Raw genomic sequence first — 281,118 nt, 5'->3', positions numbered from 1 at the left:
TACTTATAAGTCAAATTCTAAAATGTTTGGTCTCTTAATTAAAATTAATGGAATTATGTTAAGTAGGTTGTGTATTCATGAAAATCATTCAGTTAAACCTCTTACTTTAAGCAGAATAGATGTGTTTCTAAAATGGTACTTTGACCTTATAATCTTTTGCCTGCTGCCATTATAATTTTACAATCAGAGTTATTTCCCATAGTTGTGGGCCAAGGGGCACACTACATATACCCTGGCCCCCAATCCTTTCCTTCAATAGATTTCGGTGTCTGTCCAGTCTGCATTCACTGCCCTCCACCCCCAACTCACAGCCATGCCCACTACTTGGAACTTTTCTTCCAAGCAAAGCTAGTCAAGTGATGACTCAAAATGATTTCTGCACAATCACTAAAAGCCTTTGTGTTACTATTTAAAATACACAGAGGGAATGCCTTACCTAAGTCAAAAAACACTGACAAAGCAGTAGGACTGCATCTAGGTGGCATTTCGCGGGGCCCGTGGAAGAGCCACATGACAGTGTGAGGCCACAGGTCGTTCATTTCTCAAATGCTCGGCACGGACATCTTTTTCTGAGTCACTGCTCTTCTCGGTCTACTCTCTCCCTGGGTGATGGCATCCATCAGCGGCTTCCTTGTCACCTGTGGCTTAGGCCTGACTTCTCCCAGAGCTTCAGGCAAGGTAGCCAGCAATGGGGATACAATGAAAAATAAGACATCATCCTACCTTTCAACTTTTAATTAGGCAGATGATTAAGACATAATCAGATCATTTCACTGTATTGTATAAAAAGCCATGACAGGTGTACAGTCTGCAGAATGTTTTCGTTTGGCTGTGCAGACCTGAACTTACTTTGGCCTTGAGACTTTTCCTTTCTCCTGTTAGATTTCCTATCTCAGTTCAAGATGCTTCCTTTCATCCAAACCAGGAATCCATTTCCTGCCTTCCCCACGATAGTCAGTCACCAAGTTCTACAGAAAGTATTTCTTAAATGTTTCTCAAACCCTTCTCTTCCTCTGCATCTCTCCAACCACTTCCCAATGTCCGTTCCTCTTGTGTGGACTGTTTCCATAACATCTGAAATAGTTTTTCTGTTGGGAATTGGAGTGTTGCCCCTAAAACACATCTTCCATGGTATAGCTTGCCCTCTGCCCTGGTAAAAGCCCAAAAATATCTCCTCATTGTTTTCTGAATCTTCTCGTCTCCTTAAGGGGCCATCCAAGGTCTTTTTTCATCTAACTCTACCTACCCCTCAACCTCATCTGTAGCCACCCCTGACCTCCTGCCTAATGCTTTTAGCTCCCCCACGTGTCATATTGTTTTAAGTCTCCCTGCTTTGGAATGTATTTGTCCTCTTATTTGCTTAATCACATACACTCATTCTTCAAGTCCTCTTTCACCTATTACCACCTTCCCATATGCCCCTCAGCTCGCTGACCCTTTCCTGTGATTCTAAGTCACCCCATTTGTACTTTTATTATTGCACTTACTGCATAATATTGAAATATCTATTTACATGTCTATATCTAAGGGCCAAACTTAAGATCTTCAATGGGAGAAATCTAACTTATTTATATTTATGTCCCACCTAATAGGTGTTAAAGAAATGTTTGTTGATGACAGATGAAATAAGCAAATGAAATCTATTATTTTTAGAACAAAGTATAATATGGGTTTCATGTTACTAACTCCATTACTTGGAGAACTTGTTAGTACTCATAAGAACTAGATTAAATTAAAATGTATGTAAAATAACATACAATAGGGCATCATTAATTAGCAATATTAAGTCCCTCGAGCACTATGAGTTTTTAAATATTTACTTGGATTTTGTCCAATTAAAAGTCATAGACAACTTTAATATTTGACTAATATGGAATAACAGATTTACTCTCCCACCTGAAACAACTGAAAAACTGGACAAAATACATGAAACAATGCTTTTGAAGACATTGAACATGAGACAAATGATCTCTGAGAGGTGGATAACTGGCAAAGTGAGCCCTGCAGTTTCCCTAACTACCTTGAGAAAGTTTCCAGGCATGGGTGCAGGGGTAGGGTTATCCAGGCAGAGGTCAGTGGTCTTCCTGAGTGCAAGAGACAGAGGTTGCTGTCTAAGGAAGCTAAGGCAGCCAGAGTTCACAGCAATGGAGAGGAGAGAGCTCTGAGAGAGAAGACGAAAGAACTGAAGAGTGTATCTGTGGAGTTTTCAGCGGAATACTGATTAGTACATGTGTCTGAGAAACTACCCATGGCTAGGCAAAGAGCTATGTAGGAGAATTAGAAAAAACAATCCCTAAAACTCACACAGGGCCAGCAATAGTTCCTATTTCCACCAGCCAGAGTAGAAAACCTCATAATTAATGGGGCATTGGCTAGAATACTCAGAATGCTTCAGTGGTAGGGAAAAATTAGCCCTAGACTAAACATAGCTCTGATCTCACCTAACAAAGCTTCAAAGTAAATCCCAAAGGATAAAACTCTTTCCAAGTAACTCAACCTCATGCTACAACAAAGTTCAAGAATATTTATAGGAATACAAATATACCCATCACCCTAAAAGGTAAAATTCACAATATCTGGCATCTAATAAAAAATTACCAGACAGGGGCGGCTGGATGGCTCAGTTGGTTAGAGCACGTGCTCTGAATAACAGGGTTGCTGGTTTGATTCCCACATGGGCCAGTGAGCTGCACCCTCCACAACTAGATTGAAGACAACGAGCTGCCGCTGACCTGCCAGCCAGTGGGGCAGCCAGATGGCTCAGTTGGTTAGAGCGTGAGCTCTTAACAACAAGGTTACTGGTTCAATTCCCACATGAGATGGTGGGCTGCGCCCCCTGCAACTAAGATGAAAACTGGACTTGGAGGTGAGCTGCGCTCTCCACAACTAGATTGAAGGACAATGACTTGACTTTGGGCCCTGGAAAAACACACTGATGGACCCTGGAAAAACACACTGTTCCCCAATATTCCCCAAGAAAACAATGAAGAAAAAAATGTTAAAAAAAATTACCAGGCAGGCAAAGAAGCAGGAAAGTACAATCCATATTAAGAAGAAAAATCAATCAATAAAAACCAATCTAGAAATGATAGAGATGATAGAATTAGTTGACAAAGCATTAAAACAGTTATTAAAATATATTCCATATATTTAAGGAGCTAAAGTAAAGAATGAATATGTTATATGGTAACATGGATAATATATAAAAAAAGAACAAAATCAAATTTCTAGAAATGGAAATTACAGTGTCTGAAAAACACATCTCATAGGATTATAGCAGAATACATATTAGGGAAGAAACAAAAATAGTGAACTTAAAGATAAAGCATTAGAAATTATCTAAACTGAGACAGACTTTTTTAAAGGCTGAAACAAAATGAATAGAGCATCAGTGAGCCGTGGGACAACTTCAAGCAGCCAAATATGCATGTAGTTGGGGTCTCTCTCAAGGAATATGGGGAGAGAAACAGAACTATATTTGAAGAAATAATGGTTGAATATTTTCCAGATTTGAAGATGACTATCAATGCACAGATCCAAGAAGCTCAATGAACTTTTTAAGCAAAAGAAACATGAAGGAAAACAAATTGCTTAAAACCAGTGATACAGAAAAAAAAATCTTAAAAGCAGCCATGGGAGAGGGAAGATATATTACAAACAGAGGAAGAAAGACAAAAATAATAACAGCTTTCTTGTCAGAAACAATGCAAGCCAGAAGACATTGGGACAACAACATTAAAGTACTGAAAGACAAAAACTGTCAACCTAGATTTCTATACTCAGTAAAATAGCTTCCAAAAACAATGGCATGATAAAGACTGTTCCAGACATACAAAGACTAAAAGAATTCATCACAAACAGACCTCTCTGCAAAAAATGTTGAAGGAAATCCTTCAGCTAGAAGGAAAATGATACCAGATGGAAACCTGCATATATACAAAGAAAGAACACCAGAAATTATAACTACATGGGTAAACATAAAAGTCTTTAGTCCTCATTGTTTAAATATTTTTATAAGTTAATTGACTATTTGAAGAAAAATAATAACACTGCATTGTGGATTTATAGCATTTGTAGAAGTAAAACATATGACAATAGCACAAGGAAGGGAGAAATGGAAGTAGAAGGTTCTCATATTACATGTCAAGTGATGTAATATCACTTGAAGGCATACTGTGGTACGTTAAAGATGATATTATAAACACTAAAGCAGCCATGAAAATAATGCAACAAAGAGTTATAGCTGATAAGCACATAGGGATAAAATGAAATCATAAAAAAATACTCATTTTATCCAAAAGAAGGTAGAACATGAAGAAAAGCAAACAAAGTATGATAGAAATAGAATAAGTTAAAAAAAGAGCATCCAGCTAGAATTAAACCAAACTATATCAATACTCACATTAAATGTAAATGGCCTAACACTTCAATTGAGAGACAAAGATTGTCAAATCAGATGAAAATATAACATCCAACTATATGCTGTCTACAAGAAACCCACTTTCAATAAAATGTGGGTTAAAAGTAAAAGGATGGAAAAAGATATACTAAACTAACACTAATCAAAAGAAAGTCAGAGTTGCTATAATAATACAAAGCAGATTTCAGAGCAGAGAATATTACAAAGGATGAAAAGGATATTTTATAATTATACAGAGGTCAAGAAAATATACACCATGCTTTTTTTTTGGCACATAATAACAGAGCATTAGAATATGGGAACTAAAAATTGATAGAATTGCAAGGAGATATAGGAAAATGACAATTATTGTCAGAAATGTTTACACAGCTCTCTCCAGAATTGATAGCAAAAGTATACAGAAAATCAGTAAGGATATAGATGACTTATATAATAATGTAAAAAAGAAATGAGTTAAGTCATACAAAGAATGTTTTCTAACCACAATGGAATTAAATTAAAAAGAAATTAATAACAAAAAGATTTCTGGAAAATTCCCAGATATTTGAAAATTAAATCAAAAGTGCAATTAGAAAGTATTTTGAACTGAATGAAAATGAAAATACAACATATCAAAATGTGTGGGATTCTACCAAAGGAGTACTTAGGGGGAAATTTGGAGTACTAAACATTTATATGAGAAAAGATGAGAGGTTTCCAATCAATGACCCCAGCTTTTTCCACCTTAAGATACTAGAAAAAGAAGAGCCAGTGAAATCCAAAGTAAACAGGAGAACAAAAATAATAAAGAATGGAAAGCAATAAACTAGAAAAACAGAAAACAAAAGACAAAAGCAATGAAATCAAAAGTTGGTTCTTTAAGAAAATCAGAAAACCTCTAGCCAGACTGATGAGGTAAAAAAAGTGAGAGGACACAAATAGTAGTGTCCCGGATGAGCTAAACAGTGAATCAGTGAGGGAAACCAGAGTCTAAGCCAGGGCTGGCCAACCATCACACTCATGTCCCACAGGTATCTCGGGGTTCAGAGAGGTACACCAGATTGACAAACACGTTGGATGCTGCTTGTGTAACTTTTCCTAGGTCTATAAAAGTATCTCTAACAAGTTTAATAACGTTCCAAATTACACATTTGCAACCCAAACACTTCTCAGCAACTTTTTTTTTGTAAAAAAATTATATTACTCTCTAGATGCATTTGTATTAATAAATTTATAATAATAAATTTTAAAAACATTACTTGCAAATTATCTGAATTTAAACATTAAAACATCTTTTAAAAATAGATCCTCAGATTCTGAACTTTTTTAAAACTATGAGTATTTGTCAGAAATACAAAAGTGATTGTGTTTAAAAGATGTTTTATGCCTGGCAACATCATACTTGAATCCTGCTATATTCGAGTTTTAGGTAGGGCTGCCTCCTCTTAGAAGTGTGGAGAAGTAACTATAGAGTTAATCAGAGTGATGGGATGGGGTGGAGAAAAGAAAATTAAACAGTCTGATCTCTCCTTCTGCCTCTCCAGTCTGAATGCGGCTGATAAATGAGTTCATCTACCACACAAAATAGCCTTTGTTTTATTCTGTAGCTTACTGGCTTTCCACTGCTGAGAAAAGAGGTAATATGGTTTGCCTCAACTTGCCTACTTACCACTGGAGCTTTTCATTTTCAGGCACACAATACAGTAAATGTATTTCTTAAACTTTGCTTTTATTTCCGTGTTAACCATTTTTGCCCCAACTTTCTTTAGAAAATATTCAAACCTACAGAAATGTTGAAACAATAGTACAAATTATACCATATGCTTTTCACTTAGATTCATCAGTGGTTAACATTTGCTCTCTCCCTTCTGTGTGTGTGTATATTTTTTTGCTGAACCATTTGAAAATAAATTGCAACCATCATGACAATCCACCCCTAAGTACTTCAGCATGAAATCTCCTAAGAAAAAGAACATACTCCTACATAAGTCCCAATAAATTTAACATTGATGCAATAATATCTCTCTCTCTCTCACACACACACACACGCACACACACACACACACACACACAGAGTCAATATTCAAATTCTCCCAACTGTTTTGTTTGTGTACTCTGGAACCAGTCAAGGACCACACATTGCATTTAATTATCATATTGCCCAGCACTTTTTAACCCATAAAAAGTGGGTTTTCAGTCTGTCTGATTTGCCACTCCCACCCATTAGGAAGTTTCAGATAAATGAAAGCTTAAATTTGCAATTAATTCAGAAGTAATAACACTTGAAGTAAAGCCCCAGATATCAGACACATTGTTCCTTTTTCATTAAAGCACCCTTTTGAATAAATGACATAACTCACTGAAAAAATGGTGCAGGACCCTGAAGTCAGGGAAATCGCTGGCTTTCAGCCCTCATAGTGAGCATTCCCCTCACAAGCCGTGTTGGTGTGGGCAGTGGGTGGGGGTGGGAGAGGGGCATCAATCGCTTCCAACCTCTCATCATCTGCATACCATAGTCAGGAACACAGACATCCTAACATCCTACACGGGCATCCTCGCAATCACAGACACTCAGAGCAGGGGCAAGGACGCACTCGCCTCCATGGCATCACTGCCATGGTCTTCCAGCTTCTCCTTCAACACCCTGATCATTGGAAACTCAGGGAGTCCCTCAGACTGGAAAGCACAACACCTGGGTTCCAGTCTAAGCTCTGCCCCTTCTGAGCTACATGTGACCTTGGGCAGGTCACTTAAACATTCTTTCGCTGTACATTTCCTTTAGCTATAATAAGAGCACATCGTCATCTGCCTCAAGTCTTCCCAAAGGCTGTGTGGGGAACAAACAAGAAAGAGAATGTTTAACAGCTCAGCCCTGCACAAATGTAAGCCATTGAGGCCATTATGGGGAGCTCGTGCTGTCAAAGGCAACTTGCCCTTGTTATTTGCTCGTCTTCCCCTTGGTCTATTGGCCTGTATTGTTCGAAGAAAGGCATTGGATCCTCCCTTAATATTCTCTTCACCAGATTAAGCAGCCCCATTTTCTTCAACTAAAATGCCCTTGATCTTGACTACAGCTAACCACGGGACAACCTGGGCATTATAAATATCTACCCACCCCACAGTAAAAAATCCACTATAACTTTTTACTTCCTAAAAACTTACCTACAGCTGTCGTCTATCCTCAGGAGATTAGTTCCAGGCCCCCTGCTGAAACCAAAATCCAAAGATGCTCAAATTCTTTATGTAAAATGGTATAGAACAATGCATAAAGTCAGCCCTCCGCATATGCAGATTCACAGCCACAGACCGAAAATACTGTTTCAATCCACGTTTAGTTGAATCTGCAGATTTGAAACCTGGGGATATGGAGGGCCGACTGTATATTTATTGAAAAAAAAATCCTCGTATAAGTAGACCCACCCAGTTCAAACCTGTGTTGTGACAGGTCAAGCGTATACTCAATGCAGCCCAAAAAGCAGACACCACCCTGAGCTTCACTTCCATCAAGCCAGTTATCTTGTATCCCTGCAACAACTGATCATTTATAACCAAATGAAGAACTTGCCACTAGTCTCAGTGAAATTACACAGAACTGATGTTTCATCCTGCCTCTTGGGTGCTTTGGGAATCTTGCATCTGTCCTCTGGGATACGATTCAGTCCCCTTCAAGTCTTGAGTCGCCTGAGAATTCTGTAAGCATGGCCCGTCCGTCTTTCCCCCAAGCCACTGATGTAATTGTCTAACTGCAGCACACAAAGTTCTCTCTCCAGGATGACACCAGTCCATTCATCAGTATTCTGTGGGGACAGGTGTTCTCAACAGCTATGACCTCACAGGACTGTGCTATCACTTAACACAGTTCATTCATTCATTCATTCATTTAGTTCTCGAATACCTACCAGCACTGCACTATGCACCAGCCACTCAAAGAAAAAAAAAGGTGAGGTGGGTGCCCTTACAGCTTTTCCACAAGATCACCCTGATTATCATGTCTACACCATTCTCTTTGTCTATCTGTAAGTCCATCAAAAAGGAAATGACTTTATTCTGAGGGGTTTAGGGGTGGTGTCTGCTTTTTTGGGATAAACTATTTATATTTAGTCTATGAGCAATTTGGGTATCAGATTATCTGAGAACAGTTCCCTACGTCCCTGCCCAATAACCCTGTGAACTGACCACGTACAGGCACCCTTTCCGCACCCCACCCCCAATACAGGCGATGCAGCTGTTTACCCAGGACCTTCCCCACCACGGACCAGCCCAGCGTCCTTTACCTTCCAATATATAATTGGGTCCACCAAGAGAATCTGGTCTCACTTTGACTAGGCCCTCAGAGAGAGGAACTATCAACCTGGGCTCTGTGGGCCACCAAGTTCACAGCACAGAGAAAATTCAGAGAACGTACAGTAGAAGCAGCAATGACAGCAAGCGATTCTCTGGTTCTGGTTCACTCCTGAGGCCTGGTGGCTCCCTCCTCTCATTTCTGTGAGACAGCTCTGTAACCTCATAAGAAGCTCTATTTGACTTAAACTGCTTAAATTGGTTTATGTTATTTTCAATTTATAAATCCTACATAATACAGAAAAGATGCCATTAATAGTCTGGTTTTAGATCCTTTTTAATAACTGGACACTTACTGACTTGCAATTTTTACCCTCACCCCCTTTCTCTAGGAAATCTCACTGGTTAACACATCTACAAGTCCTTTCCTTATCTGGAAATGTATTTCGTCTGAACCAAGAGACGTAAATTCACGTAAAGCTGCAGGTGCCTGCCCGCATTCTGCACCAATCCCAAAGTCCAGTTCCTTCCTTACTGTATTTGTTCTCCTCCTTCCAATTTGAAGTCCCTTCTCTGAGATCAGGAAGGCAGAAATAACACAGCAGCAACATGCACCACAAATAACATTGCACTGACTCAGCAGCAGGCCTCTCTCTCCTTCCTTTCTTGAGGAGCACTGTGTGCAATGGATACCAGTGTATATTTAGATCCCTGCCCTGTGCTCACTGGCTGTGTGACCTTTAGAAAGTTAGGCAACCTCTCTGTGCCTCTGAGTTTTCATCTATAAACTAGGGGTAATGGCAGTGCCTACCACATAGGCCTCTTGTGAGGATTTGGATAAATGAATTAATACATGTAGAGGACAGGGCTCGATAAATTTTCACTATTATTTTTTTCTCTTCTATTTTGACTAAAGTTAAAAGAGCCTTCTTTGGTGTGTGCGTTCAAAATTCCTATAGTTTTGGATGCTTCACTTTTAGTCTTCTTGTCATTTTTCACATTGCTTACTTTTCCTTGGGATCTTCCTGCTTTCTTGTGAATAATAAAATAAAATCAAGGCTGACTACTAAAATGACCTAGCCCTAAATTTAAAAGAAAAACTCACCCCTGGAATGTTCCACTGCACCCTCCAAATGGATGCTTGACCCTACATTTGTCTTTCCAGACTACCCATTTTTTTTCCAGACGTCACCCTCAGCTTGACTTGGACATTGCTGCTGCTTCCTTCCCTATGGTGGCTACAAAAGTTAAGCCAGAAGGCAGTGCCCTGCCGGTGAAGAAATGAACGTTACCTCACAGGAACTAAGAAAACTCCTCAGTGGGGTTCGTCAGCTAGAAAGTTCTTCACAGTGAAGTAGGGGAGTCTTTCATACCCAAATAAAACAGCCTTGGTAGGCGTCAGAGTTGAGAAGGCTCATATGATAGGCTTGAAATTCTCTATCCTGTTGGCCTTCCTCAACCTCTCCTTAATGTTCTTCTACTGAAATAAAAGAAACAAGTGAAACAAAATTTATCAAAACTGACTCCAGAAACTGGAGGCCCTAACTAAAGCAACATTTACAAAACCACACCCAGCTTCTAAATATTAGCACTGTTGATGGTGCCATCTGACAAACAGTGCTTAAAATAAGAAGGAAAAAGGGAGGTTCATTCATTTACTCGTTGGCCAAGCATGTAGTGGGGCTGGTGTGCCAAGCACTGTGCCAGACACCCAGGGTGCAGGCCGGAGGAGATGGTGTCCTGCCTTTGAGGAAGACGCTCCCAGCAAGAGGAAGCGGGTGGCCTTGTGGTATGTCAGCAGAGTTGGTAAATGCCCTGATGGGGGTATGTGCAGACTGCCCTGGAACACAGAGGAAGGAACTAATTCATCCTAGGGAAGCCAGAAGAAGTCTTCACAGAGCTGGGGATATGTGGAGACAGAGTCCCAGAGAGCAGTTTCCAGGCTCTCGGCCTCACGTGGAAAGGTGCTGGCTCGGGTAGTAGATGGCCATCAGCTGTCACTAGTTGGCCATCAGCTGTTACTGGTCAGCCATTAGCCACCAATGTAACTGTCATGGCTACGCTAGGGGGTTGGTTGTTTGGCAGAAAAGCGGACTGCAGATTGCAGCTAGCAAGTGGGGTTGGTGGGTTGGTTGGCAGAGAAGTGTCGGCGGATTGTGCATCGTGTGGATCCTGCTTCCTGTATCTCCAACCCAGCCGCCAGAGAGAATATAGTGGTATGACTCCCTATCCATGGTTCTGTTGTGGTTCCTTTTTGGCCTCACCATATCCTGCCTTCTTATGCGGGGAGCGGGAGCTAAGAACCTGCATTACAGGATAAGAGTGAAAACTTGTAGGATGATCCCACCAGGAAGACAAAAGCAGGGGAGTAGGAAGCAGGAGGTGTTGCAGGTAGAGACAATAGCCTGGCAAAGGACAAAGGCTCGAACAAGCACGATGCCAGTGTACTAAAAATAGCCAGTTCCTCGCAGGACAGAAGCAGGGGCAGGGAAGAGAGCTGGAGAGCCTCCCGGGGAAGGTAGGAAGGGAGCTCTTTTTACTGCAGATATCCAGGCCCCAGGGCCTGTCTCAGAATCCACGAGGTGGGCCCCGGAGGTCTACCTCCAGGTTGACCCGGAAGCCAGGTGGGCCCAGTGTAGGAACCAGCCACAGGCAACAAGAAATCATTGGAATTTTTAAGCAGAAGAGTGATATAACTAGATTTGTTTTTAAGAAACACTATTTTTGTGGCAGAATGGAGTAGGAAGTAGAGCAGACAGAGACTGAAGAGATAAATCAGGAGATTATTCCAGCTGTCTCATGGAGCTATGATAAATGAAAGCAATTGGGAGGCGGGAGAGGGGGTAAATTCATGAGGTATTTCCAAGGTAGGAACAACAGAATGTGATGAGCAATTAGATGTGGGTGGTGAAGGAGAGAAAAGAAAATCAAGAATGATTCCAAAGTTTCTACCTCAGGCTCCCAGATGGTTGGGGAGCCCTTAAGAGAAAAAAGAAATGGAGGCCAGGAAGAAGCCTGCATTGGCAGGGCAGGGAAAAGGTCTCTCAACAGGGTTTAGTTTTCAGCCTGTGGCTGGGGAAGGGCCTGTGGGCAGCCAGAGGTCCAGAGACTGGGCAGTCAGACCGGGCACTGGGGAGTGGAACTGAGCTTAAACATGTGGCTTTGGAGTAGGGACTGGCAAGAGGTTGCCCATGGAGCCAGGGAGAGTGTACAGGCAGGCATCGTCCTGGCCTGGAGAGGCCACCAACTCTTAGAGACGGGTGGAGACCCAGAAGGAAGGGCCCAGAAAGAGGAGAAAAACCAGGGTGAAATGGGGTGGGAAATTCAGGTGGAGGGAGAATTTCAAAGAGAATGAAAGTATCCAATGTCTGAGAGAGGTCAAATGAGAATAGGACTGAAACCATCAGGTTAGGCAAATACGAGGTCCATTGCCAACCCTGGAGAAGGCAGTTGTGAAGTGCTGAGATCCAGAGGCAGGCGCAGCAGACTGAGAGGGAGTCAGAGGCGAGGAGGCAAAGACAGTGGTCGCAGACTATTCTTTTAAGACCTTGTGAAGGAAAAGAGGGCCAAGGAAGTAGCCAGACGGAAACAGCAGAGTGAAATACACAAATCCTTTTCTTGTTTGTTTTTAACTTTTTCTTTTGTTAAAATGGCATGTCTTAACATGAGTCATTTGATACAGTTTTTATTGTCTACATTCTACAGACCAAGAATTACTCGAAATATTTTAACAATGTCTTTGCAGAGGGTACAGGCTCAGCAAGTTAGGGTCATAATGATTTTCAGTTTAAATATTTGAGAACTGTATCTGTTCATATCATCTCTTATTCTTGCAGAAAAAAAAATTAATACCAGACTTACAAGTGACCTTACCTGATGTTTATAAGAAGGGGTATAAGTGATAAGAATGAGATTCAAAATCCATGCTTCTTGGATGTTTCTATGAATAGGATATGACCCACTTAATCCTCACAACAGCTCAATAATAATAGCAAACATTTATATCATCTTTGCTATATTTTAGGTAACATCCTAAGTGCTTCAATATATGAAGCTAATAACTATAACTTGGGTATATATTCATATAAATATATGAAATATATATATATATTTTCCTCTGGTTTTTACTGTTTTGGTAATATGAATAGAAAGAAGAAATATTAATGGGGAGAATCCCAACCAAAGTAATCTGAAATATATAGTAAATGATTTTCCCCCCCTTTTTTCTTCATTTTGGATGCTGGTGCTAACCTTCCAAGTGTCACAATTTAAAAAGAAATTTTATGCCCTTCTTATTTATTTCTAGAATGAGGGAAGGATAACATTTTTTTGTTTTCTTATGTGACTCTCTTTGAAAACATTGCAATATGAGAATGGAAAAAAATACCCAAAACAATCTTATAAAAAAAGATACTATTACCCCAAACAATTTTATGCAAAGATACTATTATCCTTCCATTTTACAGGTAAGGAAACTGTAGCTCAGAGAGCCTAAGTCCCCTGCTCAAGGTCACATAGCTAGTAAGTGGGGTGAATTTTTTAAATGACTTTATTAGATTTAGAAATAAAGGGGAAATGGCCAAATGTAAAAGAAGTTAAAAACACAAAAAGGCCTAACTCAGAAACAATCCAAATGTCCTCCAAGAAGAGACTCTGTAAATAAATTGTGGTTTATTCAAACAACATAATACTACTCACTGATTAAGAAGAATGAAAGAATGAACAACTGACACCTACAACAACATGAATGAATCTCAAGATTATGTTGAATGAAAAACTGAGCAACTAAAGGAATACGTGCTGTTTGGTTCCACTTACGAAGTTCCAGAACTGGCAACACTAGTCACCAGTGATAGAAGTCGGAATACTGGTTCCCAGTTGGAGGAAGGTGAGGGGTGGGGGCTAGTGGCTAGACAGGGGCTCCAGGGAATTTTCTGGAGTAATTAAAATGTTTTCTATGAGGGTAGTTGTCCCAAATATAGTCATATCTAAATAGATTTTAGAAAACAAAAAAGGGTCCAGAGATAATTGATGAAGCAAGCCTGAGGAGCAGGCTGAGAGGCTGGGTTAACAACCAGAGATAGGCTTAGCTCCCGAGGCTTGTCTGGAGATCTGAGAAGGAGGGAGAGTGGCCTGGACAGGGGCCAGCTCAGCAAGTCAGCATCAGGAGGCTCATGTGTCGTACAGCTGGAGGAGTGAGCACAGGGGAGAGTTCTTTTCCAAGGGCAGAGGTTCTTGGGGTTACAGATATTAGAGCTGGGAGAGAATCCCCCACTCCTTTATAGATAAGGACCCCGTGTTCATAACTTAGTGTTACACAGCTAATTAGCCACAGAGTGAAGATTAGCACTTAGTTCTTTTACATCAATTGAGGTAGGGTCAGGCTTGCTTCACCTCCCACTGCTATTGAGGACTGTTGCTTACAAAACCCAGGAATGACTTTCAGTCATTCTTTTTTCCATTTAATACACATTCATTGATTACCTACCATTGGCCAGGGGCTGTTAGGTGCTAAAAATAAAAAAATAAAAAGGCACTGCCCCTGTCCTCAGATAACTGAAGGTTGGTTAGGGAAGACCCACGTGAACAGACACTACACTACGGTATAAAGAGCGTAATACTGTAGGGCAAGGGGATAGGTTTACCAGTCAAGCAATTCTGCTAAGGAGCGGAGTTGACAGGCTTCATAGAGAAGATGCTTAAGCTTCTGAGACAATGGGGCAGGCTGAGGTTAAGGAACAGAGGAGAAGTGTTAAAAATAAAATAACTCCATTAAAAGCACAGGGAAGCACATATGCAAAGCCACAAGAAACTGCTCTCCTCCTCTTCCCCATTCGAGACCACAGAGCCCAAAGGCATAAAGCTGGCAACCCTCAGACAAGTGTACCTATCATAGCAATCCACACCAAGAGTGCCCAGGGAGAGACTGACTTATCTCCTGAAAATAAATTGACAGAAGCTCAAAACATACTTACTCTATGACTAGAATTTTCACAATAGAATTAGGACTGAGTTTCAGTGAGTGGAAATAAGATGCTTCTAAGCATGTTTTAACCAAGATGATCTTAAAACAATCACCTAAACCGGCAGTAGTCCTGGGCAGTAACCTGCTGGCTTTCTCAACCAGTATCTCCTGAATCCAAGAATCACGCACGCTTGCTGAAATGCATCGGTCCACCAGTGATGGATAGCAAAACAAAGCCAGCACTAATGAAAAATTAATGAAAACCGTTACTTCCTCAAGAAAAATGATCTGTTCTCTCCCACTTTTGTATTGATTTTTGACCAGCCCTGTAATTGGAAATGAATAATTTTTTTTTTCTAGTAAGAGCAGAACTAGCAAGTCTTTATTTATTTGTTAAAGAGGGCTCACAGCTCACAGTGGCCCATGCAGGGATCGAACCGGCAACCTGAGTGTTATTAGCACCATGCTCTAACCAACTGAGCTAACTGGCCACCCTGGAAATGAATAATTTTATCGTAAGGTAAAGACGGGCAGAATATGGAACCCAGTAGATGTGGCCAGGCTTTCAGCCACACAGCAAAGCTTTACCCTGAGACGTGCAGCCCCTGTCTTTCTCCTGTTCTTTCCACAACGGAACCTGTTCCTCCGAAGTCCTGAAGCCTGAGTCATCAGAAGTTTACTGATAATGAGACACCTAATGTTCCATGTCCCCCAGCCTTTTGGGATCACCTTTCCCTAAAGTATTCAATTAAAATAAATATAGCCTCAAGCTACATAACACAGGAAGTCTCACCTGTCTCCCAATTTTTTTAAGGAATTCCGTAGGAAGGTATTTCTCTTTTATCTGGTAATCATCTGTCACATCAACCTCAGTTCCAGCCTCATTCTCCGACACCTCTTATCTCATCTACCCTGACTACCACACTTGGCCACAAGTTTGGATACAGTCCACCTCCTTGCCTCTCCAAAGACATTAACCTAAAGCAGTGCTAGGTTCTGTTAGTTGAATTAAGGCAGACTTGACTGGTGGTTAGAGAGCGGGAACTTCATTTGCTCCCCACTGAATCCCACGCACCAAACCACCACCTGAGTCAACATTGGAGCTTACAAATAATTACTGACCGAGAGTAGTCAAATTGCAGAGCCAGAAAGTAGAAGGGTGGTTATCAGGGCCTGAGGGAGTAGGAGTTATTGTTTAATGAGCACAAAGTTTCAGTTTGGGGAGATGAAAAAGTTCTAGAGATGGATGGTGATGATGCTTGCACGACACTGCAGATGGACTTAATGCCGCTGAACTGTACACTTAACAATGGTGAGTTTTATGTTATGTATATTTTATCACAATAAAAAATTGAATGAAGTAATAATATTATAAGAGAGGGCTGCAGCTCAGAACAAAAATTAACCTAAAACTGAACATCTGACCTTAGGGCTCTTAAGTTTTCCAGCTTGTAGAGTGACTGATCCACAGTTTTCCAATATGAGCCCTTTAAGTCTATTCCTACCGTGTTTCCCCGAAAATAAGACCTAACCGAAAATAAGTCCTAGCATAATTTTTCAGGATGACATCCCCTGAACATAAGCCCTAATGCGTCTTTTGGAGCAAAAATTAATATAAGATCCGGTCTTATTTTTGGAGAAACACAATAACACATCGCAACTGAGGAGAGAAAAAAACAAATAGTAGAATTTCTATGTGTATATTTTAATTCATTCTTTAACTTTTTCTATGTGGGATAGATTTAAATATACATAACGTAGAATAGCACAGACACACAGGTACGTGATTTAAAAATAAATAAACTTACATTTGAGGAACATTATTAACTTTGTACTCCCAGTTTGCATGGTCAACAAACTTTGAAGACACTATTAGGATTACTTTGTATTATCTGGCTCACCCCACCTCTTTTTTCCAGCTCTCCTTTACTCAGATTTATGAATGTTTTATTTATTTTGAAAAAATAAAAAAGGGATTCTGTAGAGTTTTAAAAGTGCTTTAAAAATTCGGGACTAGATAACCAGATAATTTTTAATTCTACGAATCGAATTAAAAGATAGTAATAGTAAGATGTCTGAACTCCAATCGGTGGGATGGCAGGTTCCTATCTGACAGGGAAAGTGTGATAGCCCAGCCCCAGAATTCCAGACTCCAAACTTTCCACACTTCTTTCACGGGGCTGTGTAAGGACTAGTTAGTTCTCTATTAGCATAACCTCCAGGACCAGTTGCTAACCTGCTAGAAAAACAATGGTGGAACACCTCCTCAGTGAAATATCTCTCACTGACATCTCTGCCTATGACCCCTTATTCTTTATCCTCTCGCATTGAAGAAAGGGACAAGGGGAGAGAGAGTTAGTTATTAGGAAACACTTCTGAGTACACTTAGGATTGCTATCTCTCACATCCTTTCGATCCAACTTCAGCCCTGGGCATGAATTTAAAACAAAGCTATCCTAGAGGTGGGCTTCAAATGCAAAAGGATGATTAATGCTCACACTGTCCTTCGGGCCACCGGCAACCTTTTCACTCTTCTCCAGGACTGCTGCTAATCTGAGCTCAGGACCTGGTGGAAATAGCCTGGGACTAGATGTATGGGGCAGACCCAGCTCCTTCATTTGTTGGCTTAAAAACCTTGGACAAGTAATTTGCATTCTTAAGCCTTGATTTCCACATCTGAAAAATGAAGGTAAATAATATCCACTTTGCCCACCTTGCAGGACTTTTGTAAATGTCTCATGAAAGAATGGATGCAAGAAGCATATAGAACCACACAGAAGGGAGGCCCCACGGTTACCAAATAGCGTCTGAGCCAGCCCCTCAGTGAAAAGGTCCTGCAGGAAGGGTCTGTGCTCCAGACACACCCATGGATCCCCAGGCATGAGGTCACCTGGAGAAGACAAGGCCGTGGGGATTGCAGGTTATTACACGATCTCTCCTCCTATCTGATCTTAGCAGTTCACTTTCACGGCTTGCCCAATGCCGGGCAGGTTAGGATGAAAGTGTCCTGGCTGAGATTCCATCCAGATACCATTTGTTCTTCCATGATTAAACAGATAGTGGATCCTACTCCCACAGCTTCTCTAAGGAAGGCAGAGCTGGGCTTTGGCTCATTGGGGCCCAAGCAGAAATGCATGAGGCTCCTCCTTCTCCTGCCACTTCCACCCAGCCCTGTGGAAGGTGGGGGTGAGGGATCTGCAGCTTAGCCACTTGTTTTGGGAACACCTAGGATGTGGATAGCCAGAGAAGGGCAAATAACATGGACCAGAGAACGTGTGGCTGAACCAACTTGGTAAGTAAGTGGTTTAGGAACGGGAAACAAGGCAAATGCAAGTCCAGTGCAAAGCACATTTGGAGGCTTGCCTTGTTGTCCTGGGCAGGGACTCAGGAAACCTGGCTCTGCTCCCTACTCTGGGTGGCTTTGGGCAAGTCATGTCACCTCCTCAGGTTTCTATACATTTGTAAATTGATGGAATTGGACGAGAATCTTACTTACTAAATTGGTGCATTTAACCCCAGCTTCCTCAGTGGTGAAAAGCTATAAGTTATTCATCTTTCCAGAATTCCAATTTTATTTGAATATTGGAAGGGACAATTTTTTAAAACAGCTTTATGAGATGTAACTCATATCCCATACAATCCACCCATTTAAGCATACCATTCCGTGATTTTTAATATATTCAAAGATTGTGTAATCATCACACAATGTTAGATCATTTCCATCACCCAAAAAGAAACCTGGACCCTTGAGCCATCACCTCCCCTGCCCCAGCTCTCACAGTCCTAGGCAACCACTAATCCACTTTCTGTCTCTATAGAATTGCTTATTTTGGGCATTTCATATAAATGGAATCGTACAATATGTGGTTGTGGGAGGACAATTTTTTATATTAAAACAATTATGCTATGAAAAGCATGCAAAAATTACATCAATTTTTAAATCACAGAAGATGCTTCAAAGAAATTTTTCTTGTATCTGGCAGCTTCGTGCTCAGTCTAAGTCTCCCTCAGGAACAGTGATTCACTCTGCTGTGCCCCTAGGGCCACTTTGGGGAAAGTCTGGGGAGTACTGCATCTAATGATCTTTTATCCCCATGCAGCACCAGCCTTCAGAAGATGCCAGGGCCCAGCCCGATAGCCCTACAGAGATTTTGCAGGAGAAACCATTAGTGACTTTCTGTTACCAATTTTCTCCTTCATCTCCTCATCTTTCCACGTTATCTCATCTTCAATCAGAGGTCTACATTTAGAATAACTAAAAAATATGAAGATTACACCAATATTTCAGGTTTCTATGTCAAAAAAAACCCAAAATAGGTGGGTGTTCTCCTCCCTGCCCACTCACTCCATACCATTCCCCCAGCCCCTTGAGAGGAACCATTGATTTGTTCACTGTGGTCACTCTAGTGCCCAGTGCCTTGGAATATCACAGGAGCTCAATAAATATTTGCTGGAATTTAAAAAATGGAAGAAAGGATAAAGAAAGAAAGTAGGGAGGTAGGGAGGAAGGGAGGGGAGGAGAAAGGGAAGGAGGAAGGAAAGAAGGAAGGAAGGAAGGAAGGAAGGAAGGAAGGAAGGAAGGAAGGAAGGAAGGAAGGAAGGAAAGAACAAAGGAAGGAAGGAAGGAACGAACGAATGAACAAAGGAAGGAAGGAAGGAAGGAAGGAAGGAAGGAAGGAAGGAAGGAAGGAAGGAAGGAAGGAAGGAAGGAAAAAAGGACAAGAGAACTGGTGGTGAAATGCAGTGGCTCAGAAGTGGCATATGCCATGTTCACTCACATCTCATTGGCCATTGTAACTCATATGCCCAAGCCAATGTCAATAGGGTGGGTAGAGAAAATCATCATCTCACACACAAGAAGGGCAGCAATTAATTGGAAACAATAGTATGGGCTACCACACTTCTCCAAACATTGCCAGGAAGACTAGGCCGAACATCTTGAAGGCCAGAACTGTGACTTCGACTGTGCCCCCAGTGCTTACACAGAATATGGTTAGAATGCTCCATAATGACAGGGTGGTTCTCACATTTAAAGGTGGAAAATAAGTACAATGACATTGCCAAGACTAGAAATCAGATATCCTGGTATCAGCCTTCTGTCTTCCTATCACTACACCAGGCTGACCCTCAAGGACTTTGACCTTGCACATATCAGTGACTTTGCTTTTCAGAAATTGCTACTGCTCCGATCGAGACAACAAAACCAACTGTTGACTGAGGAATTTGAAGATGAAGAAGGTGAGTATAAAGCGCTTTCACATACATTATCTCATTTGTCTTTTCCAAAAACCTAGTGAGAAAGCCAGGGCAAGGATTGTTTAAGTTGTTTCTGATGAAGAAACTGCCTAAGCAGAAAGAATGCCGTGGTTTAGCTCACATGTTCTAGAATCCCTCAGCCCGGTTTGAGTCCTGGCTCTGCCCTGTGCTATCTGTGTGACTGTGGGAACTCTGCTTGACCTCGATTATGCTAATGGACACAAACAACTGCAGGCATGGGGTGGGGGAGAGCAGGCTGGTACTCCCAGGAGTCAGCTGGGGTCTGGGTGCTGCGTTCCCTGGTCATGGATAGCCATGTTTGTACTGCAGGGGAGGACTGCTCTCCCTTCCTACTGGGCATGCAAGCAGCCTTGGAGGGTGAGGGCCAAATCATTCCAGGGTACCGGAAATTTGGGCACAAATGTAGGCTCTTTAGGGAGATATGGGAAATGCCAGGGCCGGGACATGAAGATAGCAAGCACGTGATGACCACACACGGTCCCTCCTTCCTCAGGGAGAGGAGCACCGGGTACCAGAGAACCTTTTGCCAGGGAACTTGAGTGTCATCCATTGAAAAATTCACTTGTCTCTCCACGTCCTCGCTACATCTCAGTTTCCTCATCTGTCAAATGGGCACACTAGCACCTCCCTGAAAGGAATGTGGTGAGGTTGAAGTGGGAAGTGCATGTAGAGTCTTTTGCCCAAAACCTGGCATACTTTCAGTGCTTGGAAATGTACTGCCCACAGCTAAAAGTACTGGAGCTGGCATCTCAGTCAGATTGCCTAGGTGCTGGTCCAGAGCCGCGACAGTGACCCAAGGCTGCCCCCTTAAGTCCACTGCACTGTCAGCTCCATGTGCTTGACCTCAGGGTACCTTCATGACTTACCCATAGGCATCTGTCCCAAGGCACATGCTGCCCAAGGATACAGTGGAGCTAAGGGCTTCACCCACGAGGCTTGGAGAATCAATTCTATTCAACACGTGCTTCTCAATCCTTCAAAACTCTAGGAGTTAAAATAAATTTTCCTGAAAAAATAAATGCACAAATTAAGCTTTCACGATAAGCATCTACTCCGACAAAGACTCCTGAGAGCTGCCTGGGTCCCCAGGATACCTGAGGGCGTTCATCCCCGGGAAGGAGAGTGGGCAGTGTGCCCCCTGCTCCACACCTCAACAGGAGGGGGTGCTTGCTCAGAGGAAGCGGTGCCAGCCTCGGCCTCTGTGCTGAGTCATCTCATCACGCTTGTCGGGGATAAGCAAGCATAGCAGCCCTCCCTCCCTCAAGCCACAATCATAAGGCAGTGTTCTCTTAGGGCTGCCGTAGGGGGCAGAGGGATCTCAGAACACTTTCCCACCCACTCTTATGAAACCTCTAAACTATCTTACCTTCTTGCTGCTCATAGACCCCGAAGGCAGAAGTGGTGAGGTGTCTGGTGACATAGGTAAGGCCAAACATGCAGAGCCACATTCTGCTTTTTGGGGGCCCAAGTCACGTTTATCTCCGTGGGCCCCTTCCTCCACAAAAAAATATTAAAAGTTGTATTTTCTGACTGCATTGGCATGAAGACAAACATAATCCAGACGGGATTTATATATTATATAGTATTACATTTATGTTTTTCTTCCGATTTCAAAAGAAATTAAAACATTTTCTTGTTTAAAAACAGTCCTATGCCCTGTGTGTGCTGTACCTAGTGGATAAGTTGCCTCTGAAACTAGGACAACTGAAGAGGTGGCGATGCCCACAGCCCAAAGCCCATTGCCCCTTGGACTCAGCCAACCAGCCCCCTGAGATGTTAAGTTGGGTGAATAAAAGAACCCTCCATGCAAAAGTCTGCATGTGCTGAAGTAAGAAATTAGAGATGGCCTCCTTTTAACAAAAACTGAAGCTCCACTAGAAGACTAACTCCATGAGAAATGAGAGAAGGTAGGTTTCAACAAAGTGTTTTAAATTTATTGGTAGCTTTAGTAAACACACACACACACACACACACATACACACACACACACACACACACACACACACACTTTAAGAGGTGAGAGCCTAGTGTTTGACAATGATTTTTAGCTAGGAAATGAGGTTAGTTTGAATAAGGGATATTTGGGGACGATAGAACTTCCATGTTTTCCAGACAGAGAACAAGCCCCTCTATGGTGTTCCCACTGAGTGCCCCTGAAAGAATGAAGCTGCTGTAGTCGTTCAGGCACTGGCTGACTCCTGAGGCATATCAGGCACTGCCTGATATTTAGGTGGGATGGCTGGGAGGCAGTGCTTGCCTGGAGGGGCTACTGGGTAGTGGGGGACAGATGCCAAGAATAGGGGTGTAACACAGCAGGTATGCTGGGGGATTGCACGGGGATGTGAGCACCCAAGCCAGGCCAGCAGCAGGGAGGAAGGATGCTTAAGGAGGGTGGTGTGGGAAGGGAGGCTGGCCAGGCCAGCGTGAAAGGACTGCCCAGGAGCAAAGTCAGAGGCAAGAAACTGTGTGGGGAGAGCCAGGAACTGCCCATGGAACCAGCGGCCCTGGGTCCTGCTGCAGCAGAGAAACCAGGTGGGGAAAGTGGGCTCGGGATGGGCTAAGAGCTACACAGGCTTCTACTTCATTCTGCAAGGACAGAAACCAGTGAGGGGGGACCGGCTGCATAGCTCATGGGGCCCAGTACAAAGTGAAAATGTGGGGGGCCCAAAAGAGTGCCCAGGATTTCCAGACTGCAACAGGAGAGTATTAAACCAATTTCAGGGTCCTGAGTGTGAGCCCTGAGCATGACCGGCCAGGTCGCATTCCTGGAAGCCAGCTCTGGGTCCACGAATCCACCCCCAACAGGCGGCCATTTCCAGTCTTGGCCAGAAGAGAACGTGTATGTGTATTTTCTTTGTATTTTAGCTATTTTAGTTTTTCTTCAAATACAGAATTTAAAAATATATATTTTAATCTTTTATGGGATACTGACTTTTTTTTAATGTTACATGTCATAAATACACAAATTATTACACTAACAGAAACTTCTTTCAGAGACAATTTTTCCAGAAATCGCTCTTCTCCAGATGGCGAGGCTCACTGCCACAGCCCAAGGAAGTTATCCAAGCTTCCCCGCGGGCCCTGCACACAGCTCACTGCCAGGGTCAGGGGCCGCGTGGACTAGATTGTTTTGTATAGCAACACCTAAAGTCTGAGCTCTGGCAGCAGCAGAGTTTTGAAACTCTTCTTCTACATATTTTACAGGAAAACCAGCCAAATTCATTCCGAAACTCGCTAAGAATTTCTCTCACTACATCCCTGGGAGAAGGTAGAATTGAAATTGCATTTAAAAGGGTAGGTGAGAAGCCTCTTTTTGGGAGCACTCATACCTCCCCTTTGACCCTGAGTCCCCTGTGCTCTGTGTGCCCTGCAGAATCCCATCAGGTTTCAGGGTCAGACCCACAGTCTCCCCCACACAGGATGCCCGGCAAAGAGAAGACTCTGCCTGTTCCCACCCTTCTGAGAAGTGAGCCAGGCCCTCTCCAAGCGGACAGTGTGTAAGCAAGCAGCCTTTTGAACATAGATATAATTTATTAGGCTCTTATTTCTCTAGTGCTTCCATTTCTGCCTGGACTGTGAGGAAGTTTCCACACAAGACTTCACTACACCCTGAAGCAGAACATGTCTGGGTTTCAGGGAGGGTATGACTTAGCTCCACTAAGTCTTGCTTTCCTCATCTGTAAAATGGGCATAATAATACTCTGTTGCCACGAGTCACAGTGGTGCCATGAGTATGAAGTGGGAAGATGGACAGGAAGCGTTTTCTAACCTTGTGTCTGGCACACAGAGAGAGTCTAATCAAAGTGAGCTGTTACAATTTCTGCCCAATTCCCTAAACCAAATATTCTCAATCTGGAGGCTTCCGAGCAGTCAAGCAGTTAGAAATGGTCTGAACGGAAAGTTGATTTTTCATACAATTACTGTCTTCACTACCCCCGTAACAACCCCTGTGGGATGCCCACCCAATGGCACCAGTTTTCCCCTGTGAGCTCACTGTCCTGGATTTATCTGTCCTTTGGCCTCTAGTAATGGCAGTGGATGGCCCTCCCCCTAATTCTCCCGAGCTTATCCACCATCTCCGCTGCCCCATGCACACTGCACACCAGCAAATGTCTTTAGTTGCCATCACAATGCAAGCGGCTCCCAAAAACACTGCTTCAAGTTTTACATCCCGGAACCATACTTTACATGTTTAAACTAGCAACGGAATGTCCATCTGCACAGAGAAGTGGGTTTTCTCCCTTCTACCAGAGAGAGAAATGAATGGGGAAGAAAATTATGTAAAGCGTTTTTAGAAACAGATGACTGAAACCTCTTGGTCCTCAGCAGGTTGGAGGTGAGACTCTGCTCCTCCTTCCACAGTGTACTCTGGAGCAGCCTGCTAGTGAGCTACTGCCAAAAAATAATAGAAATAACGGAAATCTCTGGAGATGTGAGGATTTCTGTAACTCCTTAAGCCCAGCTCCTATAGGGCATGACTTGGGCCCTAGAAACAACCCGAGAACTATCACCCTGGCTCTGGAGGTTATTAGCAAGAAAACCCTCCAGAGTCTTAATCACTACTGCTGATGTTCACTGTGAATCTCCAGAAGGGGAGAATAACATGCAGCATTTCCCAAACAAAATCCACCCCAAAATACTTTTGTTTGAGGAACTCTGAATGAAGGGCTTTCTCAAGCATTGATCTAGGGGCGTGAGACAAAGGGAGAAGACACAAGCAAAAGGCAAGTAAGTTCAGGCCACATTCCACCATATTGAAGGAGTGAGACGCATGACCCACGATCCATGTAGACAAGCAAAGGGTGGGTTGCCATGAATTGAAGTGCATTCCCCTTCCTTTTTCTCTCCCATCTTTCTAAAAGTGTCTGCTCCTGGGTGTTTTCGTTGCTGGACGGCAGCATCAATCACAACGGCTCCCCGGTGGGAGGCTCCAGGCTCTCACCTGGCACTGGATGCCTAAACACAGCCCATGTCCAGGACTGAGGCCCAAGTGGGGATCCCAACTTTTGTTTTCGTGTTTTCTATGACTGCACTTTCCATCATCAAATGGAATTTTTCAAAGCCCTCATTCTTATTGTTTTAAAGGATGATATCTATGGTTTAAAAGTTAAGGCTGCCAATCTCATAAAATGAGCTTTAATATCACCACATTCTCACAATTGGCCAAATCCCCACGACCCTTATAAAGAGTGAATTGCTGTAGGTAGAACAGGATTAAATTCACTCCACATCATAAAAATACACAATGAACTCCACATCCTGTCTCCTTCTCCAGTGACACGCTGGGCAGGCGTCCTTCTCTCACCTCACTGTGTCCACCTCCCGGTGTTCACATCTGCTGGCTTCCACACCATCTCCACATGGCCTCTGCTCTCAGCCTCTGATATCAATCTGGATCTGCTCCAGCCCCATCACGGTCAGTGTCTTCGTGGATCCTGAAGATGGATCTAGAATTTGTTTCTGGACATTAGGAACACAGACACATTAATAGAGATCAATGAAGGCTTATAGTCAGTCACCTTGACCTGTGAGATGTGTGAAAAATCTCTTTATACACTGCGCTCTGCTTTACAGACTGTGACATAAAGAAAATTATTTAATTGCTCTAAAACTGCTTATTCATCTGTTAACATTTTTTTAAAATATAGAAAAATAACTTTATTATATCATCTCATTTAATACTCACTGAAATCCTATGAGACGGGTGATATTAGCCTCATAGAAGTGTAATAAAGTGAAACTACCCAGCCAGGACACAGTGGAGTTGGGATTCAGATCCTGATTTGTCTGATTCCAAAATCCATACTCTTTTGCCATAGCCCTCCATAATATACTGGGGGGTGGGGAATTTCTGGAATACTAGGCAATGATGTACAAGATCGCTGAGAAAGAAACGGATAGCAGAGGCAGGGGCAAGGAGCCTGGCACACTAATACGAAAGAGGAGGTCCTAAACCAGAGGAATGGCACCTGGAAGGGAAAAAGATACTGTGAAGGTTGAACCAACTTGACAGTAGGCGAGGGAGAGTGGAGTATGAAATTAGGAGGGACCTAAGTGGAGAATTTTGAGCCTAAATGACCCAGGATGTAATAGAAGAGATGAATGCAAAAATATTTAGGAAGGAGAGCCGTCTTGAGCATAGGGATACTAAATGAAAATGTCTGATTTAGGGGTGCGAGATTTTAGATTCAAAAGAGATAAGGGACATAGAATCAAGGTGTGAAATGCAGCCACATTAATAGAAGCTAAAGTCACGAAGGAAGTGGGATCCTCCAGTACAGAGAGGAAAGCTTCAAGCTGAGAACAGGCTTGGGTGGAGGGGTGGGCATGAAAGAAGAGCAGGTAGAGGGCAGGAGGAGAACCTAGCACAGCCGGGTCTCCTGGGGCAGAGAACACTTTCCCAGCAGGGGTGCTCAGAATCGGGTACAAGAAGCTGATGGAGGATGTGGTGGTAACAGAAAGAAAACTCATTTTTAGGAGTGTAATCTCAATAGAGGGGTGAGGGTGGAAGTCAGATTACAGATGGGGAAAGAAAGACTCAGGGCAAAGAAAGAAGACAGAAGTCATAGACCATATATTTAAGATATTTAGAAAGGAAAAGACAGAAAAGAGAACAGCAGGACTAATAAAAGATATTTTTTATGTCTCTTCAAACTGAAATACTTGAGTGTGTCTGACCATAGGAGGGAGGGATCTAGTGAAGATGGAGACTGAGTAAGAAAAACAGATCAGTTGAAAAATGCTGATTTCTAGAGAGGTCAGGAACGGAGTCACTTGTTAAATTGATAGCATCTAAAACGAGCAGACTATTTTGGTCAGCACAGTATGAAATAATAATAAAACAAAACCAGTGCCTTTTCTGAGGAGCACACAGGTTAGTAGGAGAGATGATAGTTATGCAAATAGTAATATCGCATGGTGGTGGAAACCCTATGTTCATATTAACTATAAAGTGTTATTGAAGTTCAGAGAGAACATTTAGGATGAAAGGGGAAGGGACATCTCTAAAGGGACATCACAGAAGAGGAAGTACTATATTCAGCCTTGGAAGATTAGCAACCATCTGACTGGTGAAAGATGCAGAGGTGTGAGTATAGAGAAGGAGGAATTCCAGCTGCAAAGCTGGAATTCATGGTAAGATAGAAGAGTTGGCCTTTGAAGGAGAAACAACTCTCTGAATGGGACTTAGAGGAAGAATAAGTAGGGAGAATAAATAGGATAAAGAGATATTGTAAAGCAGAGTGGACAGAGTATGAGAGAGAAGTCATATCGGATGATCTTACTGTTACTATGTAATGCAGGCAAGCAGAGAAGCCTTGAAAGTAGCGGGTCAGGGGTTAAAGTGAAAAAAATAAAAAGGTGAATTTGAAAGAGATGGAGACAGGGATTGCAAAGCAGCCAGATGGGCTTGGTCTATTGAAGTGAGAAACTCCCAAATCTTTGTCTAGCAAAAATTAGCACTCTGGAAATAGGAAATGGAGTAGTAAGTACTGTTGTAGTAAGTAAATATTGGGAGCACGTTTCTGGACACATGATGGAGAAGATACACTGGCATTCCTTTGGAAAACAATTAACAATGCTGATATAAAAATCACTGTTGAATTTGGCCAGAAAAATGGCAAAATTGAAAACTAAGTGATAGTAAAAAAAAATCCCCCAGAGATATAAGCAAAATTCTAAAGCCAGCTTATAACTTGATAACATTCGCTAGAACAGTGAACTTGAATTCTGATTTTCTCAGTCTTGTTGGGTGAAGGAAATTAGGCTCAATCAAGGTGGGGAGTCTAAATTTCTCCAAAGAGGACACACAGATGGCCCATAGGCATATGAAAAGGTGATCAATGACACAAATCATCAGAGAAATGCAAATTAAAACTACAATGAGATATCACCTCACACCTGGTAGAATGGCTATTATAAATAAATAAACAACAAATGTTGGTGAGGATGTGGAGAAAAGGGAACGATTGTGCACTGCTGGAGGAATTGCAAATTGATGCAGCCTCTATGGAAAACACTTTGGAGATTCCTCAAAAAGTTAAAAATAGAACTACCATATGATTCAGCAATTCCACTTTTGGATACATGTATTTATCTGAAAAAAATCCAGAACACTAATTCAAAAAGATATATGCATCTCTATGTTCATTGCAACGTTATTTAAAATAGCCAAGATATGGAAGCAACCTAAGTGTCCATCCATAGAGGATTGGTTGAAGAAGATTTGGTACATATATACAATGGAATATTACTTGGCCATAAAAAAGAATATTGGTCAGCCATTTGTGACAACATGGATGGGCCTAGAGGGTATTATGCTAAGTGAAATAAGTCAATGACAAATACCATATGATTTCATTTATATGTGGAATCTAAAGAACAAAATAAATGAACAAACAAAATAGAAGCAAACTCATAGGTATAGAGAAGAACTTGATGGTTGCCAGATGGATTGGGGGGCTGGGTGAGAAAGTTGAAGGGATTAAGAAACACAAACTGGCAATTACAAAACAGTCACAGGGATACAAAGGGAATATAATCAATAATATTGTAATAACTACCGTGTTTCCCTGAAAATAAGACCTAACCGGAAAACAAGTCCTAGCGTGATTTTTCAGGATGACATCCCCTGAAAATAAGCCCTAATGCGTCTTTTGGAGCAAAAATTAATATAAGACCTGGTCTTATTTTCAGGGAAACACGGTATGTATGGTGTCAAGGGGGTACTAGATATATAAGGGGGGATCATTTCGTAAGTTATGTAATTATCTAACCACTATGCTGTGCACCTGAAACTAATATAATATTGAATGTCAACTGTAATTAAAATTTTTTAAAAAATTAAATGAAAAAAAAAAAAGGTACGAAGTCTAATTGAAGATCCACTTGCATAAAGTTAGAACCCCAGTGGGTTGTATCTTCCATGTAAGAGGGAACTGAGAAATAGACCCACCTACTGCTTCCAGCAAGGGGATGCAAAGAATTTGCCTCCTTGAACCTTGAATTGAGGAGGATGGAAAAACTTCAAGTTGAATATTTAGTTTAAAGATGTCTATGATTGGAGGTTCCACCTGATTCCTGAAAGGCAAATAGAACTCTACCTAAGAGAAACTCATCAACCAAGCCTCAAATAATTCCCACAGATATGAGCTCACAATAAAGAATCATGAAATACAAAAGTAAACAAAGCACAAATGAGTTCGAGCAGGGGAAAACAAACAAACAGAGAATCAAATCCACGGAATTATCAGATATAGAATATGAAATAAATGTTTAATATGTGTTAAAAGATAAAATAAGAAATTTAAAATATGAGTAAAGAGCAAGAGACTACACGTGACCATATTTGAATAAATAAATATTTGAACAAATAAAACTTCAAAAAATGAAAATGAGAATTAGATGTGAAACTCAGTAGTTGAGTTTAAAAGTAGATTGGAGAGGCAGCCGGATGGCTCAGTTGGTTAGAGCGTGAGCTCTGAGCAACAGAGTTCCTGGTTCAATTCCCTCATGGGATGGTGGGCTGCACCCCTGCAACTAAAGATCAAAAAATGGCAACTGGACTTGGAGTTAAGCTGTGCCCTCCACAACTAGATTGAAGGATGGCGACTTGACTTGGAGCTGATGGACCCTGAAAAGACACACTGTTCCCCAATATTCTCCAATAAAAAAATAAAAAAAGAAGAATATCCCCAATACATTGAAAAGCTATTAAAATACTCCTTCCTTTAAAAAAAAAAGTTGATTGGATACAATCAAAGTGAGAATTAATAAACCAAAACAGAAGACATCAGTAACATGGAATATGAGATTAGAGGAGGGGTTTCTTGGTAGGACTTAAATTGTTCTGAAAATCACATACTGTTCAAAAAGAGGGGAAAAAAAATACTGATTAACTTCAGATCAAATTGGTAAGTTATGATTTCTAGAATAATAATAAAAATATTGAACTTAAGTGTATAATTTCAAAGATAGTAACAGGGAAATAAGATAAGAAAAATAGTTTTTCTTCTAAAAGAATAAGTGGGTGGAAGTTATTGGATCCAATTAAAAAAAAAAAAACCAACCAAACAAACAAAAAACTGTGTGCATGAGACAATTAGGAAAATTTGAACACTAACTGGATATTCTATATTAGATAATTACTATTTTTTAAAGGTGTAATAACGGTAATGTGGTTTTGTTTTATAAAAGACCTTAAATATTATAGATGTACACTGAAGAACTTATAAATAAAATTATATGATGATTTGGTTTTGCTTTAAAACCATCCAGTGTTGGGTTGTGGGGAAGATATAGAGGATGGATAAAATGTGTTGATCTTTGGGGCGGCCAGATGGCTCAATTGGTTAGAGCTTGAGCTCTGAGCAACAGGGTTGCCGGTTCGATTACTACATGGGCCAGTGAGCTGCGCCCTCCACAACTAGATTGAAGACAACGAGCTGCCGCTGAGCTTCTCGAGGGGTGGCCAGATGGCTCAGTTGGTTAGAGCGCCAGCTGTCTACAACAAGGTTGCTGGTTCAATTCCTGCATGGGATGGTGGGCTGCGCCCCCTGCAACTAAGATTGAAAACGGTGACTGGACCTGGATCTGAGCTGCGCCCTCCACAACTAGATTGAAGGACAATGACTTGGAGCTGACAGATCCTGGAGAAATATACTGTCCCCCAATATTCCCCAATAAAATTTTTAAAAAACAGTGTCGATCTTTGGTGAAGCTGAGAGATGACTTCTCCATTTTCGTATGTGTTTAAAATTTTCTATAATGAAAAGTTAAAATAAGAAAACAAATACTAAAAAAATAAAAGAAGGCAATTAAGGAGAGAACAATAAACGTGGTAAGATGAATAGAAAGCTTTCAATAAAATGGAAAATATATCAGTAATTATAATCAAAATAAATTGACAGTTTCAGTTTAAAAAATTTTGTCTATATGCTATTAATAGGTAACACATTTAAAACATAGGAACATAAAAGGTCGAAAATAAAAGAACTGAAAATGATATTCTAGGCAAATGTTAATCAAAAATTTGGTGTACTTAACAGCAGACAAAATAGACACCAAGGCAGGAAGCATTACTAGAAATAAACAGGATCACTACACAGTGATTAAAGTTTTAGTTCACTGGGGAAATATAGCAACTTCACACGTGTGTAACACTTATAGCTTCTAAATATACATACAAAAACATACATAATTACAAGGGTAAATAAGTAAATCTACTCTTATGGCAGGATAATTTATTATACCTGTTACAGTAATTGAAATATCAAGAATAAAAGAAAAATGCAAAAGAGCACTGAACAAATCTAGAAGTTATGAACACCATAAGATTGATCTAATATATATTTATGGAAAATTGTACCCAACAACTATAGAATATAAATTATTTTCAGTGACAACACAGTGAGCCAAAAAAAAAGCCTCAATAGATTTTAAAGCATTAGTATCGTACAGACCACATTCTGACTATAAGGTAGTTAAATGAGAAATCAATAGCAAAAAGATAGTTCCTTAATGGTTGGAAATTTTAAAATATGTTTATACCCAATGGCTCAAACATGCTAAAGCATACAACTTGCAATAGAATTAATTGAGCTAAGCATACAACTTATGAAGATGGAAAAAGAATAGAATAAACCCACAGAAAGATGAAAGAAATAAAGATAAGAAATTAATAAAATAGAAGACAAAAACATAATAGAATCAACCGTGCCAAAAGTTGTTTTGTTGACAAAACTAATAAAATTGATAGATTTCTGGCAAAATCAATCAAGAAAAAGAGTAGACACAGATATCAGAAATGAAAAATGAGACACAATTACAGATGCCGCTGACATTACAAAGATTTAAGAGGTTGTTATAAACAACTTATGCCAATAAATTTGAAACGTAAACGAATGGACAAATTACTAGATAAATATAACTTTACATAACTGACTCAAGAAATAGAAAACTCAAATAGTAATAGAACCATTTACTAAATTAAAATAATAGATTAAAAGTTTTCTACAAAGGAAACCCCAAGTTCAGATGATTTTATCAGCAAGTTCTACCAACATTCGAGAATGAAACTCATCTTAAATTATTTTAAAATAGAGAAAAGTGGTTAAGACTCACTATCTCATTCTATTGAGGCTACAATAACTTTGGTATCAAAATCAGATAAGGACAGTAATAGAAAGGAAAGCTATAATCTCATTTACGAAATACAAATGTAAAAATTATAAACTGTTAGCTAACTATGGCAGATTAAAATGACTGCACACTTTTTGCTACTTCTACTAATAAGTAGAGTCAAATTCCTTCCCCCTTGAATCTAGGTTGGCTCTAGAAAAGCACTTCATCAACTGCATGACTTCCTAGGCTAGTGAGAAGAAGCTTGTAGCTTCCGCCTTAATCTTTTAGAGACTTTCTCGAGGAGCCCTTAGCTGCCATGTAAGAAGTAAGACTACCCTGAAAATGCCAGCTGGAGAGGCAACATGAAGGCACTGTAACTGACAATTCCGGAGGATTCCAGTTTTTCAGCCATCTCTATCAAGGCGCCAGACATATGAACGAGGCTCTCTTGGACCTGCCTGAGCAGCCCATCTGCCAGCTTAATTCCACCAAGTGACCTTAATGAGCCCGTATGGAGCAGGAAAATCCCGAGCTGAGTCTTGCCCAAGTTTCTGATCTACAAAATTATAGATAAAATAGACATTGTTTCAATCAACTAAGTTTTGAGAGTAGTTTTTTTATGCAGCAAGAGATAACCAGAAGACTAAAAACTCCAGCACTGTATAACATCATTATGACCTAGTTGGTCATAAATATTAGAAAACTCAATTAATATAATTTACTCCATTAACAGATTAAAGCAGAAAACAATTTTCTATCAGTCAAAGCAGAAGAAGTAGCTGTTAAAATACCACATCCATTCATAACTAAAAAACAAAACAAAACAAAACAAAAAACTCTTAACAACCTAAAGATATAAAGGAACTTCTTCAGCCTAGATGTCATTCTACAGACATCATCATTAGGGTGAAACATCATATGTATTTCCTTTAATACCAGGTACAAGACAAATGTGTCCATTCCACTATTTCTAATTTACTTTGTACTGGAGATTCAAGCCAAGGGAAGAGGAAGGAAATAAATAAGAGAGAGAGAGAGAGGAAAAAAGAAAGAAAGAAAGACAGAAAGAAAGAAAGAAAGGATCACAAAGGAAAAAAGCAAAGCTGTTGTTATTTGCAGATGATACAGTTGTCTTCAAAAACAACCCTAAAAAATCAACAGAAAGATTATTAGTATTGATGGAATTTTAGTAAGGTCCTGGATGGATATACAATTAATATACAAAAATCAATTTCATTTTCATCTATTGACAACAAATGCTAGAAAATTTGTTTTAAGAATATAATTTAAAGTAATATCAGAAATTTTAAATCAATAAAGATGCCAGTTTTCCTCAAATTCATCTACAGATTTAATTCAAGTCCAGTCAAAATACCAACAGAGTTTTTGTGGAACTTGACAAACTAACTCTAAAATTTATATGGAAGTGAAATGGGACAAAAACAGTGTAGTAGCCAAGACATTCCTGAAGAAGAATGGGGGAGGAGGAGTGTGGAACTTACATCATAAGATATCAATATTCATTTTAAGCCATAATAAATAAAATAGTGCAGTATTGGAGATAGACAAATTGACCAATAGAATTGAGAGCCTCAAAGAGATCAATGTACATATGAAATTGGCATCATACATATCAATTGAAAGGATGGATTATTCAATAAATTGGTGGAATAATGGCTTATCCAAATGGGGAAAATTTTTAAATTGGACCCTGAATTCAGACCATTTAAAAAAATCAATTTCAGGTGGGCTAAAGAGCTAAATGCAAAAGATAAAACTATAAAACTTTTTAAAAGACAACATAGGAGACTACCTTTATGAACTCATACGTCGTAGGGAAGGATTCCTGAAACCAGACACAATTATACAAATTCTAAAAGGAAAGCTTAAAGAATTTAACTATGTCACAATTAATAACTTCTGTTTATCAAAAGGCACTTTAAAGAGAGTAAAATAATACTCCAAAATTGGGAGTATATATTTGCACCACACATAATTGACTAAGGATTGGTATCCAAAATATATAAAGAACACCTATAAATCCATTAACAACAACAAAAAAAAAGGCAAAAGATTTGAATAGGTGCTTCCCAAAAGATAAGTTGCATATTAAAAGATACTCTTCCTCATTAACCAACAGGGGAATTCAAATTGAAGCCATAGTGAGCTATCACTTTCTGCACACTAGACTGGCAAACGTTAAAAACAATTATCAACTGTTGGTAAGGAAACAATACACTTACGACACTGCCATGGCAGAATGGAAACTGACCTAGCTACTCCTAGTACATAGCCTAGAACCCAGTAATTTCACTTCTGGAGAAAGTCTTGAACAAGGACACATATCCAGAATGTACACAGCGTAGCAGGGAAGTCTGTAATAGTAAAAACCTGAAAACAACCCAAAAGTCCCAGAGCATCAACATCTTCATACAATGGGATTCAATGCTGCAGTGAAACCTAACGATTCACAGCACAGCCAAAATGACGTTGCTCAGGTGCCTGATGTTGGCAGAAAGAAGCAAGTTGCAGAAGAACATTATTCCATCCTGTAAAGTCCAGAATATATAAACTGAATCTTCTGGTTAGAGATACCAATATATGTGAAAATACAAAGAAAAGCAAGGGAATGGTGAACACACAAACTCAGCATGATGAATCACTTCTACGGGGGCTTGAGAGGAGATGGAACAAGGCGGGCACCTAGGAAACGCTAGAGGTAAGAGCGATGATCTTTTTTAAAAAAATGGGTGTTGGGCACAACAGCGTTCCCTGAATCATTAGTCTTTTTATTCTATTCAATCTTATTAAAAACAATCTGTGAGGGCCACCCAGGATTGGCAGTTGGTAATGGCGAGAGGTGCCTCCACAGAATGGCAATTCCTACTCAGCCCCAGCTTCCAGCCAGAAGGGTCTTGGGAGGAATGTGTTGTAATATTCTTCAATCATCCCTCAGGAAAAGACAATGCTTTTTTTTTTTTTTCTTTAAACAGGTTTTCCACTTGAGCTAGATTCAGGAAAATCTTTGACTGTGACGATTAAGAGTTCCATATGTGTGGCCACGTGGAGGTTGAGGGGAGGGTGGTTGAAGAATGAGAGGAAATGAGAAAAGAGGGTGGTGGTACTGCTGGTTAGGCCCAAAAGAGCAGGCACCAAATGTCAGAGGTCATGGGAAAACTCCTCACAGCACCCAAAGAAAATGAGGATTAACGCTGAATGCACCAATTAACGCACATTGCGTCTACACTCAGGGCCTGATGAAACCAGCTTGATTCTGGCGAACAGCCAAGGGAAAAACTCCACTGGGCCCGATTTCACAGTGCCCTTGAGCATGTGCTGGTAAATGGGCATCTTGGAAGGATGAATAAAGGGTTATGTCAGTTCCTGCCAGTTTCTTATCCTTGCAAGGTTCTAGCATCAATTAAAAATGCCTCAGTCCTGTTCAGCCTGTCTGCCCAGGGACAGGGTGGAAATATGATGGCCTCGCCTCATACCAGGGATGGCTCTGCGTACTTTGTTTTCCTGATGCAAAACTTGGCACTGGCCTCTAGTGTGGCAGAAAGACAAGCCTGTCCCTCCCAGGCCATTCATTCTTCGCCTCTACTTGGGATGAGGAAGGTAGGTGATGCATGAAGTGCCTCTGGAAAGAGGCCCCTGGAGCTGGCCGGGCTTCTACCCGCACAGGGTTGGAATCAAAGGGCAGAGAGGGAGTCTCCGTGGCTCCACTTCGGCTGTCTTCAGAGCTCCAGCTGGTGGGTCTTTTGGCTTTTATTACATTAGTCTTAAAAAAAAAAAGTTTTTAATCAGCAAGAATCAGTGAAGCAGGCTTTATGGTGCAATAATTCTGCATGTTTTGTTATAAATATCCCCAGGCAAAGTTAAGGTTATTTCATATGACTATCAAAGTAACACGCCCGCTTCAGTTGCAACAAGGAATCTGTGAGACTAGCAAGCAGGAAGCATACCATCTGCATTTTAAGAGGCTTTTGTTTTAATAAAATAGGCACATACTTTTCTGTAAAAGAGATTGAACAGCTTGGCAAATTCAGAGCGCGTGAGAAGTAAAGATACAGATTGAAGCCACGTTATTTGCTGAATTAAAAATAAATAAATAAATAAAATCTACCCATCCACCTACTTCCCAGTAATAGCACTCAGTTGTGGGTCTTGGCGATACTGATGTTTACAATAAGCTCCCAGAGCTCAAAGGCTCCAACCAGAGGCCTCGGCTCTACAGAAGACGCTGAGGTCTGTTTTTTTTATTATAAGTGAGGGCCCCTCCTCTTCCTCCCCCTGAAAACGCAGCAGATGAACCTTTGAAATTGTTAAATCGAGGATGAAAAGACACTCCCATGGTTCTGTTTCACATATTGCATTCGATGTTCTTTATTTAGACCTGAAGAAGTTTGGCGTGGACACCAATGAGCTGGCAGAGGGCGCTGCAGAGGCAGCGAGCCCCACCCCCAGTCCCATCTTTTCTGCGCATGCCCACTGATCAGCCTAAGACATTTCTAAAACTCCGTGCTTCCTGCCAGGGAAGATTTCACAACTCTTTCCCATTAAACTCCCCTAAAGCTGCAATTCTTGAGGCAAAGATTGTCCTGGGTTGGAAGAAAATATCCATCGGGTGTCCGATTTGGTAGGAAGTCTGTTCCCTTATCTCTTGGTTTCCTAAGCAACTCACGTGCCCTAGCCTCGGCCTTGGGTATTTGCATATCGAATCAGCCAATGATCACACAAGCACATCTCTCCCGTGGCACACACAGATCCGCAGAGGTGGGAGGAGAGAGTTAGGTGTCCAGGTGCTGCGTAGCTCAGGACCGGCAGGCAGATACTGTCCAGTCCTCACTCGCTCCCACGTAACCTCCTGTGCTCCTCTCACTCGGGCCCCTCCGCCATCCTGGTGGGCGACTTGTGAGACAAACGGGCACCCATGACATGCAGCACGAACCCGGCCTGATTCCTCGAGCTCCTGTACTACGGAGACAGCAGCTATGCAGCCTCCGTGTCAAGCCACCGGTCTAGATTTTGCTCAAGAAAATATGGCACTGACTGTAGGACCAGTGACCCTCTCTCTGTCCTTTGTACGCTCTCCTTGGGGACATGCCTAGGAGTGAATCCCAAGGACATTCATTGCTGGCCTCCTGTCCCATACTGAGGCGCAGAACAAATGTCTTTATCTTTCTGACCTCCAGTCCCTCATTTCTGACAAGTGGTCTGTGAGCCAGGCCGGGCCTCAGCCCAGCATTGGTCGCTCAGGTAACATCCCCCGGACCTGATGTAACTCAGGGCTTCCCTTCCAGCCTTTTGTAGGTTGTGACTGCTACACCCATAGGGCTTCACAGGGCTCAGGAGACATGCTAATCTCCCTGGCACCTATTAATGCCCACCTGGCCCCTCATAAACCCTTGGGGCACAACCAGGAGCCAATGGTATTTGGAAGGGATTTCTTCCCTTCCTGCAACAGACCAGGATACTGAGCAATAAACTAGTGCCTCCAAATCGAGTAGGGAGCCAGTTGTTGGTAACAGGCCTTTATTTGGTGCCAGAGGAGAAGATGTGGGGCTCTGGTTAGAGGTAGAAGGGTCTGGAAGTAAAACAGGTCTATCCACCTTGATTGTGGAGCCAGAGGCTTCACTCCCAGAACAGGGGAGTGTGAGGGGAAAGCACCAAGCTTGTGTCCTCTATTTTCCAGTTTGAAGGACAACTTCCAATCCTGTGGGGGAGAAATGGCTGGGTATCATATGACCATCAACCTGTGGGAGGAGAAAGGGCTACAGCAAGAGAGGAGGCCCAGCCAGCTCTGCAGGTTGGAGGTGCACGCTGCAAAGAACGGCTATGACAAGTCCATGGACCCGTGGACAGAAAGCTGGGGGTAGGTGTTGGTTGGGGGTCGTCTTCATCACAGAACACATTTGAACATGCTTAGCCACGGTTCATGGTTTAAATGGCACTTCCAGGTGACTGAAAAGGGTTCTGCACTTGGAAGACCCACCTAAACCCTCAGGGAAGAGCCTACAAGGCAGTGCCTGTGACTCAAAAGTGGCCTATGCTGCCACCAACACTTAGAAGAACCACCAGGCCCTGCTCAGCCGGTTTGGCTCCTGCTGACTTTCAGAATTTCCATTCTAGAGGAACTAAAAAAAGATGATAAAGTCCCTAATTATGGCTTCTGTAGCACTTCCTCCCCCAGGCTCAAGCTACCTGGCAGGCAGCTAAGATGCTTCCCAGGTGCCGAGTGCCTGGGGAGAGGGCCCCTGCTGGTGCTGAGGCCCCCCCATACGTCCTCCCTCAACCTTCAAATCTCTAACCAGATGTGGGTTTCTCCTGAAGTGAGGTTGCAGTGAAGGGGCAGTTCTTCCGCTTGTCACAAGTCCAGTCGGGCCTCACAGGGCCAACCCTACATGGAAGGCCATCTGTAGACAACCTGAAGCTATGTCCCCACCCTAACGCTCCCTCATTATTCCCACCAACGAGGAAGAGAGGGTGGGGTAGGGGAGTCCCCAGAAAGAGGCCCAGAGTTCTATAAGGTGGGGGCTCAGTGGGGTCCCCTTCAAATGCTCGCTCAGGCAGCTAGGTAGTGACCCATGCACTGGCCACTCTCTCAGTGATGGTGCTTGGCAGGCAGGCAGGGCTGCCATGAGATGCTGTATCATTAGACCTGCCATACATGGAAGACCAAAGCTAACGGATGGAGCTTGGCTGATATGTGCGTGAACAGTGGGCAAAAGTGGAGAGTATATGAAAGCTGAGGACTTCTTATACATAAATTCAAGTGGGCATTACCTTTCGTGAGAGGCCTGTTATGTGTATCGTCAACATATTCTAATTTAAAGGGATCCAGGGTCAAGGGAGTTTGGGATACAGGTCCTGTGTGACCACCAGAGGGGTCTGACAAGGCCGTCTGTTAAGTCCTGTACTCCTTAGCTTGGCTTACGAAAGCTGTCATGTTCGACATTCAGTAGTCAAGTAACAACGCCTCAAATAGGACACGTGATGGCACCTTTTCCTTCTGCCTGGACAAGCTTCTTCCTCAGCCTGAGTCACTGCTCTTTATTCTTCATGTGTTAGTGTAAAAGTTCCCAAGTCCCCATGTCTTCCAGAGCAGGCCGTCCTCCAGTGTACCCCAAGGGGCCTGCATACCCACTGTCACAGCACTTAGCACACCCCATGCCGTTATTTGGTGACAGGTTTGTCTTTCCCACGTGCTTTCTCTCCATGTACTCATCACTGTACTTGGGTACAATGGACGTGTGATAAAATAAAACAAGGTATCACTATCCTCAAGCTATTTAATATTTATTCTTTTTTCAAGAAAAAGAAACTGAAAAACAAGTCAGCAAGTGAAACAAACAGAGGTTGATGCAAACAACGAAACACCTCCCACAGTACCTGGTTTATCCTTCATCATTGCCACACTGTATTTCGGTCACCTGCTTCCTGTGTGTTCCGTCTACTATGCAGGGAGCTCTTAGAGGCAGGGCGGATGTCTTCTTCATCCTGGAATCTGACTGTATAAGATGCAGTGCCTGGTACACAGTAGGCACCAACTATACGTCTGTCGGATGCATGACAAAACCAATGAACAGAGAAACCCACAGACAAGAGCAGTAGTGCTTCATTCACATTGAGGAAAATCGGTAGAGTGAATTGAAGTGTCCAACGGACAAACAAGAAACCTGTAAACCTGGAAGCAAGAGACAAAGTGAAGGCCTGTCATTAGGGAACAGGGGTAAATATTTTACCAGGCGGCCCAAGCAAATGCCTGATGTCCCAAGTGCAGGCTCGACCACAGGGGACGCCTGATTGGCTTGTTGGCTGATTCAAACTTCTGTCCCCGTGGGCTCTACTTTCTGCTTTGCCATCAACCATTTTTGGACATTATTTTCCTCACCTGTCAAAAGAGGTGTCTGTTTCAGGCTCTCTAAAATTCCTTTGAGTAATTCATATGTATAATTCCACCACCTCAAAAGCTCCGTAAAAGGGATATTCTGTAGCTAAATATTGAATGAGCAGTGACCTACAAAACCTAAGAAAACTATACCCAATTTATGAATCAAATGCAAAATTAATCAGGGAAATCTCTCCAGATTGTAATGACACATTTTTTTCAGGATTATATCAATGTGACATACATGGGTCATTCATACAGTGGAACTAAAATGCTGTAGTTACTATTATTGCTATCTGTGCTACTACTACAATTACTTTTATTATTATGGCATCTGCTTAAAAACTTCTGTAGGTCAAAAACATTCTGATGTGAATCAAAAGGGAAATTTCAAATATAAAAGATGTGGAAGAATCTGCTTAGAAATGGGACAGACTTCAATAATCTCTAAGAGAGGAAGACCAGATAGAGTGAACTGCCAAGTATTGGCCCTCTCACTGAAAGAATGGTGCTGCTTCTCTTTGGAAGACAGACAATCCTTCTAACTTCTAACTTCTCTAACCCTCTATGGTACTAACCCCTTTGAATGCAGTTAATGTATGTAGCCAGCTAATTCGTGCATTACTTTACTAAGTTTAGGCCTAGTTCTTCAATTTATCTGGCTCAGAGATGGACTCGGCGGTGCCAGGTTGCATAAGAAAATATATTTTTATATTACGCGGTCCTAGAAAATTGTGCATAATTAAATGCATTCTAGTGCTGTGCCCTTAGGCAAACTACCCCATTTCTCTGGGCTTTAGCTTCTCGTTCTGCAATCTGATTAGATGGCCAAGGTTCAGTACAGCTTTGAAATTCCTAAGCCTGGCTCTGATCTGACCCACAGGGGTAGGTGGTTTTAAGCAAATCCAATATACAGAAATGTCCAGATTTACTACAAATCAATGAGAGTGTTGGTAGAGCAGTGTTTGTCAAATTTATCACACCCACAAATTCCCTGGGAACCTTGTTAAAATACAGATTCTCACTGAGCAGCTCTCGGGGGGGCAGGGCTGAGGTTCTGCATCTAACACGCTCCTTGTGAGACCCACACTGCTCGTCCACGGACCACACTTGGAGTGGCAAGGGTGTATCACGCTTGCCATGTTAAAGCCTCCCTCTAAACAACACGGCCAAGGGAGCTTCCTTGCACGTGACCTGTCTTGCTTTATACTTGTGACATTGTCGTGCTGGTCCCAGCTGTCTGCACCGAGGACCAGCATCTAAGTCCAGTGCAGCCATCTGCAGGTTGGCCAGCCACCTGAGATCCAAAAGGAAGAGCGTTTAATATACCCAACCACTTCCTCTTAGGAGGTTTGAATGTCACACACACAGCATTGTGCCCAGATGCAAAAATGTGAGGAGGAAGCACTAAATTGAGAACAAAAGCGGTAGCAGAAGACTTCGTAGGAAAAGCACAGAGCAGTGAGGCACTGTCACATCAGAAGCACTAGAGTTGACAGAAAGGGATTGTGACCTTGAGGGGACAAGAGATGGGGCTGCTGGAGTTTGCGCTGGATGGTGAATGCCTTTCTCATTCTCCCAGAATACAGAATACAACGCCTGGCTCAGGGGTTGTATTCTGACTTTCCCTGGAAGGCCTCATTAAACCCCATGAATGCAGACACCTTGAGCACTCTTTGTATCTTTTCATCTAGAGGTGATTCTTCCCTTTGAGGCACTCCTTTACTTCCACTAGGACTTTACTATAGTAAACACCCCCGAGGCATTTTAAATGTAATATAGTTTATGTCCAAGTTTCTCACACAGATAGTAAGGTACCACCTCAGATCGTCTTGCCCGAGCCAGGTGACCAATCCCCCTAAAGAGCAATGGCAGAAGAGGGGAGAGGATGGTGTAGCAGTGTGCTTGGGCTACCATATCAAAGTACCACAAACTGGGGGGCTTAAACAACGGACATTTATTTTCTCATGACTTTGGGGCCTAGAATCTAAGACCAAGGTGTCAGCAGGGTTGGGTTTCTGAGGCGTGTCTCATTGGCTTGTAGGTGGCTTTTGGCTGTGTCCCCACACGGTCTTCCCTCTGTACCCATGTGTGTCCTAGTCTCTTCCTGTAAGGACACAGTCACACTGGATTACGGCTGCCCTAATGACCTCATTTTAACTTACGTACCTCTTTAAAGACCCCATCTCTAAATACAGTCACGTTCCGAGGTACTGGGGGTTAGGACATCAACGTAGGAATCTGGGGAGTGGGGGACGCAATTTAGCTCATAACAATTGGGGCTCTTCCAAGCCGTTGTCATGCTCTTCTGTGAAATGTCTGGTTAACCATGTGCTAGGTGGTGCCTGTAACTCAGCAAGTTCTCCAGAGGCGCTCATGCAAGCTTTGTGAACTCGGCAATAGCGCTATCAGCTCGATGTAGTCCCAGCCGGCTGCAGGGTGGTAACACCGCTAATGAACAGACTGATGTTGGAGGGCAGCAACAGGCCGCGTGGTTTTACAGCTGGGCCTGTCGTGTTCAACACATTGCTGGACACGCTGAATGAACACAGAAGGTATGCTTATGACATCTGTGGGTGACACAAGGCTGAGAGGGATAAGGAGTTGCGTAGTTGATTTAGCCACTTGGACCCAAATGTTCTCAACAAGTGACAGAATCAACATTTACATGATCATGACTTGGGGCGGCCGGTTAACACAGTTGGTTAGAGCGCGGTGCTCTTAACAACAAGGTTGCCGGTTCGATCCCCACATGCGCCACTGTGAGCTGCACGCTCCACAACTAGATGGAAACAACTACTTGACTTGGAGCTGATGGATGGGTCCTGGAGAAACACACTTAAATAAATAAAAGTTAAAAAAAAAAAAGATCATGACTGGCTAGAACAACAGGCCCAAACCAACCAAACGAAGCGTAGCAGAACAGAGCAGAGCAGTAGTATTCTCTCTTTAGGTTGACAAGGCAACTGATCAGTGAGAAGTGCTTCTCAAACTCGAGTGAGCACAGAAGTCACCTGGGAATCTTGCTCAAATGCAGGTTCTGACTTAGTAGGTCTCGAGTGGGGCTGGAGATCCTTTGTTTCCAACAAGTTCCTACGTGAAGATGATGCTGCTGGTCCTCTGGCTACTCTCTGGTATCGAGTGAAAACGTCCTGGGGTGATTGGTTAACCACAAGTTCACACTACCGCAATCTGACCTTGCATACTCGATAACAATATGAAATTCGGACCTAAGCAGTCATGGGTCCACTATCCTCCCTACCTCCAGCCCCATCTGCTGGGTTGCATTTAGCATACGGAACCACGTTTTAATGTGGCCTTTAGCATAGCAAAATATGACCAAGAGGACAATTAAAATACTGAGACCTGGATTCTACATCGTTAGAAATGAAAGAACTGGGACTCTTCAGCCTATAGAGGGGGATACTAAGTGTAGGAAAAGAAATGGATAGCTATCCTTAGATATTTAAGCTGCTATCACATGGGACAGATCAGTTCTGAAGCATTAAAAAACCAACAAAAACAAAGCACAATACAACAAACCCCCAAATCAGTGTAGGGATCTAGAGAGCAGGCTCTGGGGTTGGAGACACCTAGGATGAAATCTCAACTCCATTACTTCCTCTAGTGACTTCCACTAAATTGCCAAATCTCTTCACACACCAGTGTCCTTATCAGTAAGACAGAAATAACAATAGCAATAACTATCTGTATTAGCTAATTTAGTCATATTACACATTATAAAACATATATACAGTTATCATATATACATTATATATACTTAACTGCTATAACAGATATATTGTGTTAGTGGTTTACACTTTAGATGTTTATTTCTCACTTGTATCCAAAATAAGTGTTTTTGATTAGCAGGAACTTTTGTTGCCACAACTGTGACCAAGGCTCCTTCGATTTGGCGACTCTGGCCTCTTCATCAGGAGCCTTCTGAGGTCTCTGTGAAGAGGAAAAGAGAACATGAGATCATACACAGCAAGTTGTCATGAGCCAGCTCTGAAATGTCACACATCACTTCTGCCTACATGTCACCGGCCAGACCTCAGGCACTTGGCCACATTTAACTACAGGGAGGCTCAGAAACGTGGTCCAGCTGCAAGTGCAGGAGGCAGAGGCAAGACAGGGCAACACTGCCTCAGTATCGCCTACAATAAGAGAACTCTGGAAGATGTCAATCGGGCATTCTATTTTAAAGAAGAGTTGCCATTAAAATTGCTCTCATCATGGTTTACCAACAAAGTTTGGTTTATCAAAAATCTTAAAATGAGTTTCTTAGGAGCATTTTATTCCCACAAATATTCAATGTGTAAGGTCTACATAAGTTCTAAACCTAATACTGTTATATATCTGTTCCTCTCACCTAACCCTGCCAGTGTTCCAGTACATGGCGGTGAACACTTTACTTTTCTTGCTTTCACAGCACAGGTCTCTCAATATTCCTCCACCCCCAAAAGTACGGCAAAAATGTTTTGCTGAGGACCAATTTCCAACTGGTGGAACAACTTCAGTGAAAAAGCAAATGCACCAAAATAATACAAATGCAATCTGAAATGCATACAAAAATACTAAGAGGTGGTTAAAAAGTCAGAGAAAAAGATTGATACCAGATGTAAATCATGCCTACATGTAAAAAAATAAAAGTCATTTCAGTTCAGCAAGGCACAGGAAACTATCTGGAAATAATGCTATGCTAAAAACAACAAAATAGGAACTGGCTACCAGGTCATGTATAAACACGCCATTTTATACCTTTATCTCCTGCAGAATCAGTGAGTCTTCTTGAAGTCAAAGTTTTATAAACACGTAGTTTGGTTCATCGTACAACTAGGAATAAAGTCCACCTTAATCAGCCTGAGATCTTGGTTCCATACTGTTCTACAGAATATGCCTTAAGATCGCTTGCGTTCTTTGCTTGCAACCATGACATAACTAGTATAAATGGTCTTAGTTCTAAACAAAGTTTTGCCAAAATTCTAATGTGGTTTATAAGAAATACAGGTTTTAAGAAGTACAGGCTTTAATGTCAAACTTGGCTTCTTTTTAAGAGAAGAATCTTAAAGCTGTTCAGGGGAATCATTTAAAAAGTCAGACATAATAAAAGCAAAATGGATGAAATGGGTGAATTTTATATGTAAAATATACCTCAATAAAGTTGCTTAAAAAATTAGATGGAGTGGAGAATTTCTGGTATGTTCCCCTTTTACTATTGATCACCCAGGATAACTATTGAAGGCAGAGGATCACAAACCTCAATGCTTAAAGGGATAAGTCAAGGGAAGGTAGATGTATGCCCCATATCTAAACTGGACAGCCATTGGTTGGTTCCAAGGGATTGCTATACAAAAGAGTATATGTAGTGATTCCGGATCTTGTACTTTTTCGAAAGAAGTGGAAATTTAGATTTTTGTGAATTGAAAAATTGGCAACACCGTGTGAGTCACAGAGAATGCATTTGCAAATTGAGCGGAAGAATACCTTGGATATACTGTATTTGTTCTTTTGTGTGTAAGATATGCTTCAAGACACAAAGTTTTCAAATGTATATTAAAAATAAACTTTGAAAAAGAACACCTTAGTAAGAAAACCTTGTAGGGCCACGAAAAGCTTTTGTAATGAATGTGCTAAGCTTTCTTTGAGAATCAAATAGCATGCAAATTTACAACTACTTCAAAGAAAGTGATATAGTAAAATCTGGATCTGAAGTGAGGTTCTGGAACCCCAAAGCTGCCACTCCCAAATAATCAGACACAAGAAAGTTCCACTACCCAGCCCCCCCGCTTCTCAGCTGGTTTTCAAAGTCAGAGAGCGAAGAAAGTTATTCTTATAATAAAATAATTATTTTAATGAAGTATTTTAAATCATTTTAAACACCTGATCAATAAGATTATACACAAATATGGGAGTATGCTGTACTTTACAAAAAATAAAGCTAAGCATTTAAATATACAAAAGCAACTTTAGGTATAGATCTCTTCGTAAAGTACTCTTTTAACACATACATAATTTATAGCATTTTACATAATAACTTGCTGAAACAAAAATGTGGCCAATTTAAAACTTACTAGAGTATAGAATGTGGCCATAACAGTCCCAACGGGAAGAACAGGATGAAGAGTAACATACTTGAGGTGTTTTTTTCCCCCCTGAATTCTTTTTCTAAGAAGCACAGCTTTCCAATTTTTTAAAACCTTCTTGGAGGATTTATTCTGTATGTGATTGTAACTACGGCTATTATTTGTCACCAGCTACATGCCACACAGGTGGAATTTAAAAAAAAAGTTTGGTTTGCAAAATATCAGCTTCCTTCTCAGATGAATATATATAACATGCTTCTCATAATATATTTAGAGACAAGATCTCCAAGAGTGAGATGCTGACATTACTTTTGAGTATAGAATCCTTTTGGAGTCCTTATTTTTAAAATCATCACTTAGGATTTTTTTAAACGCAACAAGATGTTTAAAACTTAGGGTAACTAAAAGATTTTACAAAACTGTCCTTGTGTTTTAAAACAATACAAAAAAACAAAAACAAAAAATAACTTTGTTCTGAAATACTGTAATTTGAAAATGTTTGATAACATTTTCCTTTTTGGTTGGGCTGTGATTTTTTTGTCAACAAAACATGTACAGTTGCTTTGGAGTTCCGATTCCACCACTGCCTCCCTTAGGCATACACAGCGCATTTCCTGTTTTATGATTCCATTTTCATTTTCCCCTCATCAGTTTGAACACAATGTCCCATCACTCCTTCCAATAATTTCCACCTTTTTCATTTTTCAATGAGGTATATTAGCAGCTTCAATTTTAAGGTCTCTCTGACAAGGATGTCCCCTCACTTGGTATCAAAAGCAGCATATGGTGGTGATATGAACCAGAGAATAGCAATCTCAGGCACAAAGTATCCCCATTTGTCTCAGTTTTGACAATACTGGGACTCGGCCGACCAAAGTTACCACAGGCCTTACTCTGTGGCTTGTCACCTTCAACTACAGAAGGTGACTGTCATAATTCACTAAGCAACTTGATTCCAGCCCAGAAAACCTAACACTTTGAGATAGGTTCAGTACACGATGAAATACAATTTCTTTGGTAAGCAGTGACCCTCTCTTTCCCCTACATCTCAATGCAGGCTGCATTAGGGAAAGACACTTCACCTGTTAACAGTGTGGCAAATGAAGCAGGCAGTAACAAACAGGGCCTTAACTTGCTGTGATTAAGCGCACAGGTAGGCAGATGCCTACTTCTGTGTAAACTGTATTTCATAACCAATTTTCAGAAGGCAAAGCCGAATTCTGGTCATTAAGAACCCCATGGGATGTATAAGTAAGATTTAATAACAGTATATAACTGTAAACAATGGTCTTCCCTAGCAATAATTATTTTCCAGAAACTGAAATTGCAGGACAGTGCAACAATACTCTTTATGTCTTCTTTGGCAGTAAACAGCAAGGATCTGGATGGAAAGTGGAGTGGTCACTTCAGAAGGGCAAGGTACAGGGCTCGAGAATACTTCATGTCCCTTTCCTGTTCCATACAGAATATCAAGTCCCTGAGGCAGATTCTCGTGATTCTTGGACGAAGCAACTGCTTGGTGGCTGTCAGGCTGGATGTTCCAGAAGCAAGAAGGTTGTCTTTTAAGCCCTAAACAGAATAAAGGGAGAAATAAGTTTCAAATAAGCAATCATTCATAAAGGGAAACCTGTCAATTCAGCATGTAAGAGCTCACTAGCCTCTGGCCACTGAGTGAGGTGCAGGAGAGAACACCATGCTGGGGGCTTAACCCTATCCTCCAGGAGCCTGGTCTCTTGGGGGGGGGGCACCCAGCTGCCACCACACCTAGTTCGTGACCTCATTCATTCTTTCTGTCCCACCGGGGCCGTGGCCATAGCCTCTTAACTGATTTCCCCACTTCCAGGCTCTACTTCACTTTTTTCTTTGCTGCACATTGCAGATCAGGCTTTCTTCTTTAAAGGTCTTAGACAAAACTTTGGGAATAACACATATGGTCGTCATTTTGATTGTGGTGATGATTTCACAGGTGTATGTATACGATAAAGTATGTAAAAACCTATCAGATTATACACTTTAAATGTGTGCAGTCTTTTTTGTGTCAATTATAAAAATAAAAGCCTTACATGGTTCAGATCCTATCACTTCATGGTTCAAAAATCTTCAATGGCTCCCCATTGTCCAGAGTAGCTACTCGAGCACTTGTTAAGCACTTTCTACACATTATATCTTCTTCTACACATATCCTCTTTCATACAAAATTGCAGCAAGTTATATGGGTGCTGCCCCATTTATCAAATGAGGAAAACTGAGTTTAGAGAGGTTAAGCAACCTATTTGAGGTCACACAGAAAAACTGATCTTGGACTCAACTTCTAATTTGATCTAAAGAGAGTACTCTTTGTCACTGTGCTGTATTATTCATCAAATCAGGTACAAACTCATCACTGGCTTCCCTCCAGCCTTATTTACCATTGCTCCTTTACAAAGCATCTTTACTCTAGCCAATAGGCAAAGATCAGCAAAAGGCCATCCCAGGTCAACCTACTCATCTTTTTAAGACCCATTTCCAATGGGTCTACTCACCCTCACTGTGCCAAGTGCCTTATATATGGCTACCACCACCACCCCAAACCCACTAGATCATAAGCTTTCTGAGGATGGGGACGATCATTTCTATGCCCTCTAGGACTAAGTAGAATACACAGACCAATGTAGATTACCAGCAATATTTTTTGAATTGAATATACTGGTTTAAAACACTATGGTCAAAATAAGTCAACTTAATTCCATGCACATTCACAGAATGACTGGGAGGCATTGTATCTGATGGTCAAATAAAATTTCCTTAAAAGATACTATTCAGTTCTGGTGGGATATGATAGCACAATCGCATGTCTACACTCATTAGGTTAAACCTGTACAAAAGTAGCTATGGAACAAATTTTTGAAAACCACATTTAAAAAAAGGGCAAAACGATTACCATCGGCTGCACGACTGCCTGCTGCTTATCATGGAGCCCATGCACACACAGTACAGAGGCAGGCTCTCATTATTTCTGCAGGGTGCTTGGTAATGAACGCAATTTGTACCAATACAAGTGTCAGCCTCTGTAACTTCGGCTAAGCGTGCCAGTCAAGCGCCAGCGTCTCACCCTTCCCTGCCAATATCACCACTTAGAGGTGGTGTAACTCAGATGGAATCTTAACTATTGTCAACGATCACCATCAACAGATTTTCATACGATTTTTGCAGAAAGGGACCAACACCTCAGCTTTAGAAACTGGATAAAAAAGTATGTATTAGAAAGTTAGCAAAATGTGTCATGGGCAGGGAGTGGCAATTTTGTTTGTATACTGGAGTTAAATGCAGAGGCACTTTTCTTAGCCAAAAATCGGATGTATTATGCTAAAGAGGAATCTATATATGTTTATAAATGTTTCCTACCAAGAGTTTGCCTAACATCAGTTGTTTATAGTGTGTTCTATGGATTTTGAAATTAAATAGATGGATACACTATGTCTTGGCAATTCCACTTCTAAATAAACGCCTGTTATTCCACTTCTAAATAAACGCCTGTTTATTGTTCTAAATAAACCTGTATGAGAATGTTCTGCAGTACTATTTGTAACAGCCCTAAACTAGAAACAATCCAAATGCCCAAAGAGTAGAATAAACTGTGGAATATTTATACAAATGGAATATTACACAGCAATAATAAGCTGAGTAACATGGATGAATATCACACAAATTTTAAATGAAAGGATACAGACACAACGGAATACATACAGTTTTATTCCAGTTTTATAAAGTTCAAAAACAGGCAAAGCAACAGAAGTCGGGATAATGATTCCCCTTGAGGGAGAGGACCAGTAGCCAGAAGGGGATAGGAAAGGCTTTCTTGATTGAAGTACTGTCTGCACTGGTGTGTTTGCACTGTGAAAATTCAGTGAACTTATGATTTGTGTACTTTTCTGCATCAACGTTATACTTCAATTAAAAAAAAAATAAAGTACTACCAAAAAATCTTGGCTAAGTAGGAAATAATAAGGGGATTAAAGAAGAAAAAAACAGGAAAGAAAACAAGGCAAAACTGTTAAACACAAAAAATTTAAAGAGACCCATCTAATGATCTGAGTAAGGAACGAAGGGGTCACAGTTCATGTTTGTCATATGACAAGCCTAAAGGATCCAGGGGACAGAGCCATATTACAGCTGCCAGCATGGGTTAAAAAGGTCATTCCAACAGGATGCAGCAGAAGGCCTGAGGCACTGTTATAAATGAAACCAACCCCAAGGGACATTCAGTAACCCAACAGAAATGTCTTTCATAATTCACTTTACGAAGGTGATAGCAGTCTCTTCGCCCAAATAGTAAGTGACTTAGAAAGCCAATCTTTCTTGAACCTGTATATAAATACATAGCATTTTTATTCATGTGCTTATGATTTGGGGAAGTCCACCACCTGACTTGTCAGTTTCACAGTGACTTGGCAGAATAATCAGCTACTTCTCAATTGACCATGGTAAAGAGGGTGGAATGTGCACAGTTAACTTAAAGCCATAAAAACTCAAACCTGTCTTTTCACCATCAGCATTAATTTTCTTCTACCTCACCAAGTCCTTTCCCCCAAGCTACTCAGGAATGATTTCTGGTCGGTCACACTGCACTGTCAATGCCAAAGTACACTAACGTAGTTAAGAAACCAGAATTTGTTAAGAAGGAAAAAAAAACACTTGTGTGACAATGTACTATTTGTTTCTGAAATAGAGGGGTTTTCCAATTGATTTTCTACATGAGGATATTCTTTAATTTGGATTCTTCACCTGGATGAAAAGAGGGTAAAATGGAACACGAAGTTCAATGAAGATGAAAGAAATAATTCACTTATCTAGTGCACAACAGATGTTCTTCGAAGTGTAATCCAACCTAAATGTTAATATACTCTAACACTGCCAGGTCAATTAAGTTAGTCTTGATTAGTTTGTTCAATTATATCACTAAATAAAGTTTCTTATTTTTGTGACAAAACTTTTCTGCCCCAACAAGAAAAAACTGAACATCATCACTTATCATTTTCAAAAAAATAACACCATTTTAAGAATGACACCAAGTAATTAAAAATCACCAGGTACCCAAATTTTTATTCCCTCAACAGAGTGGGTGCTGTGAAGTAAAGCCTTTCGAAGCTTCTCTACTTCTTTTTTCCACATTTCCTTAAATTATGTTACTGCTACACTAAGTGAGAAGCAGAAATAAGGTCTTTATGAGCCCAGGGGTTTCATGAATCCTGAAGTTCTCAGTAACTTCATATGGGCCTGTTTCCAAGAACCGGAATCCAAGGCAATTTAGCTTCATGCTAGTCCCTGTGTTGATTCAATTCAAAAGTTAGCTGGGTCACTGGGCTCCTACTATGGACAAGGAACTGCTCTAGGCAGCATAAGATACACAGAAGGACTGAACAGTGGTAAACACCAGTTGTCTCCTCCATAAGCAACCTCTAACAAATCACTTAACTTCTCTGTGCTTCAGTTTCCTAATCTGCAAAATACGGATAGTAATAGTGATTATGTCACAGGGTTGGCTTGAAAATTAAATGAGTACAATGTCTGGCATACAATCTATACTCTATAAATGTTGGCACTTACCATAATAAATTAATTCATTAGTCAACTGGGAGACATTGAAGGTTTATAAACAGGAAAGAGTGTAATCTTAGTTCCAGGCCTTTTCTTCCATCCCCTAGTTAAAACTAACTAAACTTTCCCGCCCATGTTCTATTCTCTTAAGTCCTAGCTAACTTAAAGAAATTGTTTATCCTGCCACACTTACCTTGTCCCTCCCAGTGAGAATTTTGAATTTAGTGGAGTTTTGAATGCCTAAGCTAAAAAATACACTAACAGGCATTTCAGACATGTGGCAGGCAAATGAAGAGTGTTTCTTGGGACAGGAAGTTTTCCATAGGCTCCTCCAATCAAACAGTGGAAGAGCTTGCTGCTTTGCAGAATCAAGCAAACTTATCAATACTGTCTCTACAAGTTAATGTCAACTTCCATTCTATTCCCTGAATTATAAGACTTTAAGAAAACACAAATGTGTCCTTGAATCTTAATAATAAGCTAGGAAAAAAAACATTTTTAATAGAGAGAAGCAAAGATTCATTCATTACATTTCTCAGACTCTCTACCTGGTTTTACCCAAACCCCATGTTACCATGGCAGCTCTTAAAGAACGACTCAAGTCCTATGGAGGAAACAAGAACTAGACATGGGGATAGAGGGTGAAATGAAGATTTCACCCTCTTCAGAACAAAAAATCAACCATCTTCTAAGTCTTGGAAGCAAGGATAAATAAAAGTGCCCTGGATGCCTGGCCTTTTGTAACAAGAACACTGAAAATCTATATTCAAAAGATCTGAGCTTCTAGGCCTTAAGGACAGCAGAGAAGAAAATACTGAGCTGCGAAACTGACTGCCCTCTGCTGGTCAACAAGCAGAACTTCTGAAGCCACAGATCTCCCCTTTATCACCTTCGTGTTATTCCTTTTGAGTTGTTTCAGAATATTGACAACCCTGAATGTTAATGCCTGCCATAGAATTTTGTCACTTCTAAGTCTATGTTTCCACAGTCTTTTACAGAATTAACATGTCAAAACAGACGGATGTGACGTGTAATCACGGGCTTTGAGTTCTAACTAGTTGTGTTATTATGAGAGCAATAAAGGTAATACTGGTTTGTCCTATGCTAATGATCACCCCCCCATCCCGTCTTTATCTACAAAGGATGCTCTCTTAAATTGAAGACCTCACTGTTCAATTTCCTAATGAAGTCTCCAATTGAATGTATCCTAAATTCAACATGTTTCAAATCATATTTCTTATTTAAAGGAGAGGTAATACCACTCAACCTCCAATGCCCAAGTCAGAAAAGTGGGTGTCGTCCATAACCCTTTCTTTCTCTGCATTTTGTCACTTATGAATTCTACCTCCTTAACGATTTCCAAATCATCTACTTCTTTCTACATTTTCACTTCCATTATTTTCTGCTTAGATTACTCCAACAACATTCTAAGAAAACTCCGTATTACCAGTATTAATATTGCTTACACTGCAGTGAGAATGATCTTTCTAAAATAATAAATACTCTGATAATACTGTTTTCCTGCTTAAAATAATCTGGTGGCTAAAAATCTCCCACAGGACCAAGTCCAAGTACCCAAGCATGACATATCCTCTCATCTATGAGCCTGCCAAAGCCTCTCCCCACGGTCTCATCTCATTTCTTTCTTCCTGTCTCAAACTATTGATCATGCCATGGAACACGTTTCCTCTTTGCGCCAGACAGTAATTCTCTCTTCCTGGAACTCCTCTAATCTCTCTGTCCTATCCTTGTATCATATCAACTAAGTTCTTTAAGACTCAACTCAGGTAGCAAGTTTCCCCAATGCTACAAACACAAACACAGCCTAAGTCTAGACGAGGTACAACTCCCGTGTACTTTAGTAGTACTCTGTATGTCACTGTACCATAACATGTATTCTGTACAATGCAACTACCTCTTTCTCGTTCCCTAGGAGGGAAGGATTTTGTACCTCTGAATATTTTATATAGTGTCTGGAACTTAGTTGGTATCCAACGAATGTCTGTACTACGATCATGTGTCTAGTGCCACCCAATAATGTCACTTATATAAATGAACAGTGAAAATAAGCCAAAGTATGGGCTTTGGGATTTTAATATCAACATCTTGCTGTCATTCTTAGCTTTACGCCAAATAAATCTGGAAGAAAAATATAAACTCCTTTGATGGCTTGTTCCCAAGCATTACACAGCCCTCTAACAACTTATCTCACCTACTCATCCCCATGAAGCTGCCACCACACATTATATTGGAAGCTAGAACATGTCTAGTAAGAGAGATGGAAAAAATTGTAGTTCACCAATGAAATGTGTAGAACATTAATGACACGGTAAGATATATTATATTATTAAGTAAAAAAGTAGGTTAACAAAAAATATTACTATACTATGAATTTTGTAAAAACATAATAGGATGTAGAGAACTTTAATTTCTTTCTCTAAGTTTTCTACAATAAACATTTTGATGAAAATAAAAATTTTAAATATAAAAATTCATATTACAGAGACAGGGGAGGAATGCTTAAAGAAATCATTAGTCTGAGGAACCTAAAGGTTTAAGTGACAGGGAAAGGAAAAGGGAAATGGGAAGAATTGACAATGATGGACCCAATGGAAATAAAACAGAGGAGAAGTAGACAGAATAGACTCCAGACACTACATGAAAAAAGAAAGGGGTAAGCTTTGGAACTCCTGATTAGGGCAATAGAGTAATGTTTGTGGAAAGGGGGACAGTCCCCATTTCAGATCAAATGTGGTACAGTAGTACCTCGGTTTTCGAATGTCTCCGTTGACAAACATTTTGGTTTATGAATTCCGTAAATTTTATGGATCTATGGTATCATTAGATAGTAAAATCAATGCTAAATTTGCAGTTTTAGGGGTTGATTTTAAAGGTCTGGAATGGATTAATCCATTTTGCATTACTTTCTATGGGAAAACTATGCCTCGGTTTTCGAACGTTTCAGAACTCGAATGGTTTTCCGGAATGGATTATGTTCGAAAACCGAGGTACCACTGCATATGTTGCTTTCAAAATCTAAAGGTGCCCCTTTCTTTGTGATGGGAGAAGACAGATACAGCAAGTTGCCTTTTACCTTGGAAAGGTTATCTCAACATGCACCAAACCAATGGACACCCAGCAAGTTCACAGGCTAAAATTACAGGCTCCTGAATTTTTGTGGGATATATCCTCATCCTCTGGCATGCATGCATCTTACCAAAATGTCTATAGGAGTTGTTACTTCTAGCTCACCAGCTCCAAAAAGCACGGTATCAATATTTGGATTAGCATAATGACCTGTGGAAGGGAGAGGCTATCCAGGTCTTTGCAGCCTATCTTATAACATAAGGCTTGCTTTAGCCCAGAGACAGGTTAGTCAAGGTGCACGGCTGAGCCTGCCAACTGAAAGCAAACTAATTCTGATGGCTTTACTAATAAGCATAGAGGAAAAAAAGCATGTGCCAGATCAATATCTGCATACCAAATGCCACAGGTTGCACTGATCTGCTCCAGCAACAAAACCACATCTGGAATAATAACTTCCACTAAGGTGAACACCTGATTAACACCATCATTCTCGTCTGTCTTCTTCAATGCCAAATAGGTGAATTGAATGGTGATATGGTAGGAATCACCAAGTCTGCATCTTTCAAATCTTTAATGGTGGCTCTACATAATCTCTCAAGGTAACAGTTTCCAATTTTGGTAGGTAGATGACATTCTAGTGGTTTCCATTTGGCTTTCTCTCACTTCCATAGGTCAGTAAACCAATATGAGACCTCTGTTAGTTGTTAAATATGTCTATTCCAATTATGCATTCCAAAAATATGGAAATAACCACATTGGGCCCACTGTGAGATGAACCTAAGCCAAAACTCCACTGACTGATTAAAAACAGTGGTGTTTTGAGTCTCCTAGAATTCACTAGGTTCAGAGTCAATGTTCAGCAATCCCTAAAACGTCTAGTAATCCTCTTCCCAATGCCCAGTCACTCTAGTAAATGGCTACAAGTCTTTTGGGGATAGGCCAGAAGGAGATTCACAGCATAAATTTTTGGCTCTACATCAGGGTCTTTTCTCAAGAGGACGTGGCTTTCCTTTCATTCAAAGGTCTCTGGGTCTGTGAACTGGTTTAAGTCTGGAGACTGGTTGAGGGGCTTTAACTCTTCACTGAGGTCATCCAAGTCACACTTCTGTCCCCCAGGTCTAAAGCTCTTCTGTTTGTACAAATCAATGAAGACTTACCAGGATGCTCACCTATTCAATTCTAGGGATACTATGATCAACTAGCCAATGCCAAAGATCCATGCAATTCAGACTATTCTGATTACTGCTTTGGCTTTGCTGACCTTTATACTAACCACATTCATTTTACCTTTAGCAATGAAATGCCACCTGCCTCAGCCGCCTGAGATAACATCATTCCCACTGAATTTAGGATCCTAGTTTGATGGCAACAATTCCCCTGTCACTACTGGCTTAAAGAAGATGGCCAACAGAGCTCTTCAAGGATGCCGAGAGGCTCCCCTCATGAATGTATATCTCAGAACTTTTGAGAAAAGAAGTGTCCTCTAGACCCAAGGGGACATGTTTGATGAAGCCCCCTTTTTAATGAAAAATTCACTCCAGCATTCTAATGTCCCTAAGCCTTTGGATAACCTCCCCTACAGAACACAAATAAAGTTCTAACATCAATCCAACTTAACTTAGGCCACCTTTTAATGTAGTTTTCAGTCAACCAACCAAGCGAACTGTTAGAGCTACTTCTAGCTCTCTGACCTAATACCTTCAATCTGGAATCTCTGTTTAGTGAGTCCACATCAAAATTCAGCCTGATCCAACTTTACATTCCTTCTACTCTGATCCCACACCCTCAGGATCCATTCCCAGAGCATTCTCCAGGTAACTGCAGGCAAAATCATGCAATTCTTTTACTGTGTATCATACCTCCTCATGGGTAGTATTAATACCACTTAGCATCTCACCCTCTGGGGGCTGCTGGAACTTGAGTCTGGTTATAGGTATAGAAGCAATGGGAGGCAGTGAGGACAGGTCCTGAGGAAGAAGACCAGTAGCCTCTTGCAAGGCAACTACTTAAGGGACGTCATTATTGACTCCTCAGGAGACTAAGCTCCCTCAGACGGGCAGATGGACTGACAAAGGTGGCTAGACAGAACAGAGGAGTTCAAGGTATCTCTTTTCATTGGAATCTGACCATATTCCCACCTCGATTTTCAGTTTTCCACTCTTTCCCAATGTCAGTAAGTTTAACACAAGAGACTCTACAAGGCTAGAAATTCAATTTGCATTATAATTCAGCCACCTGTAGGACAACACTTTTTGTTTGATTTTCAGAAATCCCTGTCTTTGGCTACAGGAAATAAGGGTTTCTTTTAGGGCAATTGCAGATGCTTTCACTCCCTTATGTGGATTCTGAGTTCAGAATCTAAAGCTTTTTCCTTCCCTAAGTTTCCCAGTGTACACTGAAGGGATCAACCTATCCCATTATTTTCATTTTCACTAAAAGGTTCTGTGAGAGTAAATAGTCTCCCAAAGCCTTGCCTTCTATGGGAACTTGATTATTACTGGCTATCCGTGATAAAGTAATTGTTTTGCCACTGTATGCCATGGATTACCCGTGTTCCTTTTGCTACTAGAAACAAGGTCAGTAACAACTTTAAACCTAATTAGATCAGAGAACCAATTGTGGAAAACCCAGAACTGATTCAGGAACCCATCATCAAGGTGTTGTTTCTTTGCAGCTACTATGGTACAATCTTTTGTATAAGTCAGCATTTGATCAGAGAACACTAGGGATGACAGAACATAGCATTATTACAGAGATTTGGCCTTACGTAAATGTGAGCCTCGTCAAACAATTTATGTTCAGTTGCTGACTCTGGTGTCGGGCCTGGACCAGGTTTAGGAGACGCCAAAAGAGAGGGTCTGGGGGGAGCTGAGGAGCCCCACTGCTCCCATGCCAACGTGTGTGTGCTGCAATAGCTCCCAGTATCCCCACACTGACCTCCTAAGAAGAGGAATATGGGTGCAGTTTCACTTCTGCCTTTCAAAATCAAAATGCCGCATGGCCCACACTAATCAGGAACTATGCAAGAAAAAGAATTCTGGGAAACAAAAAGAGCTCTGGGAAACTATTGTGTTAGTTAATCTGACACAATACAAATCCACCATACCACCTTTCTTTGTTTGTTTTTAAAAAACTCTCTTGGATCTATCTTGAGTTTTAACTTCTAATCCATATATCATTGCTTATTTCTGCTATCATACGTTCAATTTCTAAGTGGTCATTCATTTTTTTTCTAGTAATTTTTAAAATAGCTTTTTATTCTTGTTTCATGGTTGCAATATATTCTTCATCGCTCTACATTCCCTACCTCCCCCAGTTTCCTTCTGCTTCTTCATGCTTTTTCTTCCATCTTTTCCTTTTTATCTTTCATGTAAGAGGCTTTCCTCAAATATCTGGTTATCCCTGCCAATGTGTTCATATTTAAAAGGCACTTAACTAGTAATATTTGAGGCCTCCTCTCTTGGCTAGTTTGTTTTTGTTTTGTTTGTATTTTCCCCAGAAAGAATGCTTCTAGTCTCTAATCTCAGTCAATTTCAACTCAAATACTAATGAATACTCTCAGTGCTGTTCTCTCCTCTCTTCTTTATTCTTGTATATTTATATTGTTTTCACTCCTTTACTAACATTTAAGGGAATCTGGGAAGGAGGAAAGATAAACCCATAATGTGCAGTTCAACATATTTCCAGGAAGTCCCTGAAGATAGGTGACAGAGTCAACTTTTAAATCTCTGGAAAATTTAAAAGATCCAACTAACATTTAGATTTATGTTTAAGTCATTAATGAAAAAGGCAGATTTATTTAGGGAAGTGTGAACAAAATAAAATGTAAAAAAATATATCTTGGTTTCTTTAAAGTAATAATAGCATGCTCTAAAACCTAATGAATCTACATGATATTTACTGAAAGTGTAAGATGATAATAAATCTGTTTAAATCTGTAGTAAGTCAGCTGTAATAGATAACAATGCACACTTCAGAAATTATGGTTCCCCTGTAGCCTGGCAAAAGAGAACCGAGAGGTAAAGAATGGCACTGCCTGTGCCCTCAAGGACATGAAGATTAAAGCTGTGCCCTTTCATGTCAATAGCCTTTTAGTTAAATTACTATGCACTTGCGGGAATGAACAATCACCCATAGTAGCAACCAGAAAGAGACAAACATCTTTGAGAAATTCTGTTTGTCCCCTAACAGAGTTTAAGCCATTGAATTTCCCCAAATCATTTCAGGCTTAATATTTCGATTATAATCTACTCATATCCTCAAATGATGAAAACTACTAAATCTGGTAAACAGAATGACATTGATGTAAGGTCATTCAAATACCCATAAGAATTCAACTTGGTTCTCTATTTCTAAATACACACATATCTAAGTTATGAAAAAATTGTCCATCAATAATTTTAACACTTAAATAAAGTTTAAAAATTCAAGAATTTCCCTCGTAGGGTATTTTAGAGGTTGTTCAACACTTCTACATCACATTTCCAGATAGAAAATAGAACCTCAGTCTTTGACGAGGGCACATAGGCATGGTAGAGATACAATAAGTGAGAAGTTGTAGTAACTGGAACATTTAAAAATGTTTGATCAGTCTGTTGTTAACAAGGGAATGGAAAAATACACATTCACACAGTGGTGGAAACTGGCACAAACATTTTGGAAAGCATTGTGGAATTATCTATCAAAATTTAAGATGTGCATACCCTTTGACCCAGAAGTTCTCTACTTCTAGAAATCAATCTGCAAAATAAATGAGTACACGAAGATACAGGATGTTCACTATTTATAATAAACAAATGAAAATATTCTAAATACGTATTAGTGGATCAGTGAATTATAGCACAAAAGTATGTACCAGTATGGGAAAATGTCCAAGACACACTGCTCCATAATTTGTAGAAGAGTACTTTTAGGAGGATCCTATTACAGTGGTTAACATCAAATTCTCTTGATACGTATCTGGGCTCCTTTACCTACTAATTGTGGAACTCTGGAAAAGTAATCCTCTTTGTATCTTAATTTTTTCATTTCGGGAAAACAATAGTATGATCTTAGAGAAGAGTTATGAGGACTAAAGATAATACATTCTAAGTGCTTGATAAAGGTAAACTATTATATATGCATTATACACACACACAGCTGCATTAGGTTGAACTATATGTACTTGTCAATACTCAATAGGTTTTCACCTATAAAAATGGTAAATTTATATGATTTAAACTAATACAAACATGGAAATTTTTCAGAAAGGATACCCAAGAAACAGGAGCTGTTTTTAATATTCTTCTACACCATTTAGACAGTTTCAACATGACCAGAGTTAAACACTCCTCTCTCCCAAATAAAAACCTCTCTCTTTGCTTTAAGTAGTAATATATTAAAAGCATGGCAGACATGGGAGACCTCCTTCTTCCCTCTGCAAATCATTTGTTGAATGAGCAATCTACCTTCTGATAGTGCTCTTCTAGGGGGAATCCTTTCCATTTCAGATAAATTTAAAGACTTAAGAATGCTGGAAAGGATCTTATAATCTTAGAGATGATATACCTAGGTAAATTCATGCCAGCTTAAACACTGTCAGAAAAGTTATCCCTGAAATCTAATCTAAATACTATATTCCAAAAAGCTCTGGTTTTAATAATTCTATATAACTATCCTTAGGTAAAGGTGGGTGGGAATAGTGAAGAACAGTCAAGAAATAAAAACGAAATATTTTCTGACAGGTACAAAGAAATGTGTCGTGCACTCTGAGAAGGCCACCGCAGGCCTACTACTCTGGAAGCCCTATCCTGCTCCATGCTGAAATAATTCTTGGAAAGGTAATAATGGGGAAAATAATTAAGTCCAGAAATTCCTAATACCATTCTCTCTGAAGAAGACAAAGCAATGGATTCCATCTCACTCTGTCTCCTGACTTTTCCTCTTACCTGATACAGACACACACAATAACTATCAGAGTGTCATCCGTTCTTGGACAGAACTATCACTGTCTTTGCAAGATATCCCATCTTCCCCCAGACTTCATTTTTGGCTGTGAGCAGGAAGCTGCTGCTGAGTGCTTTCTGTTCTTGTTTTAAAACATTGATGCACCTCAACTTTTTCTGTCTGACTTATTTCGCTTAGCATAATAATCTCAAGATCCATCCATGGTGTCACAAATGGCACTATTTCATCTTTTCTTATGGCAGAACAGTATTCCATTGTGTATACATACCACATCTTATTTCTCCAATCATCTATCGAAGGACACTTTGGTTGTTTCTGAATTGTACACCTAAACCTATGTAACTTTACTAACAATTATCACCCCAATAAACTTTAATTAAAAAAAAATAGATGCATCATTACCTAGCACTTAATTAGCTGACTTTCACTTCCCAGAAGGAACACACCATCAAAGCACAGAAATCATGGGAGGGACAGAGAGAATACTGTTGGTGGGGAAGAATGGCTACCTACTACACAGATTTCTTCAAAAACTCAAGAGGTAGTTCAGGGACTCCATTAAGTAATTCTAATGAGTAGCTATGACATCCTAAGGCACTGACGGTATAATATTAAATCATAAGGAACAGGGAGAGGATGTTTATGCTACTAACTATGCATGATTATTTTTTTCTCAGATATACTCAAATTAGTTGCATGGTCAGGTGATTTCTGTCTGTCTATTAAAGTAACTATATATTTATTTTTTCATAAGAATGTAAGGAAATTTTTCAAATAATAGGCACTCAATATAAACTTGCCAAATTAATACAAATTATTCCTTATCTGTCTCAAACCCTCTCATACACTTGTTATGTAACAAAGCTCAAGAAAAATTTTTTCAAAACTCTATGCATTTTTGTATTATTTTTACACTGCCTTAGCACTGATTCATAGATAACTTCTGATTTTTCTTCAAGTATCTCCAGTTTATTTCCTAAAAAGAGCTGTATTTTCTACATAATTTTTAAAGTTGTATATCTGGTACCAAAAATACTGATAAGGTGAGTTTTTGAATCCTGAGATATCTTTACCTAAAATAGACTAAGCCCTAATGATAAGCTTTGTTTTTCAGAGGACCAGGTGCCTAGCAGAGCAAAACCACCTTTTTTTTTTTTTAACGCACTCAGATATGCCAAATAACAACAAAGAAAACAGAGGGGAAAAATTGTTAAAACTCTTCTGTTTCCTTAATAGCGTTATCATTTATTTCTTTATCCTGATTTTTAATTGTTGGTTGCCCCTAATTTTCTGAAAACTGCTTTCCCTCTACCCACCTCATCCTCTTCCCCCCACAAATTAAACTACTCTAATACTTTAAACATCAAATCAGAGCTAAAGGGAAAGGTAAATTTACACAAAAGGTAGCTGCTGAATAGATACTAACAAGACCTTAAGGTTTATACAAAAAGTTCTAACAATACCTACAACAAACTACTGTGGGACACTATTTATGGTACAGGATTGTTCAAAAGTTCATCTCTTTCCCAACAAGCACTCTTCTGTAAGCCACAGCATGAAATATACCTGACAGTAGAACTTAATATGTTATTCTAAGATGCTCCTTTTCATCTTTTCCCCCTATATTCATTAAGTCTGCTCATAAAATACTGCAATATGATGATTTCTATTATTAATCTTATAGTGAGACCATCAAATATAAATGGTTAGGAATATAGATTTAGGGTTTTGCGCTAGAATTTTTAATAGATTCTATCCAAATATTTGCCTGGTTAATAATATTTAAAGGATGCTTGGTTTAAAAATAAATATTTACAAGAATGCCCAAAATAAAATGTCTTATTTTCAATGCACACAAATAAAAACGTGTAATACAGAAGAAACACACTTTAGGAATGGACCCTTAACTGTGGGGAGAGAGAGCAAAACTGTTATCAATATCTGACATTCATCTCTGAATTAAAATTCTAATTTCTCTGAAATTAGAATTGATTTTCAATCAAATTTTCTAATGTATTGCTAAACAAAGTTTCATAAAAGCCTTTTCTCCTCTTATCCCCAAGAGTTAGAATTATACAGGGTAGCATTCTAACCTGCTTCTAGATAGAAAAAGCATATACTTACCCACATGATAATTTCTTTGTTTTGGTTAGTAAATTAACACTATTTTAAACACTACATACTAGACACATGAATATTATAAGCACAGCTGATTTGGTACTGTAACCACTCAATTTTTAAAGAAATATAAGCATTTTCAAACCAATTGAATAATTTAATGATCTCAGGAGGCCTCACTTGTTTGTAAAAAGCACTAAAAATAAAACTGCATGCTGACATTCCAAAATTTGCACTTTTATAGCTCCAAAAATCATTTTTATGTCTAATGATATTATTTTTTAGATATGTTGCATGGTTAAAATAAAATCTATCTTTATAGTCAACAAAAATAATTGTTATGAATGTTGGATCATTAATAAGTTATATGAACTATTTGAATGTATTGCTAATAGGAAAGAAAAAAGATGCTTTCTAATCCAAGGATCTAAAATTAGCGCTGGAAGTAAAGTTATTAATGTGTTAACATTCCAGAGTACCCCAAACACATCACCTAAGCAATATATATACACACAATACATACATGTAAATATTCTAAATCTCATTAAAGTATCTGCATAGCTTACATTAATTTAAAAACTAACTTCATATACATATCTATATGTATATATTCTTATATGTAAATTCAAATCACAGCAGTAAATTAAGGACAAATTCAAGTACTCCAAGTGATAAATTTTAACTATTTCCCTCCCTTAAAACCAACAGGCTTATGGTATAAATATTTGGTTCAAAATGATAGCTGGCACTTGTTGCTTTGTGCCATGATAATGAAGAGACAGTAGCTGATGTATTTCAACTCTACCAAGACTTCTGAGGATACTGAATTTAAATCTGTAAGAGGTCAGTTTAATATATAAATTGTACAAACAGATCTTTTTAAGGATATGAGGCAGTTTTGCTTTATTTTACATAACAAAGCACTGAAGGATGAAGGTCTATAACTAATTTCTCCAAAGTTATTATTATTTTTGATTTATTACATACAAAAATGGTAATCTATAAATGGTAACGGTACTAAGCTTAATCTGAATTTTACCATTTTTTAAACCTCCATCATTCTACTCAGCCTTCTAAACTGAAAGCTCTCCCCTTCAGTAGAAAAAAACCTACATTTGAACTAAGGAGTTACTCTTCAAAGAACTAGACTGTACCTCTCTCCCCTTTGGGATTACATGCTTATTCTAACAAATTTAAATTAAAAATTCAAGATTTTAGGTTCCCATCTATAAAGAAAGGAACAAACAAAAACTGAAGCTTCAGTTTCCAAAGTAGAGAATATTAAAAATATAAATGGTTTCACACAACATCGTCTTTGTGTTGTGAGGGAATAAAACAAGTGAATAAAGGGCTTTTAACAATCTTGACTAATACAATTTAAGTTACTAGAGGGGCAAATATTGCAGGTTTTGCAGTTATTTTTAACGTTTTAAACTGCAATTACTTTTGCACCAACCTAATAAGTCAGAAGCAGTATTCTTAAACACTGAAAGTGTTCTCTATAAGTTTCCTATTTTTAAAAATTGCCTTTAAAGTTAAAACACCTATGTAAATATCAACAAAAAAGATAGTAGTCATCCGCTAATTTCAAAATAAGGATTGTATTAAAATGTTACCAGCTCGTTAAAGAAATGGATGTTTTCAATTCAGGTCATCACTACTTAAAGTATTGGCTGTTGAATAATTCAGCAAAAGCCTGACAACTATATAAGCTTAAAGTTCAGAAAACACAGGAAAACACACATGGCTAAATTCTCAAAACTGAAGAAGCACCAAGCAGACAAATATATTTACATTCTCAAGTTAGAACACATCTGGTTTGAACTTAAAAATAATTTTGCGTTTTGATGCTGACAATCATATAAACAGATTTTTATCGCTGTTTTGAACAATAACAATACATTTCTCTTCCCCACCCTATGGAGTTTCTTAGATTCAAGTATGTAATCAATGAAAACACTTAAAACTCTTTGCTTATAAACCAGAAAATGTGTAATGTTTCTAAAATTTGTGACAAATTCAAATGAGACAGAGAAGCAATGCTCTAGAGAGATTAACCAGTAACATTTCAAATTCACTATGGATCATTAATGTTAGTTATAAAATACTATTAAAAGCTAAAATAATGATACTGTTATGTACTATAACGACAACTATGACAATTTATTAAGCCTATGCTTTAGACCAGGAACTAATTAAGCACTTTACATAATCCAACCCTTAGAATGTTATAAGGCAGGCATTATACCATTATACCCTTTTTCCAGACAGGGATAATTGAGGTATGAGGTTTAAAGAACTTGTCAATGGTTATAAAACTTAAGCGAGAAGAACCAAACCCAGATTTGTCTGAGCCCAAAGCACATGTACTTATCCCACGTGCTACTATGCTTCCCCACAAACCAAACATTTAACAGAACTGGTTGTATAATGCTACCATATAGAAAAGTAGGACGGGAACTTAGCCATCCCTGAGCTTTTTCTCAAAGGTGTTATAATATTAGAAATAATATGAACTACGTGAATGAAAAAAAATACAAATAACTATTCTTGCCCCAAAGAAAAAAATATGCTAACTAGGTCTATTTATAGGAATAGGCTTAATGATGAAATAGCATGCCCCAGTCTTAATAAAATACTTACATATTTCTACACAGATAGACCAAAAATAAAGGGCAGTGGGTCATCCTGTGCCAGAGAAGTAGAAACATAAAAAATTCTACTGGACTAATTTTACCATATTTTTAAATATACAGTATTAAATTAAAATTTGGAATCTTCAGGACATTATGCTACGTGAAATAAACCAATCAGAAAAAGACAAATGATTCCACTTACATGAAGCATCTAAGTAGTCAAATTCGTAGAATCAAAGGGGCATGAATGGTAGTTACCAGAGGCTGAAGAAGGGGAAAATGGGGAGTTGTGCTGCCAGATGAAAATGTTCTGGAGATCTGTTGCACAACAATATAAATATGCTTAACACTACTGAATGTACACTTAAAAATGGTTAAGATGGTTAAAAAAAAAAGATTTGGTACTAATATATAGCCACAAATAGATACACATAAATGGGTTAGTCCTGCTGCACTAATATAATAACTCCTAGCTGCATGTGACTATTAAAATTTACATTAATTTATAAAAATTAAAACTTTATTACACAGCGACAGCCATATGTGGCTATTCAGAACACCAGACACAGAACATTTTCATCACAGAAAGTTCTATTAGATAACACTGGCTCAGAGTATATAGAAACAAACTCAATACATATGGGAACTTGTATTCAATACAAAACTGTGTGTGATAAAGGTGGCATTTCAAATCAGTGGGGAAAGAATTCCTGAGTAAACAGTGTTGGGATAATTTGCTAGTCTGCAGGAGAATGAAGATGAACTGAAGTAATAGAGATAAATCCGTATCTCAACTCTCATTCAAAAGAAATTCTGAATGAATCAATGATTTATACTTCAAAAATAAAATGATAAAAGTACTAATGTAATTCTAATTAAGAAAGGTACAAACTTCCAGTTATAAAATAAATAAGTCCTAGAGATATAAAGTACAGCATGGTACCTATAGTTAACAATACTGTCTCATATATTTGTAAGTTGCTAGGAGAGTAAATCTTAAAATTTCTCATCCTAAGAAAAAAAATTGTACTGTGTGATGATGAATGTTAACTAGACTTATTGTGGCGATCATTTTGCAATACATAAATAGTATATGAAATCATATTGTACATATGAAACTAATATAACGTTATATGTGAGTTACATCTCAATTAAAAAAAAGAAAGCCTTTCTAAATACACTAAAAGCACAGAAAACAAAAACAAGACTCATTTTTAAAGGAGGAAAAAAAAAGACTTTTAGATGAATAATGCCCAAATTGAAAGAAAAATGGGGGTGGGTATGGAGTATTCCATTTTCTTAATCAATTAAAAAATATAACTCAGTAGGAAAAAAGTGAATTGAAAGTGTCACTATACATAGGGAAAAAAAGCTTGATTTTACTCATAATTTAAACACTATTAAAAATTGCATTTTCAAGCACAGATGACAAAGATAATCCCCTGTATTAATGAAAGAGTGGCAAAATAGGCATGGATGGGTGTAAAAACAGATAGAACTTAGAGGGCACTTTAAAACTATTTATCAAAAATCAAAAGCAACAAATAATACTTATGAACAAAATCATATTGAGTCTAGGACTGACTTTAAAATAACCCAAGGAGCACAAACCTTACCTGAGGAAGTTGGTGTGGATATCAATGAAACAAGATTAGGCATACATTGATAGTAGTTGTAGCAGGGTGGTGGGTATACAGGGATTCATTATACTACGCTATTTTTGTAAATGTTTTTTCTATTATGCAAACCCCTTAATTCAGGAATTTCATTTCTAGGAATTTGGCCTAGACTTACTTGGACAAGCATACAATAATGTAAGTACAAGGATGTTCAATGAGGCAATAAAAAACATGGAAACAACCAAATGCCCATCTGAGAGCTGGTCAGATAAATTATGTTTATCTAAACACAGTACGGTCATCCCTCGGCATCCATGGGGGATTGGTTCCAGGACCCCCACAGATAGATGCTCAAGTCTTTTATACAAAATGGCATAGTATTTGCATATAACCTATACACATCCTCCCATATACTTTAATAATCTCTAGATTGCTTACAATACCTAAATGTAAATGCTATGTAAATTATTGTTATCCTGTGTTGTTTAGGGAATAATGACAAGAAAATGGTCTGCACACTTTCAGTACAGATGCAACCATCGTAGGCCTAACTATACAATACACATCAACAATAACATTAACATTTTTTTTAGAATATTTTCAATCTATGGTTTGTTGAATCCAAGGACATGGACTCGGCAAACACAGCGGGCTGACTGTAAATCATACTTTTAAAAGTATGGAGGTAAATTACATGAGAGAGATTATAGAAAGGTGGGAAAATCTTAAAGGCAGAACAACAGGTATAGATTTAAGTAAAAACAAAAATGTGCATTTGTGAACCCATATGAGATACAAGCCCACATTCATAACCAAATTTCTATAAGGCTATGTGAAAATCTTAACGGTGGTTACAATTGACTGAGCAGGGGATGGGGTACTGGAAATCTGTAAGGAGTAAACATTTATTTTTTTTAAACATTTTTATAACTGTGAAACCTTTTTTTTTTTTTTTGCTTATGAACACATTGCATTAATTAAATTTATAATGAAGAACAAACTGGATTTTTAAAATCCGTCCTCTACTGAGATGACTGTCATTCATTTAGGAACTGTCCATATTAAGGGTCAATGCTAGGGGGGAGCTTGTCTCAAAGCACACTTAAATTTTATAGAGCAGAACAGATGAACTGTGGATCTTACTGCTGACCCTATCTCTGGACTCTTATGGTACCTCTATCTCAGCCCTGATGATCAACTGAAAATCTAACATGATATCAAATAATTGCTCTAAAGACGTCAATAAGAACCTTCATGGGTGTTAATCAAATAATTAACGATATTTATTGAGTATATATGTGCCCAGGTGTGTGGGAAATAAAAAAAATGGGATTACAGTCTTGCTCAAGAAGTTTAAAATCTCACAGAAGAAAAAATATGCATACAAGGAATGGAGAATAATTAATGCCATGCAAACATTTTATGTGCTCAGAAAAGCAGAAGTCAGTAGGGGAAAGAATAGTCAAAGTTCATGGAAAAAAAATAAGAGGGTAGATTCAATCTTAACAGACAAGCTGGATTTAGATACACAGAGGGGAGAAGATTACATAAAACGGCTAGAAAGAATGCACAGAAATAAAAATCTGAGATAGTAAACTCACTATGACTAGAGATGGGGGGACAGAAAGAAGTATAAAATAACTAATAAATAGGAGTAAAGTTCAAGGCAACACACTTCTTTAAAATGAGATAAAAATTAAGATTTTATAAAACAGGCACAGGTGAGTTTTCATAAGCATTTGGCAGCAATAGCATGCAAGGGAGGGTAAACTCTTTGCATGTCATTGCTTCCTTTTGGCTTGCTTTCTTGACATGAAAAATAAAATAAATAATTATTTCTATACCTCATTTCCAGGCCCAGATTCTAGTGGTCTCTTCTTCCTTGGTCCAATAGCTGCAAGAGCTGTGATGTTAGCATCTCTGTGTTGTATCTGTGCGAGCTCCAACTGTTGTAACTAGAATATAGAATGAAAAAAAAAAAAAGCAATATTTACACACATTCTCAGAGGGGGGAAGAAACTGATCACTAAGCCTATGTCTGTGTTCTTTACCACATAAGTTACAGTGTAAAATAAATACTCAATTCCCCTAAGAGGTAAAGGCACATCATTTCCTGATTCATTTACTCCAACAAACTTTTTAGTCCTGAATCTCTAAATTGAAGAGGCAGAATTTAGGTAAGGAAGCAACAAAGAAGAGAAAAAGAAGAAAAGAAAGGCACTTAGAGCTTAATCTCTTTGTTTAAGCACAGGTAAGAAATGACTGAAGAATTGAACAGTAAATTGCAGAGAAAATGGCCAAACTATTGTCAACCTTTTCAGATTAAAAGAAAATTACTTAAAAAATAAAGTTTTTATATTTTACAGTAAACAGTTCTATGATGTATGATTTACAAAGCACTTCCCTAAAAATTAACTCATTTAACTCACAACCACAATGAAAAGTACGTATTGTTATAATAACATGAAAATTATAAATATACTTTTTTTTTTTTTTTAACTAGGAGACAGTGAGGCTCCTAAGAGGTTAGAAAAACTTCGTAAAGGTCACACAAATAGAAAGTGGGAGAAACAGAACTCAGAGTCAAATGGTCTCATTACAACCCTTTTCAATATAGCACATTTTCTCATGGATTTACTCTATTATCTTCAATGCCAAAAATCGAACGTTGAGTTAGTACTGTTTTGTTGTATACTTTCATCATATTTAAACCAGAATGACCAAATCTGCAAGGTATAAGTTTTTAGCGTGTAAGTACTAAATTTTCCAGGGGTACTTATGAAAGATACCCTCTAAAAGTCAGATAAGTAAGACATTAAAACTGAAAAATAAAAGCATGAAATATAGCATCATTTAACAATGGCAGATAAGTGTCAAATGGTATTTAAAAAGAAAAACAAGGTGAGGAAGTCAAAATAAAATATCACTACACAGGTCCACAAACTTTTCCAGAAGAGAAAGAATGCTCAATTCCTATTAAAATCTTATTACTATGGAGGGTAAGGAAGAAAGAACCTGGCTCTGGTTGCTAGACAAATATTCAAAAAAGATCAGACTCCAAGATTGTCAACTGGAAGTAACCTGCTGGGGAACCTTACATGTATACTGAGAATATTCTTTTTAAAAGAGCACCAATCAAATTTTTAACATATTAAAAAAAAAAAGCAGGATGAAAACAGAAAATAGTGTGATGATATAGGCAGCTCTAGGAGATACAAAGTAAAGATCATTTCAGATTATTTTAGACAATGACAAAGAATAAGCCATAGGTAACTGAATCTTTAATAAAACAGAAAACACTTAACTAAAGAAAATAAATTAAGAACCATTTTCCCATTTCCCACTGTGTAATGCCCACAATTACAATTACAGGGCAGTTACCATCTTTGAAATTGCATGTTTCCTTATATATAAATTGCTAGAATAGAAAACTGTTTCTAGAGTTGTAAACCATCTTTTATTGATGCTGGCATTTTTAATAAAATATATAATTTTACAGTCTGATGCTGTCACATTCTGAAATTCAAGGTGACAAAATATGATTTTAGTTAATCTACCCTGCAGCACAAATCAATCAACAAGCTATATTTCAAAGTCATTCCCTGTAGACAAATGGTATTTGCAAGATAGTCACACCAAATAAAAAGTTTTTAAATTGACCTCTATCTTCAAATCCTCTTCCTATGTAGTAAAACATTTTCTCCCACTCTGCAAATTATACTTTAGTTTTCTGAAATCTCACATACAATGTTGTAGAAAATTCTGTAAAACCCTAACAGAAATGAAATTGACTATAGTTTTGGTTGGCCCTATATCTACAACACTTTCTCAGAGAAAAGAATGTATCTTGGCCAGCACAATACAGAAAAACAAGCATTTTTAACTGGAACAGGAGGAATTTCTGAGCATTAATGCATATTTCGCATATACCAGTGGGCCAAGATGACAAGTTCAGTTCAGTAAAAACAGCCAGCAATTGAGTTAGAGGCTTGGAAACAGGATTGCAAATGACATGATCATCTACTCAGAAAACCTCTAGTTGGCTACAAAAAAACCTAAAAACCAAAATCCTCCTAGGTCAAATTAATTAGTTTAGCAAGGTTTCAAAACACAAGTCAACATATACACAATAATATTTCTAAATACCATTAAGGTACAACTGGAAACATAAATTTTTTAAAATGCCACTTATATAATAGCTCCCCTCAAAATTAAATACGTATAAATCTACCATGTACAGGTATTTGTATGCTATAAATCATAAAATGCAGATGCAAATAAAAAAAAAACACAAATAAGTGGAGACATACTGTGTTCATGGATTGCAAGACTCAACATAGCAAAGATTTCAATTCTCTCCAAATTGATCTACAGATTTAACATCATTCCAATAGTTTTTTATAGTTATGAATAAGTTGATTCTAAAATTTATATGGGAAGGCAAAGGAACTAGAAAAGCTAAGTCTGTTTTGAAAAAAAAAGGGAAAATAATTGCAAGAATTACACCACTCAATTTAAAGAATTACTGTAAGGTTACAGTAATCAAAATAATGTGGTATTAACAAAGAATAGACACATAAATTAATAGGACAGAACAAAGAATTAGGAAATAGATCCACATAAATATGGTTAATTGATTTTTGACTAGGGTGGAAAACAATTCATTTGTTGAAAGTATTTTCAACAAATGTTGGAGCAACTGGACATCCACATGCAAAAAATATCTATCTTGACCTCACACCTCATACAAAAATTAACTCCAAATGTAAACTATAAATTATACTCCTACCAAAAGGCAGAAGAGAAAATCTTCATAACTTGGGGCCCAGCAAAGAGTTCTCAGACATGACACTCAAAATGGGTCTAAAAAAAAAATTATTTTTTATTTAGTTATTTTTTAACAAACTGGGCTTCATCATAATTTAAAACTTTTGTTTTAAAAAAAGAAACAGTTATGAGAATGAAAGGACAATTTTACTTCTCCTCTCCAATATATATGCCTTCTGTTTCTTTTTTCTTGCCTATTGTACTGGCCAGGATTTACAATATAATGTTGAATTAACAGTGATAAAAGCAGACATCCTTGCCTTTTTATTAATCTTTGGAAGAAAGGAGTCAGACTTTTCACCATTAAGAATGATACTAGTGGTAATATTTTAATACTTGTACTTGGTTTGATATATTACATATACATACATTGAAATTTCCTGACAATATTATTTTGCTTTCAATTAAACATATTTACAAAACTCAAAAACAGAAGAATAGTCTATAAAATCATTTCTGTTACTTTCTTCCTGATACTGAAAGTTTTCCTTTGGTATTATTTCACTTTATTTTGAAGAACTTTCTTAAGGAATTCTTTTAGAGCAGGTCTGCTGGTAACAGATACTACTCATCTTCCTCATCTGAGAATGTCTTTATTTCACCTTCATTTCTGCAGGATATTTTTACTGGATATAAAATTCTAGGTTGGTTGACAATTCTTTTCTCCCAGCACTTTAAAAATATTTTACGAGGGAGGTGGTAGATGAGGGTAAAGGGATCAATTATATGGTGATGGAAGAACTGACTCTGGGTGGTGAACACATAACATGATATATAGATGACATATTCCAGAACTGTACACTTGAAACCTATGTAACTTTACTAACAATTGTCACCCCAGTAAACTTTAATTTAAAAAAAAATTTTTACTACTTCCTTTTGGTCTCCATGGTTTCTGAAATCTACAGTCATTTGAATTATTGTTCCCCTATTAGAAAAGGATCCTTTCCTAAGGCTAGTCTCAAGATTTTTCCTGTCTTTAGTTTTCTGAGATTGATTATGATGTGACTTAGCCAGAGTTTCCTTGTGATTATCCTGTTTGGAGGTTAACCAAGCTTCTGGAATCTTTAGGGTTATGGCTTTCTCTAAATTTGGGGGTAGGGAGGGTTTATGTTTTATTTTTTCAAAAAAATTTTTAGGAACTGCCTCTTTCTCTTCTGAGACTTCAACGACACAAGTGTCAATCCTTTGATCACTGTCCTGCAGGTCTCTGAGGTTCAGGGTTTTTGTTTTTTAATTTATTTATGTATTTACTTGTTTATGTTACAGATGACATTCAATATTACTTTATATTAGTTTCAGGTGTACAGCATAGTGGTTAGGCAGTTATATAATTTATGCACTGATCCACCTGATTAGTCCAGTACAGACCTGGCATTATAAATAGTTGTTGTATCATTGACTATATTCTCTACGATGTACTTTACATCCCCATGACTATTTTGTAACTACCAATTTGTATTTCCTAATCCCTTCACCTTTTTCACCCAGCTCCTCAACCTTCCTCTCCTCTGGAAACCAACAGTTTGTTTTTTGTTTCTGAGTCTGTTTCTTTTCTGTTCATTTATTTTGTTCTTTAGATTCCACATATAAGTGAGATCATATGGTATTTGTCTTTTTGAATCTGACTTATTTCACTTAGTATAATACTCTCTAGGTCCATCGATGTTGTTGCAAATGGTAAGATTTTATTTTTTATTATGGCTAAATAATATTCCACTGTATATATATGTACCATATATTCTTTACCAGTCAATTTAATGATGGGCATTTCTGTTGCTTCCATACCTTGGCTATTGTAAATAATGCTGCAGTGAACATAGGGATGCATATATCTTTTTGAATTCGTGTTCTGGGTTTCTTCAGATTGAAAATACCCAGAAGTGGAATTGCTGGGTCATAAGGTAGTTCTAGTTTGAATTTTGAGAAACCGCAAAATGGTTTTTCATAGTGGTGGCACTAATTTGCAATCCCACCCACAGTGCACAAGAGATCCCTTTCTCATATCCTCAAAAACACTTGTTGTTTGTTGATTTATTGGTGATAGCCAGCCAGACAGGTGATATCTCATTGTAGTTTTCATTTGCATTTCTCTGATGATTAGTGACGTGCTGCATCTTTTCATATGTCCATTAGCCATCTGTATGTACTCTTTGGAGAAATTTCTATTCAGGTCCCCTGCCCATTTGTTCACTGAATTACTTTTTGGTGTTGAGTTGTATGAGTATTTTACAAATTTTGGATATTAACCCCTTATCAGATATATCATTGGTGAATATCTTTTCCCATTCAGTAGGATGTCTTTTTTTTTTTTGTGGTTTCCTTTGCTATGCAAAAACATTTTATTTTAATGTAGTCCTATTTGTTTGTTTTTATTGTTTCCCTTGCCTGAGGAGATAGATCAGAAAAAATATCAATAAGAGCAATGTCAAAGAGTTTACTGCTTATGTTTCCTTCTAGGAGTTTTGTGGTTTCAGGTTTTACATTTAACTCTTTAAACCATTTTAAGTTTATTTTTTAATATGGTGTAAGAAGGTGGTCCAGTTTCATTTTCTGCATGTGTGAGTAAAGTTTTCCCAACACCATTTATTGAATAGACTGTCTGTCTCTATCTCACTGTATGAGGTCTGACAATTAAGTTTGTGAACTGGCCACCATATGCTTACACTGGCAGCACTGTACAAACAGCTCGGGGAGGTTTCATAACCTTGGTATATCAGTGTCTCACAACTGGGTTCATGTCAACATGTGGCGGTGTCTTGCTCAGTGGTGTTCATTATTGTTTTTGCGTGCCATTGTGAGAATGTCTGAGCTTGAATTAGAGCAATGAACAAACATTAAATTTCTTGTTAAACTTAGCAAGAGTGGAAGTGAAATCAGGGACATGTTAGTCCAAGTTTATGGGGATAATGCCATGAAGAAAACAGCAGTGTATAAATGGATTAAACGTTTTGGTTATTTTAGACTATTCAGGGTCCCATGTAGTCACCAGGGTGGAGTGAGTGGAATTCACTAGGCAGTGAAGACTCAGATTTGGCCATGTGGGAAAGGGCCAACACAGGATGATGGCGCCTGCCTGCCCACTGCACGGGAGCAGGATTCCACACAGGGAAAATGGTGACTGTTCCTCCAGTCCTCGCCCTGAGGTCACGCAACTCAGTCTCTCCCTGTATGTCACTGATGCCTTCTGAATCATCATCCCTCCATCAGAGCCCAGGGTGAGGGCCTGTGAGCAAGTCTGTGTACGGACACTTGAAGAGGATGTCTGGATTTCCTGTAGACTTCTGTCCCAGTCAGATGTTGTAGGGGTTCTTCTTCCCGGCAGTGGTACTCCAGGCTGGGGAGGCCAGTGTGAGGTTAGGGTCCCCCGCTGCTCTGGAGGGGACCTCTGTGGTGAAGATATCCTTCCCTATTCTCAGCTGCCACATGCAGGTATGGGGCCAGCCTGTTCCATGTCATTGCCCATCCTATAAGTCTCAATGTGGCTTCTTTATATTCTTAGTTATAAAACTTACGATCAGCCAGACTTCAGATGGTTCTGCAAGTTGACTGTTTTGTAATTTAGTTGTTAATTTTAATGTGGTCATGGCAGGAGGCAAGCACAGCACTGATCCACTCTGCCATTTTGGATCGCTATGTTTTCCTTTTGTTGAATCTATTGTCCTCTCTGTTTTTCAGATTAGGTAAGTTCTATTTATCCATCTTCAAGTTCCCTCACTCTTTCCTCTGTGATCTCTTTCCTGATATCCAGCCCATCCAGTGAGTGTTTTATTTCTGTTGTCATTTTCAGTCACAAAATTTCCACTTTAGAACTTTATTCTTTATATCATCTACTATTTTGCTGGAACTTTCCATTTTTACAATCATTTCAAGAGTGTTTGCACTTGCTTCTTGAAGCATTTTTACAGTAGCTACTTTAAAGTGTTTGTCAGATAACTCTAACACCTGTACCATCCTGGGGTTAGCATCTGTCGATTGTTTCTTTCCATTAGAGTTGAGATGTTCCTGGTTTTTCATGCCAAGTAATTTCAGATCATATCCTGAATATTTTGAATATTATGTTGCAAGACTCTGGGTCTTCTTTAAATCCCTTGCAGAATGTTCATATTTTTGTTTTAGCATACAAAACAGTCAATTAGGTTTAGGCCGCAAGTTCAAAGTTGACTTCTGTGGTGTGTGATTCCAACGTCAGTTCAGTTTTCAAAACCTTTGCAATGCTTTTTGGATCTGTCCGAAATATGTGCCACTCAGTGGTCAGTTTAGGACCTGGCAATGGTTTGTTAGTTCAGTACTTAAAAGTCTTTGTAAGCTGATTAGAATCAGATTTACATATGACAAATGTGTAGCTCAAGAGTACGCCTACGAGTTTAAAACAATGATATGGGGTTGCTTTCCTGAGCTATTCCCTTTCTGCAATCTTCCCTGTAATTTCTGGTTCCCTGGGGCTACTCTTTACAGTACTGTACACAGTAAGCTGGAGCTTTAGTTATTATGCTTTGCTGCATACTTCAGTCATTATGACCATGTCTAGGGTCAAGCAGCAGAAAGAACAGGGGAGAGTGGCAGGGAGTGGGAAGTGGAGATATGGTAACCCTCCACGTTGGTGCTATTTTGAATTCTCATCTTCTTCCACAATTTGCCTACTATTTACTTTTCAGAGCCCTCAAATAGCTGCTCCATGTACTCTGTCCAGGTTTTACAGATGTATTCAGTGGTAGAGACAATGTGGAGTGATTTTACTCCATTTTCGCTGGAACTTTTAAATGCTAGTTTAACCAGAATTCTGACAACAGGCTTCTGTTATATTATATTACAACTAGACTTTGTTTAATAAAATTTAAGCCTGCCAGTTCACCTATAGCAGCAAAGAGACCTAACAGACTTGGCATATTTTTTTGAGAGAACTCTCACTCCTTTCTTTATGGCTAGTATAAAAAGCAGAAGCCTTCATTTCCTTTATTACAGTACCTCTGATATCAAGAAGAGGTCCCACAAAATTCAAGTCCGTGCCCTAGGGCACAACAGAGCAATAGTAGTTGAAGATTATTTCATCCCTGGTGTTTAGTAATTGTCTCTGTTCATTTTAAAGTACAACTATAGTAGTACTGACTTTAATCAAGACCCAAAACACATTAATAGATTACCTTAAAGATCACACAAACTCTCAGAGGTAAAGTTCAACTGAGGTACTTCTTGATGCTAAACACACAGTTTTTAACAACAAAACATATTGAAAAAATAACAATTAATGAAAACAGAAAGCAAAAGCTTAGGTAGAATCAGAAGAGCTAAATGAAGAGTGACTAAACCAAGAGTCATAGAGCCAATTCGCAACAGATACAAAGACATATGTAACAGGAAGGACTATATTATCTAGACAGTTATGACACTGACAGTATGGGAAACCCAAAAATGTGTTTCTTTTCCATGCTTAAGGAAGGCAAGATACTAAAAAAAAAAAAAAAAAAAAAAAAAATGCAGCCACTGAAAGTACAAAAGACAGCAAAGAGCTGTCCTTTATAACAAATGATCCAAAAATATGATGTGGTGTCAATTTCAGTCAGCTTTTGCTACAAACTTTTAGAAAGAGATAATAAGGTATAAAGCAAAGGAAAAGAGTGGTAAATTAATGTCTCTCCCAAGGATTATGTATGCTGTCCAATAAAAAATACATTAGCAGCAATGTAAAACAGCTAATGCTACCAAATAGGAATGTTTGAAAAAAATCTAAAGAAATAAAGAGTTTTGAATTCAGCATACAAAAAATTAAGAATGATATCCTTAGATTTCACAATTAAGGTTAAGTATACTTAGAATTAACAGTGAAAACCGACCATCAAACAATAGATACTTTTTAAATAATAAAAATTTAAAGAGAATTTTAGGTATGCTTTGGAAAAATTAATTGACCAAACTAAAATCTCAACCATACTTATAGTTACTTCTGAATTACTATAACTTATGGGGAAAGCAAGGTTAAATCCCCAAATATTATACTATAGAACACATAAACAATATCAGACCAAACCCTGTTAACAGATGAATCTTCAACCAAAAAAACCAAAAAAGCAAGGTATGTATCAAAAAAAATCACCACTCCCCACCCACACACTCAAAATTAAAGGATACCGCAACAGGAACACAGTTATATTTTTCAACCCATCAAAGACAATTACTACATAGGCATTCCACCAATTCAAACCGTACTGGGTCTGATTATTTTTTTCTCCCAACCACTAAGGCTAGTTCATATGATGTCAGGAGACTGTCCAGAACACCTGAGATTCTTGGATTTGAAATATACACTCTGAGGCCTTGCTAGTCAGCGTTTCTAATCCATCCCTATCTTTCAGGAAAATAGCATATTCCACACAATCTCAATTAGACATGTCCTCCCTTGCCCTTAAACATAATACTTGATTTATGTAGTGTTCAAAACAAATATATTCTGCTGTATTCATATTAGATTACAGAACTTTCCCCCCCCCCAGTTCTCATCCTTACATTCGTTTTTCTCATCTCTCCTTTCCAGTCCTCTGGAAGGAAAAATACCTAACATATCCATGGTCAATCTCAAGCTTACATTTAAGAGCTTGGTGCCATCTATTTTAAATGGCATCTATCTTAGAGCTAATGTTTTGAAGTTATTGGTTTTTCCTCTTGTACCTCACCTTTCCTTAAATTATGACAGCCGTGTAACATAAGCAGAGCATGAATTATTACATTCTTTTTAAAATGCAAGGTACTTGAGGTAAGTTCAAAGAGGTAAAGTTAACCTCCCCAAAGTGATATCTAGATACTGGCAGACTGAACCTAGAATATAAGACTCCTAACTTCTAGTTCAATGCTTTTTTAAAAAAAATAATATACACCTCTTCTACCAAATGGGTAACCTGTCTCTCAGACACACAGATCCTATACTATTAAAATTAAGGATGCATGTAACATTCTGATGAAGCTCTAAATAAAATATTATTTTTTCAATGTAAGGTACACCAATCAAGAGATACAATCAATAATAGTCTTTATAAAAATATCCATAAAAAAAAAAAACCCAAAAAACCTTAGTGTAGCTTTCCTGGTTCCAAGAGAGAACTTCTCTATTGAAATAGTAATTGGATGGTAACTGAACTATGCCAGTTCCAGATGCCAATTCTTAGATTCCCTAATCACAGTATTTTGTTTAACCTTCTATGTCCATTTAGTCAACAGAAAAATTAAAAGTGACAGATTTCAAAACCCCTCCTTTCTCCTCCTAGGACCAATGGTTCTAAGTGTGATCTCCAGAGCACAAGCATCAATAGCAGAATCACTTGGAAATTTGCTGGAAATTCAAATTCTCAGGCCTCACCCAGACTTACTATATCATAAACTCTGGTGGTGGGGTTTAGCAATCTGGATTTTTACCAAGTGCTCCAGATTATTTTCATGCATAACAGTTTAAGAACCACTATCCTAGGCAATCAATGCTTTGAAACATTTGTATCTGTGTTTCTCTGCTATGTATACAACTTCTTTATAACTAGTCGTTTTAAGAATGTCTTCTCCATACTGTACTAATCTGATTGCTAGAAAGCACTTTTAATAAGAAATTTCATTTTTCCCTCTCGTGTTTCATGAGTTTTCACTCACACAGAACTAGCATAAAGTTTAAATATAAATTGCTCTAGTTTAATAGCATTAAATGTCATGTTTCGCTGACTCCATATCTTTTTAAATTTCATTCCAAAAATATCCCTTGAGTTTTTCATATCTAAATCATATATTTTTCTAATCAGTAATGACCCTTATTATGCAGTATCTTTTTTCTTGTATGATAACGCTTTATGGAGAATTGTACTACTTAAGAGTTTTTATATCCTATATTTTCTATAAACAAAAATCCTAAATATTTCAGGGTACAAGTTTTCTAATCTGTTATGCATTTTAATCATTTAATACTTATTCTCCTGCAGTGTGAAGCTAATGTGCCAGCAGGTACATGTCTTGCATTCCTTCTATTGTCTGATAACAAATGAAAGTGGGAATGCTAGGAACAGTTTAAAAGTAAATGAATTCTGTCTCACAGATGCACTCAACTCACATTTCCCAAAGGAGAAAGAAGATATTCAAAAGGAAATAAGGGTCACAATAGATATAACAAGTGTGTAAGGAATCAAGATCTTTGAACTCCAAGGTCAGATGGCTTGCTCTGCAGAATTCTGGATGATGTGGTAAGCAAGGAAAACACTGAGAGCTAGATGGTAATCTAGGACACAGAGCACACATTTCAGACAAGTCTGCAGCTGCATTTAACAAAGATACGCCTGCTTGTTTGAAATTAGAATTTGGCAATTAGTAATCTATTTAAAACCTTTCACAAGTAGTGGGTGAAATGGAAGAACGTCAGTACTTTCATTTTAGGAAAGGTATCTAGGAAAACTTGTTAAAAATCAAAATTTAAAAGTATCAGCATTTAAGAATAAAGTTACAACAGAGAGAACACATTATTTCAGGCAAAAACAGTAAAAGGGGAAAAGCCCCAAAAATGCAACTAAAATGTGTGAATTAGAGATATCCACAGACATTTTAGCCAGACAACAATAAGGTTTTCAAATAGATAGATAACCTGTCAGGTCAGTAAGAACAGTATGGAGCAGGAGCTACTGCAATGGATTGAGACTAGGCTGGAGGTAAACCCAAAGGCAGCCTATTTTTTTTAAGTGCCAAATGAGAATGACAAAACTGGAAGAAGTCAATAGAAAAGAGGGAAAAAAATTATTAGACTCGTTTATATAAACCAGACCAATTTAAGTTTGTCCTTACACACAGAATAAAAGAACCGAATATCCTCTAAAAGTGGGTTAGAGAGAAGAAAACCCACAGTAGAAATGATCAAGATCAAAACTCTAGTCCTTAACAGGTAAAAGCAAACATGGGTTATAAAATTATTTATGAAAAGGATTCAAATAATGATTTAATGTTTATATGACAAATATCATTGCTGAAACATTTCCCAGCATCAATAAAGGCTAAAACTTTTCTAAACAGTTCTTCAGAGTTCTACATTCATAAAATACTGTCATTAATCTATTTCCTATGACCTGCATGGTAGGTAGGTAGGAAAAGGAAAGCAAAGCAGTTCTAAATCAAGCAACTGTAAGGAATCTATGCTAATTTTTACAATTGTACAAAGAAAACTTCCCAAATAGCCAAATACCACTCCCTCAAATCAAATCTATATACAAAATCACAAACCAAAGCTTTATACTTTATACCAGCTTGATAACAATTAGCATATCCCAAATGATAATGTTACAAATTACCATACAAGATAATTCAACTCTATAGTAAGACAGGGGGCAATGATTTTTTCAACTAGACAAAATATGATATGCCTGCGTGTTTGATTCTAAATTACAGCCCCTTAGAACATTAAAGTTATTAAGAGCTCCAGGGGCAGAGGGATGACACAAAATGGCAATATTTTCCTTCTATCAAACATTTACAACTAATACAGCCTGCCTCTGTTGTTGGAATGGGGCCAATGTATTTGATTTGTTTTTTAATCAAGAGGATTCAAGATAGGAAGCAACTAGAAAACTTTCAAAATATTTTGGAAAGAAATTATATTGAGTCCATTTAATTTTGCTTTGAAAAAGAACTAAATGGAGGTGCAACGGAGAGAAAAAAACAGGTTTGGTACCACCTGCTCTTATTAAGAGAGGTGTTGTTTTCTCACATTTCCTCTTAAAAATTTTTTTTAAAAAAATGCTGTCCACTGTTCATTCCTCAGGGAATACTTAAACGCAGTATTACGAGAAAAACCAAACAAACCCATCCGATACAAACCTGAAGAAAAAAATTAAGATCCAGTTGTTTAGGAAGATTTATGAAGGGGAAACAGACAGGATAAGATCTCTAAGGATAAAAGGGTGAACTTTGTGATACATATTTTCCAAAAAGGGGATTCAATTAGAAGACACTGCATAAGCATCTTCTCAGTCCTTAATTAAATCAAAGAGGGCTACCCATGACTCAGAGCAATAACAGGTTGCCCATCCCCAAATAATCTATCCTCAAGCCAGGGTTGCTTATAAAGGACTATAGGTCCAGTTCTCATATTTATTTCGTAGATATTTTTTAGATAAATTTTCCACTGGAAAGAAATGAGTATGAGAAATTTTTGCTATTGAAATAAAATGTTTCTGGTTTCATTTCTTTTTAATGTTCTCCCTCTCCAGTTCTCCTCATCCCAATCCAGAAACCACCCCCATCCAGAGTTCACATATTTTCCTTCATTTTAGTGAAAGAAAAACAAAAACAAAAACAAAACCCACCATGCTGACTGTAAGAATCTTACTAGATTTCCATTTGTTTTGCCTCAGCTCCTACATTAATCCAAACAATAAGGGCCTTTAAAACATTCATAAATAACCAGCTGCTGCTGGCACCTAGGAGCTGAGTGCAGCAATGTTAAGCAACAACAAATTTCATAGTTCAAGAGGCACAGTTAAGAAAAAAGGTTGCTCAGGAAGTCACTCTTATTTAGCACAAAGATCCTTAAAAATTGCATGAAATCAGTCAAGTAACTATAGAAACCAATTTCTTCAGCTCCATATCACACGTCTCACACCTCAATTGTCTTTATTATTGTCTGCTGTCAGATCCTTAATCAGAGATGTGAACAGGCTTGATGATTTATTCAGCAGGGAAAAGAATCTGTAGGTCAAGTGAAAAATTTCACACACACACACACACACACACACACACACACCCACACACACACCACATCTTCAACCTAAGGTACTTTCATTTCCTTCTGTTCTCAGCAGCTCTGGGGGCAACTCCAGTGAGATCCAATATTAAGGCTCAATTAAAATAAGCTCCAATTAGTGGAGCTTTTTTCTCTGGGGCTAGAAAAGTCAGGAAATGGATATTGGGAAATGTAAAAAGTCAGCTAGTGAGAGGAGACTGCAGACATAAATGAACTTATTTGTTGATTTCTACAGTTGCTATGCAGAGGCCTCTGGGAGTAAAAGCTTAACCAGTCTAAGCTATAAACTAAAACCCCTGCAGCTAAACATGAACTGTGTGAAACAAGGGCTCCATTCCAGAACAGAAAACTGCTGGGCCCAGAAAATTAAAAGCCAGAGGCATTTTCCATTTGAAACTAAATCCCAGTACCGCCTCCCAGCCAAAGAATTATAAGCAGTATCAGATTTACAAAACGAACAATTACCCTGGAAAAATGTAGCCTATTGTACAGTCCCAGATGCTAAATCTCAGAAGTTTCTTTTTTTTTCTTTTTTTTTAATCCCACATTATATTCCTCCAAGTGCACTGCTGTAGTTCACAAAGAGCCATTTCTAGACAGGCCTAAGCCTTGAAAATAAATTTTAAAAAGAGAGCACATCACTCATTGACCTCATTTGAAGTACTGCCCTTGCCTTCAGCAGTTCCTGTCCTTCCCCAAGGCTTCTGCAAATGGTATGCAACAGCAAAATAAACCCTGACCTAATTGCCAGTAGAGAGCTGCCAGTCTTCCCTCAAACACAAAGACAAACATGGTAACTGGAAAGTCCTACCTCTTTGGCTTTCTGCTTTAATCTCAGCTGTTCTGGATCTTCTTTATTGGAACGACTCTATCAAAGGAAACGAAAATTTTAATAGAAATTACTAGCATCTAAACATCACAGTTGCATTAAATATTTAATAAATGACAATTTTCTCTTGTGATCGAAAACCTTAGCTCCAGGGGAAAACGCCTCAATCCAGTCTGGCGCACTCCCTCCCCGCCCCCCACCCCATCATCATCTGGGCAATGGCTGCAGTTCTAGCCCAGAGGAAGCTCACGCTGAAAATGATGCTAACAATGTCAGTCAGGCCCAGTTGAGGCATGACGTTGTTCTGGTTTGGACACCAAACACTGAAAAACGACTGGTACAGGTGAAGAAAAAGAAAAGAAGGATAACTGTTGGCTTAAATGAATAAAAACAATCAACACTGGCTAATCTTCCGGTGAAACGATTTTGGAAAAGCATATGGTATTTCAAAGACTATTAGAATCAAGAACCTGACTAGCTTTGAACTAAATCTCTCTCCCTTCGAAGTGTAATTTAAAAAAAATTAAGCAGCAAATACATCGCAATGTTTTCATTAGAGAGTCTTCCCATGTTTGGGTCCTCTACAGCACTTAACAGAATGCTATGCACAAGTAAACGTTCACTAAATGTTTACTGAATGTCGCTTTCCACGCTGATTCAGTTGAATGATCTGAAAATGAACAATCTTACAGGACTGCTATTAAGAAGAGAGCTACCTTCTATATGTAATGATATGATGGAACGAAGGGTAAGGAACTTTATTTCTGACACCATGAACATTTGTCCACTGAGAAACACGCTTGGGATAGGTGTATCCTTCTCATTCTAACAAAGCTAACGCCTTATAAAGCTAAATATTTGTTCTAATGCGATACCAGCTAATTAAAGATAGCTAACAAAATAAAAGTTAAAAGTATTTTTCTATTTCACTAAGTTTACCTGATAGTTTTACTGGTTTATTAGTACTTTTGTTAAAAGAAATACAAGAAACAAACTGTTTATATTTTAGAGGGCCTTCTAATTTTAAACACCTTAGCTAAATACTTACCTTAAGATCATACCCAAAACTAGTAATTTTTTTCTTCATTTTGTCCCTAATCTACTAAAACAACTTCATTTCAGCCCAAATTAAGACAAACTCCTTTGTTATTCCACCTATAATATTAGGAAAGAATGAGTCTTTTATGTACTTGTAAATACATAAAATCTACTGTATATATGTATTTATATAAAAATAAGTGCATATGTGCATATGTGTATGTATTAATATATAATTTTTTGCTCACTATAAAATGGACACATTGGGTATCCAGTCTTTGTCAGTTAACCAATATTCATTGATTATGCCCAGTAAAAATTCTACTCTGTGTACCACTGTTCTAGGCCTTGGACATACACAAACAAAATAACAAGACAAAGCCCCTGTTTTCAAGTAACTTACATTTTAAGAAAAGAAAAATAAAACAATTTTATAAAAATTAAACACATAATATGTAAAACATTTATGATGGGAAAAAATGAAAAAAAAACAATTACTGAAAGTGATAAGAGATATAAAGAAAATAAAATAGGACAATGTGATAGGAAGAAAAGAGTGGGAGGCATTTCTTCAGCTAGCACGGGAGGAAAGACATCTGTGAGCAGTGACATTTCAGTAGAGATCTGAATGTCAAGAAGGAGGCAGCCATGCAAAGATCTGAGGGAAGAGCACTCCAAGCAGAAGGCACAGTAATTGCCAAAACTTAAAATGGAAACAAGCTTGGCATACTTGAAAGAAAAAAGGCCTGTGTGGTTAGAGCATAGAGAAGAGTTGAAGGAGACAAGGTTAAACACGTCTTGCCTTGTAGGCCATGATAAGGAGTTGGGGTTCAATTCTAGTTGTAAGAACAAGCCACCCGAGGGTCTGGAGCACGGGAGTGAGATGCCACTGACATGACACTTTCGAAAGGCCAGTCTGGCTGCTATGTGGAGGGTACATGTAGGGATCCGAGACGGGAGGCACAGGCACACAGAGCAATTAGGAGGACACTGTTCAAGAACAACTGTGTGAATACAAGACTGGGAAAAAGAAGAGGGCATCTTGAACAAGTGTCATTGGCCATAAGATAACTGATTAGATTCAAAATATGTTAGAGGGAGAGCCAACCAGGTTAACTGATGGATTGAATGTAGGATATGAAGTAAAGAGAAGAATCAAGGATGACTCCTAGAATTCTGTCCTAAGCAGCTGGGAGGATAATTCCAACCTTCTGAGTGGATGAAGACCAGAGCAGATTTGGGGGAAGGGAACTCAATGTTCAGTTTTAGATGCCTAATTAGTTGTCTAATATCTGAAAAGGGTGGGAGGCACAAGTTGGCACAAAGAAAAGTCAGTGGGACTGGAGCAGAGCGAGTGAAGAAGGGAGTGATATGAGGCGAGCTCAGAGAGTGAAGGGGTGCCAGGTCACCTAAGGCCTTAAAAAAATAAGTTTGGGTTTTACTTTAATGCAAAGGGAAGCTACTGCAGGCTTTTAAGCAACAGAGACATACACGACTTTTTATGAAAACATTATTCTGAAGATAGGATGAAAAATGGTTGTAGAAGAAAAAGGGGATCAGTTAGAAGACATTATATAAAAGTCCACGTGAAAGATAACTTAGACTAGAGCAGTGACAATAGTGATGAAGAGAAGATGGATACATTTTGGAAAGACTATAAAGAAAACTTGACTGAGGAGAGAAAAAGGAGTTAAAGAGGAATCCTAGGTTTTAATTCACCCAGTTCAAGTCAACATATTTTTTTTTTTTTAAAGATTTTATTGGGGAAGGGGAACAGGACTTTATTGGGGAACAGTGTGCACTTCCAGGACTTTTTTCCAACTCAAGTTGTTATTGTCCTTTCAATCTTAGTTGTGGAGAATGCTGTTCAGCTTCAAGTTGTTGTCCTTTCAGTCTTAGTTGTGGAGGCCGCAGCTCAGCTCCCAGTCCAGTTGCAGTTATTAGTTGCAGGAGGCACAGCCCAGCATCCCTTGCGGGAGTCGAGCAATCGAACTGGCAACCTTGTGGTTGAGAGGATGCGATCCAACCAAGTGAGCCATCTGGGAGCTCAGTGGCAGCTCAGCTCAAGGTGCCGTGTTCAATCTTAGTTGCAGGGGGCGCAGCCCACCATTCCTTGAGGGACTCGAGGAATTGAACTGGCAACCTTGTGGTTGAGAGCCCACTGGCCCATGTGGGAATTGAACCGGCAGCCTTAGGAGTTAGGAGCATGGAGCTCTAACCGCCTGAGCCACCAGGCCGGCCCCTAGTCAAGGTATTTTGAGTGGGAGGAAAATCAGGAGTTCTTTTGGACACATTAAATTTGAGGTGCCTATTGGCCAACAGAATGGACATTTCAACTAGGCAGTTAGCTGTATGACTCCAGAATTCCAAAATGTAGAGGGCAGAGGTCATAGTAATAGCAGACAGAGGAGTCAAGCAGCACGGCTGTTTGGGAGGTTAGTGACAATGATCAAATAAGTAAATTGAGAACATAAGTAAATATATCAAGGATAGTGAGAGCCAAGTTTCTGACTACAGAGAAAGTATTTATAAACATGGAAAGGTTAAGGCCAGAAAGAACCTAAGATATTGACTGTAGTTGGAGGTATCCATATAAACTCATGGTTTGATAATATATACACACAAAGAAATACAGATGTATGTCTGTAGATATATACACATGTATACACATATACATACCATACATATATTTCCTAGATTTGTCCATTGAGACGGCCCCGTTAGCAATGAACACACTGTATGCTCTAATCTTGGTTTGTGGATATCATCCTCAATTAAAAAGATACAGGGTTTCTTGCAGAAATGGCTGCTTCCAGGCCTGGGAAGGAAGAGTAAAAGCTGGGCCGGGAATATCTTGTGCCAGAGGTAAAGACATGCTCACTGAATGATACAGACATGAATAATGAACAGAAGTACCTGCTGAAAGGTTCTCCCAATCAGGAGCAATTCGAGTATCAAAACAAATAACAATGGATTACAATCTGTTGGATCAAATAAAAATCCATAAGCCCATACTGATATACAGAATGCATGCATGCATGAATGAATGAGAGAAAAAGGAAAGCTCTCCCACATAGTAGAGGGCTAATAAATGTAGAGCGATGACGACAATAAAGAACCACCATTTGACAACCATCATAGAGGTGGCTGATTCAGGCAGATATCATCTATGGATACTCAAGTTGATATATAGAGGTGTGAAGAAGAATGAGATATATTGGTTTACCTTAGAATGCCTTCCTGTGAAAAATTCATTGATTACAAAGGGGAAAATGCAAACTTAAAATGGAGAGAATTGGTAGGTACCCACACTGTCTTTTGATATGATCAGCTGAGAACAATGTAGCATCATTTCTATCTGTTCCTGCCAAGAATGTATGATCTAAGATAAGTCATGAGGAAATATGAGTTGAATCAAGATTGAGTCACCCTACAGATCTTGAAACCTGTCAAAGACATGAAAGAAAAAGACTGAGAAAATCTGCAGGAGTCTGAAAAGAGATGGCAACTATATATAACATATATCCTGAATGAGAAAATGGACCATGAAGGAAAAAGAGACAGAACTGAGACAACTGATGAAATTTGAATGGGGTCTGTGGATTAGATGGTAGTGTTACATTGTTCACGTCTTGACTTGTAGGGTTATACCACAGAATGTCCTTTCTTTCGTAAATACAAACTAGAATGTTTAGGAGTAATGGAACATGATTTGAAGATTGCTTTCAAAAGGTTCAGAAAAAAACTAACTAGAGATAGTTGTACAACCTTATGAATACAAAAAAATATCTCTGAATTGAAAGACAGGAGAATGAAAGAATGATTGTGTGTGCGTGTGTATGTGTGTGTAGAAAGGGTGGAGTAGAAGCAAATGCAGTAAAATGTTAAAAATGAGGAATCCAGGAAAAGAAGATGAGAGTTCTTTGTATAGTTCTGGCTATTTTTCTGTTAGCTAGGATACAATTTCAAAACAAAGTTTCTAAAAAGTGATTGGTTTATGATTAGGAACAAATACTCTAAAAGGGGAGGCTGCCAAAAAACACTAGAAATTAAAACTAAGGTGTTTAGAACACAAAATAAGACTAGTGCCCAACCTTTACGACTATGTGCAAAGTCCCCAGGCCTACAAAGAAATGTGGAGCAACAAAAATACAAACTGTAATAGACTTAGCTTTCACTCCATCAGCCACTAAGAGTCCAGGAAAATGTTTAAATAAGGGAGAAAGGAAATAAATACCAATATCCTCACCTGTTCTCTCTTTTACTCTCTCTCTAACTCACTTCTGGCATCCTATATTTTGTCCATATAATCCTAATTACTCTTATATTTACCCATACCCTGCCTGTCCATTCTCCAAATTTTCCTCTCTCAACTACGACTTGGCACTTATCAAATCATATCCCTAAAAACACTGAAAATTTTACAAAGGATTTTTACTTGAGAGGGTGGTAAGTACGATGCTACTAGGCACACAGACACTGAGAATGAGGAGAAAAAAGATTATGTCTCATTAAACTAAATTAACTGAAAGCCACTGTACCATACCATCCCAGTGAGAGATTTTATTAGTAATTTTAAGGAATCCTTCAGAGAAATCTAAAGACAGTCAACCAATGATAAAGCCAATTCTGACCTCCTTGCAAGGTCATGCTCACTCATAAATCAGGTAGGACCTTACCTTGGCTGCCTTAAGTAACATTTCTCTTTCTTCTAAATCCTTTCTTTGCTTCTCCAATTGATCCAGCTTTTCAAGAAATTTGAGCTGTGACCTGGTATCACTAGACAGGATGTAATTTTCACTTGTCTGGAAAAAAAAGAAAAGAAAGCCTTATGATGATCCCAAGCAACACATTCTGCAGTAGGTATTGCTATAAATCAGCTCAAGGCAACAGCACCAACGTACACAGGGAGCTAAATTTTCAAGAGGTAATATTTTTATTGCTGTTACAGAAACTTAAGAAAAAAAGAACTTTAATCATCCTTAAAATTTGAGAGGTGATTAAGCATTTAAATTTCAAAGAGCTTTCCCAGTAAGCATCATTGGGGGTAGAGGGGATTAAGCCAAGCAGATCCTAACAATAGGAAGTTGAACGCATGAGAGTGTAGCATTTACCTATAATCTAAATCTTTTGAGCTAAATTACTGTCCATCTGAGCAGACCTTAACATGGTTAATTAAATCTTAGGCCTGAGAAAGACAAAAAACAAGAAAAAAATCACCTCACAGAAAAATATACCAAATATGAAAGTTATCATCCTTGTTTCTCTTGTTGGATCGATCTATCTTGTCAAGTGAATATAACTTCTATCAAAATAACAACGTAAGATTAATGGCAAACATTAACATCCTAAACCGTTTTGAGGATTCCCTTAAATTATGAACTTGGTAGAAAACTACAAAGAAATGAAGTATACAATTTATAAATGAGACCCATCCATAACAGAAGTGTCATTATTTGTCTTAGTTGTTCCATAAAATGATAAAATTTACATTGTTCCATTTAATCTCCTAGAGTATAAGACATGGCTTTCCAATCTAAATATTTTTTCATTTTCTTTATCTGGTACAACCACCTCTCTCCTCTCATATACATATGTGTGTATGCTTGTGGGGGGGAGGGGTGGTAGTGGGCAGTCTTCCCAATCATCATTTAAGACACCCTGCCATCTACTCATCTCAGTAATTCGGACATCTCAGCTATAAGTAGAGGGACTAAGGGAAACTGTATAATTGAAAATTGGAATGTTCTAAAACATTCGGTCCAACAGTCAGTGCCTGGCTTGGAAATCAGGGGTACCATTCCACTTCCATCTTTGTTTTATCTCATGCTTATGGCTGATTCAATTAACTGGGACTCCGAGATTTCAATATGCCCGAGATTCTTTTTAAATTAAATTTTTATTGTTTGTTTAACTAGATCAAAAGAGTATTACATAGTATAATGAACAAGGATGTATTAGTGCTAGTTGTTTTACTTCATGTGTAATATAAAAAGAATTCTCAAATGCTTTTAAAGTTAAATAATACAGAATAGAATATGAACTACATAATAGGCCAACCATAGAGGTATAAACATAATAAACAGAGGTTTCTTAAATATCTCATCTTTACCATTTTTTGTATTCAGATATACTGCAGATAGCTTACTGACAGGATTTAATTTTAAAAAGACAACACTAAATTAGAAAGGGGCACAGACTTTTTAAACTTTAACCTAAACTCATTCCCATGCTAGGATTCCTTCTTTCTCTCTCTCCGAACTCGCATCTGGCTTAATGAATGCATTCTTCCTTTGCTCTTCCAGAAACTAAACAAATGAGTGCCTCACCTATTCCTTCCTACTGAGTCCCCAACCTTATTTAAACAACAGTAATCCCAACCTTATCATGTTCCTTCCTGTCTACCCAGCTGGCCTAACTGAAGTCTTCATGCACCAGAGGATGGTGGTTTAACAATGAAAATACAAGGACCTAGACTAAATGATAACAACATTAAGTGAATCCCATGTAAAGAAAGCACTATAGCCTCTTTCAACTGGAAAACACTGAAGCTTGTCCATAGCCACTGACATGCAGAAGACTATAATATATATTTGGTGGGAAAACACCTGGCAGAAAGATCAAAAGCTTTGTACCTCACGTGTCACTTTCTACTTCTTTACTGAAATCTTAGGCTATGGACTGTGATTAATGAGAGACCTAACCAGGTGAAAGATGATCAAAAGTAGATGGATATCTTTAGTAGCGATTATAAAACTCAATGCTAATATATAGCTCCCCCGAAAAAAAAAAGTAGATGAATATCAAATGGAAAAAGATGGTGGGATTTTGCTTTTATTAAACATAGTTAGCTTTTGTGAAATTCATGGAGCAGTATTTCCCACACTGTATAGAGATAAAAATAAATTCTATCAGTGATGAACTGAAATACAAAGACAGGGCTAAATCTGTGATACAAAGATTATTACAGTCAAAGTCTACAAAATAAGTATAATTGTGAAGTAGATTCAAATATAATTAAATGATTATTATTTCTGTTTAAAGAAGGATGATAACATAGTTGCATTTCTATATGTACAAATTCAGACAGTGACATTAGCTGTATTAAGGAATGAGTGTGGGGAAAGGTAGGAAGGGGAAAAATCAATCAGGATAGGCAGTGTTTAAGACAGGTTAAGGAAGTGTTAGCGTTAAGCTAAGCTACTGAGGGAGGTTCCAGGTAGATACTATCTATTTTGCATAGAGGAACTAAATTCTTGGAACATATAATTGACATACAAACAGATGAAATTCCATCTGAAGGTTGTACACAATAGAGCTTTGGATAGCACTCAGAATAGTAAACACTACCTGGAAAAATTCTACTCTATACTAAATAGTACATGCTACATTTTGTATAGAAACTGCCCATCTTAAACAAAAGTGCGCAATGTATCTCTGAAATATCATGGTAATTGAGGAGGGAATTGGGGAGAACCAAGGTTTGAAAAATTATAAGACTCTTTTAAAAATTACAGTAAAGAGACAAAAGGGGAGGCTAATTCCTCCATATCCCCAAATTGAATGTAAACCGTTACCAATTCAAATTAAATTATTACAAATTTAGCATGTTAATGTAATCCCTAGGTGACAACTAAGAAAACATCTAAACAATATATACAAAAGTGAATGAGAAGAGAATCAAAACAGTATACAAGAACAAATAAATGAAACAAAAAAGGCAGAAATAGAGGAAACGAAGGACAGAAAAAGCTATACGGCATACAGAAAACAGTGAAATAGCAGTTCTTCCTTATCAGTAATTACTTTAAAGATAAATAGATTAAACTCCCCAATCAAAAGGTAGAGATGGGCAGAATAAAAAACATGATCCAACTATCTGCTGTTTACAAGAGATTAAAGCACACATAAATAGGTTGGAAGTGAAAAAAATGGTGAAAGATATTCCATGCAAAAAAGAATCAAAAGACATCAAAGGTGACTATATTAATATCACGCAAGATAGATTGTAAGTCAAAAACAATTAAAGGATAAACAAGACCATTATATACTGACAAAAAGGCCAATTCATCGAAAAGATGTAACAAGAAGATATACACACCAGACAACAGAGCCCCCAAATATATGAAGCAAACTAAACTTTAGTTTTGACAGAACTTAAAAGGGAAATAGATAGTTCTACAATAATAGCTGAAGTCTTCAATATTCAACTTTCGATACTGGATAGAATACCTAGACAGAAGATCAGTAAGAAAATAGAGAACTTAACACTATAAACCAACTAGATATAACAGACACATATGAACACTCCACCCAGCAACAGCAGAATACATTCTTCCCAAGTGTACAAAGAACATTCTCCAAGACAGACTGTAAGGTCACAAAACAAGCCTCAATAAACTTAAAATGATTGAACCATACAAAGACTCTTCTCTGATGGCAATAAAATGAAGCTAGAAATCAACAATAGAAGGAAAACTGGAAATTTCACAAACGTGGAAATTAAACAACATACTCTCAAACAACCAACGGATCAAAGAAATCTCAAGAGTAACTGAAAATACTTAGAGATGAATGAAAACAAAAACACAGTGTATCGAAACTTATAGAATGCAGTGAAAGCAGTGCTCAGAGGGAAATTTATAGCAGTAAATGCCCATATTTAAAAAGGAAGATCTCAAATCAGTAAATTACTTTATACTTTAAGGAACTAATATCAAAAATGAAAGTGGGATCATTACTACTAACTTTACAGAAGGAAATAAAAAGGATTATAATACTATGAACAATTATATGCCAACAAATTAGATAACCCAGAATGGACAAATTCTAGAAACACACACAAAGAAAAACTGATACTGGGTTTTTTGTTTTTCTTTTTTACAACCTTTTCTCCTGATGATCACATTTTTTTAAGTCAGTCCAGCAAATTCTCACAAAGATTTATACAAGTGAAGACTTCAGCAACTATAAACGGCCCTTCCAAAGTTCTAAATGAAGCAGAAAGGAGAGAAAATAGAGTGATTCCTCCAGGGAACTTACCAGCGGTATAGTAGCTGATACTGCCCTGGATTCCTTTTACGCTGTGGCTAGGACATCATGACAATGACCATTCTTGCAAGCTAAAAACCTCATAAGGTTACCGACATACTATGTTGTAAAAATCTAGCTATGAACATTTTTCGAAATCAGGGGAAAAGGTTATCGCATCCCTCATCACCCAATAAATTCACTCTCCACCAAAACCATAATTCAAATCAATCAAATGCTTTCATCTTGATAATGGCAAGTGATTTGGTTCACACCACTAGGGTATTCTTACATTCAATTTTTTATAAAAGCAGCCAATAACGATAATGAGTAGCACCAGTATTAGCACTCAATGTAATCATTTACCTTTCTAAAAGGGACAAGAGCACTAACAGAAAAGATCACTGAAGAGAACAAAACTATCCAATATTCCATTCTAAAATAGCCTGCTTCCCAATCAAAAGCTTTAGGAGAAGCCTCAGGCAGAACAGATGTATATTTCAATCTACACTGACACAGAAGCTTTGGATACCATTTTAAGCTCTATTTTATTTGTCATGTAAGCGTATCTAAATAAGGCAAATTAGGAATGAGACTTTGATTTTTCTACCAACTTGAAATATGTCTCTCAATTATTTTCTTTAAAAATATACTAAAATATAAATCTATATTGAGAAAACTACCTTGAACATAGTAAGAGGAGAGAGGAGTCTCTACTTCTTTAATGATTTCCTTTACCTTGTAAGTCGTCATTCGATGCTGAGCAATTGTTGTCAGTTTTTCTAGAAGGCCTCGTAATCGCTCCTGTGTTGCATGGGAGATCAAGTTCACTGCATCAGAGTTAAGTTCCGTAATGTCATGCTTTTTACCTGTGGAAGCAGAGAAAATCCATTACGTGTTTTAGTGGAGGCTGATAATTGAAATAATTAGCACAGCAGGTATTCGGTTCCCCCTGGAAGTCATACCCATTATGAATAAAGGTTTGCAGATTATGATTTTCCTGGTAAAGTCACAACTTCAAAGATCTTAAGACATTATATTAATAAAACCTAGCCTGAAGCCTCAGAAAATATAGACATTGTTTCACTTAGCCTCTAGAATCATTCTCCTTGCAAGGTCATTTATAGGACAAAGTTAATAAGAACACAAATCAAGGCTAGCATTCAGGGAGAAAAATGGTAACTGCAGAAATCAGTGCCATATTCTGTTAATTTTAGTAATTAAAAAAATAGAAAATTACGTTTTGTCCTATTTGACACTGTTAACAATTTATGACATTTATTTCAATGGATTCAGATTATGAATCTCTGTTAATGCCTTGTCTACAAGACATACCTATATTTCTTTTGTCCATTACCAATCATACTTATTTTGCACTAACTCATTGCGATAAATGGACCTGGTAATTAAATTACAAGTTGAAATGGGTTCAAAGCCTGGATAACTTTTCTTCCACTATATCTCCTTCCATAAATAAACCAAACTTCTAGTCTTCCTTTTGCTAACTAGGAAGAAACTTTCAGGAAAACAATTTGGGCCACATTCCCAAAGGCAAAAGTTCATTTATAAATCAACCTTATCACAATTTAAATAGTAATTCTCCAGCTCAGTGAAACCACCTGTATCAACAGAAACCTAAATCTAAAGATATAGGCAATTAGGTACTCTAATTTAAATGAGCTTTTAATAGTGCTGTTGTGTTTCTTTTTAACATATGCAAATACACAGGAATTTTAAAAATATCACTGATTTTGGACTCCATCTGAAATATACTCTTATATACTAATCAAAGTGTGAATGAGTATAGCAAAAATAAACTTTAATTAAAAGCTAACAAATCTGAAATACATCCTTTGATATTATTCCATAATAAAAGATAAATTTTAATTCAAAACGCAAGCTATAGTAAACCAGACAGGAAGAAGACACAAAATTATGCAGTTTCTCTTACGCCAAACCTTCAAAATGGAGTCCATTATTTTCTAGCAAAACTGAATTTATCACCAATTTTAGATGCAAGAGGGGAAAACACACTACAAAGTCAAATCTACTTTACTAAAACCGTTAGCATAAACAAATAGTGGGGGCCTTCTACATAAGGGGCAGTAACAGTTTTAAAACAACCCAATAATAAAAATTACAACCAAAAATAGGGTAGATAGGGAATGACATGCCAGTTCATGCTTAAATTAAAGAAAATGAACATTTACAAATACTGAGTGTTTTGGAGGGAAACTTTGAAAATAATTTCATATGTATTTATAAAATAGATAACTCATCCTATATAAAAGACCATATTTTTTTAAATACTAGAAATAAACAAGGCTAGGATTTGCAAACAATTCCAAGGCTTAGTGAACAATGAAATGTTCTAGTATCTTCACTAACCCAGTAATAAAACATGACAAAGTGAAAATCAGTGCACATATATCTTTAAGGATAAATGTTTTCAGATTTTTGGGGTTTATAACCAGGGGAGGGATTGCTGGGTCATATGGTAATTCTATTCTTCATTTTTTGAGGAACATCCACACTGCCTTCCATAGCGGCTGCACCAATCTGCATTGCTCATTCCAGCCTCTCCACCACTTATTACTATTTGTCTTGTTGATGATGGCCATTCTAATCCGTGTGAAGTGATATCTCATTGTGGTTTTTATTTGCATTTCTCTGATGATTAGTGATGTTGAGCATCTTTTCATATGTCTATTGGCCATCTGTATAACCTCTTTGGAGAAATGTCTATTCAGGTCCTCTGCCCATTTTTTAATTGGATTGTTTGCTTTTTTGTTGTTGAGTTCCTTATATATTTTGGATATTAGCCCCTTATCAGAGGCGTTGTTTGCAAATAACTTTTTCCATTCGGTTAGATGCCTCTTTATTTTGTCGATGGTTTCTTTTGCTGTGCAGAAGCTTTTTAGTTTGATATATATGTTCCAATGTTCATTGTGGCTTTATTTACGGTGACCAAGACATGCAAACAACCGAAGTGCCCTTCGATAGATGACTGGATGAAGAAGTTGTGGTATATATACACTATGGAATACTATTCTGCCGTAAGAAAAGATGAAACAGTGCTATTTGCGACAACATGGATGGATCTTGGGATTATTATGCTAAGCGAAGTAAATCACACAGAAAAAGAACCGTATGATTTCACTGATATGTGGGATATAAAACTGAAAGCAACAAAGGAACAAGACAAACAAATAAAGAGACAAAAACTCAGCATAGACAATAGTTTAGTGGTTACCAGAGGGTAAGGAGGGAGGGGCGTGGTAGATGAGGGTAAAAGGGATCAAACATATGGTGACGGAAAGAGAACTGACTCCGGGTGGTGAACACATAACGGAATATATAGATGATATGTTACAGAATTGTACACCCGAAAACTGTGAAACTTTACTAACCATTGTCACCCCAATAAATTTAATATAAAAATAGTGACAAAGTTACAAAGTTAAATACTGTAAGAAAGAATTTCCACTTTTTTTTTTTTAACTTTTTGCTTTATTTTTCTTTTTCTTAGCCATTGCTAAGAGTATACTGAATTGAGAATCTAGGGGGTAGTATAAACTTTACACTTTTTTAGGTGTCACAACCAGGAAGACACAACCTGAGGCCTTTGGTTGCTTACTTTAAAACATGTCTTGTCAGTATACAAAACCAGTTGTACAAACTTCCTGTCTGAGAAACTAGCAATGTGCCAATCTGGCTAGTGGGGGCTGGGAAATTCAAATGGTGATTAGCATATTCAAGTATTCAAAAAGCCCTTCTTTCCCAAACCAGCTACTCCGATGCTTTTCTGGAACAGGGAAAAATTCCCACTTTTAAATAAAACACCCCCTTCAACAAAGTCAACATAACTGATTAAGGAGATATAACTGGTGCTTGCAAGCTTGTTCTGTGATTTTACAGAATGTCTGTGTAATTTAATTTAGGTAATTAGCAAAAAAAGGAGAACATGGCATGTTTACTCTCCTAACATATTCGAGTAGAAAAATCTTCTAAAAAGATTCTTTGGGTAAATTTATAATTCCTGTTAAGGAACTGTCTTGGTTCTGACCTGTTCTATAAAGATAATATTTTACTATAAATAGAAAACATTTCTAAAAATACATAACTCTATTCATTCTGTTTTTTCTTTTTTTTAAAGGGTCGGTAATTCAGAAATAAGAAGTTTTGCAATTTCCCATGATATTAAATGACAATTTTATGCTTCATCATTAAGAACTGAAAATACAAATAGGTGTCCCCAGAATTCTCCTTGAAAGTAGAGGATACAAACTAAATGTACTCTCTTTTAGAGTATAACATTTGATGGGAACACAATCTTATCTATGCACTTACAGTCTACGGCTGCTTTTGCAAAGTAACAGCCAAGTTGTGCAGTTGTGACACAGACCACATGGCCCACAAAGAGGCAAATATTTACCACTATCTGGCCCTTCATGGAAAAAAATTTGCCAGTCCCTGTCCTAAATGATCAAAATTGCTCCGTCAAAGCTAAAAATTTTCCTATCATATAATCAAGGTTTAAATAATGCTAGAAATAAAATTTGTTTAAGGGAGGCAGGGAATTGAAAAAATTAAGTATTTACTTCTGCTCTATCTAAGCTCCATACAATTATAAGGTAACAAGGAGTTCAAATATCAGGAAATTTCCCAAGCTGTCACAGGAAGGTATAGAGCCTAAGTTTAATTAATTAACTCCAATTAATTCTGAACTTAATTTAGCTCCAAAATTAAGGAACTAGCTCCTGTACAGTACAAAATACATAAGCAAAGAAGAAAACAAAAAAGAGAGAATGAGAGAGAGAAAGAGGAAGAAGGGTGGGGGAGAAAAGTCAAACAAAACACAAGCCAATAGCAAATAAACACTTTACAATTAGCTCTTCTGAATTCCCATCCTTTTGGATTACTTGTAAATTATAGTTTTTTCATGATCAAAGAAAGATATATGCCCAACTTAGAGATTAAAAAAAAGTAGTAATTTATATAGCATATAGTAGGAGCTCAAACATTACTTTATTTAGTATTTTATAAAGTAAACTTAAAATATGTAATAGTAATGCGCTGTGTAGACCTTAAATATATCATGGACGTATCTAAAATCAGAAGTCTTCACATTTTTGTGTTAGTCCTTCAATATAAAATGTAAAGGTTCATAGTCAAATATATTCAAAGGTCACTAGTACTGGTGCCCAAATTTGACATGGGTGAAGGAGGAAAGCTGGTCTCAAATAAGACCCAGGGTTGGGACACAAGGAATATGATAACTCACACAATAATATCTCTCCCAACTGTCTCTTTTTTCAGTTAATTTAGGGAGATTGTAGTCTTTCACATTATTGCAAGTTTGGTATTAAACAACAACAAAAAAAGCTGTTTGGCTCCAGAATAAAAGTGGTATGTTCTCTTTCATTTCCTTACATACACTGCAGCCACATAACAACTACTCCTGGACCTAGAGAGAACCCTAATATTCTTCTAAGCCAAGGTTGGGTTTGAATTTCAGGGTTGAGATAAAAAAAAAAAAAAAAAAAAAGAGGACTTAACCTTGTTAGTTGTTTATTTATTTCATAAAAACAAACTTGTAACCTAAGTGTGCATTTGTAAACATACACATCTAAAGGCCAACCAAGGAAGAAACGGGACAGAAAAAAATAGTATATCATATGTATATATTTACATAAAAATATATACATCTATTCTCCCATTAAGAAATATAAATAAAATATTAACTTCTATTATCTAAACCAGAAACCATACATTATATGATTGAAGTTATGTTAATAATTTTTAAAATACTTCTTTCTATAACACCTATGACATCTTAATTATTTCCAGAGCTTTATGTAAGCCTCAGAGTTCCAGGAAGACCAATCAAAGCTCTCTCTTTGATAACATTTTCCATGGAACAGACAGTCCCATTAGGTCAATAATCATAAGTTTGCACTTACCAATGTCTAAAATTCTCTTTTGTAGAGCTCCAATGAGAAGAAATGGTTCATCTTTACATGACTGAACAAGTGTGCCAACCAATTCAGAGTTTGTTGCTAAGATGCAGGCATTTTCTTCTTTAAGGCTGACCCCTGCCATGGAAGTCACATCATTGATGTCATCTTCATCTCTATTAGAAAACAAAGATAGAGCTTTTTTGGTACTGGCGGTGGTGGTGCTTTCTGTATGAATGATTTAAGAGAGCAAAGAATTATAGATCTCTCCTTATAACTAAAGACATGATTTTATTCAATTTATCCAAGCAAGAGAAGAACTAAAGAATGACTATCTTCCCTGTAAGTCTTTGAAATTAATTGGTGTCTCTAACCAGTGTGTAAATTTAACATCAGAAAAATAAATCATAAGCAACTTTGTCTTTTAGTGCCCATCTCTCCCTTTGTTTAGTAAATGAGATACGCCAAAAGGAATGTGGAACTTATACTAAGTTATCCACAAATCCCCTGAAATGAAAGACACAGAAATGAAAACAGACTTCTTTATTTTTATCCAAAATGATTAAAAGCCCCAGCGCACTCCACTGTTTCACTGAGGGGCAGGAGAAATCACCCAGTTCTAAGAGATCAATACTCACATAAAGGGCCTTGAGAAGAAGCTTTCTTGACTAGCTATTCTGAAACCAAACAGTTAAAACTAGTTTTGTGTCTCTACTTCAGACTTTTGGTATTCCCCGTCTGTACCAATTGAATTCATTAAACTGCATCCTTGAACAAACGGCTGCAAAGAGCCTATATATAACATATAAAATTGTACACATACATGTATAAAAGGCATATATATAAAACACAAAATATGTTTAAACTCTTTATTTGAACAAGCAAAATTAAATAGTCGTTTTTTACAAAATTGCTCTATGGCTACAGTACTAAGATGCGTGTATATATTTAAGGGGGGGGAGAGGGAGACGGAGAGGGAGGGAGGGAGGGAGGGAGAGGGAGACAGAGAGAGAGAGAGAGAGAGAGAGAGAGAGAGAGAGAATACTAAAATTCTTGCATCACCTATATAATAACAAGCACATTACTGATCATAACTCACACACAATGCATAACATAATTTACACAACCATTATTATATAAAAAAGATGTTGTTTCTCTTTATTGTATGGTTCAAATGGTGTATCATGTGGACTCATGTTAATAGATTTAAATCATGAACCTCTCTGTGATAATGTATTTATCTACAGACAAGGTAAATAAATTACAATTGTCAAGTGCCCAAAAAAATGAAGGCTTCTGGTGTTCAACTTGAAAATATAGCGCATTGGCGGTGGGGAAGGGTTCACACCCAAAACATATAAGAGATGCAAACTAAGTGAAAAAAAGTTAAGTGTTAGACACAGCAGTTGAACGTAAAGACAAAGAACAATGGTTGTATAATCAAAACAGTATATTTAAAAGCTCAACATTAAAAAGTATGTTTCTGCAATGGGGAAAAGAAAAAGCAAAAAAATTAGTATATCAAACCACCAAATGAAATATGCAATATAAAAAAACTACACAAAAATGGTTGAACTCCACCTTATCAAATGTCACAGAGCAAGTATTGTCAGAGGTATGAGAGGCTGACAATGGTTCTACGAATCAATTTGCCACCTATGTAAATAAAGTAGTATGTCCAGAAACACTGAAACATTTAAACATCTAAAGTGTAAGAATGGTGGAACTATAAACCCAAAGATGAACCAAGATCAGAGTAAAAAAGTATTTTAAGAAGTCTGAGTAAAAAGTAGTTTTTAAAAACCAAGAGAATAAAAAGATAAGCCACAGACTGGAAGAAAACATTAAAAAAAAAATAAAACACATCTGATAAAGGACTGTCATAAAAAAACATACAAAGAACTCTTAAATTTCAACAATAAGAAAACAAACCCAATTAAAAACATTGGAATATGTGAAAAGAAAGCTCACCAAAGAATATAGGTAGGTATATAGATGGCAAATAAGCATATGAAAAGAGTGTATACATCTTATGTCACCAGGGAAATGCAAATTAAAACAAGGTAACACTACACACCTATTAAATGGCCAAAATTCTGAACACTGACAAAACCAAATGCTGACAAAGATGTGAAGCAACAGGAAATTTCCTTCATTGCTCGTGGGAATACAGAATGGTACACCTACTCTGAGAGACAGTTTGACGGTTCATTACAAAACTAAACATACCACATGATCCAGCAATTGCACTCCTTAGTATTCACTTAAAGGAGCTGAACATTTATGTCCACACAAAAACCTGGGCATGAATGTTTGTAGCAGCTTTATTCATTATTGCCCAAACTTGGAAACAACCAAGATGTCTTCAGTAAGTAAATGGATAAACTGTGGTATGTCCAAACAATGAAATATTATTTAGCACTAAAAAGATATGAGCCATCACACCATGAAAAGACATGAATGCATATTATTAAGTGAAGGAAGTCAACCTGAAAAGGCTACATACTGGTAATTTCAACTATATGACATTCTGGAAAAGGCAAAAGCATGGCAACAGTATGACCAGTGGCTGCCAGGAATTAAAGGTGAGGGAGAGATGAATAGGTAGATACATGTCATTATACATTTGCAAAACCCAAAGAATGTACAACACCAAGAGTGAACCATAATGTAAGCTATGGACTCTGGTTGATAGCGATGTCAGTGCAGGTTCATCAATTGGAACAAACATGCCACTCTGGCTGGCGACGTTGATGAGGGAGGTTGTGTATGAGTGGGAGTAGGGGGAATTCTCTACATTTGATTTTACTATGAACATAAAACTGCTCTAATAAACAAAGCCTATTTTAAAAAATGACCAAGTGCACATCAATGAAAAGTCAGTTCACTCTAAAACAGAATCCTAACCAGTTACTCAGTATCTTTGGGACTCAAATTTTTCCTCCTCTGAAAAACAAGTAACTTAGAGTAGGTACTTTCTAAGGTCCCTCTCAGGCACTTAAAGAATGAGGCAGCTCTCTCTGACCTGATACAGAACAATTGCCAAGTTGTACTCTGAAGGAACAAAAAAGAAAAGAAAAACAAAGTACAGAATAAGCTGCATCTTGCAAAAATTATACACAAACATACACTTATATGGAAAAATACATGAGATATTCTTCTTTGGAGAGGGAAATAGAGAAACAGAGATAGGAAGAAGATTTAAACTATATTATACTCCTTTCTGCCTTTTGAATTTTGTATTATGTACTTAGATTAGTGATTTAAGAAAAAAAACATTTAAAGAAAACGTGAGATAGAAAAAAATAAGATGAAGCTTAGACATATAATCTTATCCTTCCCTTAAAAATAAAATCAGAATTGTTTAAGGTATAAAACACATGGCCTTTATACACACGCACAGAACACTGAATGTTTACAATTTCAGTTGTATGCCAGGTACACAGGCCCTGCAAACTGCAAGATCTCACACAGGCTGCAGAGACCAATACCAGGCCTACTTACTACCAGCAGCTAGCATAGTACCAGAATGGAATAGAATTCATCAATGAGAAGACAATCTCATGTTTTTTTAGAATCTTCTTGCAGCCCTTCTCTCCAAATAAGCAGGGAACAAACCACCCAATAAGGTTTGTTTTTGCCTGTCTTCCCTCCTATTTGGCCCCAAGCTGAACACAACTCCCTCTAGTATAGCTGCCAGTTGCTATGGTTACAGAGGGCAGCAGGAGTAGAGGAAAACCCCTCCTGAGGGACGAGGAAAAGGTGCCACAATAAACAGCATCCAAGCCATTTCAAATTTCCCCTAAGAAAGGGAGCAGACTGTAGGAAAGTAAAGACACAGTGTTGTAGCAGCATTATCAATAAGGCTGAGACAGGCCAGGACAGTAATAAAGCCTTAGATGTTGAGGCATGTGTGTGATTCTGGTTTGGTTTTAATTTTCAAAAAGAAACAGAGAATCTCTGCACCACGTCTTCAAGTCTTCTGGTCTAATGCGGTGCCTTTTGATGAAGGCTCTATGAAAAACAATCTATTTTGTTTTAACAAGACATACAAAAAACAAATCTAATAGTGTGTCAGTAGAAAAAGGCTTCCAACTTATGATTCTGTGGGGTGTAATAGGGTACTATATAAAAATTAAAGAAGTATTACCTAATTTTCATGAATGCCTTGTAGTCTGGCTTCTGAAACTGATCAAATTCTTGAGCTTTTGATAGAGTTAACTGCTGCTTATGCCTGCCTTAAATCTCTCCCACCCTCTTTAAAAAAATAGCACCAGACTACTAATTCTTCTCAAGTAGAGTGAATCACATCACTTTCCTGCTCAAAAACCTTCCTGTTCCCATGAACTTGACCTGATACTCAATGTCTTCCAGGTAATGACCTTAACCTAGCTCTCCTCCCTCCCATTATTCACTATCAAATAGCTCCTACTGATTCTAGTCTTTGCTCAGGCTATTATTTCCTCCCCCTGTCATAGTCTTCAACTCCTCTTGCATTATTATCTTTTCAGTTGTCAAAGCCTTATCTATATCCCAGGCCTACCTCAAATGCCTACTTTAGAAATGCTGGTTTAATCTGTTTTTATACTTTTAAAATTTTTGTCCAATTGCTATAACTTTTGAACTTCTGAGAGCAAGTTTTGTCTTGGTTATGGCAGGCCTTACTCTGTTTTCTAATAATCAATGGAGTGGCCTTAAACTCCAACTAGAATAATTTTATTGGTCATGTTAATCATCTTTATCACATATCATTCTTCTCAGAATAGTATGTAAATGGTACTTAAATAGTTGAGTAATTGCTATGTGCTCAGTGTGTTGTTTTCTATTACAATGTACTGGGAAGTAGAACAGCAGGTAAAAATGATGAGGGTTCTGAGTCAAACTGCCTACTGTGGAATCCTGACTCTGCCACTTATTATTTTTGTGAAATAAGGCAAATCAATTAACCTCTTTAAACCTGCGTCTTCAGTAAAATGGGGACATTATAGTCCTTACATCTTAGAGGATTGAAGGAAGTAATTCATATCAAGGAAAAATTACCTTGATACATAAAGAGCTCCTACAAATCCCTAAGGAAAAGACCAATGATCCAAAGACAAAGCATAAGAATCTTCAATTAACAGAAAACTTAAAATGACTCAAATATATGATGTTATATCCTACTCATAAGAGAAATACATAATTTTTCACCTATTAGATTGGCAATTTTTTTTAAAGATTACTAGAACATGTGAAAATATGTTATCTTAAGCTTTGTTGGTAGATATAATTTGTTAATACAACCTCCATGGAGAGTTGTTTAACATTGTCTGACAATTTAAAATGAATAAGCTGTTCTTCCTAGAAACTAGGTGAAATGACAGTCATTGCTGTTTTGTTTTCCTTGTACAAAACTCTGGAAACAATCTAATGTCCATCATCATGCAACTGTTAAAAACACCAAATCACAATGAATATGTAGTTTTATCACTAAACTAAAAACCAAAATGTAAAACATATATATTATATACTATCATCTATGTTGAAAAGGTTATACCTACAAAGATACATAATCAATTGCTAACAGTGGTTGGCACCGGGCTGGTTCTGGGTAGCAGAGGGGAAAACAAGCAAGGGAGAACCTTATTTTCCCCACTATATTTCCCCACCTTTTGAGCTGCATGCAAAAATGTATGTATTACCTAGTCAAATAAATAAATTGCTTTAAAACTATAAACAAAAATTTTATTTTAAAAAGATCAAGCTGTTCCCTTAGATTACTAATCCCTGGTAAAGAAGTTTGGCTTCAATATTCTTTTTTCACCACTCTCAGGCATAACCTCTCTACTCTATTGTAGCCAGTATGTAAACTCACCCCACATTCTGTTTATTCCTCCTTCTATATCTTTTTTGAAGTTATTTTTCTCATGGGAGATTCTCTTTGTCTTTCTTATTATTAACTCAAATGTAATATAGTATACTGCAGTGTTTCTCAATCTGCAATCTGGAAAAGCCCCGCAATCAAGAATTTTAGCAAGTTCCCTGGGTAATTCTGAAATTGTTCATCTATACTAGCAAGTATTTATAAATTGTTTCAAAATTATCTACCATCCCTTTCCTATATTTATATATTAATTGAATGACGAATCATGTCAAAAAATTTTTACTATATGAGCATACCATAACATTATCACTGTCTCTTGGCTTTGATCTTTCTTGAGGATACCCATGACATAAAAAAGATATGCCCTGTCTCCTGCCCACCTAACTTTAACCTTTGCTTTATAGTGTATCTACTTCTAATGTCTTTCCTTCCCAGTTTGTTCTGTATGGAAGTACAAACATACTTTTTAAGTACAAACATAATTTTTCTTAAATGTCATTTTACTATGACAAAATCTGGCTAAAAACTTCAAAAGACTTCAATCTCACCTCCAAGTCCTCATTCTGTAATTTCCCTGTGAGGAATGTTTCAGAACCTATTTTCTAACAAGATCTAGCATAAGGCAACCACTCCAAGAAGACTTCTTTTGTTGAATTTTAACACTAAATTTACCTGGGCACAGCTCACATGGATGCTTAAGCCCTGTCTCTTTTGTCTTTACAAGATGAGAGGGTTTTTGTTGCCAGAAACTGTTTTCTCTTTAAGTCCTTGCTCTGGAATGATGTAACCATATATATAACCAATGTACATTATTGCTACACTTGTACATATAAGGATGGACTCTTAATAAACACTTAACCAAACATAAATTACATATGAAGCAAGGTAGAACACATATTTAATTTACACTAAAGAATCTGACTCCTGAAATATGAAAAAATGGACATTACAGTTGGTGGAATAATACTATTTATGCAAATAGCATGTAATCTTGTCCTATGTTATTTTCTTTTTTTTCTAAGGAGGGTGCAGCTCACAGTGGCCCATGCGGGGATCGAACCAGCAATCTTGGTCTTATTAGCACCTTGCTCTAACCAACTGAGCTAACTGGCCACACTTTCTATATTATTTTCTAAAAGCGGCTTTTAAAGAAAAATTAAAAAAAAAAACAACACAAAACTCTTAGCTGTTAAAATGCCTTCTCTAACAAAAGAAATATATGTATATGCATTATTCATCCACAAATATTTTATTTCTCTCTAAAATATGACAAAAAAACACCACTTAACCATAAAGCCTTATCGTATCTTCAAAAAATAAACAATTTCTTATTATCATCAAATAGCCACTCAAGTTTCAATAGGGCTAACTATACAAACATGCAGAGGTTACTATATTTGTCACTTCTGATTCTGAAATCTGAAGAATAAACATGAATCTCTGGCACCCTCTGGTGTTTAAGCACTATATAGCTTCCCTTACTCATCCCAGGGTACTGCCAAGCTGAATAGAAAGTATGATTTTCTTAGTGGAAAGTACCAAACAGAAAAAAATTTTCAGTTAAACGAGTAGTTTTGAAAAAGTAAGTAGATATCATTCTATGTTACTAAACCTCATCCAATCAAGTCAAGACAAGATTTAATGCCAAACACTAATACCTCCTCTTATTTAACAAGAGTCTAAACCAAGGGTCTATTTTAAGCTTCATTTCAGCAATAACTGAAGTGATATTAATATCCAAGAAAGCAAACTTAATAAAAAAAGATACCACCATAAAAAGATATGCGTAAACCACATATGACCCAAATTACTAGAAAGCATTATACAAAATTGAAAACTATCTTTGTGCAAAACCAAAAGATATCTTAAAAATAGTTAAGATTATAGGTACTCCTATTCTCTTTTATAAAATTCATTTTTTCAACAAATACTTGAATGCTTATTATGAACCAAGCATTGTTCTAAACATTATACAATGGTGAACAAATTATTATAAATTCTCAGACATTTAAAAAGGGGTAGGAAACACAAGGAAGAGTAAACAAATGAATACGATAATTTAAGATAAGTGCTTTAAGACAGTGGATATGATTTAAGAAGCCACTTTACATTGATTGGCCAAGCAAAGACTCTCTAAATAAAGATAATTGAAACTTTTAAACTGAAATAAGAATGACCAAACCATATGAAGACTTGGGGACAGAGTCCAGGAAATATCACATCTAAATAATGTACAGTGGGAATATGATTAGTGTGATTGAAGAACAGAAAGAAACTGAAGAAGGAGCCCAGGTCCCCAAAACCATGAACTATTATACCTGCAATGGTCTGCCTACTTCCAATTTTCCTAAATATGAGAGAGAATCTTCTCTCTTGCTTATGCCACTGTCTTCAGTTTCTCTTGTATCTACAACCTTACTGAATGCTAACAACTACAACTATAGTTTAAAATGGTTCATATCATAAAATAGTCAACTCTCCCCCACATTAACCTAATCACATAATCTCAAGGGAAAACTTTCATAGAACTGCCCTGTTTCTAAAATTCATGTGCGATAGAAAAATAACAAGACATCTTTGATTAAAAAGGAAGAAAGAAAAAGGACTTACTCCATCAGATATAAAAACCAATAATGAAGGTATAATTGAAAATACAAAAATATTAACATAAAATAAAACAAACACATAGCCTTAAAATGAAATGCTAGAAATGCACCTTTGTGTAATTGGGAATTTAGTATATGATAAAGGTGGCATTTCAAGTCAGAAAGGTAAGGATGATGAATTCTTCAGTAACTACTTTTGAGACGAGCAATCCAATTGGGGAAAAGCTAATTTCTGCTTCAGACATTTACAAAAATAAAATCAAGAATTACTGAAGATGAAAAGGTATGTGTGCACATGTGAGCTGTGTGTGTATAGATGTCTTGAAAGAAAATATAGGTGCACATCATTCTGAGCAGAAGACAAGGAAGAATTTCTTAGAATAAGGTAAAATTCAAAAGTCATATAGAAAGAGACTGATAAATCTAGTATTGTGACTTAAAAATCTTCATATAACAAAAGACATTAAAAACAAACTTACACATTAAACAAAAGATTAGGAGAAAAATATTTACAACATATATAACAAATAATTACATATATATAGATATATATACACACATATAAATCTAGAAAGCAATAAGCACTCAATAGAAAAATGAGCAAAAGTAATAAGCTAGAAATTTCCCAAAGAAAATACTAATGGTGACACTTTGGCTTCAGGCAGTAAGTGGACTAGATTTACTGAGGAGACATTACATGGTATTATAACTAGACCGGCATAAGACATTTTCATTCCAGTGTTGGGTGCACATAAGTTGTCCAAAAGGTGTCAGCAAAAATAAGCAATGAGCACACACACTGGAAAGGCAGAACTGCCTCAGGAGCAAATGCCTGTGGCTAGCACTAGTTCTTGGGCCTCTGTTGGAGAAATTTTATCTGAGACTGCTGGTTAATAAGTCAGCTTCCCTAGAACATGGCTAAAGTGGTGTCAAGTCAATAGTCATCCTTGGTTCCTATAATAAAGTCATATATCCTCTATGGAGTAAAACAAACCTGATTTGGGCCCTCAGGTTTAATCTGCTTTACCCATCCAATGAAGTTTTAAGTTCAACAATTACATTTTTCACTTCTCAATGTCCTATTTGGTTCTTTTTCAAATCTTTATATTCATTTCTTCATAGATAATTGTTACTTGCTCATTTTTGTGATTCCACATTTTATTTTTAACCATTTTATCACAGCTTTTAATAATGAATATTTGATCATCCAATGTTTGAAGTCATTGGAGTTCCACATGTGTTGCTGTTTCCCTGTAGTTTAACTCAGGGTGACTTTTCTTTACATGTTTTATCTTTGAAAGTGAACACATACATGAATACCAGAAAACAATGGAAAGGCATTTTTAAAGTACTGAAAAGAGAAGGAAAAAAACAGTCAGCCCATAATTCTAATCTCACTGCTGACATCATTGTCTACATAAATAACCTAAAATAATCTAAAAATTATCAGAAGAAATTAACAAGGCAATTGGCATATGATTTTAAAAAATAAACAACCTGCTTTCTATATACTAGGAACAGAATAGGCAATTACCACAAATATTATTTATAATAGGAATAAAAAGGTGCCTAGGAATAAATACAACAGATAAATGCAACAAATTGTATGCAACCTATACAAATACATCACTTTATTGCAATATGTTAAAGAAGGCATGTGTGAATGGAGACATAAATCATGTGCATAGATTGAAGGCTCAAAAATATACAAAAATCAGCTGAAAGACAGTGGACCTATGGGCTCAAGGCCATGCCAATTCAAATTCCAGCAGAGATTTTGGTGGGATTTAAACTGATGTTTAAATTTATACAGAACAGCAAAATCCCAAGAACAGCCAAGGAAATAAGTAAGAGTAGGGGAAAAGGGTATGAACTGTTTTAAAGATGTTCAAAGAACAAAATGAAGATATGCGGAGAGTCAAGAAAATGATGTATGGACAAAATGGAACTACCCTGTTTCTCTGAAAATAAGACTTAGTTGGACAATCAGCTCTAATGTAACTTTTGGAGCAAAAACTAATGTAAGACCCAGTATTGTATTATATTATATTATACCCGGTTTTACACTATAGTAAAATAAGACCGGGTCTTATATTAATTTTTGCTCCAAAAGACACATTAGAGATGATTGTGCGGCTAGGTCTTATTTTCGGGGAAACACAGTATCAATGAAGAGAGAGAAAACTGAGAAAGAAACCAAAAAGAAATTCTGGAGCTGAAAAGTACAGTGACTGAAATGAAAACTTCACTAGAGGATTCAAAGCAAATTAGAGAAGGCAGAAGAATCAGTGAACTTGCAGATAAGAAAATGGAACTTATTGAGTGTGAGGAACAGAAAGAAAAAAGATTGCAAAGTGAACAAAGCCTACAGGACCTATGGGACACCATCATACGGTCAAACATATGCATTGTAGGGGTGCCAGAAGGGGAAGAAAGAATATTTAAAGAAATAATGGCTGACAACATTTCAAATTTGAGGAATGATATAAATATAAACATCTAAGAAGCTTAATGAACTCCAAGTAAGATGAACTCAAAGAGACCCATGATGAGACACATAATAAACTTTCAAAAGACAAAGAGAGACTCTTGAAAGCAGCAAGAGAGAAGTGACTTATCACATACAAGGGATCCTCAATAAGATTCTGAGCAGATTTCTCATCAGAAACTTTGGAGGCTAGAAGTCATGGGCTGATATATTCAAAGTGCTAAAAGAAAAAAAAAGTCAATTTAGATTCTTGTATCTGGCAAAACTGTCCTCCAAATGTAAGGGATAAATTAAGATATTCCCAGATAAACAAAACCTGAGAGAGTTCAGGTTTTGTTGTACCAGTAGCTCTACCTTACAAGAAATGCTCAAGGGAGTCTGGCAGGGTAAAATGAGAGGACACTAGACAGGAACTTGAAGCCACATGAAGAAATTAAAATTTCAATAAAGGTAAATGCATGAGCAATTATAAAAGCTAGTATTATTTTAAGAATGGTTTGTAACTCCATTTTTTTGTTTTCTATGACTTTGGAGACACATTAGATAAAGACAAGTGTTAGTCTAAAAGCTGGAATTATTGAAACTTTGATTTATAACTCCACATTTTGTTTTCTATAATACATAACCTAAGAGACTAATGCATTTAAAAGATTGTGAGTTTATATTTTGGGACACACAAGGTATAAAGATGTAACTCTGTGACATCAACAACCTAAAAGGATTGGGAAAGAGCAATAAAGGAGCAGAGTTTTTGTACATTATATAGGTTAAGCTAGTATATACCGTGTTTCCCCCAAAGTAAGATCTAACCGGAAAATAAGCCCTAGCATGATTTTTCAGGATGACATCCCCTGAACATAAGCCCTAATGAGCTTTTTGGAGCAAACCTTAATATAAGATCCGGTCTTATTTTCGGAGAAACACGGTAGTCACAGGTTGCTTAATGGCAGAGACACATTCTGAGGAACACAACATTAGCTAATTTTGTCATTGTGAGAACATCATAGAGTATACTTATACAAACCTAGATGGTACAGCTTACTACACACTAAGGCTATATCGTATAGCCTATTGCTCCTAGACTACAAACCTGTACAGCATGTTACTGTACTAAATACTGTAGATAACTGTAACACAATAGTAAGTGCTTGTGTTATCTAAACACAGGTTACAGTAAAAATACAGTAAAAAAATATTTTTAAAATGGTACATGTGGATCTGGCACTTACAATGAATGGAGCATGCAGGACCAGAAGTTGCTCTGGGTGAGTCAATGATTGAGTGGCGAATGTGATGGTCTAGAACATTACCATATACACTACTGTAGACTTTATAAACACTGTCCACTTCCTTTCAATAGGATCAGAAATAGTGCATCAAAGCTGTCAGTGTGGCTCCATGAACAGGATTATGTGCTAGACTGACTGAAAATATCAAGGTGAAACTCGCTGAGTAAGGTATACGTCACCACAATAGTGACTGGAGGAGGGAGTGAAAGGTGGCCTGAGGCTCAGCAGGAATAAGAAATCAAGATAGAGAGATAAAGGAACACAGGGGATTTGTCATAGCAATGTGGTTTTGGCTATTGCATGTTAGATCAGTGGTCAGATTAAGAAGCTTTGTGGTATTCATAAAAACGGAAAGTGTTTAACATGGAGAGGTTGTACAAGTGAAGATTCATTTTGACTTTGGAAATTTGTTTTTGGTTCCATTGACCCTATCTGCCACAGAGGGCTCTCTCTGGCATTGAACTGATGGAAGAAATAAAACTTACTTATGCTTTACATCATTATAACCTGAAAATATTTCCAAAGTACAGGGACAGAGTACTGTCTCCACACTACCACAGAAAGCTTTACTGAAGTGGCAGTGGCATTTAATGCTTAAGGTAGCACTTGTAAACCCATGCCTGGTACAAGATCTTACGTCCTCAATAAAAAATTTACATTAACGTACTCTGAAGACCATCAAGCTAGCTCTGGGAGGGTTGTGGTACCCCCTGAATATGTAGCACTGTGGAAACACATGCGTCTGTGCTGAAACAGGTCAGTGGTTGACTGAAATGTAATCTGTGCACTCAAAAATTGAGGTGCTCTGAGTGAAAGGAAATCTATTGTCAAGCCCCACAATACTGCTCCCAGCAGAGAAAAAAAAAATTCTTCTTGAACCACACTTCCATTTTTTAGAGGAAATTCAGCTCCATTATAATCTTATGGGACCACTGTTGTATATGTGGTCTGCTGCTGATCGAAACATCATTATGTGGCACATGACTGTAATTTCAAATTACAGTGTTATTTTAGGATGTTAAATGTACTCCCCATGGTAACCATGAAGAAAACAGCTACAGAATATACACAAAAGGAGAAAAAAATTAAATGTTCCACTACAAAAGACATCAACTAAACACACAAGGATACAGTAATGTAGGAAATGAGGGACAGAAAAACTATAAGGCTTATAGTATAGCAAAATGATAAAAGTAAGTCCCTCTTTATCAGTAATTACTTTAAATGTAAATGGAATGAATTTTCTATTCAAAAAACAGCAATTGGCAGAAAGGATAAAAATACATGATCCTAATACCAGGTGTGATCAAAAAATACAGTGACTTTAAATTAAAAAAAAAAGTATTGCAATAAAAGACACATTGCCATAAATCCCCCTCAAAATACTCTCCCTCGCTTTGAACACACTTATTCCACCATTCTCGCTACTTTCTGAAGCAGTTCTGGCACTCTTCTTTCGTGAGTGTCTTTAATTGTGCTATTGTGGCTGCCTCGATGTCCTGAATTAATTCAAAACGTTTACCTTTCATGGTCATTTGGACTTTGGGGAACAGCCAGAAGTTGCACGGTGCCAGATCTGGTGAATAAGGTGGATGAGGAAAGATTGTAATGTTTTTATTTGACAGAAATTGCTGTACCAGAAGTGTGATGGGTGACACGGAACCTTTCCCATTGTGATCAAAAAATATGGTGAAAGCTGCTGCCAAGTGCCATCCAACGGAAGGGCAGGGGTCTTCAATATGGGAAGCGGCGCACAGAACTTTTGTAACAGTGTGTGACAAGTTTCAACTTGTTTGGTGCAGTCAGTTGGTTGTGAGCTACGGTTGAGAGAAGGTGTGATTTCAAGTGTGCTGTAAGTCACCCTCCCATCATGAGAACACTCCGTGTCATACATCGCTTCTGGTATATGGCAGTTTCTGTCAAAAACAGCATTACAGCATGTTCTCATCCACCTTATTCACAGGCTCCGGCACTGTGTGACTTCTGGCTCTTCCCCAAAGTAAAAATGACCATGAACGGTAAAGATTTTGAATCAATTCAGAACATTGAGGCAGTCACAACAGCACAACTAAAGATACTCACAAAAGCGGACTGCCAGAACTGCTTCAGAAAGTGGCAAGAACAATGGGGAAAGTGTGTTCGAAGCGAGGGAGAGTATTTTGAAGGGGATTAATGGCAATATGTCTTTTACTGTAATAATTTTTTTTTTATTTAAACATTCACCATACTGTTTGATCACACCTTGTATATATGCTGTCGATAAGAGACTCCCTTTAGATTCAAAACCACAAACGAACTGAACATGAACAGATGGAAAAATATATTCCATGTAAATAGTAACCATAAGAAAACAGGGGTGGCTATACTAATGTCAGACATAATTGACTTTAAATCAAAAAGGTACAAGAGACAAAGAATGTTATATATTAATAAAAGGTTCAATATAGCAAGAAGATACAATAATTATGAACATTTACACACCTATTAACAGACTAACAAAATGTATGAAGCAAAAACTGACAGAACTGAAGGGAGAAATACACGGTTCTGCAATAGTATTTGCTGATTTCAATACCCCACTCTCAATAATGGATAAGACGAACAGATAAAAGGTAAATAAAGATACAGAGGACTTAACACAAAACAAAAAATAAATATTTTTAATAGACTAGGCTCACATTATGAGGAGTATGTCGGATAGAATTCTAGATATAAGCACTGCTGACACATCTCTTTTACATCATATAACCAATGTGCCTGATGGATTTTTAGATTTGTCCAGATTCCTTTCATGCAACATTAGCTTGGACTTGATTAGTTTATTTCTGGATATATAAAATTACAGCAATCATACAAAATTTAAATATATAAATGCTTCTTACATCTTTTGAGAAAAACAATTCTTCAAAATTATTAAGCTTATATATTGTGGATTGTGGAAGTCTGTGTAGTTGTAAAGCTACAGTGTGACTTCTTTTATACTATAATAGTTTATAAGGGTGCATATATTATGCCTGTATATTAGTGATGACACAATTTCAAGGTATCTTTAAATATGTTATTATTTTTTATCCTTTTAACATCTGGATGTAGAATATTCACACAATGATTTGTATATAGGAAGTAAGTGGCAATTAAAGAATATCAATACAAAAAGGACAAACGTAAACCTATAATACTTCTAGAACAAAGCATAGAAGAAAATCTTTGTAACCTTGAGTTACATAAACATTTCTTACATAAAACCTGAAAAGCATAACCTACAAGAGAAAAATTAATGAACTGAACAGCAAAATTAAAAACTTGTACTCTGGGAAAGAAATTGGTAAGAGAGTGATAAAACACACCACATAGAAAGCATTTCCAAATCACATATGTGGCAAAGGACTTGGATCTTGAATATATAAGGAACTCTAAAACCTCCACCAGAAGAAAACAAATAATAACTCAGTAAGGAAAAATGGGCAAAAGACTTAAAACACACACTTCACAAAGAAGCTATAAGGATAACAAATAAGCACAAAAATAGATGCTCAACATATTTGGTCATTAAGAAAACGCAAATTAAAACCACAATAATAATAGCAACCACTACACACTTATTAAAACGGTAAAAATCAAAACAACTGAAAATACCAAGCATTGAAAATTGGAGAGCTTGTGTGTGGAAGTCTCATCATTGCTGGTGGGAACACAAAATGGTAATCTCTTTGGTGAACAGTTTGATAGTTTCTTAAATACAGATACTCTTGGACTTACGATGGTGGGCGGGGAGGGAAGGACAGGGGGGTTATGTCCCAATAAACCCATCATAAATTGAAAATACCTTAAGTGAAAATGCATTTAACACACCTAACCTGCTGAACATCATAGCTTAGCCTAGCCTACCTTACACATGCTCAGAACACTTACATTAGCCTACAGTTGGGCAAAATCATCTCAGTACTGCCCAGCATCACGAGAGTATCACAGGGCATATGGCTAGCCCAGGAAATGTTCAAAATTCAAACTCCGAAATATGGTTTCTACTGAATACATATAGCTTTTCCACCATTGTAAAGTCAAAGAATCATTAAACTGAACTGTAGTAAATCCAGGACTTTCTGCAGTTAACCACATACTTAACTAATGACACAGCCATCATATACCTAGATATTACTACAGAGAAATGAGAAACTATGTTCACATAAAAATCTGTATGTAAATATTTATAGCAGCTTTATATATAATCATCAAAATCTAGAAACAACCCTACCTAATGTTCATCAATAGAGAAAAGGATAAACAAATTTACACTAATACAACCAATACTTCTCATCAATACAAAGAACAATCTTCTAATATTCAAAAATGACATTGGATATGAATCTCAAAAAATACTGAGTGAAAAAAGTCAGATGCAAAATTGTAGATAATGTAGTTTTTCATTTATGTGAAGTTCAAGAATAGACAAAAATGATCTATGGTGATAAATATAAAAATAGTGGCTGCCGGAGGCAGGGGTTGGGGGTAATTGATTTGAAAGGAGCATAAAGGTGATAGATGTGTTCTGCATCTTGATCTGGGTTATGATTACACAGGCATATGTTTGTCAAAATCCATTGAGCTGTACACTTAAAATCTGTGCACTTTACTGTTTATAATTTATATTCAATAAAGTACCAGTAGCTTTTTTTAAAGGCATTAATTAATATATGTATTTTATATTAATATTATCTTGTCATTTATTTTTTTAAAATATTACTTCCTTAAACCAAACCAAGTTTTAGCTATTTATTTTCTTTACCTGAAAGATGTTGTTCCATTCTCTTTTAGTTTATTTTTCTGAATAGGAGATCCTTGAAGTGACAGAATTTTATTTCCTGGCAGCGTAATCTGCTTGAGAATGGAAGCTATAAAAACAAAAGAAAAACGTAGGATTTAAAAAAAAAAAAAAAAGTAATCACGTGACATTAGGAATAATTCAGGACAACAGCTTTAAATATATGCAGAATAATCAAAAAGAATTTCAAACTGTCCTAGAACTATTTAAATTCAAATATGACAATGAATTTATTCCCTACACAAGAAATCATCTACTAAAATCAAGACCTCCAGTCTTCAAATTGCCTACAGAATCATCAACATCATAAAAATATTATACAGAAAAGGTGGCAAAAACATGTTAATAACGTATCATTTATATTGGTAGCTTGTAAAAATACATAAAACTTCTAGATTTTATGTGTAAGATTAATTTCCAAACTTAGAGAAAGAAGTACACTTTAAATAGAAACAAGGCTATAGCAAATTTTGTAAGTTAAAAAGTACTTATTTACTATTGGATTATTTTATCTAATTACAATACCATGAGTAGTGGCTTCTTTTATTCTAAATCAACATATACTCCTAAAAAGTGGCTATGAATGTATGTAAAGAATGTAATTAAAAAAATAAGTGTAAACAGGAAAAAAAAAAAAGAGAGAGAATGTAATATAGTTATCTTTCAGTTTTCTCTCATAGGTCCCAACATAAAAGACCAAATCTCTCTTAATATAATAATAAAAAAAGTACAAAACTCCATCGTGTTTCAAACCCAGTGTGATGAGGCGGGGGTGGGTCAGAGTCTACCTGGAGGAAACTGACTGGTAGGTATTGCAGTGCTCACTGGTATCTTCTGTCCAGATTTCTGAATGGTCAGCGCTGAGGAATGAGACAGCGTAGTCACTTGTTTTCCAATGCCTCCTGAAGGCTTCTGGACTACCTGAAGCAATGAGAACTATCATTATAGTCATTCAACCAAACTTGCTTTAGGAAAAGAACAAACTTTCAGTTGTCACAATAGAACAAACAACTGTGGTCATCTAACTGTAAATATACCTTCATCTTAGCTTAAGAAAAGCCTACTTAAAATTTAAATTTGTATGTAACAAAATTATCTTATTCAAAAGCAAAAAACATGACTATCACACACGTTATTTTTTAGAGTGGAATTCAAATTTACATCACATACTGCCCAATTTAAACCTTCATATGCACCCTATTTTCATTTGTTTAACTTGCAGAAATTTTCAAACATATACAAAAGTAGAAGAAACAATAAAAAGATACATGGTACCATTATTACCCAGCTTGAACAATGATCAATTTTTGACCAATCTTGTTTCTTCTATATGCCTACTCACTTCCCCACCACTTTCAACTATTTTAAAGCAAATCCCAGACACATCTTTTTGTCTATAAATATATCTCCAAAAGATAAGGCCTTTTAGTGGGCAGTTTTTAAAAAGTATCTGGCAAATGACAATGTTGAAGGCATTCCCCAAGGTAACAAGTTCAAGAAATCCAGAGAGTGAGGGTTGGGGAAAAAGGAAGAGAAATTAAGGTAATAGGAGGGCCTTATTTTTAGCTTCAAAGAAGGAAAAACAATAGCAGAGCTTCACTTTTTTCACTTCAAAGAAGAAAAACAGTCACCATGTATTTGAGCCAGCCACTGACAGTGAAATATTTATTAATGTTAAGTCCTTAAACCCATATATGGCTAATATAAACAAGCAGGAGACAGACTTCTGAACAGAATTTTGGGAGTACAATTTATTCTATACTTTAATTTTTTGTAAATAACATTTAAAATCGAGTGTATATCACTAAACAAAATTAGCTCACAAGAAACTCAAAATGCCCCGATAAATAATCCTATAGGAACTAATGCCCCTAGAGAAGAAACACAAGTTGGAATAAGTCCATTGCAATAATTCTATGAGAACAGACTCTAGAAAGACAGAAAGAACTCTTGAAAGCGAAGATGTATTTCAATAAGTAGAGGTCATACTTATGTATTATCAGATTTAAATTCTACAACGTGATATATATATACATTCAGAGTCTCATTTATGCATTCAGAAAAGAAACTCAACAAAAACACTCCTGACAACACAGGCTTATTTCCTTATTGTTTACATTTTATTCCTTGATATCCTTTACTAGGTATTCTTTTCAGTATTTTTATTATGAAAGATAGTAATAAAATATTATTAGAAATTAGATTATGAGTTAGTCTTAATACCATTTTTGATGGGTACTCAAATACATAACAGCCAGTGGCCTGCTCCTCAGGTGAAAAGGGGGGCAGGACTCCACGCCCCTGGGACTAGGACAGGAGGGGTGTGTGTGTGTGTGTGTGTGTGTGTGTGTATGGTTATATACATATATGTATACATATGTGAATGATATGGCATATTTACACATATCACAAAGTTTTGTGCTGGGATCAACAATCTTGAATCTCCATCATTGCTCATCTTAATGACTATAAGACTTGGGGCAGCACATATGCAGCATATTCCTGCACACTTGCCAAACAAAATAAAATATGAGTGAAAAAGTATAATTCATTAGTGTTCTTTCAGAGTAAGTAATACTTAAAACCACAGTATTAGGCATCTTATAGAGACTGAAATTATCTTAGAGGAATGGAAATTGGCCCAAAAAAGGGATATTTACTTCTACTTGGCAAACAAAAGAGGTATTTTTTTTAAAACTTAAGTCCTCTATTTACTTTCCCTCCAAAAAACCACTAGAAAAGAAGACTAGGAAATAGTACGTACCTTACCTTTTTCTCTTGACATATCAAATTCTTATGTTTTATTTGGATTTAACATAAATTAATGTTCTAGTCATTTACAGAAAATACAGATCTAGAGCCACAAAATATTTCTTACATAAAGAATGTAAAGAATTCTTTATAGGTATGTTTTACATGAATTATGACTTTACATAACTATGATCTAGGATATCTGACATGGAACTTAAATTCCGTAAGGAAAGGAAGCAAAGAAACACAAGTATGGATTAAACAAATAGTCTATATAATACTCGGTCTTATATTAATTTTTGCTCCAAAAGACACATTAGAGTTGATTGCCTGGCTAGGTCTTACTTTCTGGGAGACACGGTAGAATCAAGGGTAATTATCTCCTCTAATTTCCATATAAACTTCAATGTGTGATTACCAGCAGGCACTACCCAAGGCTGTTCTAGAAAACAGAGGGCCCTAACTAAACAAAAACTGTAGCATAAAATCAGAAAATACCTGTTGGTTGCCAGCTATTTCTCAGGAGCAGCCAATGTGTTCCTTATCTTCTGGGACAATGGCATACTCTACTAAATGCCAGCTCTTCAATATGTCCACATCCAGCCTCAGAATATCTCTTAACACAGAGCTCAAGTAAAATCCTACAGTGGCAGGTGAAATTTATTTGCCATGCCCAATCTAGATTACAATTTGACTTTGGTAAAACTCAGAATATGCTGTTTCTTTCATTTAAAGAGCCTTCCAAATACTTTAAAAAATTTCCTCAAATGAATTTTTAATTACATTACCAGCTTTTATAGGAATCAGTAAATGTTGCTTTAAATGGAAAAACCTATAAATTTCTGTTAAAAAATTTTTAATGTGCTTACTGTCTGATTTGATTTATATGAAGTTCTAGAACAAGCAAAACTAATCTGTGGGAGAAAATGATCAGAAGAGTCGTTACTTCTGCAGGGATGGGAGTAGGGACTGACTGGGAAGGGACACGGAATTTCAAGGTAATAGCAACATTCTACATCTTGGTAGGTGGTTTGACTTATTCAGAAGTATTCACTGTCAAAATTTATCCAATGATACATTTAAAATTTGTGTATGTCATTGTATGTAAATTTCAGCTAAAAACAAAAAAATAATGAACTGTAGCTAATAATGTGCATGTTTAATTATTCAGGAAGGAGTCTTTGCAATGCATCAAAAAATTACGATTGATAGCTGGATAAATACATGATAAATCAAGTATACTAACTGTAAACAGAATCTAGGTGGTTGCTATACGAGTGTTCACTCTAAACTTTGTTATGTTTGAAAATTTTCATAATAAAGTATTTTCTTGAATAATTCAAAACTAAGACATATATATATGACATATACATATTATCTCCAAATAGTCTATTTTCTATAAATTCTAATGAACCCTTACCAAACTAAAAAAGTACATATATTCCTCAAGTAAATTTAAATGAACTAGCATTAAACTATAATAGTAAAACTATTACTATATAAAACTCTGATTAAATTATGGCCCATGAAGAATTTTCCATGTAATCCCTAACTACATATGGTAAATAAAGGGTAGGCTTTTCTTGAATTCAATCTCTTTCTTCACCAAACCTTTCGTTAGTCCTATTTAAGAGATTAAAATCAACAATTGAATTCTATCCCTCCTCTCAGTTTTAACAGAATACAAAAAAAAAGAAAAAAGACAAACTGCTCAAGTCTGGATCCTAATAGGTTATTCCAATATCAAACTGAGAGCCAGTAAAACAACCAATGATCCTTGTTTTTCTTCATACTCAATTTTTATTTCCACTTATCTAACAAAAATACTGGCCACCAGCATAATCAGAGACTAAAATTTACACCTTGAAAATACTTCTCTCTATCCAGTGCAAACTGAAGTCAGAGATAATTAATGAGTAAAGTCTCACAGAGTACTTCAGATAAAAACATATTTGTTGAAAATTCTTTAATGGTTACCCATACTTCAAAATAATTAGGTACAAGAAAAAAAATATGATGCAACAACAAAAACTTTTTTCTAATATTTTTGGTCGATTTATTTTAGGGGATCAGTTTTACTTCAATATAATGAAATGGAAAATTGCCATGTTAATAATGCTCTAATAATTAGTATTTGTTTTTGTCTTATACCCACAAAACAGTAATATTTTGAGAATGATTGCTGAACACACTTGGCTACTTATTTATCAAATGTCTACAATTCTATTAAAGAAGAAAAGTGAGTAATAGAGTCACTTGGGGGGAAAATATATGTACATATACATATATATGTAAATATATACATATATTTACATATATATTTGAAATAAGGAAATATCTATGACAATATTAAAACTCCCTGCCCTAATTCCAAGTATAAATTATTCTTAAAAATATTCAAGTGATAGATATATAAATACAAGATTATTAAGAGTAATAATATTCAATGTACTCTCTAAAATGGTCAGCCTTTTATCCAAAAACAAAGACCAAGAATTTTGAATTAACATTTTCATTCACGAATTTTATTCACATATTATGGGTTTCAGAAGCTTATTGTTTAATTTTTATGTGGTAAATTAGTTATTAAAATTTACCAAAATTTAATTTAAAAGTGATCAAATTAAAATTTAGCCTTTCCTAAATTAAATTAGTTTTGCTAATTAAGTTTAATTTTAATTAAGATGATAGTCTTTAAATTAAATTTAGCTTTTGCTCAATTATGAGGAAAAGGTTTGTTTACAAATATTCTAAGAAAACTTTTAAGCACTGATACTCCCGAAAACTTCTACTTATTATCACCAGTAGACTATACTATTCCTTCATTTTCTTTCCTTAACTTTCAAACAAAAGTAAAAACGTTAAGCTCCACATTTTGTTGGAGTGTATAAAATCAAGTAACAACACCTACACCAGAATTGATAGATAACCAATAAGATTCACCATGTATAAGAACTAGATTCTTAGATGAAATCCCAAGAACTACTGATTAGGTCCATAGTTCAACATTTTAGGAACAAAATATACAAACACTGAACTATCAGTACAAACTAAAAAATGTATATCTGAAAAAACTGTTAGCAATTTTCTAGTTAATTTACTTGATGAGAGCTTTAGCAGATCCCCAGAGAATAACATACACTAATCAATGATGACATGCAGTGATAAATCTAAATTAAGTGGAGAGGGTCTCTTTAATCTGGAATAAAAATGTATAATTTCATAAAATAATAATTGTACAAAACCTAAACCCTGAAATAGGATCCTTATAATTTCAAAGTGTGATATTTAAAACATCTCATCCAAAAGGCAGGAAACCTATATAATTCTTCATAAAAACTAGCACCAACTAGAATAAAGTATTAAGAGGGAATTTTTACATCAATTATTAAAGGACATAACTTTCATGATCAATTATTAAAGGAAATAAATTACACAAAATTTAAATCTTACATTAAACAAGACTGTCATACTTGTATTCTTCAGACCATTTGTGGAGACTGAATCCTGAGCTGAAGACACCACAGATTTGATCCAGTGTGGCAATTTCCATATTTTAAATAATTATTTTCCATAATTCTCCTAAGGTGCATTGAATACTTTATGTTTCTAGCACCCTGAGTATTTTCCTGCTCACTTAGATGTAGGATTACATTGGACTATGGTTTATGATGGACTCACTGATGATGTTCTTAAATTGCTGAAGAAATATTAATTCAAATTTGAGTAATATTCATTTTCTAAATTAGTTGATTTGATAGAATGTCCTAGTTCAATCCTGTGTGTGTCATTACCATACAGAATAGCTTATGTTGTTTTGTGCCCCAGGTAAAAATCTGTTGTAAAACAGATTACAATGCATCTTCAAGTGTCTGGCTGCTCTGGTTTTTGCCATTTTAAATAGGAAAGTATTAATACTGACAATAAATTTGTTGACTAAAATTGAAATAAAGGTCAAACAAGAAAGCAGAGTGCACAAGTAAAATGAAATTATTCTCTATTCTTTTAAGAATGAAAGAAGTTAAAAAAATCCCTAAACCTTAACCATTTGATTTTGTTACATTTTTTTCTTGACCAAAATTGTTTCTCATGTATAACAAGTCAAACCTACAAAATGTAAATGCTGGAGAGTCAATGTCAAGATATTAGAACCAGGTAGTTTTCTGTTTCAGGATACTCCAGAAACCTGTAAGTTCTTGCCATGAGCACCGTAACTTAAACGGCAAGGCACTGGGTTCTGGTCGGAAATTCATTACTTCCTGAGTACCACTGGATAACTCACTTAAAATTTCCAGACTCACAGTTTTCTCCCTGCATTTTCAGCTTCACAAAATTATTTTAAAATCCACAGTACATACATAACATGCTTTTAAACCTCTATGTAGCTATAAAGCATTATTTCACTTCAGGGACCAATAGGCTATAGATGTTCAATAAAGATTAACACTGATTCAACAATCATCTATGACCCAGAAAAAGAATTTCGATTCTGTTCAGTGCTACCAAAAAGAGGCCTTTCCGTGGGGCAATTACTCTGTTCCAGTGGTTTCCAAACCCGGCTGCTCAAACTGATGTTTAAGAATCACTGCTTCTAAAAAGGTTTCATCTCTGAGATTAAATTCAGACACCTAAGAGAAAGTCTGCAAGGCAGATACATTTCTCCATTTGAAAATCAGACCCAAAGTAGGAAGGGATGAAAAAAGGTTAGCACCCAGGAAATGATTATTACTTCCTACCTACCAAAAAGTTTGACGACTGTTTAAATCGATCTTTCCCCTTCCATTCTGCTCCCAAAGCTGCCCTCTGCCTCAAAGACAATCATCCACCAACGCTAACCTCTTCTCCTGATCACACAAACAAGGCTGGGAAGTTAAGTTAGATTTTATTATTCCAAGAAGAATAAATTAAAACAAAGAGATTCAAAACACAGCCTTTAACACAAAGATTTACAAAAGAGAGCAAGGGCAATCACCAAAAATCAAAAGAACAGGTAGCTCTGTTATAGTATAAGATAGAGAAGAACTACACGAAAAAAATCGTGATTTTTAATTAACGCACCATGTACTATCTCATGCAGGTTAACAATACTTTCACAGTCTTCTGACAAAATTTGTCTTGAATGAAAAATAAAGTCAAATGTTCTAAACACTAATCAGTAAACAGCTAAGATTTCTTTCTCCCAAGCACCTCCCAACCTACCAAATTTAGGAAACACATCAACTCCCTTCACTATCTTCCTGTCACCTCAGCATATTGTTTTTAAAGAAATCTTACCATAATATCACCTATGTAATAACCCTACCAAAAATATTTCACCGGAATCTAACCTTGAAACAATCAGAGAAAACAAAATAAAGAACATTCTGCAAAACAACTAGCCTGGGCACTTAACATATAACATAATGAGCAACCACAAAAGGCTAGGGGGCTGTTCTAGATTAAAGGAGCCTAAAGAGAAATGACAAGTAAATGTAATATGCAATCCTTTATTAGAAACATCAGAAAAAAAATAGTTATAAAGGACATTGTTAGGAAAACTGGGGAATTACATATTGTACCAATATTAACTTCCCCTGTGGGATAAGTATGTTGTGGTTACATTAAAAAAATAATAATAATCCTTTTCCCTAAGAGATACACAGTATGTAACAGTGCAATGTCACGATTTCTGCAACCAACTCTCAAATGGGTCAGGAAAAAATTCTGTGTTTGTATATGTGAATACAGAGAGGGAGAGACCAGTTAACGACCGGTCAAACTTGGTCAAGGGTACACAAGGGCTTGTTTTACTAGTCTTGCCAGTTTTCTGAATGTTTCAAATTTTAAAAATAAGAAGTTGAAGAAGAAATAAAATGTTACTCACTAGTTGTTTGACTTTAACTGCCTGTGGAATACCAGCTGGTTGTGAAAGAATGGGGCCCGGCTGTGTAAGTTTGATTTGGACTGGAGTGCCAATGACAGGCTTATCAGATGTGGTCCCAGCAGAAGTAACAACAGGTTTCACAGACGGAACACAAATAGCTGCTGCTGAAGTTTCTCCAAAAGTTACCGATGGAAGGGCCAGTGTCACTGCTGCCCCAGAGACAACTGGTTTTTCAGGTTGAAGTGAGACTGCTGTAACTGTATTTTGTATGGATGACACAAGCGGTTTTGGAGTCTGAAGCAAAACAGTTCCAGTTGTTGTTCCTCCTGGTACAGCGGCAGGACCCACAGAATGAAGTGTCACAACTCCAGTTTTTGCTCCCCCTGGACCAGCAAGCGGATTCAGAGTTTGCACTGACACAGGTCTGGGTGTTGTTGCTCCGGAAACAAGGATGGGCTTTTCAGACTGGACTGAGGAAACTGTGGGTGTCACCACAGAAGTTGTTACTGGTGTGGTACAGGTAGTAGTAATGACTACTTCGCTAGAAGTCTGCTGAACACACTGCTGAATAAAACTCTGGGAGTTAGGCATGAGTTGTCGTAAGGCACTCACACTTTTCTAGAAGTGGGAGGAAAAACAAAACCACTGATAACTAAACAAATTAGCTACTAGTAAGAAAGAACTACTTTGTACTTCATATCTTTACAACATAAAATAATTCTAAAGTATATCAAATGTTTCAGTTGAGGAAATCTAGTATCACATTATTTGTATCCTGTCAATAGCCAAGATATAATCAACTTAAAGCCCAAAGTGCTTTACTTTTTCAATATGAAATTATTATGTCTCGGTATTAAACTTATTTTGCATACCTAAAATCAGTTTGTTAAAATATAACACTGTTTCATACTGTATGTATGCATCTAACCCCATAATAGATTACTAACAACTTCAGTATCTATAAATTTGTTTATACAACAGCAGACCAAAACAAAGCTTTTTAAAAATAACTTTCAAACTTTTGATAGAAATAGTCTTCACATCAAAATAAAGCTAATACAAACAAGGTCAATTTTCTTTTTTAATTTTTCATAATTTATTTATATTTATACATGCATAATAAATACAACATATTTAATAAAACCTAAAATTCAAAGCAACTAATTCTTTGTTAAACTAAGTAACTCTTCCTTAAAAACTAGATAAGCATTCTTTTCCTAATAAAGTGATGTCTAAATGTAAATATTGACAGGAGGCCTATTATTCATTTTATAATAAGAGGAAGATACTACTTAACCTGTAAAATTTATCTAAACACAATTATCTTATTTTTTGTTATTATATGTTTTCTTTTCTTTATTAAATTTATTGGGGTGACAATAGTTAGTAAAGTTACATAGGTTTCAAGCATACATTTCTAGAATACATCATCTATGAGGTATGATCAAAAACTATGGTAATATTTAAATAAAAAAAGATTATTACAGTAAAAGACACATTGCCATTAATCCCCCTCAAAATATTCCCCCTCGCTTCGAACATACTCATCCCATCGTTCTCACCACTTTCAGAAGCAGTTCTGTAAGTCCTCTTTCATGAGTGTCTTTCGTTGCACTGTCACAGCTGCCTCGATATCTTTCACGATCATTTTGACTTTGGAGAAGAGCCAGAAGTCATGTGGTGCCAGATCTGGTGAATAAAGTGAATGAGGACACAGCGTAATGTTTTTATTTGACAGAAATTGCCATACCAGAAGCGATGTGTGACCTGGAACCTTTCAGTTGTGGTCACAAAATACAGTGAATGCTGCTGCTGAGTGCCATCCAATGGAACGGCAGGGATCTTTAATATGGGAAGAAGCAGCACTTCGAACCTTAGTAACATTGTGTAACAAATTTCAACTCGTTTGTTGCAGTCAGTCAGGTGTGAGCTATGATTGAGAGGTGTTTTTTAAAGTGTGCTATAAATCATGGACCATGAACAACGTATTAGCATAAAATAGGCAAAAGGTTTAATCTTCCATCATGACAATGCTCCATGTCACAGTTGCTTCTGGTACAGCAATTTCTGTCAAATAAAAACATTACGGTGTATCCTTAATCAACTTATTCACCAGATCTGGCACCATGCGACTTCTGGCTCTTCCCCAAAGTCAAAAATGATTCAGGACATCAAGGCAGCCACAACTGCGCAACTAAAGACACTCATGAAAGAGGACTTCCAGAACTGCTTCAGAAAGTGGCAAGAACAATGGAATAAGTGTGTTCGAAGCGAGGGGGAATATTTTGAGGGGGATTAATGGCAAAGTGACTTTTACTGCAACAAATTTATAAAAGTATCTAGCAAATACCTTTTCTGCAATAATTTGTTTTTAATTTAAACATTCACCATATCGTTTGATCACACCTCATATATATCACATTGTGTGGTCACCATCCAGAGTTGTTCTCCTTCCATCACCATATATTTGACCCCCTTTACTGTCTTCTATCCTCCCCCTTCCCTTTATCTTCTGTTGACCACTAAAATGTTGTCTGTGTCTATGAATTTTTGTTTGTTTGTCTAAAACATGGTCAATTTTCTTAATTAAGCTAAAACACTTTCTGGGTGGATTTTAAGTTAGTATTTAATTTTTGTATCCTGCTGAAAGAGTTAGAGACTTCAAACTAAAAAGTAGAAGGTTCTGCCTTTTCATCCCTGGGGTTTTGTTTGTATTTTGAGTTAAGAAAAAATGATGGAAAAGTAGGTAGACAGATTATCTTTTTGTGAGTTCATGGGCTATTTTGAAAGATTTTTTTGTTCTGACACTTATTCAGTCAGTCCACCTTTATGTAAGAGGCAAATGAGAACTACTGTTCCTCTTCCTTTCTTTTTCTTTTTTTAATTAAAAGAGATTGATAAAATTCTTATACGAAAAGGTCTTCAAATAGATATAAATATAATTACAAAGGAAAATAAGAATGTCTCTAAGAATCTTTTTCCAGACTTTAAAAATGATAGCAAATAAACTGCTTTGGAAATACATGACAAATGAAGTGATTTGATTAAATTTAAGCTAGAGATCTAAGATGAGAGAGTCCTGAGAAAAACACAATTGGAAAGAAATGTTGAAGTAATAAGATTTAAAGAGGCAACATTAAAAAAACGTAAGTCTAAATTACCTCATGGTCACCTGGCCAAAGTTAAGCTTAAAGGTGAAATCCCTGATCCCTATGCAACATCCAATCCCCAAAAGTTCTCAAGAATGAGAAAAAGAAATTCTCAAGAAAATCGCATAAGACTTAATAGGTCCTTAGAAAACAGATACAAAGTGCAAATACTTCACGGTAATATTTAATAACTTAAAGGTAATGTTATCTACAAAGTAAAATCAGATAGGCTGGACCTGTGAGTTTGATCAAAAGTCCATCAACTGAAACAGTTTTCTCATCTCCAAAAATGGAAAATATTATCTAGTACCTATCCTCAAAAGATTGATATGAAAATTAAGTGCAAACAATACAAATTAAAAGTATCGAGCAAAGAATCAGACACATAGTAGGTGCTTACTAATTTCCCTCCTTCTTCCCCATGTTGTCTCCAGTAAGTATGAAATAAACTCAAGAGTTGTCAGTGTAATGTAGAGCACCTATGGCTCACAGAACTTTTGCACTGAAAGGGACCCAAGGAAGAATTGCCTCAAACTTCTCCATCAAGAGGGTCATCTGAGAACAGGGCACCAGTCATTTGATGTTAGGTATTACGCTGGCCCTTCAACCTTCCCTTTCCCAGACTAAGTCTTCTCTGGCTAAAACAGTCTCAGTTTCTTCAACCACACTTAATATCCCACGATTGGCACCCTCCTAATCAACGTGGTCAACCTCCTACAGAGAGTTTCCACTATTTTAATATTCTTTGAAAATGTGGTGCCCTGTCTCCCTTCCCACTCTTCTTTCATGAGGCAACCAAAAGGAGTCTTCCACTATGAACCCTCTTTCATCTCCCCTACACAATTAAGGCAAATTTTTCTAAAGGTAACTCCTCATTCCATTATTTTAAAATTTATAGTATGAGTCTTTGGTTCACTATAGTATAGTCCCAGATCTTTAATGACTATAAATTTCAAGTCAATTCCTTTCCAGTGTCCGAGTATCCAAATACATATATATATTTTAGTCGGCCAAACCAAGCTTTTGTTATTAAAGTCATTGTTCTCCATCAAAATTCTATTTAATTAAATAAATCTCAAAGAATATGCCTACTAATAATATAAATTAAATTTTTTAAATAATAGCCTTTCCACTAAATTTGACACTATGTGGTTTATTATTTCTAAGGGAATACGTCATTAGGACAAAGAAGGCCTTATTTTAAAAATTTGTTATGAATCTTTGCATACATCTTATGTTAAAAATCTTTGCATACACAAGCATTAAAAAATATAATCAAGTTATATTCATAAATGAGATGTTACTTCTGTTTTCCCAATGTGTTACAATCAAAAGAACATGGACTAGCAATGTGATTTACAGATTATAAGGACACTGAGAGGTTTCTCCTACATTGTTAGTTATCTTCACATTAAATTGCTATCATGTTGAAATATTCAGGTTTTAAATTATTTTCAAGTAATCTAATCCAAAGAATTTCTTGAAAGTAACACATAACTCTACCTTAAGAAAAGGAACTAGGTGAGGCTGTGGTGAAGACTTGAGTTCAACATACAGTTGTCTAGTAAATTCTTCTGCTTCGATTTTTGCATCCTGAAGATGGGAAAAACAAAAACACTTTTAGGTCTACAAATACCTTAAGAGAAACAATGTATAATTCATGATTGTAGACATAACAAGCTTTGCACAGTGGGGGCATTTTTTTTATGTCACTTGTGAATGAATAAGCATAAACAACAGAGATGTTTGTTCATACAGAACACAATGAAGGGATGATTTTTTTTAAGATTCCAGTAAGCAAAGTAAGTAGCGCGAACACCCTGAATGAGGATATTACAGTCTGTTAAGAACAATTAAGTTGAAGACATAGGAATCCTAAATTTCTTAAGGTAGAGAACAGGAAGTTATTTGGTTTGGGAGCCTTGGTTTTTTTTTTGTTTGTTTTGCTTTTTTCACTTTAAAATTAGCTTAACCAAGGTAAGACTATATTTTTAGAATGCTATTGTAAGACCCTATGGTATACTATTTAGAATGTTATTGTAGGCCATAAGATAAACTACTTTTCTAAAGGACTTAAGAACCTTTCTATATTGCCCTACAATCTAAGCATTTAAGGGATCTATGAGGTCTACATTATTTTCACATTAATACTAAAAAATTTTTTTTTGCCTTTTTCCCTGTTCTGAGGTTTGTTCTGATGGTACAAAAGTAATAGTAAAGATGCTGTCAAGAAAGGTAATGGCAACAAATTGAAATAGTTGTTACCGTATATTACATCACTATGCACTTGTGGTAAAAAACAAAAATAGAGCCAGTTTCACTTTAAAATGTCCTAGTGAAGCAGTAAAAATTAATTTTACTAAATCTCAACCCTTCAGCAGACATCTTTTTAATATTGTCTATAACAAAACATGAACCACACATACAACATTTCTGCTGCAAATCAAATTAAGAAGCTCAAGGAAAAGCACTTTGTGATTGAGTTGCTAGCTGAACTAGCTTTTTTTTTTTTTCATTCACTGGTAAGAATGTCAAACCAACTGTGCTGATTCAGAAGACATGGATATTTGATAAGCATTTTCTCGAAAAGAAGAAGAAAAAAATAAGCTGTCACTGTAAGGAAAACACATCACATTCTTTGTACTTAGAAACTTTTTAATGTTTTCTTGGATACACGTTCCTTCCCATATCATTCCTCTTAATCTAGAGTATTCCATCTTAGAGAAACAAGTCACCAGATCTCCTTTCAAAACTAACATACCTTGAAAATGAAAGACCAAAAGCTCAATGTTTACTTAAAAAAAGCTCAAAAGATAAAAACTTATTTATATGACTTATAATTTTAAATATCTAAAAGTTTTCCCAAATAGAAAACTATTTCAAATGTGCTCTATTGCTAATAAATTATAGGAAGCGCAAAAAAAAAGTAGTAAAGAAGGTATTTTAATATTTTTAAACTATGCTTGTTTTCCTGTATACTATTTGAAACACAGTTAACCCATGAACAATGCAGGGACAGTAGCACCAACCGCTGTGCAGTGGAAAATCTGCACATAACTTTTGATTCTTCAGTCAGAGCTCAGCATCCTTGGGTTCAACCCACCAAGGATCTAAGTGGACCTGCGCAGTTCAAATCTGTGTTGTTCAAGGGTCAACTGTATTGTCAATGTCTTCTGCTGGGGAAAAAGTAACCATTTTCATATGAAAATACACGAAAATTCTCATTAGATAGCCAGAGAAGTCTGTAGATTTTAGCAATTCAAAAATTCCAAAATTTTATTTGTCTGATACATCCTCAGCATAGTTCTTAAGCATATAATACGCAATATTTGCTAATTTCCACCTCATCCGCTTTGTGACATATCTCAATATTTTACCTGAAAGAAGATAGAAGAAATCAAGGATGTCTAATTTGGTAGCTAAAAGACACAGCATCATGGTACTTAAATAAACCTCAAAAGTCATCACGTTTATTCTTCTCATCTCATAGAGAAGGAAACTGAGACCTAAGGAAGTTAATTCCACAGGTCCCAAAGTTTATTGTTTGGACATAGAAAACTCAATTTTATTATCTGTTCACAGTCTGACTTTCTGGTACTTACAATTCGAGTATCAACCTTTTATTTGACCAGTCAACCTTCTCTCCAAGGCTCTTTTTAGGCTAAGGGAAGCAGGACAGGCATATAGAAAGTAATATACTATAATAGATTTACTTGCCTAAGATTTATAATCATTACAAAGCTTTCAAGAAGCAAAAGCAAAGTTTATCAAAAAAATCATTTAAAATAAGCCTCACTTTAAAACATTTATTTCCCATTTAAAACATGCTCTACGAATTCTTACAGAGCTTGCAAGATTTCATAGTACTAATTACCAAAAGTTGTTCCACCAGTTTCTTCACATTCTGCCCCATTTCTGGGGACTGTGATCCACTACATGCTAGTTTTATTAACATTGCAAGGAAGTTCTTACATTTCTTCACATTTTCTAGCATCATCTAAATAAAGAAATATAAACAAACACAAACGTTAGCTAGAAAACAGAATCCAAGAAAATTTGTAAAGAGCTGCCTTTATGTAAGGTACTGGTGACAGCTTACCGGAGAAAGATTAGTCTGAGAAGTTACTGAGTTCTCTGCTTTGAGATTGGGCTCATCTGCGGGGGCGGGTGGTGCTCCCAAACTTGAAGGCTTCAGGGTAGTTACAGTATTCAACGGCTTCACAGAAGTAACTGTGACAACATTGGTTGGCACAGCCACAGGCTGAAATTAAAAGTACATATTTAAATATGTATTACTATGATACGTATGATAGTGGGTGCCTCATCTCACATTTACCAGATTACAACAGATCTTAAAATCTTTGCTTTTATGTTATGCTCTACCTAGTCTAAAGCAATGTAACACAGTTATAAAAGCTCTGGACTCTTGCAAATCTGGGTTTTTAGTCTCATCTACCTACCTACTAAGTGTTGGCTTTAGACAAGTTCCTTAATGCTGGTAACCCTCTGATTCCTATAAATAAAAAACAAAGACAGCAATGGTACCTACTATCCTAGGTTGTTTGTGAAATATAGTGCCAAGCACAAAAAATATTACTACTTCTCTAAAAAGGATTTGAAATAATAAGCCTCTATATGAAAATATAGCATTTCCTGCCTGTCATGTAATTTTCTTAAGCATAAAGCAGAGATTTACTGGTCATCTTATATTCAGATAAGCTGCTTTTATGTAGACTGTAAGAGTATGCACTATAAATATTACAAAAGTGACATCTCATTTTCAGACTGAAAAGAGTTTCAGTTGCTTCTTCCACCCTCTATTGAAATGAGGTGTGATTATAGCACCATCTGCAGGATAAAAAGTTTCATACAAGAAATCAAAAGTCAGTAATTTAGACAACCATATTGAGATAAATCAACAATCTTATTTTAAAGACAGACACTAAAAGTTAGAACATGAGTAAAGTTTGGAGGTGGGAGAGAGAACAATATTTGCAATTCACACAGTGCAATTCGCACTGCACCATTATTGTAATTTAAATGCTTGTGTTCTATAGGCATATAGCCCAAAAAGGTCAAGTTACTATCATCTTCAAGAAAATTGTCTTTCGTAATAGTCAAGATGGGTGACTCTGAATATACACCCAAATTTCCCACTTTAGGAAAACTGGAGTTTGTATTAGACAAGAATGTTTTAAGGGTAAAAATGGGAAAGAAATTAAACACACTGATTAATGATGAAGATTAGAACTAATGAAAAAATATCAAGCAAAAAAAGGTACAGTAAAAAATTGCACCTAAATTAGTATAATTTTATTAAGGCAACACTGAAAAAGATGTCTGCCTTCTATTCCTATCCTTAGTCCTGTTCTCCAAGGACAACTGCTGTGCAGTTTCCTCTGGGTCCTTTTGGAGATTTTCTAATAAACTTGTTTAGGTTTATGTACAGTAAATAAATACTCTTTCTTCAATGAGTCTATTTTATGTTCAGTCATTCACTCTTTGGGCCACTAATTTACAAAAGTGTAATCTGGAACTTTAGCTGGTATGATGACCTTTCAGTACCAGTGAGATGCATTCCTCAGGGGAGTTTTGCACCTCTCCCTTATGAAGCAAAAAAGACCCAATGAAATGTGAGTTCAGGAAAAGTGTCCTAAATACACTTTTCCTGAAATTTGTGAGCAGAGGGAGTACTTATGGCATTTCTACTTTCCTTGTCAATATTTAATTCTGTCTCCAGTACAAAATATGTCCTTCATAACCTTACTTTACCACATACGTGTATTTTCCATGCCAATTCCAACCTCTTAAAAGGCACGAAGGGGCACCTAAGCCCAGTTATCTACATAATCTCACTGCAGTAATGAAGGACTATCTTAAACTCAATTGGAACTCTGCCTCAGACTAGATATAGACCAGCCAATGGTACTTCCATGCTTTGCAAGACTGCACTGGCACTGACTAGGCATGTCTGGGAGACAGGAGAGAAAAGAGCTGGGACAGATGAGAAATAATCTGTGAAAATTAGTTATAGATAGAGCCAGTAAAATGAGTTGCATGCAAATTTAGCAGGCTAAATTGCATTTCAAGAAGGATCGTTTTCTATACCTGTTGGAAAGAGCAATCAGCTTCGGGTTTATTCATATGTAATTAGAAATACTAATTCCAAATGCAATCATTTGCACATTATATTCCAACCTAACAATGGGCCAGGCTATGTGTTCATCATCAAATACAACATAATGCTGAACAAAGATTTCAGACTAGTTCCTGTGTTATATTTACTAGACCAGACCATGTTTCAAGCCATTTAAAATAAATTTCAATACCTATTAATAGGAAAACACAAAATTTCTTAACACATTCATATTTGCCTTTATAGTCAAAATAGTCAAATACAAAGAGTTCTAGCTTTTCTCATTTCCAAGTTCTAGCTCTTTATTTCCAAGAAATGCCTAAAACTGAGATGTTTCACCCCTCAAAATGGACACAGATATTATTCATTAACTTTACTGCTTAATAATTTCTACTACTTTAGCCTACTACTGAGGAGGAGCCCAGCTAATATGCATCAACCTAAATTAGGAGGTTATAAAAAATCCATATGGAAATATCAACAGTAGACATATACATGAAAAAATAATCAAAGGAAAAGAACTAATCCAGATATACCATTTTAGAACAACTATAAGTACTAAATCTTTGAGAAACGGATCCAATGAAAAAACTGATATACTCAAAGTACTGCTGAAGTGATAAAAACCTTTCATAAAATAACAAAATTATATTGTAAACTCTTATTATAACTTCCTATTTTTCTAATGCCTCAGCTTCCCCATAAACAGGCTCTAAGCACCCCATCCAGGAGACCAGATGCACTGGTGTAATAAGGTTGATCACTGCTACAAGTTCCCCTTCCTGCCCTCCCAACTGTGACCTAGTGACATTCAAACATACAAATGAAATCCCCTTGCCCTTTTGCTTGTGTACTCCACACCAGCCCTCAAATAAGGTACTTGCCCGAGTCCTCACTCTCTGTCAGCTCCCCACCTGTTTGGCTGAGCCCCTCATGTGGCCCCCTGAATGGCATGCCATGCCTCCCTCTTCTAGGACCTGTGAGTCTCTTCCAGTTTCACACACCTCTGCATGGTATTATTCTGCATCTACATCTGATCTTCAAAGAACCCCATTCTAAAGAACATAATTGTTTCTTACAACACAATAGTAGATACCAGTAGGCGTAAGTTCATACCTTTTAGCCCAATAATCTCCTTAGTACTTATGTTAAAGGAAAAAAAAACTAGAGTTTGAGATAATCAGTTAAGAGGTCATCAAGAACTGTTTCCAGAGTCAGATAGAGACCTCAGCCCAAATCCCCCCTCGCTGCTCATTAGCAGAAATCATTCAAGTATCTTACTTAACCTTTCTAAATATTCCACATATTCATAACGGAGATAACACTTCCATATAGAGTAGTCACAAAGATGAAACAAGATGATAGACGTAGAGCACCTAAAAAGTGTCAAGCACATTAAATGCTCGATAAATGGTAGCCATTATTGGGGGGAAAACCCTATGTTTAATATCAGCTCACTGCTCACTATCTCCGTTAGACAAAAAGAACGGGAATAGTGTGGTTAAATAAATTTTGGAACACCAACAGAGGGTTTGCGTTATAGCATGGGATTTCATATAACATGCTCCACGGAGATGCATCCTCTATACAGCAAAGGAAGTGTGCCAGTGGTCCCATGACCATGGGATCTTCTGATTGTATCATATATGGCGTGCTCAGAAGCTACAGGCCTAACTCAAGTGTTAGAACAATCTACAGAAGGCACAGAAGAAGGACAAACTCAGAGGTGATATTCTATGAAGATGGAGTCCCATCCTCCATCCTCCAAGACTCAGTATAGTCACTGAGCCAAAAATTTCTACACGATACTTTCTCCCCAATGGGACAAATATATGAAGAACCAAGGAATCAAGGAGCAGCGGGATGAATGAAACCACATACCATCATTCCCAAAGGCCCACCAGGGGACTCTGTGCTTCCCATTTCTACTCAGAGGTGACACTTTCACCGAAGGACGTAGTAAGTCCCTATAAACTAGGCACCATGGCGGCCTCCTGAGCACTTCAGATTCCGTGCGTCCAGGGACGAGCAGGAAAAAGAAGAGTCATTATCATGACAGGTGTAACTGACCAGACATCTGGAACAGGTGGGGTTGCTATTACCCGACAGAGGCCGACGGGAGTATGTATGGTGATTCCAGGTGACTCACTTACGTGCCTCATGGTATTTCCTTGCCCGTTTGTGATGACAAATGGACAAGTACAGCAACTCCTGCTTCCAAAGAGCATGGTGACTAGGCCCTCATATCCCTCAGGGATGTAGGTGTGACCACGCTGTCAGTTAGGCTACCGTGACCAGCAGAGTTGGTAGTTGAGGGTGAGGGGAATCTGGAAGGCGTAATGGAGGAGCGAGACGATGAGTGGCAGTTGCAGCAGCGGGGATGAACTGCAGTTCATCCTACGACTTCCCTCTCCCTTCTTTCCCCGTTTAGTAACCCACTGGAATCCCAGAAGAGCCGGTCTTCAACATGTATGAGGAAGTAACTCCCGTAATGCAAGGAGTGTCCTGTGATACACTACCACAGGAGAGACGCGTGTTTCCCAAGCTGTCGGGAATGCTATCAGCCTACAGTTGCCAGCTCCTTCAGGTTTCTTCCTCAGCTGCAGAGAATTATCTTTCCCAAGAGCACAACTCTCCCTGGAGAGTGCACATCCAATGACTGATCACAAAGGGAAATCAAGGCCCTGCCAATCACACTGACACACTGTGGGACAACTCTGACAAGACATATTTGCTCCAAAGTTCTCCATTTGACTGGCTGAGGCTTTATTGGGCCTGCATCTAGTTCTAACTCTTACTTGCTCTCTTTCCCTTCCACAGGTTATCAATCCCTAATAAATATCCCATACACCAAAATTCTGTTCCAGCACCTGCTTCTACACACTACAACACATGGTTATTTGATGCATTTGTATAAATTTAATAGATTCAAATAAAACTGATATCCCAAGACCATGTTTATCTTGTGTTTCCCATACCGCCAACGTTTCCAGTTTGGCAAGTGTCATCATATCTCACTGAATTGCTCTCTTCAATGCCACATAGTCTGGCTTATATATCTGGCAGGAAGTAGCTAAATAGTAGAGAAAGATGAGAGAATAACCAGTGCGTACATGGCGACAAGTCAGTCCCAACTTACTTGTACTGAGGAAGGCTTCGGAACAGTGGTTACCATAGTAGTTCCTACTTGTGCCAATTTTTTACCAGGTGCCACTGCCATGCTCTTGCTTAATTGTGAATTAGAATTCTGGGGGGATTGTGGAATAATACAATCATCAGTATTAGTAATTAAAATCAATCAGTACTGTGGCAAATATTAAAACACTGTACCATAACAAATTTCTTTGTTATAACTGGTTTTATAATCTTATAGATTATATGCACGTTCTCTGCTATGAATCTAACTGGTCAACTGGCCAGTTGAAACTCATTTCATATTTCTGAGGAGGCAACTAATCTAACAAATAAATATCACAGTATTTCAGTATTAAAATCTTAAACTTGACTCTCTGGTTCATATAGAAAACACAGACTCTTATTTAACATCTAATTATAAACAAAATATGCTAACCTATCTTCTCAACCCACAACAGTTAGATAGAGCAAACTAGAAAGGGAAGGAGTAGCTATCATTAACAGATACAGTAACAGAGAAAATGACTGAGAACCCAGAATCAAATTAGGAGAGCACAAAATGGGGGATGGGAGGATTTAAACTGGCAACGATGATCTTACCACAGAATACAGTGCAATCTTTCTTTAGGATAAGCTTGATTCATCAAGAAAATGCTATACTTTATTCAGCATTTTCTGTTTAACCAAAGAAAGATGCCCATAAAACACTTTTTAAACTCTGGCACACAGATAAGCTTCAGGTACCCAGAAAGATTATCATGTATATAAAATAAGTCATTTCTTAACAATGCCAATTTAATAAAATGTTACAGCAGAATTGTGAATTTCTTAAAGGTAATTCCTGTAAGATATGGATAAAAATGAATACTATAAACTATAGTCTTAATATTCTGTCACAAATTAAAATTGAAACAATAGTTTTCTTTCCATTTAGAGAAACAAATAGCCCTTGAACATTCCCTTGAGGACTACAAAATCTTTGAGTATGAAGATTCAATTTTTATTATTTTAGCAATTACCAAATGACAAAATCAAACATCTTGATTAAATTGACCTATTCAAAGAAAATAACTTAATTCAAAAAGTTGAGCAGAATCATCCCTTCGATTATTTTTACTGGCAAATACGTACATGTTTACATGAACACAATACCTGGAAAACTAAAGAAGATGGAAAAAACTTTAAGGTATATTACCGGCATTGTACAGATTTTGACTGTCTGAGTATTCGTTGGTACAGTTGGCCTTGAAATTATGTTCCTGGTGGTCTCACCTCTTGGTACAGCTTGCTGAGGAGATACCAACATCAAATGACCACTGTTACTCTTGATCAAAACCGTTCCTGTAGTTAAAAGGAAAAACATACAAAAAAGTGACCTCAGCTAATAAATGAAGCATAATAATACATTTCTTCTCCCATTCCTCTCAACACTGTAAATGGTTGGAGTAGGTAATTTGTATTATACATACTGAATTCTATGTCTACTAATTATCACATATAATGTGGAAAAAAATGTTTTTACTCAAAGCTACTTAAAATATTAAAAGTCTAACCATATGGCTCAGACATTTCTGTAGGAGGGAAAACACTTTTCCTTCATGGCATCAAACTATTTATAAAGCTACAGTAAGTAAGATGGTATGGTAAGGGCAAAAGACTACTCAAACTGACCAATGGAATAGGATAGAGAATCCCAAAACAGACTCATACAGATGTGCAGTATCAAATTTTCCCAAGAGGCACTTCAAATCAGTGAGGAAAAGAGGGACTACTCAATAAATAGGTCTGAGTCAATGAGTTATCTACATGGAAAAGAAGAAAAGTTTCACACCATAGACGAAAACCATTAAGGATAAACGCAAAACATTTTAAACTCTTAGTGTAGAAAATTATCTTTCTAAACTTGGGATAAGGAAGAATTTCTTAAATATGTAATGTGTGATACATTCAACTGTATCAAAAGAACTTTTGTTTAGCAAAAGACACCACCAGATAAAAACACAAACCACAAAATGGGAGAAAAATTTTAGTTCACATATATTCAAAGGACGAATATCCAAAATGCACAAAACACAGATGCCAATGACAGGGAAAGGTAAATGAAGACCACAATGAGATATCACTTTATATCCACCAGACAGGCAAAAACTGAGAAGGCCAATGACAATACTGCGTGCTACAGAGATATGTAGCAATAAGAACTCTAATATTTTGATGGCGGTCGTACAATCTGGCACAACAACTGCTTTATGTAACTGTATATGATTATGCCAGCTGTGCAATATAGATTTCCATTTGCATACCCTCTAATCCACGATTTCTAAATCTAAAGAAATTCTTGTCCATGTCAGTAGGAGGCACAAGCAAGAATATTTGCAGTTGTAATTCTACTTCAAGAATGGCAGCATGAAGAGCTCAACAAACCCATTCCTCAGCAAAATAAGCATAAGTGGTAAAAACAGCCATTTTAAAAACCATTTAAAGTCTTTGAAAATACTGTATGGCATACAGAAAATGAGTACACAATTATTAAAGAAAATCTACTAAAACTCAGTAAGAACATCAAGAATCTGTGGCATCTGAATCACAGCCCACTCTCCCTCCTTTCCCAGCTCAGATAGAACCTCCACCCCAGGCAGTGAGGCCCATGCAGGGCCTCCCTTCCCTCCCAAGCTCCCAGCAGAGGGCTATGGTATCTTCCTGGAGGAGCAGGCCACTACCTTTCCTCATCTCCCCAACCCCAAGCTACATGCTACAGCACAGGACAAATTTCAGACAAGTGCATCCAAGAGGTTCCAGGCTTCTTTCGCCCATCTCCACTCATGAACAGAAGACTCTACACCTCAGGATTTGAGAATACTTGGGCCCCAATCGCCCTCACCCCAGTTCTTTCTTAGGGTGGAGGTACCATGCTGGGAGAGATAAGGAGAAAAGACCAGAGCTTACCATCCACATCCAGTACTCACTGCTATAGCAGGGATATCGCTCCGAGAGAAGCTTGCCACAATCATGGTACCTGCTCCAAATATATCCCTAGAGGAGTTGTCTTTATTTCAAAGTGTGGGAAAGCTCAAGGCCAAGGACACTCGCAAATACAAAGGGACAATTAAAAGAAGTCTGGTAGCTTCAGGACAGCTATAAGCTAAGCCATAAGCCTATCTCTAGTTTACCAGACACAACCAGATAAAGAGACAACTAAGAAGGTCCCTCTTGGGATCGTAACAAATCTCAAAAACTATCCCTGTAAAGGAGCCCAAATTTAATTAAATGAGACTATGGAGCAAATTGGAACCTAGGGCACTGTGGAAACAATAGGGTAATAATGGCTGTCGTTAGAGCTGATACCAACAGCTGAGTGTGATACCAGCAGAGGCAAACAGCTTAACAGAGAGGTCACAGAAAGAGACAGTCAGAGAGCCACTGTCATCCCAGAGTGGCTGTACTGATGCCCACGGCTGTGTCCTCCAAAGAGGAGCAACATCAGGGGCTTCCTATTGGGGAGAAAATAGACTTCACCAATATAATCCAGCCAGACATTAAAAAAATAAACAAGCAAACAACAGTAACACATCAAGGAAATAGGGCCCAGTATCTAGAATTGCTACAGCATATTAGTTTTGAACAACAAACGACAAGATGTGCAAAGAAAAAAGTCTGAGACAGGAAAAGAGGCAGGCAACAGAAACCACCTGTGAGAGGGACTAGATGTCAGATCTAATAGATTTCAAAGTAACCATTATAAATATTTTCAAAAAACTAAGGAAAACTATGATTAAAGTTAAAAAAAGGTATGATAGCTCATCAAATAGACGATATCCCTAGAAATAGATATAATTTAAAAATTCTGTAGTTAAAAAGAACAATAACTAATACAAAAAATTCACTAGAGGACCAAAAATGTCTTTAAAACTGAAGATAAAGACAGTCCCAGATAAACACTGAGAGAACTGGTTGCTAACAGGCATGCCACACGTACAATACTAAAAGAAGTTCTTCAGGCTGAAAACAAGTGACCCCAGACAGTAATTTGAATTCACATGAAAACGAAAGGGCACTGGTAAAGGTAATTATGTAATTTGACAGTATAAATGCTAACAACCTCTGTTTTCTTCTCTTAATAGTTTAAAAAAACGATTGTATAGAACAATATGTATATAATTGTATTATTAGACCTATAACATATAGAAATGTAATATATTTGTGAATAACAGCATAAAGGAAGAGGGTAAGAGCAAAGTTGTATTGCACTATGAAATGACTTTAGATGGTAACTCAAATACATAGGAACAAATGAAAAAAACCAGAAATGGTAAATAAGAGGGTAATAAAATAAGTGCTACAAATATATCTTTGCTCTTCTTTCTTCAGTCACCTTCTTTAAAAGACATAAAATTACATAAAGTAATAAGGTATTGTTGGGTTAGTAACATATCTAGAAGCAATATATAGAGCAATAATAGCACAAAAATGAAGAGGGAAATGAGCTAAATAAGAGAAATGTTTCTATATCTCACTGAAATAAGTTAATACAATGTGAAATAGATTCTACTACAATGTATATTGTAAGCCCTAAAGCAACCACTAATACATATATGTGTGTGTGTGTGTGTGTGTGTATATATATATATACACACATATTCACATATATACTTATATAAAGGAATTAAAATGTTACATCAGAAATAGTCACTTAATGCAAAGAAAACCAGGAAAGAATTAAAAATGGGGGTAAAAGGAGAGGAAATATATATAAAAACAAAAATAAATGCATATCTAAACCGAATATATCAATAACATTAAAAGTGAATGGATTAAATAATCCAATCAAAAGGCAAAAAGTGTTAGGCAGGATTAAAAAAATAAGATCCAACTATATGCTGCCTATAGGAGACATACTGTACATTCAAAAGTAGAAAGGAAAAGAGGAAAATGTATCACACAACAGCAACCATAAGAAAGCTGAAATGGCCATACTAACAACAAACAAAATAGACTAAAACAAAAAATGTTACCAGAAATAAAGAGGGGCATTTTATATTTGATAAAACATCTAGTGGATCAGGAAGATATAACAATTCTAAAAATATATGCACCAAACAACAGAGGCCCAAACATATGTAACAATGGCTGATATAAATTAAGAGACAAACTGACAATTCAATAATAACACTTGGGAGACTTCAATATCCCCACTTTGAATAAAGGCCAGACAACTAGACAGAAGATCAACAAGAAAATGAAATACTTGAACACTGTCAATCAACTAGACCTAAAACACATCTATAGAATACACCACCCGACAACGGCATTCTTCTTAAGTGTATATGGAACACTCAGGATTGACCATATACTAGGCCATAAAATGAGCCTCAATAAATTTAAAAGGATTGAAATCATACAATGTATGGTCTCCTACTACAATGAAATGAAATTAAAAATCAAAAAGCAATTGGGGGAACTCACAAATATGTAGAAATTAAACAACACACTCCTAAGTAGCCAGTTGGTTAATGAAGAAATCACAAGGGAAATTGGAAAATACTTTGAGATGAATGAAAATAAAGACACAACATACCAAGATTTATGAGATACAGCTGAAGCAGTATTTACAGGAAAATTTATAGTTGTAAATGCCTGTATTTAAAAAGATTCATTAACTTAACCTTCCACCTTAAAACACTAGGGGGAAAAAGAGCAAAATAAAAACTAAAGCCAAGCAGAAGAAAGGAAATTAATGATTAGAGAAGAGATAAACACAGTCATACTTCATTTTATTGCACATCGCTTTACTGCGCTTCATAGATATTGTACATTTATTTATTTATTTATTTATTTATTTGTTTGTTTGTTTATATTTAAGGAGGGCGCAGCTCACAGTGACCCATGCGGGGATAGAACTGGCAACCTTGGTGTTTTCATCACCATGCTCTAACCAACTGAGCTAACTGGCCACCTCCTAGATATTGCGCTTTTTACAAATTAAATGTTTGTGCCAACCCTGTCAGCAACTCTATTGGTACCATTTTTCCAACAGCATTTGTTCACTTCGTGCGTGTGTCACATTTTGGTAATTCTCCCAATATTTCAAACTTTTTCATTATTATTATATTTGTTCTGGTGATCTGTGATCAGTTATCTTTGATGTTACTATTGTAATTGTTTTGGGGCACCACAAACCATACCCATCTAGGATGGCAAACTTAAATCAATAAATGTGTGTGTTCTGACTGCTCCAGGCTAGCTGGCATTCCCTCATCTCTATCCCTCTCCCTGAACACCTCTCTATTCCGTGAGACACAACAATATTCAAATCGGGCCAATTAATAACCCTACAATGGCCTGTAAGTGTTTAAGTGAAAGGAAGAGTCCCATGTCTCTCAGTTTAAATAAAAAGCTAGAAATGATTAAGCTTAGGAGGAAGGGATGTCAATAAAGACAGGATGAAAACTAGGCTTCTTGTGCCAAATAGTTAGCCAAGTTGTGAATGCAAAGGAAAAGTTCTTGAAGGAAATTAAAAGTACCACTTCAGTGAACACATGAATGACAAGAAAACAACATTCGAATGACAAGAAAACTGAACAGTATTATTGCTGATATAGAGAAAAGTTTTAGTGGTCAAGATAGAAGATCAAACCAACCACAACATTCCCTTAGTACAAAGCCTAATCCAGAGCAAGGACTTCTCTTCAATTCTATGAAGGCTGAGAGAAGTGAGGAAACTGCAGAAGAAAAGTTTGAAGCTAGCAGATTGGTCCATGAGGTTTAAGGAAAGAAACCACTCTCGGTAATATCAAAGTGCAAGGTAAAACAGCCAAGTGCTGATACAGAAGTGGCAACAAGTTACCCAGAAGATCCAGCTAAAATAATTAATGAAGGCGGCTACACAAAACAGCAGGTTTGCAATGTAAATTAAACAGCTTTATATTGGAAGATGATGCCATCTAGGACTTTCATAGCTAGAGGAGAAGTCAATGCCTGGTTCGAAAGCTTCAAAGGACAGGCTGACTCTCTTATTTAGGGGCTAATGCAGTTGGTGACTTTAAGTTGAAGCCAATGTTCATTTACCATTCCAAAAATCCTAGGCCCTTAAGAATTATGCTAAATCTCCTCTGCCTGTGCTTTATAAATGAAACAAAAGGCCTTGGTGACAGCACATCTGTTTACAACATGGTTTACTGAATATTTTAAGCCCACTGTTGAGACCTACTGCTCAAAAAAATATTCCCTTCAAAAAATTACTACTTACTGATTACACACCCGGTCACCCAAGAGCTCTGACGGAAATGTACAGTGAGAATGTTGTTTTCATGCCTGCTAACACAACATCCACTCTGCAGCCCATGGATCAAGGAGTAATTTCAACTTTCAAGTCTTATTATATAAGAAATACATTTTGTAAGTCTGACATATATATTTATTCCTCTGATGGATCTGGGCAAAGTAAATGGAAAACCTTCTGGGAAAGATTCACCATTCTAGATGCTATTGAAACATTCATGATTCATGAGGTCAAAATATCAACATTAACAGGAGTTTAGAAGAAGTTGATTCCAACTCTCATGGATGACTTTGAGGGTTTCAAGAAGACTTCAGTAGAAGATGTACCGCAGATGTGGGGGGTGGGGAAGCAAGAGAACTAGAATTGGAACTGGACCCTGAAGATGTGACTGAATCACTGCAATCTCACGATAAAACTTTAACGGATGAGGAGTTACCTGTTATGGATGAGCAAAGAAAATGGTTTGAGATGGAATCTACTGCTGCTGAAGATTATTGAAATGACAACAAAAGATTTTTACATAAACTTAGTTGATAAAGCACCAGCAGGGTTTGAAAGGACTGACTCCAATTTTGAAAGAAGTTCTACTGTGGGTAAAATGCTGTCAAACAGCATTGCATGCCACGGAAGTCAATTGATACAGCAAACTTCAATGTTGTTTTATTTTAAGAATTGTCACAGCCACCCCAGCCTTCACCATCCAGCACGCTGATCAGTCAGCAGTCATCAACACTGAGGCAAGACCCTCCATCAGCAAAAAGATTACAACTCGCTGAAGGCTCAGATGATGGTTAGCATTTTTTAGCAATAATGTATTTTTAAATTATGTTATCACACACTAATAGACTACAGTATAATGTAATTTTTACATGCACTGGGAATCTAAAAGATTCGTGTGGCTTGTATTATTGAGATATTCACTTCATTGTGGTGGTGGTATATCCAAGATATGTCTATAGAATAGAGAATTAAAAAAAAAAACCCCGAGAGAAATCAAAACAAAAGTTGATTCTTTGAAAAGATCAACAAAACTGACAAACCTTTACCTATTAATAGATTGACTACTTAAAAAGGGGAGAAGGCTCAAACTACTAAAACCAGGAACGAAAGAGGAGACATTACTACTAAACTTGAAGAGAATTATAAGGGAATACAATGAACAATTGTAAACCAATAAATTAGATAACAGATGAAATTTACAAATTCCTACAAACACACAAACCACTGAAACTGATTCAAGAAAACAGGCAACCTGAATACACCTCTAACAAAGAGACTGAACTAGTAATCAAAAAAGTACCCACCAGAAAATCCCAGGTCCATAGGGCTTTACTGGAGAATTCTAACAAATATCTAAGGAAAATTAATGCTAATCCTTCACCAACTCTTCCAAAAAATAGGAGGGAATATGTTTCAACTCATTCTGTAAGGTTTGTATATTACCCTAATTCCAAAACCAGACAAAGACATCACAAGAAAACTAGAGACCCACATGCCTTATGAATATAGATTCAAAAATCCTCAACAAAGTACTGGCAAACTGAATCCAGCATCATATAAAAGTGTGATATTCTATAACCAAGTGATATTTATCTCAGTATGCAAAGTTGGTTTAACATGTGAACATTAGTGTAAAACACGCTATCAATAAAGACCCAAAAAATCCATGTGATCATCTCAATATAGATAAAGAAAAAGTATTTGAAAACATCTGACACCCCTTTTATCATGATAAAAACATTCAACAAAATAGGAATAAAAGGAAACTTCCCCAGTCTGATGGAGGGAAATCTATAAAAGATCCCCAGCTAACATCATACTTAATGGTGAAATACTAAATGCTCTCTCCCTAAGCAGGAACAAGACAAAGATACCTACAGTGAGGAATGAGACAAGGATACCTGCAGGCATCACTTCAGTTCGGCATTGTACTGAGAATTCCAGCCAGGGCGATTAAGCAAGAAAATCAAATAAAAGGCATCCAAATTAGAAAGGAAGACATGAAACTATCTGTTCACAGATAATATAATGTTGTATATAGAAAATCCTAACAAATCCACGAAAAAAACTATTAAAACTAATAAACAAGTTCATCTAGGCAGCCGAATAGAAGATCAATATACAAAAACTAACTGTATTTCTATATATACTTGCAATGAATAAAACAATTCAATTTACAAAGTATCAAAAAAAGAATAATATGTTTAGGAATAGATTTAACAATATAAATACAAAATGAATACCCTAGAAACTACAAAATGTTGGAAAGAAATTGAAGAAAATTGAAATAAATGGAAAGACAATCCACATTTGTGGATCGAGACTTAATACCTAACTTGCATGATTGTTAAAGGGATGAAATGAGACAACACATTTGAAAGGATTTTTGTATTTTAAAGTTAGTAGTAGTTATTATTAATGCCAATAAAGGTCCACAATCCAAACTCCTCAACTAAGAACTCAAAATATCACTGAGAGGTAATATTTGAGTAGTTGTGAATAGACAATACAGTAGTTTCCTCCCTTATCCATAGTTTCACTTGCTGAAGTTTCAGTTACCCAAGGTCAACTGCAATCCAAAAATATTAAATGGAAAGTTCCAGAAATAAATTATTCCTAAGTTTCAAATTGCATGCCATTCTGAGTAGCATAAAATCTCACGCCTTCACGCTCTGTCCTGTCTGAAACATTACTCATCTCTTTGTCCAGCATATCCACGCTGTATATGCTACCCGCCCATTAGTCACTTAAGTAGCCATCTCAGTTAACAGATCAATTGTCACCATATAGCTGTTGCTGTGTTCAAGGAACCCTTATTTTACTTAATAATAGCCCCAAAGCACAAGAGTAGTGATGCTGGCAATTCAAATATGCCAAAGAGAAGCTGTAAAGTGCATGTACGTATAGGAAAAAATATAGTATATATCGGGTTCAGTACTATCTATGGTTTCAGGTACCCACTGGGGTTCTTGAATCATATTCCCCCTCAGATAAGGGGGGACTACTGTACTGAGAATAAAATAACTAGCTCACCTGAACTCTGGATACTCTTCTGACTGAAGTGCTTATCTATCCCAAAAGCCCAATTCCAATGGGCAACAACCTAGTACTTATACACATATATATAAAGGAAACTGAACATTATCTCTTTTCTGAAGACCAGTTACCAAGTCTCTTTGAATCCAATCCTGATAAACATCTGAGATTTACCTTTTCCAATAATAAAAGGATAGCCAGCTTTGCCTATTTATCCTACAGACATTTTGAGAGAAAATAACCATGCATTAGGTTACAAAGCACCTTTCCTCTAAAACCATCAAGGTATTAAAAGTGTAAAGTGGTCCAGTGTCCACTTTCTAATCTGGTACATAATTTAACATACTCTACTTTTCCGCCCAGGGAGCTCCTTTGTCCCAAGAAGCCTTTCCTACTTTGTCTTGGTGGCAAGCTGAAGTGGATGTTCTGGTTTCCTTCATACTCAAGAAAGGATAGCAGATCCATACAGATGTAAGAGCCCGAAAGACTTTAGAATTTGTCGATTATAATTTAATACCTATACATAAATGCCTAACTGGTGGTGAAATTATAGTCTCTACTCAAAGAATTCCAGGGTCAGGAAGTTGGAGATATACATATGTCACTCCTGCACAATCGGACAAGAAATACAAAGTTTTTGCTTAATATGGAACTAAAATGTGCTTCCATTAATATTCACAGATGTGAGAGTCCCTTGTACAACAACATAAAATAAGCCCACTTTTCATTTCCACAGGACAGTCCTTTAAACACTTAAAAGGTAGCTAACATACCTTAAGTTGTTTCTTCTGCAGGCACCATGGGCTCAATTCCTTTAATTTTTCAAACGTCATAATTTCCCCTACTGAGCTTAAAGTCACTTAAATTTCCCTCTTACCCTCACGCCCATAATTCTTTGAGTAAATGAAAGAAAAATTAAATCAATAAATAAATTTTTATCCCAGATTCTCCTGTTAGTAGTTATGGTACAGCTCTCCTATCCTCCATTTACACGGCTGATTTGTCCAAACAGAGCTTACCTCTATTAAATATCATCTTTTAAAAATGGGACCATAAGATTTCAGGTGATTTTTACCTTTTCTCTTTTTTTTCAACTTTCCGTATCTCTGGTACATACATATGTATGTATGTATTCGTTTACAAAAATTAAAGGATTGTTGGAGAAAAATTAAGCTTAGGGTAATCTAAGGAAATTCTAGAAATCTATTTGGTTTCCAGGAGAGGAATTGCGTCTATCTTATTTACCACTATATTCATGGTACTTAGCATAGAACCTAGCATATAGTTAGCACTGTAATGTATGACTAAATAAAAAACAAATTATTAACTTTAAAATACTCATATTTCCTTGATCTAGAAATTTGAATTCTTGTTAACTATCCCAAGAAAATAATTAAGATGCATACCATAACCTAAATACAATTAATTTGGTTTATTTTATTTATAAATACTTTTTTTAAAAAAAAAACGTAAGTAATCTAAATGGACAAGTAGAGAAATGATCGAATAATGGACTATGCAGCCATTAAAATTAAACTTTTGAGTTTATAACATACAAAATTGTCACTATATAATGGTAAGTGAAAAGCAGTATATAAAAATTATATCATAGAATCCCAATTACATAAAACTAAAGGAGGCATGCATACATTTTTTGTTTTTCCCCAAAGAAACTAAAACTTTTTGGGGAATTAAATGTTCTATATTTTGATTGCAGTTCTATATTTGATTTGATACCTTTGTCAAAATTTTCAAAACTCACTGTAAGTGGGTTCCTTTTTTTAATAACAAAAATTGTAGCTCAATACAGTTGACATAAAAATGGAGACTAAAACATACAACTCAAAATATTTTGGGACAATTTTTTTGTTTTCCAAATTTTTTACCACAAACTTTCAATTAAAAAAAATGTGGGTGGGTAGGCACTGAGGTTATTTAAATGCTCATCCTTTTAAACTATTGAGAATTTGGTGGATGCTTATACATTATTAGATTAATAGTAACTACAGGGTACCTGGATCTAAATGCTACACAGGCACCTTAAATATTCAGGACATCTCTGCTAGATAGCATTGTATTCCACACAAATGGTGTTCCCCAAAGTTCTGTACAAATAGGCCTGTATACTCATTTTATTTAATCCTTACGATACATCTATGAAGAAGGTATGATCCACTATTTAGATAAAAAGTGAGGTTCAGGATGAGGTTAATAAACTTGCCTCAGATCACAAAGCTATTAAGTGGCAGAGCTAGTATTCAAATCCAGGTCTGTTGATTCCAAGGCCAGTATTCTGCCCTATATTGCTACACTCCACTACTCTCCCAAAAGGCTAAGTCTCCAAGTCCCTTGTTATTTACAAACTTGATTAGCACAACACCTCATCCATACTCTGTGGCCTAAACCTTACTCTGTGAACTAAACCTTCCCAGCTACTATATAGTAGTATATACTTATTTACCTTCAAGGTAACAAAATCCCACTTAAGCAGTTATTCAGTAAGTAACAAATTTACATATTATCATCCAGCCCACATTTCTCTATATTCAAATTCTTTTCTCTGCCCTCAATTAAAGACTCATCTTCTCTTACCATTAAAGTTAAGTCTAGAAAATGACTTCTTAGATTCCATGGGAAGCTTTTTAAAATTAAGTATTAAAAGTATTAACATTGATTATGCATTTAAACAATCTTTTGGGGGTAAAATTTAGCAATACCTTTAAAATATTACCATTTGAACCAACAATTCCACTTCCAGCATCCTATAACATGTTTACAAAACTGCACAAAAATATACATACAAAGATGTTCATTATAGCATTACTTGTAATAGCATAAAATAGTACATAATATCAATGGCTATGAACAGGAAAGTGTTCCAAAAATGATGGTGCGTTGATATAAAGGACTAAGCAAGAAAAAAACGAGGACAATTTATAGGTTCTAACATGAAAGAGATACAACAAATTATTAATAGCAATACTCTGGTGAAGTGGGTATCATGTTTCAGTAATTGTTTTTTTACATAAACATATACCACTTTTGTAAGCAGAATAAACAAAGAAATTAAAAAGAAAACATACTGGTATGTGTGATGGCCCTTGGAATCCCTTAAGGGCTGCAGCCTGATTGCCCCCTACTCTCCTCCGTATACTCATGCATGTATTCAAATACTTAATTAAGTGCCTTCACTGTGCCAAGCAACATACTAGGCCCTGGGGATAATAAAGTCAGCAACACAGCATCCCTACCTTTGTGGAACTTACAGTCAAAAAGGGAAGCAACAAAACTAAAGGGTGAGAAGTATGATGGTTAAAGTACAAGAGCGCAAGTGAGAACACAAAGTGGGAGAACCTATCCTAGCCTTGAAGAGTAGCTGAAAAAGAGTGCCAGCACTTTCTCCTGAGGGATGACTATCCATAGAATGAATGATGCCATTGACACTATCTGGTTAAGCTGACTCCACAGCCTTTGAAATCCAAACAGCCTGTGGTGCATATGGTGAGCACTGAAAAGAAGAGCCTCTCACTTCACGAAGTCTAATAGCACTGTGACAACTGTGAAAGCTGATGATCATGGAATATCCCTTTGATAAAGCCAGAGTGGAAACAAGAGCCACCAGCTTATCCAGGAACTGGTTCAGGGATTTGAGAAAGCAGATGCAAACCTTACGCCATATCTCAGCATGAAGGAGTTGATGAAAAAGGACCTCAAACTGTCTCACAAATAACTTTCACAAACTTCTGTACAGTATGACTGTCAAACAGAATTTACCACAGTTTATGACAAAAAAAGGAATACTCAAGTCCTTCATCGTCACTCTCAAACATATGATAGGAGAGACACAGAATACCAAAAACAGAGAGTCACAGTCTGGCCTAAAATCCCACAAGTCCACTAAAAAGAAGACTGGAGAGGTTGCCAAAAACATTTAACAGAAGAATAATTTCCAGAGCTTCACTTAGTTTCTTTCATTTCTACACAAAGCCCCCTCCTTTTTGTTTCCAGCCCCTGCTCCCTAGAAAAACCTGTGGTATATATTTATATTTTTTAAAACAAGTTCTGTTCATAGAGGAAATTCTGAAGAGAATCAAACACTTAAAGTACACATTATCTTAAACAAGGAAGAGCTGACTTCTATATAATTAAAGCATCCGTGAGTAATCAACTGCTAATGCTCAGTATATAAAAGAAATGGTAGAAGAATCATAACCTTTTCAAAACGTTACTTTAATCAGAGTCTCCATTTTATTCTTCAACTATTGGTTATCTTATTCTGCACCAATGAGAGTACTAATGTTAGTATGCTCTTCTGCCACACATCAGCAGAAATTCCCAAAAGCTATTCCCCAAAGTACTTCCCACCTCCTCTATAACTAACAGTTCCTAAAGGCAATTTATCTCCTCTCCTTTAAGCGATTTTATCCATGGTCAGTAGCACGAAATGTTTTAATGTTGCATATTTAGGCTGTGGTCCTAGTTTGCTGTTAACTGAGCTCCAGCAAGTTTCAGTTTTGGTTTCTCTGTGTATAAAAAGGTTAGTCTATACAATTCTGTAGATCACCTTTTAGTGCTGATACTCAATGAGGCATACTGTACACACATGCTAAGTGGTATGCATAGTGTCGTGAAAAAAGTTAAACAGACCTGGATTCGAATTCCCTGACACCTATGAGTTTGGCACTGGGTAAATTCTCTTAGAAAAAGGTTATGACGAACAAACTGTAAGAGTGCACGCAGGATGGCGATTTAGAACTGGCAGCAAATGTCCACCGGTGCATACATCTTAACAAGTGTATGTACCTTGTGTTCTATACAAAACTGAAACAGAATTTCATCAAAAGCGAAGAACATAATCTTCCCACAATGTTCATGAACAACTAGAACATTAGCTACAAGAGTCCCATCATCTTGCTAGGAGATACTGAAATCTTTTGAATCAAATGGTTTCACTTCTTACTATCTTGGCGGGTCCAAGTTCCAATTACTGATGAGCAAAATAACAGAAGACAGTATCACTGAGTAGAGGTCACTCCAAAGAATGTGAGCTGCACTTTTTTCCCCACTAAAATTCCAAGAGACTCTCAGTTGCGGAAAGAAGGTGGAAGACTCAAATATCCTTCAGCAGATTTATAAATATGTAAATGATAACAAAGCAAAACCTTTGCACACATCATGTAAAACAACCCAAAAGAGTAGACCCTAGGATAAAAAGTAGTCCCCTACTCATAAACTGTAGCATTCACAGACTGCTTCAAATCTAACAATCCCATGGCTCTGATCTATTTGTCAACTTCTGCACTTGCTCCCTGAGAGGGAGTATTATAACCCAGTTACAATTGTCACACATCTAAAGATTGTGCACGAAAGCAGGATATTTCTAGTACTATAAAGCAGTAAACTTGCTTAAAACGTTGACTTGCTTAAATGTAAAATTCTCTTTCAGTCTTAACACCTGAGAAAACTTACACTTTTATTTTACATCGTAATGTATGTAGATATGTATATGTATATATTTATATATATATATATATAAATCGATCCTTTCTCCACATGAAAATAAACTTCAGCTATACTCTGTCTTCCTCCAAGTAGGAGCCAGTGCTTCAAAGGCCCTTCTAAATATGCTGCTCCAGCTTTCAGTGTCACTTAGGTGAAAAAATTCTTTCTTGAAATGGGGAAACAAAAACTATGCAGTAAGGACTCAAAGAGGATGTATTCATTGTAAAGCCAAATCACTGCGCTGCCGAGTCAAGATTACGAAAGGTTCTCGTGGCTGAGTTTTTTAGAGCTACCAGCAAGAAGGCGCAATCCGGGGCTGCGACGTTTCCCATGTCACCGCTGCCTGGACCGACAGATAAACTGGGAAAGGTGATCCACGTACCTGGAGGAAGCTGCAAATTAGCAGGCAGCTGAACTGTTGTGGTGTTGGGGGCTTTCACGGCGACTATCTGAGGAGCAGCTAGACCAGGGCCGCTGCTGAGTTTAGGAAGAGCACTGACAGGAGCCACTTTAGTCACCAGGGTGCCCATGGGGGACCGCAGGGGCTGGGACACCGTGGACTCCACGCTGACACTGACAGGAGCCTTAGTCACAGCGCCCAGCGCCAGCGGAGTGCTCTCCACCCGGACCGGCAGAGCCCCGGCAGGGGCCATAGTCAAGGTCCCGGAGGCGCTCACGCCGGCGTGGGGAGCGGCGCCGGCCGGTTCCGTGAGGCCCGCGGGCATCCCCCAGGTGGATCAGCAGCAGCTGCGGCGCTGCCGTTCCGGGAGCAGAGACGAGCGGAGGCTTGACAAGCAGCAGCCGACTCCAGTGAAGTTCCGGCTCCACAGCATCGCTAGGGAGAGGCGCACGGGCAGCGACACAGAAGTCAGTGATGGGTGCCGCTGAGAAGCGGAACTCGCACGTCCGGGACTTCCCTCACGCCCGCGTGGCAGGGCCAGCAGCCCACACCTGCGCCGCGGCTCGCGGCTTCCTCAGCGGCGCTCCCACGTGCGCCGGCTCAGCCTCGGGTCCCGCTGCAGCAGAGCTTGGCAGAGGGGCTCCGGGAAGGGCGTCACTTTGGTTCCCACCTCCCAGCCTAACTGCGGCGCGGTTGCCCCGCCAGAAGTTTCAAAACCACAAACCCCGAGTTCCCCAAAGCCCCCTACGCAAGCTCAGTGCAGCCCCGCCGCGCTACCCCGCCAGCCATGTTTATATAGCCGCGCGCGGAGACCTCGCGCACGCGCATAGGCCGTCACCACCGCCCCGGGCTTCCCCGGAATCCGGCCGCGTAATTGGCCGCAGACTGGAATCGCGCTCCCGACGTCACTAGGGACGGCTCCAGAAGGCGTTAGAATCTTTCCCAGAATCCGAAGCAAGGAAGGGCGAGTTGCCAAAAATCTGCCACGTGGGAGGGGCAAATCGCACTTGGAAAACTGCGGCATCTGCGTTCTTCTTGTTACATCCAGCTGCGTGTTCCTTTTAAAAAGCCGGGACAAGACTTCCCACAGACTTCTACTTTTTAAGCACTGTGGAGGACTGATTTTGGAGAAAGGTAACTCAGAACTCAATCACGCGTCCTCAATGTTCCGCGGGATTTGCTCTGAAGCGTCACTATAATTAGCATTACAGTTGACACTGAATTTTTTTAAATGTCTTTGTTTTTTTTAAATGTTTAAGAATGGTGTATGGTCTGTAAGGCGTGTCCATTTTCATGTAATTTTAGAGTTGAACTGCCCCCAAGGAAAATCTAATTCTTCCTTGATGCTGCTATAGATATCTCTGTCACCTCTACACTTATTTAAATTATTTGTTTACATGTCTTATCTCCTTGAGAACTGGGACAGTGCCTTTTGATTTCTACATCCTCAGATTCTAGCACTTAGATCTTAAGTGCAATCCTATATTCTCTGAATAAGGTAAAAGTGTTTGTTGAATGTATCAATCCAGTTCCATATGGAAAAATTTGCCCCTTAGAGATCTCTACAAAGAAAATGTCTATTTCAGGCTATTATCATAATATGTTTGTGAAAACTGATACTAAACTGGAGATTTTGCAAGTGGGAAGGCAAAACTTATAGTTTTCTCCCTTCCTGTAATCTCCAATGGGCAAGATCTCACTCCTCACACGTCACTATGTTTACTGTCTCCCACATCTCAACAAGTCCAAATCAAGAACGCATCTCGTGACCCAAATCAATCACATCCTTCTTCACTCCATGAAGGCATACCTGATTAACTTACCTTCTACAAAACTCCTCAAAGTGGGTGGGGGGTAAGAAAACTAAACTGAGCATCTCTTGTAGTCACTAAGATACATTTCCTTGTGTTTTTTTTTTTACCTAATAACCACCCACTTTAGGGACTTAAAAACCACAATTAAAAGAGTAATTTATCCAAGAAACCAGTGTGTAAATGTCAAAGCACATCTCTTTCCACTATTCCACAAATGTCTGCTTCATCATATATCCCACTGTGCCTGCCCCTGGCAAAATGCCTTGCACATAAAAGGTATTTAATAAATATTTGCTAAGTGAATAAATTAAATAGAGCCATGTAACATTTTCAGTGAAGTGGTTTTGAATCCTAGATCTGCTCTTCACTAGCTGGGCAAATTGTTCAGCCTTGGCGTTTTTCTCTCTATGTAGTTTAGTTCAATAAATACTTATGGAAAGAAGTCTCAAAGTTTACACTGAGAACTCTCTATTTTCAGACTTCCCATTTGACCTCCCCACCCACACCCAGCCGCAACTCATATACTTTGTTTAGTTATGTAAATAACCTCATTCAATTTACAAAGAGGCTTGGTGGGGTATTTGTGGGATAAGTATTTGTTCTCTTTAAGGTGACCTGGAAGATTTTTCTAATAACTGTTTGCTTTATAATTTGATTCACTGATAGCAACTTTAATTTTCTAGTTGGAAAAAACATACTCCTCCATACTCAGCACAAGTAACTAATGTCCTGAATTTGGAGTTTAGTAATAATTAAGTTTACTACATGTCCTTCCTATAGAAACGTTAATAAATCAATGCGTAGAAAGGCAAAATGCATTTTATTCCCCTATTTATGTAAGAAAAGGGAAAAAATGGAGGAGGAAGATTACACCTTGATTTTGCTATGTTTATCTGTTAAAATACTGGTAAAATAATGAGAATCAACTCAGCTTAAAGATACTGAAAAATACGTATTCATTTACCTTCTTAGTTCCTTTGCGTTGCTGTAATAAAATAATACGGACTGGGTGGCTTATAAATAGTAGAAATTTAGCTCACAGTTTTGAAGGCCAGAAGTCAAATTAGGGTGTCAGATTGCAGATTGCAGACTTTTCCCGGTGCCCTCACATGCAGAAAGGGGAAAGGATCTCTCTGGAGCCTCTTTTATAAGGTACTGATCCCATTCAAGAGGGTTCCACCCTCAAGACTGAAGCACCTCTGAAAGGTCCCACCTACTAATACCATCCCTTCTGGGTGTTAGGATTTTAACATATGAATTTGAGGGAGACATTAAGTATTCAAACCATAGCACCTTCTAAATGAAGGATTGCATCATTAATTGTCTAAATATTCTGCTCATCAATTCAGGTAATGAAACAAAGCTATGAAGAAATGCAAAATTGGTGTTTCTAATATTTCACTGTTTTACACACACACACACACACACACTCACACACAGAGGAATACAATTTAACTTGGACTAAAACAAAAGCTAAGGGTACAATTATTGGGTAGACAGTGTAGATTATTCTTACTGTCCTTTTGATTTTCCAACTGCCTATAGTCTCTTCAGAACATAATTGAAAGTTTACTACTCTGTAGAATTTTATAAAGAAGACTTGTTTGTCTGTGAAATGAGATCAGCTGAAAAATCTGCCAAAGAAAACATAACTATTTGGCTAAAATGGTCATGGCTTCAGCTTCAAAGTAATCCAGAAACAAGTGACTTCAAGTTCTATACCTTGAACTTGGTCCAATATCTGTGTGCTTTTGCATTAGAGCATTTAAACTTTTCTGCAACAGAACACACTTCTAAAAACCATTCTGTCAGTCTTTTGCTCTTAAAAGAATGCAGCTTAATTCTTAAAAAGTTTTTACTTCATTAATGACTTTCATTTAAAAATTTTTAACATTTTTATCATATATTTTATCATTATTGCAATGTAATTGACATATTAGTTTTGCATGTACAACATAATGATCCAACATATGTATATAATATGAAATCATTTTTGATGCCTTCATTAAAGTTTTAATGAAGACTGAGACACTTTTTAAAATTGTTAGCATTTAAAAAAGTAATGCTCCTAGAAAAAGTGCATACAATCAAATGATCCTGACATAAGCGATCCATTCACACTATAAAATACTAATCAGCTATTAAGATTTACACTTGTACAGGTTCATTTATTGACATGGAAAAATGATTGTGGTATATATACCGTTAAACGATAAAATGAGATTATAAAATAGTATGTAAAGCATGATTCCATTTTTTTGTAAAAAAACCTTTTAAACAAATAAGCAGATGAATATATGCTGATAAGAAAATCTAGATTATATACCAAACTGTTAACAGAGGACAGCTCTGTTTGGGGACATTCTCAGTGATCATTTTCTATTTCTTAGTATTTTCTAATTTTTCTGCAATGAATAATATTTTCATGATCAAAAATACAAGTTCTTTCTTAAAATGTGTATTCTTAGGGACATTTGAAATCTGTAAGTACGGCTAAGTATTCCCTAGTCTCCTCCTGAAAGCACCCAAGAAGCCTCACTGAACTTCATGAAGCTGGGCAAATATATTAGCCTGTTTAAGCTATGCCAAGTAGAAGCTTGTTATAAACACTGCTTTAACCTAGGAAGGTGGCTAAAAGTATGAGTACTCACTTTTCATTTCATATTAAGTGCCGAAAATGTAGTAAGACTGCTCAAGAAATCATAAATCCCAGAAATAATCTTTTATTTTCTAGAAGGTTCTGCAATCACAGAACTTTGTACTTGCATTGTCTATTATAGCACTCATTTTCTTGAATTATATATTCTTTTTTTTTTTTTTTTAAGATTTTATTGGGGAACAGTGTATGTACTTCCGGGACTTTTCCAAGTCATGTTGTTGCCCTTTCAATCTTAGTTGCGGGGGCGCAGCCCACCATCCCTGTGGGAGTTGAACCAGCAACCTTGTGGTTGAGAGGACGCGCTCCAAACAGCTGAGCAATCTGGCCACCCAGGAGCTGAGCGACAGCTCATTGGCTTCATTCTAGTTGCAAAGGGAGCAGCTCGCTGGCCCATGTGGGAATCTAACCGGCAGCCCCGTTGCCCAAGGCTTGTGCTCTAACCAACTGAGCCACCGGTCTGTCCCTGAATTATATATTCTTAGATATCCCTCTTCCCACCTCCCTTCAGTCATTCATTCACATAACAAATGTTTATTGAATGCTTACTATGTGCTTGGCAGTAGAGAACATTTCAATAAAAAAAGAAAAGACAAATATCTCTGTCCCCATGAAGCATACACTCCAGTGGGAAAATACAAAATAAAAAAGTAAATTATATGTTATATTAGATGGTGATAAAATGTCATGCAAAAGGAAATAAACCAAGAGTGAAGGAAGTATTGTCAGTGTACGGAGGAGGGAAGAAAGGGAAAGCAGCAGTCCTTTTGGGCCTTGTACCCCTATGTAAGGATTTTGATGTTTACGCTGAGTGACATGGAAAGGCATTAGGAGACTTTGAGCAACAAAGCGACATTATCTGACTTACATTTTTAAAACCTCACTCTGGTTGCTGTGTGAATAGACTAAAAGAGCAAGGATAATTGTAAAGAGACTGCTTAAGGACACTGCTGGAAAATCCAGGTGAGAAATGATGGCTTAGACTAAGGTAGTATCAGTGGAAGTGGTAAAAAGTCAAATTCTGGGAATATTTTAACTAGATCAAACAGGTTGAATGTGAGGTATGAGAGAGGAGTTAAGGGTGACTCAAAGGTTTCTGGCCAGAGCAAACTGGAAGTATGAATTGCTATTGGAATAGGAATGACTACTGTGGGGGTTGGGAAATCAAGTGCTCAATTTGGGATATTTTAATTTGAACTGCTTACTGCTATAAAAATAGAGTATGGAACAGGCAGCTGGATATACAAACCCAGAGTTCAAGGAAGAGATCCAGACTGAATACATACAGACGAGGTCTGACAATTAAGTTCAGAAGTTGTTGCAATGATGTTGCTAACCTCTTTTTGATATTGGAAGGATTATTCATTATGAATTTGTATCAACTGGACAAACAGTTAACGAAGTTTACTATTTAGAAGTGCTGAAAAGGCTGCATGAAAAAGTTAGACGACCTGAACTTTCGCCAACAATTCATGGCTCTTGCATCACGACAATGTACCAGCTCACATGGCACTGTCTGTGAGGGAGTTTTTAGCCAGTAAACAAATAACTGTGTTGGAAAACCCTCCCTACTCACCAGATCTGGCCCCAAATGACTTCTTTCTTAACCCGAAGATAAAGGAAATACTGAAAGGAAGACATTTTTATGACATTCAGGACATGAAGGGTAATACGACGACAGCTCTGATAGCCATTCTAGAAGAAGAGTTCCAAGATTGCTTTGAAGGGTGGACTAGGCACTGGCGTCCATATGTAACTTCCCACGGGGAGTACTTCGAAGGTGACATAGTGATATTCAGCAATGAAATATGTAGCAATTTTTCTAGGATGAATTTGCGAACTTAATTGTCTGACCGTGTGTGTGTGTGTGTGTGTGTGTAGGTGTACACACACACACACATATATACCAAGGGTGCCAAAAAAATGTATACAAGTGGACACCTATCAACATTGCTCAAGCAGTAGTTCATAATCAGAAGTGTCTGGACGCTGATGGTAACCACTTTGAGCACCTCTTGTAATTGCAGAAGTCAAACGGGACTTGTATTCATCTTTTGTTATCGGTATATAGTGAGTATTCTAATTTTAATCCAGTTTCCCTTTCTTAAAATGTGTATACATTTTTTTGGCACTCTCTGTATATTCGCAGCACACAGATGATATTTTTAATGCCATTGAACTCAATATGATCATGGAGAGAAGGGAGTATAAATGAAGAGAAGAGTCAGGAGTCCCAGGTACTCTAATGTTAAAGGTCTGTTGACGAGGAGGACCCAGCAATAAGAGGTAGAGAATGAATCTCCATTGGTAAGAGGAACATCAGGAATGCGTGGAGTGCTGAAAGCCAAGAAGTTACCAAGTGATCAACTGTGTCAATTGCAGCTGATAGGTCAAGTAATATGAAGACTGGTGAGTGCCCGTTAGATGCAGCAACAAAATGCAGAGGTCACTGGTAACCTTGACAAAAGAAGTCTGTGGAATGTGGAGATGAAAGCCTGATTAGCGTATGTTCAAGAAAGAATGGGAAGAAAGAGTTCCCAGCCTGTGAAGTTTGGACACAAAAGTAAAGTGGGACACGAAAATGGGGCAGTAGCAGGAGGAGATAGGATTAAGCAAGAGGTTTTCTTGATAATAGCATGCTTGTATGCTGATGGCAGTGATCCGATAGGTAGGGAAATTGCTGATAGGAATAAAGAGGGGAGACTTGGTGGAGCCAAGTCCTTAAAGGCAAAAATGGCTGGAATCTAGTGCACAAGTACGGGGTTGAGCTTTCATAAGAGCAGTAGACCATTCACCTATGGCAACAGAAGGGAAGGTAGCGTTCTTGGCCACAGATGCTGGTAGGTAGATATTTGTGATGGTAGCAACTTGTGAAAATTTTCTTCTAATCAGTCTCCCTTCTTCTAATCCAATCCATATCCTTCCCTTTTTCTAGGTTGATTTCTAGGTTGCAAATCTACTTAGTAACTCTCCCACTTAGAACTTTTTAACACCTTCTCATCTCCCACAGAATAAAATCTCAAATAGCTAGCAGGGCACACAAGGTTCATTACCATCTGGCACCTGCTAATTTGCCCAAGCAATCTTCCTCTGCCATGTTCCCATGGGCACTTCCATTGACATCATAGAAAACTACAGGGATTTCCCAAATGTCCTCAACTCTCTCAGCTTCATCCTTTTCATACATTGTTCCACCTCTCTTCAAAGTCCTTCCCCATCTGAAACTCATGTTCTACCCAGCCAATTTCTTTTTTGGCCTTCAAAAGGCAATAATCTACACTGGATGTCTTCAGTGCCTCTCTTCTCCCATAGCACTTATGCTGGAGTATTCAAGTTGCTTTTCTTGCCTATCCTCTCCTACTAAACTATGAAGTTCTGATAGCTGAAACTGTGTCATGTTCATCTCAGGATCAGAGGAGAGAACCTAATGGATAGTAGATACTTGATAATTTTACTTCTCTGACTCCTATGCCACTCTCAACTGCTAGACAGGCTCCTAGAGGCAGGAAATCTGTCTTGTCTGTGTAACCCTGCTGTTTAATGCAATTCTCCATATAGTGATCAGAGTTAACATTTCAGCTTTCTGTTCTCGGTCTATACTTTCCTTGGGTGATAACTTTGCCTTTGTGGCTTAATTTCTATCTATATGTTTATGACTTCTGTATTTATCTTTGGCCCAGATTTCTCTCCTGGCCTCCAGACCTATGTGGACAGCTGCCTACTATCTCCATCTGGATGTCCCACAGGTTCAAAACTAATTATCCCATCTTCAAACCTGCGTTTTCTCCCGGGGTCTCTATTTCAGTGAGCTGATCAACTTGCTTTCAGTTGCCCAAGATGTAAAATTAGGAGTTGACCTTGAATTTTCCCTTTTTTTCACCCCTATTTCACCAGTCATTAGGTCCCATCAGTCCTGGCATCATATCTCTAATATCTCTAGAATCCACTGACTTCTCTTATTCCCACTGTCACTCTTTTAGTTCATATCCAAGCACACTCATTTAAATTATGCTAACTGGGCTCCATGCATGCCTCCAGCTTTGCTCCTTCTTCATTCTGTTCTCTAGTCCGCAATCAGATCTTTATTCAAAATGTTCTATTAAGTGTTAACATTGCCATTATTATCATCATTCATTGATTTTTTTTTCTTTCTCATTGAATTATTTCTTTCTTACTGGATTATTTTTCTTTCTTACTGAAAGGAACCGAAAAAGAAAATAATTTCTACTTTTAACTATTTATAATTCCATCATTCTGGCTAAATTCTCATTTTTGCATATTACTTTCAAATCCTTGTCCATTATATACTTGCTCCTATGTGATGTATATGTATTATTTTGTATATAATTTATGACTTAATTTTACCGAAATAATTTTCCATGCCTAAACATTTAAATCAGGTCACTTGCATAATTTCACATTTCTAAAAATGTCCTTATAATTATCATTTTATGTATGGTATTAAACAAGAACACATACTTTTTTACATGTATAATTACATAAATTGTGATAAGTTGTACAAAAGAAAAGAACAAGGTCCCTTAAAAGAGGATAATGAACAGGATCTAACTTAGCTAGGGAGCTAGGGAAGTTCTCCAGGAATTTAAAGATTGCCCATTAGACTGGTGCAGAGTGAGCTTGAGGAAGAGAGGCAGAGAGGGGCCTGACCCCCTTCAGAGTCTTGTGTGATGTGAAAAAGAAAGCAATTGAAATATTTTAAGCAGAGGAGTAAAATGAGTTTATTTGCATTTTTCAACTTTTTATTTGGAAATAATTTCAAACTTAGAGAAGAGTTGCAAGAAATTGTACTTACAACTCCCACATCCCCTTCATCCATTTTTCACCAGTTTTCACCAATTTTAACATTTTGTTTGTTTTATCATTTGCTTTCTCTCTTTTGGTATGTGAGTCTGTCTGTATACACACATACTCAGTCCTCCTGTTATTTCCAGATTCCATATTTGCGTATTTACCTACTTGCTAAAATGTATCTGTACCCCCCAAATCCATGCTCACAGTGCTTTCAAAGTCTTTTGCAGATATGTGCAGAGTAGTGAAAAATTTGAGGCACCAAATGTGCACATTTTCAGCTGAGGTTGTACAAGGTGCAGCATGCTGCCTTCTTGTTTTAGCTCTCATACTGTAAACAAGTGTCCTTTTGGCAGTTTATTTAGTGCTATGTTTTTCATATTTTTGTGCCTTTTGATGGTGATTTTGCTGTTTAAAATGGCCCCAAGGGGTAGGGCTGAGGTGCTATCCAGTGTTCCTAAGCACAAGAAGACTGTGACGTGCCTGACGGAGAAAATATATGTGTTAGACAAGCCTCATTCAGGCATGAGTTATAAATAAGTGCTGTTGGTTAATGAATCAACTGTATATGTAAAATAAAGTGTCTTTACACAGAAACATACATAAAACCAGGTTATATATTGATGAGTGGGGAAAAAAATGTTATGACTAGAGGCTTATAGGCACCTAACCCTGTATTTCTCTTAGGAGCAATGGTTGAGTATTTACTCATTCAGTTCTGGTAACTTAGTAGAACATAACTACCAAAATGAATGACAACCAACTGTATATACACTTTTTTCCCTGAATTACTTGAAAGTAAGTGTTGCAGACATGCCCCTTTGCCCCTAAATACTTCAGTGTTTTCTATAAACAAGGACATGCGCTTACATAACCACAGAAAAAAATTAGAAAATTTAACATCGATACAATTATTTAGTCAACAGATCTTTTTCAATTTTTGCCAGTTGCCCCAATAGTGTCCTTTATAGCAGTTTGTTTCTAGTCCAGGATCCAAACCAGAATCATTTTTTTACCTATAGTTTTTATCTCTTTAGTCTTTAATCTAGAACAATTCCTCAGCCTTTCTTTTTTATGATGTTACCATTTTCTAAAAGAACAGGCCATTTATTTTGTAGAATGTCCTCAATTTGTGTTTGTATATTGTCAACTTGTGATTAATTCCAATTCTGCATTTTGACAGGGAAACTGCATGAGTGATGCTATGTCCTCTGTACCTCATTAGGAGACACATGATGTAAGTTTGTATTTATTGTTTGCAGTTAAATTTGATCACTTGTTTATGATGGTATCTGCCAGTTCTCGCTGTGAAGTTACTATTTTTCCTCTTTGTAATTAATAAGCAGTATGTGGGACATATTTTGAGACTATGTAAATATCCTGTTCTTCATAAAGCTTTGGCCTATCAATTTTCTTATCCATTAATGACTCTTGGCTGAATCAATTATTACTATGATAGTTGGAAATAGTGATTTTTTTCTACATTATCATTTCTTCTACATTGTTGTTTGACATTCTACCAGAAGTAGTTTTCCAATTTCTCTCATATACGTATCAGTATGAATTCTTGCATTCCTTTTTTTAGTCAATGAGTTTTGATCGGCTATTATCATGATTTATTTTGATTCTTAAATTGTCCCAGATTTGGACAGTAAGATCTCCTTTGTTTCTTATATCCTTATGATGTATCTGAGTAACTTACATTCCTTTCCGAAGTAAAAGTAACTTATATTCTTAGTAACTTACAGTCTTAACTGGATCATTCTAGTTATTATATGGAGAATAGACTTGGGGAGGGCAAAAGAGGAAATTAATTAGATGGCTTTTGCAGCAGGCCAAGTGAGAGATGAAAGTGTCTTGAAATAGGGTGGAAGAAGTGAATATGGAAATAGGATGGTAGTAATAGACAGATATGAAATATATTTTGGAGGTAAAAGTCTATAGATCTTAGTGGTAGATGGAATAAAGTAGCTGAGGGAGTGAAGAGTGATAAAAATGACTCTGCATTTCTAGCTTGAGAAACTTGGGTTTATGGTGATTACATTCACAGTGATGGGAAAAATTGGAGATGGAGCAGCTCTGATAGGAATGATCAAGAATCCAAGTTCAAGACAGATCAAATGGAACTTGAAAGTGACACTTGGGCTAGGTTTTATATCCCCTTTCTAACTGCACGTGCTGACGCAGTATAGATTATATACCTGAAGTAATGGGACTGGATGCTATCTCCAAGGGACAGAAGGTACAAGAAAGGGAGAAGAACCCGTATCAAACCTCAACAGTTAGTGGTAGCATAGAAAAAGAAGCCAATAAAGGGAACTAGAGAAGTAGGAAAGGCTGAAGAGAGAGGGAAAAACAACCAAAAAGGGGTCAGGAAGCCAAGGTAAAAAAATCAAAAGAGGTGAAGTCAGGAAGTCAAGATGAAAGTGTTTTACTAGGTGAAATGCTGAGAGGTCAGCAAGATTTCAGTTTGCCTCTTCTAAAATGATGTTTTATGAAGACAGGGATCTTTTGTTGTTCACTGCTATATCCCTGTAGCCTGGAACAGTGCCTAGCTCACAGTAGGTGTTTAATAAAATTTGTTGACTGAATAAATGAATTTGTAGATCACGTGTTTTTGTAGTATTATTGCATTGATTAGATATAATCTCCAGGACAAAAATGAATAATAAAAATGATACGCTTCCTAGTCTTGTTCCTGATGTAATATCCCCTCAAGTGCTTTAATGGTTTGATGCTTGCCTCTCTCTAGAACAAAAGTATGAGGTTTCTTCCATAATTAAACTTTCCATGGCTCCTTTCTCCCCCTGCTTTCCCTCCCCCAGTTCCTCAAGAATGAAACCCAAACACAGAAGTCCCACCATGATGAGAGATCACTTCTGGCTACCTTCCTCTGCCCACACTGATCGTCTTGTGATGCTGTGCTCCTCTTGCTCGGCAAAGAGGTGGGGGAAGAGCTTCCCTCAAAGTAGTCGTCTTTGACGTGCTCCCCAACAAATACTCTCCATTTTGTTTCTGTTTTCCTCCTGATAGACACTTACTATTTCATCACTTATGCAGAGGACACACTGCCAAGACCCTGAGACAGGAGCCTGCTTCGTATATTTGAGGGAGGCCAATGTGGCTGTAGGAGGAGGGAGGGCAGAAAAGGCTGGAATGACAGGAGATGAGGCAAAGAGGTGTGTGTGGGGGGGTGGGCAGTGAGATCACATAGGCCACAGTAGGGGCTACATGTAGATTTCTCCTACGAAATACTTAGCTAATAAGATCTAACATGTTTCTAGGTGATGTCAGTGTATCACCTAGGAGCTTGACAGAAAAGACAGACCTGTTGGATCAGAACCTGCATTTTAACGATATCCTCAGGGATTCATATATTCATTAAAAGTATGAGAAGCCCTAGTTTACATTGTGTAAGTTAACTTTCTTCCACAGAGAAATAGGAAAGCACAATTAACCCTTTTTCTTTAGTTTTTAGGTTAGGATAGTTTTCTACTTCTGCAAAAACATCATTAGGATTTTGATAGGGATTGTATTGAATCTGTAGATTGCTTTGGGTAATTATTGACATCTTAACAATATTAAGTCTTCCAGTTTATGAACACAATGTCTTTCCATTCGTGTTTTGTTTAATTTCTTTCAACAACTTTTTGTAGTTTTTAGTGTACAAGTCTTTTACCTCGTTGGGTAAGTTTTTTCCTAAGTATTTTATTCTTGATCCCTGTTGTAAATGGAATTTAATTTTCTTTTCGGATTGTTCATTATTAATATATAAAATGTAACTAACTTTTGTGTTGATTTTTTTATCCTGCAACTTTGTTTTCTAAAGATTTTATTTATCAAAAAACAAACTGTCAGAACCAACAAACATATATCTTGGGCTCACTGGTTGTGAAAACTGGCCTTGTCTACAGTGGAAGGTTTGTGGTGCACGGGCTGATCCTACAGAGCAGGATCTCCCTCAGCAGGACTCTGGTGCCTGCCCAATCTGCCCCTTGGGTGTGTCTTACTTGGAGATGGCTAGGTGATGCTCCAGCTCATTTTGAAGCTGGCCACTGGGGGTGCCAGCCCCATTACCACCTTGGAGGGGATCTGCTGTAGGTTTAGTTCAGCCACAGCCCATGCACCACCTGGGGCAACCCAGCAGGAGCCACAGAAATCCACAGATGTCTGCCACCTGTGCTGTGCTTGGAAGCGCCTTTGAGAGGCCAAGCCACGAACCAATGCCAGTTGCCACTACTGCTGGTTTAGGGCTGCTCAGCCAGAGGAACAGAACACGCTCAAGCCAGATGCTGCTTGTCTGGGTTCCGTGAATCTTTGAGAGACCCTAGGAAAGTGCAGCTTGAGCCAAGGCAAGCAGCCACCGAAAGCAGCCTGGGTGTGCCCTAAAGTTGGGCAGGGCCAGGTCTCAAATCGCCAAGGCAGGGGGAATGGAACAGTGGTCTCACTCAGTGACAATCTCCGCTGGTTTTCACAACCAGAAATTATGGGGACTTCTCTCCCCAGCACTGGAACCCTGGGCTTGGGTGAGGCTGGTGTCTCTAGCTCTTTTAGGGGATGGGGGGACCCCGACAGCCAAAAAGCCTTCCTGATCTTTAATGGTCACACATGGGTGTGGGACGAGCCCGTTCCATGTTTCTGACTTTCTTACCAGTTGAGGTGGCTTCTTCTGCACATCCTTAGTTGAAAGATTTCAGTTCAGCTTGATTTTAGGCGATTCTCAATAATGGTGGTTTTGTAGGTTAGTTGTAATTTTTTTTAAGTTTCCTTTTTTATTTTATTTTATTGGGGAAGGGGAACAGGACTTTATTGGGGAACAGTGTGTACTTCCAGGACTTTTTTCCAAGTCAAGTTGTTGTCCTTTCAACCTTAGTTGTGGAGGGTGCCGTTCAGCTTCAAGTTGCTGTCCTTTCAGTATTAGTTGTGGAGGGCGCAGCTCAGCTCCAGGTCCAGTTGCCGTTGCTAGTTGCAGGGGGTGCAACCCACCATCCCTTGCGGGAGTCGAACCGGCAACCTTGTGGTTGAGAGGACGCACTCCAACCAACTGAGCCATCCAGGAGGCAGCTCAGCTCAAGGTGCCGTGTTCAATCTTAGTTGCAGGGGGCGGAGCCCACCATCCCTTGCGGGACTCGAATTGAACCGGCAACCTTGTGGTTGAGAGGCCACTGGCCCGTGTGGGAATCGAACTGGCAGCCTTCGGAGTTAGGAGCATGGAGCTCTAACCGCCTAAGCCACTGGGCTGACCGGATTGTAATTTGGTGTGGTTGAGGGAAGGTAAACACAGCATGCACCATCTTGGTTGTCCTCTGTCTTGGATATTCTTGAAAGCTTATATTTCTATATTTTTTTACATCAGATGTCTATTTACTGTGGTTTAATGTTTGAAATTATTTTGTAGCTTTTTTTGGTAAATATTGAAATGTAGCAATAATGTATTTTGAATATTCCCAAGCCCATGAGTCCTTGGAAATATTTTTTATATATATAATAACTTTATGTATAAATATGTAAGTGGTGCAAGTTTAAAGGATACTGGTGTTCCGTGTGGTTTTTTTTTCCGATATGTTGTCCAATTGTTGACAGTTCTGAAAAATTCTAATAAAAATGTAATATACAAATTTAAAAAAAGCAACAGGCAAGCTGTGGAAATGATAAAAGAGATATTGGTCTTAGCCCTGCTTCCTGAAGAGCAAGTTTCGTAGGGAAGACAGACACAGAGCTTCACAGAACTAATCCCAATTATAATTATAGTTATTTGGGTTTAATATCTGCCTTCTCATAACACAGTAATGAGGACAAAAACTGAGTCTACTTTTTACCACTATATCCCTAGCATCTAACACAATGTCTGTCACTTAAAACACTCAATATTTGTCCAAAAAGTAAATCAAACAGATAATTTCAATATAGTATGATGAGTGCCAAGAAGGAGCTATATGCAAGATGCTAAGCCATGTATGTATCCAGAGTATCAAGGATTCACAGTGAGTTCGTTACTGTACAGGATAATGCGAACATCCTGCCTGTCCTGTGTTGTATGTGCATGCGTGTCGAGACAGATATCTTCAGTGGGAGTTGATCAGATTATCAAAAGTTGTGGGGTTTTTCCCAAAGTGCTAAAATTTTGTTTAGTAAGCCTTCTGCTTGGGAAGTACCTTTGCTTCTGGATAGCTAAGCAGGGCCAGGAGATGACAGGAAACAAGTACAGTGGTACCTCAGTTTTTGAACATCTCCGTTGACATTTTGGTTTACGAATGCCGTAAATTTTATGGATCTATGGTATCATTAGATAGTAAAATTCATGCTACATTTGCAGTTTTAGGGGTTGATTTTAAAGGTCTGGAACGGATTAATCCATTTTGCGTTACTTTCTATAGGGAAACCATGCCTTGGTTTTCGAACGTTTCAGAACTCGAATGGTCTTCCAGGATGGATTACGTTCGAAAACCGACGTACCACTGTATTTGGCTTTGATTCTAAGTTTTAAAGAGGTGGGGTATAAGAAGCCATGAAATTCCATAGATCCAGTGAAACTAGTAAGGCAGCCAGGGCACAAGTCAGAGTGAAGTACAGGTTGTACATTCCACCCTAGAAAATGCCCTATAGTCTTTATGTCAGAGGAAGTGAAATGAGTGCAACACTAGGAAGTCACAGGAATTTGGCCCACGATGAACACCAGAGTGCGGTGGCCTTGTAAGGTCTTCTTATCTCTTAAAATCTGAAGCTGTTTTTCCTTTGTCCTTGCTTCAGAGCACTACAACCACCAATGGCTTAGATCTTATGATGGCTGTTTCTTTTCTAAACTGATTCTTTTCTTTACCATCTCCTTTGAGCTTTTCATTCTTCTGCAAAAATTCAACCTCTCTCCTCCTCGTTTTTAAAAAGAACATTAAAAAAAAGAACAAAGCTCTAAAATAATAAGGTATATGGACTTTTGTTTTTATGCTTATTAATATCCTTTGCTTTCAAAAATATAATTTCATTACAGGCATTAAGTACATTCTTTTTGTGGGCCATTTAGATTAAACCTTCTGTGGGAAGGGGTCATTTTTATATTCCTTTTGTTCCTCTCAATACCCTAGCACAATGCCAAGCATGTTGTAATAAGCACTCAAGGTATTTGATGGAACATGTACAAATTTAACACACTGTGCATACTTAAGATAAAAATCGAAACTAAGAATTACATGTATTCATTTCTCTCCTTATTTTCATATAGCAGCCTATTCAGATGCCTTTATAAGCTCTTACCACACTTTGTCTATTTGGATAAGGCCTTTAATAAGAGCTGTTCTATACACAAAATGATGTACTGCAACTTATAAAGTGAAAAAGGTAAAATAAATATGATAAAACATTTTAAAATGAAGACTGACAAAATGTTGACAAGCACCACAGGATGTTTATCATTAATTTAGAAATGCAACTCAATGTTATATTGTTTAGTTTCCAATGGGTATCTCTCTACCTGATAGTCATCCTCAGATATCACCAAATTTTTTAAAAAGTTTTTTTCTTAAATTTTCATATATGAAGAAAAGTTACAGAGTATAGTCTCAAGCTTATGTGGCCTTATGACTGCTTTCAACAATTACTGGTATCTTAAAAAAAAAAGTCTTCGTATTAATGTATGGTTTGTCCAAGTAATAGACCGAAGATAGCCTCAAATCTAGCATCCTCAAAACAATACATAACTGAAAAACGTAATGCCACAAATCAACTTATTTCCTTTAAAACTTCACTAAGTAATTTCAAGGAGTACAACAAAATATTAAAAGATCCCAGAGTTCATACTAAGAATTAGGCAGTCTTCTTTGATTTTTTCTTTTCTGTTTCTTCCTTTTCCTTTTCTATTGCAGTTACTTGTGACTCAATTTCTTTGGCACTAAACATCTGAAAAGAAAAAAAATTTAAAAACAAATTGCAACTATACCAATAATTTCTAAATATTTACAGTATGAAAGTACCCTATTCTATCTTATAAATTTCTATTTATAACTTCATATTTTATAACTTCAAATATATAATAAAATGTTTCAAAGGGTTCAAAAGCAACATACTTGTAACAATTATGAACAAACACAGAACTCTGACATTTCCACTATCATTGTGCTGAAAAAGAAAGCAGGGTAAAATGTGACATTGCATTACATATACTATATAAGCATATAACTCTGAAAACATTTAAATGCAAGGCTTATTCCGTTAATGAGCAAATAAACTCTCCCTACTTCCACCTCACTGTGTGATTGTCTGATAGGATATATTTTATCAACTCATAGACTAACCAAAAAAGTTAGGGAAAAGATAATTTGCACTGCTTTATTTACAACTCCCTCACTAAGTACAAAGCCAAAAGAGTTACTTTATTTAAATCAAAGATGGGAGTAATTGCTCAAGATCATACTGTTAAACACATGGATCTGTAGAATTTAATCGAGCTCTATCCAGCTCTAAAGCATGTGCTCTATTTGCCACACAGCCTATCCTGAAATAGCATGTGAAAGGATAGTATAACTTTGCTGCTAGGACACGTACCACCTTACCACTCATAAGTAAAAACAGATATATAACTGGGTGTGTGTGTCTGTGTGTATGTCTATCTGGGTGTGTATATATGCATGTGATGGGGCTGGAGAGCTGACTGTGGCCTCAGTGGTGGTCTGTGTCCTTGTGTTGGCACATCTGTCCCTGGGCCCTTGGCAGCAGTGGTGACAACTCAACCCAGTTCCAATCTCCATACTCTGTGCTCAGCATCCTGTTTGTTTATGTGGGGTCATGTAGGGGAAGACCATACTGCCCTGCCCCCATTTCTCTTATTCATTAAAAATTTGCTGCTGTCCTATCTATCATGTCCCCATCTATCGGTTAACTAATAAATTGTGGGAATGTGGTACCAAAACAACAAGGACAGCAACAGTTAACCCTCCTCCAAAACAAAATCCCCACTGCTCCACACAGCACTGATTTCAACAGTACTTCCCTTTGAAATATTTTCCTTCAAACAAAAGAAAAGGTACATGTAAAATAATACTTCTTTGCACACTCTTCACATAGTTTCCCATGCTTTACGAGCTTTTATCCATTTTCAGCTAAAGAGAGCCAGTTGGCAAACTACACTGTAAAGTTCTACCTAATAAACAACAGTGAACCACATTTCAAATGCTCTTTAGCCAGAGTCCTCTTTCATAATATTTGGAACAGTTTATCACAGTGTTCTGAACAATTTATTTTGTGGTCCAGCAGTTTTAATCCATAGTGTCTGATAAAAGATACACAAATAACAACATTAGAATTGCCGCAAAGAAATATGGAAAGTTTATCATACTGGATATTAAAATTTAAGTCTTTTTTATTTTTATAAACTTTATTGGGGAATGTTGGGTAACAGTGTGTTTCTCCAGGGCCCATCAGCTCCAAGTCGTTGTCCGTCAATTTAGTTGTAGAGGGTGCAGCTCAACTCCAAGTCCAGTTGCCGTTTTCAATCTTTAGTTGCAGGGGGCGCAGCCCACCATCCCATGTGGGAATTGAACCAGCAACCTTGTTGTTGAGAGCTCACGCTCTAACCAACTGAGCCATCCAGTCACCCAAAATTTAAATCTTAACAGAGGCTCAAAGCACTTTTAAGTGAACAGTGGAAAAAAATAGATAAAAACCAGTAGGCAATCAAGAATGGATGGAGGTTTTTTTGACATAATGAAGAATAACATTATGTTAGAAGCTGGGCGAGCCAACAATTATATAAATGGCAGCTGGATGACATTAGCTGGAAGCATATCTTGATTTCAGAAGATCTAAAAATACAGGAAGAGTAACTGCTCTCCATATGGTGCAAGGAATGAATCTCCATAGGGAATACGCTGCTATACTGAACTGACTGAGCCGGGATTCCTACTTATGAGAACATATACTAAATGGGGTAGGTCCATATATAGATTTCAGCAACTCTAGGTCTTCACAAAGAGCTAGGAATAGGTAACTGCTTGCAATAAGCACATACAAATTAATTAATATTAGGCTACAGAAACAAAACAGAAGTTGTCATATTGTCAATGGATGCTAAGGATGTTTAAGGCTTAAAATGAAGACTCACAGTTGTCAACATTGTAACTTTTGTCAAAATATTTTAAACTACAGATATTTTTTTTCCTATTTGGTTAATTACTTGCCTTCAAAGGTTGGTTTCTTCTTATTATAGCAAGTTCAATGTTTTTTCCACCAGACTGGACGATCTAATTAGAAAAAATACAGTATTAAAATTACTTCAGGAAATTCTGTGTTTTAAATAAGCAACTGAATGGGGGGAAAAACCACCATGCTTTTCTGAATATGCTTTATTAGATCACTTACTTCTAGCAAAGCTCTTATTGCTAATTTGATAGCTTCATTGTCATTTGCTATAGCATCTTCTGTGTAATTCTTTTCTAGAAATTCTCGGACAGTTTTAGCACTTCGGCCAATTGCATTTGCCTTGAAAAATAGAAGATAACTATTAATATCACCTGAATATGAAGGAATTTGTGGTTACTTAAGTGAAGTTTAAAGGTTTATAGTTTACTCCAGTATTTCTTAGTATAAATACTAAATGAAAATGGTAGGTTTGAAAACTTAGCAAAAATTTCAGCAGCTCATTTGGTTACTATAAGAATAATCTGTAGTAATGGCATGACTTGTTTTCAAATACACCAATGCTTTATCCTTGCCAGTGCTTTCTTTTGCTTGAATGGCTCCAAAGTACTTGACAGTTAGAAGATACTGAAAAGTTGAGACTACAAAAGACATGGAGAGGAAAGGAGGTATAATTTGCAACATGGTGGAAAAGGAAGAAAGAAAAGAGAAAAATAAAAAACAACAATGTGCATGCCATGGTGATACAGACACGTTTGTTGTGGGGACTGTGCACTAACCACAAGAAACAACATTTCACGGACAGCTAAATTGGCATTTACGAGCAAGGCTCCTGGCTTCCAGTTCAAGATGGTGGAAAAAGACGATCCTGAGCTCACCTCCTCTCATTGACACCAAAACTACAATTACGTACAGAACAGCTACCTCTGAGAATGACCTGAATACTAGAGAACAGGTTTTCTACAACTAAGGATATGGATATATATATATATATATATATATGTATATATATATGTATATATATATGTATATATAAAATACATATTGAGATGGGTAGGAGGGGTAGAGACTCAATCTAGTAAGTACCATCCCTACCCCCCAAACCCATGTGGTGACCCACAAGTGGGAGGGCTATCACAAGCTCGGAGGTCCCGCTTTGAAGAGCGACGGGTCCGAGCCCCAACCCTGGGGGACCTGCACTGGGAAGAGGAGTCCTATAACATCTGGCTTTGAAAACCAGTGGGGCTTATGTCTGTGAGAGCCAAAGGGCTGTAGGAAATCAAAGTAGTGCTCTTTCCAAGTCCCAGCGCAGAGGCAGCAGTTCAAAAAGCACCTGGGTTACACGTGAAGGTGATAAACTGATTAATTTTAGGGTGTGTGCTGGAGGGATAGGGATCTGTTCGAACTTTCTCTAGGGACAGAAGTACTGGTGGTGCCTATTTTTTCCCCCTTTCTTTACTCTCCTACCACCTATCTGGTCTGACAGTGGCAGGCACCATTTCTGATACTCATTAACATTGCTAACTAACACTGTTTACCACATGGTGGCATTTCCCTAAGGAACCACCCTCTGAAGTGGTTCTTCCCTGCCTCATCTGGTGGGTGGCCTCAGCTGTCACTAGTGTCCCCCAAAGCAGCCCCTGCCTCGCCACACCTGGAAGGCAGCCTCAGTCAGCACCAGTGCACAGCAGTGTATCTGCAATAATTAAGGTTGGGCCTCGCAGCCAGCCGCACCAGAGGCCCATCCTACACACCAGTACGCCAACAGCAGTTGCAGTCAAACCCATCAGCCAGTTGCATTGGGAGGAGGAGGGGGGCTGCCCTGCACACAAGTGTACTCGCAACACTTGTGGCCAGGCCTCACAACCAGCTGAGCCGGGGACCAGCCTCGCCTGCCAGTGCATCTATAGTAGTTGTGGCTCAGCCACAACAGGAGGCCACACAGGGAAAACCTCTGGAGCATCTGGTTCTGGTGACCAGGGAGTACTGCATCATTGGGCCCCACAGGACAGCTTCTACATAAAGCTACTTTTTCAAGACCAGGAGACGTAGCTGATCTACCTAATACACAGAAACAAACAGGCAAAATGAGGAGATAAAAGAATATGTTCCAAACAACAACAACGAAAAAAGACAAAAGCCCAGAAAAAGAACTAAATGAAATGGAGGTAAGCTGTCTACTAAATAAAGAGTTCAAAGTAATAGTCATAAAAATGCTCATCAAACTCTGCAGAACAGTGGGTCAGCTCAATTAGAACTTCAACAAAGTGATAAATAATGTAAAAAAGAACCAATCAGAACTTAAGACTATAACAACTGAAATGAAAAATATACTGGAGGGAATCAACAGCAGATCAGATGATGCAGAAAAATGTATCAGAGATCAGGAAGACAGGATAGTGGAAATCACCCCATTGGAAGAGCAAAATAAAAAAAGAATTAAAAAGAATGAGATAGCATAAGGTACCTCTGGGACAACATTAAGTGTACTAACATTCGCATGATAGGGGTCCTGGAAGGAGAAGACAGAAAGAGAGGGCCAGAAATATTTGAAGAAATAATGGCTGAAAACTTCCTAACCTGGCGAAGGAAACAGACATCCAAGGAATCAAGGAAGTCTCAAACAAGATGAACCCAAAGAGACCCACACCAAGACACGTAATAATTAAAATGTCAAAAGTAAAAGAGAGAATCTCAAAAGCAGGAAGAGACAAACGACTAGTTATGTACAAGGGGCCTCTCCTCCCCCGCACCACAAGGCTATCAGCTGATTTTTCAGCACAAACTTTGCAGGCCAGAAGAGAATGGCACGATACACTCAATGTGATGAAAGGGGAAACCTACAACCAAAAATACTCTACTAAGCAAGGTTATCATTCAGAATTGGAGGCGAGATAAAGAGTTTTACGGACAAGCAAAAGCTAAAAGAGTTCATCACCACTAAACCAGCATTACAAGAAATGCTAAAGGGACTTCTTTAAGCAAAAAAGAAAAGGCCAAAACTAGAAATAAGAAAATAAATGAAAGAAAAAAATCTCACTAGTAAAGACAAACACATAGTAAAGAAAGTAGACCAACTACTTATAAAGTCAGTTTGAAAACAAAATGGCAATAAGTACATATGTATCATTTATTACATTAAATGTAAATGGACTGAGTGCTCCATTCAAAAGACATAGGGTGGCTGAATGCATTAAAAAAAAAAAAAGATCCATACATATGCTTCCTACAAGAGACTCACTTCAGATCTAAAGACACACAGACTGAAAGTGAAGGGATGGAAAAAGATATTCCCTGCAAACAGAAATGAAAAGAAAGCTGACAGGTAGCAATACTTGGACAAAATAGGCTTTAAAACAAAGACTGTAACAAGAGACAAGGGTATGACATAATGAAAGGTATCAATACAAGAGGATATGACACTTCTAAACTCCTATGCACCCAACATAGGAGCAACTAAATATAAACAGAAAATATTAACAGACATAAATGAAGAGATTGACAGTAATACAATAATAGTAGGGGAATCAAATACTCTACTTACATCAATGGATAGATTATCTAGACAAAATCAACAAGGAAACATTGGCCTTACGTGACATGTTAGACGAGATGAACTTAACAGATATCTACAGAACATTCCATACAAAAACAGTTGAATATACATTCTTTTCAAGTGCATATGAACATTCTCCAGGATGTATCACGTTAGGCCACAAAACTAGTCTCAATAAATTTAAGAAGATTGAAATCATATGAAGCATCTTTTCTTACCACAATAGTATGAAACTAGAAATCAATTATAAGAAGAACACTGGAAAAAACACACATGGAGACTGAACAACATGCTACTAAACAACCAGTCGGTCAGTGAAGAAATCAGAGGAAATCAAAAAATACCTTGAGACAAATGAAAATGTAAACGTTACAATATCTATGGGGCAGAGCAAAAGCCTTTCTATGCGGGAAGTTTATAGCAATAGAGGCTTACCTCAAGAAATAAGAAAAATCTCAAATAATCTAACCTGACACCTAAAGGAACTAGACAAAGAAGAACAAAGTCCAAAGTTAGTAGAAGGAAGGAAATAATAAAGACCAGAGAAGAAGTAAATGAAATTGAAGGTGGAGACCTGACTCTCTCTGATTTCAAACTATACTAAAAAGTCACAGTAATCAAAACAGTGTGGTACTACCACAAAAAAAACCCCACATAGATCAATGGGAGACTAGAGAGCCCAGAAATAAACCCACACTTACAGGAGGTGTGATCGGAAAGTACAATGAATGTTTAAATTATAAAAGAATTTATTACAGTAAAAGACACATTGCCATTAATCCCCCTCAAACTACGTCCCCTCACTTCGAATACACTTATCCCATTGTTCTTGCCACTTTCTGAAGCAGTTCTGGAAGTCCTCTTTCATGAGTCTCTTTAGTTGTGCTATCATGGTTGCCTCGATATTCTGAATCAATCTGACTTTGGGGAAGATCCAGAAGTCGCACGGTGCCAGAGCCAGTAAATAAGGTGGATGAGGACATGTTTTCATTTGACAGAAATTGCCGTTACCAGAAGACAACGAGCCTTTCCCATTGTGATAAAAAAAAAAAAAGGTGAATGCTGCTGCTGAGTGCAATCCAATGGAAAGGCAGGGATCTTCAATATGGGAAAAGGTGCATCGAACCTTACTAACAGTATGTGACAAGTTTTAATTTATTCGGTGCAGTCAGTTAGGTATAAGCTATGGGTGAGAGAAGGTGTGTTCTAAAGTGTGCTGTAAAACTTCCTTTATCATGACAATGCTCCATGTCCCACATCACTTCTGGTATGGCAATTTCTGTCAAATAAAAACATTACAGTGTGTCCTCCTCCACCTTTTTCACCAGATCTGGCACCGTGCAACTTCTGGCTCTTCCCCAAAGTCAAAACGATTCAGGGCATCGAGGCAGCCATGACAGCTCAACTGAAGACACTCATGAAAGAAGACTCCAGAATGGCTTCAGAAAGTGGCAAGAACAATGGGATAAGTGTTTGAAGTGAGGGAGAGTATTTTGAGGAGGATTAAGTCTTTTGGTAATGTGTCTTTTACTGCAATAATTTTTTTTATTTAAACATTCACTGTATTGTTTGATCACACCTCGTATGATCAATTAAGTTTACAACAAAGGAGGCAACAATATACAATGGGGAAAAGTCTTCAATAAATAGTGTTGGAAAAAGTAGACAGCTATATGCCAAAAAATAAAACTGGACCACTTTCTTAGACCATATACAAAACTAAACTCAAAATGGACTAAAGATTTAAATGTAGGACCTGAAACCATAAAACTCCTAGAAGAAAACAAAGGCAGTAAACTCTTCACATCTGTCTTAGAAATATATGTTTAGATGTGTCTCCTTGGGTAAGAGCAACAAAATAAAAAATAAACTAAAACGTTTTTGCACAGCAAAGAAAACCATCAACAAAACGAAAAGGCAACCTACTGAATGGGAGAAGATGTTTGCAAATGATGTTTCTGTTAAGGGATTAATATCCAAAATATGTAAAGAATTTATACAATTGAACATCAAAAATCCAAATAACCTAACTCAAAAATGGGCAGAAGACCTGAATAGACATTTATCCAAAGAAGGCATGCAGATAGCAAACAGACTCATGAAAAGGTGCTCAACTTTCCTAATCATCAGGGAAATGCAGGTAAAAACCACAATGATATCACTTCTTACCTGTCAGAATGGCTATCATCAAAAAGACAAGAAACTAGTGTTGGCAAGGAGATGGGGAAAAGGGAACCCTTGTGCCCTGCTGATGGGATTGTAAATCGGTGCAGCCACTATGGAAAACAGTATAGAGGTTCCTCAAAAAATTAAAAATAGAATTACTACACAGTTCAGCAACTCCAGTTCTGGGCATTTAGCCTAAGAAAACAAAAAAAAACTAATTCAAAAAGATATATGCACCCTTACGTTCATTGCAGCATTATTTACACTAGCCATGATATGGAAGCAACCTAGGTTTCCACTGATAGATGAATGGATAAAGAAGATGTGGTACGTACAATGGAATATTACTCAACCATGAAAATAATGAAATCTTACCATTTGTGACAACATGGATGGACCAAGAGGGTATTATGCTAACTGAAATAAGTCAGAAATACTGTATAATTTTACTTATATACAATAAAATAAGTCAGAAATATGTATAATTTCACAGAAATACTGTGTAATTTCACATATATGTGGAGTCTAAACTAAACAATGAACAAACAAAACAAAACAAACAGACTCATAGATACAGAGAGCAAACTGATAGTTGCCAGACGGTGAAGCGGATTAAGAGCTGCAAACTTATAGTTAAAACAAATAAGTCATGGGGATGCAATGTACAGCATAGGAATGAATAGTCCATAACACTGCAGTAACTTGGTACAGTGACAGATGTTACTAGACTTCTCATGGTGATCACTTCATAAGGCATCAAATGTCAAATCACTATATTATATACCTGAAACTAATATAATATTATATATCAACTATAATTAAAAAGAGCTTCACATTCCAGGAAAAAAGAACATTAAAGAAGAGGAAAGAAGAGGCAAGCCGTTTACATGAATACTGTAGGTCTGTGCATCACTTTCTTGGAACTTAGATTTAAGTATACTAATTATTAATTCATTATCTTCTTTGATTCTATAAGCAACAAGGGCCTCTTCTGTTCCAGTCCCCATTCTTTTGTGTGTTCTTTAGAGTTTTTCCATCAAATGAAGAAAAGGCAAACAAACTGCCCCGGCTGCATGGCTACAGGTAGTATACAGCACGTTCTTTCAGGTTTCTGCTCAAATACTCCTCTTCCCTGACGACCCTCCACAAAATCGCACCTCCTCCCACTCCCCTCCTCATCCCCCTTATCTGACTTTTTATTTCTCTAGAGTAGAACTTCTGAAATTTTAATGTACGTAAAAAATATATGGGGATCTTGTTAAAATAGAGATTCTGATTCAGAAGGTGACATTCAGAAGGCCTGACATTTTGCATTTCTAGTAAGCTCTCAAGTGTGCTTGATGCTGCTGGTTCCTGACCTACACCTTGAGTGGCAGGTTTTACTATCACAGTCTAACATACTACATGTTTACTTGTCTTCCTATCACCTCTAGAATGTAAGTTCTCTGAGTGTAGACTCTGTTTTAGCCACTGCTATTCTCTACGTAGAATAGTGCCTAGTACATATTTAGAGCTTACTACCATTGTTGAATGAACGAAATTTTATACAGTATTGCCAATCTTAAAAACAAAAACAGAAGCAAAAACCTTCCTTGAACCCATATTCTCCTCTAGCTACTGTTCATTTTTGTGCTTCCCTTTATAGCTAAACTTTTTTTTTAAAGATTTTATTGGGGAAGGGGAGCAGGACTTTATTGGGGAACAGTGTGTATTTCCAGGACTTTTTATTGGAAAACAGTAGTGTGTTTTTCCCAGGACTCAGTAGCTTCATCCAAGATAGTTGTCTTTTTAATCTTAGTTGTGGAGCGCGCAGCTCAGCTCCAGGTCCAGTCGCTGTTGTTAGTTGCAGGGGGCACAGCCCACCATCCCTTGCAGGAGTGGAACTGGCAACCTTGTGGTTGAGAGGACGTGCTCCAACCAACTGAGCCATCTGGCCACCCGGGAGCTGAGCAGCAGCTCATTGACTTCATTCTAGTTGCGGAGGGCGCAGCTCACTGGCCCATGTCGGAATCGAACCAGCAGCCCCGTTGCCCAGAGCTCCCACTCTAACCAATTGAGCCACCTGTCCTCCCTGCTAAAGGAACTAGCTTCACATCCTTCCTTACTGTTCTTTTCCTCAATTTTCTATTTTGAACATTTTCAAACATATAAAAGTTGAGAGTACAATGAAAAACTAACTACATACGTTTTTACCTAGATACATGAATTGTTAACATTTTGAGATATTAGTTACACCTCTCTCCATTTACTTATACACACACGTGCATGCTTTTTTTAATGCTGAAGTTGTAGATAACAACATTTCATCCCTAAATACTTCACCATCTATCCCCTTAAAACAAAGATGTTCTTTTATTTAACATTGTAATTACCACACCCGAGAAATTTAAGACTGATACAATACTATTATCTATTATACACTTTTAAATATCTCTGGTTGTTCCTAAAATGTTCTTGTGACTGTTTTTCCCCAATCTAGGATCTAATGAAAGACCATGGATTACATTTGTCTTTTTAGCCTCCTTTAAACTAGAAAAGACTCCCTTTATTTTGTCTTTCAATGAACATTTTAAAAGTGTAGAATGTTCCACTATCGGGATTTATCTGATAATTCCCTTTTGATCAGATTAAGGTTAAATCCAATGGCAAGAATACTACAAAGGTGATGTTGTTTCTTTCCCATTACATCACATGAGGCACATAATGGCTGAGTTTGTTGGTTATGGTGAGATCCACCAGATCTCTCCACTGTACCTTTTTCCCTTTGTAATTACTAAGTAATATGTGGGACCATGTGACTCTTCCTTTTCCCCAGCTATCTTTTACTGATGGTCTTAGTGTGCCTTGATGATTCTTGTCCTCCCAAATCTCTTTTAAATCCACTTCAATCAGGCTCTCATTACCATCACTCCATCCAAGCCGCTTGTCAACGTCACTAATGATCTGCATTTTGCCAGATCCGATTGTTTCATAGTCCTCTTCTTACTTGACCCCTCACTGGCACTGATTCAGCTAATCAACTCTTCTTAGAATGTTGTTCTCATTTGGGATCCGGGACAATGCTCTCTGGGTTCTCCTTTACACACTATGCTGGATCCTTCCCCACCTGTCACTGGTCCAACACCCCTGATCTAAATCAAGTCTTGCCTGAATTATTACTAGCCACAGCCTCCTAACTTGTTTGCCTGCTTCTATCCTGCCCTATCCTATAATCTATTCTCAAAACAGCAGTCAGAGAGATACTTTAAAAATATAAATCAGATATTACACTAATATGCAAAACCTCAAAAGACTTTCTACATCATTCTATATAATAACCCAAGTCCTATCGACGGCCTTCAGACCCTACAAGATCTAGCCCCCTCCTGCCTGTTACTTCACTCCTTACCATTATCTTTCTTGATTTGCTGTTGCACAGTGATATGCTCCTGCACAGAGATCTAGCTCTAATAGCCTCCTTGATATTTCCTAAGTATGGGACATACAGCTGCCTTGGGATATTGCCCTTATTATTTCCTCTGTTCGGAATACCAGAGAAGTTTCTACCTAGCTGGCTTCTTTATTTTCTTCAGGCCTCTGTTCAAATGTCACCTTTTTAAAGGTGCTTTCCCTGACCACCTTACTTAGCAGTCACTCTTTATCCTCCTAACCTTGTACTCCACCCCTGACTCCATACCACCTGTATATAGTCTGTTGAGTTAACCTCTATATCCCCAGAACCTAGAAGAGTACTTGCTGTGTAAATAGGAATTCAATTATTCATAGACTGAATATTTGTTAAATGATGGACTGTTTATATATTTTATTTCATAACTTATGATGGTGACATGAATTATCTTTGGGAATCCTGCACTATAATACACCTTTCTGCAAAGATATCATCAACTCACAAGCTTACCGCTCTGGTACTCAATTCCTTCTTCATTTCTGGCCACTTAGGATTTTCTGTGTTTCTTATGAGTTCAGCTATGCATTACAAAAAAATCTTAATGATCATTCTAGCATTCTAGGTGTTTGTAGCAGGATAATTTTTAGTTATTGTAATGTGCCAAACCCTAGAACCTGTTACTCAAAGTAAACAATATTTTCTGCAATGTGAAAATGTGTAAAGAAGAAAAAAAATATTTCAAAAAGGTAGCCCCTTATCACAATTGATCCAGACACTGCCAAACTACAAGGCATCCTACCAGGCTGACAAAGTTTGTTGGACTCTTCTGTCATTGAAGGGGCAGCAGTATGCCTTCACTGAAAGAGAATCTTACTCTGGATTTGAATTTCCCTTCCATATACCAAATGTTTCTGTCAGCGCACTATTTGTGGACATGCTGAATGCTTTTTTTTCCACCATCATGGCATCCTAGAAAACATTTCTGGTGACTATGGAACTGATTGTGAGGAAATACAAGAAGGCTTATGCCCTCAGGATTCACTGGTTTTATCATGTTCTCTATTACCCTGAAGTAGCCAGCCTGATAGTAATATGGACAAGCCTACTGAAGACTCAGGTATAGCACCAGCTGGGTGACATCTTATGGGGCTAGGTTTCTGTTCTACAAGATCCTGTGTGTGCCCTGAAAGAGGAAGCAGTGACCAATTTCTCCCATAGTCAAAAATCTAGGACTCAAGGAACAGCTGTCTCATTAACACCCTTAATGGCCCACTAATAAAATTTTTGCTTGTCACAACTAGTTTGTTAGTTTAAAGGTCATAGTTCCCAAGGTGGTGTAGAGGAGGGAGAAGAGGCAATGTTCTAACGGGATATGACAATAACTTCACTGAACTAGAAGCTGAGGCTGCCACTTGGTCATTTTCAAGTCCTCATACCCTTGAACCAGTAGGGTGGTATAATTTATTCTGATTAGCAAGGGAAATAAAGTTACTATTATACAATGGGATCAGGGAGATGTCTAGAACTCAAGGGATTTTCTGGAGATCTCTCTTAGTATTACCATATGAAAAGAAAAAAGTTAATGGAAGACACTATTAATCCATTAAAGCAGGATCACTAATGGCCCAGAATCTTAGGGAAAAAAAAGTTTGTATCATGTGCCAGCTAAAGAACCCCAACAAACCAAAGTGCTAGTATCAGCTATTCTGTTATCATTTCTACAACAGGTCATGTGGCTTGCAGCTTATATTTTCACCTTCCTATTTCTACTTTCCATTTCACAAGTCGTCTATCTGCATCTTGTAACACTATAACCTAGCACTGCGAAGTACTGTCACCACATGGTACCACAGCTGTGTCCTCAACAGCCCATTGTGCCATTTTATCAGGCAACTTGACATAGTAGGTCAGAGAAAAAAACAGAACACACCAAAAAAAAAAAAAAGAAAAAAAGAAAAACTATTTCACAGTTAAAGTGCTACAGTCTCCCCAAAACAGAAATAAAACTGGAAGATTTTATTTTACCTTTCAAGACTGGATATCAGAATTTATATAACACGTATAGAGAACCATTTGACCTAAGGGAGGTAGCATGATGTAGTGGAAAGAACACTGGACAAATAGGCAGAAGACCCTGAGTTCTAATTCCAGTTTTGCTACCAACTAGAGATATGAACATTAAAAAAAAAAAAAAAAAATCACATAGCTCCTGAGTCTCACCACAGACGTAAAATAAAAAAGTTTCTAAATGTTTCGTTATAGGTAATTTTTTAAAAGCTTTATAATATTTCTTTCAACTGAAATCTTACAAAGGAGTGCAATATGTAAAATTAGTAAGATAATGATAATGGGGTGTATGTGTGCGTGCCCCACCTCCACCACATGGCCTTATGACACCACAGCAGAGAGCATAGTTTCTGACCTAGATGTTAAATGAAATCCCCAACAATTTAAAAACTTCATAATTTTCATAATCAATTGACTTTGAAATAAAAATAAAAAGACTTCTCTGTGTGACCCTACAGAGAAACCAAATTAAAATGGAAATTTATGTAAACTTGGAAATTGTTATGTTGTAAAATTGAAATGAAGGGTAATAATGTAATGATTAATGCAATCAGAAGATGGCAGACTTCAAAATATTTAGAGAAAGAGTGTAATAAATTTTTTTGTTTAGGGCATAGATTTGGAGGCACAAGAAATCTAGTACATATAAAAGATTTCTAATTGGCAGAAAAAAGTCTGGTATTTGTAGCAAGTAAATTCATAGCTTGTAATTAGCAATTAAGATTGTCCAGGTAGTTTAAAAGAAAATATGCAGCTAACACAAGTATTCAGATCTCTGTGGTAAGAATATAATACACTGTTTTACTGGCTTGATTAATTGGTTCATAAAATAGTATCTTATGAGTATGGTCAGCTCAAATCAAATCCTTTACTTCATAAAGATCCAGGCAGTATTTCCCAATTAGTTTGGCTTTCAATAAGAGTAAAATAAACTCTTCATAAAATTATTTTAAAGCCTAAGTATTTAAACTTCTAATAAAGCCCAAATCATTTATGTTAGATTCTGTGGTGTAGTCTTACTCTTATTCAAGTATATGAGAATATACAAAAATTCACTTCTGGAAACTGCCCCTAGCTTCCCTAGGTCCTAGACTTTTGTATTAGATTTGAGTTCACTGTTAAACCAAGTTAGTAGTTGGGTACTGAAACAAGAATGATGACTTATCCAAAAAACACACTATATCCCAGGAATTATGTGGAGATAATTACAATGTACTGACACTTAAGAATAAATTCATAGTTTGGTGTGCTCTGACTCTCCTAGAATAGAGGATGTATTAAAGATTTCAGTATGGGATTTAAAAGCTCATTTAATTCTTTATCAAAAGCAAAAAGACTTCTACATACTTCTACTCAAAGCAAGCACTTATATGATGCAGTACTAATTTGGAAGAATGAACAACGAATAGGAAATGGATATTTCTCTTACTTGGTCATTTATATACACTTAGGTTTGTCCTATCTTTCCAATTGTAAGGAAAAGACCTGTGATCAATAAACCAGTGTTTCTCTATCCATCAAAAACCATCATAATTGCTGACCAGCTAAATGGTTACATAAAGTTTCTACCACCATAAATATTATAATGTAATATAATTTTTTGTCATGTCTTTGAAAGCAATGAAAGCATTTATAGTAAATATTCGTCTTCTCTAACTATATTAAAAAATTCATGGCTCACCTTCCAAGCATGATAAGTACCAGAGGGATCAGTCTGATATAACCTTGGGATACCATCATCATCAAAACCTACAATTAAGGCAGAAATACCAAAAGGTCTTCGTCCATTGCTTTGAGTGTATTTCTGAAAAATAAAATGTTTTCATAACTACTTTCTGTATAAGGCCATAAAAAGGATCACACTGTTCCTTATCAAGCAACAAATTCTAACACTAAGTAAAGTATTCTTGCCAAAATCTTCTTTATTGATTCTTACACTGTATAGGTTTAAGATCCTCTTCCTGACTTTCTGGACTAACCTCAAATCCATGATGAAATTTTTAAGGAATTAATGTACACAGTCTATAAAATAACATAAAATAAAACAATAAATTTGGTTATATATATGGTCTTAAAACTGTTTTCTTGTTGCTTTATGTACATTTTGGTAACATAACTAAATTGCAATCTCTTGAATACAGCAGAGAACTGTATATGTCACACCATTTTGGTTCCCAGGAAAGCAGACTTCAGAGAACTGTGCTTTGGAAGTACTCCTTGGTTTACTTTGGGAGACACTACAATTGTTACTATTATTATCAAGTATTCTTACTTGATACTATTATTATCAAGTATATCGTGTTCACTATATACTAAATTATCTCTACATAAAACCCAACTAAGACTGTCTGTCAGGTCCAAAACAAGGAAACCCTTGTTTCTATTGAAGAAAAAGCAAGATTTTTCCTCAGAGACAACAGAGCACTGAAAACCAAATTGTATCTCGTTTTATTTCAGTGCCAGGAACTTCCTGAATTTGTGCTCCAGGGAATGGAATTCAACTAATTCTGAGACTGGTACTCCTAGAAGTTGTACAAAGAGGCAATCCTGACAGAAACCTCAAGACCACATTTGTAGGCAGCTTCAGGAACTGTATGTAACTTTATGGCTTGAAATAGCTTTATACTAGTTTTCTTCCTGGGCTTGTCTATGTATCCTATTTTTATATTGTTATATTTTATTGTACATGTATTTTGATAAGCCACTTCAAATTATGAATGCCAATAACTGGGCTATACAAACATAAGTAAACTCTTAAATAATAGGATTTATGTCTTAATTTCCCTGTATATCCTAATGTTCCTATATTGCACCAAAGTATGAAGTAGATGCTTTGTAAGGATACCTTAGAGGAGACACCATTTTACTTGATTTGCTTAATCAACCACTTTTTTTTTAATGAAAAGGTAATACATACACAGGATTAAAATAATTTAGAAGTACCAAAAGTGTACCGAAAGCATATCTCTTTCATCCCAGAACCGGTACCCTGCCCAGTGGCAACTTCACTATTATAGATTTAAAATGTGTATTTCTATGAATGTGCTATGTAGAACCTTTATATTTCTAGAAGAGAAACTAAAAACCACAATTGGGAACCTTGTATACACAGTGTATTACACCGTTCTTTTTGGTGTACACCTTTATAACCTCTGGGAATATCAAAGCAAATGAAGTAAACAATATAAAAATATTGGACATCCCTGCAACATTAAGAAAAATTTTAAAATAGGGTAATTTTTCATAAGTATGTAATTGAAAACTTTATCTAGAATATATGGACTATAAAAAAATCTCTACATGGACAAATGGTAAAAATCCATGCCAGAAAGTGTTCTAAATGTTTCAAATGTACTATTATCATTTAATCCAACTCAACAAAATTGGTATTACTGTAATGCTTACTTTATAAACAAGAAAATTTGAGGCGAAACAGGCTAAATAGTTTGCCCAAAACACTAACTAGGAGGTAGCAAAGCCAAGATTCAAACCCCCAAATTCTGGCTCCTAGGGGCATATTCTTAACTAGAGCGCCTGTCAAAAGGAAAAATAGTTTATGCTAGGAGAAATGAAAATAACAAACCAACATGTGGAAAAAATCGACTTCACTACTAATTATAAAATAGAAATTAAAACAACTACACAGCACTATGTTATACCTATGTGCTAAATAAAAGAAAAATGAAAAACCCAATGCTGCTGATCCTTCAGGGATACATTTATGCATTGTTGGTTGCACAATAAAAATTGGTTCAATCTTTTTAGAAAGTAATTTAGTTACATATAACAAGAGTCTTAAAACCAATTATAATCTCTAATCTAGAAATCCCATGCTGAAAATCAATTTAACAATATAATTCAAAAAAGAAAAATAAGAGCTGGGACTAAGATAATGTTATCAAAGTAGCAAATTGAAAGCCAGCAAGCAAGAGAGAGAGCACCAGAATGAGAGAACGAAAGAAACTGGAAACAACCTAAATAATTACCAGATAGCAACTAGAAATAGTATGACAGGCATACCTCAGAGATATTGCAGGTTGGGTTCCAGACCACCACAATAAAGAGAATAGCACAATAAAATGAGTCATAATCTTTTTGCTGGTAGAGTCTTGCTTTCAATTTGTAATAAATGCAACATTGTGAAGTGCAACAAAGCCAGGTGCAATAAAATGAAATATGCCTGTATATAGTTAGTAAGAATAAGTATGAGGGCTATGTTGACATATATAAAAAAACACATAAGTGAAAAATTACTTGTATACCTCATGATTATACTTAATGTCAAATCATGTATCTACTCATGGATTCGGAAGTCATATCTAAAACAATTCAGTTGTGTTTAGGTTTGTAGGTAAAAGAATCATGGGTATTGCTTTGGTAAACTAAAAAATGGTTCTCATCACTGTCTCCAGAAGTGAAGAAATCCCCTTAAAAGATTAGATTTATTGCTCTTTCAAATTTTAATATAATTTCCTGAACTGATTCTGATTGAGATTCCTGGTGATCAAATCAATCATTCCAACTGGAGTAAGATTATGAGTATGAAGTAAATGTGAGAAAGAATAAGGAATTTAGTAGACTTAGTAGACTAAATGATTGAAGTGACTGTAGTATTTCCATGATTGGACCTATAATGATAAAGGAGAAAACTGGAAGAAATCTGTTGGAATGTTGGCTTACCTGCTTTAAGGTTGCTATGAAGCGAGTTATATATTCTACAGTGACTGGGTCCTCGACTGTAAGCTTATAACTCTGGCACTCCACACGGGCTCTGTTTATCACTACTCTAGCATCAGCAGTCAGTCCTACAAAAGTAGTTGGTACATTACAAAAAAGAATGACTTTTTCCCTTGTCGAAAGGGCTTTAGCTACCATAGAATCTTTCTTACAGTGTCCTGTTTTTCTCAATGTATGTCCATTATAAAGAATTTGTAAAACAAAGTATCAGTTAGGCAACATTCTAATTTATTTCCTTCGGGATTTAATTCGATGCATTCTTATTTCCTTTTTTTTTCTTTTTTAAAAAATGTCCTTAAAGAATGATGGTTAAGCATTAATGTTAAGTAAATTATTTCCCAAAGAGTAAAATGGTTTAATTCATAGTAGCTGGGCTGGTACAATCTCTGTAGTCATTATTTTTTAAACTTTTTTTTGGAAGATACTAATGGCAGACTGTTCAAAGGTCGATGGTCTATCCTGATTAAAAAACCAATATACTTATTACCTAAACTGGATTACCTAAAATGGATTTCTTATGAAAACAATGAATATCACTTAATTATCTAACACATATCTATTGAATTCAAATTTCATTGAATGTAACTGTAACATCACTTCTCAGCTTTTTGTCTAGGTTATGAGTTTGAAAATTAAGAATGTTAAAAAAGAAACAGAAAACACTGCATCTTACTTTTGTCATACCAAAACATCATGTAATTAATCCCGAACACTTTTTTTTTCTTTTTTCCCCCTTCTTCCACCTCCTCCACCCCAACTCTGGTTCAAGCTGTTGTTTCTCAGTCTAGTTGTGTAGGACACAGCTCCCAGGCCCATGCTGGTATTGTGAGCCTTGTGCTGCCCCTGGCTGAGGCAGTCAGTGGCCAGTCATCGGCAGCTCATGGCAGCTTTCACTGGCTGCCCGCCGCTCATGGCTGCACACGGTAGCCCATGCTGGCCGCTGGCCACTCATGGCAGCACACGGTAACCCATGGCAGCACATAGCAACCCACGGCAGCTCATGCTGGCTGTCGGCCATTCACGCTGGCTACCAACCACTCACACTGGGCACTGGCCGCTCACAGAGACACACAGTAGCCCACGGCTACTCAGCAGCCTGAGGCAGTTCACGCCAACCCCCGGTTGCTCACGGCAGCCCAGCTCCAGGGACAGCTGTTGTTCACAATCTTAGCTGTAGAGGGCACAGCTCACTGGCCCATGTGGGAATCAAACCGGCAACCTCAGCATTAGGAGCACGGCGCTCCAACCACCTGAGCCACTGGGCTGGCCCTATAAGGAAATAAATGTGTTTCTATTAAAAAAAAAAAAAAGAAAACAACTAAAAATGTAAACAGATGCAATGATTGTAAACATTTCTATTAAAGACTTCTTTGGCATTTGATCTTCCCATTGTCGTTTTGTTTCTTTCCTCATTCTCTAAATACCACATTGCCCAAAATATTCATTCACAAAGTCTCTCAAACAGCTATTTCTCATATAACAATCCGTCTTTTGCAGTCACAAACTCTTGCTCCCCTTCCACGTCTTTTAAAATCATGTTTCTACAAACCTGGAAGAATTGCCAGTCCTTGAAGATGGTTAATAGTAGTCAACAACGAAGAACCTGTTAGAATATGCCACTGTTAAGAATCACCTTAACACTCGTGGGTAGGGTGCGAAATACAATCAGATAGTTAAAGGAAGAGAAACGGATTCTCTTCTTTGCAAATGTTATCTGAGAGAAAAAATGGGAGGAGATTGATTTAGACTATTCAGTGAATTAAAAGCTTCACTCAATTAGAAAATATCAGAAAGGAGATTTCTAAGTATTTCCCCTTTATAATGCAAATATGATTCAAAACTGCAAAATATAAAAGTATCATACTTAGAAAGTAGTAGTAGAACTGATTCAAACAAGAAAATTAGTGATAAACTTGCCAAATTACATGAGTAGCATAAGTGTGTATGTATCTATTTTTAACATAAGTAGCAATTATACTAATCAAAACTAAATGAGTAGTAAAAAGAGAACAAATTCTATTTAAAGAGCATTGAAAATTTCAATTTCACTGTTTATAAATAAGCAATTACAGAAATGAGTCCTTAGTCTAGTGCTTTTATAATTGTACCACAACTTTACCTTGAAAATGCTATCATAATGTAAAATTTCTGCTATTAAACAGAATTCCACATGCTACATGAAATAATTTTTTTTTTAATTCTTTGGTTTTTTCCTAAGGGCTGTTTTCCAAATGTTAAAAGCACAGTATAAATATACACATCAACAAAAGAATGAGTTTTTTCAAAACAGAACTGTATTTCTTTCTGATATGTACTTATTGTAAAATATTCCATCAGAGGGAATAAGAGATATCATATAATTCCACAATATATAAACAGAACTGTTACCATACATATTCTTTTGTAACCTATTTTTAATATGTATGTCAATACATACAGATCCTACCACCTCCTTTTTTAACTGTCACTAAATAATAGTGATGATGATGTAGTAGTAAGAGCAGTTAGTGGTAACAGTAATATTTGTTAAATACGTATGCCAGACATTGTTCTAGAGGCTTCCTCTGTATTAACTCAATTAATCCTTGTAGCAAATCAATAAGGTAGATACTATCATTAACCCCATGTTACAGATGACTACACTGAGGCAAGGAATTGCCCAGTCACAGGTATAGTGGATAATGGAGTCTGTCTTAGAACCCAGTTGGTATGATTCCAGAGCCTGTGCTGTTAAGCAACTGCATGGATATACCATGATTTATTATACCAATTCCCCAATAATAGACATTTAGGTATTTTCCAATTTCAAAAATCAATGAATATTAGTAAATATCTTACTCTGCTAAAAAGTTATATACATTTTTTAATTATTTTTACATTAAAGTCTGAAAGGTATATGTATTACAAGTTACAGCATTCCATCATTTATATTAAGATGACTCCTTTAAAAAAATTTTATTGTAGTAAAATATATGTAACATAAAATTTACCATTTTAACCATTTTTAAGTGTTCAAGGCAGTGGAATTAAGTACATTTACATGGCTGGACAATCATCATCATCCATCTCTAGGACTTTTTAATTTTCCCAAACTGGAACTTTGAATACATGAAACAATAACTTCCCATTTCCTCCACCCCCAACACACCTCTTGAACCATTTTTTCTTCCTCTATGAATCTGATTACTCTAGGTATCTTATATAGTAACTGTCCTATTGTGACTGTATTTCACTTAGAATGTATTCAAAGTGGACATTGTTGACTTATTCCTGATCTTAGAAGAAAAGCTTTTAGGTTTTCATCATTGACTATGATGTTTACTGTGGGTTTTTCACATATGACCTTTATCATGGTGAGGTAGTTTTCTTCTACTCCTACTCTGTTGAATGTGTTTATCATAAGAGGGTGTAGAATTTTGTCAAATTCTTTTTCTACATCAGTTGAAATGATCATGTAGTTTTTCCTTTCATTCTGGTAATGTGGTATATTACAGTGATTGATTTTAATATTTTGAACTATACTTACACTCCAGGAATAAAATTCCTTAGTCATAGTGTATAATCCCTTTAATACTGCTGAATTTGGTTTCCTAGTATTTTGTGAAGATTTTTACATCAATATTTATAAGGGATATTGGACTGTAGTTCTTTTCTTGTAGTGTCTTTGTCTAGTTTGGTATCAAAGTAATACTGGCTTCATAGAATAAGTTTGGAAGTGTTCCTTCCTCTTCAATTTTTGGAAGCATTTGAGAAGGATTGGTATTAATTCTTCTTTAAATGTTTGGTAGAATTCACTAGTGAAAACATCTGGTCTGGGCATTTTCCTTATTGAGAGGTTGTTGATTATTGATTCACTTTTATTACACATCTGTTGAGATTTTCTATTTTTTTCTTGAGTAACTTCAAGTAATTTGTATATTTCAAGGAATTCGTCCACTTCTTCTAGGTTATCTCATTTGTTGGTGTATGATTGTTCATAGTACTCTCATAATCCTTTTTATTTCTGTAAAATCAGCAGTAGTGTCTCCTTGTTCTTTTTTATCTTTATTAAATTTATTGGGGTGATATTAGTTAGTAAAATTATATAGGTTTCAAGTGTACATTTCTATATACATCATCTATAAAACACATTGTGTGTTCACCATCCAGAGTCAGTTCTCCTTCCATCACCATATATTTGACCCCTTTACCCTCTTCTACAACCCCACTTCTCCCACTTACCCTCTTGTAACCACTAAACTGTGGTCTGTGTCTATTGTTTTTTGTTTCTTTGCCTTGTTCATTTCTTGCCTTTGGTTGTATATGCCAAATATGAGTGAAGTCATAATGTTCTCAACTATTTATTTCTGACTTATTTCCCTTAGCATGATAATCTCAGATCCATCCATGTTGTCACAAATGGCAGTATTTCATCTTTTCTTATGGCCAAGTAATATTCCATTGTATGTATGTAATTGTATATATGTACCACATCTTCTTTATCCAGTCATGTATAGAAGAACACTTTTGTTGTTTCCATGTCTTCGCCACTGTGAATAGTGCTACAATGAACATAGGGGTGCATGTATCTTTATGGATAAATGTTTCAGAATTTTGGGGTAGATACCCAGAAGAAAAGGATTGCTGGGTCTAGAATGGTAATTCTATTCTCAAACAGTATAAAGGGAACCTCTATACTGTTTTCCACAGTGTCTGTACCAATTTACATTCCCATCAGCAGTATGTGAGGGTCCCTTTTTCTCCACAACCTCTCACACACTCGTTATTACTTACCTTGTTGATAACAGCCATTCTAACAGGTGTGAGGTGGTTTTAATTTGCATTCCTCTAATAGATAGTGAAGTTGAGCATTTTTTCATATATCTGTTGGCCATTTGTATGTCTTCTTGGGAGAAGTATCTGTTCAAGTCCTCTACCCATTTTTTAATTGGAATGCTTGTTTTTTGTTATTGAGTTGTAAATAGCATCCCCTTTTTCATTTCTGATTTTTAGTTGAGTCTTCTTTCATTCTTAGTCCATCTGACTAATGGTTTGTCAATTTTGTTGATCTCTTCAAAAACACCAACTCTTGGGTTTGTTGATTTTTTTTCTCTACTGTTTTTCTATTGTCTATTTATATATCTCAGCTCTAATCTTTATTATTTCCTTCCTTCTGCCAGCTTTGGGTTTAGTTTGTTCCTCTTTTTCTAGTTTTTAAGATGTAAAGTTAAGTTGTTGAACTGAAATATATTTTACTATGTGTTTTCAGCTATATATTTTCCTCTCAGCACTGCTTTTGCTGTATCTCATATGTTTTGTATTTGTGTTTTAATTTTCATTTGTCTCAAGATATGTCCTAATCTCTCTTGTGATGTTTTTCTTTGACTCATGGTTTTTTAAAGAGGATTATTTAATTTCCACATATTTGTGGATTTTTCAGTTTTCCTTCTGCTGTTGATTTCCAGTTTTATTCTATTTTAACTAGAAATGATACTTTGTATGATTTCAAGCTTTTAAAATTTCATTAAGATTTGTTCTGTGGCAAGATAATTCCTTTTTTAAGACAGTAAGAGAAAGATTATTTTTTGCTTAATAAGGTTTTTAAACTTCAATATAAAATTCTGATGGAAAAAACATGGTTAGAAAATGAACAACAAAAAAAAACAAAAAAACCCATAAGAAACATGTCTTGTTTGCTATACACAAATAAGCACATGAAAATATGTTCAACATCATTAGCCATGAGGTAAATGCAAATTAAACCCACAACAAGATTTCATTATATACCTATGCAAATGTTTAAAATAGAAAATAGTAACACTAAATGCTGCTGAAGATGCAGAGAAAATGAATCGTTCATACACCACTAATGGGAATGTAAAACACTACCAAAGCTCTGGAAAACAATTAGGCAGTTTTTTTATATAACAAAGCATGAATTATCATATGACCCAGCAATTGTACTCTTGAGCATTAATCCCAGAACAATGAAAACCTATGTTCACACAAAAACCTGCACTTGAAAATTCACACTAACTATATTTGTAGTAGTTAAAAACTGGAAATAATCCCAAACTGGAAATAATCCAAATATTCTTCAATGAGTGAGTTAACTATGTGTGGTACATCCATACTATGGAATCCTATTCAGCAACAAAAAACAACAGACTATTGATATATGCAACTGTATTTGGATTCATTGCAAGGGAATTATGCTGATTGAAAAAAAGGCAGTATGAAAAGGTTATACACCATAAGATTCTATTCATATAGCAGTCTCAAAATGACAAAATTATAGAGATGGAGAAGAGAACAGATTAATGATTGCCAGAGGTTAGAGATGAGGAGGAGGAATAGCATGGATAGCCTTGTGGTAATGTAAGAATTGTATATCTTGATTATGGTGATGGCTACATGAATCTTCACATGTGATAAATCTAACTACACACACACACACACACACACGTGCACAAATGAGTGCATGTAAAACTGGTGAAATCTGAATAAATTCTGTGGCTTGTAACAATGTCAATTTACTGGTTTTTGAAGATGTTACCATTGAGGGAAAATGGGGAAAGGGGACTACACTGTGTTTTCTTGTAATTTTCTGATATCTACAATTATTTCAAAATAAAAAGTTTAAAGAGAAAACAGCTACCTAAAGTTATAATTAAGGTAATATAATATATACCTTCTAACATTTATATTTTATCAAAGCTAACTATCAGAAATCCTAGTTTAGAGTTGTGATTTTCTAGAAAAAATAGGGTATGTTGTTTGTGTTTAATAATGCCATATATTGTGTATACATATAGACAACAGCTGTAGTACAGCCAAATGTGTTACCCTACCACACTAAAGATACTCTGTATCATTACTGTAGGTCTATAAGTACCTGCAAAAGCCATGCAGACATGGTCATCAAGGGCACAAATTTTCCTCACAGTTCTTTCATCTTGAAGCTTGGCAACAGATTTTTTTTCTACCCCGAGTACAACTATATCAGTACCTCGAATTCCAACCTGTCAAGTCATTTAAAAACATAATTAGTTGTCAGTGTTAACATTAAATCAAGGTATTCTAACACATGACTTATAGGAAAAGGCTTTTCCTTAAACATTCAATAAAAGTAAAAAATCAGACTTCTAAGGAAATAGCTGCACAGATCCAAGCATACTGAAAGTCCATTCCCCAAACTCAAAACAAAGAAGACATATGGGTAGAATATTCCACAAATGCTTAAACTACGTAAGTGTCCTAATCTCATACAATAAGAATGAAGTAGATAACAGTTAAGTAGATAACATTCTGAAATCTCTCCCAGGTTATCTCACAGTTTGGAGGGGTAGGGATTGGGGGTCAGAAGCAGTCATTATCTCACAGTTTGGAGGGGTAGGGATTGGGGGTCAGAAGCAGTCAAGAGAAAGACCAAATACCCTCACCCTAGATCACTGATAAACAAAGCCTCAATTCAAATAAGAATATAACAAGAAGAAATCATTGCTGTTCCTCCCTTCAGCCCTTCCCTTGGGAAGGACGTGGAAAAAAGTCCAAAGAATAATGTGCAAGGGTAGTAGTTCTCAAACAGGGACTTCTGGGGAAACATGGCTGTATTCTCAGGGGTGCAAGAGTAATCTATGAGAACTTTAATTCTATATGACAATGGTAATCTAAGTATTTTCATATTGGTATTTGTGTTTATGATTGCCTCATGGCCAAGTGTTTTATATAACATAACTATGCAAAAAGGTGTGTTCTGAATTAGCATTCTTGAAGTAAAAACTACAGAACAGATTAAATATAGAACTAGGCCTGAGATTACATCTTTCAATTAAAAAAAAAACCACAGACAATTACACATGATCTTGACCAAAAGACTGAGAAACGATAAAAACAGACAATTTAATCAAGGCTTTTGTTCTAATTGTTCCCTCACTTCATTCAAGTCTGTCAGTTTAATCCAACAGGCCTTCCCTAACCATCCTATCACAAATCAGCAACCCTCCCTCCACACACATGTTGAACCTCATACCCTATAGGGAACACGCCTTCTTATCACGCCATAGGACATCATAACAATGAACATATATTAGGACTTGAAGAAAATCTCAATATTTTCCCCAAATTGAAATAAATCAAACAAATTGATCACAAGACTACACAATAATTATTCTAACTTTCACCTAAGCAATTTTTAACTTTATAAAGAAATTAAAACTGCCAACAGGTTGGGTCAGGGTGCCTCTGTACAAGTGCCCTCACGACCGGGGAGTTGTGTGCAGAGCTGCTTTTTGGAGGGTTGAGTTACAGACAGAGGCTCATCCCATTCCAGAGATGGTGGAGTAGGGAGGGAGGAGAGAAGGAGGAAAAGAAAGTAGGAGGGAGTCAAGCGGGAGGTGCAGATTTGCATGACTGGCCTCAGTGGGAGGCGAGGCAATGCCAGCCAAGCATGCTCCCTTGTAAGTCCCTGGGGCCTGGCAGCCCCCCAAATAACTCTCCACCTTAATCCCTGGCCCCCTTGCCCACAGCCCCCATAGGCTACTGCTCTCTTCCTCTTACTTCAACCACCCCACCCTGTTATCTTTGTGGATGACCCAAATTCAAAGCATTTTGTATATATAAATCTTTTCTTTTCAAAAATAAAACAAAACAGAAAACACCTGCCAACACATACTATCTAGAAAATGTTTATAATGAAAATCCTAATATCAAAATCTTTTGGATGTGAACGAAAGTTTGCTCAGAAGAAAATTCATAATTTCATATTATAACATCAAACAAAATATTAAAAGTTCATTCAAGAAGTTCAAAAAGAAGTAAAAATATTTAAGCTAAGCTTAAAGGGAAATTAAGCCAAGCTTAGAGGGAAATTAAACTAAGCTTAAAGGGAAAAAAGCAGAAATTAATAATTAGGGAGAAAAAAAACAGCAACTGATAAATAATAACAGGATATTTTAAAGAAACAATTTTAAAAGATGTCTCAGTTAACCTAGCCAAAAGGCGGAAAAAGTAAATGAAATACATACACGTGTGAAAAATAATTTAAAAATTATAACTCTAAAAATTAATAAATTTGAAAACCTGACTGAAAGGATGACAGAATAGAAAAATTAAAAACTGCCCATACAGACTGAAAAAAGGAAAGAAAATTCAGTCTCACCAACAAACATGGGATAATTTCAGAAAAGCACGTGTCAGGCCTAGAAGGTTCATGAATAAATTCTTTCTAATCTTCTGTTATGGGTAATTCCTGTGCTAGTTAAATTATTCTATGGTATAAGTCAAAATGGAAATGTTCCTAACTCTTTTAAGGAAAGCTATGTAACAGTGTTAAAATCTGGCAAACATAATAGTTTCTAAATAAAAATACCAATGATTTGCACTTAGCAAAGCTGATGCTAAAAATTCAATAGCATCAAACTCCAGAGTTATGGAAAAATAATATATCACAAACAAGCATGGTTTATTCCAGAAATTTTAGGACCATCAATAAAAGCAAATATTTTAATATAAATGTTATATGGATAGCAGAGATCTGTTATTTTTGGCCTTCTGTCAACCACAGCACTTCAATCGTTCTTGGAGAAATACTGAGTCTTTGGGGGGTGGGGGGCTATAATGTAATCCAGTCTAGCCAAACCATAAATCCTTAAAGTTTTACAGGAAGTGTTTGAAAGACAGGATAATTCTTTCTGCTGTACATAGAGCTGGGAGCCTGGAGGCTAGACAAGACCTCCCACTTAGGTCTTGTCTGAGAGTTTAAGTAATAGGGAGAGAAAGCAAGGGATGGGAAGGGAGAGAAAGGGAGAGAGAGAAAGAAACATCAGTTCTACTGTGGTCATTTAAGACCCTAGTAGTCATTGAATTGAGCCTAAAAGCAAGGTTTACTACCCCTGCTCCCTTTTGGGTACTTGATTCAATAGATTCACATTTTTGCTTAAATTATTGTGAGTTGGATATCTGATGTTTGCAACTTAAACAGTCCTAACTAAAACAATTCAATAGTAAAAATTAAAAGTAAATGAAAAAAGCTACAAAGGCATTTGATAAAATTCAATATCCACAACCTAATTTAAAAACACCACTAGAAAAGCAGGAAGAACATTTCACAACTTGTTAAAAGTATCACAAACCAATAGCCAGAATAATCTCAGAAAATAAATCACCATCCCTTCACCTGTTTAAGCCAAAAAAACCACTTGTCATCCTTTACAACTCCCTCTCCCACACCCCACCCATTTCCAAGCAATTACCAAGTGTCTTTCCATTTTACCTGCAAAAGCTACCTACGTCTTCCTATCACCGCTCCAGTATAAGCAACCGTCATTTCTTGCCTGCATAACCTAGTAAGTTTTCCAGTTTCTAATCCTGCTCCCCATCTCTGCACACCCCTCCTCCCACTCCTCACTCCCCCAGCTGCACGCCCATCTAGTCTCCACAAAGCAGCCATGGTAAGCACTTAAAAACATCGTAGGGTCAGATTACTCCACTTGAATATCCTTTCATGACATTCTACTGTACGTAGAAATTTTTTTTTCCAATCTCCTTAGTCTTGTCTACAAAGCTGGGCGTGATCTGGCCGCTGCCTACTTTCCAATAATATGTCATTGTTGTTAACCAAGCAGCAGCCACACTACCTTCTTTCAAGACATTCTCAAACACAAGTCAGTTTCTTTCCTCCAAGCATTCACACGTGATATTCCCTTGCCTGGAACAGTTCTCTTATTTCAGGTCTCAATTTAAATATCGCCTCCAGCAGTCGTTCTCTATTATTCTCTAAACAACCTGTTACATTCTTGCAATCAGTTTATTTATTTACTTATTTATTTTAGTTATCTCTCTAAAGAGTAAATTCTATGACAGCAAGGAAACAATCAGGACATTTAGAAAGTGGGACACTCCAGCAAACAATTAACCCAGTCTCTTCAAGAAGTCAAAGGCTTGAGAAAAAGAGATGCCGTTCCAGGGTAAAACCGAGATATCTAACAGCGAAGTGCGATGCATGGGCTTTAGATTCAGACTCAAACAAAATAACTATAAAAAGATATTTTGTGAGCAATAAGGAAAATTAGAATGTAGACTATTACAAAATATTAAGGAATTTTTAAAATTTCATTCGGAGTGATAATGGTTTTAAGAAACATCTTTATTTTTTAGAGATGCATACTGAAATATTTACAGATGAAATGTCATGTTACCTGGATATGAAACAAATGGGATTTATTTTAAAGTACTCCATTGAAAAATGAATTTCAACCTAAACCTAATACCAAAATTAACTCAAAATGGATCGTGGACTTAAATGTAAAACTATAAACTTTTAGAAAAAAGGAAACAGGAAAAAAAAAATGGGGATCTACGCAGAGTTCTCAGACTTGGCATGAACCATAACAGGAAAAATTGTTCAACTAGATCTCATCAAAACTTCAAACTTTCGCTCTGTGAGAGTCCATATAAAGAGGATGAAAAGACAAGCTACAGACTGGGGGAAAATATATGCAAACCACATACCTGACGAAGGACTAGAACCTAGAATATATAAAGTACTGTGAAAACTTTGTAAAAAAAAGGCAATCCAATTAGAAAATGGACAAAAGACTTGAAAGACATTTCACTGAAGAAGATATACAGATGGCACATAAGCACATGAAAATATGTTCAACATCATTAGCTATTAATGGATAATTGAATTAAAACCACAAAGTATCATTACACACTTAACAAAATGGCCAAAATGAAAAACAGTAACACCAAATGCTGGAAGGATGTGTAGAAACTGGATCATTCATACACTGCTGCTGGGAATGTAAAATAGTACAGCCACGCTGGGCAACAATTTGGCACTTTCTTACAAAATGAAACATGCAATTACCATGTGACCCAGTAATTGCACACTTAGACATTTATACCAGGGAAAGAAAAACTTATGTTCACACAAAAACCTGCTATGAATGTTCATAGCATTTTTATTCATAACAGCACCAAACTGGACAAAACCCAAATAGTCTTCAATAGGTGAATAGTTCAACAATATGGTACATCCATACCACAGACTACTACTCAGTAATAAAACACTGATACATGCAACAACTTGGATGAATCTCAAGGGAAGAAACTGAACCCCAAGAGCGTTCATACTGTATGATATCATTTATATAACATTTTGTAATGACTTAATTTTAGAAATAGAGGACAGATGAGGGCTTGCTGTCAGAGATTAGGGCTATGGACACCAAGCAAAGGTGTGTGGCAGAGGGTAAAGAGGTGGGTGTGGTTATATAAGAGCAACATGAGGGACCCTGTGGAGTTGGAACTGTTCACTATGTTGACTGTGGGTACACGAATGTACACAGATAATAAAATATGACAGAACTTAATTACATACAAATGAGTACAAGTGAAACTGGAGGAATCTGAATAAAATAGGTGGCTTGTATCAATATCAATATCCTAATTGTGATATAGAACCATAGTTTTGCAAAATGTTACCATTGGCAGAAAATGGGCAAAGTATACAAGTTCTTTATAAGTGAATCTATAATTATCTCAATAAAAATTATTCCATTGGGAAGAGGGAAAAGTCGAGGAACAGTAAAACAGATTGGTAAAATGTTGATAACTGTTAGAGCTGGGTAACCAGCATACAAAGGTTCATTATACTATTCCCTTTATATATCTTTTTGTGTTTAAAATATTCTATAATAAAAAGTTTAAAATAAATCAAATAAACCTAAAAATAAATAAACCTCAATTTTCTCTACTTTTTCTCACCAACATTTAAACATATGCTAGTCTCTCTTATCTTAAACAAAATCTTAAAGACCACTTCACTTCAATTCTATCTGTCTCAACCCTTTAAAAAGCCAAATATTATCATCATACCTCAGCTCACAGCAACCTGGTTTTTACCCCCACTCCTCCCAGAGTTTAGCCAAAGTAGCCTATACATCGGTCATCAAGGTTGTAGGTTATCCTTTACATAGTCTATAGTCCATATTTTGTCTTCTTAAGTGAATACTCATTCACTTGACCGTCAACATGTTTTAAGCAGGGCTCGAGAAAGGATGCACTTCAAAATTACTATTTCACCCCAGATGAATCTCCTAAATTTCCAACATGTATATTCAGTTGCCTCAAAGTGTCTGTGGGTCAGGAATCTGTACAGATTAGCTAAGCCCTCTGGCTCAGGTTTTCTCACAAGCCTGCAATCAGGTTGTTCCCCGTGGCTGCATTCATTTCAAGGCTCATGGGGCAGGATCCCTTTCCAAGCTCACTCACATCATGGTTGTTAGTGAGATTCAGTTACTCGTGGACTTTGGATTAAGGACCTCAGTTCTATACTGGGTTTTGAACAGAAGCATCCCTCAGTTCCTTGCCACACAGACCCTTTCCCAGGGCAACTCACAACATGGCAGTTGGGTTCCACCAAAGTGAGCAAGTGAGATAGGGAGGCTGAGTGCGATGTAAGTCACCATCTCTTTGCAATCTAATTTCTGAAGTGATATCCCATGCCTTAGAAGTCACTAGGTTCTGCCCATGCCCAGGGGGAGAGGATTACACAAGGGCATGAACACCTGAAGGTGGGGGATCACTGAAGGCCATTTTAGAGGTGCTTGCTACAGTTCCAATAAGCAAGCATCTCAGTCTCAGCAAATCCACACCTCAGTTCTCTTCCCCTCAAATTTAGTGCTTCATAATCCCTAATAGCATGCTGTGCCACTTTGTTGGTGAAATCCAGCAATGGAGGCACTATCTTTAACCTCTCCTTCTTCAATACCTCCTTCTCTCCTTCCATTGCCCCACAGTACCATCCAAATAATCATCAAATTGTATCAACTCTACCACTGAAGTTTCTTTGGAATCTGCCTCATTTCCGTTTGTCCCCAACCCTAACAAAAATGAGTAGCATCTTCCATCTGGGCTACTTCCATAGACTCTTATGTGGTCTCCTTGCTTTCAGTCTTTATTTCATCCAATCTACTGACCAAATTTACTGTAGTCTGAGAAACTTTTGAAAAATAAATATGAAAAAAAAAAAGAAAATCTGAATGTGGCATTCCTCTACTTAGAACCTGTATTAGTTAAGAACCAGTAGGTTCTTACTAATGTAAATATTCTCAGTAGGCAAACTAAGACAGCATACAGCTGGACTTGGACAAAAAGATCTAAGGGCTGTAATATTTACTCTTGATGCGCAGAGGCTTCCTCTATACAGAAAACAAAGACGGCCACCGGCAACCTAGCCTCATATCCCAAAAGTCTCCCAGAGGAAAAAGCTACCACTATCTCTAGTTAGAGAAGTCCAAAGAATGGATTTATACTGGCTAGATTTGAATCACATATTCCTCACTACAGCCAGGAGGATAGAAACTATGATTTTACCTGTGTCATGTGAGTACCTCTGTGGTTGGATAAATGTAATCTGTTACTAGAAAGACATACACAACAGTAATCTAGAGAATGACAATAACCACATCAAAACTCTTCAAGGTCTCTTGTTCCCTTAAAGGCATTCTATGATCTGGCCCATTTCTAGCTTCACCTTGTCCCCTTTTTCCATTGCTTCAGCAACCCTGAATGCCTTCCAGTTAGTAGAACATATTAGTTTTTTTCTGCTTGTCTTCCCACATGCTATTTCCTTTGTCTAAAATACTCCTCCCTTTTTCCCCTTCCATCTTTTCACCTGGTTATCTTTCATGTCTCAGATGTTTACTTAAACATTACTTCCTCAGGGGGACCGCCCTAATATCTAGAGTTCCCATGATGCCCCATACTCTCTCCGTTATAATACTAATTAGGTCTTGTTAGGACTATTTATTTGATCATGTAACATTCTTACTACACAGTAAGCTCTCCGAGGACAAGGAGGGAGTCTCTTTTCTCATCACGAAACCCTAAGGCCGAGCACTACATTTGGCAGATATAAGTGTTCAACAAAAGTGTCTTGAAATAATAAATGAATAATATGTTGGAAGAACCATAGACAAATTGAAGGGAAAAGAGAAAACAAAGGGATAATAAATAATAATAGCTACCATTTATTAAGTACTTTCTGTGAACCAGACAATGTGTAAGATACTTAACATGTATTATTACCTCATTCAACTGTCACATGAACTCCATGAAGCAGGTGCTCTTTTAATATCTATTTTACGGTTACAGAAACTAAAACTTAGAGAAGTTAACTGCCCTACATGTTTCTTATCTGGGTTCCACATTCATGATAATGATAGCTAATTAATATACAAATATTTATTGAATAAACTGCATGATACAATACAAAGAGCAGAGGCTTTGGAACCAGAAAAATTTAAGTGCGAATACAGGCTCTATCACTTTCTAGCTGGGTACCTTCAGCAAGCTATGAAACCTCTGAATTATAGATCCCACAAATATAAAAAGGGGATTAAATACTGGCATTAACATTAGATAATGTACATAAAATAAATGGTATAAACTAAGTATTACTTAAATGTTAGTTTACTTTCTTCCTAGCCCCTCCACTGTATATCGTGTAGTAGAAATAGATTTACCATCTAGATTCTCAAAGATCTTACTATCCAGTTGATGTGAGAAGACAATTAAATATACCTGAAATTAAAGAGAATATGAGGCCAAATAGTAAATAATGTACAATGCTCTATGTTACAGATTATAAATTCAGAAGAAGGAAAAGATCCACGATGACTAGAGTGGATCAGAGAAGGCTTCATGAAGGAGAAATGTGGGGCGATCTTGGAGGATAAGTAAACGTGGAGAATGGCATGTTTACTTAGAAAAGGTGTTGTTGTCTCCTCTCTCCTCTGTCTACAAGGGCAGACGCATATATTATATTAGTGAAACCATTAAGCTACCCTCGTAATTAAAAAGGATGGGTAAAACTTACGGAAGACTTTGATGGGCAGACGGTGGAGCTGAGATTTGATAAAATAGGAAATATGGTGGTAATAATACTTGTAGTCTAGGGTCAGGAAAAGGACAGAATGAGGAATGATAATGAATCTTATCTTTTTCATGAGAATATCATGAAGGATTCATTTTTCTTTTCCCAAGATGGGAGGTATTACCTCTCCAAAATATCAAAGATATTTTTCACTTATAGAAAAGTGAACTAAAGCAAAAAGAAAACAGACCTGTTTTCATGCTGTAAGATAACCATCAAGAAGGAGACCCAAGGCCTCTACTTGTGGCCCATATAACTTTTTGTATTCCTAAACAATATTTACATACTGGTCAAAATCTGTTAACCTTGTCTTACTTATAACTCATATCAAATATCATTTATAGACAGAATATTTTGTGACATATTTTAATAAACAAGTGCCATTATAAACTTTACCCCACGTAAAAGGTCATAGCATTCTCAAGTAAACACAATGAATAACTCCATACAAAGATGCAAATTATAATTTCAGAATCCTGAAAAAAAATCTGTCTCATCCTTCCAATGTATCTTTAAAAATGCCCACTATAGGTATTTTTATATCCTTACCCTTTTACAGCTCATTACAAAGGAACTATCAATCAGTTCTATAGCATTCTTAAAACATTTTAAATGAGTCAATGTGGTTTATTATACCCCAGTCTTCTCCCATTACTCCCTTTATTTTAGGCTCTAAAACTTGGGCATTATTTTCTAACCATATGCTTCATGCCACGCTGGGGATTATATAACTTTTTGTTTTTATCAAAATGGTACACTTTTGGTGTAAGCTACATCAGGCTTTTCGTAAATTTACAATTCAAAAAAAAATTACTTACAAAACAGAACTAAAACTAGTGGGCCCCATTAAATAGAAAAATACTTTAAAAAATGATAAGATTCTTTCTAGTGTTTTTTTTTTTAACACTTCACATTTGATAAGATTTATCAATAAAAGTGAATTATTTCCTTCCATAACTGAGAGAAAATACAGACACTGCTACACTTTGGAAATACACTGTGTATTCTCATAATCAGTGTCTCAATTTCCAAAATGCACAATAAACATGCTCATGAAATTTGACAGATAAGAAAAATTGGATCCTTCTGAATTCAAAGCCTAGGACTTGGAAGATTTGGGATAATCAATCTTTGGTCACCAGGGCATTTTTGTCCTTTTTAATTTTTATAAACAACTAAGATTATTAAATATAACTAAAACTTGGCAGGAGTATTACTGCTATTCTGAATATTTAAAAGTTTTTCAGAAATGTGGACAGGTCAATTTAAAGTAGGGTATAATCTCTCAAAGACTTTCAGTATTATTTAAACAACAACAACAAAAGTGGCAAAACAGTGTAGATGCTTGAGGCTTAGCGCCTCTAAAAGGCTGCCAAATATTGGGGTGCAAATATTAGGACAATCATATTTAACAGGTGAAAGTGACGAGTGGTTTAGCCTTTTTAACGGTTTATAAGCAAGGATTTAATTTTACATTGACTTAGTCTATATTTCAGGGACAGGCATGATCAATTTTCAGTTTTTATTATAATTATGAGTAAACAACAGCTCCCCACGTGAAGAAACTTAACCTTTTCTTGCGTGCATTATGTGAATTCCTGAGGAAGTGGGCCGTGTGCATTCAGATAGGCTGTTAGAGGTTGAAAGAAACCTTTTTATTCCCTATTGTTAGAAACAGTATTAATATCTCTTCTGGAGTCAAGACTGCTAAAATACACACACGCACACGCACACACATCTTGCGCCTGTGGCGATCGTTAAACAAAGGCAGTTGCATAACAGAAACCTATTAAATCTACCAACTCTGACACTTCCAGCCCAAATTTCAAAAACATCATCTCTCTCAATAAACGGAACGAAGCAATTTTCACGAGTGGGAGACTCTCCTTTGCCCCTACACTGAGTGGTGGGCTGGGACAGCAGGGTAAGGAAGGCCTGACACTGGGCAGGGGATGGTGGTCAAAAAGTTGCTCCCTTACCGCTGTGGATCCTTTCTTCACCGCTTCCTGGGCATATTCCACTTGGAAGAGGTGTCCATCTGGGGAGAAAACAGTGATTGCACGGTCATACCGAGACTCCATAGCTCAGGCCCGGGCGATTCCCACTCTGTGTCGAACAAACTGCAGACTGTAGGCCGAGGAACTGCTCCTGTCTCCAGTACTACCCGGAAGTGTCTGGCCAGGCTCCTCCAGATGCAGACCGGAAGTGCCTGTGCGCGCTCTTTCCACAAGCTGCTCGGAAGTCCGCGAGCCCTGGACTCCAACTGCTGCTAAGTCCTCGTGCCCACCCGCCTGTGGGAAGCTGTGCCTGCAGGTTGGCAGAATCCCTCTGCGACTTTTAGTGCCTGACACATGTATTTCAGTTTTCTCACCACGGTATGTAAATTATTAAGGAGTAAATTATTAATTTTATTAAATCTTGACTCTTGAGTAACTATCTTTATAATATTCAGGACAAAATGGGAAGTACGCACATAAGGCACATTTGTTGTATCTTTCAATAATTGTTTTACAATAATTGTAAAGTTTTAAGGCCGAAAGTTGGGACGTACTGGGATAAAGCATTGCTAATATCCGTAGATGATTAGCTGCCGGCCCGTAGAGGAAGATAATATCATTCAGAAACTCAAGCAATTGTTGCAGTTTTTCATGTGCAGTATCCTGTGCACAGTTAAAATTACCTATGCACACAAAAGAAATGTTGTGGCCAAAGAACAAAAGAAACAGTAAGCATTAGAAACAGACTAAATAAGATCCAGATAATGGAGTTAGCAGATGCAGATTTTCAGAACAAATAAGATAATTATATTCAAGGGATTAAATACAAGGTAAAGATTTTCAGCAAGGACTAGAACTATCAATAAAGCACCTATTGGAAATGGTAGAAATGAACACTACATTAATTGAGATTGAGAGCTCAATACATGGATTAAGTCCATTACCAGATTAAACCTAGTTGAAGAGAGAAGTGGGGAACTAGAAGATAGTTTAAACATATGTATAGCTATATAATCTCCATATCAAAGCAGAAACACTTAGCGCAGGTTATCATCACTTGAGAATCCTATGAAACATTTAAGAAAGAAATAGCATTAATGTTACATACTCATCATAAAAATAGACTGCTTCCATACTTGTTTTGTGAAACTGCATAAACTTAGTAACAAAACCTGAGGATACTCCAAGAAAGGAAAATTACAGGCGTTTCACTCATGTACATGTAAACAAAAATTCTAAACAAAATATTAATAAATAGAAACAAGCAGTATACAAAAAGATACACGTAACATTTACATCACACCAATTGAGTTTATTCTAGGAAGCAATCATGTAATTCACCAGATTAACAGAATAAAGCAGGAATTGTCGAACTACGTCCCTGTGACCAAATCTGGCCCACTGCTGAGCCTGTTTTTTAAATTAAGTTCTGTTGGACTGTAGCTATGCCCATTCATTTCTACATTGTCTATTACTGCTTTCTTGCTAAAATGGCAGAGTAGCATAATTACAATAGACCCTGGATGGCCTAAAAAACCTAAAATATTTACTATCTGGTCCTTTATTTGTATAACTTTGTTAACTCATGAAATGGAAAAAATTTACCACAACAAATGCATAAAAGCATTTAATAAAATTCACCACCTCATATAACTGTATTGATTTATCATCTAATAATAGAAAGAAATTCCCATAATCTGTTAAGGGGCTCTACAAGAAATCTCCAGAAAACATCATACTTGATGGTTAAATGTTTAACCTTTTTTCATTTGAGATCAGCAACAGACGTGAGAGTGCCTGCTATCATTACTTCTATTCAATTTTGTACTGGAGATCCTTCTAAGCAGTGAAAGACAGAAAAAAGAAATAAGTATTGGAAGGAAAAAATGAAAAGCATGTTATTTTCAAATGAACCTAATTATGTATGTTATAAAGAGTCCAAAATAAATTACAGATAAATTACTAGAATTAGTGAATTTAGGAAGGTAGATGGACACAAGATTGATATAAAACAAATCAATATATTTCTTTAAAACCAAAAACAAATAATTAGAAAATGAAATAAAAATGATATCATGTACGAGTATGATAGTGTATTTCCAGGAAAGACATATAGACCTGTACACAGAGATACCTAAAATATTATTGGAAGAACCTAAAGAAGATCTAAGTAAGGGAAGGTATAAATCAGACTCATGAATCAGAAAACTCAAATTGATCTAGATATTTAATGCAATACCAACAAGAATTTCAACACTTTTTTTCCTTGGGAATTACTTTAATACTTAAATTTTGTACAGTATGATGAGTTTTTACAAATGTAAACACCCATATAACCATGACCACAATACCATCCCCCAAAGTTCCCTTATGCTCCTTTGTAGTCAGCATTCCCCATCCCACGTCAACCATTGACCTACTTTCTGTTACTATAAATTCATTTTTATCTAGATTTTTATCTAGATTTTTTTATAAATGTAATCAACAGTATGTACTCTTTTGTGTCTGACTCCTTTTACGCAACCTACTGTTTTTGAGGTTCATCCATTTGTTTCATAATTAATAGTTTGGTCCTTTTCATTCCTGAGCAGTATTCTATTGTATGAACGTATCATAATTTATTCATTCATCTGTGTTGAATACTTGGGTTGTTTCCAACTATACAATATTTTTATTAAAGGTGGTATGAATGCTCAAGTCTTTGTGTGGGCAATACATTTTCATTTCTTTGAGGTAAAGGGTAAATACCCAAAAGTGCAATTGCTGGGTCATATGATAAGTATATGTTTAACTTTATAATAATCACTAGTTGTTTTCCAGAATGGTTGTGTCATTTTGCACCCCCACTAGCAATGTATGAATGTTCCAGTTGGTCCACATACTCTCCAAAACTTGATGATGTCACTCTTTTTAATTTTAGCCATTTTAGTGGGTGTGTAGTGGTTTCTTGAAGTGGCTTTAATTTGCATTTCTATGATGACTAATGACAGAGAGCAACTTTTCATGTATTTATTGGCCACTGATATATAACCATTGTGAAGTTTCTTTAAATGTTTTGTCCATTTTTGTTAATAGGGTTGTTTATCTTATTGTAAGTGTTCTTTATATTAATGTATTCTGGATATGAGTTGTTTGTTTTCATGTTTCATAAGTTCATATGTTTTCTCCTAGACTATGTCTTCACTTTTCATTTTTTTATAATACCTTTGAAGAGCAGAGTTTTTAATTTTAATGAAATCCAATTTATAAATTTTTCTTTTATGCTTCTTGCTTTTGTGTCATATGTAAGAAACATTTGCTTAACTCAAGGTCATAAAGATTTTCTGTTTTTTTGCAGAAGTTTTACTTTTTACATTTAGGTATATCTATTTTAAATTAACTTTGGTGTATATGTGAGGAAAAAGTCAAAGTTCATTTTTAAAAACATGGATATCTATCTGTTCAAAACAGTCCTTTCTCCATTGAAGTATCTTGGCATCTGTGTTATTATAGTTTCCAATGGCTGCCGTAATACATTACCACAATCTAGGTGGCTTAAAATAAATTTATTTTCTTACAATTCTGGAGGCCACAAGGCTGAAATCATGGTATCTACAGGACTGCACTATAATATAATGCTATTATTTTTCTTTTAAGAAACTGTATAATAAATGTGATTGTTAGGTTAGTTTACTATATATTAGAACAGTAGTTTGAATATTGAATCACTTATCAGTATTTTAGTGCACATTGCCTAATTCAGCCATAAATGTTAGATGGGAAAAAACAATCTTATTAGTTTCCTATTTCTGCTCTAACAAGTTATCACAAATTTTACAGCTTAAAGAAACACATATTATCTTACAGTTCTAGAGGTAGGATGTCCAAAATGGGCCTCACTGTGTTATAATTAAGATTTTAGCAGGTTGGTGTTCCCTCTGGAGGCTCTAGGGGAGAATCTACTTCCTTGTCTTTTCCAGCTTCTAGAAGCCACCCACATTCCTTGTCTCATGACCCCCTTCCATCTTCAAAGCCAGCAATAGCCAGTCAAGTCTTTCTCAAGATACCATAATTCTGATTATGACCCTTCAACTCACTGTTCCTCATTTATGGATATTTGTGATGACTTTGAGCTCACTCAGATGATCCTGGTTAATCCCCATATTTTAAAGTCAGCCAACTAACAGCCTTAATTCTATTTAGAACCTGAATTCCACTTTACCACGTAACCTCTCATATTCACAGATTCTGCAGATTAGGAGGTGGCCATCTTTGTCAGGATGAAATTATTCTGCCTACTGCACCCATTCATAGGAAAATTAGTTAACAATTCATAGGGAAATTAGTATATCATAATCCTCTCTGTAAATTGTGAAGCAGTTCAAGAACAGTTAGTATATTCTTTTGCTAAAGGTAGAGTAGCTACACATCATGCATAAGGTCAGATAACATGCTAAATTGGAAAAAGATCACTTAATCTCTAAATTATAGCCAGAAAATTTCCCAAGGGTAGACTGCACTAGACTGCACTATCAAGAACTTTTGAACATTTCTACTCTTAAAGTATATATTTTTCTCCTTATTAGATTAAGAACAGATCTTATCCTTGTTGAGCAATTTATAATGTGCCACGTATTTTTTTACATATTGTACATGTTAAAATTTGGGACAATCTTTAAGACTCTAATGTAAGATAATCACTTAGCACAGTGGCTGTATATAATAAATGCTAAATAAACAGTAATTAAACACCTTATTATTTCTAATAGCCTTAGGGCAGTTGTTTTTCTGTAAGGCAAATGAAATATAGAAATGGCCTGTCCAGTAGCATTGCATTGGTGGAAGAACTGGGAACTCCAAACCTGTGCATTTCTCAGTGAATTAAGGTTGCATAGAGCTTCACATAGAAACTATTTTTTTTAAAGCAATACCATCCTATAACATTAAACACCAAAATATAATTGATTCAGCTCCTCCTTAATTCAGTCTAAGTTTGATACTGTAAAAAGAGATGAAAACGCACTAAATAGGGTTTGTTATGGTCTACTTTGAATTAAATCTTCTGGAGTATTGAAAAAGTTTTATGGAGAATTGGGAAAGGTGATTTGTTCTTGCCTGGAATAATGAATATATATATTATATAGTCGCCTTATAATTTTGAAATCTGTTAAAGCGCCAACTCAAAATGACTCATCAAATGCCATGGAAAGGGTGAGCAGAAATAGTTTGAATTACCTGAGGAGTTTTGCTCTGAGCCCATTTATGAACAGACAGGCTTGGTCAATGCCTTTCCAAATGTATTCTAAGAATTTATGGCAGCACAGGGGCTTAAAATATCAGCAAATTTGATAGTCCGTGTGCTCTGTTAATTATAAAACAATATTACAGAAATGTTTGTATGAAAGTAATCTCAATTATCTGCACATGCATAATACGTTTTTTGTGGATTAAGATAATTTTTAATGCCATGATTATGTAGTTTCACAAAATATTGAGCGTATTCCTGGAGCACTTCATCAGTTCCATGAAAGGCATTTAAGGAATACAAACAAGTTCATGTAAAACAAATTAAAAATTGAAACATTGAAAATCAAACATGGACAATTTTCCTACTACCTTTTTTGAGTTAAATGTGTCTATATTTATTGGTATGAATAATCAAGATTTGTTCATGCAGATCTTTTATTTAGTCTGAGCCACTGTATATGTTCTTCTATTAGGATTATTCTTAAAAACCGTCACCTCTTCCTTGTGTGACTTCAATTCCTCTGTCAGATGTCTCAATCCAGAACAGCCTAAATAATGGGACTGATGTTTCTGGATGGGGCGATGGTTGCCTGGGTAAGCTCTTTTTTAAGTTCCCGCAGTCATTTCTCAGACTTGGGCCAACCTCCCATCTTTATTCTCCATTTTCTTAACTAAATGCTGGGGTCTCTTTATTTTCCTTTTCGTCCCAACTCTGCTACCACTAAATCTGTACCTTGGGATTCCTTTCTCTTCAAAACTAATGAAGTGAGGCAGGATTTACTAAGTGCCCTTAATTATCTTTTCCTTAACTCAAGGCTCTTACAGTTACAAAGATCTAAGAAAGTTCCTCGAGGCTACAATCTACCCTCTCATTCTCTGAATTTTCTACTTTTCCACATTAAACTGTGTTTACGAAGGAAGCATGAGAGAAAGGTAGTGTCCTATTAAAGTGTCTTCTCTAAGGGAGATGATTTGTATTTCTGGCTGGACCTTTATTCCAATGCTTCCCAACCGATTTCATGTGACAGATACATAGAAAACACATGGTATCACAGAAAAGACTGGTTATGCATGCCTCAAGTCTAGCCTGTCAGTGCCCTAGGTCCTACCCAGCTACTGTGAAGGAATAAGCGCCTTGGGCTGACCTATTACCCATTTTTAGTTGATATCCTTTCCTGTTGTTGGGGAGCTGTAATGTAAACAAAGAAAGTATCTCCTGGGTACCTCCTTGGAATAGAAGTCCCCTTAGCACTTTTTTTTTTTTAACCGAGCTATAGAAATTCAGACTATTCCTACTGGTTCATGTTGCTCTTTAAGATTTCATTGCTATCTGCCAAGCAGATACAACTGGAGCAGTAGGACAATTTGTCATTTTTCCCACTGAAATATTGTTCTTAACTACTTAGGTACTTTTATGTAAATATCAAGATGATGATAAAAGCCAGGTGTTGAACATACAGTGTTTGTGGTGGACGAGACTTAGTTTCTGAGTTCATGAGAAATTTTTCCAACATGAGATTACATTAAATTCAAATATACCAGAGTTGTTTCCCCCCCCCCCCCAGGGCTTAGAGTAGTGAAAGGCAATTAAATTCTTAAGAATAATTACCATTAGTAGAAGTATAAATTCTCTTCCCTTTATTCATAGGATGGCTCGAATTTTTTTCACGTTAGGTCTTTGTTTAAATATAGCAGAAGACTTCCCATCCTAACTCACATTGAGTGTCCCTGTCTGTTCTCAGTTCCTTGTTTGCTAGTCTTTCTTAGAACTTTACATATAGCATATTTGTTTATTTGGTTTTAGTCTGTCAGCCCTACCAGAATATAAGCTCCTTGAGAGCAGCTCCCATATTGAACTTGTCCACAGTTGTATCCTAGGTGCCTAGGATAAAGCCCATAGGTAGAACGCACCCTAATGTGCTGAATGAAACTTATGACCTTTTTGTGGAGAGCATTTATTTGAAACAAAAAACTTTATAAATTTTTTCTTTATTTTTTCAGTTTATATATAAACTGAGGGATTGATTTTGAGCCTCGTTAATTTGGGGTGACATTTTATATAAACTTTTCCTTTGTATTAGGTGGAAATGTAAATTTACAGAATAATTTAAAAAACCTCACACCAACACATAACCCACATTTGCCCATCGTCCTTACATAATTGGAGAGCTTTGTTGTTTTTCTTCCTAACAGAGTTGAAGCCTGGCAGCTTGGACCTAATTTACAAGGCACTAAGTATGTAATTGGAAAAGAGTGAGGGTTCCCTATTTCAAAACTTAATTCGAAAAATCCAAGTCAGACGAACTCGACCCGACGTTTCTAAGGGTTTGTCCCAAGCAGCGAACTCCTCCCCTGGTACGCTAGCCAAGTTGGCCGACTGCCTCTGAGTACTGGACACAGCCCTGTTTCCCGATTTTGAATCAGGCTCGCTTCCAATTGTTAGTGACGACGTGTGCGCGTGCAAGACTGTGGACTCAGAGGTGCGCATTTGGGGCGTAGCCGAGCCGTTTAAACTAGCGAATCCGCGTTCACCTAGTCCTCCACCTCTACCTCATGTCAGCAGATGCTCCAGCGGTTTGCACGGATTCCCGTGTCCTGACCTTCTTCCTCCCCTATCCGGGGTGCCTAGACAACTCGAGGAGGGGTGAGGATAAAGTTGGAAAAATTGAACTAGATCAACAACAGCGCCGAAACGCAGTTTGAGGGACATTTCAGCGCGCCGAGGAGGGAGGCAACTTGCACCCGCGTGAAAGGGGCGGGCCAGTTCGGGCCACTCGCATTTCCTGTGACAGGCGCTGCCCCAGCCTCTCACTCTCCCGTGGCGGCGGGACCATTTCCTGAATCGCAGAAGCGGAGGGAGGGCTGGGGCGCGGTCCTACCATTAGCGCAAAGAGACTGGGGGCCATGAAAGGAAAGGTAGAAGGACGAGAGGTCGATCAAAAACTGAGAAGTTCCATGGGGGCTTAGATTCTCAAATAACATTCGAAAGAGGACGTGTGTGGGCCAGAGTTCCTCCTTTAGGCCAGGCAGGCCTCCTGTTTGTTCGACATTGGAGCATCCCCCCACCCCGCATTCCCGAAGTGGTTCAGCCCGAGAGGCCGGCGTCTTTCCCCCAGTTTGCTGTTCACCGGTGCGCTCGGGACTTGCCGATAGTGGTGACGGCGGCAACATGTCTGTGGCGTTCGCAGCCCCGAGGCAGCGAGGCAAGGGGGAGATCACTCCCGCCGCAATTCAGAAGGTGAAACCTCGCGGGGACGGGGATGCCAGGCCCATCCCGCCTTTGGGAGAGACCCCCGGGGGCCGGGCCGACAGTCGGTCGGGCCGGGGGCGGAGGCGGGCCTGCTGGGAGGCGGCGGTGTGGCAACCCGAGCCACGGGCTGTGCCTGAGTGGGTGGCGGAAGACGGCGAACTGGTTCTCTCACCGAGTCCTTGGCACGTTGGGCCTCTTTCCTACAGGCACAAAAGCCCAAGTAACCGCCGCCGGATTTCTCTAGGGATGGGGCGGCGTTCGGGCTGCGGGGCGCGTGCGCCCGGCGGCGCTGATCGCGCGGGGCAAGGGCTGTTACAGCCGGCGCCCCCCGCGGCCCCGCGCGTCGCTCCGGAGTTACTTTAGCGTCGCCCCGCCCAGCGCTCCGTGGCTGCTTAGTGTAGACCCGATCTCGGGTCGCGGGAGGCCGAGGCGAAGTCGCCGCCCTCCGCGGTGCTGCAAACTCCAGCCGAGTTGCGGAACTCCGAGAACTTGGGGGACGCTACAGGGAGCCTTCATAGAATCAGAAGGGTAGGCGAGGGAGAGCCCTCTGGACTTCAGGGTTAACCTCGGAGTCCCCTTCTCCATTCCGGATTCACCCCACATCCGTTTGCGTCTCCAGCAAATTTCATTGAGCGCCATGTCTAGGCTCTGAGGCTACAGTGGTGAGCCATGGACCCTGCCTTCATGGAGTTTACAGTCTAGTGGTAGAGACAATGATAATTATAACCAATTACGGAAGTCGTGATAAATACACTGGGAGCCGCCTCCCTTTTAGAGAGTAGTACTGTCTCTTGTTGCCGTGTTACTGCCAATTAGGGACACAAAGGTTCTTTATTGTCTTCTACTCTTGTTGCCTTATGAGCAAAGCAGCATTCTAAAATTTACTCAGCCAGACTTTGAAAAGTTACTTGCTAAACTTCGTAGTTTACCTTAAATATTTCGATTTTGTTTTATGCACTGGAGTAGGGATGAAAATTGAAGAAAGGTGAGTTTTTAGTACTAAGGGCAACATCGTATGTATTACTACTACATCCTATGCCCAATAGATTTGTTCATCAGTTTCTGTTTACTGTCAGGTTCTTTGTAGTGTGCCATTTGACGTTGATTTGCCTAACTGACTTTATTTTATGAGCAAACCGGCTTGGCAGTGCTTGGGTGCTGTATTTTCATATAGTGCATTGGGCTAAGTCTGCAGTGTGGCGAACAGCTCCAAGAACACACTCAAAAACTTTTTTTTTTTGGGGGGGGAGGGATTCACTTTTTATTTTTGGACTGTAGGAAATTCCTGAGTTTTTCTTTTTTTCTACAGTTTTTCTTAAGGTATTTCTCATGGGTGATTAATTCAGGAGATGTTGATCAATTAGTTGTCATCTTCAGATGAGAAGGGAAAGTGGATTCCAAATCAAGTGCCTCGTTTTACAGTGTGAGGGATTAATTTTAGATATGAGACATTCTAACGATACAGTTTGTTAGGCTGAGAGATCTACTGAGAAGATACGTTGTGAAATGGTTTGATTGTACTAATGCATTATAAGGACAATTTTTTTTGGCATCTAGTGAGTCTATTTAAGAAATTAACAGTTAATATTTTTTTCCAGCAAGTTAAGATTATGATTCATATGCAGAAAAAAGACACAGTTACTGTTAAATGGATCTTCGTTTTTAATTGAGTTATATTAACTAAATTATTGAGATAGAGTGATTATGGTATTCTACTTCATTCGTTGTTCCTCCTGTACTTGCCCGGAGGGATGGGGCAAGTACAGGGGGAACAGCTACTCCTGTCCCTTGATCTTTCAGATAAATCTGAAATTTTAAGTGGTTTGCATGGGATAGCAAAGGTGGCACTAAAGCTAACTGGCCTTTTAATTGCTATTAATACATGAGTATTCTTTTCTCAATGTCACTTTGCTTAGATGAATTATTTAATCCTTAAAACCAATACTGCTTTAAATTGTAATAACATGATAGAGTGATAAATAGGTATGCTTTTGTTTTTACACTTTTGGGACAACTGAATTATAAGGTAAGTCTGCAATAAATTTATTATACATAAGTAGAAATTATTGTATTTGATTATTTCATGTTTGGAGAATCACAAAACCATACTGTGTAAAACTTGGAAACTGGCCAGCTATCTCCTCAAGCTTCCTGGGCTGAAGTTTTTATGTATTTACTTCATTCTGGCAAGCTTCCTGGGCTGAAGTTTTTATGTATTTACTTCATTCTGGATAAGGACAATTTTCTTTACTACTAAAAAGCATTAGAATGATAGAAAGCTAACTTGGACTCAACAGTTAGTCTTAACAGACTAAAGCTTCTATTACATATATAGCAGGGGTAATTAAGTGTTTGAATACAAAAGAAACTTCAAATTTTTCCTTCAGGGCTGCAGGTAATAACTAAAAGGGAGCATAATTGGAATAGAGTTATCTAAAAATTGTTGATTAAACATGACATTCCAGAGGTGTGAAATAAGATTTAAAAGATCTGAGTGGATTCAGTTTCTGTATAGATAAATATTTCTAGAAATTTGAAGGTCTTTTAAAAATTTTACTTGATAACACTAGATTTACAATAAACTTTTTCCAATTTTATTTCAGATGTTGGATGAAAATAACCATCTTATTCAATGTATAATGGACTATCAGAATAAAGGAAAGACCTCAGAGTGTTCTCAGTAAGATTGATATGAAAATTTTCTTTTAATTTTCATTTTTTGTGTTGAAATTTAAATTTCATTTTGTGTTAACTTTTTAATAGCAGCTTTATTGAGATATAATTCACATACCATACAATTTACCCATTTTAAAGTGTATAATTCAAGTGTTTTAGAATATTGATAAGTTGTACTACCATCATTTCAATCAATTTTAGAACATTTTCGTTATCCCGTCAAGAAACTATATACACATCAGCAGTGACTCCCCATTTCTACCACCTAATTCCTCACCCCTTGACAATCACCAATTTTTCTGTCTGTGTAGATTTGCCTGTTGTGGACATTTCATATAAATAGATTCATACAATATGTGGTCTTTTTTGACTGCTTTGTCTTAGCATATTTTCAAGATTCATCCATGCTGAAACATGTATTAGGACTTTCTTTTTATTGCTGAATCTTCCATTGTATAGCTATGCTACATTTTATTTATTCATCAGTGATGGACATTTGGGTTTGTTTTCATTGGCTATTATGAATAATGCTACTATGAACATTAGTGTACAATTTTTTGTGTGACCTTTCTTGATTTTTACAAAAGAAAATTTTCTTTGGGATGGAGTGGGTATTAATTGTTTTTTATACTTCTTGCATTATAAAATAATGACTTCAAATTTGTGTATAATCTGATTTGTGGAAAAGTTAGATCTTCACATAGATAGGATGTTTAGTTATATCTATGTATGTGATTGAGAAAGCAAAACTCCTATCTAATAAATAGAGAATTGGTCATCATTCATAAGAACTAAACTTGTTAATTTGAAGTAATATGTCTGAAGAAAACAGCATCCCTTAATAGAATCTGATGGAGTGGGACAAGTAGAACATTTTACCAAAAGTCTCTAAAACAGCACCATCCAGTAGAAATACGAGGGGGGCCAAAAACATGTATACACATGATTTGTATTCATCTTTTGTTATCGATATATATTATTACAATCTTAATACAGTTTTTTCCTTTCTTAAAACGTGTATACATTTTTTTGGCACCCTCTCTATATTGCGAGCCACATAGGTAGTTTTACATTTGCTAGTAGACACATTGAACAAGGAAACAGACACAGGAGAAAGTAATTTTAATAATATACTTTAACTCATCATTTCCAAAATAATACCACTTCAATATGTAATCAAAATAAAACATTAATGATAGTTTACATTCTTTTGTTTCATACTAAATCTTTGAAGTCCAGTGTGCATCTTAATCTAATAATATCATTTTGCACTAGCCACATTTCAGTGTATCTAGTGGTTACCATTTGGACAACACGGCTCTAGAATATGCTCGCGATCATTTTGGGACATATTTGTCTTTTAGGGATCTCACTGGTCTGCTCTCAAGATAAGATACTGCATTTAGTTATCAAGTGTCTTGAGTATAATTTAATCTGGAACTGATCTTCAGTCTTTCTGTTAACTTGGGCGATACTAACTAACATTGTTGAAGAGTTCAAAGCTGTCGCTTTGTGGAATGTCTCTCATTTTGTATTTAAGGGGTGTTTTCCCTTGATTAGATTCACATTACTCATTTTTGACTGGAGTATTACAGATGTGATGTGTCCTCCTCAGTGCATCCACAAGTAGCCATATGATTTGTCCTAGCATTTGTCCCAATATTTGGGTCACTGAGATGGTTGGTGCCTGCCAGTTTCTCCACTCTAAAGTTAGTATTTTTTTTCTTTATAATTCTTTTGTGCTTTGTTGTGGTATCTACCTGAGACACACATGTGCTGTTTCTTACACTTTCACACATTAATTTTAGCATCCATCAATGATTCTTGACTGAAACAGGTATTACTATGGTGGTTGCCAAATGGTAACTAAATCCACTATTCCTGCTACGTTTATTTGGAATTCTACTGTAAGGAAGAAATTTTCAGCCCCTTGCCCCATGCATTCATTCATTCATTTATTTATATCTGAATGGATTTAGGGATTCTTATTATATTCTCTTGGTTATAATCTGTTACTCTGTTATTTATTCTCTTTCTCAAATTGTCCTTGATGGTGGCCACTGGGAGTCCCTCAAGCTGGCTTTTTGATGTGTCTCCATTATTTTTTGAGAATTTTCTTACTTTCTTGCACCACAAAATGTTCTAGGCTTTTCTTGTACTTTTTCCTGCCCCAGTTTGGAATCACTCATTTCTTCACGCCCTGGTTCATTTTTTTTGGAGAATGGTATTTTAGAAACTTAGGTATGAGTGCTAGGATATGTTACTTTCTAATCATAGCACGTTTTGCATTTTATATGACCATTTTCTTTTTTGTATATTGTTTCTTTGATGAATCTTGTCTGTTTATATTGGAAAATACTTTTTTAAAAAACTAGCTGATCTACTTCTTTAACTATTGATAATCACCAGTGGTAGGAAGATCACTATCTGAAGTCAGCCATCTGAAAGTTTAGAGGTTCTAATTAAAATTATTTTCACCTATGGCTTTTAAAACTAGGTAGAACAAGGGGTTTTGTGGCATAGCACTGGTTCATTAAGGAACCCAGCAGCACATGGCATGGGTAGGAAACAGTTCTAGAACCAACTTTTCCACTTAAGTCAGCAAAAGTTTATAATATTTTATTTTTTATATTCTTAGCCTTTTTTTTTTGTACACATGATCATTTCCTGCATTCTTTGCATATTGGAATAGACCTTATTTTCTCACATATTTGGTACAAATGGGTCTTAAAATTGACTTAGGTAGAATCTTAAATTCTGCTCTTTCTGATGGATTTCACTTCATTCATAGAATTTTTTAGTTATTATTTTCTCAAGTTGTCAGAATTGGTTTGTGAATGAAGAGCAAAAAATCTCTCCTCTCAATCTTAATAAATGTTCGTTTCTTGTAGTAGAAGTAAAAGGAAAATAGAGGAACATCAGTAAATTACAGCCATTGAATTAATAGTTCAATTATAATTAATTCTTAATATGTGTTAATTTTGCCTGAAACTGTTTTTTTATTGAAAATAAGTTTATTTTTATGAAATCAGTATATGCATTGTAGAAAATTAGAGAAAACATATGTAAAAATGAGATCATGAGTACCGTATCCTTGCTACCCAAACGTTTTACACTGGTGACATCTTTGTATATGTTGCTCTTTTTATATTTATTTATGTATACACAGTTACTTGTATATTACACTCATGTAAGTCAGTGAATCAATTGTGGAACTCATATGCAAAGATCCTCTTTAAATTCTGATAACATATATGAGAATGTATGACTGCTCTTTTGTGTTGTGGTTTGAGCATTTTCTAAATCAATCTATATATTTACTTAAATCAGCCCCTTATTTTTTTGTATTTGAATGCAACTATTTCAGAGTGTGTTATCAATAATTTTTAAGCAAAAAATTTGTATTCATTATGATATACGGGAATGTAGTTTTAAATTCCTAGTGATAGGAAGATAACGTTTATTCTGTAAATTGTATTCCTATTGTCTTATAAACACAATCATCATAGCTTCTCGGTAATTTTTTTTAAATGAAATCTGGCTTCAGATTCATTTTTTAATTATATCAACAAATTTAATAGTGGTTATTTTACCTTATTTAAGATAATTGATGTAGCGGCTCTTAGTGGAATCTCTGGGAAGTGAACTGCCTCATGTATTTAATAAGTTACCGATGGGTATTTCGGAATCATCAAACATAAAGTGTTGAATATATTTTATACCTGCTCTTAGCTTATATACTCTATTTTATTAATGGAGACTTCTAGAAATCATAATACATTAAACTGTTTCAGTGACAAATGTAATACTATTTATAAAATAAAAGTGTTTCAGGAAAATGTTTCTTTACTATTTGTAAAGGAATATACTTTCATCATTTCAGTAGTTTCAGCTGAAGCTAGATTTTTCTAGAATATTTGCTTTTTTTTCAGGAGACAAACACAAAGAATATGATTATATAGTATTTTCATTAATGTTCATCTTTGGGCTTTGAATAAGCTTATTTCAAATACTGTAAAAACCCAATTTTACACAAAATAAACCCCACTAAAGTGAGAAAACCGTTAAAAATGATCATTTTTGCCTACTCTCTTACTTTACATTAGGTAAAAAGATTTGAGGCTATTATGACAATTGGAGAAATTTGAATGGGTTCTGTGGATTAGATGGTAATACTGTATCAATATTACTTTTCTCATTATAATGGTTGTATAGTGGGTATATAGGAGACTGTCCTTGTTTTGGGGAAATAGACACTGAAGTGTTAGTAGTAATGGGGTATATGTCTGTAACTGACTCAAATGGTTTTGAAAAAAATAGTGTGTGTGCTTGCGTGTGTATATGTTGGTGTATGTGTTTAGGATGGAATACGACATGTAAAATGCTAATGATGGGGTAGTATGGGAGAAAGATATTTGGGAGTTCTTTATATTCTTGAAACCGTAAGTTTGAAATTGTATCGAACTTCAAACTTAAAAATATGGTTGGAGAAATGGCTTTCCATTGAAGTATTCAATAAAAAATGCTGTATTTGTAGGTGTTTAGAACTAGAAGGGGCTTTGAGATCTACTCGGGCTTTCATTATTTTACAAATGAGGCGTTAAGAGTGTGGTAGATTAGATTTAACAGTATTTTAACATCGTTTTATAGAGTACTAATCAGCATTAGCATGACTAAAAGTTTTTCTTAAAGGGTCATGAGTAAACCATAGTCTCTTAGTTAGGTTTTGGTATTTTTACTTTTGATAGGGTGGACAGCAAATCTCATATCTGAGTATAATACAACCATACTAATAGAGAAGAAAAGGAAAACTTGAGGGAGTAGACTTTGAAATGGGTTATGTGTCCTTATTAAAAATGGCTGGCTGATTTAAAAAAAAGGCAAGATTATGGAACCTTGTATTACTTAGATTGTATTGACAATCTATAGAATAATAAAATATTTCCAGCTAGTTGTGTCTATTAGTGCTATTTGAAGAATTTCAACAACATAATGAACTGTTATGAATAATTCAGTACAATATAATATTATAATAATGCTTGGTGCTTGTTTATATAAGGTTCACTGTAACAGACTGCATCAGGTCTGAGTGAGCAATATCAGTGTGTATATGAGGAGGAGCATTAAGAGCATAGACTTGTTTTTAAACAACAAAAAGGGAAACAAGGAAACTTGGGGAAGTGTTGGATGTCTATTACTTTGATTGTGGTGTTGGTATCATAGGTGTTTGCATTTGTCCAAACATCAAATGATATACACTAAATATGTGTGTTTCTTTGTATATCAGTTATACCTGAATAAATGTGGAAAAAATAAAACAGAGCATAAACTTACTAGTGAAGAAACTTTAAGGTCAGTGAGATATAATTTTTTTTTCCCTAATAAAAGGTAGTGAAACCAGTTGTTTCTAATAGGAAAAAAAAATGCAATAAAGAATTTACTAGGATTCCTTTTATGGTGTCTGTTTTAGAAAATTATTTCATCTGGGATGTATATTAAAAGACTTTATTCAGCTTCATAAAGTTCTTTTGACTTTCATTAGTTTAATTTGTATTTACTATTTCTTAGTAAATGAAATTCTAACAATTCGATGGAAGATTTATGTTTGTATATTGAGGGTTTGCAAACACTACTAATTGGACTGGTACTAATTTTAGCCTGGTAGTGTCTTAGTTAATTTTTTAAATTATGCAAAGAGTTTTAGCAAAACTAATTCACAAGCAAGATCACTATAAATGTGTTTCACCCTGCACTCCAGTAATGAGAATCTGTGTTATTTTTTAAAGTTAATCTTTAATGGTAGCCTATTATTTCCTCCATCTCTGTACTTTAGCATATATACATAAATATATTGTAATTGGAGACACTTATTTCTTTTCTCTATGCTGGAGACACTTACTGTCTTTTTTCTATGCTGAGTCCTGATGGACAGTATAACCACAGCAGGCATAATTTGTTGGTTACTGCTGCAAGAGTGAGAAGGAAAAAAATGTGTGGTTCCCACTTCCTTCCTGACATTTAAGCAGAGCATGTTGACTGTTTGTGGGTTTGAAGTTTCTGGCAACATGAAAATGGCAGAGGGAACGTAATAAGCATATTTGTTTCATTGAATTCCTTCATTCTGGATCTCTTAAAACATACACGGGGTGCCAAAAAAATGTATACAAGTGGACACTTTGGTAAGCGTTGCTCAAGCAGTAGTTCACTGTAATCAGAAGTGTCTGGGCGCTGATGGTAACCACTTTGAGCACCTCTTGTAATTGCAGAAGTCAAACGTGACTTGTGTTCATCTTTTGTTATCGGTACATGTTGAGTATTAACAATTTTAATACAGTTTTTTCCTTTCTTAAAATGTGTATGCATTTTTTTGGCACCCTCTATATATAGTGTGATCAAAAGATATGGTGAATGTTTAAATAAAATATATCTGTTACAGTAAAAGCCACATTGCCATTAATCCCTCTCAAACTACTCCCCCTTGCTTCGAACATGCTTATTCCATCGTTCTTCGCACTTTGTGAAGCAGTTCTGGAAATCCTCTTTCGTGAGTGTCTTTAGTTGTGCTGTCGTGGCTGCCTCAATATCCTGAATGAATTCAAAATGTTTTCCTTTCATGGTCATTTTGACTTTGGGGAAGAACCAGAAGTCACACGGTGCCAGATCCGGTGAATAAGATGAGGACACACTGTAATGTTTTTATTTGACAGAAATTGATATACCAGAGGTAGTGTGTGACATAGCGTTTTCATGATGGAGGATGAAGTTAAGACGCTCATGGAAGAGGACTTCCAGAACTATTTCATAAAGTGGCAAGAATGATGGGATAAATGTGTTCGAAGTGAAGGGGTGTATTTTGAGGGGGATTAATGGCAATGTGTCTTTTACTGTAAGAATTTTTTTTTAATGTAAACCTTCACTGTATCTTTTGATTACACCTTGAATATATACAAGGTGGGGAGCCAGTACATATCTCAGATACTCCCTTTACTAAGCTATGCAAGCTTGTACAAGTTACTAACCTTTCTAAATCTGTTTCCTCATCTGTAAAATGGAGAAAATAAGAACTTTTACCTCATACTGTTGGCTTGAGGATTAAATGAGATATATAAAAAATATAAAACTAGTCATAACAGTATCTAGCACATGGTAATAGCTTAGAGTTTATCATCATCTTTGAATGTTTATTATTTGGAATTACTTTGCAGAGGAACTAGGAAAAAATGAAGTGCTATTGCTGTTCAGGTAACAAATCTTTTATTAAACTCGAGAAATGATTAGAATGCTGTTTGTATTTAAGCAGATAGGAAAAAATTTATTTTTTAATGTTGATATTTGTTTTGTTTTAATAGGTATCAACAGATGTTGCATACAAACTTGGTCTACCTTGCTACAATAGCAGATTCTAATCAAAATATGCAGTCTCTTTTACCAGCAGTAAGTACCTATAAAATCATGTGAAGTAGACAATCTTGAGTTATGTGTGGTATTACACATTTTTGTTTAGTGATTTTTGAGATTTGGTTAATAAGTCCTGCCCTCTTCTAAGAACATGAAGGTATTCACCTATATGATCTAAAAGCTTTAATGTTTTGCCTTCATATTTAATTTAAATTAATTCACCTAGAATTGATTCCCTCCCTGAGGAAGTTATATTCATCTATTAATTCACCCACACACCCACTACTGACCTACCTACCTATTTTAATCTGTAATTGCACAAATAATTTATAAATCTGTAATATTTCAAAGCAAATCCCAAACATTTTATAAGTTTACTAGTAAATACTTCAATATATATCTTTTTCAGATAAGGACCATTATCCCACCCAACAAAATTAACCAAGATTTCTTAATATTTCATAATACCAGTCTGTTTTCAGTTTTCACCTATTATTTTTTAAAAAATGTTTTAATGATTGGCTGCCACTGAATCCATATAAGGTCCACATGTTTCATTGCTTGATATGTCGTAAGTCTCTTTTAATCTATGTCAGTTTATCTTTTCTGTTCTTCATTTGTTTGTTGAAGAAACGGGGCCATATATTGTGTAGAATTTCTCACGTTCCGGATTTGGCTGATTGTATCCTCATGGTCCATTAACATGTTCCTTCATCTCACCTCTTTCTCTAAACTGATAGAGAGACTTGATTAGTTAGATGTAGTTTTGTGTTAAGAGTATTTCTTTGGTGGTGCTGTGTATTGCCTGTTGTATCACATCAGGAGGAACATATTTGATTGTTCCATTTTTAGTAATGGAAAATCTAAACTTAACAGATTTTTACATTTTTTAATATGTTTAAGTCCATTGCAATCATTCTTTGATACTCCAGTTAGCTCTTCTTTGTTCAGTGGAAACCTCTTTCTTTGGCTCCTATGTCTTCTGATATGATTCTAGTATTCTTTTTTTGTTTAATAAATATTTTATTGGTGAAGGGAAACAGGACTTTGTTGGGGAACGGTGTTTACTTCCAGGATTTTTTCCACGATTTTGTCCTTTCAATCGTAGTTGTGGAGGGCGCAGCTCAGCTCCAGGTCCAGTTGCCATTGCTAGTTGCAGGGGGCACAGCCCACCATCTCTTGCGTTAGTCGAACCGGCAACCTTGTGGTTGAGAGGACGAGCTCCAACCAACTGAGCCATCCAGGAGCTCAGCGGCAGCTCATCTCAAGGTGCCATGTTCAATTTTAGTTGCAGGGGGTGGAGCCTACCATCTCTTACGGGAGTTGAGGAGCTGAACCTGCAGGCTTCGGCGTTAGGAGCACGGAGCTCCAACCGCCTGAGCCACCGGGCTGGCCCTGATTCTAGTATTCTTGTATAGCTTTTTTGCTTTCAGGATTTGAGAGCAATATCAGATGATTGTATTTTCTGCCCCAGAACTATTCTACCTCAGCTATTTTTCCAAGCAATCCTTTTTCAATGAGAATTGATATTTAGAGATCATAATTTGGGTGTTTGGGACATTCACTATAACTGGGTTTTCATTGTTAGGTATTTTGGCGGACAGAACTAGTAAACACATTTTTTAGAAAAAGCAAATTTAATTAGTGATATTTCCTCTTCAGGAAAGGTTTTTTCCACTTGGCTTTGATTTTAGGTATTAGTTTCTCTTGTCCCACTCTAAAAATCTTGGTACCTTAATGACATAGTTGTTAATTTGCTGTATACTACTATATATTTTTTAAAATTATAATATAACAATACCAAGTTTGCTACTAAAAAGATACTTGATCTCAATATATATCCCACTGAGGATACGTCATCAATCAATTTTGTTTGAATCTGAAATCTTTATGTGATTATTGACATGAATTTGGTTTCCATCTAGGTAAAATTTATTTTTTGAATGCTGTGAAGACTAGGTTCAATTTCATTTCTTTCCATTTGGTTAGTTCTCTGTCCCAGCTTTGTTTACTGGAAAAGAAGAGGTATCTTTTATTTTTGTCATGCCACTTATATATCAGGTGTCCATATATGTGCGAGTTTACGTCTGATCTCTCTATTCTGTTCCATTGGTTTACTTTTTATAAATTACACTATCTTGTCATTCTTGTCATAGTCTAATAAATCTTGATTATATTAGAGAAGTTCTTTACTTATTCTTTATTTTTTTCAGAATATCTTGGCTATTGGTGCTTAAATTTCAGCATGTCCAACATAATCCTGTTGTGATTTTTCATTGAGATTACCTTGACTCTAAATCAGTTTGGGGAAAATTGACATTTTTATAATAAAGAGTCTTTCAAATCAAGATCATTGTCTATATTTTAATTGAGTCCTTTAACATCTGTCAGTGAAGTTTTATGATTTTCCCTGCAGAGGATTTGCAATCTCTCATTGTACTTGTTGCTAAGTACTTCTTATTTTTTGAGGCAATTTTAAATGGAGTCTTTGTTTTTCAAGTTTTATTTTCTAACTGTGATTGCTGTTTTCATGGAAATGCAATTGATTTTGAATTTCACAGTCTTGTTCAACTCTTATTTCTGACAGTTTTTCTGTACTTTCAGTTTTCTATATTCACAAACATATCATTTATGAATGATGAGTTTTGTTTCTTTCTTGCCAATCCTTATACCTTTTATTTCTTTCTCTTGCCTTACTTCCCTGGCTAGGACCTCCAGTACATCCCTGAATAGAAGTGGTGATAGAGGACATCCTTATCTTGTTCCTGATCACAAAGGGAAAACTTTCACTATTTGACCATTAAGTATGATGTTTGTTGTAGTTTTTTACCTAGATATCCTTTAGCAGATTAAGGAAGTTCCCTTCAGTTTCTGTCATGTTAAGTAAGAGTTTATATATTAAATGGATGGTAAATTTTATTAAATACTTTCATTGCATCTAATGCGATGATCATAAGTTTTTTTTCTTTAATCTATTAATGTGGTGAATTACATTAATTCAGTTTTGAATGCTTAATCAATCTTGCATTCTTGTAATTAACCTACTGTTTTCATGACTCACTTGGTCATGATTTTTTTTGCCATGGTCTTTTTAAAAAATGGTGTATTCAGTTTGTTAAAATTTTGGTCAAGATTTTTCTGTGGTCATGAGTGTAATTAACCTTTAATTTTCCTTTCTTACAATGCTTTTGTTTGGTTTTTATTTGAAGGTTATGTTAGCTTCATAAAATTAGTTGGAGAGTTTTTAAACTTTTTTTACTCTGGAAGAATTTGCATAATAGAGCTGCTGTTTCTTAAATGATGGGTATAATTTCTTGGAAAAGCCATCTGGATCAGGAGTTTTCTTTTTGAGAAGGCTTTTAATTAATTTAATTAATGAATATGCACATCTTCAATGGTTATAGGACAATTTATATATTTCTGTTTTATGAGTTGCCTATTTTGGTAAATTATGCTTTTAGCATTTTATCTGAATTTTCAAATTTATTGCTATGAAGTTCATGAAATCTTATTTTTCTAATGTCCTCAGGATATGTAGTGATATTTTTTCTTTTAACATAGCTTATTTGTGCTTCTCTTTTAAAATGTATTTTTTGATCACTCTTGCTAGGTGTTACATCTTTTTTTTTAAGTCTTTTCAAAGAATCAGTTTTGGGTTCTGATCTTTCTCTGTTGCAGCATTTCTCAAACTTTTTGTTCTCAGAATGCCATTACACTTAAAAATTATTGAGGACTCCAAAGAGTTTTATGTGGGCTATGTGTGTTGATATATTTTTAAATTTTTCTCAGTTTTTAAATTTAAACAAATAACTTAGAAAAATTTACAAATATTCATTTAAAATGAACATAATAAACCCATTGCATGTTAATATTAAATAACATTCTTCAAAGGAAAAACAACTATATCTTTCAGAACAAATTTAGTGAGATGTGAATGACATTGTTTAATCATTTTGCAAATTTCCTTTAAATGTCTGGTTAATAGAAAACAGCTGTATTCTCATATCTACTTCTGAATTCAATATAGCATAGTATGTGTTGGTTGAAGTAGAATGAAATCCAGTCTCACATAGATAGGAAGTTGGAAAAGAGAATATTTTAATAGCCTTTTCAGATTGTTGTGGATAATCTTTGATAGTTCAGCAGATCTCAACAAATATTGTTTTAAAGGCTAGTTGTAGTATGAAATCTGAAACCATATCAGTATACTTTTCTTACTCTGTACATTAAAGATTATTGGTCTGTCTTGCATATTGGATGGATCTTTTACTCATGCATGCTTTTGTAACACCATGCTGGTGTTGATCATTCGGAAAATATAAGTTCACTGAGTTATGCACATCTTCCAAACACTGACATATTTCACTATATGATACCAGAAACCACATTTATTGAAGTCACTACCAGTCTCATCAGAAGAGACTTTTAAGTAGTGAGATGCTGTCAATCTCAAGACAGTAGATGTAAATTTGCCAAATTCCCAGTTCTTGCTTGAAAAGTTGAATTTGATCACTGGCAGCAAATGCTATTGGTTGTTTTCCATGCTAACTCTTCATTTTTGAGAAAAATGTCTGCCAGATACCCAAACCTGGATAAGCATAGTTTATCTAATAATTGTTCTTTCAAGTAAAAATATGTTCCATGAAAACAGTGCCTAGATCAACTCACAGCTCAATCACAATGTGCTGTTATCTTGCTTTGATTTGCAACATGTTTATTATTTTCTCATTTTGTTACACAGAATATTTAACTGACAAAGAGCTCTTAAATGAGTAATTTTTACTGCTTCATCAAGGACATTCTTAAGTGAAAATGATTTTTTCTTTTTTTAACTGCTAGTAGTCTGTTGGCAGTTTTAAATGATTTACAGAGTAGAGTTTGTTGCCTTGACTTATGCATGTTAAGGCTCCAGCAGTCATATCCACATTTTTGCTTTTGCACCATCATTGTAAATATCAATATAGCATAAAAGCCAAACATTATCTTAGTATTATTATGGAAATAGTTTTGACCTTTTGGACCTCCTAAAAGACTCTTGAGAACCACTTTGTGAACCATTGCTCTTTTGTATGTGTTTGGTTATTATTAATTTCTGATCTTAACGTTATTATATCCTTTTATTTTCTTTTGATGTATTTTGCTGTTCTTTTTTCTGAGTTTTGAAGTGAAAGCCTACATCGTTAGTTTTCACCCTTTCATGCTAATATATTTGTATTTAAGGGCAGAAATTTTTCTCTAATCATAGTTGTGATATGTAGTATATTCATGTATTCACTTTCAAATAGTTTCTAATTTCCATTATTCTTTTTATATGGGTTGATAAGTATATTTCTTTGTTTCTAAACATGAAAAATGTATCATTTACTTTTTCTTAATGATTTCTGGCTTCATTGCATTGTGGTTAGATAACATTTTGTATGATTTCAGTTCTTTGGAATTCTTTGAGATTTGTTTTGTGGTGCGCATATGGTCAGTCTTTACAAATGTTCCATGTATACTTAGAAAAGGAATGTGTTCGTTAGTGTCTGAGAACAGGCTCCGATATATGTTTGTTAGGTCAAGTGTGGTAATTGTGTTTGATTTTTTTATCCTTTCTGATGTTTTGTTTGTCCTATTAGTTACTGGGAGATGTATGTTAAAATGTGTGAGTGTAGTTGTGAATTGATTCTTTTTTTTTGTAACTCGTCCAAGTTTTTGCTTAATACATTTCGAGGCACGTTAGTAGGTGCATATATATTTAGAAATGTTATAGTTTTCTGATTCTTTGTAACATTTGTCATTATGAAGTATCCCTTTTTATCTTTAATAATGCTTTTTGTCCCTGTGTCTACTTATTTGATATTTGTGTAGTAGCTCGTCAGCTTCCTTTAGTGTTTGTATGGTATATCCACCTTTTCATTTCCATGTGTTAGAAATAGATATGTCTTATGAACAGCATGTAGATTACAAATAAAAATCCATTCTAGCAAACTTGGTTTTTCAATTGGAACATTAAATCCATTTATAGTTAATCACTCCTATTTGTGACTTTAAACCTACTGTCATACAATTGCACTGTTTATTTGTTATATATTCCTTTTTCTGTTCTTTTTGGCTTCTTTATAATTATTTTTTTTATTGGTTTTTTTTTTTCTGTGCTAGTTTGGAAATTGTATACTTAAATTATATACTTATTGTTCTCTTAGTGTTTACTATACAGTTTGTAAAATGCATCCCCAGACAATTAAAGGGCCTTCAGATACTTTATTTCTATTCATTACTTCAGTGACATCTATTGTTGTCACACATTTTAAATCTTTAAATGTTTACTCATGAGTGATTGTTTTAACTGTCTTTTCAAAAGTTAGTATTCATTAGAGTTATCATCATTGTTATTTCTGATGCTTATCATTTCTCCCTTCATTTATAACCGTTTTTATGAGATTTTTTTTCCCGTCTAAATAACATATTTTAATATTTCCTTTTGTCACTGGTTTATTGGTGACAAATACCTTCAAGTTTTTGTTTTTTTTTTTGGAAAATGCCTTTATTTCACCATCATTCTTTTATTTTTTCTGATTTTTTATTTTTTTATTTTTATTGGGGAACTGTGTTTTTCCAGGATCCATCAGCTCCAAGTCAAGTCGCCTTTTCAATCTAGTGGCAGGGGGCGCAGCCCACCGTCCCATGCGGGAATTGAACCAGTAGCCTTGTTATTAAGAGCTCACGCTCTAACTGAGCCATCTGTCCGCCCCCTCACCATCATTCTTAAAGGATGTTTTTGCCAGGAACAGATTCTAGGTTGGCGTGTCAGCGCATTCAGTTCATCATTCTGTTGTTTTCTGGCATTTATTCAAAATTTAGTTGTCAATGTAAATGTTACTATTTTAAAGGTGATATGACTATTTTCTTTGCATTGAAGATTTTTTTGCTTTATGTAGTTTTCTATAGTTTTATTACGACATCGGTAGGTGTGGATTTCTTTTTACTTGTCTTGCTTGGTGTTTGTTGAGATTTCTGAAATTTGTGGATTGATGTCTTTCATCAGTTTGGGGAAATTCTCAGTTGGTTTTCCAGATTGGCTAACATTCCCATAACAAAGGTCCCCCCAAGTTTGGGCCTATCTCTGGATATTTTTCTTCTCCTGGATCTTGGCCTGATTATTTATTACTTTGTCTGCTCTTTTGTATCTTCAAACATACTTTGTCTAGCTTTTACTATTGTCCTCAGAGGGTTATTTGAATATGTCATAGTTTGTCATTATCCTAGGTGATTCTTTTAACTATTAGAATTGAATTATGTTTTGCTATCCATAGAATATTAATGACCCTTATGGCTTCTCAAATATGACTTTTTGGTGAGAGAACGAACACTTACAGAATGACTACTATGTATGGGTCCTTTCAATACTTTATTTCATCCTTAGGATCCTTTAAGATACTTTATTAGTCCCATTCTGTGATTGAGGAGGCTGAGTCTCAGGTTAATTAACAGCTTAGGGGCTTGTAGTTGGTAAGTGGTAGCATGGCATTTAAATCTAGACCTTACTGAAAGCAGTTTGTGCTTTATGCTATCAAGTCATGTTGCTGCTAGGATGGAATGGAATAAAATACTTGACTGATTTGCTCTTAAGCTTGTGTATCAGGGTAGGACTTAACTCATCTTCTCGAAGCTTGAATCTAAAATTTACAAGCTGCAGTGTCTTGATTGTTATATCGTGTTGTTATAGAAATGAAGAAATGAATGCCTTATCATTTTTGGTTCATCTTGTTTGGTGCTATTTCTGTACCTAGGTGTTAAATAAAAAAGTTCAATGAGTCATCTGCTTATAGTTTGGGGACTAAAATACAGGTTTAAGTGTGAGGTTAAGAATTTAGCTTATATCACCATAGTGACCTGTAACTCAGTGATTCGTAACCTTTTTTCTTGTTCTAGCACATATGCAAGATATGACACATTCTCAGCATGTCCCTCCTGAAGAGGGATTCTCCAGTCAGGACATTAAGGGTAAAAGGGGGCACGTTTCCCTCTAAGGAGTCTTACCAGAATCTTGCTGGGGAAGAGGTGTAGTTTGTAGAGTGTGCTTGGATGATTCTGTATCCCTTTCACATCCCTTCTACCTAACCAACTGAGATTCTCTTAATTTATGATACTATGGAAACTGGATTTTGTCAGTTTGTCTTAATTTGAAATAATGTCTCCATAAAATGTGGAAATATCTTAAAATCTTAAACATTACAGCTTCTCAAATATATTTTATATTCTCTTTAGCTTTTATAATGAACGCCAAATATTTGGTTAGATCATGTATTTTGAGGTTTACTCATTTCTCTTGCCCTTTCTCAGGAAGGCATTAATTTTTGAGATGCCAGTAAGGTAAAATTGAGCTTACCGTAAAAATTCATTATGATACAACACAAAATCTGTAATTCAGAACTTACTATTCTTACCTGTTGTTGTTAAGTTAAAATCTCCTACTGAATTTTTTATGTTTATTGTAGAATTCACATTTTTCTCTATAGATAAATTAGAGCAGTAAAAATTATTACCATTTATATTCAGGCAAAGTATATTATTATTTTACCATTACCTAGTTATCAACCATTTCAAAGGAAAGAGACACATTTCAGTACAAATCTACCATTATTTCACTCATTTACCATTGAGTCACCATTTTATATCATATTTTACTATTGAATATAAATACTGACATTTGTATATTTTGAAGTAAAATGTTTTCTTCTTAATACTTGTCAAAATTTAAAAATAGATGGTCAAGTTTTTACTTAAAATAATAGATATTTTGAAGGTCAAGTTGCTTGGGAAACTGAGTTAACAAAGGAGGAGGAGTTCTAGAAATAGAAAGAAATATATATCTTTATAGTAGTGGGAATAAAAGAGGGTTGAACCAATAATGAAAAGTGGGGCTAGAGAGGGGAAAAAAAAATCAACTAGAAGGAAAACAATTGTTTTGGAGGTAAAATAGGAAGTGTAGTGAATTTTGGGAAAACTAGAATAAAAGAATACATAATGAATATGACCAATCTGACAAAAGGGAGAGTATACTAGTTACTAACTGTACTTTGAGAAATTGACCCTGAAAAAGAACTGTGTCGTAGAATGATTTTACTAAAGTTTTGCAGAATGGAATTTTCACTTTACTTCATTTAACTGGTTGTGGGAATTGGAAATATGCTCATAATTATACTCGTGTGTAGGTTTAACCATCAGATTTTTTCATATGCCCGAAAAAGAAGAATTACATATTTATAGTAGTACTGTTCCCCGAAAATAAGACCAGGTCTTATATTAATTTTTGCTCCAGTAAGGTCTTATTTTCGGGAAACACAGTATTTCATGTACCTGAAGCTAGGCTAGATCTAGCAAGATTCTATTTGAAAGAAAGTCAAGAATTCAAAAGCCAGGAATAAATGGAAAAAGACCTATAAGGAGAAAAATAACTTATAAAGAAAGCCAGTGCACTACATAGACATTTTACTTTTTTAGTTTGGGCCCTGTATATTCTTATTACAAAAGCATTATAGGCATACCTCAGAGATAATGCAGGTTCGATTCCAGACCATCACAATAAAAGAAATACTGCAATCAAGCAAATACCACAATAAAGCAAGTTACACGAATATTTTGGTTTCTTGGTGTACATAAACATTATGTTTACACTATACTGTAGTTTGTTAAGTGTGTAATAGCTTTATGTCTAAAAAATGTACATACTTTAATTAAAAAGTACTTTATTGCTAAAGAATGCTAGTCATCATTTGAGCCATCAGCAAGTCATAATATTCTTGGAGCGTTTTGTAAAATGCAGTATCTGAGATGCCTAGGAAATTTAAGTGCAATAAAATGAGGTATGCCTGTTTAAGTTCATAACAGAAACTATTCTTAAACTTACACATATTTTAACATCTGTTTCTTTAATATTAAGCCCCCCCATAGCTGAAAAGCAGCAAATCAGAAATGGGAGAAGAGTGTATTCTATAAGCAGGCATACATACGAGCATCTTACCTGACAGCTAAGGTGGCCCGGAAAGACAATATTTATAAAAAGCTGACAATTCAAAATGTACAGTACACTTGCTCCTTCCTTGATAAACTTTGGAGGCATTGTTTGAATACTGGTTCTTGGAGTTGGTATTTACTTTCTGAAACAACATAAACTATTGACATAATTATTTTCATCATATGAACTAGGAACAATTTTACTAGTAGAAAATAAGACTATATTATGTGTATTATTTTCTTTCTCACATATACTTTGAAGAAATTGCATTTCTAAGTTTTACCCTAGTAGTTATTGTTCATTTATTTTTGTCATCTGCTAAATTTTAGCATGTATGAAGTGGAAGGCACCATTGGTTTAGGAAAGAATGAGAGAACAATTTAAATCACGAAAAGTTTTTGTTCATTAATTTTTCTTTGGGGAAAAAACTTGAGAAAATAGTCTTTGTATTTTAAGGCCTACAGTCTGGAAGTATTTCTACAGAATTAAACATTTTAGCACTGGAAGGAACTTGGATAATCACACAGTCTAGTGGTTCTCTACCTTTGCTGCACATTTTCAAAGCTTCTTCGGTGATTCTAATGGTCAGCTAGGAACTGAGGACCTTTTCATGCTTTTTAAATGGAGTATCCAGTGACATTCTGAGGATTTGTGAAACTTGAGGAAAATATGATTTCTATTCCTGTAGTATCTACTTCATTTGATGAGTACCATGAACTATTTTTACAGTATAAGAAAGATATTATTTATTCTGTAATGTTATGAGGATTAAATAAAACAATTTACGGTGTCCAACATGAAGGAGGAGGTGCTCAGTAAATTTTGATGATGATGAAGATGAAAGTAGTACACAATTGGAAAGTATAAATGGAAAGAGAAGACAGATTCAGGAGTATTTGAAGCAAGACTACCAGGATTCATTTACTGAATAATACGAAGAGTAAGGGAGAGTTTGGAGACTTGACGTAGTGATACCATTCACTAAGATTGAGTGTGTAAGCTTGTCTCAATTTTTAAAAGAAGGCCGAAAACTGATTGGAATTGCTTATCTCGCTTTCACTTAATTCATTATAAGTTTTTAAAAATCCCTAATTTAATCAGATACACTTCTTGAATTTTAAATTTATTATGGATGATTTTATGTGATGTCGACTAATAAAAATTGATTTATAGTAGATTAATATTTTACATATTTTTCATTTTCTACGTTGTGTTATTTTGGTGATGCCACACTTGATGTTCTGAGCAACCCTTGGGCAGCACTTGAATATCCGTTCATTATACAAGCTTCAGTAAAAACAATCATCTATTAATCTTCAGGTTCAGTGACCATGCTGGCAGAGCATCTGTTAAGGTACTTTTAATGACTAAAATTTGGTATTATAGAATTTACTGTTTACAGGTGTGATCCAAGTGAAGTGAAGGAACACATGCTTAGAGCTGTGGAACATTTTTAAAGATCAGAATATATTTCATTTGTAATTTTTAATTTTTAGCATAGGTAATACTTTGATATGGTTAGAACATCAAAAACAACAAAAAGGCATACAAAGCTTACTGCCATCTCTATCTTCTGTCTGCTTTTTATGCAACTAAAAGCCACTATAAATGCATACTTTTCTATGCAAGTAGAACCTGGCCATACACACTATTCTGTACCTTGTTTTTATTACAAATACTTTTTTTAATGGAAGAGTTTACAGTCTTATTTAGAATTATGAAAAGAACTTTTCTTAAATATCGTCATCACTAAGTTTCACATTTTAAATGTTTGGTAAACACATTTGGTATGATTGTGTTGACTTTTCTCCTTTGAAACTTTTTTTGGCCTTTGTCACAAATATGAATCTTTGTTCTGAAATAAATGTTATAACTCAAAACAAAAACTGCAATAGTCAGTCACAGAAGAGGTGTGGCTTAAGGCTCATTCCTTTTAAATCTCTGTTCCTTGACTTCTGTGATAGTTTCCTACTTACCACACTAGCTGCTCTGCCTCTTATCTTTAACGTGCCCATCAGATATTATGTTCTCGAACATCTTCTTACTATACACACACTTCCTGGGAGATTTATCCGTGTTCCTGGTTTCTGACTTCAGGTTTCCCCTAGACATTGATAGCTCCTAAATACGTACCTTCTTGCTTGAGTGTGAAACATGAATCCAGCTTCCAGTAGGCATCCATTTGGATATTCCACAGGCCTCTCAACACAATATGGACAAAACTTCCATTTTCCTCAGCTCCCCGTTTTGTTTCCTGCTGTTTTAAAAGGGAAAAAAAGTCCACAGCTTGCGTCTTTATATTTCCTGTCTCAAGTGAGTAGTATAAACACAGTTCTTTTAGTGGGAAACATGGTGGTCATCTCAGACTTCTCCCCTTTAATACATTTACCTTCCATAGCTGGTTTCCAAGTCATCTTTCTTTTGTACCTTACATGGTATGGCACAATAAAAGGCGTCTTACTAAAACATTTTGGCATTAAAAACAGAAGCAAGACTATAAGTGAAATGTCTTCTGAAATGTTTATTTGTGTAAGATTTAGTATAAATTTAGTATAAATCAATTTTTATCTGATCTTGAAGTGTGAAGATGGCTTTATTGAGAAAAAGGAAGAAACTGTAAAGGTATTGATATGATTCTTTAAAAAATGTGATATAAAACCTTTAGTATGCCCGTAAGTTCTATTAACTGCAATTAAAGACAACTTAACAGATGGTATAATACATGCTATTTTAGACGTATTATATATGTAAGTATATTTGAAACATGATAAAAGTGATTAGTTCTGCAAATTGAGTGTTAGGGGAAGTTTCACAAAGGAGGTACCCCTGTATTTTATAGATAATTGATTTATGGGGGCACATTTCTCTGGATTAATATAGGTAGCATTTTGCAGTATTGCCTATCTTCTCTTTTCAGAATCCTAGAAAAAATTATGTTAACTATTTGCTGGACAGTATAAAATTCAGAACTGTCTACTTGAGTTTAGATATTGGATATATCTTATGTGAAGAATATAAATGTTAGTGTGCGTATATGCATGTATGTTTATATGTTTATGAGTATATTGATTTCTTTTACAAAACTGTATTAAATCAGTGAATGTAACTTCCAAATGTACTAGGGAACCTAAAGATTGTTCCTCTGTCATTAATTGAAAATACTGTATGTATCTAGCTCTCCCCTCTACAAGGAGCAGAATTTCTGTGGTATATAGATAGCTAAGAAAGAAAAACCCTAAATGTTGGAAATTAAGCAATTCACTCTTACCTACACAGAATAAATACAGAAAAGTATTTGTATAAGACTTAATTTAAGCATCGTTTATGTTAGAAAAAGCAGACTAGGAACAAGTGTCAGTATTGAGGTGGGTAAAAATTGTGATAGCCTATACAGTTGAATTCTACAATTTTGAATGAGGTTGAATCATATAACTAATAAATAATGTCTACAGTAGAATAAAAGAAATCACTGAATAGTGTGACCCTGTTTTTAAATATAAAATGTATGAATTTTTAAGAAGTTTCTGGACGAATGCATATAAAGCATTCAGCAATGGTTTCTATTTGCATTTTTTCTGTTTTTAAAATGATTACACATTACTTTTGTAATTCAGCCAGATTGGTATAGATATGAAAATAATATAAAAAAATAAATTAAATATTAAACCAATATATCTTCTTGTTTTCTAGTGGATGGTGTTACTATAACTTGAAGAAGGGTTTAGAGTCCTATCACCCCATGTTTCAGGAATGTATCTGGGGTATGTGTGTGTGTGTGTTTGTGTGTTAAGTATTTTCCAGAGAATTCTCTTGGTCTGGGAAGAAGACATTTACTTTTTGTTAAGATTATATGGATATGGAGTGGCTGTTGACTAACATTATCAGGATCAGGTAGTATAAACACAGAGCTGATGTCGTCTAATGTTGGATTTGTTATTATGGGAGTGTTGCTGTTCCATAAAGGAGGAAGATTGAATTTAATGGGGAATTATTACTAAAACTGGGGAGAGTATTGTTAGGAGGTGAATCATTCTAGGGCCTAATCCCTTAGGAAAATGGGGGAAACATGCTGTAAAAATAAGTGGGAGATAATTAGTTATGAAAATTCATCCTATCAAGTTTTATAGTAGGACTGAATTTTGTATTAGCTATCTTTTTTGGAGACAAGAAGACACGACAATTGATGAAATTACTGAGGAAATCAGTTGGTAAAATTGAAAGCTTGCATAAATTCAAGGCTTTTTTGAAATTTGTGGGAATGCATGAGGAATCAAGGAGATCTCACTGTTTCAGATATGTATAGGACTCATTTTTGGAGACTGATTTAGGACTAGGAAGTAAGGCAAATGTGATACTGATGGGGCTTTTGGAGCTATTCCTGGTTGTCTAATCAAAGGCCTTTTGTTTGTGTGTCGTCTCTTTATCAGCTTTTCGTAGTATTATATATATATTTCTGAACCTACTTTGAATAATAATTTATTTCTAAATCTACTTCTATGTGTTATTTTAGTGCTTCCTTGTGGGGAACTATATTAATGACAGCTATACTAATGATAGTTGTACAGATGAAGGATTATTAAACTAAAAATTATATTTTGCAGTGATATTCTTATATTTTAAAGAAACACTGAAGATAATTTTATCAGACTTATTTTTAGTTTTATGGGCATTTAAATTTGAGGGTTCATTTATTTACTAAATATTAAGTGCCTACTGTGTGACAGGCAGTAGGTAACTTTGAAACATCAGTGAACAAAACAAACATTTCTGCTCTTGGGTTTTACATTCTAGCAGCAAGGCAGGCATAATAAATAATTTGTAGCCACACACCCCTCCTTGCTATAAATAAATAAATAAAGCTTGTTGGAAGATAATAGCTACGGAAATGGAAAAAATAGAACAGGGAAAGGTATATTGGGAATGCTGGAGGTGGGGGTTGGAATTTGCAACATGAAATAGAGTGGTCAGAGTAGATCTCATTGAGAAAGTGACATTTGAGCAAAGACTTGAGGCGGGGTGTTTGAGGCAGAGGAAATAAGCTGTGGAAAGGTCCTGAAGTACAACTGTACCTGGCTTGTTCAAGGAACAGCATGATGGTTTTTGTGGCTGGAACAGAATACGGTGAGCAAGTTGTGTGGACAGATCCTATCTTGTAGGCTATTGTAAGTACTTTGGTTTTTACTCTGAAATTGCAACGTCTTGAAGAATTTGGAGTAGAAGAGTGAATTGATGTATTTTAACAAGCTTATTCTGGTTACTATGTAGAAATTTACTATAAAGAAGCATGGATCGAATCAGGGAATCCAGTTATGAGGTTATTGTAGTCATCATGTGTAGACACATGATGGTGGCTTGTACCACGATGGTAGCAGAGGAGGTGGTGGTAGAAGTGGTCAAATTTAACACTTGCTGAAAAATGCAAGTAATTTACAACAATTTAACTTCCTTTATCTTGCTGTCTTTAGTGTTAGTCTTGTCATATGTTTTATACTTCTGCGTATGTTAAACCATACAAGTCATTGTTACTGTTATTTTAAATACCAATATTAATTTATATTTATCTACCAGTTTATATTTACCTTTCCATTCCTTTCTATCCCTCCAGTTCTGTACTTCCATCTGGGGTCTTTTTCTTTTAGCTTGATGAATTCCCTTCACTTGTAAAGGAGTTCTCTCAGCTTTTGTTCATCTGAAACTATTACTTCATATTCACTTGGAGGATATTTTCTCTTAGTATAGAACTCTAGGTTGATGGGTTTCTGTTTTTGTTTTGTCTTAGCACTTTAAAGATGTCATTTTGTTGTATTCTGTTTCCATATTTTCTGATAAAAAATTGGTTTTTAGTCTTATTGGCATTAGTTACCCTGAAGATAATGTGTTGTCTTTTCCCTGGTTACTTTTAAGATTTTCTCTTTTAAGACTTTTTACTCTGATGTGTCTAGGTTTTTTTTTTTTTTTCCATATCATGCTGAGGTTTATAGAGATTCATACATGTGCTAGAGACTCATGTCTTTTGTTAACTTTAGAAAATTCTTTACCAGTATTCTTCAATATTACCTATGGTTAATTTTCTCTGTTGTTATTTATAACTCTAGTTAGAGGTTTTGGACCTTTTCACTATGTTGTACATTGTCTTTGCACTGTTTAACCTTTTAAAGTATGCAGTTCATTGGTTTTTAGTATATTCACGGTTCTGTGCAATTATCACCACTGTCCAAAATTCTAAAACATTCCCATCACCCCCAAAAGAACCCTCATAATTGTTGACAGTCAATCCCAAGTTTCCCCTCTGCCCATCCTCTGGCAACAACTAATCAATCTATTTTCTGTCTTTCTGCATTTATCTATTCTGAAGATTTCATATAAACAGTTATACAATGTGTGGCCTTTGAGTCTGGCTTCTTTCACTTACCATAGTGTTTTCAAGGGTTTGTCTGTGTTGTTGTATCAGTACATTATATGGCTGAATAACATTCCATCGTATGGATATACCACATTATGTTTATCCAGTCATTAGTTGATAGACATTTGGTGTTTTTTTCCTACTTTTTGGCTATTATAAATAATGCTATGAACGTTTGTATCCAAGTTTTATGTGAATATATTATGCCTTCAGTTCTTTTGGGTCTATACCAGGAGTGGAATTGTTAGGTCATATGGTAACTCTATGTTTCACTTTTTGAGGAACTGCCAAATTGTTTTCCACAGTAGCTATATACCCTTTTACAATCCCACTAGCATGTACGAGAGTTTAATTTGCTCTGCATTCCTGCCAATAGTTGTTACTGCTGTAGCTTTTTTTTTTAATAACCTAATGGGTGTTGGCTGTTTATTCTTGTTTTTTAGAATGTTTGTAATTTTTTTTTTAAAGTTTCGTTTTATTTACAGACTATATTCAAACAAACCACCCACTCTGCAAACAGCAAGTTTTGGCTTTTCTCAGAGCCCCCAGAATATAAATTGGAGAGAAAAAAATTACCTTTTGCTTCCAGGGTTTGGACAGCCCTATCTATAGCCACACACCCTTCCTTGCCTTAAACTCTGGCTCCAGTTGCTGGGGTCCAGGAGGAGGCCTCCGCCTGAGGCAGATATGAACCAGTCATTCAACCTCCATCTTATTCTTCTGCAAAGAATCAACGAAGGCTTATCACTCAGCTGGATAAAAATGCTTAGAGATGCTGATCTTATTCCGAATCTGTCTTGGTGTGTCTCGATAATAATTATTCTCATCCTAGGCGAGATAGTCTTATAAGTCCTCCCCATGGTTCTCCACCACGTAGCCAGCCTACATAGTCTGTGAAGTCCTGAGAGCATATTTCCTTTTCTGGGAGGCTGGCTTCTGCCGCCAGGTCATTTAGCACATAGGGCTTCCCCTGAGGCCTCTCCATGGGCATCACCTTTCTCTTACAGAGGGGCACTGCCTTGTTGGGGTCCTTGGCCAGGTTGCACCACAGTGACTTGTTATGGTCCCAGGTATGTCAGATGTAGGAGTGCTCAGTCCTCCGCGCTGCCTGCAGTCTAGCAGTCCGGTTAAAATGATTCATTTAACAACGTAATCAAACATCTGTCTCCGGGTCTTCCCCTTGGCCTTGGGCATCGCGCTGACCACCACACAGCAACTCAGAATCTGCGCCTCTCAGTCCCAGCACCTGGTGTAGCCGACCCCTTCTGCCAGTCCGCGCATGGCTTGGCAGGCTTTTTGGGATATGTAGTCCTCCCTGTAGTTACACAGTGCTGACTACGACGACTCCCAGAGTGCAATCAGATGCCTTGTATTTGTTAACGGAATGCCAGACGTTATGAATGAACAACTGTGGGGGCTCTACTTGGTGTTATTTTCTTCCAAAGAGTTAAGTTTTTACTTTGGTAGGTGAAGTACTGTGAAATCACTTTGAGCTTATTGACAGTTGATTATAACACTTGTTACGGTTGATCTATTTCAGTTTTGACCTTAATCTAAGGAGAGACTTTTTTGAAGTCTCAAATAGAGGGCTTGAGTTATTTATGAAGGCCATTTTAACTTGGTGGGACCTTATACTCCGTTTTTCTCTTGTTAGCACCGGACAGAAACTAAAATCTCTGCTCCACTCTTTAGCCTAACTGCTGTTCTCTGCTAGTTTTCTTGAATTTTCCCCCTTTTTGTGGTTCTTCCTCTCTGAGGCTTTGTTCTTTAGTTTCCAGCTCTCTGGTAGCCAAAAACTTTTGTCTTCTCAGTCCAGTAGACCTGCCACTTCCACTTGGACTCTTGTTTGCCTGTTATACTGCAAAATCAGGGAAAAAGCCAAGGTGATTGTGTAGCTCATCTTCTATGCTTCCCTTCTTTCAAGAGTTGTATCCCTTCCTGTTCTTTTCTGTGTACAGTGCTCTTTAGTGTTTTCAAACAGTTTTTACATTTGTGTAGATAACTTATCAGCAGGAGGGTTTGATACAAGCCTACTCTATTATGGGAACCAGGGATCCTGATGTTGTATGAACTGAAAAATTCATACCAATTGAGAATGAGAACATGAATTTTCAATATAAAATTTGGACACAAATATAGGAGGAAGGATTTTTATTTTCAAACAAGAGGGTCAAGGTCAGCCATGTTTGAAGGATGGTAAATAAACAATAATTTAAAACTAAGATATAGACACTGAGTTAACGTTTGGTAACTTTTTTGAAAACTGAACAAGATGGTTAAGTATTTAAAGACTACAAATTGAATAAAGAATTTCAGATGAGAATGAGACAATGTTTAATAAAAAGCATTATCTGGATTCAGTAGTGAAGAAATTAAGATTATGAATTTTAAGTGGATACTATTAGAGTAGCACCTGGTTATATTTGTACATGTTAGTGATTATGGATGGAGATTGAGTGTTTACATATGATGACTAAAAAACCATGTATATCTGTTAACTGTGCCAAAGAGGACTGTGTGTACAATATCTTGATGGTACAGACACAGTAACTGGCCATCTAAAAACGGAGAAAGAGAATGACTGAAGTTATAGGGATAGGCATTATATTTAGAACATAGGTAAGTAGAGAAAGGAGGCAGAAATATTAGCTTGGTGCAAAAGTAATTGTGGTTTAGAAGGTTAAAAATAATTGCAAAAACCGCAATTACTTTTGCACCAACCTAATAGATGTGTAAAGAATAATACTTTCCTATCCTTCTGCAGGCTTAAAAATGGGAGTTTGGAAACTAACCATTTGCTTTCTTCACCACAATATCCCCAAGAAGGGAACCAGGTGTTGCAGACCACCTTGTATCTATCTGTGTTTTTCCTTTCGCCCTTTTGTGAACTCTCAAGGTTAGTCAGTGATTTTCTTCACACTTTCATTAGGAAATTTGCCAAAGGCATCCTTTTGAGGCAGCTGTCTCTGTACCCTTGGAGGCCATCAGTAATGTTTCCAATCTATAGAAGCAGTCGGCACAGAAATGTAAGGCTGAACTGAGTCTTTGTGGTTTAAAGCATTCCCCAGCCAACACCATTTCCCCCCTCCCCAAACAGTATAATGTATATTACATTTGGGGGCTCTGGTTCTTTACTAATTTTTTGCTCCTGTATCTTTTCAGGTAAAATCCATCATTAATAGAAAATACATCCAAATATATTAATGATAAGAGACTTAATTTTTAAAATAATTTAAATAACAATAGACACATTAGAAATCCTTATACATATATAAATGAAAATTCTTTCTGTACAGGATGTTAACATTTTTATTTTCATTACTGAGAGATTATAGAGTAAAATATACTTTCATTTTGTTCTTTTGGTCTAAGGTGGTCAGGTGATATATTCATGCTAATGATCTTGTGAAGTTTTGGGGGCATATTAAATAGGATGTTAGTAAGTCCATGATTAAAATGCATTAAAAGAAATTGAAATGCGTGTATGATTTTGTTCCTAATTTAATAATATAGGCAACTGTTATACCATATGCATCTTTAATATATTAGTCTAACTGTTTCTTGTTTTACTAAACTGTCTTCTTTCAGCCACCCACGCAGAATATGCCTATGGGTCCTGGAGGGATGAATCAGAGCGGCCCTCCCCCACCTCCACGCTCTCACAACATGCCTTCAGATGGAATGGTAGGTGGGGGTCCTCCTGCACCACACATGCAGAACCAGATGAACGGCCAGATGCCTGGTAAGTTTTTCTCCTCTAAGACATTAACACCAGAGTTGCTTAGCAACTGAAACGACATGGGGGCTCAAGGGATACTAGATTGTTGATGACAAAACTGCTTTGAATGCCCCCGAGTACAAGCTCTCTTAGAGTTTGTTAGCTACAGAGCTACGTGACCTGTATTCAGTGTTTATCAGGCTGCCCTTGGGCTTTGATGTAGCTGACACACAGCATTCCTCTGATAAACAGAACTGGCTAAATTTAGTCTGTCTGAAACTATGCAGTGCAGCTGGCTTTAGAAGCTTTTTGGAAAAAAAGGTATTGTGTGAGGCTTAAGAATTAAATTCTGTTTATAAAAAGGTAGTATAACATTTCCTTTGAGTTTTGTATTAAAAATTTATTGGTCTCAGAAACAGTATTGCTAGAAAAACACATACGGAAAAGAAACAACAATTTCTGAAGTGCTAATATATTTAGTATTTCCTCATTGATACTATTGGGGCTGAGTATAGATTTGTATGAGTACATATATTTATAACATAAATGGGGAAATTAACATTAAAGCAAAATTAAAAGCTGAAAAATAATGACAGCTTTCTTATATAATGAGCCATTCCCTTTACTGTTTATCCACTCTAAGTTTAGAGCCACTTAGAATATCTTTTAAGCCATTGGATGCTTATTTAGTTACCCTTTGTTGGTTTGGATTTTTAATCTGAAAAGTAGCTTTAAATTACTTTGGTTTTGTAACAGCCACAGCCCATACTTAAAATATTTGGTGGGGTGTTTTCTACATTTAATACAAGAATATTTTTACTTTCTAAAGGCAAAGGTTATATTCATTAACTAAAAGAAAATATTACACAAATAGCACTAATGAAAGTAAATTAAAATAACAGCAATTTATTTTTAAAATTAGTAATTAGCATCCTTAGGATAGTTTCATTTTAGCTGATTGTATTGGTTGATAGTATTGGTGTCCAGGGACAATGAGTGTAGACAGCCAAGCTGAAGAGCACAGAGCAAGAAGCCAAGTAGCCTGCTTTATAAAAGATTGTTGTGTGATTGATCAGGTAGAAGGGCCATGGTGTTTCAGTGGTTATTTTCTATTTTCTGCTAAAGCTTGCCCCAATCAGTGGCCTACACTAGTATGGAAGTAGGACTAAAGACATAACTACTTGTCAGTTATAGCCAGGAGGAATCTTCTTGCTGAATCCACCTTTAGCTTATCAGGACACTATGTTTGTAGAACTGGAAGGGTAGTAATTAAACAAGTTAGCAAGTTAGAAGTTTTGTGAGTTTTTTTTTTATGGTGGTACCTTTAATTAAGATTTTGACTTAACTTGTCCATTCAAGCCTAAGGCTGAAGAAACAGTTTAGCAGCAATATAATCAGTTAACATGATAATTTATTTTTTGTGTAAGGCCATCTGGAATAGTTATTTTCTTTATAAGCCAGAGATTTTTAATCAGTTATGACCTAGGTTGTCCAAAATACTGTAGAGCTTCCAAAACAATTTATAGATACCATGTTTTCCCCAAAATAAGACCTAGCCGGACAGTCAGCTCTAATGCATCTTGTGGAGCAAAAATTAATATAAGACCCGGTTTTATTTTACCATAATATAAGACCCGGTCTTTACATAAGACCGGGTCTTATATTAATTTCTGTTACACAAGATGCATTAGAGCTGATTGTCCGGCTAGGTCTTATTTTTGGGGAAACACGGTAGTTATAGTTAGGTATAGGAGAAATTGAAAGTCTAGTTACTTATATTTTCTTTTTTTAATAAGTTCCTTATAGCATTTAGTTAACTGTTTTGTACACAAATTAATATATATGCTTTACATTTACTATTTTAGTTTTGTTTTTAATATTTTATAATCTAAGTTGTAGAGCTATTTATATTGTTTAATCTTGGTCAAACAATCTCTCAGTCTCAGTTTCCTTTTCGGAAAAAGTTAACTGAATTTTTTTTTAAAAAAGACTAGAGAGTAAATGCGTATCAATGAACCCAGAGCAAAGTCTAAAAACAGGCCCAAATGCATAATTTAGTAAATGATTATAGAGGTGGCATTAAGCATCAGTGGGTAAAAGAAAGATAATTCAATAAACGGTGTTGTGACAAATGAGTAGCCAAATGAGTACCAAAATCGAAAAGTACCAAACTGTATACAAACCTTCACCTCTCCAGACACTTCCTGTCATTGGTGTCTAGTTGTCCTTCAAGAGAGATTTTCTGTATATAAAACATGTGTATGTGTGTTTTACATATTTTAAGGATGTATATTCTTTTGCCTTCTTACTCTTTTTTTAAAAAACAAAAAAGTAGCATACATTAGTATTACATATCATTTTTTTCCCCTTTAAAGGTGTGTCTTGGAGATCATGAGTATATAAAGATATATTTTGGAGACCACTCAGTGTATAAAGAGCTGCCTCATTTTTTTTTTTTTATTGGTGACATCGTTGCATTCTTTTTATGGATGCCTCTAATTTATTTGAGCAGTTCCCTTATGATAGAAGTATAGGTTGTTTCTAGTCATTTGGTATTAAAAATTATGCTGCCGTGAATATGCCTGTAAAATATATATAACTAAGTAAACAAACACAATTTTGCATCTATATACACATGCACACAAAAACTTGTATATTTATTTATAGGATAAATTCCAAGAACTGAAATTGCTGAGTTAAAGGTATATGCATTTTAACATATGATAGGCATTGCCAAATTGCTGTACATAAAAAAATAGTACTTATTGGTATATTCTGTGAACAATGTATGAAAGTACTTCTTTTTTCATAGTGTAATTGGATCAAACTTTTGATCTTTGCGAATCTGAAAGATGAAAACGGGCTTCACAGTTTTAACTTGCCTTTTTGTATTATAAGCGAAGCAAGCAGTCTTCCCATGTTTATGACCCCTTTTATAATTTTTTGTGTGAACTGGTCACTCGTGTCCTTTGCTCTTTTTCTGTTGGCAGTCTTTTATTTACATTATATGTTTAGTAACTAGTTTTTTCTGTAATACATATGTCTTATAAACAATTTTTTCCCAGTATATTTTTTTATTTAATTTTTTTTCTTATTCAAATTTTTTATTTTCATGTAGTCTAGTTTATCAATCGTACGGCCCTGGATTTTCTGGCATACTTAATTTAAGCAGGCCCTTCCACTCCAAGATTATTTTAAAAATTCTGAAATTCTCTCTTCTTTTTCTTTTTCTTTTTTAATGGTTAGGTTTTTTTATTCATCTGGAATTAGTTTAGGTGGAAGTAATGTGGTAGGGATCCAACTTGTTTTTTTCCAGATGGCTACTCATTTGTCACAACACCGTTTATTGAATTATCTTTCTTTTACCCACTGATGCTTAATACCACCTCTATAATCATTTACTAAATTATGCATTTGGGCCTGTTTTTAGACTTTGCTCTGGGTTCATTGATCTGTTAATTTATTTATGTGCTAATACTACACACTTTTAAGTACTCCAGCTTTATGTTTTGCTGTCTTATAAAGCTAGTACTCATTACTCTGGTTTTTCAGAATGTTCCTGGCTTTTCAAAAGCATTTATTTCTTTAATCTGTAAAATAGGAGTAATAACCACCTCACAGTATTTGCTAATCATTCATGTAAAACACTTTCTTTGTTTGCTATTGATAAATACTCAAGTTACTGTTTGGTATTATTACGGTAATGCAAAAATAAAAAAATTTAAAGATATTTCTCTATAGACCATCTGTTTAACTTTCATATTTTGCTTCTGGTCACTCTTCTTCAAAGGACCTAACCATATGCCTATGCAGGGACCTGGTCCCAATCAACTCAATATGACAAACAGTTCCATGAACATGCCTTCAAGTAGCCATGGATCTATGGGAGGTTACAACCATTCTGTGCCATCATCACAGAGCATGCCAGTACAGAATCAGATGACAATGAGTCAAGGGCAACCAATGGGAAACTATGGCCCCAGACCAAATATGAATATGCAACCAAACCAAGGTAAATAAGCTTTGCGTTATTCTTAACTAGAATGCTGTGTCAGCTTTTGAAAATAAAACAAGTTTCTCAAGTTGTTAGCTGAGGTAAAAATGGAAGTTTGAAGGGAGATTTTATACCTATAAAAGAGGAACGTTGAGTTTGCAGCCAGCTTAAAATCATTTTTAGACATTTAGAAATTGCTTAATTTAGCTTTTTAAGCTTATTTATTTTTATGTCTTTTGGCCAGTTTATTTGAGGGTCTATATTTTTGGATTTAAAAAAAAACCCTAATCAATGAATAACCAAACATTGGGTTTAAAGCTAGAAAATTGAAATTATAATTTTATTGTTGCAAGTACAGCTCCTTACAAAACATCTACTCTGTGGTTCATTTTACTCATTAAGACTATATTAATTTATATTAACGTCCCTTGATTTATACAGATGTTTTCTGATGTTGTGTTTCAACATTAAAAGGTAATTGTAACATAATTTGTTATTAGAATGTTTAATGGAGGTGCTTCTATATTCTTGTATTAGACTGGTGTGAGGTCTGTTAAAGTTTATTACCAATCTCAGAGAATCAAATTGTTATCATGTTTCTCTTTTAAGTATTCTTGTGACTAATAACTAAAAACCAGTAAGTGGTGCTCTGTTCTGCTAATTGCCTGTTAAAACATTTGGCATATTGCCAGCCTAAAGCTATTTCAATTACAAAAATGTGGTGAGGTTAAGAGTATAAGATAGATTTAATGTATTTGCAATAAAATTTTATAGATTTTGATTATGAAAAACAAATCACTACAGTGAACCCAGATAAAGGAAATTAATGATAATCTTGTGCAATAGTCTAATTTTTCAATATTAATACAGATATTTTCTATAATTTTCATGAGATCCACTGAAAACAAAGGGACATAATAGAATAAATTGTCAGTGAATATAGCGTCACAAAATTGGTGCTTGCTCCATTTTTTTCCCCAAAGATGTTTAGTGCCCACAATAGAATATTTTTTTATTAGGTCAATTAAAGATTCAAAACAATAGCAAGATCCAGTCATTGCTAGGTCAGAATGGAGTTCAGATGTCTCTCCATATGTAGTTGATTTCCAGGAGAGAAAGCAAGAAAATTTATAATAATTTGGATAACAACTATAATAATTGATGGCATGCTTAGAAACTAGTTAAGAAAAGTTAGGGTGTACTCAAAGTGTTGCTGCAGCATAGTTTGATACGACATCATAAGACTTGAAGAAGGAAAAATAAAGCTTGCAGCAATGTGCATGTAGAAGAAAATAGTTACTGTTTTTTGGAGAAAGGGATTGAAGTATTTATAGGAATTTTTCATTCTAAACTTAGGGATCAACTATTCTTTTTAAAAATGTATTTTGTACTAATATATAATTTTTTTCTTTTACTATGGTAGTTATCTTTTTTTGCTTCTCGTAATTTATGAATTTTGTAATACAAAATACACTGTACATACACTGTACAGAAAATGACTGTAGGGATCTGATTTACAGAAAAGAAAGTTACTTTTCAAAGAGAGACTACGGTGGAAATAAGTGAAGAAATTTTCAATGTTTTAACAGTCTCTTCAGGACAAATAAACTTCCAGTTAAATTTTGATATTTCAGAATCAGAGAAGACCAAAGAAAATTACAATTACCAAAACAAAACAAAAAGAAAGAAAGAAAAAGAAAATTATGCTAGGTTCTAGCAATATCCCCTTTCCTAATCATATGAATTTCTTATAAAAATAATTTATGTATGTGTTGAATTAAAAAAAAATTGTTTAGCATCATGAAAGTTTTATTTGAAGTTTTAATATTTATTTCATTATAAAACATTTTCTTGTATAGTTTACAAAAATGAACTACATATTTTACATTAAAATTTTTCTGCTTTGTTGAATTTGTGGAAGAAATTAAAGGAGACTACATTGTAAATATAATCCTTAAAAGTTTGGAAAATACCAAAAATTTATACAAGGAAACACTTTTGACTTTTAAAAATTTCTCTTAACATTTGTTGAGATAGTATTACCTATTCTTTGAGTTAAAAACAAAATATTAAAATCTTCTGATTATCTCTATAGACATACATATTCTGTATAAAAGAGATACTAGAAAAATATTAAAGCTAATCACCATTTTTTTTTTTTTAAAGATTTTATTGGGGAAGGGGAACAGGACTTTATGGGGAACAGTGTGTACTTCCAGGACTTTTTTCCAAGTCAAGTTGTTGTCCTTTCAATATTAGTTGTGGAGGGTGCCATTCAGCTTCAAGTTGTTGTTCTTTCAGTCTTAGTTGTGGAGGGCGCAGCTCAGCTCCAAGTCCAGTTGCCGTTGCTAGTTGCAGGGGATGCAGCCCACCATCCCTTGTGGGACTCGAGGAATCAAACTGGCAACCTTGTGGTTGAGAGTCCGCGCTCTAACCAACTGAGCCATCCAGGAGGCAAGGTGCCGTGTTCAATTTTAGTTACAGGGGGCGGAGCCCACCATCCCTTGCGGGACTCGAGGAATTGAACTGGCAACCTTGTGGTTGAGAGCCCACTGGCCCATGTGGGAATCGGACCAGCAGCCTTCGGAGTTAGGAGCATGGAGCTCTAACCGCCTGAGCCACCAGGCCAGCCCTAATCACCGTTTTTAATAATGAGATTTATTAGTCATGGAAAAGAAATATTTGTTGTATTTCTTAGATTAAACCTCTGTCAAGTGACAGAAAAATGGAAAAAGACTAATGGTGAAAATTCTGTTTTAAGAAGGAACAATTAAGTGGCAATTATTTAATTATTATATTAATAGTTACTAATTAGGTGACATATTTGGGAGCTAACTGGTGATGTAGTATCTAAACAGCATTGTAAGTCAAATTCTAGATGCATTTATTCTGATCGTTTTGAAGTGGATTTTTAACCTCACTTCCCTTCTCTCTCTCTCAACTTTGAAAATGAAATTAAGGGGAATAAAAGTAACTCATCTAAAAATCTTGTCATTGTAATATAAGAATCTGAAATTAATCCCAGGGACAGATATCTCATATTGTAATTTTGGAATCTGAAATTAATCCCAGGGACAGATACCTCATACATTTACAATTTATCATTTTGATTGTTTAAAAATAGTAATAAAGTGTTCTGCTAACTTACACTGTTAACTCCGCTATAAGAAGGCACATTTTATGCCAGTACACTTATCTCTCTTCACTGTTAAATTGGAAAATCTATCCAATATTGCTAGTATTGTAGGTTTCTGTTTGTTAAAGTTTTAGGGATGTACATTATAGTTTAGACCAGATGTTTTGTCCATACATTTGATTAATATTGCCACAATGGATGAGTTTTTCAAGTTTGTAATTTTTTTCCCCCAATGATGACGTTTTTTTGGTTATAAAAATAATATTAAAATAATAATAATAATAATATTTAATATGAAAAATCTGGAAAATGGGGAAAACCATGGAGCATAAAATAAAAAATTACCTATAATCTTGCTCTGGAAGTTTTACATTACTCCATAGACAAGGTACAGTCTACTTCACTTATGTAAAGTTAAGTAGCCTTTACTTAGGTTCTTTGTAGCAGCAGTTTGAGTACTTGTAATTACATAATTATTTGTAAATATCTGTTTAATTATTTTTCCCTAGACTCTTAAGTTCTATAGAGTCAGGAACTGTGTCTGTGTTCATCATTACTTTATCCTATTTGTTGACTGGTAGATTAGTTAGATTTCCTTCTGGCCTTAACAAATTAGAAAACTAGCATCCTTCTCTATGGTATTGTCATCCATCAGCTGTTATTTCATGAATGAACCAAAGAAGGAACTGTCAGTTACTGTCAGGTAAAACAGATGATTGTCAGTTATACCAAAACCTTTTGGGTTTGGGAGACAAAATCCAGATGTGTTTCTAGTCAACAGGTTATAAATTCAGTTTCATTTTTAAAAACTTTTTATTTTGAAATCATTATGGGTTTATAGGAAGTTGCAAAGGTAATACAGAGATCCTGTGTCCTCCCTTCAATCATCTGTAATCCCTGGCATGCACTGTTACTCTTCTTTCCATTTGTATAATTTTATCATTTCCAGAATGTTATATAAATGGAATCAGACAATATGTGACCTTGTCAAATTGGCTTTTTTTACTCAGCATAATTTATATCTTAAGTTGTTGCTTGCATCAGTGGTTCATTCCTTTTCATTGCTGAGTAGTATTCCATGGCATGGATGTACTACAGTTTGTTTAACCAATCACCTATTTTGGTTTCCAGTTTTTGGCTTTTACAAATAAAGGTGCTGTGAATAATTGTGTACATGCTCATGTTTTTATTTGGACGTAAGTTTTCATTTCTCTGGGATAAATAGTTAAGAGTGCAATTGGTGGGTCATATGGTAAGTACATATTTAGTGTTTTTAGAAACTGACAAACTGACTTATCAAAGTAGCTGTACCATTTTACAATGCCACCAGCAAGGTATAAAAGATCTCCTTTCTCCAAATCCTTGTCAACATTTGGTATTGCCAGTATTTTTTTATGTTAGCCATTCTAAAAATGTGTAGTGATAGCTCCTTGTGGTCTTAATTTATATTTCCCTAATGGCTACTGATACTGAACATCTTTTCATGTGCTTATTTACCATTATGTATCCTCTTCATTGAAATGTCTCTTCATGTCTTTTGCCCATTTTCTAGTTGTATTGCTTGTTTTTTTACTGTTGAGTTTTGATAAGTCGTTATATATTCATCTGGGGGTAATTTAAAAATTTTATCCCAGTATTTTATTATGTAAAGTTTCAAACATACAGAAAAGTTGAAGGAATTGTACCTGTATAGTTGCTACTTGTATTCTACAGTTAATATTTTCTTAAATTTGTTTATTATCCATCCGTCTGCCCATCTACTCATTCATCAGTGACTCTTATTTTTCAAAATACATTTTAGAGTAATTTGCAGATATTTGTACACTTTACCCATAATACTTTATTTAGTCTGCATATTATTAGAGTTCAACATTTTTTAATTTTTATTTTTTTCGTCAGGTAATATTTATATTGAATGAAATGAACAAAAATTAAGTGTATCGTTCAGTGATTTTTGGTTATATTTGTAACACACACCCCTTAGGGGTCGTTTTGTAGCTAACATCCTAAGTGCTTCCCTATGGGAAACAGCTCTCCAATTTTAAATGTTTTATATGAACTGTAATCTAGCTTATTTTATGGTAAAAGAGATTAATTGGTTATTTTTTCCCTTAGAACTCTATGTCAGTGTGTGGTTCTAGGATTCTCTGGCTCAGAATCATCTGGAGTACTTGTTAAAATAAGATTTGTCTGTCCCTCCCTATGCCTGCTAAACCAGAATCGCTAAGAGTGAATTTTACAAATTACATTTTAACAAATACTTTAAGTCATGCTTATTTGTAGTCCATTCCCTCAGAATTTTTTCTGGGCTCATAATCCCTTTTGTGTCAGATGGTTCATAACTTTTGAGCTTCCATGCTAAGTGAAACCAGGCTATATGTTCTAATGTAGCCCATCTCCATGGCTTTCTCCTTGGACAAGATAGGATATTTACTTCCACAGCACATAGTCACTTGTGCCACATAAACCTAGAGCTTTTGGAGTTCCTTTCAGTCTACAATAGATTTTTAGCAGTGACTTCGTTTTTGAATTAATATTATTTATTACATAGTAGAAATTATGTGAGAGGTTGTCTTACTCTAAGAAATTGTAGTCTTTTATTTTGCTGAATTCATTAAGTCACAACACATCCCTTTTCCAATTTTCAAATCACCAGAAAGCTACATACAAAATCTAAATCCCAAACTAATTTGTAGAGATGCCTATGATGTAAAATTATGCCCTTGAGATACAGGATTTCTTAACTTGGCACTATTGCCATTTTGAGCTAGTAATTTGTTGTGGGGGCTTGTTCCTGTGCAAGGTGAGATATTTCGCAGTATTTCTGTCCTGTACCCGCTAGGTGGCAGTAGCCAGTTGTGACAACCAAAATTGTCTCCGGACTTTGCTAAATGTCCTTCGGGGGACAAAATATTGCCCACAGTTGAAAGTCACAGCTTTAAGAAATGGTTAATATAAGGAACTACATATAAGGATGGTGTTATATGTAGTTTCTGTGTTACTAAAGAAAGAAATGACAATAACAAAAGTTATACTATTAATGTTTTAATACTTTTTAATATTCATGAGAATTTCTCTAAAACTTTCATGTTACAAAAAAGTTTGTATCTGTTAATGAACTGTTAACTCTTTTTATTATCTAAAATCTGTCATGGTTCTATTTTTTCATTGGTTGCTTGGAACCTCAACTAAGTTTGTACTAGTTACAGAATGTGACTTTACTAAGCTTCTAGGGTTTTCTTCGTGACTTGGCTGTTCTTTTATCCTTGGTATTGTATCTAAACATCTTTTTATGAACTATTTAAAACTGTTGATGAGGACAGCTGTATGTTTTAGGTAAGTAAAGAGTTCTATTCATTTTAAATGGCTATTTAAGAGGTAGAGAGCTAGCTAATTGAGTTTGCTGGAATACAGAGATTTTTCTGTCTTGGAATAAAACTGTTGGTAATACCTTCAAGTGAGAGCTGTAAATTTTGAGATTAAATGGTGTAGTTTGAGATTAAATGGTTAAGGAACAGGTAGTTAAAATGTGAGCAGTAGATGATGAAATATGAATGAGAAAATAGGCTTGAAGAGGGTATTATCTACACAGTTTCATAATCTAATTCTTAAAACATAGATATAGGTGGGGTGAAGGAATTTCTTGTATTTTAGGATTTTTATGTTATAGAGGTAATGTTATATAGAACTGTTTTCCTGGGAGGTATGTATAGGAGAAGTCTGATGCGACTTTGTAGAGGAGGTGTGCATAGTGTTTAAGACCATGGTTTTATAGTTCTCACCATTTACTAGTTATGCAACTTTAGGTAAGATTCTTAATGCTTGTAAGACTTAACTTTTCTTTTTTAAATTAAAGTTTATTGGGGTGACAATTGTTAGTAAAAGTTACATAGATTTCAGGTGTACAGTTCTGTTATACATCATCTATATATCACATTGTGTGTTCACCACCCAGAGTCAGTTCTCCTTCCATCACCATGTATTTGAAGCCTTAAATTTTCTTACCTGTTAAAGTCAAGTTGATAGTACTGTTTCATAGGGTTTGGGGAGGATAAAAGACGTAAAGCTCTTACTGTAATAAGCCTGGCCCATAATAAGTGCTTATTAAGTGTTAACTGTCATTTTTAACCTTTATTTAAAATAATTCATAGATTAATGATACGATTTATAGAGTTTTAGTGTATTGGTTTGCATCTGAAAATGAATATATATGCGTATATGTATATAGAATTTTTAAAAATTATATAATTCCCAATTCTTTACAGATTAATTAAAACTTAATATTAGTTAAAAAAATTCTTCTTAATTAACTAAGATACAACTAAGTATTAACTGTCTCATTGGAGCAAAGAATTCCAGTAATATGAAATAGGGTGATTTGGGAATATTTTACATGTGTTTCAGATACATGATGTTTCCATAGAATATCTGTTAGAGTTGAAAACTCAAAATGGGAAGAAATAATGTGGTGATGAACATTTGTTATATGCCCTTTCAAAACACTTTTACAAAAACATTGTAGATAATTAAGATATTAGTAGTACCTTTGCACATGTAATATCACACTTTGTAGTGTGCACCTTGGCATCAAAATGATTTATATACAAGATGAAGAATAACTTTTAAGCAAATAGTAATGTGTGATGTTGTTGTTTGTAGAAAATGGTTATAATAAACTTATTTGTAATCTTCACTGTGTAGTACAAGTTTTTAGAACCTATTTTGGGGTAACCTTTTGAGATTGAGCTCTCTTATTTTCATTGGTATCTCAAGGGATAGTACACATTTGCCAGTGTAGCATATTTCATTATCATAAGGAAAACAATAGCTTCCTAAACAGTCAGAATTGAAGTCATAATTTTTATTTTAATAGATAGGGCTTCAAGGAAAAAGATGAAATGAAAAGCATTGTGTTTTAGCTCTGCTATCCCCCTCCATTCTCTGTGATTTTAAGCTTGATCTGAATGATGCTGAGGATGCTCAGAGGGAGAGAAGTGACGAAGAATAAAGGAAGGGTGGTAATTGAGCTCTTTGGGATTGGAACTGCTGAGTCCCAAAAGAGAAAGCACAAGTGCCATGGTCTTTTCCACCTAGGGCTTATGCTAGAAATACTTCTCTACTTTAGAGCAAAGCTTAGAATTTTTTTTTTGTTATATCCTTTTGGATTTCCCCCTGGCCATTACGTTTTTGCTTTCTTTATTTTTAATTTTGGTTCCAATGCATATTATACGCCTTAGTTTTATAGTTATATTCTGTTAAGACGAGAGATCATTAATCAGTGTTGGAGAAGAAAGACACCTTCATTTACACAAATGCCCAATCATGCTGTCTATTAAATTATACAAGCTAGTTTTCAGTACTTCATTACATAAAAAATATATTTTAAAAATTAATTTTTAGTTAAACTAGTTAGTGTTTTGGAACTTTTTTGTTGGATAATTTGCTTCTGAACTACTAGATTTGCTATCGCGTAAGCAGAGACAGTGAAGAACACTGGAATAAACATGTGCTTTGAAATCAGACTTGGGTTTGTCTTATTCCCAGTTGATACTATTGACTACATAATCTTGACCTTTGGATTCCTTGGGTAAAACCTTAAAAAATAGGATCCTTACCTATGGTAGTTGTTAATAGTTTACATGAAATAAATGTTGAAAGTATGTCTGGCAGTTAAGTGCATTTAATGTTCACTTCTCTTCCCCTCCACTCTCCACTGAGCCACCTTCTCCCAGCTATTAAGAGTTCATTTCCTTGTTGAAAGAAAAATCCTAGAGGAACCTTTGAAGGCGGATATTGGTGATAAAATTAGGCAAAAGGAATTTGAAAAGTAGTAGACCAGTAGAATGTAAATAGAAGAAAAAGCGGTCTGGTAAATTACTTCTATAGATAATACAGTGCTTCAAATTGGAAGAGTTGAATTCTTTCTGTTTACATTGTTGCTGCTATTTTAGGTCAGTAATATATTTAAAGAAGTGAGTGTCTTTTGTTTTGAATTTTTTATTTAAGAATGAGCTTTTGGCTCATCTGGGCAGTTTTGCCTGTAAACTTTTCTAGACTCTTAGTCCTTTCCTTTTGTATTTCTTAAATTGTCCTCAAGTAAGTAAAAGGGGAGTGTGTAGCTATGTAAATAGTAAACTGGGGATGACTCATACATACTTCTGAGGCAGTAATAGTTATAATGATGAACTCCCCATATCATATCTTGGCCCAGTGAATCTTTGAGGAACTGTTTAATAGTTAGCTGGTAGCACAGAACTTTATGGCTATTGTTGATTATTTCGTGTGATATATTTCTACTGTTGCCAATGTGATGCTATAGCAATGGTAGTTGGGCTACTTAGGTATTGCTCACTTTGGAAACTGCGTAGTTCTGATTTCTGAGTCTATGGCATATTAATAGTTCTCTGCCTAGGTGTTTTTGATTGTCTATATGTTAGAACTTATTAAGAAGCACTACAGCCCTTGATTTTCGGAAGACTTTAGTTTACAAATCTTGCAGTTGGAAAACGGAAAGAACACCCTTTAAACTTTTGTCTAAAATGAAAGTTTAGGAAGGTCTGCAAACGTCTATATATATATTTATACGTGTTTGTGTAGTTTTCCCATCTACCATTATATAATGAGTGGCATTGAAAAGGAAAACAATCGATATCCAGAAATTAGATTTCTTTCTCTTTGTTTGACTATGATTTGCTGTGTGATTTTATGAAGTTTGTTTTGTTTTGGTGTATTTTGTGTGGCATAAGGATTCTGTGTTTTCTAGAAAGGTTGTACAGATAAAATATATAGTACATAATGAAAAATGCATATTTTTAGGATGTTCATATAGTGTATCTAGTTTTTTAAAAAATTATTAGAATACTCCAGTGGATTTCAGATCACCTATCATGCATCTGTTGTTTTCCCTTGTTTTCAGATTACTTTAGGCACGTGGACTTTAATTCAAAGATTTATTTTTGTTACATGAAGTCAATTTTTATTACAATGAATTATATATATTTTGGGGATTACATGATAGAAAATTTTTGTATTTCTTTAAAGATGTTAAAATTATATATAAGAAAATCATGTGCATAATATTTTTTCTATTTTCAGGTCCAATGATGCATCAGCAGCCTCCTTCACAACAATACAATATGCCACAGGGAGGTGGGCAGCATTACCAAGGCCAGCAGCCTCCTATGGGAATGATGGGTCAAGTTAACCAAGGCAATCATATGATGGGTCAGAGACAGATTCCTCCCTATAGACCACCTCAACAGGGTAAGCTTCCATTTGGAAAATGTCCTGCTTAATATAAATGACAGTAGTTGAAAGGCTTTGTATTTTAATGAATTCTTCATCTAGCCATAGTCAGGGTTTCTATTTTTTTTTTTTAATTTATATATATATATATATTTTCCCTAAAAGGTAGTAGATATAGTAGGTACAAAGGGCTGTGGATTGGATAGGAACTTCCTGGTATACAGCTTTCATTATTCTGGGAAAAGATTACGTCATAAAATTTTATATCGAAAGCTAATTTACAGCAGAAAATACTGTTTTACTTTTGAGAAGTTACTAAATATATGATTAGAAACAATAATTTATTTCAAACTGCTCTAATATCGAAAGAAAAAGAAAATTGTCTACCAGTTTGACCCTCTTTATAATAAGTTAGTGTTTGTTTTTTTGAGTTGGTATTGTTTGATATTGCATGTATATTCTTAACATTAATTTTTGTGAAATGTGTGTGTGGTGTTGGCTGTTTATGTACATGTGTGTGTGTAAGTATAGTTAAAAGTATATGAAATGCCAAAGCCCGGTAGGGGAATCTACAGCTGAGAAATAATCTCTCATAACATCAGATTAGAACAAAAGTCTTTGATGACCTAGAGAACAAATTGTTTACATCTTGACTGGTTGTGGTTTTTCAGGCCCACCACAGCAATACTCAGGCCAGGAAGACTATTATGGGGACCAATACAGTCATGGTGGACAAGGTCCTCCAGAAGGCATGAACCAGCAATATTACCCTGATGGTAATCTCTCCTACTGTTAACTTTCCCATTTTCTATCTCTGCCCAATATTGATGTAGATAGCTCTTCAAAGCATTTTAATGTGGATGAAGAAACTAACACTATGTTTCTTCTAAACTTAGAACACTTTAGTAATCTAAAGCACTAATGATAGTATTAGTTCATAATCTCTTTCCAAGCATATTTTGTTTAGATATTCTGTATTAGTACCATCAGGAATCATGTTCTGTCATTGGAATCCTTTATTATATAAAAGAGGATCCTTTTATATTTGGAATTGTTCGTTTGAACCAATGCCAATGTTTCTGATTTATTTTTCTAAAATAACAGCTTTATTGTGATGATTCACATACTGTGAAGTTCATCTATTGGTTTACTCTTATGCACTGTATAAATACAAAGAATTTCTTGAGTTTTTTTCCTCATGTTTCATCATTTTAGTTAATGTTGCGTACTTCTTAAAGAATGATGTTTTGCATACATTTGCATTTGAGAAAAATTTGGAAGCTAAATTATATCCATAATATAGTTGCACATAGAGTTAGTAGAATAGGAAAGGCATTTGGAAACCAGATTTTAATTTTAGTGATTTAGTGTAATGGTATGTATTTTTAGTAGGAAGATGGCTTGTGAAAAAGTGGTTAGTAAAGATGTGGCTGCACTTAGTAACAATCTAAGCATTCAAGTAGGCTTTCACCTGTACAGTTCAGTTCTTTCAGTTTGTCTGTATGTGTGAAAAATTTATAATACAATGGTAAAGGAAAAAACAATCCAAACATGTAAAACTGATAAATTAGAGGTGGTTAGTCACTTTACAAAATGATTTGTTATGAAAGGATTTGCCAAAGTCTTCATTTATATAGTAAGGTTTCTTGGTGTATTTAAGGTAAACCACTTAACAGAGAAACTTGGGAAACTAAGAATTTAAAGCTAAAGTATTGGGACCATTGACTAAAACTAATGTAAGCTAGCAAGAACATCTAACTTGGTGTATTTAAAAAATCATTTTGCCTGCCATTTTTCATCAGTGTATAAAGCATAAAAGTACATCACTATAAGGACATTGGTTTTACTGTAGTTTATGCCTGTAGAAGCAGAGCAAACACCTATAGAATTTTGCATACAATAAATGTTGTATAGTAATGATACGTATGAAAAATTCCGGTTAGAAAACCTGTTTTACTCAGGTTTTCTTGTCCTGAATTATTCAGGTGGTGGGCTTTTTTTCACATGTAGACATTGTATTAAGATTTTCTTTTAAATGAAAAACCAGTAAGTTTATATACTGTAGGTATTTTTAAAAGGTGAAATCTAGGTTGTTAAATTTTGTATATTACGAAGTCTGCTAAATATAAATGGTTTGATTTTTAAAATATAATTTAAGTAATTGAGTTGAATCTGACACTGATATCTTTGTCTGATTATTTCCTGAAATGTGAAATTTGTATTGTTATAAATAGGATCTTTTTATTTAAAATAGATAGAAATGTAATTTTTGTAAACATCAGAATTTTAAGGTTACTATAAATAATTCATCTTACTACAGCAGGGGATTTTAAAAATTTAAATGGTATCATTTTTGCAAATGTGTATTAATATATTTGACATTGACATTTACATAGAGTATTTATAACATAACAATAATTAATTTTCTTAGACAGCTTTGAATATTTTCGTACTATATTTAGATATTATGCCCATAAATGTGTAGATTAGGAGTTGGCAAACTTTTTTCTATAAAGGGCCAGAGGGTAAATATTAGAGTCTTTGTGTGCCATATGATCTTGGTCTCAACTACTGAATTCTTGTTGTAGTATGAAAACAGCTATAGAAAATGTGAGTGGGCATGACTGTGTTTCAGTAAAACTTTCTTTACAAACAGACCACTGGCCGTATTTAGACTACAGGCCACAGTTTGCCAACCCTTAATGTAGATATTTATGAGGTGGTTTGAGACCATTGGAATATTAGAGCACTGAGTATAATGAGTATAACTATAGCATTTATTCATAACTGTATTTCTCCTTCCTTCCTTCTAAAATGTAATTTAGATTGTAGCTACCTGAAAGGTTGTTTCCTGCATTTTCTTTGTGCAATTTAGTTAAAAAGGATGAGAATATTAATTTTCATTAAAGTCCAGTCATCTTGTAGTTGAAATTTATCATGTCTTAAAACTAAAGGTGTACTCTAGCACTTCACATAATATTAATTTTATGAAAGTGTATATTTATATTACTCTAGAAATATTAAAGGCTTCTAGAATGGTAGCATTAAGCAATATATTTTTATATCTGAAAATATTTTGAGATACATATATTTTATTAAATAGAGTGTGAAAAATTTGTTTCAGTTTTTTTCAGGGGAAAAAACTTATGGAGTTCTTTTATATTTTGCATTGTTTAGCATATGCTGTGGAATTGGCGACCAGCTGAACAGGTGTTTGAGAAAATATGATAATTGCTTCCTTTGTTCATTCTAATTTGATTCAAGTTATTTACATGTAAAAGGCCTAAATACTTTCATTCTCTTTAAAAAAAAATGGAAGATAAAGGTTTTTTTTCCTCCTCATGAAGATTATCAGATTAAATTCTAAGTGTAATGTTTCTAAAGCTATTGTTTTTCGCTTTAAAAAAATTTGCACTTTATCTCAATATGAAAACAATCACATTGTTAAATATTTGGCTAATGCAATTGAAATTATTTTTATGTATTTCCATTTCTTTTCTTTTTTTCAGTTTTATCTGAAAGTTTAAATATATTTAGGGTTTTCACTCAGTGGCCATTAACGTTTCTTCCTGTCTCTTGTCGAATTGATGTAGGTCATAATGATTACGGTTATCAGCAACCGTCGTATCCTGAACAAGGCTACGATAGGCCTTATGAGGATTCCTCACAACATTACTACGAAGGAGGTATCTATATACCTTCACACACATACACATATATATCCCCTTCTAAAGGAATGAAAAATCTTGCATAAGACAACTTCTACCCATGCAAAGCTCTTGTAGAATAATAGTTTGCTGGCTGTCTTGAAAGTTAGAGGGAGCCCAGAGCAATCAAAATCATTTCCTTACAAATATTTAAAATGTATAACCATGACTTTCCATTTCTAACAACAATAAAAAGACTAAAACATTTAAAAATAATTTTTTCCTCAGTGGAAATTCTCTATTTGAACATAAATCCATCAACCCAATTTTTTTTCTTGTGTGTGTTTACATATGTATAATTTCACATATAAGTATAGTACCTTTAGGAAACAGCTTGCTGATCTTGTGTAGCTAGTGTGTGCTCTTGTAGCTGTCTTTAATTTTGTCTTTTTTATTTTATTTAGCATAGTCATGATCTTATGACTGTGATGTTCCAGTAAATGTAATGCTCGTATGGCAGAGACGCTGAAAATGCTGCAGTTCAACCTTGCAAAATTGGCTTTAACTGCAGTTTGTTTGGCCGAAATCCTTCTGTTTGGTTTGAGTTTTTTCTTTGTTTTGTTAACTTTTAAAAATCAATATGGCATTTTATTTTGTTCTTGTGTTGTTGGCTATGCATCTTAGAGGAAAAATTTAATTAAGCAAACTTCTCAGTTTTTTTTTCTCTTCTCCAATTATCCTGTAGGAAATTCACAGTATGGCCAACAGCAAGATGCTTACCAAGGACCACCCCCTCAACAGGGATATCCACCTCAGCAACAGCAGTATCCAGGGCAGCAGGGCTACCCAGGACAGCAGCAGGGCTACGGTAATAGCTTACTGCAGTTTAGTTTTGTCTCCCCAAAACCTGATGATTAGTGTTTTGAAATATGGAAGTGGATGTTGATCATTTCTGAAAATTCACAATTTTAGCTTAGTCTGTTATTAGTTTATTTCAAATGTTCTTAGATAAACTATTAATCAGTTTAAAAAGAAACTAGTAAACTAGAGATGTTTCACTGACCAAAGGTGTGCCATGTAGCCATATAAAAGACAAGGAATATGAATTCTTAAACCTATTTGGCATTCATGACCAGCCAGTACTTTTGTATGTGCTTGGAAAGTTGATGAATTGGGTGATTACAAACCATATCTACATAATCCACTTAGCAAATTTGTTTTGAAAACTAATGACTATTACTGTGAAAAGTAACACTGATTTTTAAAGTACAAATGTGATCTATTCAGAATGCATAAAGAAATGTTTTTGTCATTCTCTAGTTAAGTAGCAACATACACATTCACAGGGGTGTATTTCATTCAGCCGTGTATCTTACAGAGTTTGGGGAAATTTTAGCTATATTTTCCTATTATATGCTCACTATCATATCTACTAGCTGGATATCTGACTTTAAATAACTTTAGTAGATAAGGAATGGGAAATGATAAGGACTTGATGCCTCAGCCTTAAATTTCAGGCTACTATAACTACTTTAGATATAGGAAAATACAATTTTAATGAAATTGAAGTAGCTGTTTATTAATCTCACATCATCTGTTGCTAACATGTCTCTTTCTTATATCAGTAATGCCATATTAGTTTTGTTCATTGATTTAAGCTCTGCTATCACCATGGCATCTCTCTCTACTTGTGATAGCAAATCTAAGAACCAAGATCAGGCTGAAAATTCTCTTGTGCCTTCAACATATGCACTGAAATTCAGTCAGATATTGAGAGTCAGGCATTGTCCCCAAAATGCTAAGTTCTCGTTCCCTAATTCCAGATATGATTTTAAAAATATTCCATGGATTTCTTGGTTTTAGAGAGACTTTCTTGCTTTTCTCAAATTGTATTTCCATTTAATGACCATTGAATATTTGTACTTTGAATAAATAGAGTATTCTGGTTTTATTGTGTTTGCATAGAAACAAATATGTGGCTAAATCAGGTAAACTTACTGATTTAACAGAAATACTATTTTCAGTGGAAAGAGAATAAAAGATATTAAGTATTTTTGGTTTAAGTAGCTAAGTGTTGTTTTGTTAGACATCAGGAACCCTAAAGGAGAAGTTCCTATTTTGCTTATTGATAGACTTCAGTTACCAAACTTTGTTCTAGAGTTTTAATAATTGAGAGTATAATAATTAAGTAAAATACTAGACTGATGGAATTTATTTAAGCTTGAAAATTTATTGTTCTCTTTTGGCACTTTCCTCTGCAATCAATTTTTTTTTTTATGGTAGGTTTGAGGCTGTGATAGAAAATATAAGTATCAAAGCTTTTCAGCTTATGCTTTGTAAAACATGCTTTATAATAGACAATAATATAGTTCATGAAATAAATGTATTTGTTTGGCAAGCCAAATTAGGCCTTTGCAATCTCTGAAATTTGAAATAATTCATTTTTATGGATTAAGTATTAAAGGTGATTGGTACACAGATTGTAACTTTTGAGTCAAGTTTTTCCACAGGCAACCTGTGGCTTTTAGTCGTATTTAGTTTCTGTTTGAAAATACTGTGATAATAAGTTTGTCAGTGCAGAGCATAAAGCATTCTTTCAGTGATTGCAAGTGTAAATCTAGAGTCATACAGTAGTAAATATCATTATTTCCCAAACTTGATTCAGAAATCGTTTCAATATTTTAATTTAAATCTGCTTCATGCCTTTTCTTTTACTTCTTGGTTATACTGGTTAACTTAACAGAGGGTAGATGAATTTTCATAATACGGAGTTAACCTGCCTTACAACTTCTGAATCTTTTACTCATTTTTGACATATAAATTTTTAATGGCTGATGCATTGTAGTAGTTACACTGAATCAAAGCATCTGGTACATGGTGGTATCCTTACAATATTTGCACTCTTACTGTAACCTTTGGAATTTATTTCAAGAAGCCTTTGAGAAAAACAAGCTACCAAACCATCTTTTATATTTTAGATATAAAAATATAACATCTAGTTTTAAATTCTTCTAGAGTTCTAGGAACTTATATTTTTATCTGGGCTCTTGTTTATGTTAATTATTTTGCAGGTCCTTCACAGGGTGGTCCAGGTCCTCAGTATCCTAACTACCCACAGGGACAAGGTCAGCAGTATGGGGGGTATAGACCAACACAGCCTGGACCACCACAGCCACCGCAGCAGAGGCCTTATGGATATGACCAGGTAACTTACACGGCCAGCTCTGTGATTGCTGCCCCCATTGTTTGTTCATTCTTGATTAGGTTAAATAATTTTCACTTGAAGGCTCATTTTTCCCTTCTCCTGTTCATAATATATGAGTTAACAACAACAAAAACTATTTACTTTTAAGTCTTTTTCGTAGAATGCTAGTACAGTGGATCATAATTACTATAACATAATAAAACGTCTTACCTCTAGGTACCAGCATTCATTCACAGTCACTCATTCATATTTCATAGTCATTCATTCCCTCTCTCATCTTTACCCCTGGGTATACTTCCCTTAGCTATTCCAAATATCATTCCTTGTTCTAAAGCCCCTAATTTCTCTGATCTTCCTTGTTTATTGCTGAAGACTACACGTTGACCTATTGAGATGTGGAGTCCATCTGTCAGTGCTATTATTAGCTCTTCTCTTCACTTTAGCATATCTACTATACTTCTTTCACCTCCGTGATATTCCTTCTTTTTAAATTCGTACTTAACCACCTGTCTCTGTTACCTCCTTTTATACACATTATCCATTTTCTCAAGTAATCTTTTCTCTTAATAATCTTTGTTCCCTGTTATCGTTCCTTCTACCTTCAGTATGTACAGGTGTGCCTCATCCTAAGACAACTGTATTCTCTTGAATCTACTGTTTAGTTTAGTTTTCTTTTCAACAGGAAACTTCTTAGCATTAATAATCTGTGCCACAGTCATTGTTTTGTGAATATTCTCATACATACTCTATAATGGAAATGATTTATTATTGGCAATTTCTTTAGGTTGATTGTAGGTTTGTCTAATGACTTTCTGGTGAGGGTAATCTGGTCTGTTCACCATTTAAGCTACCTAAAGTAGGTTATTTTTTGTAAGGTAGGGTTCCAGGGCCAGTGAAAGTGAGATTTTTTGGAAATTAATTCCCTTATTCAACAAATATTTATTAATTTTCTATGGGTGCTGGACACCGTATGAGTAAAACAGACATGCTCCCTGTGACTCGTGGAGCAACTGTCTTCATCTTTTTTGACTTCAGTTGAACATTTGACATATGTTCCTATTTTCATTCTTTATGGTCTCTTATGTTACTGTACTATTTTGTTCCTCTTACATTTCCAGTGATTCCTTTATGCCTATCTTTCTTTTTACCCAAATATTAATAGATGGCTCAGTGTTTTTTTAGTTTCTATATTTATACTGTCTTAATATTTTCAGCATCCTTAGCTCATCCCGCAACCCAACTTCAGCTCCATTTTTCAACCTGTGTACAGAACATTTCTCTTTGGGTGTCTTGCCATTTTACTCAACTTCAGCATGTTGCAGCATAAAGTAACCATTTTCTTTAGATCAACATATTTCTAAGTTCTCTAAATTTAACACGATTGAGTAAATGTTTCTTGAGCAATATTTATGTGTTAAGTACCCAAGATTGGGGTATATTGGGAACTAAGATAGACATGGATCTGCCTTTGTGAACTTAAGTCTGGATGGGGTACAGACAGGTAAGCAGGTGACACAATACAGTGTGAGAAATACTTGGATGAGGAAAGGCAAGATTTGTGTGGAAGGGAGCTTCTAACCCAGATTTAGAGAAAATGTTCCTTGGGAAGTATTATAGAAGTGTGAGGGCCCAAGGATGACTAGGTATTATTAGCCAAGTGGACACGGAGGGAAGGATATTCTAGTTGGAAGTAAGTGCATTCACAAAGGACTGATGTTGAGATGTATGGTCCAGTAAAGCAGAAACATGGGGAAGAAGAGACAAGACCAGAGAGATCATTTGGGGTTAGATTAGGAAGACTCTTATAGGCCATATTAGGGCACTTGGTAAATATGGTATATGACATATATGACAGATACATGACACACAGTTGACCGTTGAAAAACATGGATTTGAACTTATACATGGATTTTTTTCCGTTGATTGCAGTTCAATTGACCCACGCAGTTCAAACCTGTCTTGAACTCCATGGTTGGAAATCTGCCTATGTGGAGGGCTGATTGTAGTTATATACATTTTTCAACGGTGCAGGAGGGTCAGGGCCCCTAACCTTCATATTTTTCAAGTGTCAACTGTACTTTTATTATCATATTCCATCCCCTAACATTCTTAGGAATTTGGGACTATACTGTAGATAATGAACCATGAAGTTTGGGTAATTGCCAGCCACATCTGCTTCCCCACTAGGAAAGTATCTGAGGAGGGGACCATTTTCGCTCCTCTAGGATTAGTCTCTCCACATTGTTTTATGTTTGATCTTACCTGTATCCCCCAAACACCTATTGGTCTCTTCATTTTAGGGAAAGTAGTTTATCTCTTCAAGATGGTTAAGGCAATGGAAAACCAATACAGATTCTTAAACCCACAGTAATATAATTATAATAGTAACTTTTAATACAGATGAATCTTATAGCAGAATGAATTAAAAGGGGGAAATTGGGAGAGAAAGCCTTATTAGGAGACTCCTGTTTCTCTTGTCAGTCTTTCCCATCGCAGTAAAGAGCAGCTCGATTCTTGTAGTTCCTCAGGCTAAAAACCTGAGTCATCCTTGACAGCCCTCCTTTTTGCAAATCAAACATCTCATCAACCATTAAATCTCATCATCTTCAAAACATATCCGGTATCTAGCCATTTTTTATAACCTCGTGCTCTTACCTTAATCAAAGTCACATCTGTCACTCACCGGGACTGGTACAGCAATATCCTCCCTGGTCTTCCTACTTTTATCCTGGCTTCTCTACAGGATATGCTCCACATAGGATCCAGAATGATCTTTTAAAAACGTTGGTCATATCATGCCACCTCTCTGCACGAAACTCTGTGGTGGCTTCAATCTCACTCAGAGTGAAAGCCAGACCTTATAATGGCCAACAATTGTGTCCTCACCTTCTACCCCACCACTTCATCTCTCTGTTTATATCCCAACTATTCAGTGCCCTCATTCACTCCGTTTCACTCACATTGGCATGCATGCAAGCTTGTTTGGACCTCAGTACCTTCATATGTACTGCTCCCTCTTTTTGAAATTCTTTCCCTTGTACCTGCAGTGCTTGCTTCCTCACTTTCTTAAAATCTCTGCTCTGAAATGTCACCATATCATATATCATTGAGTCCTTTACTGTTTATCTAACATAATAACATCCTCCACTGCCTCGCTCTATTTCCCTATCCTTCTTAATATATTTAAACAGCTTTATTAAAGTATAATTGACATACAGTAAACTGCATCTATTTTAAAAGTGTACAATTTTGTATATTTTGGCATGTGTATATACTTGTGAAGCCATCATCAAAGTCAAAATAATGAAATTCCATCATTCTCAAAAGTTTTCCTGTGCCCTTTGAAATTCTTCCCCTTACCACTAAACCTTCCCTAGACAACCACTAATCTACTTCCTTGCACTATAGATTAGTTAACATTTTTCAGAATTTTATATAAATAGAATCATGTAGTATGTTCTCTTTTTTTGACTTTAAGTCAGCCTAATTATTTTCATGTTTATTCTTACTGAATGTATCAATAATTCCTCGTTAACTGCTGAACAGTGTTCTATTGTTATATGGATATACCACTATTTGTTTATCCTTTGACCTAGAAATAGAAGTTTAGGTTTCCAGTTTGGGGCTTTTACATTTTAAAGTATTGTGAACATTCATGTATAAATCTGTAGATACATCCGTTCGTTTTTCTTGGATAAATACCTAGGAGTAGAAAGGCTAGATCATAGGGTAGCTGTATGTTTAATTTGTTAAGCTGCTGTATTGTTTTCCAACTTGACTATACCATTTTGCATTCCCACTACCAGTGTTGAGAGTTTCAGTTTTCTGCATCCTTGCCAACACTTGGTATATTATAATCAGTCTTTCTATTGTACCTATTCTAATACATACATAGTGATATTTCATTGTGCTTTTAATTTGCATGTCCCTAAGGACTAGTGATAGTGTCCATCTTCTCATGTATTTTCCATCTATGTATTATCTTAACCAGAAAGGACTTCAAATCTCCTTTGCTCCTGTTTAAATTTGGTTCTTTAGTTTTTCACTGTTGAATATTGAGATCATTATATGTTCTACATAAAAGTTGTTTATCAACTCTGTGATTAGCAGATTGCAGATATTTTTTTTGTTTTTTATAAATAAAGTATGGCTTATTTTATAATTTTCTTAACAGTGTCTTTTGAAGGGAGGAATTTTGAAATTTTTAAGTCCAATTTGTCAAGGTTTTCTTTTATAGGTATAGAATTCTAGGTTGAGGTTTTTTGTTTTTTTGGTTTTTGTTTTTTAATAATTTTTAATATTGATTACTGTTTTTTTTTCTCTTTCCTTTCTTTTTTCCCTTTCCGCCTCCCCCCCGCCCCCCGACACTCCATTTCTCAGTCTAGTTGTGTAGGACACAGCTCTCTGGCACATGCTTGTATTATGAGCTTTGCCCCCCCGGCTGAGGCAGTGTGTTGCCACTAGTGGGTTGGCGGCTCACAGCTGCTCACGGCGGCTCACGCCAGCCACTCATGATGTCTGCTGGCCGCTCCTGGCAGCACAGGTAGCCGGCAGCAGCACACACACACAGCAGCCCAGCTCTAGGGAGAGCCATTGTTCACAATCTTAGCTGTAGAGGGCGCAGCTTACTGGCCCATGTAGGAATTGAACCAGCGACCTTGGCGTTAGGAGCAGGGCGACCAAACCACCTGAGCTACTGGCCCAGCCCTAGGTTGAGTTTTTTTTTTTTTTTTTTTTCCTTCCTTTCAGCACTTAAAAGCTATGGCTCCATTGTTTTCTCACATTATTTTCCAAGGAGACATCTGCTATCATTTTTATCTTCTTTGATAGTGTATCTTTTTTTTTTCCTGACTGCTTTTAAGATTTTCCCTTTATCAAATTATTTAACTGAAAACAAATTTCTGTTACTCAGATTGTGTTCAGTAATTTGATTAGACATGCCTTGGTGTAGATTTCATTTTTCTTATGCATGGCATTTGTGTAGCTTCTGGGATTTGTGGCTTTATAGTTTTCATCAAATTTGGAAAAATTCTGACTAAATATTTTTCCTGTCTCTATCTCTATTCCCCTTTCTGTCCTCTCCAGACTCCAATTACATGTATATTTGTCTGCTTAAAGTTGTGCTATAGTGATGCTCTATGCATTAAAAATTTTTTTCAAAAATTTAGTTTCTGTTGCTTTGTCTTGCAGTTCACTACTCTTGTTCATTCTCTAAACTGCTTTTAATCCAGTTCCAGGTAGTTTTCATCACAGACATATTTTTGATCTTTAGAAGCTTGAGTTGGGTCTTTTTTTATATCTTCCATGTCTCTGCCTAAATTCTTGAACATATAGAATACGAGTACCGTGTTTCCCCGAAAATAAGTCCTACCCCGAAAATAAGCCCCAGTTAAGATTGTCAGCCAGATGGACGCATTTAGTACTTTATGACGCTGTCCTAGAAGATGACAAGACTGTATTTGAATAAATATAGATTTGTTGTACATGAAAAAATAAGACATCCCCTGAAAAGACACCGTAATGCGTCTTTTGGAGCAAAAAGTAGTATAAGACCCAGTCTTATTTTCAGGGCAACACGGTCTGATAACTGTTTTTGTATCTTTTCTGTTAATTCTAGCATCTAGCTTTGATTGACTGCCTTGTTTTCTTTCTCATCAGTCATATTTTCCTCATCCTTTGTATACATGATAATCTTTGATTGAATGCCAGACATTGTGAATATTACTTATACTTTGTTGGGTGATGGATATATTTGTATTTTTAGAAATAGTCTTGAGCTTTGTTTTGGGATTCAGTTAAATAATTTAGAAACAGCTTAATCTTTTGGGAATTACTTTTAAAATTTGTTAGCAGTGTTTAGTCCTAGGCTAAACATTCCCACTATTAAATGTAGACCCTTTTGGGTACTTAGCCCAATGCCCTTGAATTATGAGGTTTTTCACTCTGGGTAATGGGAATAGACACTATTTCCGGTTCCTATGTGTGCGCCAAGTATTGTTTCCGCTAATCCTTTTGGGTGTTTCTTCCTTTAGACTTGGGTATTTTCCTTGCATGGATTTGCATTTTAGTACTATGCTGAACAGAATAGTTTCACTGCCCTAAAAATCCTCTCTGTTCCCTATATTCATTCTTCTCCCTAACCCCTAGAAATAACTGATTTTTTTTACTGTTTCCATATTTGCTTTTTTCAGAATGTTGTATACTTGGAATCATGTAGTATATAGCCTTTTCACTTGATAGACACTTTTCACTTGATGTGGTTTGATAGTGGATTTTTTTAGTGCTAAATAACATTCCACTGACTGGATGTACCACAGTTTGTTTATCCATTCATTTATTGAAAGACATCTTTGTTGCTTCCAAGTTTTGGTAATTAGGAATAAAACTGCTATAAACTTTTGTGTGCAGGTATATGTGTGGGCATACATTTTCAACTCATTGAAATCCAGCACGATTGCTGGATTATGTGGTAAGAGTATGTTCAATTTTGTGAGAGACAGCACCTGACTTGTCTTTCATGGCTGAACCATTCTGCATCCTCGCCAGCAATAAGAGAGTTCTGTCACTCCACATCCTCATCAGCATTTGGTGTTGTCAGTGTTCAAGATTTCAGCCATTCTAATAGGTGACAGTGGTAGCTCATTTTAATTTGCATTCCCTAATGACATATGATGTGGACATCTTTTTGTATGCTTGTTTGCCATCTTTCTGTCTTCCTTGGCGAGGTGTCTGTTGAGGTCTTTGGTCCGTTTTTTAATTAGGATGTTTTCTTACTGTGTTTTAAGAGTTCTTTGTATATTTTGGATAACAGTCCCTTCTCAGATGTATCTTTTACAAATATTGTCTTCTTGACTTGTCTTCTTATTCTCTTAACATGGTCCTTTGCAGTGTAGAGAAAACCCATGTTTTTGATCCTGGAATTTGTTAATGGTTGTAAATATGAGTATACTTTTGGGGGCTTGCCTGTGATTTAATTTGATCTCAGCATTGTGATCAGGTGTGGGTCAATTTACTTAAATTCTCAGCGCCTCAATTTCTTCTATATAAAATGGAGATAATATTTATTGTTTAGGTTGTAGATGGACACAAAGCACTTACAGTGTTCCACACATGGTAAGGTTTTATTTAATTGAGGTATATTAAGAATTAGATATTGTTATTACTAGCCAGACTTCAAGCTCTGTGTTACCAAATAATTAATAGCTTCTACTCCTCATTATTGTATATTATCTTTTATTCTCCACTTCCCTAAGCAATCTTAGTGATTTTTTTTCCTCTATGCCTTTGCTTTTGCTATTCCTTTTATTTGAATTGCCCCTTTTTCTTTTGTATTTAAATTTTACTATTCTCTTAAGGCTCCCACATTCTCTGAAATGTTTTTCTAATTAATTTAGCTGTGTTAACCTTTTCCTTTCTGAACTCTTGTAGATCTTCTGTAATTGTACTTTATTTGTTTTCAAATTTCTTATGGTGATGAGTATATAATATTTGCTCAATAAATGTTTATAATTGCTTAAATATAATATTCGGTATACAGTATTTAAGCAGTCTTATGTGTCAGGCACTCTTCACTACTTGGGGCATAAGGATGGATAAGACTTAATCTCTTCCCTCAAGTAATTCATAATGTAGTAGATAAATTATAACTTATATAGCACAGCAGTTTTTAACCTCTCTTCTGCTTTCACATTATTCGTAATGTGTGCAACTCATTTTCATCATACAGGAGCATCCTTCAACAATTGACTTGCTTATTTATACTTATTTATAATTTTAAATAGCCCTTTTTCATGTTCTCTTATTTAAGTGTCCTAACAAACAAGTGAGGGTAGGAATTAATGTAGCCATGAACGGAAAGGAAATTGAGATTCAGAGATGGAGATGTTACAGTCCCACCTTAGAGGTGAAGAAACCGAGTCTCGAAGAACTTTTTTAGACTCAAATAGAAAGTTAACAATAGAGTTGGGACTTAAACTCAGCTTTAGTAGTTAGATCATCTAGCAATTGAATATATTAGATTGGTGCAAAAGTAATTGCAGTTTTACAATTTTTAACCTTTTAAACTGCAATTACTTTCACACCAACCTAATAATAAGCTCCTGTATGCCGTGGATTGACTTATATCTCTTTTTTTAAACTTTGTATTATAGAAAAGAGAATTATCACATGATTTCTCTGTACCTACTAACCAACTTCCAGAATTATCAATATTTTGCCGATGTTTTATGTAACCTCCCCCACACTAATTTTTTTCTTTCAGAGTATTTTAAATCAAATCCTAGATTTGATATTCTACCTACCAAATATTTCAGGATGAGCATTGACTTTAAATTTTGCTAAATATAACTGTAAAGTATGGTAATATTTTAAATACCTTAATTCTATTTATAGTGCTTCAGTCCATTAGATATGTAGTAGAATTCAGTAGATTTTCAAGTATATCTACTCATATGGAAATGTAAACTTTTAGGGCACTGTTTCCTATGGTACAGAGGTATTTCAACTCTAGAATATTTTGTTGATAAAATTAATGTGACTTAGGGAAATTTAACCAAAGGAAACAGCTGATTATGTACTTTCTCTAATGAGTACTGTTTTTGGAAAATAGGTGCTTTAATGAGCATCTATTTTAAAAACATTTAAGAAAGTTTTGTTATATATATTTTCTAGTATGTTTCTGTTCTCTCTTTTTTTCTTATTTTAGAGGGAAGAAGTTCCTTCTCTTCTCCAAAAGTGAAACTTAACAGTTGTATACTAGACATCATTTCCCTCCTTTGTAGAATTTTGCTACTTCATCCCCTCTTTGATATCTGTACTCTCTATTTCTCTCCTATTCAGCCAGGTTACATGTTGTCAAGTCTACTTTATTAAAAGCAACAAAACCAAAACAAATTTCCTTTGATTTTATGTATAAGCTGCCTGTCTGAATACCTCTCCTGGCACTTTGTTGGCCTCAGGGACCCTAATTCTTTAACATGGATTTAAGGTTCTTTTCCCTTTATCTTCTAGCTATCTTTCCATCCTTGCCACTTATCCCAATACCCTTCATGTTAATTTATAATAGTAGTTATAATAAGGTAAATAGTCACAATGTTTTTATACTAGCATAAAATTTATGTACTAATATATATACCACACCAGGATTTAGAACCAGAACTTCTCACTCATTTTTACTCAATTTAGTTCAACAAAATTTACTAAATATTAAAATTTCCACTGTGACAGGTAATATTATTCTATGCTCAGAGACTCTGAAATCCATTTGCAATTGAATGTAATACCAGAAGAAATTCCAGAGATACTGTCTACCTAAATGCATAATAATTTTTGTCTGTGGTAGAGGCAGTTGCTTTTGTAGCATGGCAGTGTTAAGATTTATTTGTATTTTCTGTGCCAGACTATTATGATCAAGCTGTTTTCTAATTATCTTTTAAAATTTATCTTTTAGGGACAGTATGGAAATTACCAGCAGTGAAAAAGTACTTACATTCCAATAGCCTGTATCTATTAGCAGCCATATTGTCACCTCAGCACTGTGGACACCTCCTTGTGAAGAGATCCTTCCATTCCATCTAGTTTTTGGAAAAACCTTGTGGATAAGTGGCTGTTTCATCAGTAAGCAGTCTTTGTGGCTTAGTTGTAAAAGGCTTTAGTAGCTCAAATATACTCTTAATTTCGCATTTCTACTCTAGATGGCAACATTGGACAGAAAATACGACATAACCAATTTGCAATGATTTCGGAACTGTGTTTCAAATGGACTGTTACAGACTGAAAGGTGTGAACAGCTTTGTATGTTTATGAAGGTTAAGGGAATTTAATACTTTTCCACAGATTCTTTTGTAAGGGGAAGAGGGAAATGTACACTTTTTACAGCAGCAATATTTTGTATATTATGTTTATTTCGTGTGGTGAATATGCAAGGCGGTACACTACGCATTGGACAGAATCATAGATCCTCTATTATTGTGGATTGGAGCATGGTGGATGCTTGGATGTGTTGGTCTCAAAATGGTGTACTATAAAGACAAAGGTGAGGGAGAAGGAAAAGCACACCATATGTCCACTGTTAATGTTTTTTAGAGGAAATTCAGATGTGTTTTATCTGTTAGATAATCAAGAACACTGTGATACAGTTTTGAGTAAAATGACGTTTTTTTAAAGCTTTCCAGTTTTGTGGATTAAAACCTTTTTATAAAGATCATTTATAATACAGTTTTAAAATGTGAGGCAATAAGAATTCATGTTGGATCTGAAGAATCTTGGTAACAGTTTTATGTAAATGAAATGGTAATCCTCTCCTAAAATAGCAATAACTGAAAATGGAAGTGTTAATTTTACTTTGAGTAATCAGGGAACTTAGTACGTAATATCAAAGCATTTTATAAATGATATCAAAGAAGTCAACATTGATCCAGTAATTTTATTTTTTAACATTAGAAGGTTAATTGGTTTATATAATAGAAGAGTTTAGGAGACTTACAAATCTTTATTTCAACTTTCTAACTGGAAATAATACCATTTATAAAGTGACACGTTTAAATTTTTCCCTTTTTTATGTTGGTTAATATAACAGAGATGTTTAGGGAAATGCTTATTAATGAGGTTTAGTATGATCTGTATTAAAAGCATAGAGTTTGCATTCTAGATGACCTTGTTTATTAGCATGGCATATTTAATCATATTTGAGACTGTCCTGTGCCTGATAATTTTAGCTTAAGTCAGGGATATTGCATTGGGCAGGAAATCATGCATTAAGAAGTTTATAACCACAATTATTTAAGTGTACTCTGAAAACATCTAGCCCAAAGGTAAGTTGCTATTTTTATCACAGTTGCCTATGCCCAGGGAATAAGGTGTATTCTTTATAATTGAATTGGTTTTTCCCACTTCTAACTGGAAACAAAACAGAAGGGGTGCCATTAATTTGAATAAGCAAAACATACTGTCCTCAACATACTGTAATCAAAAGGAATTTCAGTGTGTGTGTGTGTGTGTGTGTGTGTGTGTGTGTGTGTGTGTGAGAGAGAGAGAGAGAGAGAGAGAGAGAGAGAGAAAGAATGAGAGAGAGAGGTGCCGGGGAGAGTGAGTTTTAAGGTCAGAAAAGTTGTTTTCCAACTTGGTCAATAGAAAATGGACATCAAGTTTAAACACATAAAGCATGGACAGCCTTATTGTGATTGAAATGCTTATCGGTTCTGTGCCAATTTTCCACCACTGTGTACTTTGTTGCTATTTAAAACTGTATCAACTCTAACGGAAGAATAAATTATTTGTGATTTTAATTTTCTCATTTGTTTCTTTAAATTGGATCTCTTTGACTTTCTTGTTTTGTCTGGAGACTATGCTGTGGGTTTCTTTATATAAGTTAGCCCAGTATAAGCAGAATATATTTGTATTCTAGGACTTTATCAAAATTCTCTTGCCATGCCCAAGTTAATTAGAATTAACTGTTCAGTAATCAGCATGTTGTGTGGGCTGTTTGTTACAGAATTCTTTCTCTGAAAATGAAGTCCATAAGGCTATAATCAAGATGACTGAATTAGATAAATGAGTTGAGGAGACAAAATTGTACTAAACCCAACCTGGTATAGATATGTTATCTCATTTGAAATAAGCTCAACTGACATTAAGAAATAATTTGTCTTGCCAACCCATCTTCTGTTGTCTTATTCTCCTTTTAATGGAAACTAAAATTGCAATTTTAATAAGCAGAATTTCCTCTAGGACTGTCTTCCTGGAGACTAGTGCATTTGCAAGGTTTAATTGTTTTATAACAGTCTTATTTCGTAAAAGTTTTTAATTGGTGATGACAAAAATTACCTTACTCCTTTGATACCTAGTAAGAACTTTACCAGTAGCTTTCTACAAAATTTGACATTCCCATATGGACTATAGTAAAACTGAAATTTTTATTTTATCAAAATGTATATTATTATAATGAAGAGATATTATTACATCCCATAAAGTTTCAGAAGCAAAATATTACTAAGAAGAATGCAGGGTGATTATTGATTAACATTTAAAAATATTTAACTGCTAATTTAGTTGTTTGAGAATATGTTAGTATTATTTTGTAGAATTGTGGTGACACATTGTTTTTGATTTTTTTTTTAAATCGGGTTTTCAAACATAAAGTGGAGAGAACCCGTATACCAGTTACCCAACTTACTTAGCAACTCATAGCCAATCTTGTGTTGTCTATACACCGAACCACAAATTGAAGCATACAGTATGTCCTTTAATTTCTGTAGGAATCTGTTAAAGACAAGTACTATTTTAAAAAGCACCTTCTTAGTACTTAGGGACCTTTTCTGTTTCTCAGATTCTCTATTTTTAGTGTTAACAGTAAATTAGAAACCATCTCAGAAATTGTATGAATAAGTCACTGCCTTTTCTTTCATCTTAATCATTCATGTTAAATAATTAAGACATTAGCAGAAATAGATTACACAGAAAGTGAAAATTCTCCATAATTTCATCTCTTAAAGGTAGCAATTATTAAAAGGTTTGATACACATTTTTTCCAATTTCATTTTACACACAAGCCAACATATATTGTTGGTTTGTCTTTTAAAACAAAATGGAATTACACTAGCAATAGTATTTTGCAACTTCCTTTTTTTTTTTTAAGTTAGAAATATCCTGAATGCTCTCTATTCTTATGTTGGTCCTAATTTTTTATTACTGCCAAAACAAAGCTTTCATAAGCTACCTGGCAAAAAAAAAAATTGTGTGCTTACTGGGGTATTTCTATACAGTAAATTTCTAACTTGTTAGGTGTAAGGCAATGTACATTTTTAAAGGTGTTCCCTTAAAAGATATATCCTTGCCAAAACCATATTATTAGTCTTGTTAATTTTTGCAGTTCTAATAGGCCTTAAAAAATGCTATCAGAATTTAATTTGAATTACATTAGATTTATTAATATTTGTAAGTTTGAGCATCATTTCAAATGTTTAATAACACTTTCATTATTTTTTGCCCTGAAATACCTTTTAATGTCTTTTGTCCATTTTTCTATTAGGATGTTTGTTATGTAAGAGAGAGGAAATAATATACATACATATACACAGATACATATACTTATTTATGGTTTTCTCTATATACACATATTAATACTTTGTTTCTTCTATATTTGTTTCTTTAGTCTGTTTATTTTTTAATTTTGGCTATGATGTATTTCACTGTATTAAAGTTTTAAGATTTTATATAGTCAATTTCATAGCTTGTTGCAACCTCCCTAACTTCCAAATGTTTAAAAATATTCCTATATGTGCTTCTGTTTTTTGAAAATTTATTGTACATGGTATGCTTTAGAATGTTAACTTTTTTTCTCTATGGATAAACAGTTGTTTCACATCATTTATTGAGTATACCAGTGATTTGAGAAGTCACCTTATTCTGTTTATTTAAAACATTACTTACAGTTAAGGCATGTTTGACTTATGCTATTTCAAAAACTAGTTGCATTCTTTTAAGTATAACTTCATTTAATTGACATAAAGCGGTATGTTTTTTTCCCCTAGTAAGGTGTTTTTTATTAGATAAGAGTTAACTGCCAAGGTATAAACAATGACTGGCTTTTTAAGAGAATTACTGAAATGTGTTTTTATATAGAATAACTAGAATAGATTGGAGAGTTTTGCTTGTTGAAGTTTGCAAACTCTTTAATTTTTTATATCCTCTATTAATTATCTCCATAGCTGCCCCAAAGTATCTTGATTACTTACCAAAAACATTAAGAAATTGATACCAAATCTTTTTTATTGTTTAAAACTCCAAGTTTTAGAAATAAACAATCTAATATACTTTTCATTAATTCAATAAAGACCTATAAATAAGATGATCATATAATTTATTGCTCAATCTGGGAAACTTGAGAATGAAAGGGGTATATATTAGGTGTGAACAAAAAATACGGTGAATGCTGCTGCTGCCGTCCAATGAAAAGGCAGGGATCTTCAATACAGGAAGCGGTGTATCAAACCTTAGTACCAGTGTGTGACAAGTTTCAACTAGTTTCGTGCAGTTAGTCGGGTGTGAGAGACAGTGTTTTAAAGTGTGTCGTAAATCATCCTCCATTTTGACAGCACTCTGTGTCACATATTGCACTGGTATATGGTAATTTCTATCAAATAAAAACATGACAGTGTGTCCCCATCCACTTATTCACCGGATCTGTCACCGTGTGACTTTTGGCTCTTCCCCAAAGTCAA

General features: G+C 36.3%; 3 protein-coding genes, 1 long non-coding RNA gene and 1 pseudogene across 9 annotated transcripts; 2 read left to right on the top strand and 3 right to left on the bottom strand.

Moving 5' to 3' along the window:
* Window positions 1–45,768: 45,768 nt before the first annotated feature.
* Window positions 45,769–154,513, bottom strand: TAF4B (TATA-box binding protein associated factor 4b). 5 transcript variants are annotated; one of them, XM_033135580.1, is made up of 15 exons: window positions 153,744–154,513; window positions 138,740–138,885; window positions 137,549–137,656; window positions 132,373–132,534; window positions 132,148–132,270; window positions 129,777–129,866; window positions 125,125–125,742; window positions 117,299–117,431; window positions 116,475–116,580; window positions 99,449–99,618; window positions 94,224–94,354; window positions 89,135–89,260; window positions 83,400–83,456; window positions 68,850–68,960; window positions 45,769–47,591 (listed from the first exon to the last, which is right to left on the bottom strand). In XM_033135580.1, exons 1-15 carry the CDS (start codon window positions 154,084–154,086, stop codon window positions 47,424–47,426), a joined length of 2,592 nt encoding a protein of 863 aa, XP_032991471.1. In that variant the 5' UTR covers window positions 154,087–154,513; the 3' UTR covers window positions 45,769–47,423. The 5 variants fall into 5 exon arrangements, 4 of the variants coding, with proteins under 4 accessions (XP_032991471.1, XP_032991470.1, XP_032991472.1 ...); XM_033135579.1 differs by having other exon boundaries at window positions 45,854–47,591; window positions 137,549–137,665; XR_004425712.1 differs by lacking the exon at window positions 45,769–47,591 and adding an exon at window positions 87,135–87,273 and having other exon boundaries at window positions 68,878–68,960; window positions 137,549–137,665.
* A 191-nt stretch (window positions 154,514–154,704) lies between these two features.
* LOC117038727 (uncharacterized) lies at window positions 154,705–166,126 on the top strand. Its single transcript, XR_004425714.1, has 3 exons — window positions 154,705–154,895; window positions 164,224–164,277; window positions 165,866–166,126. It is a non-coding gene; the product is annotated as an uncharacterized LOC117038727 (long non-coding RNA).
* Window positions 166,127–170,840: 4,714 nt separating this feature from the next.
* PSMA8 (proteasome 20S subunit alpha 8) lies at window positions 170,841–207,122 on the bottom strand. The gene is made up of 7 exons (XM_033087623.1): window positions 206,984–207,122; window positions 195,957–196,083; window positions 189,026–189,150; window positions 186,027–186,149; window positions 173,391–173,510; window positions 173,210–173,272; window positions 170,841–170,933 (listed from the first exon to the last, which is right to left on the bottom strand). Exons 1-7 carry the CDS (start codon window positions 207,083–207,085, stop codon window positions 170,841–170,843), a joined length of 753 nt encoding a protein of 250 aa, XP_032943514.1. The 5' UTR covers window positions 207,086–207,122.
* Window positions 207,123–215,310: 8,188 nt separating this feature from the next.
* On the top strand, window positions 215,311–277,067 carry SS18 (SS18 subunit of BAF chromatin remodeling complex). Of its 2 annotated transcripts, XM_033087542.1 has the most exons (11): window positions 215,311–215,465; window positions 218,081–218,157; window positions 225,503–225,587; window positions 245,543–245,696; window positions 249,463–249,684; window positions 259,898–260,065; window positions 260,719–260,823; window positions 263,641–263,733; window positions 264,440–264,562; window positions 266,766–266,899; window positions 276,348–277,067. In XM_033087542.1, the coding sequence occupies exons 1-11, from the start codon at window positions 215,397–215,399 to the stop codon at window positions 276,372–276,374; spliced, it is 1,257 nt and encodes a 418-aa protein (XP_032943433.1). In that variant the 5' UTR covers window positions 215,311–215,396; the 3' UTR covers window positions 276,375–277,067. The 2 variants fall into 2 exon arrangements, with proteins under 2 accessions (XP_032943433.1, XP_032943434.1); XM_033087543.1 differs by lacking the exon at window positions 263,641–263,733.
* Window positions 242,651–243,188, bottom strand: LOC117011829 (nucleolar protein 16-like; annotated as a pseudogene).
* Window positions 277,068–281,118: the final 4,051 nt, after the last annotated feature.

The sequence above is a fragment of the Rhinolophus ferrumequinum genome, chromosome 19, assembly GCF_004115265.2.
Source record: "Rhinolophus ferrumequinum isolate MPI-CBG mRhiFer1 chromosome 19, mRhiFer1_v1.p, whole genome shotgun sequence".
NCBI classification, from domain to species: Eukaryota; Metazoa; Chordata; class Mammalia; order Chiroptera; family Rhinolophidae; genus Rhinolophus; species Rhinolophus ferrumequinum.
Note: the sequence above shows the minus strand (reverse complement) of the source record. Positions and strands in the feature narration are given on the sequence as shown.

Bases quoted from the DNA above. Each gene is read 5' to 3' on its own strand.
- PSMA8 (XM_033087623.1), bottom strand. From the start codon at position 207,085: ATGGAGTCTCGGTATGACCGTGCAATCACTGTTTTCTCCCCAGATGGA. The intron at 186,150-189,025 runs GTAAGCCAACAT...TTTATTTTTCAG, and splicing joins TCATAGCAACCTTAAAGCAG to AAATACACTCAAAGCAATGG. The intron at 170,934-173,209 runs GCAAGTAATTAA...TTTTCTTTTCAG, and splicing joins GAAGAAACCAACCTTTGAAG to ATGTTTAGTGCCAAAGAAAT.
- SS18 (XM_033087542.1), top strand. From the start codon at position 215,397: ATGTCTGTGGCGTTCGCAGCCCCGAGGCAGCGAGGCAAGGGGGAGATC. The intron at 215,466-218,080 runs GTGAAACCTCGC...ATTTTATTTCAG, and splicing joins CTCCCGCCGCAATTCAGAAG to ATGTTGGATGAAAATAACCA. The intron at 218,158-225,502 runs GTAAGATTGATA...TTGTTTTAATAG, and splicing joins AAGACCTCAGAGTGTTCTCA to GTATCAACAGATGTTGCATA.
- TAF4B (XM_033135579.1), bottom strand. From the start codon at position 154,086: ATGCCCGCGGGCCTCACGGAACCGGCCGGCGCCGCTCCCCACGCCGGC. The intron at 129,867-132,147 runs GTAATTAGTACT...TCCCATCTTCAG, and splicing joins AACTGGTGGAACAACTTTTG to GATGCAAAAATCGAAGCAGA. The intron at 47,592-68,849 runs GTATAGAAATAA...TATTCTGTTTAG, and splicing joins AATCTGGGCCTGGAAATGAG to GGCTTAAAAGACAACCTTCT.